This window comes from Lissotriton helveticus, chromosome 10 (genome assembly GCF_964261635.1).
Source record: "Lissotriton helveticus chromosome 10, aLisHel1.1, whole genome shotgun sequence".
NCBI classification, from domain to species: domain Eukaryota; kingdom Metazoa; phylum Chordata; class Amphibia; order Caudata; family Salamandridae; genus Lissotriton; species Lissotriton helveticus.
Window position 1 is genome coordinate 357,249,272 of NC_136071.1, and position 288,358 is coordinate 357,537,629.

Sequence of the window (288,358 nt, forward strand, 5' to 3'; positions counted from 1 at the left end):
CATATCTCTGCGGGGAAGTGGTTCAGGCACTTTACAACACTCTATGCAGAGTCAATGCTTGAGGAGAGTATCCATAGCCTGAGGCCTTGTCTACTACCATGAATATAGGAGGGGATCCAGTGGTCTTTACAGAAGAATAAGCCCTTAATGTGCTTCATGGGCAGAAGGTGGGGAATGACCCTGGTCTTGATAGAATCCTCTCTGACATCTACATCTCTGAACCTTTTATTTGGGGCCCTTATATTAATCTTTTGTCCAACGCGATAGCAACAGGTGTCCTCATACCCAGTTCTTGGAAAGGGGCTGAAATCATCCCTTTCTACAAAAAGAGAGATAGACAAGGAACCGGCAACTATTGTTCTATAAATCTCATTGACAATACACAAAAGACCTATAACAAACAACTTGGGACAACACTTTGGGATTGGATACAATCTAAAAATGCCCTGTCACACATTCAAGCAGGAGCTATAGCCAACACAAGCACGATTGACCAGGTCCTTCAGTTCCTGACCGTAAAATGGAAAGCCGTTGATGTGGATCTGCGGTTGCTATTTGTCGCTTTTCTAGATTCGCAAGCGGCTACTGACCTTGTCCCAAGGGACAAACTCTGGGAGGTCCTCAGGAAAGCCAGGGTTCCTGCTGGCATTTTGTTGTCGATTCACCAATTATAAGGAGGCTATTTTGCCAGAATCAGATGAGGTCCGGGTGGGGAAACTACTGGAGCCAGCCCAATTATGCGAGGTGTTCACTAGTGGTACATATTCTGAGAAATCTCTGGCCAATGCCGAGGAAAGTGATCTCTGTGCAATGCAGAGTAAAGTGTATTCCCAGGATTCCCCCGGCTCCAATAAATGCCTATGAGATCAGCCATGGACTGTCATTCAGAAGGTTTTCACTGTCTTTAAAATCTCTGGCTTTTAGTCTGGAACTTTTAAAACGTGCTCTAAAATGCAGTTTGGTGGCATTCATTAAAATATGTCAGGGGAGGCTCTCCCCCTGAACCGCACTTGTAAAGAATTTGATCTGCTTACAGTGAATTCTGAGGCACTCACCAAGGGCTAGATGTACAAAGCCTTTTTGAGGTTGCAAATGTTCAGATTCACAGAATCAGGTGGGCCGCAATGAGGCATTTTCAAATGCATAAAGCCCAAATTACAATTTAGTAACCTGTTACCGAATAACAATTTGGGTTTGGAAATCAGTATTTGGAAGGGGCGTGTTTAGGGCGGCCCTTTCAAATATCGATTTGCCTTGGTATGTACGAATGGTTTGCGACCGAAATGCAGTTGCAAAACATTCACACTTCACTGCTAACTCAAAGTTGGTGCTATCCCATTCACAAATGGCAAGGAGTCCCCAAGGGACCCCTTCTCCTTTGAGAATGTTTGAAAAATTATTTCTAGACCACTGCCTACTCTTAAAAAACTAAACTTAAATGTTTAATTTTTTTTAATGCATCCCGTTTACCTTTAAGGAAAATGGACAGCGCTTAAAATAAATTATTGTAAATGCAATCACAGTGGTCTGCTGACTTCAGCAGGCCACCTTCCCCGTGATGGCAACGAATCATAGTGGGTCACAAATTGCGAACTACCTCATTAATATTAAAAGTCGGCCTATTTGCGACACACTACTAATCGTAATTTAGGGAATAGGGGCTGAATAACCCCTTTGTACATTAGTAAAAGTGATGACAATATAGCGATTTGCAAAAAATCGCTATTGGTAATCACTATTGTTCCTACATCCAGCCCCAAATTCTCTGAATTGCATTGAGTCTCAAGGACATCTTTGAGGTGAAATGACCTTAAAGTCCGGATCAGCACTGACAGATATGGCTCTCAATACACTTCTATGTAGCCGAGGCCTGCTATTCATTAGCTAAACACCTTCCAATGAGCCCCTCTGCTTTTTCGTTCTGCAAGCTTCGTGCGTTGTTTAGGTTTGAACCGAGGGATGTTCATGGTGTAAACAGGTCCGAGTGCAAAGGGCGGGAAAAGACCCCTGCTCTTCAGGTCAGTGTCCGACCAGCCTTTGGCCGCTACATCCTAGCCCTTGCCAAACGACGAAAGTAGGCTAGAATGTAAATTATTTAACAGGCCGCCCCCACGCGGAGGTTGACGTGGGCTGTCACGGATTGGGACAGTCGGTTTAGCACATCAGCCTCTGCGGTCCACGCCTTCCCAATTCTGTCTCCGCTGGTCGGTACCAGTGCCTTACCGGAGATGAAGGTCTCACCGCTGAGAGGCCTCTTGCTTCTCGGAGTCCTGGCTCTAGCCGCAGCTTTTCCGAGTCCGGCAGAACAGAGGAGCAGGAATGGAGAGGTGAGAGCGAAAGACGTACCGTGGCGGGCGGTCATCATGGCTGGAAGCAGTGAGAGTAACGTTGGACTTGGGTGAAACGAGATAGGGAGAGTACTGGCGGCCATTGGTAACAGCGGTCGGTGCTCGGCATAAAGAGAAGGGCCGGGTTGAGGAAGGGCGGCCATCTGAATCCAGGTCGTTAAGGACACTGGGGCTTCTTTACAAGCCCCTTGTGCCACCGGTGCGTCACTTTTAATACGGGGAAAAGTGACGCAACAGCGGCGCAGGGACTTGTAAATAAACGCACTGTCTCCCGTCCTGAAATCCCGATTGACAAAATCATTAATTTCGGGTATGTTAGTCTAACTACTTAAATGGACATTATAGAAGACTACAACACCCAGAATACATTAGGCATGCGAGGTCTGGAAACAGCTTCCCGAATGACCTGTAGGAAGGTAGTCACCCTAGGCAGGGCTTTAAGCGGGCCTTGTTCCTCTGGCTCTCAAACCAGGTGGTATTTAACAACGTACATTGAAACTGGTGCCTATCCTGTCCTAAATTCACCTCCTTAACGTCACAGCAAAAACTTAGCCGGTTTCTTAACAATAAAAGTAAAAAAGGTTAAGATAATCCATGTCAGCGATTTTTTTCCTGTTTATATTTCACAGGTTCTACTTAATCTTGCACTGAGGGTTTGCTATTTCAGTATGTTATGTTTCTGGCTTTTTTTTTTGTGTGTAGCAGGATACTTCGCTATGGCGCATACTTTGAACTGAGTCACTTCCTGGCGCTTATAACTGGCCACGATAGAGAGCTCTGGAATTAAGGCGGAAAGTAGAGCCAGTTTATTATGATTCTGTGTAGGATTTTGTGTGTGAAGGAGATACACAGTTGTCCAAATATTGACAAGGCTAAAGTCAGAGAAAATATAGTGCACAGGAGAGCGGTGCGTTGTGTATTTAGGGATGTGAAGTGCAGCTCATGTGAGGTACTGTGCAATCTGGTGTGAATGAAAAGAGGGTGCCAAAGAGGAAAGAAAAGAGGTATTAGATGTGAAAATGGAGGAGATGTGGAGAGAAAATAGAGTGAACATAATGGGAGTGATTGAGATCCGCTGAGGACCATAATCCATTCCACGGGTCTCAGTTAAGTTTAATTCACAGTCTCATAATTTCAGAATTATAACATTTTCTGTATTAATGTTTTACAGCACAATCATTGTTGTTACTCATTTGTCTTAAACAGCTAACAGCAATTGACAACGCCAATAGTCCTGCATGGTTTTAAGTGTATGTTTCCTATTGGGTTATATATTTGGCTGCAATAACAGAAAGATCAGAGTGACACTAAAATAACAGTTGGGTGGTACACTGTGGAAAACAAAGAAATGTAGTTTACGTGTTTAAGCCATGCTCTTAATTACATAGACCACCCCCCCTTTAGAGACCCCCACTTTTTTCAGCTCACTTAAAGCTCTGACCCTGGGCTTAGGGTTGCATTGTTTATTAACACCAGACTAGGCCATGGATGACGTTTCAATTGTTATGCGGTGACCCAACAGTCTGGAACACAGGTCTGTGCTTGTGTCTGTCCTGTCAGCCTCTGGGCTCCATGATGTTATAGCTGGGGTTGAAGACAATTGAGACCAGTGACTATGACAACTGAATTGTTTGTGCTGACTTCATGCAACCAGGAAGACAGAATTCTAGTCAATATGCTACTTCTACAAACCACTGCAATCAAGAACTTTGGTCCAATCACTTCAGTTTATGTGAACTAGAAATACTACATCACCCAGAGTGGATTTATTAAATACAAACACAGGGCTGGAACACTGTGTCCTTCGCCATGTGGAGTGATCTGATGACTTTTATTCTGAATCCACATCTCAGTGGGTTAATGCACTTTCTGCTGAGATTTCTTTGTAACCACCAGGCCACAAGTTAAACCCTTGCCCGTGGCCGGAATTCCGTTCCTGTGCTGGACATTCCGATTGCGGGCGTGGTCATGACGGCCTCCAGCCGCCATCAGCACACGAGCACTGTGTGCCATGACGGCTGGGGGCCGTCATCAGCATGGAAGGGTTTAATAGCCGCACAGGGTCTACTTAGCTCTACAACCTTTTGATGTTCATTAGAATGCTATCTTGAATCCAGTGGTAGAGTGAGCAAGGGACCCACGTCTGGGCATAACCTGTTAACTTAGGGCAAACAAAGCGATACCAAAGGGGATGATGGATGGAGCGTTTTAGCAAATCATACACTCACCCCCAGTCAACTGACCTGGGTTTAATCCATCACCATTCTTTAGCTCACTCCATCACCCCAGTTCAGACATGGCTATATGCAAATCAGTCTGCAAAAAGCATCCTGGGACCAGTTTCAGATTCATAATCCTCATCAGCCAGGCTGCTTGTTTCCAGTCCAGGGAAGACATGGTTTGGCAGTTCGATCTGGACTGTTCCCATGAGGCACAGGGTCAGACTGATTTGCATATGGTCATGTCTGAACTGGGGTGGTGGAGTGAGCTAAAGAATGGTGTTGGATTAAACCCAGATCAGTTGACTGGGGGTGAGTGTTTGAGTTGATCAAACGCTCCGTCCACCATCCCCTTTGGTATCGCTTTATTCGCCCTAAGTTGGCAGAGTATGCCCAGACGTGGGTCCCTTGCTCACTCTACCACTGGATTCAAGATAGCCAGGCTGATGAGGATTATGAATCCGAAACCGGTCCCCAGATGCTTGTTTCCGGTCCAGAGAAGACATGGCTTGGCAGTTTGGTCCGGACTGTTCCCATGAGGCACAGGGTCAGACTGATTTGCATATGGTCATGTCTGAACTGGGGTGGTGGAGTTAGCTAAAGAATGGTGATGGATTAAACCCAGGTTAGTTGACTGTGGGTGAGTGTTTGATTTGTTCAAACGCTCCGTCCATCATCCCCTTTGGTATCACTTTGTTCGCCCTAAGTTAGCAAGGTATGCCCAGACGTGGGTCCCTTGCTCACTCTACTACTGGATTCAAGATAGCCTGGCTGATGAGGATTATGAATCTGAAACAGGTCCCAGGATGCTTGTTTCCGGTCCAGGGAAGACATGGCTTGGCAGTTCGGTCTGGACTGTTCCCATGAGGCACAGGGTCAGACTGATTTGTATATGGTCATGTCTGAACTGGGGTGGTGGAGTGAGCTAAAGAATGGTGATGGCTTAAACCCAGATCAGCTGACTGGGGGTGAGTGTTTGATTTGCTCAAACGCTCCGTCCATCATCCCTTTGGTATCGCTTTGTTCACCCTAAGTTGTCAGGGTTTGCTCAGACGTGGGCCCCTTGCTCACTCTACCACTGGATTCAAGATGAGTGTTTGATTTGCTCAAACGCTCCGTCCATCATCCCCTTTAGTATAGCAATGTATATTACTGAGCAACAAGGGATAGTTTAGTTTCTGCTCTAAGCAAAATAAATGGGCCATTTCATAAGTAATGGAACCCTCAATAAAGACAGTTTCCAAGCTTTGCACAGAGTCATTGCATAGGGTCTTTGGTCAGACAGAGTGCCCTTAAATGGGAAGTTGAGACCAATTTTCAGTGTTTTAAACTGAGTGTGTTTAACAGAATGAAAGGTTTACTTAAACTTAAGTTTCCTCCTTGCCCTACTTTGGACACAGTTAAATTGCGTAGGAGTATGCAGGACACTGCAAGATTTTAGGCTAGTCACTGAAGATATATTCACATATAATAAATCTAAAATGAAAACATGTGCTTGTTGGCTATTTTATATCTCCAATAACTACTTGGGTCACCACTGCACTAAAACTATCTACAGACTCGAGAAGAAGACCTGGCTCGAGCTGTGATCTGCAACCATCGTTGGTTGAACAATATCTCCCGCCATTTTGTCCCCACAGCCCGAGCTGTCCAAGAAGAAATTGACAAAGAGGCATGATGAAGATATGTACTTTGACCCTGAAGACATCGGGAGATATTCCATCTTAAGCCGGGTAAGAGGTAGAGGAAGTGTTAAAAGTGTGCCTACTCAGCATCTTAGTTTTGAAACAATGTACGCAAGTGTTTGCCATGGCCACACCTTAAAGGAAGGACAACACTAATTTGGTGGTCTCTTAAGATTTGATGATACTGGATTCTTATCTGAATTTTTAACCTTATCTTACCAATTCTCAAATCCTCTTTCTTCGAACCCTTCTTGTCTGCTAGGAAGTGTAAAGGGGAGAAACTCTTTTCAACTTTACATTAGCCTTTGACCAAATCAATTTGATTCAAGCAACTACTGACTACAGAATAAAGTTTTGAAATGTATTACAAAGCTAAAAACAATTGGATATACAAGCACCTCAGCAAGAGGTTAAGAAGGTAAATGGGCACTAATCCAAACATAATCCTATGCAAGAGCCTCAGGCGACTCAATATAATGATCAGAGTGATCTCCAAAAGCATTAGGCAAACAATTACAGTACCTACTTGAAGAGAAGACTGCATTGACCTAAAAGAAAGAAAGATTATTAATCTGTCCCTACACTAACACTAAAGTAGCATCCCTACTTAGCATCATTCCCAGGCAAGAGAATAAGGTGTCAGCAGTGAAGACTTCCTCAGAAGTACATTCATCTTGCAAAGGTAAGTAGCCAAAGCTACCGAGCTCGTTCTAAGATGCTCCGTCCTGCTTCCCTTCTAGCCCTCTTCTGCTACACCCTCGGGGGTACTGTCCCTAATACAAAATCCCAAAACTGTAGGGCACACCCTTCGCACACCCCTTCAGGCAGATCCTCCTTCTGCATTTTTCCATCGAAACTCTGTCTTCATCCAAGAACCGTTGGGTTGACCTGGAGTTCCAGGCACCATCTTCGCTTAAAACATCCTATCTACATTCCAGTCTACTCTCATGGCACCTGTTCCTACCATCCTTACTCCTAAAACCAAAGGGTTATTCGGCCTAACGAGACATGCGTCCTTGCACCTGCAACTGGAAACTTGTTAACAACTCGACCTTGCATGCACACAAGTTTCACTGTCTATATTTAATTAAAGAAAAGGAGCCATCCCAAGGAAAATAGATTTCGGGCCTACATCATTTAGCTAACATAAGAAATCACAAATAGGCCACTTCTTGTACTTATATGCAATCAGGCCTTCCTACATTTAAACACCTGACTAAATCCCTTACCAACCTTCTCCCAAGCTCCTTCTTCAGTCATATCCTCAATCTCATGATGAATCGTAGTGATGTTACTTATATATTTCTGCAGATCCTTACTGTTATCTGGTATATAAGTGCAATACTCTTTTTAAAAAAAAAAAACTTTTTATTGATTTTATAACACAGACACAAACACAAACAACTTGCAAGGAATGAAGAAAAAGAGACATCAATATACACAGCATTGCAGTACATGGTGGCGGGGCGGGAAGGACAATCCAATGAGCGTTCAGTCTATCGAGAAAGTCTCACAGGGGGGGGGGGGGCAGAAGAACAAATTGCAATCAGTATACAATAGTATGTGGAGGAACCCTCGGGTTACGGGGACGTAGGTGCAACATCTGGGTCAGGAAGAGGAGGGGCACATATATCGCCACGGTAAGTGTTCCACTGAGTCCATATCTTCCCCCATTTTCGGGGGTTACCTCGAGAAATATACACAGTTTTTTCTCTGAACATGCACCAATCCATGTTTTGTTTCCATTTCCGAATCCCGGGCGGCCCCTGAGCGCCCCACAGTTGCGCAATGTCCCTTTTGGCAATCATGTTACCCAAGGTCACCCACCGAAGCTGCGACACGGAGTAATCATTCGGTTCCCACACGTTCAGCAGGCATCTCCTAGCCTCCGGCATCGATCGCACCCCGTAACCTCACTCATCACCTCGTGCACACGGGTCCAGAATCGCACTACCTCAGGGCACTCCCAGATGATATGTAAAAAGGTGCCTAGGAGACCGCATCCACACCGACACAAGCCATCCACAGAAAAGCCCATATGCACCAAACGGGGACCAGTGACATACACTCGATGCAGGATTTTAAGTTGCACAAATCTAAGGCGCGCCTGGATGGCCACCTCTTTAGGGGAGGAGATCGCCGCCTGCCAGTCCTCATCGTCTAGCTCCAGCCCATCGCCAGTCCAAACCTCCCTGAGGCGAGACAGGAGATCAGACCTGGAGTTGATTAATTTTTTATAAATAAGCGAAATCGTACTATCAGGAACATGTCCGTCCAGCACCCTGTCCTCAAGCGGGGACGACTCCGGAATCTCCGCACCCGAAGGGAAGACCGAGAGCACCGCGTGACGAACCTGCGCATAGCGAAAAAATTCGCGATCGCCCAAAGCGTACTCGGCTTTCAATTCCTCAAACGTCTTCATCCTCCCCTTAGTCCAAACATGATCAATCCTGCTGATACCAATCAAGTCCCACCTATCAAACCCCCGAGACTGCCAAAGTGAGCCAAGTCTATCAGACGCGTACAGGGGGGTGGCACGAGTCAATTTATCAGTCCACCCAAGCGCCATGGAAGCATGTCGCCACACCTGGACGGCCGTCCTAGTGGGGCCCGTCACGTTGCGAGGGGTGAGTTTCGAGTAGAGGGCTCTATTGTAGTCGCCCCCGGTAACAACCATTTGTCCATCTCGAAGGCCGGATTCGGCAAAGGGCCATACATGCAGTGATTTATTGCCCCCAGTTGAGACGCCCAATAATAGCGATGGATATCAGGCAAAGCAATTCCACCGTCATACCACGGGAGCGACAATTTAGCAATGGCCTACCCCCCCACACCAGTTGCCTCTGTAAACTCTCAACCTCACGGAAGTATGTAGCCGGGACAACGTCAAGTGTGTTTTGCAATGCGTAGAGAAAGCGGGGCAGTGACATCATCTTAAACAATGCCGCTCTACCTAGGGGAGAGAGAGGAAGTTTCCCCCAGGCGACCACGTCGGCCCGAAGGCGCTGAAGAGGGGGCAGCAAATTACGGTCAAACCGCAGTGCAGGGCTCAGCGTGATAAAAATGCCTAGGTATTTAAATCCATCTTTCACAATCGCGATAGGACAACCACTGGGCAGAAGGGGGGCGGCACCTGACAGGTCATATACACAGGACTTCGACCAGTTGATGACAAGACCTGAGTTTTTGCGGAAGGATGTTAAGACGTCAAACAGCACAATGAGGGATTTACAGGGTGATGTAAGATACAGCAGAATATCATCAGCGTAGAGAGATACACGGTCCTCAAACTCCGAATTCCATCTAATGCCCTTCAGGGACGGCTCCCACCTCAACCAGGCCGCCAGCGGTTCCAAGGCGAGAGCAAACAACAAGGGGGACAAGGGACAGCCCTGTCGCGTCCCTCTGCTCAGTGCAAAGGGCGCAGAGACCCGACCATTGACCACCACCTGAGCCATGGGACCGGCGTAAAGCAATTTGACCCACCGAACAAACTCCGAACCGAAACCAAACTTAGCAAGAACCGCCCACAAATACGGCCATTCTATCGTATCAAACGCCATCGTAGCGTCCATGGACGCCAAGATGGCGGGCTCGCGCAGCGTCTCGGCCCGCGCCAGGACGCCATGCAACCTTCGGAGGTTAAGCGCCGTATTACGATGCGGTATAAAGCCGGATTGATCAGGGTGAACCAGGTCCTCAATGACGGTCGCCAAACGTGTCGCCAGCAGCCTGGCCAGGATTTTAGGTTCCGCATTAATCAACAAAATGGGCCGAAAAGAGGCACAGCGATCCCGGGGTTTACCATCCTTGTGGATGACAACAATGGTAGCCAGTCTCTGGTCAGGTGGGAGAGAACCCACCTCCAAAGACTCAAGAAACATAGAGCGCAGATGAGGAGCTAGCGAATCCGGGCGCAGTTTATATAGCTCAATGGGGAGCCCATTAGGGCCCGAGGCCTTGCCGGATCGGACCGAACGGACAGCAGCGGCAATCTCGTCCACAGTAGGCAGAGCATCCAGAGCATCTCTATCAATATCAGACAATCGGGGAAGTGCAATATCACGCAATAGCAGGTGGGAGTCCTGCTCTGAACGATCAGACACCTGGGAGTACACCTCGCGGAAGTAATCGGCAAAACATTCAACAATATCAACAGGGTCTGTGCAACTCTCTCCACTCTCCGCGACAATCACAGGGACGACACGACTTGCAGTCTCTCTCTTATCCAGCCAAGCAAGCAGTTTCCCAGCCTTATCACCCACATCATACAGGCGTCCCTGCTGTTCTCTTCCCATTTCCTTAGCAGCTTCAGTGACCAGAGCTCTATATTCATGTTGTTTCAACTCCAGTAGATGTAACCCCTCAGCGATGACCCCAGCCTCCAAGCACTCCTCCAGGGCCGTGATCTCCCCCTCAAGTCGAACTATCTCAGCGCGGTTGGCCAACTTCACGCCACCAATCAGTGAGAGGGCCTGGCCACGAATGACCGTCTTGTAAGCTTCCCAAAGTAAACTAGGGGAGGAAACAGAGCCCACGTTTTCCTCAAAATAACAATTGTGTGCTTTAACCAGCTCGTCTCTGACCCTGGGGTCCTTCAAATACCAGGGGTTGATCGGAGCCACTCGGCCCGCCGAACCCTGCCGTGCATCAACCACCAGCCAAAGCGGAGAATGGTCCGAGATACCCCGTGCCAGATGTTTAACTTCCCGTAGGAGGGATGCATGTGCCGAGGGCAGTAATACGTGATCTAACCTCGAGAGACTACCATGAGCACCAGAATGATAGGTATATTGCAACTGGCCCGGGTGAAGCAACCGCCAGCAATCAGTAAGCCCCAGCGTCTCCAGGAAGTCACTCAACCAAGTCTGGGCCCTCGGCAGTTCCCTGGGAGGGTGACGATCACGCATCCCCGAGACCACCGCATTAAAGTCACCCCCAACCAAAAGCAGACCCTCGGGGAGACCCAGGATAAGGCCACTCAGATCAGCAAATGTGGTGGCCTGGAGGCCCGGGGGCACGTACACAGAAATCAGAATAAGAACCTTCCCCTCCCAGCGCCCCACAATGGCAGCGTATCGTCCCTTATCATCCAGTATGACATCATCAATGGCCAAGGGGAGGGAGGTCCGAACCAGAATGCCCACCCCCCTAGAGCCCGAAGTGAAACCCGAGTGCGCCACAAGGCGATAACCACGCCTATTCAAAGCGTAGCACTTGTTGCCGAGCAAGTGAGTCTCCTGCAGTAAAACAACATCTGGAGTCAAACGTTTCAGCAATTGCAACACTACCCTCCTCTTAATCCCATCCCCCAACCCGTTCACGTTCCAACACAATAACCGAAGTCCCCTACCCCCATCCCTGTGTTCAGCCCCTCCCCCGCCCCACACCCAGAGCAACTGCAAAAAACAGGAGTGTGCCTTTCCCTCGCCTTGCAAGTAACGATAAAATTCAAACAAACAACCCAGTTCCCCCAACATAGTCAAAACAACTATACCCCCCACCCCGCACCCCTGCTGAAGACCAAAGAGCCCCATAAACTTGCAGTGTGCCTGTCGCCCAACCACCCAACTAATCTACGAAAAGAAACCCAGGAGGAGAAAGGACCCGTTCACCCCCCACCCGCCCCCAAAAAGACTATTACTTGCAAACATTAAGAACACAGCATAGCACAGTTCAAAACCAACAGGAAGTACACGGGGTCAAAGTCAACAGCTACTCCTGCTCCGTCGGGCCACCTTCCGCCCGATCCAACTTGCCAGAGTCCTCAAAAGGTTCAGGATCCGTAGGCAGCGTGTCAAGCCAGTCACTCACGACCCCAGGATGGTCGAAGAAAAAAGTACGATCCCTGTGTACCACCCGCAAACGGGCCGTAAAGAGCATGGCATACTTCATAGACCTTTCTCGGAGTCTCTTCTTGACCCCTTGAAACCCCAGCCTCTGTTTCTGGACCTGTTGTGTAAAGTCCGGATAGAAGCTGACAGTAGAGTTCTCAAAAGCAATGGGACCAGACTGCCGCGAAGCCTGCAGGATAGCGTCTCTGTCCCGGAAATGAAAGATCCTCGCAATGATGGGTCGAGGATTAGCACCCGATTTAGGTGTGCCGCCGGGGATCCTATGTGCACGTTCGACAGCGAAAAACTTGCTGAGACCCTTGGGCGCCAAGTGATTCAGCACCAGGTCTTCCACCAATAGGTCCGTCGAGGCAGCAGTCGATGATTCCGGGACCCCAATCAGGCGGATGTTATTGCGCCTGGCACGGCTTTCATAGTCCTCTAGGCGCCCAGAGTAATAATCATTGGCTTTCCTCAGATTCCTGACTTCAGCCTGTAAGTCGGCGACATCGGTGACCAGGCTAGAGGTCTTAAGATCTAGGGACTTGACCTTTTCATTTGTTTTTGCCAAATCCGCCCTGATCAGATTGACATCAATCGCCACCGTGTCCAATTTGAGAGTCAAGGCCTCATATTGTTGCCCCAATGAGGCCTTCATACCGGTGATGGCACCCATGAGGTCTCGCAGCGAGGGCTCGTCCTCAATCGATGAGTCCTCCGGCATTGTCGTCGAGGGTTTAGCTGCCGCTCCAGGCGATCCCTTAGCTAGAGTGTACCGGTCCATAATGTTCGTTTGCAGAACACTCCCTCGAGCACCCGGTTTAGGCCCGCGCTTCCCACCCTCAGGCTTGGTGGCCATCTTGGATCCTGGAACCGTACGGGTCGCCTGTTGACGGGTGAAAATGGTGACTGCGGTGGCAAATGTAGAACCAAAAGGGAGAAGGTGGTGCCAGTCTCAGATCTGGGAGCCGCCGCAGATCGGTAGTAGAAGCGGAGAGACCAAGGGTGTAGGAGCGTCTGGCCGCCCACGGAGCCGACAAAGTCAGGTTGAGCTCCGGACAGGAATCGAAACCGAAAGCGATCGCCAGCCTACGCAAGTCTAGCAGTCCGTTGTTGTTCACTTACTGGACGGCAAGCGAGACAAGATAGCGCGGGGCGTCACCATGGAGCAGGCCAGAGAACTGCGACAGTCTGTAGCTCTGGACCCCGAAGTCCAAAAAAGTTCGTTGAAACAAATAAATGAGCAGTAGAACTGTGCCAATAAACACCCGTCGTCTGTACCAGGATAAAGTACAGGATAGTCGATGGAGGTGGCGAGGGTCCGGGAGCCCTGTGCTCACGCGACCATCTTGGGTGCGCGCGAAGCTCCTCCTCTGAAGTGCAATACTCTTGAACTTTTAAAAGTTTACAGACTCCACCCTATTTTCCTAAAAGGACATCTAAAACAAGACGATCCTGCAAAACCATAGCCCTAATCGACAACATCTCTCCTTTAACCAGCACTAGCAACTTAGCAGTACTCATTGACAACTCATCAACGACAGTCTCCAGCCTTCTGATCTTCACATCATTCAGAATCACTCCCAAACCTGGTATCATCGCTCCAAAAGCATCTCCAACTATTGCTCCAGCACTTTCACCCCTTTTCACCCTTGAATGTTTTCCTACTTCCAAGAGTTCCAAATCCTCTGCATGATAAATCTTGGAGAAAATGATCGCTAGGTAACATGTGCCATGCCATTATCAGGCAATCTTACGTAAGCATTCTTTCCACACACATAATACACAGTCGGTACCACTTGCACAGCACCTTGCAAAAAGTCAAGTTCAATTTAAGTTTATTGTTTGATTACTTAAAATCATTACAAAATGTTAAAACCTTATGACTCACATATACATATATGAATTTAAAAAGGAACGGAAGAGGAACTTTGACTAATACAACAGCAGTGCATTTGTCTAGCAATAAAATTGAATGAAATTTTAAAATTGCCCGAATGTGCGTTTATCTTCTACAAATCAGCTCATTAAATAGCATACCAGTCACAGAGTGGATTTAAAAAAGTTTAAGTAGGGTAAATAAGTCAATATGACAGCTGGTTTTGGGGAGCTGAGCAAGGTGTCCATGTAGGCCTTGCGGAGGAGGGCCGGTGGCCGCTTGAGTTTTTATTACAGGGTGATGTCTGGGCCGAACGGCAAAAGAAATGCTGCCTTTTCTTTTCCCAACGTTTTTACAGCTCTGGCAACAAATTTGGTAAACCGGATGTTCACGATTCTATTTTCTTGATTCATAGCTGCAATTATTGCCTGACGACATGTACGAACACCTAATTTAATCCACTCTGCTCTCAGTAAGGTCCTTCTGTCTATTAACAGAGCTGGGCATGCACAGGATATGTGCTCCAGGCTTTCGGAGTGGTAGCCGCATTCTCTGCATTCGATTTTCTGATTGGGGCGCCGCCGTTGCGGTAAATGCTTTAAAAAAGGCCATTCACATAGCCTTAGGGCCATAAATTTGACTTTCCAAAAGATTGAATAGGTACTTGATAGGTAGGCTGACTCAACTCCCGGTTTGTAGTCTGAGACAACGGCCCAAGCGTGCTTCCTTTTGGATAATTTTGTTCTGTCGGAATGGAAGGACCAGATCCGAACGCTTCGCTTAATTACGCTCTTCAGTGCCTGTTGTGAGGGGTTTGTCCCCCAATATTCTGAAATTCCAAGGAGCTGTAGGGATTGATCCAAGTGGAGCCGCTGTTTTTGGCTTGATGTACTGGTCGATATTTCGTTCCAGAGTTTGATCTCAAGACTGTTTTCCGGGGAATTACGCAGTCTATTACAAAACTTAATGAAAGCACCAGCCTCAACACCGCTGTGGTCTAGCAGACCAAGCTCTAATCTGACTTGTGCCGGAGATGAAGACCTCGGCAGGCGCCATGCTCGCTTGAAGATTCTGATGATTGATTTACGATGTTTGTCGAGCCCATCATAATCTCATGGCCATATGATAGAGAATTTGTGATCTTGGCCTTCATCACCTTGAGCAAGGGGGTTAGGCTTGGTCCTAGTAGATTTCTTGAAAGTTTTGCCGACGCGACCTCCAGGGACAGTGCCTTAGCTTTGATGGCATCTTTTTGTTTAATAAAGGAAGCGATTGAGAACAATTCCTAAATATTTGTAGTGTGGCACTGTATCAATGATTTTGTTGTTAAAAAAACACCTTCTTTTCTGCTGTTTCTGTTTGCTAAAATGAATTATTTTTGTTTGACAGGTTCAAGTCCAGGGCATTTTCAGATGTATAAGATAAAAGTTCGTCAAGGAGCCTCTGTAAACCAACCTTTGTGTGGCTCAATAATACAAGGTCGTCAACGTATAACAAGTTACTGATACGGGTCCCATCCAGTTGAGGCGGATGCGAATTGACCTTGTCAAGTATGGAGGATAGATCGGAAATAAACTGGTTAAAGAGAAGGGGCGCCAAGACGCACCCTTGTTTGACGCCGCTTCCTGTTTGAATCTGTTTTGAAACTTGGGACCCGTCGCCTAGCTTCATCCTTTTCCAGTGTGGAGTTGGATGATGGCTTGTAAGGGGGCTGGGGGTATACCCCAGCGGGCCAATTTTTGCCACAGATGACCGCGTGACACTCGATCGAAGGCCGCCTTGAAGTCAACGAAGCAGCAGTATAGTTGCATGCGACGGACGTCGGCCTTCTCCGTCAATACGGCTATTGCGAGTAGGTTGCTGGTTGTGCCTGACTTGGCTAGAAAGCCGGTCTGGTTAAAGGGAAGGCACTGTGTTGATTCAACCCATGAAGACAACTCTTCTAGAAGAATGCTGGCATAGTATTTGGATTCGATGTCAAGGAGAGCTATCATTCTATAATTTTTTGGGTCGTCTCTTTTACCACTTTTGTAAATGGGATGAATGATGGCACCTTTCCAAGAATCCGGGATGTGATTGTTAAGCCTGCAGTGTAAGAAGAGTGGTGCGAAGAGGCCTGACCACAACGTTTCGTCTGATTTAAACAAGGCCTGAGGTAGTCCGTTAGGGCCCGGTGCTCCATCCGACCTGCCTTTCCTGATAAACTGGGCAATGTTATTTATTAGGATTCCGTGTGTTGTCGGCGTTTCTGGGGTGAGGACATTTAGTAGCTCCTCAGATGATGGTATGACCATAGCACCTTCTGTCTTGGTAGATGACCCAGCGTTTCCTATGTATTGATCTTCGGTGAGTGGTAGCCGGGATTTGAATGTCAAGTGAGGGCTTGGGGGCACTTGCCCACTTGAATTTTCTCTAAAGTGATTAGATGTCAAGTGAGGGCTAGGGGGCACTTGCAAAAAGTCCTTTGCTGAATCTTCCAGGGTGAAAACATGATCACACATGTGGTCTGTCCCACTGCAACATTCTCATAATACGTCTGATGGCGTCATGCACAGCTTCCCTCTCTGTTCTTCATCCAGCGCTATTGGACCATAACTCCAATTCGATTTATGTAATTTCTCCTCATCTGTCCAATCTACCCTACCTTCTCCTGAATCTCGTAACTGCTTTTGTTTTCTATATCTGTCTTCTATCTGATCTATGAACTTTTTCTCCACATCTGACAATAAGCACGTCAGATTATGTCGGTGGGCATAAACTGTATCTAACTCTAATGACGGTATAAAATACTTTCTAAGCCTATCTTCTGTTTTATAATAATCATACTTGTTCAGATGCTTATAAGCTGGTACTTCAGGAAGCACTGCATCATAATTAGAAAAAAAATACTCAAACTGGCCTCGTCCATAAAAGATGCTAAGCAACAAACTACAAGAAATACCATACATCAGTGGAAGATGATGATATTGAATACTCTCATCCACTGAGGCAGGTAACTGCATACACAAATAACAATATTTCGCATCCATCGCATCAATATATTCATACAACAACTTAGCATACGCATTAAGCTTAAAGTCACTTCTAGAAAGATCTATATAAAACCTGCAACTCTCCTCTAGCAGCAAAGATCGTTCATCTCCCATATTGATCTCTTTCTTGCTAGGAGTGGTAGGTGTAGGTGTTTCCTGTATCTCCACTGCCTGCTCGTGTGGGGCTAAATATGAAACTACAACTAATAGGATTATGAAAATGATAACTCCACCTACAAGTTTACCTACTATACACCTAGATCTACGATTTGGATTTTCAGCCTCCATGGTCTCCTAAAAAGTTCTCAAAGTTCTTAGTTCAGCAACAAACACTCAGGGTCTCTTTTCTTCTCCTTCAGTTGCTTGTGAACCAGTTCGAACAACACTTCAGAAAGCTGGAAGTCCCCTTTTTGATTTTCAGTTCCTTATTTACACAATACAAAAACAACCTTAACCCTTCTCCGTCCTCTCCGGGAAAGTCCCTAAATTTCTTCTTCTTCCACTCGGACCTAGGTTATCTCTTTTATCTTATTTACAACAAAAGTCTCTTTTAATCCAGAATAAGATTTGTTCCAATTTTCTCTAAAACATGCTGCAAAAGTTCAAGACGAAGAACAATCATTTCATGAGATGGAACCTCAACACCAAAAGTAGGAAACATCAGTCTGTTCAGTATCAAATCACGAACTCCACTCAATGTCGGGGGATTCGGAACGGTAAAGGTCAATACTCCTTCAATCTCAAGTCCTGGGACCAACAACACTACATCAATCTTCACGTTGGGGCTGTTGCTGACCACGATCACTGACCTCAACCTCCCGGAACTCAGCAGTTCCGGCATTTGTCACAACGTATGTCTACTCTGGGGTTGCGTATCTCTGACAAGGCACTCTCGTTCATCTTGACCTTCTCAGACTTCCACGAGCTTTCCCTTCTTTTCCTTCCTCTGATTCTGAGTCTTCCGACATAGGAGCAAGATCTCTCTCAGAAACTAGACGCGGATTCAGTCGCCTCCGTCTTTCAGGTCACGTTTCTTCTGCGCGTCTTGTTCTTCTGCTCTCTTCTCGCTCACCCTGCTCACAGCTTTCTTCTGCTGGGTCTGATTCTGGATCACGTTCACAGAAACGTCCTCTTTCTGCGGCAGTTTCAGTATCGCTATTGTTGTGACCCTCCTCAGCTTGGTCTGGTGAGCAACCAGCTTTGTCAGCCACCCTCACAGCTTGACTTGCCCCCTCCTGTGGCCCTGCCACCACAGCTGGATTCTTCATTCGGGAGAAGAGCTGTTTCTTCCAAGGGTGCTGAAACTCTGCAGGAGTGAGAAGCAGGTGGTAAGGGCCTCGCCAGCATACATCCAAGCAGCGCTTTCTCACGTGCTTCTGCACCAGCACCCAGTCCCCTGGATTCATGTCATGACAGAGATCACTCAAACCTGGAACAGCAGCAGCCTGCACCTGATGAGACACAGAACGGACCACATCAGCGTGTCACTTGCAATAATCAAGGATCAGATCGTCTGTGGTGCTTATTAAATTTGTCGATGGCACTGCTGGTAATCTCATAGCCCTCCCCATCAACACTACATGAGGTGAAAGACCTGTTCTCCTGTCTGGGGTACTACAGATGCTCATTAGCACCAGAGGCAGAGCATCAGGCCACTTCAGAGATATGGACGAACACACTTTTGCCATTCAAGCTTTAAAAGTCCCACTAACCTGCTCCACTATTCCAAAAGCCTCTGGACGATGGCTACAATGGAGTCTTTAAATCAACATTCAATGCTGTACAGAGCATCTTCATGATCTCACTATGGAATTGTGTTCCTCTGTCCGATTCCAAAGAGTTCGGAAATCCAAACCTAGGTATGAGTTCCCTCAACAGTAACTTAGCTACCGTTAGTGTATCACAGCTCTGTGTTGGGTAAGCCTCCACCCACCTTGAGAACACACATACCACCACTAAAATGTACCTCAACCTGTTGCATCTAGGCATCTCATTGAAATCCAACTACATTCTATCAAAAGGTCCCCCTGACCTCCCAATATGACTCAATGTAACCACAGTCTTCTTTCCCGCATTAATTTGTTGACATGTGACACACCGCGGACATACAGTTTCCCCCACTGCACGAAATCGTGGGTTGTACCACGTCTGTCTGAACACGCACACCATTGCATCTCTTCCTAGATGTACCGCACCATGAATCTGCCTTGCCATTGGATTCAACAAATCATCCGGCAATACTGCCCTTCCATCACACGAAACCCAAATGTCAACCTCTCCTTTTGTACATCCAGATTTGATCCACACATTTCTTTCTTGTTCCAAAACCTGTTCCTGCAGACACTTGAGTTCATCCCAAGTATCTGCCATGGCCAACATCATGTTGAACTCAGTTCTTTCTTGGCTCTCCCCTTTGTAGACTTCAGTAAAAATGCAACCTTGTTCAGCACAGAAACGTGAAACCTCATCTGCGTACCTATTTCCAAGAGAGACAAAATCCGTCCACCTCTCATGAGCTGTACATTTTACCACAGCAATTTCTCTTGGACGTTGTAAGGCTTCCAACAATAACCTCACAAACTCCCCATTCCTATTGGGTGATCCAGATGATGTCATGTAACCTCTCTGGGACCACAGCTGACCGAAGTCGTGAACCACACCAAACACGTACTGGCTGTCGGTATAAATGGTAACTCGGATTTGATCAGCTACAAAACAGGCGCGAGTCAAGGCAATGATTTCAGCTACCTGGGTGGAGTATACTCCTTCTAGGCAAGCAGCTTCAACCACTCCCGTAATAGTGCATACAGAAAACACTGCTCTCAACTGACCAACACTGACTCTTAAGCATGAACCATCGGCAAAGAAGATCTCATCAGGGTCAGACAATGGTTCATCAACAATGTCGGGTATCGGTTTGTTGCAAAGTTCAGTCACATCGAGACAGTCATGGTCCTCACAATCTTCATTAATTGTATTTGGTAATGGCATAAAGGTGGCAGGATTCAAAACAGAACACCTCCTAAGAGTCACATTCTCCGCAGCAAGAATGACTTGCTCATAACGTGTGAGTTTATTATTGGTCAGGTGCTGTGTCTTGGTTCTTGGCATCAGTCAGAACTGATAATGCACAACCTTCTCGTTCATCCGGGAATAATGAAAAAGGCTTATTGTAGTCAGGCATTCCCAGTGCCGGAGCATTTCAAAGGTCCTCTCACAGCTCCAAGAACGCCTTCATACAGCCATTGTCCCATGGTACCGGATCACTCACATCCTTGTGCATCAGTCTCTGCAAAGGTTTCCCCTTCAAAGAAAATTTGGGAACCCACTGGCAACAGTAGCCAACCATCCCTAGGAACATCCTGACCTCTCTCTGTGTGGTAGGCACAGCCATGCTCATGATTGCCTCAATACGGTACGGTGACACCTTCCTCTTGCCTCTCTCTATTTGGTGTTCCAAATATTGCACCTCATTCACACAGTACTGTAACTTATTTGGGACACCTTGTGCCCATTCTCTGCCAAATGATTCAGTAAGGCGATGTTGTCAATCCTGCACGCATCCTAAGTTTCAGACGCAACAAGAAGGTCGTCTAGGTTTTCAAGATCTGATTAAAGATTGATGGACTCATTGTATACCCCTGAGGGATACCAAACCATGTTAACACGTAGTTTTCCAGCTTAAACGCAAAAATAAATTGTCTTTCTTCATGCAGTGGTATCGAAAAGAATGCTTGACACAAATCAATCACAGTGAACCACTCTGCTTTGCATGGGATCTGAAACAATATCACTGATGGATTCGGTACCACTGGACAACATGGAACAACTATGTTATTCACCTTCCTCAGATCCTGCACTATCCTAAATTTGCCACTCGGTTTCTGTAATCCCATAATGGGTGAATTGCATGGACTGCCCATTATCTCCTTAAGAATCCCCTGCTTGATCATAGAGTCAATCACTGGTTTTATCCCTGCAATGGTTTCAGATGTCAAATTATACTGGGGAGTTCTTGGGAACTCAACATTCTGCTTAACCTGAATCTTAACTGGCTCGACCCCTTTGATCAATCCGATGTCTTCACCGGTGAAGTCCCGCACCTTCTGCAAAGCTGAGTCTCTCAAATCATGTGGGAGTTCTTCCACTGTTCCCACGGGGTACATTTCCACGCACAAATGCTGCTTTGCAATCTTAAAGGTAGCATCATCATCATTCGTCTGCAATTCCACTCCCTTGGGGGTGCAATAGATAGTGCAGTTCAGTTTGCACACAAGATGTCTCCCTAGTAAGCAGACTGGGCTTGAATCGCATACCACAAACTGATGTCTGTCTCGGAAATTTCCTATTCTCACTGGGATCGGCTCAGTCAATTGGTTTGTCATTCCCTTATTTGCAACACCAACAACTTGGATTGATTTTTCCGAGAGGGGTAGGTTGGGAACTACTGCAGATCTCACAGTAGGGCGGGTAGCACCAGTATCAACTAAAAAGGTGGTAGGATGACCATCAACATCTGCTTCTACAAATGGGCCCCTCTGGTCTACCTCGAAGACTGCCCCAAAAGTATAGTCTTCATCCCCCTCAGGGGAGTAGTACTGGTCACTTCCGTCATAAGAGGCATCTGCTGGTAAGTTCGAGTCCCTTGCGGGATCCTCGATGGCTGGGGAACCTGTACTTGTGGAGCCAGTGTCCCCCCTTTCATTGACCTTGCTCTCATCACAGTATTTGCCACTTCAGGTACCTGTACTACCTCTCCCTCCTGCTGCAGCTGGTTTGCTGGGTTCAAGGGGCACTCATGCCTCCAATGTCCGATCTGGTGACAAAGGTGACACACGGTGGTCTTTTTCAGTGTCGCCACACCTACTCTCACTTTGGGATCCCCTGAATTTCTCTTTCCTTGGTTTTTACCATTCTGTCCCCCCCTTAGCGTTCCTCCATTTGACTGCACCTGATTTCCTTCATCAGCCGCTTACATTTGGACTAACATCTGCTTATCCTTGAACTTTCTATGCTTTGAACCCACCTCATCGCTGCAATATCTGGCGTAACTCAGTATCTCATCCACCGTCTTTTTCTGCAAGCAGATTAAATGCTGTTGGATCATGAGGCAAATCTCAGGTCTCAGACCCAGAACAAACTTAGAGACAAACTGTCCCATGTCTTTGGGGTCTAAGGTATCCAGCCCACTATACTGCTTAAAGACGTGCAAGAGCCTCTCATAGTATTCGTGCACTGTCTCCTTTGGTTCCTGAACTGCCCGATCTATCTTGACCCAATCAATATCCTGTGGCGATATCTTGGACTTCAACCATGTGCCTGCTCATACTTTTTCATAACAATAGGTGAAGATCCATTTGTGGCAGCATCCCTATCTGGTTCAGAGGTAGGCCACTCAATTGCAACTTTACAAGCTCCCCACAAATCACTCGGAACCACGATGTCAAACAACGTGTTCAAATCTATACACAACACCTTCGAGATCTTAAAAAAACGCTCAACCTGTTTGTACCACTCAACTTGTCTCTCCCTCAACTTAGGGAAATTATTTGTGAATGCCGCTAGATCACCTATGTTCCAAGGCACATGCACATATCCTCCACTAGATACCTCTCACAAAGCATAATTTCCTACTCCCAACGTTCCCCCTCCTGGAGGTGGTGTCTTTGTCACACTCTTTTTGGTATTCTTTTTCTTAGACCATCGTTCTTCCCACTGATTGAGTCTGTTCCATGTTCGTATCCCTATGATCAGTTCTCTAATGTGAGTCTTTAGTCCAATGACCCGCTTCTCTTCCAGGTCCTGGTCACTGTACTGTAATCTGTGGTTCCCCTGTAACATTTTAGTTTTAGACAAATCCACCTCGTATCTGTTTGCCAACTCAGTTAGCTTCTCATGTGCTGATCTTGCCTTACAAGTCACATCCTTAGCTACAAACAACAACTTGTCTGGTTCATAAAGTTCCTCTCTCTCTAAAGGCAAGTTTCCCTTAACTATCTCGTCCACTTCTGCCTTTAACCTCATCACGTCTAACATCTTCGCTCTTATAGCCACTTTCAGAGTACCTCGACTAGATGCACCATTCGACTCTCTGCAATCACTATCCTGCTCTCTGCATCTATTTCTTTCCATAGTATCCCTAGGGACTGGCCTATTCTCTGTGCTTCCATGGTCCCAATCTCCTGTCATCCTGTCACTCTGATTCTCTATAGGCTGATCCCAAGTCCTTAAATCTGATCTTAATTCAGCAAAAGATTTTGGCCTCAGTCCCCTGAAATCCATCGGTCCCCTTGACGAGTCTGCCGTAGCTGGCAGCGGCCTACTCGATTCCACGGGTCTTGGTAAGTGAACTATTCCGCTCACAACACTATTCCCTCCAGAGCTAGTCCTCCCTTCTACTGACTGTAACGAATTTCCATTCTTCACCTGATCTGGATCATACATCAACACTATGGGGCCAATGGTAACTGGTACCGTAAGAGCATCTGTCAGCCTCCTGGCATCTGCATTCTCTGGGGTTTGCATTCGAATCCCTCCTGTCAAGAGTCCTCCAACTACCCCTGCACTAGGTGGAACTTGCTATTCTCTAATTCCCTCCGTAGGGGCTGATTTATCCCCACTGAGTCTGAGTTGTATGGAGGTGGTCTCTCAGATAGCAGCCTTTCTATCAAGCTATCATCTGTATCGCTGTCATCTTCCTCCTCATTTTTCTTTTGGATGTTCCCTTCCTTGACTATCAATGGGAACAGCTTATCCCCCTCAATGGTTTGCACTCTCCACCTCTTCTCCAATGTGTCCCATTTCGTGCCTTGAAATGCCCTCACCGACCTTTTCACTCTTTCCTGACTCTTGTGCCTTCTTCTTTTGTGTGCCACCCTAATCCATGCATGTAACGCTTCAAACAGTGTGGGTCTAGGCAAAGGTCGCAAAGAAGCCATGATTGTTTTCAACTGATATAACACTTCCAATCTAAATGTTCCATAACGGGGAAAGGTCAATTCTTCATTTCCTTCAGTCATTTTGCACCAATTCTCAAGCCAAAGTATGGTATGTAACCCTACATTCGTAGCCATGTAATGAGCTTGGGTATCCTCGGGCGGAGTCTCTTCTCCGCCTCAAGTAGCCACCTGTCGTTTCCCTCTACACGAATCTCGCAAAACTTTAAAGCATTTCATGTTAAAATCAGTTTTATTCGCTTCGCAATGCACTTTTACTTCCTGATAACAATCCACCAATACCAGCGTGGCTTCACACCAACCGACCTATCACAGCGCGGTACCTTCTGACGTCACTCTCCTCTGCTCACAGCAGTTCCCCTCCTCACACATTTGCTCCCCCTTTCTCGGTCTGGGCAGTCGATGGTATCTCACGACTTCCTTGTCAATGATCAACAATTACGCTCTGGGTGTCTTCTACACCACAATCTCTTAGACTACTCGTCGAGCCTAAGATTACCAGGCTGAGCGCGCTCACAGCCTGATTCCACAATCACACAACACTCACTCCAACTGCGCAAGACATCACAACATTAAACAACACCGCAATCTAACTACACATAATCCTGTTCATACTCACTCTCTCACGAACTAGTGCTTTTCACCGCACTGTCACTCCTCGTAGGTGTCCACTAAATGCCATCTTCCACTGACAATCCGCTGCACCACCATCACCTGGATTCTATGGGGCTTGGGAAACTCTTATCCTAATCTAGATCTCCCCTTACTCTAGAGACAACCATCCTCTGGTGCTATCAACTGATGATGCCGGATTCTTATCTGAATTTTAAACCTTATTTTAGCAATTCTCGAATCCTCTTTCTTCGGTCCTTTCTTGTCTGCTAGGAAGTGTAAAGGGGAGAAACTCTTTTCAACTTTACATTTGCCTTTGACCAAATCAATCTGATTCAAGAAACTACTGACTACAGAATAAAGTTTTGAAATGTATTACAAAGCCAAAAACAATTGGATATACAAGCACCTCAGCAAGAGGTTAAGAAGGTAAACGGGCACTAATACAAACATAATCGTACGCAAGAGCCTCAGGCGACTCAATATAATGATCAGAGTGATCTCCAAAAGCATTTAGGCAAACAATTACAGTCCCTACTTGAAGAGAGGACTGCATTGACCTAAAATAAATATTACTAATCTAATGGCTACACGATAATACAGTCCTTTAAATATGCGGCTTGCTACTACCCATGATTATGATGCACCCCTAAAATTTCAGAATAACATGGTGCTCTATCAGATTCCTTTGGTACAGTGAAAGCAGGCATACCACTACAATATGCCAACTTGACAAAGATCCCCTCACCCTTGAGCTCCCTGCAAGTGTATACATTGTAAAAAAAACACATTGCACATACAGTGCTCAAACAAAGAAGTAGTTAAGTCTCTAAGCACTCTCTCTGTAAAAGAGAAGAATAACAGAATAGACACAGCAGGCATGCTTTGCTCAGCATCACTCAATTTGGTCTAGTGGGGATGCTAGGATTATAATCCAAGTCACATATCCGTCGGCTGGCAATTTAATTAGAAGACTCAAACATCACACTGGCACCTGTTATTGTTACGTTATGAGCATTTGTATGGCATGCGTCTCACCCGGGAGGGCATCCAGGTGCTAGAAAGAAGGGCCACTGTAATCTATAACTTTGCCCACTTTTTCTATTTAAAATTGTTCTCTCATGTTCAAGTTATTCTCCCTTAAATCTGTCCTCGCCATCTGCCTCAAATGCTCCTTTATCTCTCACAAGATTTAGAACTTCTTTTTTTTTAGCTAGTCTCCATCGCTTCCTTTGATACCGTTCCTGCTTTCCAAAATACTCAATTTTATCTTCTTTCTCATGGCTCTATCACTTTTTCTGTTTAAGTTCACCACCTCACTCCAAGCATGCTAATATCTTACTTTTAATTGCTCTCGATCTTTCTGTGGCCTCTCCTACTTTTGTCCTGTATCCCTTCTTTCCTCATTTTTTTTGTTTTCTCTTAACACTTATTACAACTCCAATGACTCTAGTTCTCTTCATCTTCCTCTGCCACAGAATGTGTGAATGGATCCATTCCCTCCAGTGGATATATTGGATTGAAATGTGATCTCTTTATTGTACCAAATGGAGGCAGACTGATTTATAACATCTTGCAGCTTTTTAGGTGTTCATATTTTGCGCTTGCCACAAGCTTGCAAAATCTCTTGTAATAGAAAAAAAAACCTTGAAAGGGGCTTACAGCCCACCCATTACTGGCCACTGCTTGGCTCCCACGTCACTCTTGTTTGCTTTCTTTCTATTGGTCACCGCCTTCTCCTCCTCCAGCTTCCTGCTCGGATTCACGTCTTCTTCCTTGCTGTAGAGCTTTGACCAAGTACTGCTTCCATTGGCCAGTGTCCTTCCACTTGCCCCACACTTGTAGCATACATTTTATTATGTAATCTTTTTACTTAACAGAGTCCGAATTCTGTTTGTTGCTTGCTCACCTCACTTCCGTCACTGCATGCCCTTTGCCTGCATGTCCCTTTCATGTTTGTGGCCGGCCTATCCCTCCCACCATATCTCTCCCGCCACTGCATGTCCCTTTACCACCCAGTCGCTTGTTGCCTCCCTCCTATCTTCATCATACCTTGTTTTATATAAATGCAGGACGTCGGCTGGAGCACTTTACATGAGAGCCAGTTATATTATACTGGGACACATTTTCAAGGCATGGTGATTTGCCCAGAGTCACAGGATATTGAGCTGGCACCGAGTCTTGAACCTGGTTCCCCAGCTCCAAAGTCAGCAACTCTGGCCATAAAGCCACAGCCTCTACATGCTCAGTGTTCCATCTAGCTACAATTGTACACGCTGGTAATTGCAATGGTCATTTGTTCAAGAATATACACTGCATATTAAGTATAGGGAAAATAACAAAGCTAACTTGTTTATATGTGCATACCTTAAAATAAAAACAGCGGGGGCGTGGCCAAGATGGCGGAGTGAGCGGTCGCACTCTTCGCGAGCTCTCCCGACCTTGAGCCCCTAAGCCGCGGATCTCCCCCCGATTTGCTGCTCAAATCGCAGCGGGAGCGAAGAAGCACCTTCGGAGCGACTAAAGTCCCAGCCAGACGCCAAGACCGCAGCAGCGGAGCACCGGCAGCCAAGCGGAGAACGGAGCCGAGCAGAGGAGGGGCCTGAGGCGATCGCCTTCGGGCTGACAAGGAGGCCTTACGACCCCGGCCGCGACGGGCCGGAGTACGGAGCCCGCCTCGACGGAGCAAGTGAGGCATTAGTGGAGCCTCGGGCGGGTTCCTGAGCCCGGAGTGCGACCGGAGGGGGCTAGCAGCGGCACCGGAGCGACACGGCCGGCGGGGGCTGATACGCGAGGCCGGGGACGTGGCCTGCGGCTGGAGCGAGCCGACCCCCGCAGAGGACCGGGCACACGCGACCCCGGCCGCCAAAGGAAGGCAGGTGAGGGTCCGACAACAGCGAGGGGAGCGGCGATGAACAAATGCCCTGGGGCACGGATGTTCAGCGGCCAGAGGGTGAAATAGCCCTGAGATCGAGCCCGCCCGGAGTCCAGAGGCTCGCGGGGATGCAACCACGTGGGAGGCCTGCCTGCACCACAGCGTACAGAGAGACTTAGCGCACCTCCACAGCCTTGGTGGGGCCCTTGGTGGCCGTGAGGAGCAGCCAGTGGCGGGCCCTCGGCCCCGGGACACGAACCACAGAGCAGATGAGGAGCCGTTAAGGAGCGGCTGGCCCCCCATTCCCCCCCCCCCGGCGCATCGCGAGAAAGACACCGACCAAGTGACCTGGGGGACCCAGGCCCGGCCGAAGACACCAGCTGGGTCATGAGAGAGGCCGCGGGGGCTCGAGCTTGGAGGTCTGCGTGCTCGGGTGCTCAGGGACCGGGGAATCACGGGCTGTGACCGGGCCTGCACGACAGGGGCACCTCAGGCCTATACCGACACGCGGATCAGCGACGCTGCAGGGAGTGGCCCCCAGCCCGGGATGAAGGGCGCAGCGACCCGAGGCGGTGGGACGGCGGGTTGGTGGGTGTACTGGGTCACCACTGGCAGATGGCAGGGACGGCGGTGGCGTGACGCTATTGTCGACAGGGGCTGGTGGCCGGACGCGTCCCCGGGGTCCCCATGGTGGCGGGGATAATGATGGCGTACTGAAGTGGCCCGAGGACGGTGAGAGACCCGAGCTCTCGCTACAAGGGGGCACAGCGGAGATCCCCGGAGGGGCTAAGGCACAGATTGAGCACACACAAACCCCTACGACGGCGAAGACGACTGACAGAAGCTCACGGTCAGGTCGGTGATTCGCGGGGAACTCGGACAGAGATCTACCAGGCAACAGAGGGAGTCAGATGGGCCTGGGAGCCAAAGTAGTGGTGACAGCGGCCTGAGGCCCGTAGAGGATTCTAAGCCGAACCGCCCCGGACTGGTCGATCCACCACGTGGTTGGACAACAGCTGCGGGTGATTGCCACGCTGTGACTGCATCTGGGGAGTGCATCGGAGATCTGTGGCAAAGGAGAACGGTCCGCTTCGCTCGCTGGGGCTGACGGACTACACAACGGAATCGGAGGTGGCCCCCCCGTTGGGCTGCACCCCTGCGCATTTTTGGCTGCCGACTAGACCCAGAGAATGGACGGGACTTGCTCAAGACGTGCCCACATTTGCAATGGCCAACAACAGAGGAAACAAGAAAGGGGAGCGGACATTGCCGGAGATGATGAGCAGGGGGGCGGCGAAACAAAACAAGGGGCAACACTCCCCTGGCCCTTCTCAGAGCTCGCTGGAAGCAGGAGATAGAGAGCCACCGGTCACCAGGTCCTTCCTGGAATCTCTCTTCAGTTCCCTGCGGGGTGATTTTCAGACGCTAAAACAGGAAGTGGCCGGAGAAGTCCGGGAGATGCGGAGAGAGGTCGATAGCCTAGGTGAAAGGGTGGCCACTATGGAAGGATCCGGACACTCCAGGGACGAAGAGATCGGACACCTGCAGCAGGAGGTGCTGCGCCTAAGGGACCAACAGCTAGACCTCCAGGCACACAATGAAGACCTTGAAAACCGGTCCCGCCGGAACAACATCCGGGTCCAGGGAGTGCCATCAGGGGAGGGAGGGGAGGACGTTGCCGGATATCTGCAAGGCATGTTCCGGGAGATACTGGGTGAACCAGAGGACTTCCCTATAAGAATCGACAGGGCGCACAGGGTGGGTACGATGCGCCGGGCCTCGGCACCCCCGCCTGACATACTGGCCTTCCTCCCAGACTTTCTGCTCAAGGAGCGAATACTCCGTGAAGCAAGGAAAAAGCAATCGTTGCAATTCCAGGGACACCCGGTTGCTCTTTAACAGGACTTGTCGACGATTACGCTTCAGAAACGTAGAACGTTCAAATAGCGACAGACTTTTTGAGGTCCCATGGGACGCAATATTCCTGGGGACATCCTTTCCGACTCATCTTTCGGTGGAACGGCGTCCTGCATCAACTTCGGTCCCTTCAGGACACTTGTGAAGTGCTGGGGATCACCGCGACAGATGAAGAAGCTCACACGCCCCGATGTCGGCGTATCACCAGAGACGGCTGGCAGAGAGTCCCTGATCATCGGTCCTCGGCCGCCTCTGCTAGACCGGATTCGCCCACCATCCGAGCTGGAATGGAAGGGGCGCTACGAGAGGCGGCTGGCGACGCTGTCCTGACTGAGGTCGCGCTGACGGCCTGAGATGTCCCCAGGCGCGGTGCGGATGGTGGCCAGAGACACGGCATCTGGCGACATCGCACTGACGGCCTGAGAGAACTCCGGGGGGAGATCGACACAGCTTTCTCAACAATGCAGGTTTGGGGGTTCGGGGGAGGGGGGGCGGCGGGTGGGTGTGTGGTGGCTGGACGTCCACTTAAGTAACTCTCCACAGACTTGTCCACTGCGGACTGGACTGGGACAATGGGGTTCTGGGAACAGTTGGTGGGATGGGATGGAGGGGAGGGGGGTTGTTGGGGTAGTTCCGGGTTTGGATTGGGGAGAACAGGTTTGAGGGGTGAGGACAGGGAGTTTTGGGTAGGGGTTGGGGAGTTGGAAGGGAGGGGGCGGGTCGTCCAGTGCACTATGCAGGTCCTAGCAGCTTTGGCGGCATTCATATACCTTGCCTCGCCCGGGCGGGGATATTACGCTTTCACTTACATCTTCTCCTATGCCTCCTGGCACTTTTAAGGTAGTGACCCTTAATGTTAGGGGTCTCAACAACCAGGTCAAACGGCGTGCAGTACTGTCTCTCCTGGAGAGCACTCAAGCTGATGTCTGTCTCCTTCAAGAGATGCGCCTACTATCACGAGACACTCACAGGCTGCGCTCACATAAATTCCTGACACAGTTTTTCTCTTCTAGCACCACTAAGACGGCGGGGGTGGCAATTCTGGTGGGCAGACACTTTAGAGGGGAAATCCTTCACAAGCACACAGAACACAAAGGTCGCCTGTTAGCATACCGGTTTAGGATTGGAGGTATCGCTTATACAGTTGGGTCCCTGTAAAGCCCTAATGAACAGCAAGAACGTTTCCTGCAATCAGCGCTTGTAGACATTACTGCTTCGCAGGATAGGCATGTTATCATCGGAGGAGACTTTAATATGGTTTTTGACTCAGCCATGGGTAGATCCGCGCAGCGCTCCCCGTAGGTAGGGGAGTTCTCAGCCGGGTGCAAGGCGCCGCTGTCGGAAGTCGACTTACACGACCTCTGGCGACACATGCATCCCACTGACAGGGGGTATTCGTATTACTCCCATGCCCATAAGACGTACGCGAGGCTAGACCATCTCCTGGTCACAACTCCGGTACGAGCTTTGGTCTCCACGTCGGACTTGGGAGTACTGTCCTTATCGGACCATGCCCCGGTCTCCGCCACTTTGTGTCTGCCGCCAGTGGCTGGTCCTCCCAGAACGTGGCGCCTCCGTGACACCTTGCTACACAGGAAGGTGGTGGTAGACCGCATCGAGGGAGCGATCCGGGAGTATCTGTCCCACAACGATAACTCTGACACCACCCTTGCAACGCAGTGGGCAGCCTTGAAGGCAGTCCTTAGGGGGGAATTTTTGGCAATCTCCTCTGTTGAAAATAAAGAACAACAGGCCAAGAGGGATGAACTCACCCAGCGGGTCCGCGAGCTCGAACAAATGCACCGCAGGACCAGGGCCCCCAGAATATGGAGGCAGCTTAAGGAGGCAAGGAAACTCCTGGCCGCCTTAGATTTGGATCGCGCGGAGTACGCGGCACTTCGCCTGTGCCATACATACTACACAGGTGGGGACCGCTGTGGCAGACTGTTGGCCAACAGGCTCCGAGTGGCTCATCAGAGTCAGCTAGTGAAAGAGATCTCTGACCCCACAGGGACGGTAGTGACGGAAGACGCCCATATAGCTGAAACGTTCCGCAGATTTTACGCAGATCTATATGCCGGAGACCCGCCGGATGAAACTGCGGCGTCCACATACTTGGACTCAGTCACCCTGTCCTCCCTGGATCCCTCGCAGGCGGAGCACCTGGATAGGGAAATCCGAATAGAGGAAGTAATTTCCGCCATTGCCAGGCTCAAGCAGGGCAAGGCTCCGTGACCGGACGGGTATACCTCCCTTTTTTATAAAACGTTCTGCACGACGCTGGCCCCGATCCTCACCCGCCTTTTTAATTCGTTCGCTACCCCAGGGGCCATTCCACCTGACCTCCTGCGGGCCTCACTCACGGTTATCCCCAAACCCGGGAAAGACCGGAATCACTGCGGCTCTTACAGGCCGATATCCCTCTTGAATGTGGATTTAAAACTATACACTGGGATCCTTGCTGCCCGACTAGCCCCCCCACCTACCGGGTCTTATAGATCCGGACCAGGCGGGATTTGTTCCGGGGAGACAGACGGTGGACAACACCAAGAGCATCGTTCACCTACTGGAGAAGGCCTCTCTGATACCCGGAGAGAGAATGATGCTGGCGGTGGACACCGAGAAGGAGTTTGACCGAGTGCATTGGCCTTATCTTGAACAAGTATTGGTGAAGGCGGGCATAGGAGACAAGTTCCGCTCCATGATCCTCAATTGCTACAGATTACCGACTGTGGTGGTGCGAGTGAATGGTTATAGTTCGAGGAGCTTTAACATCGAGAGAGCTACCAGGCAGGGATGCCCGCTCTCACCACTGCTCTTCGCCCTTTATATGGAGCCATTCGCCCAACGAGTGCGTAATAATCCGGCGGCGACTGGGGTGCGGTTCGGGGGCTTTACGCACACCATAAGCCTTTACGTGGATGACATCATACTATCGCTAGACGAGCCCCGGACTGCCCTGCGGGCTTGTATCGAGGAGCTGGGCTCCTTCGGTGCGGTCGCGGGTTTTAAAATGAATATGGAGAAATCTGTGGCTCTGGACATCTCCCATACGCCAGCCACTAGAGCTCACCTACAAGGCCAATTCCCCATGCTCTGGTCGTCGGAGCTGGTGCCTTACCAGGGATCCAGCTGGCCCCCACCCTGCCGGCCATGGTGACGGCTAACTATACCGCACTGGGCAAGAAGATCCGGGAGGAACTAGGGCGATGGAATCATGGCACTCTTTCCTGGTTAGGCAGAATTGCTGCTGTTAAAATGACGGTTCTGCCCCAGGTTCTTTACCTGTTCCGGGCCTTGCCACTCCAGCCACCAGTGGGATGGATCCCACAGCTACAGGCAGACCTCTCACGCTTTATCTGGCTAGGCAGGAAGCCCAGAATGCGCAGGGCTCTCTCTGGTAGCCCCAGAGGCAGGAGGACTAGGAATACCAGATCTCCGTAAGTACTTCCAAGCAGCACAGTTGCGCTATCTGGTAGAATGGAGCAGGTGGGAGTCGGATAAGCACTCGCTCTTCCAGGATCAGGCAGTGGCAGGCCGACCCCTGCAGGAAGTCCCGTTTTTACGTCGGCCTCATCGGCCCACGAATCTGTATGCCTCCTTTGTCACCAGAGTACCCCTGCGGGTCTGGGACGCCACCAACCTCGCTCATACTCTCACTACATTTACGTCACCACTTACACCGTTGGACGACAACCCGGACTTTACCCCGGGGATGGAAAGGGGGGCCTTTACCCACTGGCGTGTGGCCGGGTGTCGGGCCCTGTGCCATATGTATGGCCCAGAAGGAGTCATCCCCTTCCCGCAATTTCGACAGGAATTTTCATTCCCTGAATCTGAAAGACTCCGCTATATGCAGGCTCGCCACTGGGCACTACACCCACAGGTACGGGAGTCGGCTGATAGACAATTCCTCCCATACGAGAAATGGCTTATGACACGTACATCCGACTCGAAATTGATCACAGATCTCTATAGGCTACTGCAACCACTTTCTTCACACCTCTATAACCTGGGAAGAGAGTGCTGGGAACGGGAATTGGGCAGGACACTGAGCCACAGGGAATGGGAGCAGATATCCTACAGGGCAAGACACTCGGCATACCATATGGGCCTCACGGACACACTGACTAAGGTCTCTACCTACTGGTACTATACGCCGGAACGAGTCCATGAAATGGACCGTAGCAAGGAGGACACCTGTTGGAGAGGGTGCGGACACCGGGGCACACTGACACACATTCTATGGGACTGTCCGCTTCTAGAGCTCTACTGGAAGGAAGTGTTAGAAGAAATTGACTCCCATTTCAGCACAGAACTGCCGCGCTTCACCGCATATACCCTGTTAGGGCTCCCAAATGGGTTGATGTATCCTCTCAGATCACGTAGGGGCAGACAAATAGCTATCGCGCTGGGTTCAGCAGTTCAGAACATTTTAATACACTGGCGCACTACCACGATACACTCTATCACGGGTTGGCTACATAGGTTATGGCATGTACTGGGCATGGAGAAATTATCTCTCCCAGTAGTGGGGGATATAGAGCAATTTAACGATCTCTGGCAACCATTCCACTCTCTGCTGCTCACTGAATTCAAGGAACTCACATGTCCCAAATACCTCCGTCTCTTGCGGCTCACGAGTTCTGCAGCACCAACCTCCTGAGCGGATAAGGGATCCACCTCTCTCGCCAAGGGCGAACTAGGTAGACGGCCTGGAAATGACCTACGCACTGGACGATAGGTGGATGGTGGGGGGGGGGGGGGGGGCGGGGGTAATGGGGGTTTGGGAGTTGGGGTTGGGGGGAGTTTGAGAAGGAAAAGTAATTTAACACTGCAACCATGCGTATCCTTCAATGCCGTTGCGGACTGGCCCATGGTTGAACTGTCCTTTGAAGATATTACGCAGTGGGCGCGGCCTCGTCCGCACTGACCTGATGCCTCATACCTTCTGTATGTGTTTCCATGTATGTTGCACCGAATAAAATACTTTAAACATAAAATAAAAACAGCACTTTGATGCGGTCTGGCCACTTTAGACCACTTATTGTTTTTACTTTAAGCTCATAGCTCGCACCTCTGAGCGACATTAAAAAAAACATTGAAAAATCCAATAAGCCTTGCATAGGCAAAACCTATTAGCCTTGTGAATGCTTTCTTAAAAAAAGTCCACTTTATAGACTGATACTGTTTTTATATTTTACCACCGAATGAAAATAGCTTGCTTAATGTCTCTTTCAAATTCAGTCATTGCAATTACTGATCTGGCAGGAAAGAAATGCAAGTACTGATGAAAAACATGAAAGTTAAGTCCACCATACTGCTTTGAGTTTGAAGTTCATAGAAGGATAGTCACACTTTTTATTCCCTGTAAGAACGTCATCATGATGACGAAGCATGTCACCAACCATGTTGGTGAGTAAGGGCTTTCTAAAAATCTAATAAGATTTCCCATGCTCAGTTGTCTTGTTCTTCAATTAAATTTTGACACTCTTCTGTTGTTTAAACTATATTGCCAGGGGGACTAAGAGTGTCTTTCACTACACTTACGCTCACTCTCTCGTTGATAATTGGTACTTAGCAGCGCACAGCTGTGAGAGCCTAACTGAGGCAGGACACGCACTCTGTTCCTCCTCACATTTTTTTTTTACATTCTCTAATCTCATGTATACCTTCTGACGCCATGGCAAATCTGTGACTTACATACTCAGACTCAGAGGTGGATGCCATCCTAGCGGGCCCTTCACTTTTTGCCGACCCTGCCATGTCCCAGGCCATCACCCACACTAGCGAATGGGAGAAGTTGTCCGAACAAAAACGTGAAAGAATTCGGACTATCCTACATGGGACCATATTAACAGAATATCTCCGCACAAACACAGCACCAAAAGGCCTTTTGGTGATGAACGCTCCTCGAATTTTTTTAAATGATGCCACCTTTCGAAAAGATTGGGCCATGATAGCGAGGCACTGCACGTGCGACTGGCTAGTGCTTATCATTAAAACAGCCCTACGCCTATCGGAAGCCCTCATGGTTGAGATACAGCTGACCGAATCCTACTTTAAGACCACAGTCACTGAGTACAAGAAAAAACTGGATGAAATCAACAAAGAAATCCTTGAATACATAGAAAATCTTACACAATCGAAAGCGACTAAGGGCCCGATGTAGGTAAATCTAATTTACCGACTCTAGAATACCGAATTTTACCGATTCGGTATTCTAGATTCGGTAAATCAGATGTAGGAAAAAAATCGGTAATTTTTACAGAATATGTATGATTCGGTAATTACCGAATCGGTATTTACCAATTTGGTAATTGCCATTGATTCCTATGGGCCTTGAGGCCCATAGGAATCAATGGCAATTACCAAATCGGTAAATACCGATTCCGTAAAATTACCGATTTTGCAAGGGGGACAGGGTGTCACTTTGACACCCTGTTGCACCCCTGATTCTGGCTTGTGTGCAATGTGACACACATACATGCCCTTAGGGCATGTATGTGTGCCACATGGCACAGGTGTACATGCACAGATGTGCATTTACACAGGAATTCGTTATTTACCATGACATAGTATGTCATGGTAAATAACGAATTCTGAAGGGCCTGTGGGACTGTTTTCAGTGCCACCTACATCACAAAACTGCGATTCGGTAAATTTACCGATTCGGTAATTTACAGAATCGGTAAATTTACCGAATCGGTAAATTTAAGGCCCCCTACATCTGAAACTCCAAATACCGGTCGGTAATGACCGAAATCGGCCGTTACCGACCGGTATTTGGCCTCCTACATCTGGCCCTAAATTTTAAAAAGATCTCAAAAGATTTGAATTCAACAAAATATATCCCTATGCTGATCCAACCTACATATCACCGACAAGGAATACTGTCAATACCGACAATTCAGATGATAATTCTTCCAATAGCTCTGGGTCTAGTGGTGGGAGCTATAGGCAGAGACAAAGAGGTGGATCAAGGGGTACATTTAGGCAGAATTATCAACAACCAAGATGGCCCCCCTACCCCACACCAGGCAGTGGATTGCCACACATGCCATTCCAACAACTACACTTCCCAATGATGGGCTGTAATCCGGCCTGTATGCACCCCGCACAATTCCAACAGAACCAATATCAACCACCTTTTTTAGAGAGAGGCCGGAGAGGCAGGGGCAAGAGAAGAGGAACCAACCAGGTCACATGGGAAACACGAGACACAGTGGCAAACAATACCCACAGCAAGGCACAAATAGCCAGCACAAGTGAGCAGGGAGTCTGATTACTAACCTCTCTAACAAAGTTCTTTCCAACATAGAAACCCAATTACTCGAAAAGGGTCTTGAGTTTGTACCCACAGCCCGACCAGATAAATTCAAGCTACACTGCGAGCTGTCGGAGTTTTTCAGAAAGCTAAAGCTGAAAGGTTTCTTTGAGGGAGAAAACAACAATGCCTCACAGGATAATAGAGGAGACACTGGTCTAAGATTAAAATCCACCTTTACACCTCCCCCTTACTCAGTACCAGCAGAGATCACAGCTTTTAAAAAAGCAGTTTTCCTCGAGATTGAGTCTGATCCTGAGCCTCCTGCCTTTAGAAATTGCAGCACAATTGAGTATCAAGCCCTACAAGGCTTTAAAAATGACTGGGAGATCATCATAAAACCGGCAGATAAAGGTGGAGGCATAGTCATTCAGAACACCATAGACTATGATAAAGTTTGCCGAGACCTCCTAAACGACAAGAAGAATTACACCTTGCTTAAGAAAGACCCCTCTCAGGAGCTAAAAACACGAATTGCGGACTTGGTCAAGGAGGCAGAAGAAAACAACCATATAACGAAACATGAAGCAGCCTTTCTGACCTCAGGAGATGGTGTAATACTATACTTTTACAGACCCATAAAAACAAATCTCGTCCCCCTGGGCGCCCTATCGAGTCAGAGATCGGTTCACTTCTCGAACCCCTGTCACGTTTTTGTGATTACCTTCTGAAGCCGATAGTTCAAAATACTTCTACTTATCTTAAAGACACCAGGAGCCTGTTACAACGTCTACAGGAACTTAATTTTGAGGAAGGCACCGTCACACTAGTGACACTTGATATTGAAATTCTCTACACGTGCATCCCCCAGGGCGATGCCATCAGGGTCCTGGGGGCCTCTCTGGACGCCAGGGTTTAGGAGTATCAGACACCCAAGGAATTCATTGTAACCTGTGCGACCTTGGCCCTCAAAGAAAATTTCTTTGGATACAAGGGGGTCCTGTTTCTCCAATGCACGGGTACCTCGATGGGCAGTACTTTTGCCCCAAGTGTGGCTGGACTGTACGTCTATGATTTTGAGGTTAAGTACATCCTGCCCACAGACAGCCGATATGCCTCTTTCCATAGGTCTGTGGAGGAGGTATATTGAAGATGTCCTACTCATTTGGAGGGGCACTGACGAACTGCTGAGTGAGTTCCTTAACTGGATCAACACCCTAGACAGGAACCTAAAATTCATGCACACAAGCAGTTAACATGAAGTGGTCTTTCTAGATGTGGTCATAACAATAACTAACACCACTTTCACCACTAGAACACATTACAAACCCACGGCCAAAAACAACCTTTTGGAGTTCTCTAGTTTCCACCAGAGGCCACTCAGGGAAAATCTACCATATGACCAGTACCTGAGGGTCAGAAGAAACTGCAGCAATCTGACAGACTTCCGGGATCAAGCCTCTGACCTCACCTCAAAGCTTCGAGCTAGGGGATACCATGCAAGGGTTCTGCACAAAAGCTATAAAAGAGCCCGTAATCAACCTAGGGAGGCTCTACTAGAAGACAACATCAGGGAGCCCCAGGAGACCCCACTCACCTGTGTTACAACTTACAGTAGTCTGTCAAATACCCTCAAGAAATCCATCAACAAGAACTGGAAGATAATCACCAGTAACAACAGAAATTGGACAAAACTATTGTTCTCCTTCAAAAGGGGTTGTAGCCTGAAAGACACCCTAGTGCACACACGCCCCTAAGGAGGAGCCTACAAGAGAGGAGAGGTCAGTCACTGACACCTGGGGCCTTCCAAGAGTGGTGGGTCACTTCCCGTGTTCCAACTGCAGCGTCTGCCACCTAACAACAAACACCAAGGTCCTAAGTCTTGAGCCTGGAAAAACTTGGACACAACGCACTCACACGAACTGCAATTCCACTAACGTGGTCTATCTTATCACATGCCCCTGCCAGTTGCGGTATGTGGGTATGACCACTCGCAAAATCAAGCAGAGAATATGTGAGCATAGAAGCAACATCAGGTGTAGGAAAATCACCACGAAGTTGAGCAACCACTTCTTACAAAGAAAACACACTACCAACGACCTGAAATGGACCATCATCGAGCAAGTTTTCACTGGGAGAAACATTGCACAGACACTTTTTGAAAAAGAACAAAAGTTGGTCTACCGTTTAGGGACTCACAAACAAGGTTTAAATTATGACATACCTTGGGGCACAGTTTTAAAATGCTAGATCCACCTAGGAAAGTGAACAAGAGCATATCCTGATCTCTGTTCCAAATTGGCTAGTCTGACCAATGGGAACACCCATCAGCCTAGTTGGTTAAATGTGCCTTTTCTACATATTTCACACATTTTTCATCACTTTTGTGGTGTAAAAAACTAAGTATCAACCACTAATGGAGTCATCCTCCATTTTTCTGACCATAACATACTCAGTCCTACCTAATCTCCAGCCTTTACATATGAGTCCTTTCAGTAACAACTACACCTCGTGTGTCCTAATTTTTAAGTAATTTGTATGTGCTTTTGCTCTACCTATGACTGTTGGCTCAGCATTTATGCCATACACCCCGCTGGGTCCCCCCTTCTCTATGTGTCGCTTTGATCCTGCCTCTGGATTCTTATTCATACAAACCCGCCTAGAGTGGTGGCGCCGTACAACCACTTCGGCGACATACTTAAACAATGCCCTAGTATGGACTACGGTTTTTGCTGACAGCTCCATATATGCTGTCACCACACATTGCGGACCCTCTTGTTCATATGCCCCACGATTTTACCTATAACCCTTATGAGTGGCCCAGTGCTTTTTTGTTCTTTCTCTGTCCTGACGTATTTTCTATTACGTTGGATATGGTTTCTAAAATGCATCCCACACTGTTAATTATACACGAACTACTCCGTTGAATAAAGTTATCTGATTCCAATGGCGCAACCTCGGGTAGCGGTCTAGCTCTGGGATGCTACCAGCATTGCATTTGCTTTCAGCGCGCCCCGTGATTGGTTGGAGGATGAGCCGGTACGTGTCTACATACGTGGCCATGCCCCCACCTTCACGAGGATGCCCCACACTGCTCCCTGCTTCTCCCTTTAAATAACCCGAGAAACATTGACACATGATCCTCAGGGTCCGGTTACAGAGGGAGAGACGCAGGTACAAAGCGGGTGCCTGATGACGCGGGCGTGAGTTCTTCCACAAACCTCCAGATAAGTAACATAATGCTCTGAGAGAGTCCATTGACTCCCCCCTATTTGTTTGCCTTCCACAGGGTGTGCCATTCTCGTCTCCATACCCCCCCCCGAGACCCATGGTGTGAAGATTTTTCACACCCTACGTGAGACTTTTATTTGTTTGTTTTTTAGCCACTTTCATTGCGATCTTCTGCATGCATGTCACGCCGCAGAGGCTCTCTAGCGACTCTTGGAATTGCAACACCCACAAAATAAAGGTTACCGCTAAACGTCCTAGTTGACGTGCAGGGGTCATAGTACTATGCAAATATGACTGGTCCTGGCTGTTTGTGCTGGCATTGGTGGCTGGCAGCAGCTTCACCCTTTGTTCGCCAGAAATAAATTTACCTCCGGTGACCATCGCACGCTGAGTACAAGTGCACTTTTACATTTGAGCATGGTATGCTTGTGACAATCAAACCACGCAAGATGGTAACTATTTGTTCATGTCTTGTCTTTCTCGCTTTATATGTTTGTCATTGTCCATTTTTAGGTGCAAATGCAATCTGGTTTCTCTAAATTACAGAGTAAACCACATATTTTTATATGATTGCACCGCTTTACCACATAGTTTTTCTTTACACTTTCCCGTCCTCAGGTTAGGGTGGGCCTTAGCGCGTCCGTACCTCTGAGGTTTAGCTGACAGGTCCTGATGAATGCCAGGTAATTAAAACCACAATGGCAGAAACATGTTGACCCCACTACATGGAAATAGCTGAACAATTTATTCAGATCCATTTCCTACACCTTGTTTTTAATGTGTCTGATTGGCCACTGGACGCTGTCTTGCCGTCAGACGCTGTTTCCATTCACCTGGATGTTTGCTCACCAGATTTGAACTTAAACTACGACACTTAATTATATGTGGCCACTTTGTTTTGTGAAGATTCAAACAGCAATTAAAGTTGGCTACATTAACAAACAACGAATGGTCACCATATACCAGAAGTGAATTGTATATGGTTTTCATACTACCACCCTGATCCAAGGATATTGGTTATCCCACTGTGAACATAACAGAAGGTTTTATATCTGGCAACAAAAACATACTGTCCTGAGGATGGTCTAATGGACTGATGCCACGCAGAACGAAACGTCGACAATTCCGTCAACTCCAAGAGAATTCGTTGTCTCTCTAGCAATATTTACCTAGATCAAGTTAATATTTGCTTAATATTATTTCAGGAGCTGATGTTGGTTATGATTTGTATGTGTAAATTGATTTGTACATTCCTTCATAACGATTTTTGCCGATAACTTTTTTGTTTCAATATACCCTTTCTAAATCCAAGAATTTCAGATAAATGGATTTTATATGAAGAGACTTTTCTGTGTGCTGTGCTTCTCGCATTCGGCATCTTTTGGATATATATACTGGTTCTTCGCAATTTACACTTAATATACAAGATGCACAAGAGTTTCTTATGTTTATGCTTGCAGTATTGGAAGAAGGGATTGAAATTGAAAATTTGTTTGGACTAAGTTACAGATGGGATCATAAATGTGAAGAGTGCTCATTTTCTTCTACCACTGAAATAGATATTGAATGATTCACATATTTGACAATACCAGATTGAAAATCAGTGTTTTTTAACAAATTAATAAAAACAGCTAATGAAGATATGAAATGTTCTTGTTTTGAACCAGAAATATTGTCAACATTATTTATAGAAAGATTTGGACAATATGTAATTTTAATGCCACAACGTTGTAGAGCAGATGGAAGAAAACTGGAAACCAAATTAAAACTCTTGTGGCAAGTCAAATATCAATTTCTGGAATAACTTTTAAAGCAGTGGCTATTATTTTCCATGATGGACCTAGTACAACATCTGGACACTATACTGTGTATTTAAAGTGCAATATAGGATGGACACAATGTAATGATTCCCATTTGGAATTCAAATATTGGTTGCTTTACAAATTTCCAAATTCATATCTAATATTTTTTATGCCAAAGTTTTGAAAACATCATTCGGCCTATTGGGAAGATGTGAACACGAATTAACGAGTTTATTTGGGATATTTGTAATGCAAATAGATTTAGAAACATTATTCGGCCTATTGGGAAAATATGAAGAATTACTGTTTGGATTATTGTTTGTGGTAATTCTTATTGCGTTTGCAAAATTGTGTTGGGAACAAGTAGTTTATATATTTGTTCTTTATATGATACACGATGTAAATGAGAGTGTATATTTTAGAAAAAGTATTTCAGAGAAGTAGACCATTTAATGTAGTTGAAGAATGTGTTTTAGATACTGTAGATAGGTAAAAAGATAGTTTAATTTGTTGTAAATATTTTCAACACAGATTTCTTTTTTTTTACAATCTTACTGATTGTATTTTTCCCCCCCACTGTTATATGATGATCAACATTGAAATCACTGTGTATGGTGAAATTCAATAGAATCTGAAAACAGCAAAAAAGGGAAACTGAATATGATCATGTAATTGTAAAATTATATTGTGTTCTTAAAACTAAAATATTATATGCAATAAGGTTTTTTTCTTATTTTTTACAGAAAGTAATACTAAAGCTTGAAAATATTTTAAATTTAGTTTACAATAAAACAACTGTAAAATGGTTTCAATGAGTTTGATATCTACTTCAATAGGCGGGGGGAGGAGCAAGATGGTGGGCTGACACCGCCGGGAAGACAGGCACTCTGAGCATCTCCCTCTTAAGCCCGGTTTTAGCCCATGCAGTTTGCTTTCATTTATCGGAATCGCTGGAGTTCAAGCAGAAACTGATGTGGTTGCAGAAAGGAGCTTGAATATTGACTTGTTTTCGTTCTGAACCGGATCTTAAAATTACATCGGGACTCCTGCTGGTATACAGAAGCGCCGCTGGCTGATGGCTGTCGGAGTCTGTGAACCATAAACGCAAGGGTGGATTGGAACAAGACGCAACAAAGTAACTAAATTAGGATCATAATGTACTTGCCGGGTCTATCGCATGCTTGCACTCGCTGTCAGCACCAGAGCCCTTAGGCGGATTAGCAGATCACGGCTGCTCTGGCTTAGCTCGGGGATTAGCTGGGAATCCTGGTTTGCAAGCAGAGGGAGCAAACTCATAATGGCTCCGCCGAAAATGCCAGCTCGTTCTACATGCGCTGGGAAGCTTCCACCCCCCGCTGTGGTGGGGGAGATAGAGCAGAAAGAAGACATCGATGCCAGTGCTGGGATGCCGAATGGAAAACTTCGGGCCGACAACTCTAAGGTTGATAAGCCCATACTTCAGCTGATTCACTCAGGGAAAGCTGCTGAGCTAATTTCATCAAAACTGACTATAGAGAACGGTTTGAATCAAGATATTGCAGGGATGCTTATGGGGGCTATACCTGACCAGCAAATAAGCTTTGAAGAAGGCATTGAAGAACCAGATGGGGGTGAGACTGTGGAACAGGGAGAAAATCTGATGGATAACGTGGATAACGTGGCTAACGCGGCTCTGATTTCGAATGGCAATAATGATATGTTAGGAATAATACTTCAGCCTAGTTTGCTGGGGCAAACAGTCGATGGCGCTGGCAGCTCGACTGTAACAGAAGATGCTGTTGAATTAGCTGGTAAGACTAATATTATTATTGGAACCCAAAACTCGTTAGGTCTGAGCTGATCAGAGGAAGGGGAGATACCCCAAAATCAAAATCAAACGTGGGGCAAAAAGGATGTAGAATCAAATACAAAGAATTCACCAAGGTCAGGGACCAAGAAAAATAATGTAATAACAGAAGCTAAACATCTAAGGGGGAATAATAAGAAAACACCGGCTAAAGCTGATCAACAGGGCGGTGCATTATGCAATAAGGAAATTCTTAATGATATGCCCCTCCGTCGCTGGGTTCAAACAAAAGGTGGTGTCAACTCTCTGGTATCAAGACTTTCTGGGAGCAGCCCGACAGAAGTACTTCAGAGTGAAGATGTGACAAGGAATAAAGATAATAACATAGCTTCCATTTTCTCTATTACCCCTCCTTCTTCTGCGGTTCCCACCGCCTCTGTACAATCAAAGTCATCTGATATAGGGGCAGCCTTAGGAGCCTCCGGCGATGATGGTGGTGAAGTTCACTCAATCCTAAGATTAAAACCAGAACCATCATTAGCTTTAATTTTTCAAGCACTAAAAGATCAGAGACAGGAAGCTCAGGAACACTATTCACAACTCAGGACGGAAAACGTAGGCATCCAACAGGCGCTTCAATCTGCAACAGCCAAGATGGATTCCCTCGTAAATGATATAACAGATCTCCAGCAACGTATAGCGGATACTGAGGAGGTTGTTTCACAGACAGTGGAGCAAGCACAGATTCATGATACTTCAATCAAAGCACTCCAGCTCAAGGTTGAAGATTTAGAAAATCGCCAGCGACGGCAGAACCTGAGATTATTTGGTGTCCCGGAGGGAAAAGAGGGCGCAGACCCTCGAGCATTCTTGGGGCTGCTATTTCAGAAAGCTTTCCCAGATCTGGCAGATTGGGACTGGGACAGCCAGATCCAGGGGGCACATAGACTTCCTCTTGGGCCTCAGAGACAGGGATCTAAATTTCCAAGGCCTTCGTTAATTTATTTTGGTAATTTTTTGCTACGTCAAGCTGTATATGTAAAGGCTCGCCCTAGTTCGCCTAAAACATATGATACTGTTATTTTTCAGATCTTTGTAAAGCCACGATGGATAGGCGATGGTTAATGTGGCAGGTAATAGAACCTATGAAATCCTTAAATGCACAGCTAAAGGTTCTGAGAGGCATTCAAACATATTTTTTCTCTACAATTGAAGAAGCTAAGGAGGTTCTTAGTACATGGCAACATGAGAAGGGTGGGAAGCATTAAGTTTAAACGAATCTAGAAATAATTGTTGTAGAGGGGTTTATCAATATTTTATTTTTTCACGATTTCAGGAACAGGGGCTTTCGGGTAAGGGGGCTGCAACTGGGGTGTGATGTCTCCCTTTGGCTGCTAGTTGAGCAGCTTTTTGCTAGGGGGTAATTCCTCTACCAAGGTACGGGGGCCGGGTTTATGAGTACTGGGAAGGGTTGGGTGGATGAAAAGATGAAAAAAGCATTCAACAAGACAGCTAGAAAAGAAGTAGAGATGCTTATAGTAGGGCAGGAGGTGAATAAACTGAAAAGAATAATGGGTTACATTAAACGGGAAAATAAACACTTTTATGCTGAGTAAAATTAAATGTATTATTTGAAACGTCGCCGGCTTAAATAGTAAACTCAAGAGGCAGTTGGTACAGGAGGAATTAAAAACCTATAACCCACAGCTCGTAATACTAACAGAAACACATCTTTCTTATAAAGATCGGAAGTTATTAGCGCAACTTGGCTACGAAACTATCATATGCATTTCACAGTCTTGCTCTATCAGGGGAGTGGCTATCCTAAAACAAAAGGGATTCCGCTGTGTAAAAACTATGACCAATCGTGCTGGGAGGTGGGCAATAGCCCAGTTGGAAATACAAGGCAAAAAATATGTTTTGTGTGGTTTATACGGTCCTAATCTAGACGAACCATATTTTTTTGATTCGTTAAATATGGAACTTTTAAATTGGGACGGAGAAAAATGATCCTGATGGACTTCAATTGTATTATGGATTACAGTATAGACACTAGTAGAGAGTCACCTATTCGTAGAATGACCAGATCAAGAGCAGCAATAGCAGAAATGGGAAGGTTACATCTAGTGACAGATCTGTGGAGACACTTACAACCTAACACTGCAGGATATAATTATTATTCATCTCCGCATCAGTCATATTCAAGAATAGACATGGTATGGGTCTCCAACGGTATTGCTACAACAGCTGACATGATGATATACCCACGTATAACTTCCGACCACAATCCCCTTATGGTAAAATTTCAAGGTGTACCAGCAGAAACGATCCGGAAACCTTGTTCGTTTCCAAAATATTTACTTACAGACGATACTTATGTAGAGACTATTAGTAGGCAGCTCAAACTTTTTTTTCAGGAAAATAAAGACACATCTACACCTAATATAATATGGGATACATGCAAAGCAGTGGTTCGAGGTTTGACGTTACAATACATACTGCAACAAAACAAAAAAAAAGCAAGACCAAATACAGGCGGCTATTTGGCCTTTGAGACAGGCTGAAGAGGATCATATACATCTAATCAGGAGGAGCTGTTACGAGATTTAATTGATCAAAGGGTAGCGGCTAAAAAGTTGTTTAGGGAAAGAATGATCAATAGATTTAATAAATACCGTGCTATATAGTATGAGTTTGGTGAGCACATGGGAAAAGTTCTCGCTGATAAGGTAGCCGACGATCAAGCCAAAACCTATATTAAAGAAATCAAATCAGCTAATGGGACTACACATAAGGATCCAAAAGTGATTTTAGAACAATTTTTTGTTTTTTATCAGAAGTTATATACTTCTGAAACTATTTCTAATGATGAAGATATACAACAGTACTTTCAGAATATACCCTGGTCAAAATTAAAAGAAGCAAATACGGCTATTTTGGGTAATGACATCAGCAATGAGGAAATATTATTAGCAATATCTGCGCTCCCTTCGTGAAAAGCTACAGGGGAAGACTCTATACCTCTGGAATTTTATAAAGTTTTTAAGGAGCACTTAATTAAACCATTCAGAGAGGTAACTCAATATATTGGTTATAATGGAGCTGTACCAGAATCTTGGAACTTTACACGAATAGTCTTCTTCTTAAAGAAAAATAAACCTCCTAATGAGTGTGGCTCCTATAGGCCCATCTCACTGATTAATTCAGACACCAAAATATTCGCTAAAATTTTGGCTACCCGATTAGCACCAGCGATGTCCGAGATTGTTTCAGCCCATCAACATGGTTTTATCCAAGGCAGGGAGACCGCGGCTCATATAAATACTGCTATCACTGCTTACGACATTGCGGAAAAAAGAGGGATTCGACTGGGTATGTTGCTTTTAGATGCGCAAAAGGCGTTTGATAGGGTGGATTGGAAGTTTTTATGGGTTGTACTGGAGAAGGTGGGTGTAGGCGAAAAATTCAAACAGTGGATTCAGGCTTTATATGGTAAGCCTCAAGCAAAATTAATGTATTTAGGAGTACAATCAGAAATATTCTCAATCTTCTGTGGCACGCGACAGGGATGTCCACTTTCTCCCCTTTTATTTGCCCTTTATATTGAACCAGTTATTTTCTCATTACAATCTAATCCTCAAATCATCCCACTAAGGCAGGGCATAAACTCATTAAAGGTAACTGCCTATGCAGATGATCTAGCTATATTTTCACCCGAACCAATCAGCGCAATGGAAGAAATAGAAAAAGAAGCAGCTCGATTTGGAGTGGTAGCTGGCTATAAGCTCAACACACATAAAACGCAGGTGTCGGTAAACTTTACTACTGGGGATCGTTTAAGAGGGGTATGTACTGTGGCTATGTATCTGGGGGTTAGAATATCTCCATAGATCATTCAAATAATCTCATTAAACTATGAATCATTGATTAAAGAAACAGCTATTCAGTTTAAAAAAATGGCACAAACTCCCTATTGGTATTATTGGCCGTGCTAACATAATCAAAATGAAAATACTCCCAAAATGTTTGTATCTTTTCAGATCTATCCCTTTACCAGTCCCCAATAGTTTCTTTAAAAGATTTTATGGCCTTTTTAGTAGCTTCCTATGGGGCTATAGGAAGGCACGTAGAGCAATGGATTTATTGAAGTGCCCTTTTGAACAGGGGGGAATAGACTTACCATATTTTAAAATATACTTTTGGTCTGCTTTCACAGCTCGTTTCCAGAGTCTATTAAATCCTTCATGTACCACTTTTTTCCATCAACTTCTATTGGCAGAAAATAGTCTGATGTATATGTATAAAACCACCGGTCCAAATTATTTTAAACGTGTAAAATTCAAGACGGGACACTATCTCCATCTGGAAAGATATTTTCACTAGCCGTGACTTATCTTACTATCACGATAAACTCCCTCTGTGGGGGAATCCAGTCCTCCCTGAGATTTTTCAGGATGCTGCATCGCGACAATGGGCGGATTTCGGGATCTTTATAATTGGGAAATTTATTTGATCTCGGGGGGTTTGCCTCATTTGAAAAATTGCAAATCTTTTGTAAAGTACCAGGTCACATGTTTTTTAAATACTTGCAAATTAAGAGCTTTCTGGTGACACATCTAAAACTGACTGAAGCAGCTAAATCAGAGATTTGGGACTTATTATATCAAGATAGAGCCAAATTCAAGATGAGTCGCATGTATAAGATCCTTGCCAGTTTTATAAAGGGGGAGGTAATAAATTGGCCCATAAATGGAGCATGATACTCGGGGAGGAGGTCACGGAAAACGATATAGAGCAAAGCTTAGGGGTAGTAAAGAAATATGTACATGCTACTAATCTACAAATGCAGCAGTTTCGCACTATTTGTACCCTGTATTATATACACCAGAGAAAATAGCTAAATGGGTCAATATAGGGACAGTTAGTACACGTACGAAATGTTCTAAATGTGATCTCCTTGCTGCAAATTTGATACATATGCTTGTGGAGTGTCCTAAATTGAAAGACTTTTGGCAACAGATAGGCCAAATTTGCTCTCAGAAATTAGGGATTGAATTTTTCCCTACAGTTAGGGATATTATGCTGGGACCTGATATGTTTTTTTTTTCCACAACAAATTTTATTGATTGATTCGAGCAGAATGAAATAGGTGGTTCCCCACAATCAGGAGATCACCACCAAGCATCATGTTACAGTTTACATTGTAATAACTATGATCAATCAAGAATAGGGGTAAAACCAAGAAAATCAACCCCCTCCCCCACCCCTACCCCCACCAACTCCCACTACCCAACTACCCTACTACCCACCCCTTATCCCTCCCTAACCCTATGCACGTGCATTAGAAACCCGTCGGTGTTCGTTCGTAGTGTGACAGGCATGACACAATTTACAGGCCCGCATAGTACCCACCACTTACACATCTTCCTCGTGTTCCACAGGGGGATCCAATGGCAACTCCCTATAGTCTGCCCACCTCTTCCAGATCTTGAAGTGTTTACGGGGGCACCCTCTCGCCTCAAACACCGGCCGTTCCAGCCCCATATAGTAGTCTAGTCCGGCCTTCCATGCACACAGGGGGGGGGCTCGTTCTCCCTTCCACGTTCGGGCCAGGTCTCTTTTGGCAACTACCAGCCCCAGCAACAATAGATGGCGTTTATATATGTTCCCGCCAACCCCCTCAAGTATGTGGAGCAACCCTAATCGATGAGTGCGTGGGAGGTCCCATCCCAAAACTTCAGATAGGCAGCCCCATACACCCCTCCAGAAGCCAATCAGTCGAGGACACGACCACACCATATGCAGCAGCGTGCCCGCTGCAGCCCTACACCTCAGACATTCCGGCGAACCAATCAGTCCTGCCTTCCAAAGCCGCTCTCGGGTATAATAGGCCCTATGGAGATACTTAAACTGAATTAATCTAAGTCGCATTGCTATTGCGGTCCCCCGCGGGGATTCGAGGGCTTCCCTCCAGTCATCTTCATCGAGGGGTCCAACATCAGCCTCCCAAGCCGCCCTCAGGGGAAGCAGGGTGGAGGAGCAATGAGTGACCATCGTTTGGTAGATACGGGAGACCTTCTTGTCTCCGAGGTCTCCCATGAATACTTTCGCCTCGACAGGGCTGAATTCGGGGAGCGATTCCAGGTTAGCAACACTGGGCGTAATTGCGTGACGAAATTGTAAATAGTGAAAGAATTGGGTTTGGGGCATGTGGAACTCAGTACTGAGTTCTTGGAACGATTTAAGAGTGACCCCGGACATTACATGTCCCAGTGCCGAAATCCCAATCGCCTCCCAGCCGTCGAACCCCGGCAGCGTGGAAAGTTCAGGGAGACGTCCATTGTGCCACAGCGGCGTTTCCGCAGTTAGTCTACCCCACCAGCCCATGCGACGCAACGCCTGCCGCCACACAGCAAAGACAATTTTCGTAACGCATGGCAATGTCCGCCGCAGCCGGGCCGAATAAAGAATCGTGTGTAGTGTACTATCCCCCATCAGAGAGCGCTCCAGGGCGTACGCCGGATCCCCCTGTTACCGTACCACCATTCATTGAGTATTAGTAGTTGGGAGGCTTGGTAATAGGACAGTAGGTCTGGGGTGGCCAAGCCACCACAATACGTGGAGAGGAAGCATGTCGTAGCGCCACTCTGACCGCTCCCCCAGCCCACAAGAAACGACCTAAGGAAGAGTTGACCTGCCGAAACCACTGGGGAGGGATGGGGTGAGGATAGTTCTGCAGCTGGTATAAGAGACGCGGAAGCGCCACCATCTTGAAAATCGCAGACCTACCGAAAATAGTTAGAGGCATCCGGGACCACGTTTTAATATCTGCCTGAACCCTCTCCCACACAGGCACTATGTTGCGGTCCCATGCGGTGTGTATTGACTCGGATAGGAACACCCCCAGATATTTCAATCCTCCGGTTGCCAACTGTAAACCTGTCGCCCAGGGGTCCATCACCACTCCACCCCCCAGTACCCATAGGGTGGATTTGCCTAAATTTAAAGAAAGGCCCGAGACCTCTCCAAAGATTCGCATAATTTGTAAGACTCGGGGCCCCGAGCGGCACAAGTCGGTAAGGAAGAAGAGGACATCGTCCGCATATAGGGCAATTCTATCTACAAGGGTCTCGGTCCATACGAAGCCCCGCATCTGTGCGTCTATGCGCACCCAAGAAGCCAGAGGCTCCATGGCCAAGGCGAATAGGTATGGGGACAATGGGCACCCCTGACGGGTCCCCCGTCCGATGGAAAACGTTTCCGATACCGCCCCGGCGACCCGCACTGACGCCGTGATATCCGTGAACAGCAGTGAGATATATGACAGAAACACCGGGCCCAGGTTGAGATGAGGCAGGAGCGCAAAGAGGTACGTCCAGCTAACTGAATCAAAGGCTTTATGAATATCAGCCAGTAACAGAGCCGCCTGTTCCCCGGTGGCCCCCATGGCGTCTACTGCCGCCTGCGCACACCGGATGTTGTGCCGTGTCGCCCTATGAGGCATAAAACCGGCCTGGTCAGGGTGGACCAGGTCCGTCATATATGGGAGTAAACGGTTTGCTGGAGCCTTTGCTAGTATTTTAGCCTCTATATTGAGCAATGAGATGGGGCGATATGAGTCATGCCTGTTAGGGGGCCTACCCGGCTTTTGGAAAACCACAATTTCGGCATGGCGCCAGTCAGGAAGCAACCTACCCCGCGTCCGTGCCGTCTCCAGTGCACATCGATAATGGGATCCTAGTTGGAGTTGGAATTTCTTAAAAAATTCACAGGGGTAGCCGCTCGGTCCAGGTGCCTTCCCTACATTAAGTTGACCTAGTGCCTCCCCCAGTTCATCGGCCGTAAGGGGAGCATCAAGTGTTTTCCTGGTCTCATCGGAGACCGCCCTAGGCGGCAAGTCGTCTATGAATTTAGCTACGTTGTCTACGGAGAGGCAGTCTCGCGGGGCATATTGTGCTTTGAAATAGGTGGCAAAACTCGCCGCCAGCTCGGCCGGGGCTGTAATCGCCACTCCGTCTTCAGCAGTGAGACCTGGCAGCGTGATCGGTTGAAGACTGCGCTGACATAGCCTATGGAGCATGGTACAGGACTTATCTCCCCATTGGTATATTCTACTCCGTGTGGCCAACATCGCCTGCTTAGCTTCATCCATCAATATAGATGCGTAGGACTGCTGTGCCTGGAGAAGCAACCGTATCGCGACCTCGTCCCCCTCTCCCCGGCTCCGCCGCTCCAAGTCTTCCACCAGCGTGACCGCTTTATTGGCTGACTCCCGATGTCTGCGACGGGCCGCAGCACACCACGCGATGTCCACCCCCCGTATAGTGGGCTTCATTGCCTCCCAAACCACTGCTGCGTCCATATCACCTATTAGGTTTTCCCGCCAGTAATGGGCGATCGCCTCTCGCAGGTGTTGGACATAGCTGGGTTGCTGAAGATGCCACGAGGACATTCTCCACCGGAATGGTTGTCGTGTCCTAAGGAGTTCTACCCTGACCGATACTGGGGAATGATCTGACAGTCCTCTTGGTAATATCACGGCTTCCCGCACCCTGCTCAGGCAGACAGCAGGTACAAACACATAATCCAGTCTCGAGAAGGAACCATGTACTGCGGAGACATATGTGTATTCGCGCGCTGCGGGGTGCATATGTTGCCACACATCCACCCATCCCAATCCCTCAACCATAGCATGCAACCGGGTAGGGGAGGTGGGGAGAGAGCTAGCAAGTACCCCCTGTCGCCTCTGACGATCTATACACACATCCATTACCTCATTCCAATCACCCCCAACCACAGCCAAGGATTCCGGAATACCATCCCACACCGTAAACAGCTTCTCGGACAGGGCCCACTGCAGGGGGGAGGGGCATAGACACTTCCAAAGACCACCGGCTCAGCACCCACCATTCCTTTGACAAAAATATAGCGACCTTGTGGGTCCGCCCATTGCTTCTCATGAACGTAGGCCACTCTGCGATGCACCAAGATAGCAACACCTCTGGATCCCCCAGCAAACCCAGCATGAAAGACCTGTTGATAGCCAAATCTCTGTAAGCTAAGTACCTTAGATCCCATCATGTGTGTTTCCCGGAGCAAGAGCACGTCAGCAGTCTCCCTCTTCCCCCAGCGTAAGACAGCTCCTTGTTTAATCTTATCTAACATCCCCCTGACATTCCAGGTGATCACCCTTAGGGACTCTCCGGGGAGTCTATGAGACATTTCAGCCATAGTCAAGGGAGACCCACCAAGTAGGCCCTCTGCGCCACCCCCACACACCTCGCACCTTCCCCAGGACATCTGTAAACAGCACGTGCATTTCCCTCCGCCCGCCCCAAAGCCCCCAAACATTAACGATAACAATCTCCGCCCGACCCCCACCCCAAGCCATCCTCAGCTCTACACCTCCCTCCCCTTTCCCCTGCCCCCAACACCCTCCACCCCGATACCTCATAGAATGCTGAAGTACCTGTCGCGGCATGGGCAGCCTCGGGCCCAAAACAGAGGGCCCAAGACCAACCATACCAATGGATCCCAACACCCCTTAGGAACAGTAAAGCCCGCCCCTCCCCCAGTCAACACCCACCGCGTGCGGTAGTTGGAGGCCCCTATCAAGTCGCCCCTGAACCTCCATCCGCAAAACCACTCATAGCTAAACCATTCCTGAGAACAAGCAAGGTAGGCAGTGTCAATGCTTCCAAGAGATGAAACCTGACTGTGGGACCCCCGGCAGTCCGAGTCCACCGTGTCAGTAGAGGAATGCATCCCTCCCCAGGGTCTCAAGAATTATCTTCGGAGTGATCAGATGCAACAGCACTACTATCTTCCGCGACCGGGACCTCCGATGGCGTCCGCTCCGAGCCGGCTGACCTCTCTGCTCCTGCGACGAACCTCCAGGGTCACCAGGATTCAGTCCCGGCTAAGCATGCGGCCTGATCGGCACAGATTCGTCAGTCCATTTGAAGACATCTTCAGGGGAATCGAAAAAGTGAGTCCGGGACTGATAAACAACCCGCAGGCGGGCCGGGTACAGTAGAGAATATTGGATCTTCAGACCCCGTAACTTGGCCTTGGCTTCCACGAAAGAACGGCGTTGCTGCTGCACTAGTTGACCTGATATGTTTAGTTACCAACAGAATCGGCTATTATTGACCTTGCTTGTAGTAGCCAGACTGGTTATCGCCAGAGCTTGGATCAGCTTATACCCTCCACGTATTAGCGATTGGTGGACGTTGCTGAAGGAGATATACTCAATGGAAAACATGCTGGTGAACGCTAGGGGGTTCCAAGCTCAGAATAAACTTAAATCTATATGGGGACTCATATGGGAAGGTTTTTGATTAGAAACTTAGTATAAATACTTACGTATCTATTGCCCCTTGTTTTGTCTTATCTCCGCTTTATATAATTTCTATGCTCTCTTCTTTTCCCCTTTTTCTTTTTTTTTCTCGCCTTATGATATGTGTAATCCTGCCTATGATCAATCTGTTTTTTGTATTTGTATTTTCTTGTATGTGCTGACTTGTTGAAGAATAAAGATAATTAAAAACAAAGATATCTACTTCAATAAAGAAGGTAAGATAAAATAATGTAAAAACCAGAATAATATTGTTATACCTGGCACCATTGACGTGGGGCTCCCTTCCATTTTGTTCTGTTGCCTCCTGTTTTTCTTGCTATGTTTTTGCTGGTATAGATGCTTTGGGCACTTAGCCACTGCTATTCAGTGCCAAAGTGCATGTGTTCCCTATTGTAAATTGTTGTAATGGATTAGTGACTCCATGATTGGCTTATTTGATTTACTTGTTAGACCCTAGTACAGTGCACCATATGTGCCCATGGCCTGTAAATCAAATGCTGCTGGGGGGCTTGCAGCACTGATTGTGCCACCCACAGGAGAATCTTGTAAAATATGACTCAGGCCTGCCATTGCAGAGCCTGTGTGCAGTCTGGGACTCCCATGTCTACTTGGCAAGGGCACACTCTTGCCAGTCCCTAAACCTTCCCTTTTCTACATGTTAGTCACCCCTATAGGCAGGTTGCATTGTATGTGAAAGGTAGGACATGCCCTGATGTATGTGGCATGTCCTGATAGTGAATCACAGCAAATTTCATTTTTCACTATTGCAAGGCTATCTGTTCCCATAGGCCAGAATGGGCAGTTTGATTATAACAACTTGTAATCATAGCTGACCCAGGGAACAAGATAGGAAAATAAAGTTTAGTATGCCTGAACTCAGAATGTTAAAATACACCTTTTTAGTTTGGGTGATTTTCACATTCTGTGCTTGAAAATAGCGCTGCACACTAATCCCTGACCCAGTCCTGAGGCGGAAAGCCGGGATCTGGAGGTACGAGTGTTACAGAATTCTGCTTTGTTTTTAATATTACTTGTGTGGTGTCACTTACTTGTGCACTTTAGAAACTGTTCTTTTAATCAGCTAATTATCGTCTCCAGCACACAGCCGATCTGAACGCTGTGGCGCTTCTTCCTCCCCCTTGAGCGGCCGCCATCAGCCCAGGCGTGCGCGCTGACCACGCCCACTTTTAGGCCACGCCCACCATCTCGCCTATATCAACGCTGACCACTAGCGCTGCACACTAATCCCTGACCCAGTCCTGAGGCGGAAAGCCGGGATCTGGAGGTACGAGTGTTACAGAATTCTGCTTTGTTTTTAATATTACTTGTGTGGTGTCACTTACTTGTGCACTTTAGAAACTGTTTTTTTAATCAGCTAATTATCGTCTCCAGCACACAGCCGATCTGAACGCTGTGGCGCTTCTTCCTCCCCCTTGAGCGGCCGCCATCAGCCCAGGCGTGCGCGCTGACCACGCCCACTTTTAGGCCACGCCCACCATCTCGCCTATATCAACGCTGACCACTAGCGCTGCACACTAATCCCTGACCCAGTCCTGAGGCGGAAAGCCGGGATCTGGAGGTACGAGTGTTACAGAATTCTGCTTTGTTTTTAATATTACTTGTGTGGTGTCACTTACTTGTGCACTTTAGAAACTGTTCTTTTAATCAGCTAATTATCGTCTCCAGCACACAGCCGATCTGAACGCTGTGGCGCTTCTTCCTCCCCCTTGAGCGGCCGCCATCAGCCCAAGCGTGCGCGCTGACCACGCCCACTTTTAGGCCACGCCCCTTTCAGCTATAATGTGCATGCACAGGAAGCGCAGCGGACGAGCGCAGCGGGAGCGCCGTTTGCGTGCCGAAGGCGCGCCTAAGGCAAGCCCGTCTGCGCCCGTCCGCGCCAAGACCGCGACAGGCGCAGGAAACCCTGACCTAACCAACTCGCACATCAGGTACACTCCCGGTGACCTTCACCTACTTCGGGGTACTAACTATTGCTCCTGCAAACTTGACATGTCGAACCTCACCGGCTCGTTCAGTTGCAAACATTGCCGCTGGTCCTCCTCCAAATACCTAACCCATTAATTTAATCCCTCACCCCTTCTCAAAGACTCCCGGCCGCCCTTTAAAGGCGGTCTGATCAATGCCCGCTCCATGTGTAAGCATAGCCAAGATATACACGACCTCATTCTTGACTCCGATCTAGACTGTCTCCTGATAACAGAAACCTGGCTAACGGAAGACAGCAATCCGGACATAGCCATTGCCCTCCCCCAGGGTTTCTCCCTTTTCAGACAAGACAGACTGAAAGGGAGAGGCGGTGGAGTCGCCATTATACTGAAAAATATCTTCACTTGCCACACGTTTAATTTAGACCCCTTAAAAGACACTGAAGGCCTAGGATTCTCAATCAAACTCAATGAATCCTCGTCCTTCTCAGGGGGTCTGATTTATCGCCCACCCAGGAACGCCTCTAAGTTCCTTGACTCATTGAGCGACTCTCTGGGACACTTCCTACTCAGATACCCACATTTCACCCTTCTCAGGGATTTCAACCTACATCTTGAGTCAAAATCCGATCCTCAAACTAACAACTTTCTACAGACCCTAGAAATATTCAATCTTCAACAAAATGTCATATTGCCTACCCACCTACAAGGACATACCCTAGACGGTGTCTGTTCCAACTTCTCCCCCCTAACTACCCTATCCCCTGTTCCCCAAATTTAGACCGATCACAGCCTGATCCCTTTTCACATCAAATACGTACGTCCTCAACCCTCCAGTAAAAATAACCAGTATCGCGACAACCCGGTCAACTGGAAAAAGGTTCAAGAAAACTTTACTCTTAATCCTATCCTCCAATCCCAAACCCCCTCTTTATCAGGGGATGTCGAACTTGACGCAAATCTTTTCCATAACTGGATTTCTCAAGAAATTAGAACTCGGAACCCCATCAAACGTCCCTGCAAAATTCATAACAATACCAAAACCAATGCCCCTTGGTTCACCCCGGATCTAGCTACTTCTCATCTTCTGTGTAGAAAAGCTGAGCGTAAATGGCGTAGAACTTACGACATTAACGACCGCCTCTCATATATCCAACAAAGGAAAAACTACCTCTCCAACATTAAATCGGCCAAAAAAACCTTCTATGTCAACGCCATTAAGGAGTCTAATCAGAAACAAAAAACTCTGTTCTCAATAGTAAAATCATTCACCCAGCCCAAAGCACTTCAACCCCAAATCCACCCATCCCAAGATTTCTGCAATAAAATAGCAGATTACTTTGAGGAAAAAATCGGTTCCATTCAAAAAAACTTCCCCCCTGCACATACTAATCAAGGTGCCATCCCCTCCCAACCAGAATCCCCAGCCGGTAGCCTTAAGAATTTCTCCCCTGTCACCTTGGCTCAAACCAGAGAAGTCATTCTGGCGTGCAGATCAAGTTCCCCTTCTGACCCTTGTCCTCCCAAAATCCTCCACCAACTCATCGACGTGGTGAACCCAATCATTAAGGAGATAGTAACTTGTCGCTTCACTCTGGATCTGTTCCCTGTATATGGAAAAAGGGTATAGTCAAGCCTCTCATGAAAAAGGCCAACAAATCCCCGTCTGACCTCACCAATCTTCGCCCCATCTCACTCCTCCCAGCACTGGGAAAAATAACTGAACAGATGGTGTATAGAGAACTCAAGCGATATTTGGAAACCCATAATATACTCCACCCGCAACAATCTGGTTTTTGCCCCAAACACTCGACCGAAACAGCTCTGATTGAACTATCAGACACAATAAAGATGCTGCAAGACCAGAAGAAGAATGCAATTCTCATTCTCCTCGACCTCACTGCGGCGTTTGACACCATCTCCCACTCCATCCTGATCAGCAGATTGTCGGACATAGGGATTTCGGAAATCGCCGTATCTTGGATAAAATCATTTCTAACTGACAGGTCCCAAACTGTCGCTCTTGGCCCTTTTCACTCCACAGAGAAGATGGTTTCCTCGGGGGTACCGCAAGGCTCCATTCTGAGTCCCCTTCTTTTTAATATCTACCTCATCCCACTCTTATCCTTGATCGTGTCATTCGGCATACCAGTAACTTCGTACGCCGATGACACACAACTTATCGTACCCCTAGAGAACAACTCAACCAAGGCAGAGCTCAACCTCAAAAACTGCCTGACAGCAGTCTTCCACTGGATGGATACTAACCATCTCAAATGTAATTCCAGCAAAACAGAAATCCTCCCCATTGGAAAAAACACCATTTTTTGCCCAGCCCTCTGGTGGCCGGATGACTCTGCCCCCCCACCCCAGACCGTTACAACAGCAAGGAACCTTGGTGTCCAATTCGACTCAGACCTATCATTTGACCATCATGTCAGAACGGTAGCGGGCCGATGCTTCGGAATTATAAAATCTCTTAAAAAATTCTTCGACTTTCTTCCATTGGACTCCAGGAAAACAGTAACAGTGGCCCTTATAATTTCACGCTTGGACTACTGTAATGGTCTCCTTGCAGGAACAAAAAAGGCTACTCTGACTAAGCTCCAAAGTGTTCTTCACACTGCCGCTCGACTGGTCCTAAAGCTGCCCAGAGACTCATCTATTTCCGCAGCCTTAAGATCCCTGCACTGGCTCCCTCTTCATAAAAGAATATTTTTAAAAATATTGATTATTGCCTTTCGGGCTTATAACAAATCTGGTCCAAAATACCTATCCAGACGCTTCCCCCACTACAACCCGAGCCGATCCCTCCGCTCTTCTCAGGACAACCTTATCCTCCCCGCTAGGTGCAACATGAAGACTAAGGGCGGAAAAACCTTAAGTTTCCTGGCTACTAAAGCCTGGAACATTATGCCCAAAAATGTAAGACAACAAACCCACGAAAAGCCCTTCAGAAAACTGCTAAAAACTTGGATTTTTAACCTTCCGGATGACTACACCAAGGCAGCAATCTAATCTCACACCGCCTCCCTGTCTGGTCTTCAACCCTCTATCAGGAATTTCAGCGCCAAGATGCTCCCTCCGGAGCGAATGTTGCGCTTTAGAAATACCCCCACAAATACAAATACAAAATACAAAAATACCACTTTTAGAAAGTATGTATTTTCTTGCCTACCCATCCAGTATTCCTCTGCTAGTTTTGTGTATTCCATGTCTGGTTTGTGTGTGACAGGGGGCTGGAGAGGGCCTTGGCTCCAGTAGTCTGATGGGTCAGGGCTGGGCTGAATAGGACCTGCATTGAATAGAGAGTAGGGGGAAGAGATTTCCTTTCACTTGCCTGAGCCAGGTCTGCTTTCAACAATGCTGTCTCCCCCTCCTGCCAGGAATCTGCACCAGGGAGGACAGAACTGGTTTTGGCTGGGTACAGACACTCTCTGCCTTCAGAGAGCAAAGGATTGTGCGGTATACATATTGGGGCCCATACCCCAGAACTTTAGATCACTTCTGGGAATCAAGACAAACCTTTGTCAAGGAGAGAAACCAAGGAAGCTGAAGGAGGTGACTGCCCCTGCGATAGTGACTGTTTGGGGTTGGTCTGCAGTGGTTACTCATTACCAAGGAAAGGAGAAAAGAAATTGTGTGTGTGTACTTCATCATCTTGAGGAAGATCTCCAAGAGCTTGAAGCTGAGCTTGCCTCCTGTTCTGAAGTCTCAGGGACACAAAGACTTCAGCCCCAGCTCCCCCTAAATTTCCTTGCTTGAAATTCTACCTGCAGAGAGGTGCCTGTTGGTGTTTTGGGCCCTCTAGAGATTGCGTGTCGCTGGGAGCTGGAAGCACAGCGCAACAAGGGAGAAGCGTGTTGCCGCCGCAGCTGTTGTCATCGCATCGCCGAAGAAGCGTGCCGCATCACCGGAGAAGCGTGCCATCTCATCACCTGAGATGGGCATCACAGGGCCTGTCGCAGCTCAAGAAACCATCAATTTTGCTGCACGGCCGCTGGGTGTCGGATGTGCACACATTGCATCCAAGTTGTTGCATTGCATCAAAGACGCCATGTTCTTACGTCGCACCGAATCGTCACATCGCGGCGCCATTTGTCACATCGTACCCGAAACCGACGCAACACCTCCTCTCCGGTAAGGAACCGATGCATCACCTCCCCTGCGCTGCAGTAAGGAACCGGCGCATCACCTCCCCCGAAGCAAAGAACAGACGCATCACCTTCCCTGTGACCCTTTTGCTTATGTTGCGTTATCCATCCAAGATACTTTGAGAGTAAAGTGTCGCATTTATCATCTACATTGAACTAAGCTATTTTCTACCATTTTAAAGTCATATTCTTGATATTGTATTGTGGATTTTTGTCATTTGATCTTGAGGTAAGTCTAGATAAAGATTACTTATTATTCTACACTGGTGTGGTGTCCATTTTTAGTGTTTTCACTGTATTGCTGTATGTGTTTACAAATGCTTTACACACTGCCTCTGTGATAAGCTTGCCAGCTCATGCCAAGCTACCAAGGAGGTGAGCAGGGATTATTTTAGGAGTGTAGCCCCATGGCCCTGACTAGAAGCAAGGGCCCCTACTTGGTCAAAGGGGCCTACCTCTGCCAACTAGAGACCCCCAGTTCTAACATTGGTGGCAGCGGTGGGATCTGGACTTGCATTTATGACTCATATACAGTGATTGGTGTACACTACTAGCGAGTGCCGACCATAACGCAACCACATACATTTTGGTAGAACTTTTTTTCCCTTGGAACTTCTATTTTTGCTAAAAAACTGCCAATCCTTGTTACCATGAGCAAAGCAGCATTCAACGCATCTATGGATCTACAACTTGAAGAAGAGAGGATTGATCCCTACACTGTGCCAGAGCTTAAAACCCCCTGTAAAAGATTTAAAGTCTCTGTGAAAGACCTCACCAAGAAAGAAGAGTTCTGAAAGGTGCTGAGGGCCTGGTTGGAAGCTAGGAATGCTACTGAACATCCTGAAGAGTCTAGGGAGGGGGGAGAAAATACAGATAGGCAGATAGATGGGCCATTGAGCCTCACCGGAGAGAAATCACCTTCCAGGGCAGGCAGCAGTGTTTCTTCAAAGGGCCTGTCCCCAGAAGAGCTGGAGGACAGGGAGAAGGATAGAATGCATAGGATGGAGCTAGCCAAGCTCAAACTGGGTGGCCAGATGGAATTAGAAAGTAATTAGTTAGCTTTGGAAGAAAAGAGAATGCATTTAAAGCATGAGAGGATGTTGAGGGAGTTGGAGTTAAAAGCCAAGAGTTTAGAAATTACTCCCTCTGGTGGCAGCACACCGTCCGTGCCTGTAGAAGCAACAGTATTTATCCCCAAAGATGTAAGTAAGAAGTTCTACTAACATGAAGATCTTGGGCAATGGTTTAAGGCCTATGAAGTGGCCATGACCTCCCACCGGGTCCCTGAGAAGGATTGGGGAGCGGGGTTGTGGGGGCAGTTTCTCAGTGATGGATGGGACACCTTGTTAGACTTGCCCTCTGAGGACCAGAATTCCTATGTCAACATGAAGGAAGCCTTAATGACCAGGTATGGGTTGACCCCAGAGCTTTATAGACAAAGGTTTAAAAATGATAAGAAGCTGGAGTCAAGTACTACTCAAGCACTTAAAAAATCCCCATGCACTACCCTTGAAATCATCCAGGCATTACCCATAAACTCATGCAATCACTCAGGCATTACCCATGCACTCTTCCAGTCACCTATACATTACCTCTACACTCATGCAATCACCCAGGTATTACCCATGCACTTTCAAAACAATTCTATATAGAGAAAACATACATTCCCCTTTAGACAGGAGTACCACTGTACCAAGATGATTGTATATCTGAGTAGATTTTATAACATGAAATGTGAGAACATGTCCGTGCCTCTGATAAAACAGTCTTTACATTAAACCTAAGGATGTTATCTAATTGTATGTTTTCTCTATATAGAATTATTTTGTCCTGATGAAGGTGGTATCGAAACACACCGAAACGCTGCGTCGACAACTGTAACAACCCTGTTTTTTGTATATTTCATTGTATTAAAAACATTTTTTAATTCATTATGATGTTAATTTTATGTATGGCACTGCACTGATGTTATCGATCATCGTTTTTAACAATATGTAATAAATTGCTCATTTTTAATATTGTACTAAGTCTTTTAAAAAAAAATTAGTAATTTTTATGTTTCCATTACGTGTTTAATATTGTTGAGAAGTGTAAATACATCTACTTTTGGTACTTCGAATTGTTAAGGCTATACACTTTAGGATTCTTTCAAGAGTTGAATCTTTGGTTTGTAGGTGTTTCATCATAGATGAAGTCCCACATGAGTATTTTCTCTTGGAGCCCCGAGATAGCAGCCTTTGACACAAGGTGCAGGTCACCTTGCGAGCATTCACCTTTTTTTTCACCAGCCGGTATTGAAAAAAACGCCCACACCACACTCTCCTTGTGCTGTTTCACTGGTTCCTCCAAATCTTCTTCAGAAGCAATGTCCACTGGTGGAATAGAAGAAGCCATTTTTTACAGTTGTTTAAAAAAAAAAAATGCAATAAAACAGCACAGAAAACACAAGAGCTGTGTCTCCTGAAAATGTCTTGAAAGAATTAAAAATTTGGGTGGGGTCCTGCAATTTCTAAAATAAAAAGTTTCTTAACCAATAAAATGCTTTCTTTTCAAGTCACATGAACATGAGAATCGCGCACCCAACGCGCCGCACCCAGCGCGATTCCAATAACAAATATATGATATGTACAATTATCTTAAATAATGTCTTATATAATATATAAAATAAAGTTATATACATATACTTTTAAAACTTAAAGTTTTGCGATGGGTTTGCACATGTGGTGCAACCCCTGGAACTACGTATGTGACGTTATGCGGGCCGTTGCATACCAAACGCGCTTCCTACACGACTTAACCAATATGGCACCAAAATCCTCGCATTCGCGCACCTACTGAGACAGATACATGATCGGTACGCAAATACACTTTTTTTATAATGTATATTTATAATTTAGAAAAGAGAAAACATTGTATTATTTTTATAACAATTAAAAAACAAAAAAAACATTTTTGGACATTATACTTAGAAATTAGCATTTAAAAAAACCTTTGAAATTCACAGACAACCCCACAGGCTTCAGGGTCTTTATAGTTAGAAACTAGTATTTAAAAAAACATTTGAAATTCACTGACAAAACCACAGGTTTTAGGGACGTTAGAGGTGGAAATTAGCACTTAAAAAACCTTTGAAATTCACTGAAATCACAATAGGTTTTGGGGACGTTCTAGTCAGTGATGTCATTTGAGATGTCATTTGAGATGTCATCAGTGATGTCACTGACCATGTCATGAGTGATGTAATATGTGACGTCATCAGCAGTGCATTGCGGGGGTGCGAGTTATAGTTAGCTCAACTAACTATAACGGCTGAATTTCTCTGGTTTTGTACAAGTAAAATGTCCAACTAACTATAACATCCCTGAAACCTGTGGTTATTTCAGTGAATATATATATATATATATATATATATATATATATATATATATATATATATATATATCCCAACAACGATTCCTTCAGGTAGAGGAAACTCGGAGTCGCAATCACTCGCAATCCACACACAGTGAAGTTTCTAGTAATTTATTTTTCAAACCATTGGGGTGTAAAAACGAAGCAATAACCAACGCGTTTCGACAGCCTCCGCTGTCTTGTTCACGGTCAATTAGTTCAGTGCATTCTCGCAACTTATATTTGTGTGACCGCCGAGTACGCCGGCTGTGTCAAAGTGTTCCAAAGAACTGTTGATTCTGTTAAATATAAACACCGCATGGGAGCGTAAACCCGGTTAAGTGGCAGACTTATTAATTTTCCAGGGAAAGACAGCAGCATAGCGTACAAACCAAATACTTGCAAGATGAAATATCCCAACGGGGATATAGCAAGATAAAAAAACTCATTGTAGACTGTTCTCTCTGGGGAAAGAAACGTCACAAATCAATCGCGGAAAAACCACAAAAATGTGTGACCGCCGAGTACGCCGGCTGTGTCAAAGTGTTCCAAAGAACTGTTGATTCTGTTAAATATAAACACCGCATGGGAGCGTAAACCCGGTTATGTGGCAGACTTATTAATTTTCCAGGGAAACACAGCAGCATAGCGTACAAACCAAATACTTGCAAGATGAAATATCCCAACGGGGATATAGCAAGATAAAAAACGCATTATAGACTGTTCTCTCTGGGGAAAGAAACGTCACAAATCAATCGCGGAAAAACCACACATAAAGAAACTAAACAACGATAAATCAATCCAGAATACAAGGCAAAGGGGTATATCTGTAAAAACAGTGCACAAGATGGATAAACGGGATGCGAAAAGGAAAGAACAAGTAAATACGATGTTCGCAAAAGGAAATATGGAAAAAACACAGAAAGAACAGAAAAAACAGCAGATCAGGGGAAAAATGATACAAAGGAAAAACTCCGATCATGGGAGAAACTGAACAAAAAAGAAATAAATAAATCATGGGAACTGATTACCCTACAGCAATATCTTGAAGTGGAAAGAGTCCCCAGAGGATTGCAAATTTTACTGATGCCTAGCCAACAGGAGACGACAAATGTTTTATTGCAAGAATGGGGTGAACATATCCTAAACTCCTCATTGGGGCTAATTAAAATATTGGTTAAACACATAGAAATTACTCTAATGAAAATAAAAGACCAACTAAGAGCTTTGGAAAAGGAAATTGAAACCTTAAAAATTAATCCAGAAATGGCGAAATTCAAAGAAGAACTAAACAAACAAATTGAGAAACATGAGGAAGTAGTAAGATTGAGGAAACACACCAAATTCGTGAGAGATGCCGATGATTACACACAAGGACGTATTTTTACATTCGCCCGCAAGTATGACCCCTACAATCAACCAACTGGAAGTGCAACCATATCATGCTCTACCTGGAGGAATCGTTGTTGGGAGATATAGCGGTTGGGCTCAACCGCAGGACTAACGCGGCCACGTTTGCAGCGCCTACACGGAAAAGAAAGGGAGCCATATGGTTGGATATATATATTGGTGGGAGAACATTTGCAGGGGGAGGAGACATTTGTGCTGGCCATTATTTGTACAGGAGGAGCTCATTAGGGAAAGACTCTTCACAGCACAGGGCACCGAAGAAGGCGAGTGTGCCGAAATGCATCTGCCGCTGCTGGGATTGATGAAATAAACGGGTTACCTACCCTGAACTCCCCTCAGGCCTCTGATCTTTTCTTTGAAAGGATGTTTTTGGATACAATGTTGCGCCTGCCGAATGCGCAAAACGGAGGGCCACGCGGCAACAAGTGACACGGAATAAAAACGGCAATCCGCTGCTTGCAGCGACTTCACAACTGAGGAATCAGTATATTCCGATGTCCGCCAGAAACTACAGGACACCATGGATGGACTGAGATATTTTATCTCGAGGGGGCTGTAAGTCTCACATTTGACTGCCCCTATGCGTGTGTGACTGTTGGAACTGGCGCTGCGGACACAGGGGACTCGGGGTGGTCTCCCGCCCATTTTCCTTGGTCTATGATCTACCCGACTCACCTGGTGCCGGCACTAACCTACAGTTGATCCCTCTCCCATACACCACCTGCTCTGCAGCGCCGGGACAGTGCCTGCTGGGATTTGGAGTTCGCTGGACTGGATTCGAACTCCTATTGGTGGGAGAACATTTGCAGGGGGAGGAGACATTTGTGCTGGCCATTATTTGTACAGGAGGAGCTCATTAGGGAAAGACTCTTCACAGCACAGGGCACCGAAGAAGGCGAGTGTGCCGAAATGCATCTGCCGCTGCTGGGATTGATGAAATAAACGGGTTACCTACCCTGAACTCCCCTCAGGCCTCTGATCTTTTCTTTGAAAGGATGTTTTTGGATACAATGTTGCGCCTGCCGAATGCGCAAAACGGAGGGCCACGCGGCAACAAGTGACACGGAATAAAAACGGCAATCCGCTGCTTGCAGCGACTTCACAACTGAGGAATCAGTATATTCCGATGTCCGCCAGAAACTACAGGACACCATGGATGGACTGAGATATTTTATCTCGAGGGGGCTGTAAGTCTCACATTTGACTGCCCCTATGCGTGTGTGACTGTTGGAACTGGCGCTGCGGACACAGGGGACTCGGGGTGGTCTCCCGCCCATTTTCCTTGGTCTATGATCTACCCGACTCACCTGGTGCCGGCACTAACCTACAGTTGATCCCTCTCCCATACACCACCTGCTCTGCAGCGCCGGGACAGTGCCTGCTGGGATTTGGAGTTCGCTGGACTGGATTCGAACTCCTATTGGTGGGAGAACATTTGCAGGGGGAGGAGACATTTGTGCTGGCCATTATTTGTACAGGAGGAGCTCATTAGGGAAAGACTCTTCACAGCACAGGGCACCGAAGAAGGCGAGTGTGCCGAAATGCATCTGCCGCTGCTGGGATTGATGAAATAAACGGGTTACCTACCCTGAACTCCCCTCAGGCCTCTGATCTTTTCTTTGAAAGGATGTTTTTGGATACAATGTTGCGCCTGCCGAATGCGCAAAACGGAGGGCCACGCGGCAACAAGTGACACGGAATAAAAACGGCAATCCGCTGCTTGCAGCGACTTCACAACTGAGGAATCAGTATATTCCGATGTCCGCCAGAAACTACAGGACACCATGGATGGACTGAGATATTTTATCTCGAGGGGGCTGTAAGTCTCACATTTGACTGCCCCTATGCGTGTGTGACTGTTGGAACTGGCGCTGCGGACACAGGGGACTCGGGGTGGTCTCCCGCCCATTTTCCTTGGTCTATGATCTACCCGACTCACCTGGTGCCGGCACTAACCTACAGTTGATCCCTCTCCCATACACCACCTGCTCTGCAGCGCCGGGACAGTGCCTGCTGGGATTTGGAGTTCGCTGGACTGGATTCGAACTCCTATTGGTGGGAGAACATTTGCAGGGGGAGGAGACATTTGTGCTGGCCATTATTTGTACAGGAGGAGCTCATTAGGGAAAGACTCTTCACAGCACAGGGCACCGAAGAAGGCGAGTGTGCCGAAATGCATCTGCCGCTGCTGGGATTGATGAAATAAACGGGTTACCTACCCTGAACTCCCCTCAGGCCTCTGATCTTTTCTTTGAAAGGATGTTTTTGGATACAATGTTGCGCCTGCCGAATGCGCAAAACGGAGGGCCACGCGGCAACAAGTGACACGGAATAAAAACGGCAATCCGCTGCTTGCAGCGACTTCACAACTGAGGAATCAGTATATTCCGATGTCCGCCAGAAACTACAGGACACCATGGATGGACTGAGATATTTTATCTCGAGGGGGCTGTAAGTCTCACATTTGACTGCCCCTATGCGTGTGTGACTGTTGGAACTGGCGCTGCGGACACAGGGGACTCGGGGTGGTCTCCCGCCCATTTTCCTTGGTCTATGATCTACCCGACTCACCTGGTGCCGGCACTAACCTACAGTTGATCCCTCTCCCATACACCACCTGCTCTGCAGCGCCGGGACAGTGCCTGCTGGGATTTGGAGTTCGCTGGACTGGATTCGAACTCCTATTGGTGGGAGAACATTTGCAGGGGGAGGAGACATTTGTGCTGGCCATTATTTGTACAGGAGGAGCTCATTAGGGAAAGACTCTTCACAGCACAGGGCACCGAAGAAGGCGAGTGTGCCGAAATGCATCTGCCGCTGCTGGGATTGATGAAATAAACGGGTTACCTACCCTGAACTCCCCTCAGGCCTCTGATCTTTTCTTTGAAAGGATGTTTTTGGATACAATGTTGCGCCTGCCGAATGCGCAAAACGGAGGGCCACGCGGCAACAAGTGACACGGAATAAAAACGGCAATCCGCTGCTTGCAGCGACTTCACAACTGAGGAATCAGTATATTCCGATGTCCGCCAGAAACTACAGGACACCATGGATGGACTGAGATATTTTATCTCGAGGGGGCTGTAAGTCTCACATTTGACTGCCCCTATGCGTGTGTGACTGTTGGAACTGGCGCTGCGGACACAGGGGACTCGGGGTGGTCTCCCGCCCATTTTCCTTGGTCTATGATCTACCCGACTCACCTGGTGCCGGCACTAACCTACAGTTGATCCCTCTCCCATACACCACCTGCTCTGCAGCGCCGGGACAGTGCCTGCTGGGATTTGGAGTTCGCTGGACTGGATTCGAACTCCTATTGGTGGGAGAACATTTGCAGGGGGAGGAGACATTTGTGCTGGCCATTATTTGTACAGGAGGAGCTCATTAGGGAAAGACTCTTCACAGCACAGGGCACCGAAGAAGGCGAGTGTGCCGAAATGCATCTGCCGCTGCTGGGATTGATGAAATAAACGGGTTACCTACCCTGAACTCCCCTCAGGCCTCTGATCTTTTCTTTGAAAGGATGTTTTTGGATACAATGTTGCGCCTGCCGAATGCGCAAAACGAGGGCCACGCGGCAACAAGTGACACGGAATAAAAACGGCAATCCGCTGCTTGCAGCGACTTCACAACTGAGGAATCAGTATATTCCGATGTCCGCCAGAAACTACAGGACACCATGGATGGACTGAGATATTTTATCTCGAGGGGGCTGTAAGTCTCACATTTGACTGCCCCTATGCGTGTGTGACTGTTGGAACTGGCGCTGCGGACACAGGGGACTCGGGGTGGTCTCCCGCCCATTTTCCTTGGTCTATGATCTACCCGACTCACCTGGTGCCGGCACTAACCTACAGTTGATCCCTCTCCCATACACCACCTGCTCTGCAGCGCCGGGACAGTGCCTGCTGGGATTTGGAGTTCGCTGGACTGGATTCGAACTCCTATTGGTGGGAGAACATTTGCAGGGGGAGGAGACATTTGTGCTGGCCATTATTTGTACAGGAGGAGCTCATTAGGGAAAGACTCTTCACAGCACAGGGCACCGAAGAAGGCGAGTGTGCCGAAATGCATCTGCCGCTGCTGGGATTGATGAAATAAACGGGTTACCTACCCTGAACTCCCCTCAGGCCTCTGATCTTTTCTTTGAAAGGATGTTTTTGGATATATATATATATATATATATATATATATATATATATATATATATATATATATATATATATATATATATATATTTTTTTTAAACAAATGCCCAAGAGCGTCTAAGAGTCCAAGATGCACTCGACAGTTTGACTGCCAGCAGGCAAACATCATCAGCTTGCCACCACCAACCAGTACGATAATCACGGCCTGACGCGTTTCGTGGCAGGGTCCCACTTCTGCAGCGGCTCATATTGCACTAAATGCATTGAATCACACTTGTTTCTTTGCAGGCTTTTTATTGGTTAACGCCCTCCACAGGCTTGGCTAAGTGCATTGATAATTAATACGGCGTGCTGGGACATGTAGTATGTGCATGAGTTCAATTAAGTACCTTCGTAGGTTTTGGTGCGTAATGTTGATTAAGAATTCAGTTAATTATCCTTTGTAGGATCCGGCATCGCAGCGGCAGGGCACTCTCCATTGAATTACTGGATGGTGGTTTCAAATTGAACTCATGGACATACTACATGTCCCAGCATGCCATATTAATTATCAATGCACTTAGCAAACCTGTGGAGGCCTTTAACTAATAAAAAGCATGCAAAGAAATGAGTGTAATTCGATGTGTTTAATGGATTATGGGCCTCTGAAGAAGTGGCACCCTGCCACGAAACGCGTCAGGCCGTGATTATCATACTGGATGGCGGTGGCAAGCTGATGATGTTTGCCTGCTTGCAGGCGAACTGTCAAGTGCATCTTGGAAACTCTTGGGCATTTGTTTAAAAATAATTCGATACTGCAGGATGGCACCATTTTGGATTCCTAAGAGGCTGTGGAGGGAAACGTGTTCCATTCTGAATAGACAGCATGGTTCGCCTAATGAAGAGTGCGTTGCTGCTGCGATGCCGGATCCTACAAAGAATAATTAACTGAATTCTATATCAACATTACGCACCGAAACCTACAAAAGTACTGACTGTAACTCATGGACATACTACATGTCTAGGCTGTGGGGTTTTAGGTTTAAACCTATAACTGATAAAACCCCACTGAAAGAGAAATAGCCCTCACCAGTAAAAACATGTAAACACTGAAAAAACACCTGCACAACCACAAACTAAATGCCATTCAAAGAAAGGAAAAAGAGAGTGAAAGAGTCATTTTGTTTCTTCCTGAAGGGGCCAATACAAGGTAACTTTGTTATACAAGCTAGCAGTAAGAAAGACTAGGCTAACATTATTCAGCTTGAGTGTTTGTTTCTTCTTCCTTTTGCGTTTTTCAGTTTTGTGGTCTTTGGTCTAAAGATGCAGGGCTTAGAAGCATTTTTTAGGTCTAGTTTAATTATTTTATAAACTTGAGAATCAGGAAATATCAAAATCATATTTGATATTTTGGCTGTGTTTGATTCTTTCACTGATAGGTAAAATGGCTGGTTTCATAAGAATCTTTCCTAATATGTGTCATCACATTTACCCACAGAGAATGGGAAAACCCCTTAATACATCAGGCCCCAGTTTCTAGTGAGTCAGCATTGATAGTAGGTGAATTGCCAACACATCAAGCTTTAAACATTCAAAGCAAGATATAATGGCAAGTATATGTGAAAAGAGTGCTATCACCAAGCATCTCGGATAGTGGTGAAAACACAAGACTTTGTAAAACATAGAACGCAGTGTCACTTGGAATGCTCTGCAAAAAAGATTCTTTCCAAGTTCAACAAAGATTGGAGTGATATTGTTCGTATTTGCATTGATTCAGCTATATATATATGAACATTTTGTGTGATGACCTGTCAAAATTGATACCTGAGCTGAAGTGCTTCCCTGTAAGAGATCCTTGCCACTTGTTTGAAGATTGTAAAGATGCTTTCAGCTTACCATCTGAGGTAATGAGAAATACTATTGACCTTTTATTCCATTCTGGTGCACTGTTTTCTTATGCACAGTAACTAAAACACAAATATTTATTATTTTGTGCTTTGTGTGGCGTTAAAGAAAGAGTCTTCCCAACGGTGTCCCTTAAATAATGGTTCTCACTCCAAGGGGCTGTGAACGCTATATTATCCATGTGGCAACCATTTACAGAATTCTTGCTGAGTGATGATGCCAAAGGCAAGAAAAGTGAAGATCTTTGGTCGCATATTGACAGTGTTGTGAAAAAAGTACGCTCTACTGCAGATGTTTACAGGAAAATATAACTGCTGTAGTGGGCATAGTAAAAAAACAAGAGTCTGAAAACACCCTTGTCTGCCAAGTGTTCAGCATAATTGGTGTAGATGTGAAAAATCTCCTGGAGAGTAGGCTGGGCAACACCTTTAGTGACTTTGGCACTGCAACATGTTCCATGTTAGAGTGCTTGCCACTTGGTAAGCAAAGCAATGTTGAAGAGCAATTCCGGAACTTTTATTTTACAATGTATGAGAAATGGCTTGCAATCATGCATAGAAATGTCCCATCACCACCAATGGCATTTGAAATCAATCAAACCTCACTGTGGTACTCTGTACAAGTTCTAGATCCCTTCCGTAAAGGGGAATTCCCTCTGTATTTTCAAAAGTGCTGCTTCATTTTTGACTGCTTCAATAACTCTCAGCAAAAACAACAATTGATGGACAGAATGCAGAACAATGTCATACATTCACCCCAGTACAGAGATCTGGGTCTACATCCATCGTTATTTTGCACTCCACACCACCCCAGGTCAGACATGGCCATATGCAAATCAGCCTTGACCCTGTGCCTCATGGGAACAGTCCAGCCTGAACTGCCAAGCCATGTCTTTCCTGGACCGGAATCAAGCCTCCAAGGACCGGTTTCTGGCTATCAGCCTTCATCAGCCTGGATAGCTTGACTCCAGTGGTGTGGAGAGCATGGGACTTACGTCTGAGCATACCCATCCCACTCGGGGTGACAAATGCAAAAACAACAATTGATGGACAGAATGCAGAACAATGTCATACATTCACCCCAGTACAGAGATCTGGGCCTAAATCCATCGTATTATTGCACTCCACACCACCCCAGTATCACCTATAGACAAACATCATCTTTAAGCGACATCCTAACTCAAAGTCATCTTGAGCTCAAACAACAGAAAAATAACCAAAAAACATTGTGGCTAAGCACCCCAGGATTTTGGAAGTGTGTGAAATGTAAGACCTGTGAACATGCTCAAAACATCAAGGAGTGAAACTACAAAATGGAAAGACTGAAAAGATCATGGACCACATCACCTGTGAGTCAAAATATGTAATCTATAGACTCAAGTGTCCATGTGAAAAATATTATGTGGGGAGCACAATTAGCAAACTAAAGTTGCGTATTCTTCAACATCTACGGGCCATAAAGAACAAGGATCCAAACTACCCTATGGCAAAACACTTCAACGAACACCACCAAGGAGATTGCTCTCAATTAACATACTCTGGGATCAGACTTGTGAAAAAATCTGAAAGAGGGGGGATCTAACCTTGAAACTGCGGAGAATGGAAAGCCGAATGATCCTTGGAATGGGCACAGAACACCCACATGGACACAATCTGGACGCTGAACTACATGTACACCTCTAAAAAACTGGACAAAGCAAACCAAATAAAATAAAACAAACATCAATTAGAATCTGGACATTCATCTCTGTGTAAATAAGATGTAAATATTGTAATGAAAGCGAAACCCTTTCAAATTGTGAAATCAAATTCCATCGTCATGAAAACCGCATCATATGCACATAAGGAAAGAAGGAAAAATAGAAAAATAAAAACAGGGACCAACAAAGGAGGATGTAAGATATGAACTAAAACTGTACACAAAGGGAAAATGAATGAAAATATGAAATACAACTGGGGCTCTGACAGAAACTATCAAGGGATGTGATACAGTACTTTACAGACATATCACCTTGAAATGAGCAAAAGAACAATACAGAATTACTTTATAAAGACCAAAATGAACGTATTAATGAATCTTAGCGACTGTTTAAATCTAGTTCAAGAACAAGTCATTTTTTGCTCTGCCCTCCTTTCTTTATTATTCCCTTCTCATTTTAAAAAAAATTACAGTTTTTTATATATATACACTTTCGTATATTGTTTTACTCTTCCTCCCAAAGATACCCCTACTCTTCCTTGTGAATTGAGTTGGCACTTTGCACTTTGAACTTTATTTAATGTGATAACATGAACAAAAAAGAAAAAAGAAAAGAAAAAAAGGACTTTACATGTATAGTAAAACAAGTAAATGAAGTCAAAATTATGTAAAAAAATGGCGACCAGTTAGCGCCTAAAATTGTGAATGAAGTCGGCAGTCTAGTTGTTTTTAACTATGGAAATCAATGATGGTTTGAGCACTGAGCATTTTAAAAAAAACGTTCTAGACAGCCAGGACTCTGTGGTCCAGTTGAAGACTGATTGCAGTCGAAACACGTAGGCCGTCCATTTTTTGCACTTTTGCACATGGTGTACTTAAAACAAACTAAATTAAATTATCCTACTGTTGTGGTGCCGTGACTTCCGTCGTAAAATCAGAGAACGTGAAGACTCGAAGAGATATATATATATATATAGATATATATAACTGAATGCCTTTTTCCTGTTGCTAATAACTATGGCACCGATTGACAAATCTTCCCGAATTTTTTTTAAAGTGTTCTTTTTTGCCTAATTTGTGAATGGAAATTTTGGGGTGATCCTTCAAACGGGGTCTGAGGAAAAAAGGGGGCATCCCTAATAACATTTTCCTTTAGACAAAGCTACAGCTCAAACGGCTGAACTGATTTACACCACATTCGGCAGAAAGCTAGATCATGGTCCAGAAAGAGTGCTTTTGGTGATGTGGTGTAAATCGATTCAGTAGTTTTTGAGCAATTCAGGCTCAACGTAATTGTATTTCACACCATGGTGGATCCGCAGGGCCAACAGATCTCATGGTGAGATCTGATTAGCTGACACCACATCAACAAGGATTTAGCAGCAGCCATCTTACAACTCAGTTATCAGTCCTGGGTCCTGAAAAAAAGGTTAAACAAAATACACAAGCAGACATAGTAGGGTAACCCTGACCTCCTAGGCCTTGCCTGCATATTTTGTCACAGATTTGAGGAGGATCTGTGATAAAAACAAATTTAAGTAACGACTTCCACGGTTTTATAAGCCACTCACCTGGGTTGAACCGGGTCCTAGGTGCCCCTCAAAATATTTGTTTTGAGGAAAGGCACACAACCACATCCCCGAGACTTAGTAGGCCATGGGGACCCATCCCTGGGGTCGAATGCCATTAAAGATGATGCCTCTTAAGACCCCAGTGACCATATCCCACCAGGACCAGTTCAATTACTGTGTCCTGGGGAGCCCAACCCTGGTCACAATAGTTTACCTGCCATATTAGCGTTTAAGGCTCGGGAAGATGGGGCTGTGTGCCTGCTCTCCTTAAAATATATGTTTTGGCATCGGGAGATGGGTCTCTGTGGCCACCATTGGCTTGCGGAGGGAGGTTGTGCACCTCCTCTCCTTAAAGGCTTCAGAGAATGGGGTGCCCGATTCCCCTTGTGGCCCTGGGACGAAGGTCAAGCAACCCCCTCACCCTTACAAATATCTTTGGACCAGGGGGATGCAGTCCCCAAGGCCACTATTGGCTCGGGAGGAGGGGACCATGCGCCCCCCTTAATGAAAAACAAATCAGGGAGTGGAGGCCATGAATGCCTTCCCCTTAAAATAAAAAATGCCTCTGGGGGAGGGTTCTAAGAGCCCGAAGTGGCTTGGGGACAGGGGTGGGCCAATGTAGACCATGTGCCCCAAGCCGCAAAACAGTCGTGTCCTCACCATGCCCTGCGAATTACCCGCCATATTGCATCTCTCATGACATGTTTTATGACATCAATGATAATATCACTGCAACATCTGCAATTAAATTATTGCTGAGAAAATTGTGCAGGGTGGGGGCGCCTGTAATAATTTCCCATCCTTCCTTAGGGCATGAGTTTTAGTTACTTCAGATAACTTTAGTTTAAAACATTACATTGTTACTAAACGTTTCACCTAACTACACTGTTACCATAACCTTTGTTTTTTTAGAGAATAAATGTGTGTGTGTGTGTGTATATATATATATATATATTCTTCTTTACCATTTTCTATCTATTTAATTGCAGCATAGTAAAGGCCTATTTTAGATTGATAAAGGCATAGAGAACTGCCGAAACACTTCTCTTTCTACTGCAGGGTCGAGGGAGGCCCTTTGCAATAAAGATCTATGGTGAAGATTTTACAGACATTGTGTCCGTGCCCTTGCTTTTCTGTGGAAGCAGGGTGTTTGTGTATATATATATATATATATATATATATATATATATATATTTCCAACGAAAAACCCCCAATTCTGGGTTTTGTTTTAAATGAGAGCACTCCAAGTCAGTATTGCGTAGGTTCTTCACACGTTTTTATTCACCATGATACCTCAGCAATTCAATCCAAAAACGCGTTTCGGCGTTTACCGCCTTCGTCAGTGTAGATTGACACTGTTTCCCGATTACATTTGAACTGGTGACCGTTAATGACCAAGGTCACGTGTTCCCAAATTATATCAACATAAACAAAGGTACATCCAGTGATTCTTTCATTACTTTCACGGCGGCCATCTTAACACGGTAAATAATTCATTACAATGCATATAATCATAGCTGCCATGCATGTGTTCTTACCAAAATCAAGCATTTCCGTGCATTAATAAGATGTTGTCCATGCCATTAGTACCTATGACATGATTCTCACAACCAACTCTTAGTGAAAATCATAAAAATGTTCACAATCCAATAGATCACCAAACAGTCAGAATCAAGGTTCAATGAGGTTTTTTTTTCAATGCATTCTTCAGGACCCGATGTTATTTGACTACTGCTTTTCAATGTGAGAATTAAAAGATATCACCTGCAAAGGTCAGGTTGTCCGTTCAACCACACACCATTAGTTGTGGTTATTGTGCCTCACCCCACCTGGCTGCAGCTCAGGTCTAAGGGGAGCACCGCTCTGTCCTTCGGTGTCTCCTAACAGTCATCCGAACTGTCTAGGCCCCTGAGCTGCAGCCAGGTGGGGTGAGGCGCAATAACCACAACTAATGGTGTGTGGTTGAACGGACAACCTGACCTTTGCAGGTGATATCTTTTAATTCTCACATTGAAAAGCAGTAGTCAAATAACATCGGGTCCTGAAGAATGCATTGGAAAAAAAAATTCGCCGATATGCTGAAACATGTTGACCACTACTAACCACAGATATTATGTTAAATCTGTGCCTTTCACTTTGTTTTTAGACTTGGGAAACTGGGAAATAATAATAAATTACTGATACCTACTCAGTTTATTCAATTTTAGTTTTTTTTCACTTCTCATATACTTTTACACTGCTTTTTCAGTAGGCACACCTATTTTTGATAACTTTCCTTCTTACTGCACCTTGAGCACATTTACATTTGGTCCTAGAAGTAACCCCAAGGCCCCAAAATCACCTCCGTTGCAGAGAGGTGTAAAAAGGGGTGTGGCCTCATTACACCTCTCTGCAATGCAGCCCCCTGGCGCATACTGGAGGTTCCTGATGGGCTAGTGGGCCCCCAGGGACTCCCAGTATTCAAGGGGAATTAGTTCCCCCTCTGTAAACGCACCAGGGGGCTGTGTTGCAGAGAGGTGTATTGAGGCTACGCCCCTTTTTACACCTCTCTGCAACGCAGCCCCCTGGCACATACTGGAGGTTACTGGTGGGCTAGTTGGCCCCCATGGACCCCCAGTATACAAGGGGACTTAATCCCCCAACTTAGAACGCGGTCACATATTACATTACTCATGACATGGCCAGTGACATCACTCATGACATCACTGATGACATCTCAAATGACATCACTGATGACATCATCCTTGTGACAGAGTGGCAGACCTCCTCTGAGCGTAATATAACCTTTGATACACACATTCAAAAATAGAAACTAAAATTTTCAAAAACATTGAGATACCAATACCAGTTACAACAACCTATTCAGTAATTCCAACATCTACATACACATCCACTCATTCACCAACAGTTGTATATAGTCACTCATACATGTACTAATTGTTAAAAACATATATTTATGTATTTAATGTACATACTAAGGGAAGACATTATCTGGGATAATCATGAAAATACTTTTTTTAAACTTTTGAAAGCAATTACGAAAATCGCAATGGTACGTTGTACGTACTCGCAGCGTAAAAGCACCGTAAATGCACCGTAGGCGTACGCAAAGCCATGTGACCATAAAAGGAAAGTTTTGATTGGTTCTTAATACTTCCTATTTCAACCCTTCCCATTATGATCTTTCTACTTGGACTTTCTCAGGAGAAGCATCTATTCTGTGGAGCTGTAGTCCTTTAGAACCAAACTGTACAATGGCTTCTCTTTTTGAGACTTCATCAGAACATTCCTCTGAGGAAGAATTTGCTGCTGAGCAACCTCAGAAAAAGAGAAAAGAAGCTTTTATTTGGAAGTTATTAACATATCCTGACGGACAGAAAAAAGTCAATGCACCGAAAGTAACTTACAAGATCTGTGAGGATACTCTTTCCAGGGGTGATCCCACTAAAAAGTACTCTTTCGGTTCAGCCAGCATGGTTCACCATGTCAAAAATGTGCATCCAAATAACTATCCAAGGATGGCAACACAAAGGTTGCAGGAGAATCCTCAACCTGCAGTCCCTAGTACCTCAACTGCACCACCACCTCCTCCGAGCAGTCCGCATCCTATTATTGTGCCACAGTTTGCGGATCTGAAATTTCTTTGTAAATATTGCAACAAATTACTTTGTTATGGTGAGCAGTCTATTGATCTCATTGTGAAGAGGAAAGAAGAGCACCGTTGTCCAAAACATTAATTTTATTTTTTACTATTTTGTTCCTGTTCCACAGTTTTTTTGTTTCCAGATCCATTTTTTTTTTTTTTTAAACATATTGAAAAAATACAAAAAACTTATTGAAAAAATACAAAAAAATAGAAAACTAAAAAGACAAAAAAACAGTTCTTTTCAGAACGACCTTCCTGTTCAACAAAAGAACTATATTTCTATGTTAGTGTGTAAAACTTTGTCAAAATGAATGTGTAGTTCATAAATGAATTAATGAATACATTAGTACTGTTTGGTGAAAGTGCCAAGTGAGAGTGAAAGTGACAGTGTCTGTCTGAATATATAGCAGCTTCACTTTTAGAACAGTATAAACATAAGCACATACTGTTGAATGACTCACTACAACATTGAAACAGTAGTGTGAGAGTGTTTGGTGAAAGTCTAATGATACAGACTGGGGAATAGAAGCTATAAAAGACAAGTTTGCCGGTGCATAAAAAAATACATATGTAGTCGATAAGGGTTTGAAGCAGTCTATACCCTAAGGCCCACTTTCCACCATGAGTACTTGGGTAGTAGCTGAATGATTGCAATTCTGGAAGCCGAGTGTCTCAAAACATTATTATTATATAATAATACATTTATTCTTGAAACATTTCATAACTTAATACAGCTTCTAAAATAATTTCATCGGGTATTTCATTTTCCTGGTTATCAATTTCAAAAGTCACCTGAAGAATCTCAATCTCATCTAATGCTTCCACAAAAGCATCATCCAAGGTTTCATCAAGAAAATCACAGCTGATATCTCCAGCATTCATTTCTTCCACTTCATTAATGTTGCTCGTAAAAGATATGTTCATCTCTTCTACGACAGTGTTAGTATTTTCAAAATCGTGTTCCATATTGTTTTCTTGATTTTCCATTGTAAATTTGTTATGCCGAGGTCCTTCTACAAAAACATAAACACTTTATTTTATCATTTTTCCTAATACAGAACACACAACTAGCTTTAAGAACTAATTTGCCCTTTAAAAAATATATCATAAATACCATTCTCAACTACTTTATAACATTATATAATTATAATTATTTATATGAACGTTCAGTCTTACAATTTCTTAAATTATCAAACCAGTCACTCTTATCACTATTGGAAAAATCCAGGCTGTTATTATAAAATGCAGTACTAAAAAAAGTACAATATGTCTGTTCACCTTACCTGGTCCAAACTAGTAGATGTGTTGTAGTAAAATACAAACAATACTGGAACACTCAGTATATTTATATTTAAAAATGTTCAAATGTATATAAAAGATACTCACCATTTTTGAACACATATAGTCCATCCATGTTTTGTTATTTCACCTCTGTACAAGCACACTCCATTGGCCATTCTTAACAGTTATTTATACTTACCTTAAACATAATAAAGAATAATAAAATTATATATTATAAAATTAGCATCTGTGGAAAACAAAAAAAAAAACAGTTACAATATATCCTTTACAACACCAAATAATTTGTAAAACATTTCATTTGCCATTTTTGCTGTTCTCAGAATATATTGAATTTCACTAGAATAGTGAATTCAGTAGTACTCATCACATAACAGCGGGCAAAAACTAGACAATCAATAAGATTATCTTTAAAAAAAAACAATCAACATTCTCAATTACAATAGAAAAAATGGAAATAAAACATATGTTAAATGTTTTTTTAAACAGCAATTTCTTATGTAACTATGAAATATCTCAAAGAATCTTCAAATACCAAAACACTATCATTAATTTTCAAACACTGTAAAGAAAGTTACTTTTAAATATATGCTGAGAAAATAGACACAAATGCTCCTCAATAGTTTTATATACGTTTCCTCATGGCCAAATTGTGTATCTCAAATTCTTAGTAAAGAACTTCCTCAATAGTAATTATCACAAACCGTCTCCCACCTTTCTGATGCAAAACCTCCGACAACATTTGCAACATCCCCCAGGGATCATTCTTCAACTTGTCGCTATTCAAGGCACCCTTACACAAATGGCCCACCATCACAACCTCAACATTATCTGCTAAGGCAACGACACCCAACTCATGTTCTCCCTCACCAAGAAGCCAGACACCACTGAAAGATGTAACCAAATGCATAATGATCAACTCTCTAAATCTCAACTCGAACAAACACCTACAACGAGTTCAACGAATCCAAAACACCTCCGCCCGACTGATCATCAAAGTCCCCTGCCGCAGGCACATCCCCCACCACCTGGGAGACCTACACTGGCTGCACATCAACAAGAGCATCACGTTCAAGCTGCTCACCCTCACTTACATTACTTTTGCCAACATTACATCAAAAAAAGTGACACAATAGAACAACAAACACGCACAGGGGGCTTGTAAATCTGCCCCAGAATGTTTGAAGGGAGAAAGGAAACAGTAAGAAGACAGATCAGGGAGTATAAAGAGAAAAATGAAATATGAAGAGACAGGGAAGAAAATAAGGAGACAGAAACAATATGAGGAGACACAGGGAAATATAAACACAAAGAAGGGCATTATGAAGACAGAGGAGACCATAACAAAAAGAGGGTAGTACCATGAGAAAGGAAGGAGTAAGAGGAGAGAAGGGGGAGTTATCACAAGAGAGGGTAAAAAATATGGAAAAAGGGGCACATATAAATCCTTAATGTACACAGATGCAGTGTGATATTACAGAAAAAATATGAGACCATGCATTTTATCAAAACACATTTACTACTGTAAAACGTTTCAAAAGGGGCACATATAATTCCTTAATGTACACACATGCACAGTGTGATATTACAGAAAAAATATGACACCATGGATTTTATCAAAATACATTTACTACTGTAAAACGTTTTAAAAGGGGCAAATATAATTCCTTAATGTACACAGATGCACAGTGTGATATTACAGAAAAAAATATAAGACCATGCATTTTATCAAAACACATTTACTACTGTAAAATGATTGAGTAACTATACACATTCCATGTTGAAAAAGTTATGTATAACTTACCTAGAGGATCGTAGGGATAAAAAGGAGATGACCAAAAAAACTGTGATTTCCCATCAACTGATAATGATCACGAAAGCTATCCAACCGTTTCTTGCCTTACATATCCTGACGGAAAGAAAAAAGTCAATGCACCAAAAGTAACTTGCAAGATCTGTGAGGATACTATTTCCAGGGGTGATCACACTAAAAAGTACTCTTTCGGTTCAGCCAGCATGGTTCGCCATGTCAAAAATGTGCATCCAAATAACTATCCAAGGATGGCAACACAAAGGTTGCAGGAGAATCCTCAACCTGCAGTTCCTAGTACCTCAACTGCACCACCACCTCCTCCGAGCAGTCCGCATCCTATTATTGTGCCACAGTTTGCGGATCTGAAATTTCTTTGTAAATATTGCAACAAATTACTTTGTTACGGTGAGCAGTCTATTGATCTCATTGTGAAGAGGAAAGAAGAGCACCGTTGTCCAAAACATTAATTTTATTTTTTACTATTTTGTTCCTGTGCCACAGTTTTTTTTGTTTCCAGTTCCATTTTTTTGTTTTTTTTTTAAAAAACTTGTTGAAAAAATAAAAAAAAATAGAAAACTAAAAAGACAAAAAAACAGTTCTTTTCAGAACTACCTTCCTTGTTCAAAGAAAGAACTATATTTCTATGTTAGTGTGTAAAAGTTTGTCAAAATGAATGTGTAGTTCATAAATGAATTAATGAATACATTAGTACTGTTTGGTGAAAGTGCCAAGTGAGAGTGAAAGTGACAGTGTCTGTCTGAATATATAGCAGCTTCACTTTTAGAACAGTATAAACATAAGCACATACTGTTGAATGACTCACTACAACATTGAAACAGTAGTGTGAGAGTGTTTGGTGAAAGTCTAATGATACAGACTGGGGAATAGAAGCTATAAAAGACAAGTTTGCCGGTGCATAAAAAAATACATATGTAGTCGATAAGGGTTTGAAGCAGTCTATACCCTAAGGCCCACTTTCCACCATGAGTACTTGGGTAGTAGCTGAATGATTGCAATTCTGGAAGCAGAGTGTCTCAAAACATTATTATTATATAATAATACATTTATTCTTGAAACATTTCATAACTTAATACAGCTTCTAAAATAATTTCATCGGGTATTTCATTTTCCTGGTTATCAATTTCAAAAGTCATCTGATGAATCTCAATCTCATCTAATGCTTCCACAAAAGCATCATCCAAGGTTTCATCAAGATAATCACAGCTGATATCTCCAGCATTCATTTCTTCCACTTCATTAATGTTGCCCGTAAAAGATATGTTCATCTCTTCTACGACAGTGTTAGTATTTTCAAAATCGTGTTCCATATTGTTTTCTTGATTTTCCATTGTAAATTTGTTATGCCGAGGTCCTTCTACAAAAACATAAACACTTTATTTTATCATTTTTCCTAATACAGAACACACAACTAGCTTTAAGAACTAATTTGCCCTTTAAAAAATATATCATAAATACTATTCTCAACTACTTTATAACATTATATAATCATAATTATTTATATGAACGTTCAGTCTTACAATTTCTTAAATTATCAAACCAGTCACTCTTATCACTATTGGAAAAATCCAGGCTGTTATTATAAAATGCAGTACTAAAAAAAGTACAATATGTCTGTTCACCTTACCTGGTCCAAACTAGTAGATGTGTTGTAGTAAAATACAAACAATACTGGAACACTCAGTATATTTATATTTAAAAATGTTCAAATGTATATAAAAGATACTCACCATTTTTGAACACATATAGTCCATCCATGTTTTGTTATTTCACCTCTGTACAAGCACACTCCATTGGCCATTCTTAACAGTTATTTATACTTACCTTAAACATAATAAAGAATAATAAAATTATATATTATAAAATTAGCATCTGTGGAAAACAAAAAAAAACAGTTACAATATATCCTTTACAACACCAAATAATTTGTAAAACATTTCATTTGCCATTTTTGCTGTTCTCAGAATATATTGAATTTCACTAGAATAGTGAATTCAGTAGTACTCATCACATAACAGCGGGCAAAAACTAGACAATCAATAAGATTATCTTAAAAAAAAAACAATCAACATTCTCAATTACAATAGAAAAAATTGAAATAAAACATATGTTAAATGTTTTTTTAAACAGCAATTTCTTATGTAACTATGAAATATCTCAAAGAATCTTCAAATACCAAAACACTATCATTAATTTTCAAACACTGTAAAGAAAGTTACTTTTAAATATATGCTGAGAAAATAGACACAAATGCTCCTCAATAGTTTTATACACGTTTCCTCATGGCCAAATTGTGTATCTCAAATTCTTAGTAAAGAACTTCCTCAATAGTAATTATCACAAACCGTCTCCCACCTTTCTGATGCAAAACCTCCGACAACATTTGCAACATCCCCCAGGGATCATTCTTCAACTTGTCGCTATTCAAGGCACCCTTACACAAATGGCCCACCATCACAACCTCAACATTATCTGCTAAGGCAACGACACCCAACTCATGTTCTCCCTCACCAAGAAGCCAGACACCACTGAAAGATGTAACCAAATGCATAATGATCAACTCTCTAAATCTCAACTCGAACAAACACCTACAACGAGTTCAACGAATCCAAAACACCTCCGCCCGACTGATCATCAAAGTCCCCTGCCGCAGGCACATCCCCCACCACCTGGGAGACCTACACTGGCTGCACATCAACAAGAGCATCACGTTCAAGCTGCTCACCCTCACTTACATTACTTTTGCCAACATTACATCAAAAAAAGTGACACAATAGAACAACAAACACGCACAGGGGGCTTGTAAATCTGCCCCAGAATGTTTGAAGGGAGAAAGGAAACAGTAAGAAGACAGATCAGGAAGTATAAAGAGAAAAATGAAATATGAAGAGACAGGGAAGAAAATAAGGAGACAGAAAGAATATGAGGAGACACAGGGAAATATAAACACAAAGAAGGGCATTATGAAGACAGAGGAGACCATAACAAAAAGAGGGTAGTACCATGAGAAAGGAAGGCGTAAGAGGAGAGAAGGGGAAGTATCACAAGAGAGGGTAGAAAATATGGAAAAAGGGGCACATATAAATCCTTAATGTACACAGATGCAGTGTGATATTACAGAAAAAATATGAGACCATGCATTTTATCAAAACACATTTACTACTGTAAAACGTTTCAAAAGGGGCACATATAATTCCTTAATGTACACACATGCACAGTGTGATATTACAGAAAAAATATGACACCATGGATTTTATCAAAATACATTTACTACTGTAAAACGTTTTAAAAGGGGCAAATATAATTCCTTAATGTACACAGATGCACAGTGTGATAGTACAGAAAAAAAATATAAGACCATGCATTTTATCAAAACACATTTACTACTGTAAAATGATTGAGTAACTATACACATTCCATGTTGAAAAAGTTATGTATAACTTACCTAGAGGATCGTAGGGATAAAAAGGAGATGACCAAAAAATCTGTGATTTCCCATCAACTGATAATGATCACGAAAGCTATCCAACCGTTTCTTGCCTTACATATCCTGACGGAAAGAAAAAAGTCAATGCACCGAAAGTAACTTGCAAGATCTGTGAGGATACTATTTCCAGGGGTGATCCCACTAAAAAGTACTCTTTCGGTTCAGCCAGCATGGTTCGCCATGTCAAAAATGTGCATCCAAATAACTATCCAAGGATGGCAACACAAAGGTTGCAGGAGAATCCTCAACCTGCAGTTCCTAGTACCTCAACTGCACCACCACCTCCTCCGAGCAGTCCACATCCTATTATTGTGCCACAGTTTGCGGATCTGAAATTTCTTTGTAAATATTGCAACAAATTACTTTGTTACGGTGAGCAGTCTATTGATCTCATTGTGAAGAGGAAAGAAGAGCACCGTTGTCCAAAACATTAATTTTATTTTTTACTATTTTGTTCCTGTGCCACAGTTTTTTTTGTTTCCAGTTCAATTTTTTTGTTTTTTTTAAAAAAAACTTGTTGAAAAAATAAAAAAAAATAGAAAACTAAAAAGACAAAAAAACAGTTCTTTTCAGAACTACCTTCCTTGTTCAAAGAAAGAACTATATTTCTATGTTAGTGTGTAAAAGTTTGTCAAAATGAATGTGTAGTTCATAAATGAATTAATGAATACATTAGTACTGTTTGGTGAAAGTGCCAAGTGAAAGTGACAGTGTCTGTCTGAATATATAGCAGCTTCACTTTTAGAACAGTATAAACATAAGCACATACTGTTGAATGACTCACTACAACATTGAAACAGTAGTGTGAGAGTGTTTGGTGAAAGTCTAATGATACAGACTGGGGAATAGAAGCTATAAAAGACAAGTTTGCCGGTGCATAAAAAAATACATATGTAGTCGATAAGGGTTTGAAGCAGTCTATACCCTAAGGCCCACTTTCCACCATGAGTACTTGGGTAGTAGCTGAATGATTGCAATTCTGGAAGCAGAGTGTCTCAAAACATTATTATTATATAATAATACATTTATTCTTGAAACATTTCATAACTTAATACAGCTTCTAAAATAATTCCATCGGGTATTTCATTTTCCTGGTTATCAATTTCAAAAGTCATCTGATGAATCTCAATCTCATCTAATGCTTCCACAAAAGCATCATCCAAGGTTTCATCAAGATAATCACAGCTGATATCTCCAGCATTCATTTCTTCCACTTCATTAATGTTGCCCGTAAAAGATATGTTCATCTCTTCTACGACAGTGTTAGTATTTTCAAAATCGTGTTCCATATTGTTTTCTTGATTTTCCATTGTAAATTTGTTATGTCGAGGTCCTTCTACAAAAACATAAACACTTTATTTTATCATTTTTCCTAATACAGAACACACAACTAGCTTTAAGAACTAATTTGCCCTTTAAAAAATATATCATAAATACCATTCTCAACTACTTTATAACATTATATAATTATAATTATTTATATGAACGTTCAGTCTTACAATTTCTTAAATTATCAAACCAGTCACTCTTATCACTATTGGAAAAATCCAGGCTGTTATTATAAAATGGAGTACTAAAAAAAGTACAATATGTCTGTTCACCTTACCTGGTCCAAACTAGTAGATGTGTTGTAGTAAAATACAAACAATACTGGAACACTCAGTATATTTATATTTAAAAATGTTCAAATGTATATAAAAGATACTCACCATTTTTGAACACATATAGTCCATCCATGTTTTGTTATTTCACCTCTGTACAAGCACACTCCATTGGCCATTCTTAACAGTTATTTATACTTACCTTAAACATAATAAAGAATAATAAAATTATATATTATAAAATTAGCATCTGTGGAAAACAAAAAAAAACAGTTACAATATATCCTTTACAACACCAAATAATTTGTAAAACATTTCATTTGCCATTTTTGCTGTTCTCAGAATATATTGAATTTCACTAGAATAGTGAATTCAGTAGTACTCATCACATAACAGCGGGCAAAAACTAGACAATCAATAAGATTATCTTTAAAAAAAAACAATCAACATTCTCAATTACAATAGAAAAAATTGAAATAAAACATATGTTAAATGTTTTTTTCAAACCGCAATTTCTTATGTAACTATGAAATATCTCAAAGAATCTTCAAATACCAAAACACTATCATTAATTTTCAAAAACTGTAAAGAAAGTTACTTTTAAATATATGCTGAGAAAATAGACATAAATGCTCCTCAATAGTTTTATACACGTTTCCTCATGGCCAAATTGTGTATCTCAAATTCTTAGTAAAGAACTTCCTCAATAGTAATTATCACAATCCGTCTCTCACCTTTCTGATGCAAAACCTCCGACAACATTTGCAACATCCCCCAGGGATCATTCTTCAACTTGTCGCTATTCAAGGCACCCTTACACAAATGGCCCACCATCACAACCTCAACATTATCTGTGATATTTGTGATATTACAGAAGTGTGATATTACAGAAAAAATATGAGACCATGCATTTTATCAAAACACATTTACTACTGTAAAACGTTTCAAAAGGGGCACATATAATTCCTTAATGTACACACATGCACAGTGTGATATTACAGAAAAAATATGACACCATGGATTTTATCAAAACATATTTACTACTGTAAAACGTTTCAAAAGGTGCAAATATAATTCCTTAATGTACACAGATGCACAGTGTGATATTACAGAAAAAAATATAAGACCATGCATTTTATCAAAACACATTTACTACTGTAAAATGATTAAGTAACTATACACATTCCATGTTGAAAAAGTTATGTATAACTTACCTAGAGGATCGTAGGGATATAAAGGAGATGACCAAAAAAACTGTGATTTCCCATCAACTGATAATGATCACGAAAGCTATCCAACCGTATCTTGCCTTGCAGATGAGAGACTTTGAAAGGTTTCTAATAATCCGTTTTAGACTTGGTATCCTCTTTAGGTTACTAGGTTTCCCTACAGTGAACGACTGGTCAAATCGGATTATAAAATGTCCTTGTGACGATTTGTCCAGTCATTCCGACATCCATATTTTATTTTTCTGTACATTTTATTCAACTTCAAGAAAAAGGTGGATAAAGCCCATATTAATGTATATGAACCTTAGACAATGCCGACCTGCCTTCTTAGCGATTCAGAAGCTTGATAATATATGTACTGTGGCATCTTTTTGGCATTTCTTAAAAATGTTTTTATCTCACGGAAATCAATAATTATTTAATCAGTAATGAGACTATTGTACGAATTTGTATGAATATGAATTTGGATAGTTGTACTGTTTTTTACTCTTTTTTCTTACATGTAGTGATTTTATTCTACTTTTATGGTTATTTGTGTAATATAACCGAATAAAGGTTTTTGATTTGATTTGAACTATACACATTCCATGTATATAACTACTAAATTTCAGTGAACAACCCTAACTCATTTTGCAAATAAATATGCAATTTACTACATTACTTTGTCCAACATTACATCAAAAAAAGTGTTACAATAGAACAACAAAGACGCACAAAAGGCTTGTAAATCTGCCCCAGACTAAATGAAAGGAGAGAAGGAAAAGTAAGAGTTCAGATTAGGAAGTATAAAGAGAAAGATAAAGTATGAACAGAGAGGCGGGAAAAAGAGGAGATAGAAGGAATATGAAAAGAGACAGAAGAATACAAGAACAAAAAGTCAAAAAGGGCTTATAAATCTGCCAAAATTGTATGCAGCACTGTGTACTGACTGCAAAATTGTAGATTTAGAACACAAACCTAATTCTAAACAACCATCACTATTAACTACTCAACAACTAAAAAAGTGAATGCACACATTCTACATTTTTTAGTACTGCACTTTATTGTACAAAGGTGACTCACAAAACAAATTAACTTAGCAAATGATGTTATCATAATAGTTATCCAAATGCAGAGAATACATTACTCTTACTAAAAACAAAATGCACCACATATATTCCCTTACAATTTATCATCTCACCTTAGATATTCTTATACAGAATCTCTCTAGTTCGGTGTCTGCAGCAGAACCAAGAAATGGTACTTTTTCCCTCTCAATTTACAGTTATATACCTGTAAATAACAAATAAAAATCCTTCACACATTAATTCAAAACCAAACACAAATTTCTATTGGTTCAACATTTAAAACATTTCCAACTGACATACCTTTCCACCCTACCCCCAACAGATCACGCAAAAGTCAACTGTCAACAAAGGTCAAAAGTTCAGCACTCTATAAAACACTGCTTCTCAACAAATTTACACTATGCATAAGCATTTACTTATAAGTACCAATAGTGGAGAAGTGTGGCTCACTGGTTAGAGGAGGCAGACCTGGAAGCAGAGGTCAGCCCGGGACCAGGTTTCAATTCCCGGCTCGGCGGGGTCTTGAGTCCTAAAATGTTCATGGACTCGACAATTCTCGCTCCGGTGCCTACTCGATTCATGGGTTCACACTCTGCGACTCTGGGCAATAGCTTGCTTAATCTCCACAACGGCCCCACGCGGCGGGATGCCTGGCTTTCACCTTGCGGATACCCTGCCGGGGTTATCTCACAGGGGAATACCAGGACGGGTTCCCTAAGCAAGCGCTTAGAAACCGCTCGGTGATTTGCGCTATATAAATTCCTGTACATTTACAATAAAGAGAAAAGCTCTCATTACAACCAACCAACATATAAACACATAAACTTGATAGATATCTGTAAAATATATATTTTTAAATTGATTTTTTCCTGCTTACGTACGGTTATGGAACGACTTAGAGAATTCGCACAGTATGTCGTCCGTACGTGCATGGTACGCGTACGATAAATCTACCGTAAAAAAAGAAAATAGCCTCTATCACTAATTTTTTTAAATCCCCGGGAACCCCATCCCCCGGGGCTCAAATATAACGTTGGGCACCATGGGGGGAGCCCCAAAGCCCCCACGATCCCAGCCAGCTCCGTGCATCCTTCAGGAGCCGGCATTGCTTTTCGTCAGAGAGAGCAGCTTACATGCTGCTCTCTCTCACAAAGAGCAATCTGCTTTCATACTTGAAAGACAGAACAGCCCTCGGGGATCAGAAAGTCCTGTAGCAAATAGCAAACTTTTCCTCTCAATGTACACACTCAATCTACACACAAATACAAATAAATAACAAATCACATTTATTCCCACATTAAATCAAAATGAAACACACTTTTATATTGCTTGAACTTTTTACCCTTTTTCCAACTGACAAAACTTTCAACCCTTCCCCCATTCCACATTCTGCCAGTTACCATAGAAACACTTCAGGGAACACCTAACTGAGAACACAGGTGAAAAGTTCATCAAACAATGTTGCAAATAAAAACAGCAAGTGTGCTAGAGTTGTCAATATAGCAGCTTATCTAAAGTAACGTTCTTTTCTATCACTTTTTCTTAACCAATATATTACAGGCTTTAAAAAAACAGATAATTGCACCCTAGTTTCTGTGTAAATTATTTTCAAACATCCAATCATTTCTTTACTTTTTTCCAAAACGACATCTTATCCACCATTTTAGAAAAATCTTATTTTTCAAAATGCCATTTCATTTACAGAGACCATCTGAGTGCATCCAAACCTCTCTTCAAGATGCTTAAGGTGTGGATTGTGGGACACAGCTATATTTTCTGGAGCCAAAGGCATGCAGAACAGAAAGGACATCACAAAGACCTAGGTTTACCAAACGTAGACATTAAATGGATTGGACAGAGAGGGTTAAAGTGGCTCCAATTGATGCCATTGGTGAAATCCTTTTTGCACATCCAACACCCTGACCTCATAATTGTGCACTGTGGTGGCAAGGACCTAGGCACTTTAAAAGGGGTAGGTCTGGAAATGCTTATGAAGGACACCTTTCGACAACTGATGACACTTTTCCCCAAAACTGCCTTTGTCTATTCTAATATATGCCAAAGGCAGAAATGGAACTGGTCCAACCACCATTGTCCACAGATTGAGAAAGCTAGTAAACATGTGAATAAATCTGTTTCTGCCTTTCTCCGAGACTATAGAATGGGGTCCATCTACCACAACAATTTGCATTTCAATATGCATGACATCTATAGGAGAGACGGTGTACATTTTACAAATGAAGGTCTTCCTCATAAACTTAAGACTCTGCATCGGTACTTACTTGTGTAGGCACTAAAATCTTCCAATAAACACAAGGGCTCTTTTTAGAGCCACCCAACATGTAAACACATACACTTGATAAATCTCTAAAAAATATATATATTTTTCTAGCTTACGTATGCTTATGGGACGACTTACAGACTTCGCACCATACATCGTATGTACCTGCATAGTACTCGTACGCTAAATCGACCGTAAAAAAAGTAGCCTTTACCACTAGTTTACATGCTGCTCTCACCCATTTAAAGATTATCCAGGTTCTCAACCTAAACACGTCACAAATCATCTCTCATTACTTTGTCTTCTTTTTTACTGTATTGTATGACGTAGAGTGCGTGACCCTATGCCCAGAGCCGTCGAAGGTTCTGGAGACTGCCACGCCTCAGGATCAGCTCCTGCAGTGTCCCGGAGCCGCGCGGCCCCTCTCCCATCATTTGAAAACCCTGAGGGGAGATGGTAAATTAATCGAGACTGAATACGTTAGTACGGGCCACTTTTACGCTACCAGGAAAACACAACATCAGTATAAGGCCTAGATTTCCATTGTACTCATTTCTTAGTTGCAGGTCTAGTTGTCAAATCGGCACACACAATCCCTCATGGCTGGTACACACCCACACCACACCCATCCAGCAAATTCGTCACTACACATGTGACCCTATGTATAAAAAAGACGGAGCGCACGTGTTGTACGCCATTTTAGAGTTGTTCCCAAAGTATCGATCAAGGGGCCCACTACTACATGCGTGGCCTCTTAGGTCACTGAGTTAGTGGTGCCTGAAGCACTGAGCGGGTGAAGAATCTGCGATGATGATGATGGGAGCACGAGTATGTCGTTAGCCATAGAGATATCAAGACTCTGCACCATATATGAGACTTCTTTGTTGGAGATCGGGACTACATCATGCATAAGGTGTCTTTTCCACGAAAAGGTGAGCAGTGAGGCTTGAGTACGCATCGGAGAGAGTCACGGTTGTAGCAGACTAGATACAAAAACGCGACTTAAATTTTTAAACGAAGGCACTCCTATATAGTGTATTAATTTACATGTAAAGTTATTGAAAAGTTCGTGGGGGGCACTCCTAGTATATTCCACTAATCCTCCTAATCTAACGGTGCTGTGACTGAAAGGGTTGTCAGTCCTAGAATCAGAAGAGTTTAGATCAACCAAAGGGTCAATCCAGTCACGCACTGTTCACTGAACAGTGCGTGACTGGATTGACCCTTTGGTTGATCTAAACTCTTTTAATTTACATGTATACATTTTTTTCCCAATAGCAGGAACGTTTTTATAATCGCTGAAATGTCCGGAATATTACCAAAACAAACAGTTCCTAAAAATGTGAAAAGCAACATGTATAAAAGCACGATGTTATCTAACTCCAAATTAATATAGTAACAATTAGCAATTATAACATCTTTCTTTTAATATCTTTTAGATGTAATGCTTCACGATGCATTATTTAATAAGGACGACGGCAATGACACATGGTGAGCAAACCAGCTTGTTTCCGAAAGAACGACAAGTTATCTGTGAAACGAGAGCATGTGTAGTATGCAGCAGGCGCGCAAAACACACATTGGGCTAACGGGGCTTCAGCTAAGATCAGATACCTTCCTGTGCCCACACATACTCACACCCGAGTATTTCACAGGTCTTTTAAATGACATTTTGCTTGTTAATGAGACTTTGATGTCCCCCCTCCCCCCCGCTTACAGCTCCACTCTTCTTTTTGCTAGAAGTTAAGCCCCCCCTGAAATTTTCTTTTAGCCGCCCCCCCCGGTATTTTTGACTGTGGTTGCGCCTCTGGCTTCAGGCACCCCCCCATATCTTGTGTGTCTCTCCCACGTTTTAATGTCCTTGTTTCTCTCTTTCTCTTTCATACTCTCTCACATTGTTTCTCTTTCTTTTTTAAAGTTTTGTACGCTGCTATCTCAAGTCTACTATATACAACCTTATCTGAGTTGAAGTGGTGAACTCTCTTGATTACTGTGAAGGCTTCTTCAACACGTAGAGCACCCTCTTTCAATCACGCCATTGGCACTAGGTGAGCAAAGAATTTTGTTTCCGAAACAACAACAAATTATTTGTGAAAAGAGAGACTGGGTACTGTGCAGCAGCTTCACTATATAGAAATATATAATTACCTCCAACAGATAGGTTACAACAGTCTGCGAAACATATCTACAACCTTATTGCGCCACTTTTGTGCCACTTTTAACATGGGAAAAGTGGCGCAAGGAGCTTGTAAATCTGTGCCTGACTTTAAAAAAAAAAATTCAACTCCAGTCTCTGCGAGACAGTTTTAATGTTGTTTTCTCTCTCCTTCTCTCTCTCACTCTCTGTGACATCATTTCTCTATAGACACTGCTGTCTACTTTGACGTGTAGAAGCAGAGGTGTATTGAAGTTGTGAACTCCGGTGGCCTCAGTGTTTGCCCGCAGTGAATATACAAGGTAAGCACAGCGGCCTAGATATACAATGCCTCCATTGCAATGCATTAGAAATAAGTTGGTGTATTTATAATCCTGTTGTACCACTTTTGTGTCAGTAACGCAGTAGGCACTTCCATATAGACACCACTTGAACGCAGGACTATAACAGAAGTGAAATGTACTCGACACACTGCACACGTAAAATCATAGTGTTACCTTCACTTGTAATGCTTCACCTTATTTAGTCACATCTACATAACTTTAAACTCTTTTTTTCTTTTTTGTTTTGCAGATTACCTACCTAACAGCTTTTGGAGTCCACATCACAATTTGTTTATAATACTGTTTTATTAAAGTTATTTTTCTAGTTGTTTATTACATTATCTTTAAGTTACGTTTACAGTTATTGTCATTTTAATAAACGTTAATAAAAAACTATATACTTGTTTTATTTTTTTTTTGGGGGGGGGACGGTCCACAACAAAAATATTTATAATTTGAAATACTATAGTAAGATGTTTGACTGTAGGGTTGAAAAGTACTAGCTGTACAATAACTTATATTTTCTCTGAATGGACTACAACATGGAAAGGAAATCAAAGTAATACAATGTGTACCACATTTACAAACCTCTTGCGACATTTTCGCGCGCAAACCTACCCCCTTACAAAATTAACTATGTGGACCTCAATGATGCCCCTCAAAACACGAAAACTATATAGTGTGAGGGAGGCTGTGTGGCCCGCCGCATAATGCCCTGGAGTCCACCACACCCAGACCCGGTTCCTGCAGTATCCTGGGGGAAAACAGCCATTACAACGCGGTCATAACCACGCGTGATCGTCACCACAAATTCATTAGCACGCATATGGCTTTACCACGCATGCCTTTACCATGCATGCCTTTACCATGCATGCTTTTACAACTAGTATACATTTACCACGCATGATTAAGCCATAAGCATGATAATGGCTTTGTGGTGACGGACACGCGTTATAATGGCTGTGGCTTACGTGCTTCAAATTCGTTTTTAGGTATGCGTGTGACCAAGTCTGATAACATCAGAGGCCAAGGACAAACACTGTGGTGTCTGTGGTAGGAAATCTCATCGATCACAGAGAAGATAGGCGGAGGGTAAAATGAAAGTAACAGGTACAATAAAATTAACAGAGGAAAACTACTAAAATGGCGGTGGTCGGGGTATATAATCCATACGTTTCAAATAAATATAGATAGATATAATTATTAATATATTACAAAAGTATAGCAGCGGATGACACACACGGCCCGGGAAAAGAAAGCGTCAAATTTAATACCTGAAATGAGGAGAGGTTTGCTTGGCGAACTTGAATAAAAAGAAAGAAACGTGGGCTTGGAAACGAGGCTGCGCATGCGTAGAGAGTACAACTAGTGCACACAAAAAAATGGAAAGTTTTACATACTATCATAGAAATATAGCTCTAGTTTTTTTCCTTTTCCACCGCGTACGCGTACAATACATGTATTGTACGCTGCGATTTCTTATTTTTAAAAATATATATATTTTGGGCCTAAAGATCCATGTGGGACCCCCTAAGCAAGCCTAGAGGGTCAGGATGTTTCTAGCCTGCCCCCTTTCCTTATTTTTCAACTTTGTTTTACTGTTTTCTTGTGACTCGGTTCTACCAAGGCACAAAATGGCTGCCAACACTTCCTGATTTGGAGTGTTGACAGACAGTTGACATCCAATCAGCATGCAGCTTGTGCTTGTAATTGAACGGATCTCCGTACGCGAGCAGTACTTCGTCTATAGATATTACTATGATTTTACTTTTCATTTTCTCAGGAACTACTGAACGGATTTACACCATTTAACAAAAAGCACAATCTGCGAACCAAACTCTACCTCTCTGCCAAATTTGGTGCAATCCCGTTCAGCCGTTCGGGCTGTAGCCCTGGCTAAAGATCCCTATGGGAAATTGCATGGGGAAAACACGTTTTGGGACCCCCCTTATTTCTCAGCCCCCACTTGACAAATCACCCCCAAACTTTCAGGGAAGGAGCGGGGCTGAGCGTGCCATTTTCTTGGAGAAATTCATGAAGATTCGTCCACCGGCGTCAAAGTTATTTCAAATAGAATGTTGTGGATTTCCTATGGAAAGTAGGTCCTAACTATAACTACCTCCAGTAGGTAATATATGTATGTATATATATATATGTATGTATATGTATAGATATATATTATATCCTACTGGCGATAGCCAGTAGGTAAATATAGTTAGGACCTGGCTACCATAGGAAATCCGCAACATTCTATTGGGAATAACTTTGGCGCCGGTTGAGGAATTTGCGTGTAATTTCCCAAAATTTAGGCCAGCTCCACTCCGCTTCTTCCCTGGAAGTTTCGGGGGGATTCGTCATGCGGGGGAAAGAAAAAAGGGGGGTCCCAAAACGTGTTTTCCCCATGTTAATTTCCATAGGACGAATAGACAAGGCTACAGCCCGAACCGCTGAATGGAATTACACCAAACTTTGCAAAATTGTAGGGACTGGTACGCAGAAGTGCCTTTTCTATATTTGGTAAAAATTGCTCCTGTGGTTTTTATGAAAATTAACTTCAAAAACACATATATATCTATATAAGCTTACTGTAAGCTTACTGTACTCTGTACCTTCCCGAGTACGAGCTGCATTCTGATTGGCTGCCAATGTCTGTCAACACTCCAAAACAGAAATTGTTGGCAGCCATCTTGTACCTCGGTAGACTGAGGCACAGGAAAGCTGAAAAATAAACGTGTAGAACTCAAAAAAGGGGCAGGGTAGAAGCACCCTGACCCCCTAGGCCTGCACATTTTTTTTTTCAAAATTCAAATTCTTCATCCAAGAAGTGTTGGCAGCCATCTTGGGACCAATATACATGATAGCACCTCATTAAAAAGCATTGCAGTTAATAGAAGGTTTTAGGACTTTAATTACATTATAAATCATTTGTTGATGGTACCATACTCATTTTAGGAATTGTGGTGTGTTCTAAGGTGATTTTACCATGTGAAAAAGCCTTCTGCTGGTATATCATGATAATGTTTGAAAGAAAACTATTATCTCATGCTTTTCCCACAGTGGTTTGGAAGGGGATCTATAAGCTAAACTGAAAGCATATTTTCTGTAAATTCACATTATCTTTCTCAGTCATGTGAGAATGAAGTCTGACATTCTCAGTAAAACATGTACATCCAACAAGGACAGAGACTGTCAGTTGATTCCTTTGTGTTCTGCTGCAGCTTCCCAGAGTGTTCTAAAGAACAACTAGAGCGCTAACAGTCCTACTTATTACAAAGGTATGGCACACCTGAAGCCATCTTGATTGGAATAAAGTGGTAACTCTTAAAACATTTAATTTTAAAAGGAAAAAAATGAGGGGGTATATTTTGCCATAGAAAGTATGATTAGTGCTGCAGAAAGAAAAATTAGGGCACATTTTGAGTGACTTCTCAAATCCTCTTCTATTTCATTAAAACATTCTGACATGCAGTCTCCCAAGATAGCCACCAGAGACAAAAGAGCCCAAATGTAGCCCAAATAGCACCCAGATGTAGCCCAAGTATAGCCCAATGACAGAATGTCCCAGAGTGTTCTAAAGAACAACTAGAGCGCTAACAGTCTTACTTATGACAAAAGTATGGCACACCAGAAGCCATCTTGATTGGAATGAAGTGGTAAGTCTGAAAACATTTAATTTAAAAAGGAACAAAATGAGGGGGTTCATTTTGCCATAGAAAGTATGATTAGTGCTTCAGAAAGAAAAATTAGGGCACATTTTGAGTGACTTCACAAATCCTCTTCTATTTCATAAAAAAATTCTGACATGCAGTCTCCCAAGATAGCCACCAGAGACAAAAGAGCCCAAATGTAGCCCAAATAGCACCCAGATGTAGCCCAAGTATAGCTCAATGACAGAATGTCCCAGAGTGTTCTAAAGAACAACTAGAGCGCTAACAGTCTTACTTATGACAAAAGTATGGCACACCAGAAGCCATCTTGATTGGAATGAAGTGGTAACTCTTAAAACATTTAATTTAAAAAGGAACAAAATGAGGGGGTTCATTTTGCCATAGAAAGTATGATTAGTGCTTCAGAAAGAAAAATTAGGGCACTTTTTGAGTGACTTCTCAAATCCTCTTCTATTTCATTAAAAAAATTCTGACATGCAGACTGAAACATGCACTTTGAATACCAGCAGCAGACTTCACTGGTGAGCAGTAGCTTTACTACAGTGATATAATGAGCAACTAGAGTGCTAACATTCAGAATTTATGGCAAATGTGTGACACATAAGCATGGGCGTAAAATCCGTTCCGCTTGCGGATTTTGCGGATTTTCGGTAAATTCGCAATCCGCTAACTCTAGCGAACTTGCCGAAAATTCGTAAAATCCGTTCGAAGCGGATTTTTTGCTTGGTCGCACTTGCCAATGAGAATACTATACAATTTCGCGGGAGTAAACACTTGCGAACACGTAGATGCGGCGGGCAGCGACAATCTCGCAATTGCGAGATTGCAAAATTTGCAATTTCGCACAAGAAATCCACCAGCAGGCAGCATAAACCTTGAAAATTATGATTTTTATCAGAATAACTCCTCAGGTTGACATTTGCCTGCACTTTTTCTTTGCAAGGAGTCCATTTTGGGGGGTGGGGGTGGGAGGAAGGAAGTGCCCCACAGTCTCCAACTTCCTGTTCCTGTCCACCAGGCTCCTCCCAGTGCTTTCTTCATGTGCTGGTCACTTTGATTTGGATCTTGACCTGGAAGGATTACTTTTTGTGGATGCTGCTAGATATTTGGATTTTTGCAATACTGAAAGCACTCAGCAGGTGCAAAAGTTCAATCTTATCATTAGTAACCATTCCCTGTAGTGCTTCCTGAGGGGCCCCTTCAGAGTTCATTTGCCTACTTGCAACTATTCTATGACCCTGCTCTGACCCTCACAGCAGGCTCAGAGAATAGCTACAAGTATACAACAAAGGTCCTGTTAAAAAAATTACACTGCAACAGAAAGCAATTACAGACAAAACTGAGAGCACTCAGCAGGGGCAAAAGTTCAATCTTATCATTAGTAACCATTCCCTGTAGTGCTTCCTGAGGGGCCCCATCAGAGTTCAGCTGCCTACTTGCAACTATAGGCCACAAAGGTCCTGTGAAAAAAAATTGCACTGCAACGGAAAGCAAATTACAGATAAGGAAGCAGGTGCCAGCCAGACTGGAAGTTTAAATTCAGTGACACATTAATCAACCCCAAATTAATTCATGTCAGTTGAAGCAGGGCAGGTGTGCTTGCTTTTTTTCACCCCCATAATCTACAGTGATAAACCAACCAGAGGGTGGCAGTGATGTACCAGAGGGTGGCATGGGTGTACCAGAGGGTGGCAGTGGTGAAACAGAGGGTGCTGTGAACCTGTGATGATGAACCAGATGTAGAAACAACATAGTCGCGGCCGTTGCGAGCCGAAAAGTAAGTTCGCAATTGCGAACTGGTACAGAACCCTCGCGAACTGCCCAAAATCCTTGCGAACACAAAAAAAATCCGCAAATTCGCAAGAGTTTGCGGATTTTGCGGATTGCGAATCCGTCAATACGCAAGTTCGCGGATTGCCAATTCGCAAAATCCGCCCATGCTTAGTGACACATCTGAATGCCTTCTCGATGGAACCAAAGTAAACAAGCATTGAAAATGCAATAGATCTCGCCCTCGTTTAAGTTAAAGCCATTCTGTTTGTAATGAGGTGGCTTTTTAGCTTTGCTTTTAATAGTGTTTTTCAAACTTTCATGTAAATAACATGCATATGTATGCATATATGTATATGTATGCATGCATTTATATTTGTATTTATATAGATATGCAGATTATATATTTTTATATATGTATGGATATATATATATACACATACATATATATAAATGCATATATATATATGCATATATATATGTGTATATGTGTGCGTGTAGATAGACCGAGGCACAAGAAAGCAGAAAAACAAACGTGAAGAACACAAAAAGGGGGCAGGGTAGATACACCCTGACCCCCTAGGCCTGCCCAGGTGGTCCCACAAGGACAAAAATGGCCCACATTTTGTTTTTTTTAAACCTGGTCTGTTTTTTTAAAAATTACCCCCCGGGGCGACCAAATCGCAGCGGCATAGTGATAAAGAAGTGTGGGGGGTCCACAATCCCCCCACACTGCCCCGGGGACCACCGCCCCCGGGGCAAAGCAACGCAGCCCCTTGGCGCATACTGGAGACTCCTGGTTGGCTACTTGGCCCCCAGGGACCCCCAGTATGCAAGGGGAATTATTTCCGATTCTGCAAACACGCCAGGGGTTGCGCTGCAGGGAGGTGTAAAAAAGGGTGTGGCCTCATTACACCTCTCTGCAATGCTGCCCCCTGGCGCATACTGCAGGTTCCAGGTGGGCTAGTTGGCCCCCAGGGACCCGCAGTATGCAAGGCGAATTAGTTCCCCCTCTGCAAACACGCCCGGGGGCTGCGTTGCAGAGGTGTAAAAAAGGCCTCATTACACCTCTCTGTAATGCAGCTCCCTGGCTTATACTGGAGGTTCCTGGTGGGCTAGTTGCCCCCCAGGGACCTCCAGTATGCAAGGGGAATTAGTTCCTCCTCTGCAAACGTGCCAGGGGTTGCGCTACAGAACGTTGTAAAAAGGGGGCGTGCCCTCTGAACACCTGCCTGCAAAAATGTAGTAAATCAGTATAAAAAAAAATCAATTAATACATTTAAAAATTGTCTTTTAAAAAACCTTCGAAATTCAATGAAAAAACCATAGGTTTCAGGCCTTATATAGTTAGGAATTAGCATTTAAAAAACCTTGCAAATTCACTGAAAAAACCATAGGTTTCAGGCCTTATATAGTTAGGAATTAGCATTTAAAAAACCTTTGAAATTAACTGAAAAAACCATAGGTTTCAGGCCTTATATAGTTAGGAATTAGCTTTTAAAAAACCTTTGAAATTCACTCAAAAAACTATAAGTTTTAGGGGTGTTATAGTTAGCTGGGCATTTCACTCATACGAGACCATTGAAATTGCTCCTATATATTTAGTTGTACTAACTATATTTCGCGCACCCGCAATCCACTGCTGATGATGTCACATATTAGATCATTCATGACATGGTCAGTGACATCACTGATGACATCTCAAATGACATCACTGATGACATCACTGATGACATCATCCAGTGAATGTGGTTTGCTTCGTTATTTAAATATGCATTATATATATAGCAATTTGCATTGAAGAATGAGTGGATATATATAAATAAATATGCAGGGCGTGTTTGCAAATGTCAGCTCAGTCCCCCCTCCCTTCAGCAGTCTGCAAACGCGCCCTGTGGTGCGTTTTTAAGAGGAAGTTTTAATTCCCCTGCCCTATTATATACTAGGGGCTTACAGAGGAGGTCTTGCTAATAACAGGGGTACCCCAACGCATAGTGTTCCCTAGTGTATGTAGGTGTTTTAACTGTATTCTAAGTGTCTTTTAGCACAGCACTGGCTCTAGGACTGGTTAGTCAGAGTCAGTTATCACCAGTACCCATCTGAAAAGTTGAGGATACAGGATGATTTTGCAACAAGGCCTCTTTCTGCTCCTCTGTTTATTCTTTCTGCTTGTCTTCCTTCCTCCTGCACTTTTCTTCGTCTTTGAGGACTTCTGTTGCTTCCTTTGGCATTTCTTTTTCTTCTTTCTGTGTGTTTTGTCTTCTTTCTTCACATGTCCTACCTCTGTAGGCATAGTTAGAAACTAGCATTTAAAAAAGCTTTGAAACTCACTTAAAAAACCATAGCTTTCAGTTACGTAAAAGTTAGAAATTAGCATTTAAAAAACCTTTGAAATTCACTGAAAAAAACACATGTTTCAGGCACGTTATAGTTAGGAATTAGCATTTAAAAAACCTTAGAAATTCACAGAACAAACCATAGGTTTCAAGGGTGTTATAATTAGCTGGACATTTCACTCGTACAAAACCATTGAAATTCCACCGTCATGGTTAGTTCAGCTAACTATAACTCTCGCGCCCGCAATGCACAGATGATGACGTCACATATTACAGCACTCATGACATGGTCAGTGATGTCACTGATGACATCCCTGATGACATCTCAAATGACATCACTGATGACATCATCCTTGTGATAGAGTGGCAGACATCCTCCCACCCTAATATAACATTTGATACACACATTCAAAAATAGAAACTAAAATTTTCAAAAAAAATTGAAAATACCAATATCAGTTACAACAACCTATTCAGTAATTCCAAGATCTACATACACATCCACTCATTCACCAACAGTCCTATATAGTAGTAGTAGTAGTAGTATAAGGCTTTATTTCGATAAAAACATATCTTAAAAGCGTGGCATTATACAATAATTTAACATCACAAAAGATAATTGAATACACATATTGCAAATAGGATAAAAAATACTGTACAAAAGAGATAAAAGACTGCATAAGCTTGGGTATAAAATCACAAATTAAATATTATCACTGAGCCTTTTGGATCTGATGGACCAAGCCCATCCTAAAAATTTCGACAGTCCACATACATACAGCGACCGAGTATCTGACATCAAAAAGCGCAATGCTACAATATGATGTTTAGTTCCCAGTTCTTTGTATAATGGTTTTAACCAACAATTCCTCTGTGATTTGTATGCCAGGCATGCAAACAAAATATGTGCAACGGATTCTACTCTGGACTCACAGATAGGGCAAAAGGGAGACGTTTGGAATGGAGCTTTCCAGCGGGCAGTCAGTTCGCGGACTGGAAGAGTTCCAACCCTGAATCTAAAATACAAAGCCCTATCAACGGGCTTCAGAATAATATCAAGGTAGGGTTCCCGGAATGGCACATCCTTGATCCTCAAGAAGTCATCTGTAAGTCTCCCAAGTTTGGGATCAGAGTTGTTTTTACTGGATACCCATCTCCAGTAAAGTTTCTTCAGAGCGGCTTTGGGGGAGCAGATCTGGTTTCCCAGGCATCAGTAAAGCCCAACTCGCCAAGCAAGGATTTAACATCTTTGAGCCACTTGATTTTGTGCCAACCCGACATCGACATTACTTCCACCAGACCCTCGGCATACTTTGCTAGTTCTGGCACACGCCATAGCCGAGCCCATAATAGGAGCGGTCGGACCTTTGCCAGGTCTTTAATCGAGTGGCACCCTAGATCGAGTAGCAGTGGTACCATGGGGGTGCTCTGTGGGAGTGCCATTAGATCCTTAAGAAATTTATTTTCGGATCTAGATAGCTGTTCTATGTTACTTGTACCCCACAGTTCCGCCCTGTAGAGGGCCGAGCTGACTCCTCTCGCCTTGTAAATGTCAATGACCGGGGCAATGGGTCTGGTTGAGGAAGAGCGCTGTTCTTTAAGGAGCGCCCCCGCTACCCTTTTGTGGCTTAATAACATCTTCTGTAAGTGTGGGTTCCACTGCATTGTGTCAGAAATGCGTATGCCTAGATAATCAAATTCTGTGACCCTTTCCAAGGACACATGATTCCGGACTGGGGATCGCCCGAGTTTTCTAGGGGGATTCAACACCAGGTACTTGGTCCTGTCAGTATTAATTATGAGGCCTCTCCGAGTACAGAAGGACTGAAAGCTGTCTAAAAGGCTCTTGAGACCCACAGGGGACTTGGAGATGAGCAGGGTGTCATTAGCGAATAGGAGAGTTGGAATTCGATCGCCCGCCAGGGAAGGTGCATCAGATGTTTTTTTCAGCAGGTGCTCCACCACACCTTTCACATAAAGTGAGAACAGGGTGGTAGCAAGAACACAACCCTGGCGGACACCTCTATTCACTGGAATTCTGCTCGTCTTCTGCCCCTGTATACCCCACCGGGGCAAAATTTCCAGCGTGGAGCCTCACTAATATTGACAGGATGTACGAAGGAATCCCCATTTCTGATAATACTCCCCATAATCGGTCCCGGGGCACCAGGTCAAAGGCAGTCTTCAAATCTATAATCGAGAGGTAAAGACTGCCTTTGGCTATAAGAACCACCTTCCAGTAAATGAGTAGCAATAGCCTGCTCTATAGTCCCAGTACCAGCCCTAAATCCTGCTTGGTAGTCCGATAGAATTTTATTTTCATCAACCCACTGCAAAAGTCTCCCGAGTACCACCTTTCCGGCAGCCTTCTGGGTGGAGTCGATTAGACTTATCGCACGATAATTGGCAGGGTCGTCCCTACGCCCCTTTTTGAAGATTGGGATGACCTCTGCCCCCTTCCATGATTCTGGGATTGCAGCGCCGGTGTTAATGGCATTGAGTAAAATTGAGATAATCCTTCCCCATTGGATGGAGTCAAGACGGAGCAGGTCCCCAGGGACCCCATCTGGGCCTGCTGCTTTATGTGGCACCATACCTTTGATCGCACTTTCCACTTCTTTTGGTGTAAATGGGTGGCTTTCAGGTTCCCCTGGGGATTCCCGAAAGTTTAGGGGGGTAGGGTCATTTGGGCCATCCGAATGGTTCGTGTATAATTTCGAAAAGTGGTCGAACCACATTTGACCAGTAATATTGCACGTAATAAGGTCATTAACAGGACTATTCTTGGCTCTTATAATATTCCAGAAACTGCCAGCATCTCTCCCAGTACTGGCCTCCTTTAAAGCTTGCCAATACTGGTCCTCCCACTCCTTTTTCACTTCCACAACAGTCAGCTTATACTCTTTCCTAGCTAGCTGGATCAGCTCGGGGGACTTGCATTTGACTGCTTTAATTAGTGCAGAAATCTTTTGTCTGCATTTTATTGAATACCAGCCCTGGTTGCCCTTAGGCCTTTGGCGCTCCTTTTGTACTGTACCTCTAGTTTGTACTAGGAATAGATTGCCCAGCGCATTAAAAGTGTCTCGAAAGACTACAGATACCCCCGATGGATCCAGAGTAGGGGTGTCCAACTTAGTCAATGCAGCTACCAAAAGGACCCCTATTCTCTGGACTTTCCCCTCATCCAGGGCAACTTTGCACCATTTGAGGCGCCTCCCGCAATTAGATGGACAAACTTCTGAGGTTGACATTATTTTAGTTGGTACAGCCAGTCCGCTTGCATGCGGCCACAAGGGGTGTAAACTCAAAGAGAGCGGGTTGTGATCACTATCTGTGGTAGAGAGGATCTCCATATCCTGCATGAAGCACCAGAGCTTAAAGTCTAGAAGGATATAGTCGATCCTTGAGGAATGGTTGACCCTGTTGTACGTATGGGCCCCAGATGGGTCCGAGGTAGTCCTGCCACTTGCCGCCCGAAGGCCAAATTCCATAACTAAGGTGATCAACTGTATAGCCCGTTGAGACCACCTCTTTATTGGTTGGATTGCAAGAATTGGTATACCCCTCCTTGCATCATCCTCGGCGATATCCAGAATGTCCTCTGCCGTGAGGGGCTCAAATGTACAGTTGAAGTCCCCCGCGACCAGGACATGCATGCTATCGTGTCACTCATACATGTTCTCACTCATCATATGTACTCATACACCTATACATCCTGTTACACACCGCCACTCATCCATAGAGTTACTCACACACGTAGTCACTCATGCTAATAAAGAATCAAACATCCATTTACTTGCATATACAGCTATATACACACCACTACACTTACTTCTACAGAAACGTACACATACTTACTCTCTTAAACAATCACTTATAGAAACACATACTTATTTATACATGAACACTTCCAATCTTTCACTCTCATATATAATCACTTATATACACCAATACTCACACATACTAGTTTAAAACATATGTAGTTACTCATAAAGACACTATTGAGACAGTCATTCACTCACTAACACACCCATATGCACACTCATCCACCCATACAGTCCTGCACACATGCTGTCTTCAACACATACAAACAGTGAGTCACTCATTCATGCATCTATGTGCTAAGTAATACCCCCACTGAACCAAATAGACACTCAGACACTCATACTGATACACAAAAAACAACAACCCATATAGACACTCAGGTAGCTACTCACCAACCCATGCAGCCACTTATACATAAAGTGAGAGACTGATACAGATATTTACATATTTAAAAATTACTCGCTAACCCATGTATTCACTAAGATACACTTAATCGGTCAGTTATACAATCAATTAAAAAAAAAACATCCATTTAGACACTTATTTACCCATTTATTCTTCCATTGACCTTGAGATATACATAAATAAAAAATATTTACTTTTTAGAAAGACACACATTCACTGGATGATGTCATCAGTGATGTCATTTGAGATGTCATCAGTGATGTCATGAGTGATGTCACTGACCATGTCGTGAGTGATGTAATATGTGACATCATCAGCAGTGCATTGCGGGCGCGCGAGTTATAGTCGGCTGAACTAACTATAATGGTGGAATTTCGATGGTTTTGTACGAGTGAAATGTCCAGCTAACTAAAACACCCCTGAAACCTATGTTTTTTTCTGTGAATTTCTAAGGTTTTTAATTGCTAATTCCTAACTAAGTGCCTGAAACCTATGTTTTTTCCAGTGAATATATATATATATATATATATATATATATATATATATATAAGTTTAGTCACTAGGACGGAAATAAGAACACACTCACTCGTGTGTTTTCCAAAAGCTTACAACGTCTTTATTTTCTTGCCAGTCCCAACGCGTTTCACCTCTTCCAAAGGCTTGTTCCCGTCTACTGTATAACACGCTCCTGTCACCCATAAGAGCACAGCATAGACGCTTTTACCCCACTGTTACGTTTTAGAGTACATAACATGACTTTATGTTAGCTGCTGTTTCGGTTCTCATATCAATTTCGTCTTTCTTTCTTCTTCTTCTTCTACATCTCTCTTCTTCTCTCTCTCTCTTTCCTCTTTTTCCTTCTTCTTCTCTTCTCTTTTCTTTCTCCTTCCTTTTTCAAGTCCACTCCTATTGCAACCATCCTTTTGATCAATAATTGCATATATTTGTGTATATTGTTCATTGTTTCATCGATAGAGAATCATTTGTTTAAATGGTCTTGATGCACTATATTTAAATTGTGAAACTCAGGTTGCATTGGCTCATGAATGTAATTAAGTGTATGTTTTTGTTTTCGATTTTGTAAAATACTGCTTCTCTTAATAAAAAAGATTTGAAATAAAATGTTATGTTTTAACAGACATTTTCATCTGACTATAATGGGAATTTAAGTTTATTTTTTTCCAGTGAATTTCAAAGGTTTTTCTTTTTGTAAAGTAAGATATTATTACCATATGTAACTATAACGTCACCGTAACCAGCCAATCTCTCCCCTCCTCCCCTCCCCCCACCATGCAGGAATTCGGAACAGCAACATGCTAGGTGTACTGAAACATGTCAAAAACCCCTATGAGTGAGCAATGATAAGGATCCAAATTTAAATCTTAGGCCCTCAGCTCACACCACTGTTTCAAATATTGTCGTTTTTCCATCTGCATGCACACTCCAACTCCCAAAATGGTATGTTTCTTCGAATATCTAAATATAGAGTTAGTTTTGAGTTGGTATTCAGCAGTCAGAAGTAGAAGTATAAAGGAATTAAAAGTTACTTGTTTTTTATGTAGCATACATGTGTAACTGTCGGTAAATTAATTTTTTTACGAATGGAAGGAAAGGGATGTATGTTGCTGCTACATACTAAAATGTAAAATAAATAAATCATCAAACAAGCAAAAAAATAAGTTTACAAAAAACGTAAAACCTGATTAAACAATACAGTAATTTTCTTATGTACGGAGATGGCGCTGTGTAGACACAGGGGGGTCGATTTCGATCCGTTAAAAATCTCCGTCTGTACGACTCGCATCCGTGCGACCGGACGATTCCGATCCCGATCGGGCGACCCGGACGCGATTCGTACGGTCCACGTCGATTCGTACAGAAAAGCGCACGATCACCTACACACCGTACGGCGCGTACCCCCCATGATCGCAGGGGTACGCGCCGTACCCCTGCGATCATGGGGGTACGTGTCGTACACCCAGCGTACATGGTGGGTACGTGCCGAACACCCAGCGTACATGGGGTACGGCACGTACCCCATGTACGCTGGGTGTACGGCACGTACCCCCATGATCGCAGGGATACGGCACATACCCTTGCGATCATGGGGGGTACGCGGCGTACCCGGGGGGGCCGTTCCGTACCTGTTTTGGGGCAAACTCTGACTGTACGACAGTTTCCAGCTCCCGGAGCGTACACAACACGGATCGTACTTGCCGGGTCGTAAAAAGCTGCTGCGAAACGTATGGACGTCATGTACAGCGGCTTCCGAGGGCAATTCGTACGGGGATTTCATTCGTACGGTCCCTGGTACGATTCGGACAGATAGCTGCATCGGGTGTGGATCGTACTACGTCGTTCGTACGGAGACGGTTACGGGTACGAATCGTAAGGAAAAAAATGCTCCGTACGACGATTCGGAGCGCTTTTTACGGGATCGGAATCGACCCCAGGGTGTCTAAGAAGGATCAAGGAAGGGAGGAAAGACTAGGTTCCACCCTCCTTCACATCTTGTAATCTTGAGCAGTTCCTGTAGTAATCACATATGTAATGTATCTGTTCCCTGAAAATTGGTATTTTACTTCTCACAACTGGCTACAGTTTCAGACAACATCCTAACCCTATACTGAACTCTTGTGTAAGCACACATTTGTATGATAGGCTTAATCCTGTACAAAGAAGAAAACTTGATTTAGGTAGCACAAGTTTTCATCTGTTTTTTGCATGACTGACAAACAACAGGTCTCCAAAAATGGCAAGCACAATCTGGGACAAGACTCAACATATCTATGCTTTATATCCCCAGGTGGAGCTGCCAGATATGGACTATGACTCTGAAGAGAATGAAACTCTCAGGGACTGTTTGGGCTGCTGCAAGATGAATGAGACTCATGATCAACTGCCACAAGACTTCATGAAAGAAGGAGGACAGGTAAACCAGCCATCCGTCATGTGGACATCCCTTCCTTTTTGAGAATTATGTGATGCAAACTAGGTGATAGGCCATGGGCTGATGGGTAATTCTGAATCCTGGGAGTGGCAGGACTCAGGAGCGGCTCATTCATGTGGTCATTGGGGACCTTCTTATTTTCTGCCCCGTTTTTCTTCTGTATTAATGGTGAGTAATAAGCTGTAATAAGCAGCATGAGACAGGCATTGATAGGCAGTGACCTCCGGCTGGTGCAGAGACATGAAGGACTTTGCCAACCCTGGTCTTAGGGGCATGTCACGTCTCTGTACCGCCCCAGCTGTGATGCGATGCAGCTAAAGGTAGGTCCAAGCACTTCAGGCTTAAGCCCTGTGGTGATCGGGGCTATCCAGAATCCTAATTTAAATGTGTTCATGGCTTGGGGTAAGAAAATGTCTGTGAGTGAGACAGTGAATAAGATAGTGAGTAAAAGAGTGAGCATGTGAGTGAGACTGGTTTGTGAAATCGGCATTCAGAGTGACAGCTAGTGGGCCAGTGGGTGAGACAATGTGAGCATGTGAGTAAGACAATGAGTGAGAGGGAGTGATACAGTGAGGTGAAACAGTGTGTGAGGCAATGCGAGCATGTGAGTGAGTCAGTGAGACAGAGTGACACGGAGTGAGAAAGTGCGTGACAATGTTGTTAAACCTGTTTGAGAGAGTGAGTGAGTTTGTCAGACAGTGAGCGAGAAAGTGTGCATGCCAGTGGAAAAATAAATGAGAGACAGTGAGTGACAGTGGATTAAACAATGCGAGTGAGTGAGACACTAAATGAGATAAAGTATGTAACTGAGACAGCGTGTGCCTGTGAGTGAGACAGTGAGTGACATAGTGTGAGTGACACAGTGAGTGAGAATGCGTGAGACAGTGAACTAGTATGTGAGCACTGAGGGTGTGTAAGAGGTTACTGTGTGAGCTATGAATAGTGAGATTAAATTAGTAATATGAATAGGTCCAACATGCATCTGATGTTTGGTTGTCTGAGATGTTGGGTGTTTACCTCAGTCATCTGAGATGTATTTCAAAAGTGTAGTTCAATATTCTTGATATTCTTGATGTTGGAGTGTGTAGGTCAAGACTCTAGCTTAGTTTATGCCTCTGCACGCTATTGTCCCCTGACAACATCAGATGAGGGGTGGACCTATTCATATTAACAATTTCTTCTCAATATTCATAGCAAAGTGTGCCCCTCAGTTCACATGAATGCCAATAATACTGCCTTGGAGGGTTGAGTAGAAAGAAACATTTTGACGTCCGCTAGAGGGTCGAATTATCCCTCACATCTATTTAGGTCTCGCCTAGGCAGCACATGCGCTGTCTCTTCAAGACATGCTTTATCTACTGTACAGGCTTTCATCACGCCCATCGCTTTTCATTCATTTCTTTGTGCGCCTTTCAAAATTCCTTACTTTTCATCAGTGAAACGTTGCTATTTGTTCCACCTTTTGGTGTGCTGTTCCTTCCATGGTCACGCCCCCATTACATGTCTCCCTACTCGTTTGGTTAAGTATGTAGTTTTCGGCGCACTCTTTTTTTTCTTTCTTCTTCTTTAGACAGGCCCATCCTCCTCTGTTGTGTCCTGGACCCGCCATAGTCGAGTTGCCACCGCACCCGTCACGCGCCTCTGTTTGCGGGCGTATTTGATGTTGCACCGTGTTTCTCCGGCCGGCTCTTCCTCGTCTCTGTCTGGCCCCAGGACTGCCAGAGTCGCTGCTGGACTGCGCAGCCAAATGTGTAGCTGAGAGCTTGGCTTTCGAGCGGGTGGAGGAACGCTTCAGCTGCATCACCGAGCCAGTGCAGTGCTGCATCGTCAACTTGAGCTTCACCCACTCCAAGCAGCAGATATGTATGTACTCCTCCTTTATACAAACACTCCTGTATACAGTGCCTAACCGCTGCTGCAGATTGACCCCAAGCAGCTGTTCGACCGTCATCCCACTCCCCCTTACACTCAGTCTTTTCCAGCTGGCCCTTCGTTATTTTTGGCTCTCTATTCTTTACTGTTGCCTCGGATCGTCAATTAGCAAGTTGTGTTTTTTATCTTTTCCAAATACAATGCAATTCACAATTCATATAATCTTTATTCGGCAAATTAATCACCATAAAAGAAATACATATGCATATACATTTACCATTTCTCCATAAAATTATTAAAACGAATAAAAGAAGATACACAGCAGTCACTAGTTTGCTACCAACAAATGCAGCATTAGACCGTTGAGACCCCCGGACGCAGTTTCAATAATCTGGAGCGCGTCAACCACACACTACCCAAGAATTTTGCCACCCCGCAAATCATGATGGAAGATGAAGTGTCCGTAGAGAGTACACGAAGTGCCTGGTTATGACACCTCAACCCCAGTTCCCTGCAGACTGGTTTCAACCAAAGATTCCGTGCTCCTTTGTAAGCTGGGCAGGCAAAAAACAAATGGGCCACAGACTCCTTTGGTGCCACACAGCCAGGGCATGAACGCAGGGGGGCACCAGAGTTTGACCACCTCACCGTGAAATCATGCACCGGAAGCGTCCCATAACGCAATTTTAGGTATAACGCTCGATCTAGAGGTTTAGTTATCAGGTCGAGGAAGGGCTCCAATTTCCTCACACACTTAAATAACAAAAATTGATCCGTGAGTGAGCCCCCATCCGCAGCCCTCATCGCATTATTCTGAACCCAGTCCCAATATAGCTTTTTGATCACTTCCTTGGGTGGTGGCGATTGTGACTCCCATGCATCCCTTAGCCCCAGGTTAAGAGCCAGGTCTTTCAGTCTATTCAGCCATACTATTTTTTTACCCGTGTCCAGTAGCAGAAGTTCATCAAGCCCTTCAGCATATTTTTCAAGCTCGGCAGTTCTTCTCAAACGAGTCCAAAAGAGCAACGGGCGAAGCCTTACCAAGTCCTTTAGTGCTCTTCTACCCAGATCTAGTCTCAGGGGGATCAATGGGGTGGAAGTAGGAAGAGCCACCACCTTCCTTAGAAAGTTATTTTCCGCTGTCGATAGATTAGACACATTTTCAAACCCCCAGAGTTCAGAGCCATATAATGCCGCAGGGAGAATCTGGCCCTCATAAATGGCCATGGCAGGGGAGACAGGTTTACTGCGTGATTCGCGGAGCTCCCTCAAAGTCACCCCGGATACTCTTTGGTGACTGAGTAGCATTTTGGCCAAATGATTCTTCCAAGACATGCGACTGTTTATCCGGACACCAAGATAATCAAAAGACTCAACCAACTCCAAAGGAACACCATTGAGCAGGAAATTATTTTTGAATCTTTTGGAGGGGGAGAATGCCATCAATCTAGTTTTTGAGGTGTTAATAGTTAAGCCTCGGGTGGTACAGAAGGAGCTAAACCGGTTCAAGAGTTTTTGCAGACCCACTGGGGATTTGGAGATTAATAAGGTATCATCGGCGAAGAGTAAGGTGGGGATTCTTTCCCCCGCCAGGGATGGGGCATCCGCCTCCTCCCCCTTCAGATGGTCCACCACTCCATTCACGAATAGGGAGAAAAGGGTCGGAGCCATAACGCAGCCCTGGCGTACTCCTCTCCTCACAGGGACCCTATCTGTTAATTGTCCCTGGGATCCCCATCTAACCCTCGCGTAATTCCCCTCGTGGAGCTTTACGATTAGATTAAGGAGACCACTGGGAAATCCCATCTCCCCTAGGATTTTCCATAATTTTGCGCGAGGGACCAGGTCGAAAGCTGTTTTGAGATCTATGAAGGCCATATATAAACTGCCTTTCTTGATGGTCACTGCCTTCCAATAGATAACAAAAAAGCGAAAGACCTGGTCCATCGTGCTTACCTTTCTTCTAAAACCCGCTTGTAAGTGGGAAAGAATACTGGCCTCCTCCATTCAATCTCCTACTCTAGAGATGATGACCCTGCCAACCACTTTCTGAATTATGTCTATCAAACTGATAGGTCTGTAGTTTGCAGGGTCATCTCTAGCCCCCTTCTTGAACACGGTTACTACCTCTGCTCCTTTCCAAGAATCTGGCACCTGATGGCCCCTAGTAATCAGATTCATTATTATGGCTATTAATTTGGCCCAGACCTGTGGCTCCACTATCAACAGATCTCCAGGAATCCCGTCCTGTCCTGCTGCTTTCTTGGGGGTTAGATGTCTAATCGCCGCCACTACCTCTGTGGTCGTAAATGGAAGGTCGTCCAGCCCTAAGGGATCCCCCTCACCCAGACTATCAGCCCCAGGGCTGGTTGTTTCCTCAATGCCTCCATACAGGGATGAGAAATGATCAAACCATTGCTGACTAGTTATGTGTGCAGCCAATGGTTGCGATTTCCTCTGTCTAGATCTATTAATCAAATCCCAAAAAAGGTTCGGGTTCCTACTGCTCACGGCATTGGATAGGTCCTGCCAATGCTGTTCCTCCCACTCGCGTTTGGCCAGTGATAATGCTTTCAGGTAATCCTTCCTGGCCGCTCTAACCAGCAAGGGGTCCCCCGAAATCAGGGCTTTTGTCAGTTTTTTTCTTTTACCCTTACACTGGTCAGTATACCAAGGTTTAGTAAGAGTGGGGGGTACAATAGTAGCCCTATTGCTTTTCCCTTTCGAGGTAAAGAATTGACCAACGTGGTCTAGTGTGGCTTTATAAGCAGAATCAAGGGAGGGATAAGGAAGCCTGCTGGTCGGGTCTTCACCAATCCAGACCTCCAGATCTGAAGTCAAGCGCTCCACCAAGGATTTAATGGCCCCTAGATCGTCCTCCTTGAGTTTAGCCTTATCCCATTTCAGTCTACGATTGTTATTATATGGGATAACCTCCTTAGATGTTTTTGAGGTGACTTTCGCCCTCCTGTCTTTTAGGGTAACCCAGTTAAACTTGCAACACAGGGGATTATGGTCGCTATCCTGACTTGGGTAGACCTCCATATCAATAAGGTCTGCCCAAAAACTAACATCCATTAGGATGTAGTCAATTCGGGACGGCCCAGTAAGTCTATTGAAGGTCAGTGCCCCTACCTGATCAGATATAGTCCTACCGTTAAGGGCTCTTAGCTTGTGGTCCCTGGTCAGTGCATTGATTTGAATTGCCCTAGCTGACCATTTCCTAATCGGGGGCAGGGATAATGTAGGAATGGACCATTTTGAATCCTCCTCTTCGATGCCCAAGGGATCATCTCCGAGGAGGGGTTCAAACGTACAATTAAAATCACCCCCCACGATGATCTTTGCTGATAACGGACAATTGGCTAAAGCGGAGTCCAGAGCTGTTAAAGTTAGAGAGGCAGAGTCCCCAGGGGCCCCTCTAGCGTAAACATTAAAAAGATCAAGCCTACTACCCTCCACCTTTCCTCTACAGGAAAGGTGGAGAATATCGTTACACTCCAGGGTGTGGCGTGTAACCACCCAATCCAGTTCTATTTTGATCCAGACCGTAAGGCCCCCCGCTGGTCTACCCTTTCCCTTACCTACTGCTGGAAGAAAGTGGGTGGTATACCCCGCTTTGTGTAGCGGAGATAGGCTCCAAGTTTCCTGAAACAGGCAAACATCGAACCTCTCAATGAACATGTGCCACTCTGGTATTTCTAACTTCCTTTTTAACCCCGCAATGTTCCAGGAAAGGAGGCTTATTACCCGCCTTCCTTTTGGCACTAAGGTATATCCCTCTCCGGTCCCGCCCTCATTGTCCACCCTGGTCATACAGCACCCCCCCTCCTGTGCCAGGGGGATAGTGGTCACAGGACAGCCATCCATGCTAGTCAAAGGACTAGCTGACATAGAAGCCTCAGTAATGTTGTTAGTAATAACAGTTGAGGGTGGCCCAACTTCCTCCATATCTACACTGCCACAGGGACTTCGTGAGGTCTCCCCCTCACGGAGTTCACTTGACTCCCCCCCGGACGCTGAACTTCAATCGCAATCTTCCAGCCCAGAGAGCTGAGAAAACCGATTGTATGTGTCCAGCGGGGTAAAAGGTCTCAAACGACTCATCCTGGTGTCGTGGTTACTCATATGTCTATAAGGGACCCTGGACCACGGAAGGTGCTGATCAGGCACCAAGGCAAAATGTTGTCCATGCTGGGGATAGTTGTTATTATGAGGCAAGGTTAAAGAAGGCCTATAAGATTGAAATATATTTGGATGTTTACAAGGGGTAGCCTCTGTCCTGGGGTAGAAATATGTTAAGGCTCGAGGGGTGATGCAGGTTTCCCCGTTTCCTGTTGGCCAGTTTAAAATATAATCAACAGCCCGAGGATCTCTAAAATTAACCACCACTATGTCCCCCTCTATATTTTTAGTTCTCCTCCCCAGCCAATTAATCCGTCTAACATGGACTATGTCCCCATCTATATTGGGCGCTATCGGCCTGTACGTTCTCAGCCAATGAATAATTTTATTCTTGAGGTCAACGTATCCCTCCTTCTTATTTTCCGCTAACTGAGGGACCCCTGTCAAGACCACCACAAAGGGTGCTGCTTCTGGGGGAATTTCCACTTGTGGGACCTTTTTATGTGGTATCTTGTTATTCCGACCTACCCCTTGGATGTTCTGATTGCTGCTTGTCGTGGCCTTTAAATTTGATTTATTAGGGGCATCACCTAAATCGGTTCCTGGTGGCTTTGGTTGATTTGGGGGCGGTGCGTTTTGGGGGGAGAGATCAACTCTACCCTGGGGCTGTAGAGTTTGCTTGGCCGGCTGAGCTGGGGCGGGAGGGTTTTTTTGAACTAAATTAGAAGGGGGCAATGTCGAGGGTGTAAGATGCGCCACCCCGCTCCCCTTGGTTTTAGTCAGAGTGGCCATGCTAGTTATGGTGGCTTCCAGTATGGTCAGTCTGATTTCCACCTTTTTAATAGACTCATTGATAGGTAAAAGGAGAGATCTCAACAAGAACTCCAAATTTCCCATCAATGGGGGGGGAGATGAAGTAACAGCTACTGCAGCTCCAGTATTATCATCAGGAACCACTGTCTGTATAACTACTTCAGACGGGCTATGACCCAATGGTAGTACTACTGCTGGTATAAAATCCTGTTCTACTACTGTGGTGATATCAGATAAAATGGGGGTTTTTGACCCTTTGCCAAACTCAGTATGCGGGGTTTTGACTTTACCAGGTGCCACCCTAAGTTTCTTTCTTTTTTTACTAGGTGGTGGGCGGTGGATCTGGGCCGCAATTAAAAGCTTTGGTTTTTGTTTCCTGGGATTAGATGTGGCAAAGGCACAATTAGGACTAGGGGTGGGAGAAACAGTTATAATGTTATCCAGAGGAAAATCGGGTGTGGATACAAAGTCACGGAACAATAAGGGGACGCCTTCTTGGCTAGCGTTATCCACACTCAAATCTACAGAACCTCCCTCCCGGGTCAAATCCAACAAGGAACTGTCAATGAGGGGTCTATGTTTCAAGCTCTCGACTGAGCGACGCCGCTCTGCCCTACGCTCCGCTAGAATAGAATCCTTTTCTCCCTCGCTCTTCTTGGGGAAGTAATTCTCCAATGAACCGTTGCGTAATCTACCTTTTTTCCCTGGGGTTTCCTCTTCTGTCGCCATATCCAGCGTATGGCCAGGCACGGGTCACTAAACTGCAGATGTTAAGGGGCTGGCCCAGCCCGGCCTCCGTCGGCCCCGGACGGCCACAGACGGTCCCGCCCTTGTCCCGGGCTTAACCCGGGCGCTCCCGCGCGCTCCCGTGCAGCGTATGAGTCTCGTACTTATAGAAGTATTGTAAGGCCGGTGGGGCTGGGCGGGGTGGTCAGGGAGAGCGGGCCAGCTGGAACGGCCTGAGCAACCCGGGACTCCTGGGAAACTGAGTCCGGGTTGCAGCTCGCAGCCCTGTCGTACACTCACCGCCCAGCAAGGTACAAGCTTCGTTCACCCCCTCCTGCGACGCGGGACCCGCGGAGCGGGTTCCGCTAGCTGTGGGTTTTACGGTCCAAGTCCGAGGTCAGCAGCTGTAGTGCAGGCGTCCGTGAGAGTCCCAGGGAGGAATGCAATCAGGGCAGATTATGAAGCCGGTGGGGCTGGGCGGGGCGGTCAGGGAGAGCAGGCCAGCTGGAACGGCCTGAGCAACCCGGGACTCCTGGGAAACTGAGTCCGGGTTGCAGCTCGCAGCCCTGTCGCACACTCACCGCCCAGCAAGGTACAAGCTTCGTTCACCCCCTCCTGCGACGCGGGACCCGCGGAGCGGGTTCCGCCAGCTGTGGGTTTTACGGTCCAAGTCCGAGGTCAGCAACTGTAGTGCAGGCGTCCGTGAGAGTCCCAGGGAGGAATACAATCAGGGCAGATTATGAAGCCGGTGGGGCTGGGCGGGGCGGTCAGGGAGAGCGGGCCAGCTGGAACGGCCTGAGCAACCTGGGACTCCTGGGAACTGAGTCCGGGTTGCAGCTCGCAGCCCTGTCGCACACTCACCGCCCAGCAAGGTACAAGTTTCGTTCACCCCCTCCTGCGACGCGGGACCCGCGGAGCGGGTTCCGCTAGCTGTGGGTTTTACGGTCCAAGTCCGAGGTCAGCAGCTGTAGTGCAGGCATCCGTGAGAGTCCCAGGGAGGAATACAATCAGGGCAGATTATGAAGCCGGTGGGGCTGGGCGGGGCGGTCAGGGAGAGCGGGCCAGCTGGAACGGCCTGAGCAACCCGGGACTCCTGGGAAACTGAGTCCGGGTTGCAGCTCGCAGCCCTGTCGCACACTCACCGCCCAGCAAGGTACAAGCTTCGTTCACCCCCTCCTGCGACGCGGGACCCGCGGAGCGGGTTCCGCTAGCTGTGGGTTTTACGGTCCAAGTCCGAGGTCAGCAGCTGTAGTGCAGGCGTCCGTGAGAGTCCCAGGGAGGAATAGAATCAGGGCAGATTATGAAGCCGGTGGGGCTGGGCGGGGCGGTCAGGGAGAGCGGGCCAGCTGGAACGGCCTGAGCAACCCGGGACTCCTGGGAAACTGAGTCCGGGTTGCAGCTCGCAGCCCTGTCGCACACTCACCGCCCAGCAAGGTACAAGCTTCGTTCACCCCCTCCTGCGACGCGGGACCCGCGGAGCGGGTTCCGCTAGCTGTGGGTTTTACGGTCCAAGTCCGAGGTCAGCAGCTGTAGTGCAGGCGTCCGTGAGAGTCCCAGGGAGGAATACAATCAGGGCAGATTATGAAGCCGGTGGGGCTGGGCGGGGCGGTCAGGGAGAGCGGGCCAGCTGGAACGGCCTGAGCAACCCGGGACTCCTGGGAAACTGAGTCCGGGTTGCAGCTCGCAGCCCTGTCGCACACTCCCCGCCCAGCAAGGTACAAGCTTCGTTCACCCCCTCCTGCGACGCGGGACCCGCGGAGCGGGTTCCGCTAGCTGTGGGTTTTACGGTCCAAGTCCGAGGTCAGCAGCTGTAGTGCAGGCGTCCGTGAGAGTCCCAGGGAGGAATACAATCAGGGCAGATTATGAAGCCGGTGGGGCTGGGCGGGGCGGTCAGGGAGAGCGGGCCAGCTGGAACGGCCTGAGCAACCCGGGACTCCTGGGAACTGAGTCCGGGTTGCAGCTCGCAGCCCTGTCGCACACTCACCGCCCAGCAAGGTACAAGCTTCGTTCACCCCCTCCTGCGACGCGGGACCCGCGGAGCGGGTTCCGCTAGCTGTGGGTTTTACGGTCCAAGTCCGAGGTCAGCAGCTGTAGTGCAGGCGTCCGTGAGAGTCCAGGGAGGAATACAATCAGGGCAGATTATGAAGCCGGTGGGGCTGGGCGGGGCGGTCAGGGAGAGCGGGCCAGCTGGAACGGCCTGAGCAACCCGGGACTCCTGGGAAACTGAGTCCGGGTTGCAGCTCGCAGCCCTGTTGCACACTCACCGCCCAGCAAGGTACAAGCTTCGTTCACCCCCTCCTGCGACGCGGGACCCGCGGAGCGGGTTCCGCTAGCTGTGGGTTTTACGGTCCAAGTCCGAGGTCAGCAGCTGTAGTGCAGGCGTCCGTGAGAGTCCCAGGGAGGAATAGAATCAGGGCAGATTATGAAGCCGGTGGGGCTGGGCGGGGCGGTCAGGGAGAGCGGGCCAGCTGGAACGGCCTGAGCAACCCGGGACTCCTGGGAAACTGAGTCCGGGTTGCAGCTCGCAGCCCTGTCGCACACTCACCGCCCAGCAAGGTACAAGCTTCGTTCACCCCCTCCTGCGACGCGGGAACCGCGGAGCGGGTTCCGCTAGCTGTGGGTTTTACGGTCCAAGTCCGAGGTCAGCAGCTGTAGTGCAGGCGTCCGTGAGAGTCCCAGGGAGGAATACAATCAGGGCAGATTATGAAGCCGGTGGGGCTGGGCGGGGCGGTCAGGGAGAGCGGGCCAGCTGGAACGGCCTGAGCAACCCGGGACTCCTGGGAAACTGAGTCCGGGTTGCAGCTCGCAGCCCTGTCTCACACTCCCCGCCCAGCAAGGTACAAGCTTCGTTCACCCCCTCCTGCGACGCGGGACCCGCGGAGCGGGTTCCGCTAGCTGTGGGTTTTACGGTCCAAGTCCGAGGTCAGCAGCTGTAGTGCAGGCGTCCGTGAGAGTCCCAGGGAGGAATACAATCAGGGCAGATTATGAAGCCGGTGGGGCTGGGCGGGGCGGTCAGGGAGAGCGGGCCAGCTGGAACGGCCTGAGCAACCCGGGACTCCTGGGAACTGAGTCCGGGTTGCAGCTCGCAGCCCTGTCGCACACTCACCGCCCAGCAAGGTACAAGCTTCGTTCACGGTCCAAGTCCGAGGTCAGCAGCTGTAGTGCAGGCGTCCGTGAGAGTCCCAGGGAGGAATAGAATCAGGGCAGATTATGAAGCCGGTGGGGCTGGGCGGGGCGGTCAGGGAGAGCGGGCCAGCTGGAACGGCCTGAGCAACCCGGGACTCCTGGGAAACTGAGTCCGGGTTGCAGCTCGCAGCCCTGTCGCACACTCACCGCCCAGCAAGGTACAAGCTTCGTTCACCCCCTCCTGCGACGCGGGACCCGCGGAGCGGGTTCCGCTAGCTGTGGGTTTTACGGTCCAAGTCCGAGGTCAGCAGCTGTAGTGCAGGCGTCCGTGAGAGTCCCAGGGAGGAATACAATCAGGGCAGATTATGAAGCCGGTGGGGCTGGGCGGGGCGGTCAGGGAGAGCGGGCCAGCTGGAACGGCCTGAGCAACCCGGGACTCCTGGGAAACTGAGTCCGGGTTGCAGCTCGCAGCCCTGTCTCACACTCCCCGCCCAGCAAGGTACAAGCTTCGTTCACCCCCTCCTGCGACGCGGGACCCGCGGAGCGGGTTCCGCTAGCTGTGGGTTTTACGGTCCAAGTCCGAGGTCAGCAGCTGTAGTGCAGGCGTCCGTGAGAGTCCCAGGGAGGAATACAATCAGGGCAGATTATGAAGCCGGTGGGGCTGGGCGGGGCGGTCAGGGAGAGCGGGCCAGCTGGAACGGCCTGAGCAACCCGGGACTCCTGGGAACTGAGTCCGGGTTGCAGCTCGCAGCCCTGTCGCACACTCACCGCCCAGCAAGGTACAAGCTTCGTTCACCCCCTCCTGCGACGCGGGACCCGCGGAGCGGGTTCCGCTAGCTGTGGGTTTTACGGTCCAAGTCCGAGGTCAGCAGCTGTAGTGCAGGCGTCCGTGAGAGTCCCAGGGAGGAATACAATCAGGGCAGATTATGAAGCCGGTGGGGCTGGGCGGGGCGGTCAGGGAGAGCGGGCCAGCTGGAACGGCCTGAGCAACCCGGGACTCCTGGGAACTGAGTCCGGGTTGCAGCTCGCAGCCCTGTCGCACACTCACCGCCCAGCAAGGTACAAGCTTCGTTCACCCCCTCCTGCGACGCGGGACCCGCGGAGCGGGTTCCGCTAGCTGTGGGTTTTACGGTCCAAGTCCGAGGTCAGCAGCTGTAGTGCAGGCGTCCGTGAGAGTCCCAGGGAGGAATACAATCAGGGCAGATTATGAAGCCGGTGGGGCTGGGCGGGGCGGTCAGGGAGAGCGGGCCAGCTGGAACGGCCTGAGCAACCCGGGACTCCTGGAAACTGAGTCCGGGTTGCAGCTCGCAGCCCTGTCGCACACTCACCGCCCAGCAAGGTACAAGCTGCGTTCACCCCCTCCTGCGACGCGGGACCCGCGAAGCGGGTTCCGCTAGCTGTGGGTTTTACGGTCCAAGTCCGAGGTCAGCAGCTGTAGTGCAGGCGTCCGTGAGAGTCCCATACAATGCACTCAGCTGACATGTTTAGTTTACAAACACACAGTTTCTCTCTATTCCCTCGGCCTCTGTGTTCGTAATGATGTTTTTGTTTACTTTTCTAACAAAACACTCTTAGCATTTATAGTTTACACACATAGATGGAATCTTTAGTTTACAAACAAACAGTTTCCCTTGATTGCCTTGGCTTGTTTTATCTGTTTCCTGCTTGTCTCGTCCTCTTATCTCGTCACATTTGCTGTGCAGGCAAAGACCAAGATCAAATGTCAGACGATTCGCAAGGGGGGCGCCTGTTCGTTCCCCAACCCCCTCCCGCTTGCTGCTTGTTTTCTTCTTTCTTCCCATGTTCAGGGCCGGCGCTAGGCATGGGCAGCGTGGGCGGCTGCACAGGGCCTCGCACTCAGCCCACCAGCATGGGGCCACGCACTGGAGATGTGTCCTGTTGTTTCCTTGGCTATCTATTACAAAGAAAGGTGTCGCCTGCAATTAAGGTCCATTGGAGGGGGCCCCCTTCCCGGGCCTCTCAGGCATGGTGTCTGTCTGGAGGCATAGGGTAGGGAGACGCTCCCTCAATTGCAAGGAGACCATTCACAGACACTGTGGGGGGCCCATTGTCCAGCATTTTGGCGCCTCCACAGTTTTAACTTTTAGACCACAATCAATTTTAATTCTCACACCTATCAGACTGAAGGTGTGAGAAATGCTTGTGGAGTAAAAGTTAAAACTGTGGGGACGCCAAAATGCTGGACAATGGGCCCCCCACAGTGTCTGTGAATGGTCTCCTTGCACGGGGCCACTTATCTAAATGAGGGGGCCTTGCACGTTCCCTTTTAGCCCAGGGCCTCGCAAATCCTAGAACCGGCCCTGCCCATGTTAATAAACTTGCAAATGTGAGACTGCTCCATACATTGTTTAATGTTTTAATCACAGTTCTTTCTAATGAATTAAATCCGTGTTTAATGCGCTATTTGCTCTGCACTGTAAATGTTTTGTATTTAAAATGCACAACAAGTGTCTCAGGTCTGGCAATTCATATAAGCGATTGTTTTTGGAAGGAAATGCGTTTCGCTGTCAATAGAACTGAAGCAAAAGCCTATAACACTTTAAATAAGTACTTCTCATGGCTAAATACTTATAAGGTCTCAAAGGCGAGACCTAATGGCTATACCAATGCTTGTTTACTTCTGACCCTGGGAGTTTCAATAACATTATCTTCCACCCAGTAGGTTGTTGTAATACACATGCGTTTAATCCCCTCTGCAGATTACCCTCTCACTTAGAGAACATATCGATCACTAATCCACAAAGCTACACATAAGAGTGAATGGGTAAAAGCTCGCACCTAATTCAACTGCATCTTGGTTGATTGAGTTCTACAGAAGAGTGCGCTGTAAGTACGATATGTCCTGTTGGAAAAGACATGAAAATGACACGAATTCCATTGTGCAGCCACTACGGTTTTAAACAGCAGTAAAGTAGGAGAGGATGGCATCACAGATCGTAAAAAACATTAACTGTAGAACTCAATCTACCAAGATGCAGTTGTTGCACACGCCCACTGGGCGGAACATTTAAAACATGCAGGTGCGTGGATAACCCCTGATGCTCGACTCCATTTGCCTCAGTCAGTGAACAAGGGCTACGTGAGCCCGAAACATGTTTGGCGAAATATATTATCGTGAAGGCAATGCTGGAATTTGTGACACGATGGAATCTTGTTAGTCTGCCAACATTAAAGGAAAAATGAAACATTTCGTGTGGGCACCTCATGCGTTGGAGCAACTTTTGATGTATATATATATATATTCACTGAAAAAACCATAGGTTATAGACCATATATAGTTAGGAATTAGCATTTAAAAAACCTTTTTTTACTCACACAAAACCATTGAAATTCCATATATAGTTAGTTGTACTAACTATATATCGCGCACCCGCAATCCACTGCTGATCATGTCACATATTACATCATTCATGACATGGTCAGTGACATCACTGATGACATCACTGATGACATCTCAAATGACATCACTGATGACATCACTGATGACATCTCAAATGACATCACTGATGACATCTCAAATGACATCACTGATGACATCACTGATGACATCACTGATCACATCTCATTTGACATCATTGATGACATCTCATTTGACATTACTGATCACATCACTGATGACATCATTCATGTGATAATACGATTAACCTCTTCAGACTCTAATATAACCTTAGATACACTCAGTGTAAACAGACACTCACAGACTGTCACTCATCCATGGAGTTACTCAGACACTTAGTCAGTCATGCAAAGAATTAATCACACCTCCATTTCCTCAACTATACAGTTATACACACCTTACTTATTCAAACATATACTAAAACATATTTACTCTCTTTTACAATGCCTGATACAAGTACACAATGATCCATACAGCCACTCACACATTCACTGGCTCTTCTGCACAGTTATTTATATATGTCAACTGTCACATGTACTGTGTTTTACATATGTACTTACTTTGACATGTAGCACTGAGATATCCATTCACTCACCAATGCACTCAGTCAACCGCCCATACAGGTGTTTCCACATGCACTTTTGAACCCATACATCTATTGAATTAACTGCTAACACATCTATGCACAGAGTCATACACCTCCCAGCCACCCACACACACACACTCAGTCTCCCATACAAATACTTGGGCAACCAATCAATAATCCATATACTTACTCATATAGCTACTGATCAACACATGCAGCAGTTTACAGAACAACAGACATAATGATGCACAAATTAAGACAGTTTAGTCACTAACTCATGCACTCAGTGACACACATTTATTCACTCACTCATACAGTCAATCATGCACCTAATAAATCCTTCATCCAGACACTTATACATCCACTCATTCTTCAATATGTAAGACATATTTTAACTTTACAGAAACATACAGTCACTGGATGTTGTCATCAGTGATGTCATTTGAGATGTCATCAGTGATGTCATCAGTGATGTCATCAGTGATGTCATTTGAGATGTCATCAGTGATGTCATCAGTGATGTCACTGACCATGTCATGAATGATGTAATATGTGACATGATCAGCAGTGGATTGCGGGTGCGCGATATATAGTTAGTACAACTAACTATATATGGAATTTCAATGGTTTTGTGTGAGTAAAAAAAGGTTTTTTAAATGCTAATTCCTAACTATATATGGTCTATAACCTATGGTTTTTTCAGTGAATTGCAATGGTTTTTTAATAGCAAATAACAAAAGCTTTAAAATGTATTTTTCTTTAAATCAAAAAATATATTTTACATGTTTTTAATACTTTTTTTTAAAAATTATATTTTTTGTTTCACTCCCGGTACGCGAACCGGTTAGCTTCCCGTTAGCGCAATTTGGTGCCGCGACCCGGTCCGCGAACCGGTAAACGTTCCGTTTCCGCAACTGCTGCGTTAGAAAACAACATCGTGACGCGTCGCTTCAGCGTGACGTATCGTGTTGTCGCGTAATACGTCATATGACGCGCCAAGGTAGCGTACCCGGAAGCGAACTGGTATGCGAACCGAGGCGCGAAACGCTGCTTCCCGGGAGCGATCCGGGACGCGGCCCAAAGCGCGTAACGTAACCACAACAAGTCATGTGACTCGGTAATAACACTTTTCATTGGTTCATTTCACTTTTGGTTTCCTAATGATGTAAGACTAGGTCATGTGACCTAAAAGTAACACTTTTCATTGGTTTAGAACTATTGTTTTTCCCAAATGATGAAAACCGCTCCTTCTTTCCTCACTCTGACTTTCATCTTTGTGAGAGAAAGACCCTTTGTGATTAGTGAGCAATGGCTTCATTAGTAGCTTCAGCTGGTGCTTCCCCACCACCTCCACCACATCCAAAGAAGAGAGGACCACCTGCTGAAGTTATCATTCAGCAAGAGGAGGAAGAAGAGGAAGAAGAGGAAGAGCAGCAAGAGAGGCAATTTTTGCGTGAGGAGCCCAGGAGGTCTCATGTGAAAGTAAATTATATTTGGCAATTTTTTACTTATCCCCAGGGCCAAAAAAAAGTCAATGCACGGTACGTAACTTGCCTTATATGTAAAGAAAGCCTGTCCAGAGGCACCGAGAAGAAGTACAGTTACGGCAATTACACGATGCATCGCCATATGAGTAGGTGGCATCCTAACAACTACAGTGCTGCGCAGTTACGTGACCAGCAAGATAATCCTCCTTCTATGGCCAGAAGATCAGTTGTGCAGGAAGTGACGGGACCAGAGGCGAGGGAGTTGGTCCCAAATATACAGATGAGATTCGGGGAAGTGAAACAAGTGTGCGTGCATTGCAATCAGTTCATTTGCTACAGAGAAAGAAGCATCACTCTGATCAACAGAGCTATCGACAATCATGTTTGTCCGAAACGCCCCAGACAATAAATTCTTTTTTTTTGTTGCTCCTGTTGAGCCCTTTACAATGAATCGTTTTCGTTTCCCCCCCCAAAAAAAAACAAAAAAAAAATAAAACTGTTCAGAAAATACAAAAAAAGTAAAAAAATGTTCAGAAAAATAATAAAAAAAATATAAAACAACAAAAACAATAAAAAAAAAGTTCTTTTCAGAACTACCTCCCCGTTATAAAAAAATTGGTAGAATATTTGGAACTCTGCCAACCTCTATTTCTTTTGGTTCGCTTCCCCGTTCGCTCTCCGGTACGCGAACCGGGAGCGAACCAAAAAAAATTTAAAAAAAAAAAGAAGAGTAATTATAAGGGAAGGAAACAGACAGTTATGTTAAAAGAAAGACAGCTATAGGGAGTAAAGTAGAGATACTGTTTAATAGATCTATTTACTGAAGAAAAGATTTAAGAGAGTATAATTGTGAAAAACAAAATAGATAAGGAAGTGAGAAAAAAAAAAGATAGTAGAAGAATAACAAACAAGAGTTTCTTAGAGAATGTGAATGAATAATCAAATTAAGATTAAAACATCGGAATAACAGAGAGAAAAAACACAATGCAGAAAAGAAGAAGTAACAGAAAAGGAATGATTGAAACAGCAAAGAAATGTACATAACATAGGGGCATATTATCAACATAGGCGATACAAATTTTGCTGCTTTTATCAGCAGAAATCTGACACTAAAGACGCTTTTGCGGCAGTTTTCTGCCAATAATTACTGCTTTTATCGCCAGAAAACTGCCGCTAAAGCCGCTTTTCCGGAAGAAAACTGCTGCTAAAGCCTCTTTTGCGGCAGTTTTCTGCCGATAAAAACACTGATAAATGTATTGCCTGTGTTGATAATATGCCCCTTACTGTGCTTGAACTACAGAGAGAAAGCATAATGAACAAGTAGTGAAAGAGTGATCAGTCAGAAACAGTGAGAGTAATAGAGACAGAGTGAGTGAACAAGAGTGACGAAGTATGAGAAGAGAGGGACTGACAAAAATAGTGGAAGGAGTAGAGTAAGTAAGTAATAGAGAAAGGATTGAGGGAAGTAGCAAAGGCAGGAAAGTGAGGGTTAAAGAAATGAAGTAGTGAAACTAATAGAAGTTAAATGTGATAGAAATGTAACGAAAAGAGTACAAAACATTTACCTTATAATTGTGGTTAACTTAGTCACTTGTAATTTTTATACTTTCAATCTGTGAAAGAGAGAACAAACATTTGAAAAATATTAAAACATGTATTTAAAAATTAGAAAAGACAAGGGAAAAGATTGAAGGACAAACAGTTTTTCAATAACTTTGACACTTACAGAAGCCTCTGCTTCTCCATGCCCCTACACAGTCCTAAAAATATACATTTTAAACTAACAGTATCTTGATGCAGATGAAGTGAGGCCTATCTTGCAACATGGTGCATCTTTTGCACTGCTGCTGTCTCACAACAGTGATGCAATGGCAGCGCAAAAGAGGTGCAAAGCCATCATAAAATTGCCCTTAACATTTTAAATAATTGTTTCAGGATGCCAATAAGATGTGTCCTATCCAGAGGTTTGTTTCAGGTGAGGCCTACTCAGGGTTCCAAATGAAATTTCGAGTTGTTGAAGAGTACAGAGGAGATAATACATGTGAAGGCCTACCAATGAAGTAAGTCATGTCCACTTCACTCTTGAACAAAGGCCAGACCTCTTCTGTGTCCGTGGACAGACCTAAAGTTCATCTGCACAATGTCATTCGTAAACTTAGGAAACACAGGTGATGTCATTTACAAATGTGGAGTTTCTTTTCCTCATTTCACAATCACATCACCTGTGTTTCCTTTGCTTAGGTACCTCATAGTGCAGATGGAGTCTAGCATATCAAAGAGAACACAGAAGTTGAGCAGTGTATACAACAATTTTGACATTTACAGAAGATTCAGCTTCTTATCTTGTTGGAGATGAAGTGAGGCCTGTCTTGCAACATGGTGCATCTTTTGCATCACTGCTGCATCGTTTCATGTGGCACGGGTTTTTTACAGCATGACACATCTGCCTAGATGCATCAATTTGTAATTTTGTCGCCTCATAGCAAATCTTTTCCACCGCCACTGCGTCACAAAAGTGACGCACAGTGGCGCAAAAGAGGCATACACCTATCATAAATCTGTCCCTAGCATTTTAAATGATTAATTCAGGATGACGATAAGGTGTGGCCTCTCCAGAGGTTTGTTTAAGGTGAGGCCTACTCAGGGTTGCAGATCAAATTTACGCTTGTTGAAGAATACAAAGGAGATAATACATGTGAAAGCCTACCAATGAAGTAAGTCATGTCCACTTCACTCTTGAACAAAGGCCAGACCTCTTCTGTGTCCGTGGACAGACCTAAACTTCATCTGCACAATGTCATTCGTAAACTTAGGAAACACAGGTGATGTAAATGAAAAACGTGCAATTTCTTTTGCTCATTTCACAATCACATCACTTGTGTTTACTTTGCTTAGGTATCTCATTGTGCAGATGTAGTCCAGCATATGAAACAGTACCCAGAAGTGCAGCACTGCATGCAACAACTTTGACACTTACAAAAGCTTCAGCTTCTGCATGCCCCCTACACAATGCTAATTATATACATTTTAAACTGATGGTATCTTGCTGGAGATGAACTGAAACCTATCTTGCAACATGGTGCATCTTTTACACAAAAGTGACCCACAGCGGCGCAAAAGAGGCGCACGGCCATCATAAATCTGACCCTAACATTTTAAATGATTGTTTCAAGATGCCGATAAGGTGTAACCTATCCACAGATTTGTTTCAGGTAAGTCCTACTCAGGGTTGCAGATGAAATTTAGATTTGTTGAAGAATACAGAGGAGATAATACATGTGCAGGCCTACCAACGAAGTGAGTCATGTCCACTGCACTCTTGAACAAATGTCAGACCTCCTCTGTCTCCTGGAACAGGCCTAAACCTCATCTACACAATGTGATGTGTAATGTTAGGAAACACAGGTAATATAATTGAAAAACGTGCAATTTTTTTTGCTCATTCCACAATCATATCACCTGTGTTTCCTTTGCTTAGGTATCTCATTGTGGAAATGTAGTCTATCATATGAAAGACTACGTAGAATGTGAGCACTGTATGCAACAACTTTGACACTTACAGAAGCCTCTCCTTCTCCATGCCTCCTACACAGTTCTAAATGTACATCATAAATACAAACAGTACAGAATTAATTATACATGTTAAATGGTTTATTTTTGCTGTTCTCAGAATGTATCAAATTTCACTAAAAACAGTGACTTGAAGGTATTCATCATATAACAGCGGGGAAAAAAAAACACAATCAAAATGATTGTGTTTAAAAAACCCATACAACATAACAAATCAGAATTCAGAACTCCTTAAAATTAACTTACTTTCCATGACGTCGAAGGATGTCCTATGAACAGCTTACACTCTGTTGTGCTGTTATTACTTTCAGCCCGCCACTTTCTGAAAGAAAACCTCCATCGTTTTGAAAAATATGTTACATACAATAAATGACTTCTCGCTCTCTACCACACGTTTCCACAAGGCCAAATCATGTAAGAGCCATTTATAACTCTTGGAATTCTTGTAAGCCAATCCCGTCATTTTGTATTTCCGCAACTTTCAGAATTAAAATGTTGAAGATCATTTTCACAATCCTGGACTAGTAATATCTTACCCTTCTTGCTCACTCATGTTCTACATTTCCTATGACACTGATACTGCTTACTAGGAAGCAGACTTACACTACCTCTATGACTACTACAATTATTTAATTCTCTACATCACTTTTAATCACAAAGCAATATAAAACAGTAGACAGCATTGCAGACTTACATTCCCTCTACTCCATGTTTTGATTGGCTGCTTCAATTAGCTTATAAAAAGAAACAGTTTTTCTGAACTCATTCAAAGTGCAGTTATTTTTCCATGACGTCAAGTGTTATGGTAAGAAGTTATGTCTCTGTACTACACTTATCCTCAAGGCCAAATCGTGTAGGAGCCATTAGAACCTCTTGAAGTTCCTCAGAGCACATCCCGAGATTCTTTCCCTAAAATTTTGGTTTTAAAAACACCAGGTAAGAATTTTTAAGGTCATACAGCAATTTTTTTGTGAAAATTAAAACAGAATCGTTGCAGAATGACCAGCCATTTCTACACTTTAAATAAGCTGTGTAATGTCCTGATGTTATTGAAGGACCGTCATGATATATAATTGCTGCAGTTACAAAAGTCCTTCCTGATATTGACAACTGTGAAGCCACAAAATTTTTAATTAAAGTTGTCAATTTTGTTCCATCAGGCCTACATCGTTGGAACATTAAAATGACATACTGGCCACATGTTCGTATAAATAATGTTGACATCATTTCAGATTTAAATTGGCTACATTCCATGTTGTGATCAGCTGCTTTTACTAGCTTATTAAAGGAGACTGATTTACTGTCTGGCAAAGTTAAATATATAAATCTTTCTGAGTCTACACTAGTAGTACTTGATACCCTACAGTTCTCGCAGTCATGCTGCCATTGATAAGAAAGCCCAAACAGGTGATCTACATCTACACCTTCAGCATGCAATACATCAAGCATATACATTAAAAACTCCTGACAATCTTGCTGAATATTTTGAGAGAATTGTGTTTGACCTGAACATCTGTCTAACAGATTTCGAATTTCAGACACACTTTCTATTTTTATTCTATCAGTGCTACATTTCTCTAACACAGAATTTAACAAACTGCAAAATCTTTGATCAGAATTGACCACAATCTCTTCTTTTACATTTTCTAGAGAAAACAAAACATTAACCACTACATTAGCATAGCAGTTGACACCAGAACTGTTTTCAAATTGAAAACCAACAACATCTTCAACAGAATCCTTTTTGTTTCTGCTTATAATTTCAGGTTCATCGACTTTTCGTCTTTTTGCTACAACCTCCCTAGTATTGGTCACATTTCTTCGTTTCCGGCCTACCACACATTTCTCAAACAAAGGATATTGAGGCAAATGTGGCGCATACTCTCTTCTTAACCTATTGTATTCCTTAACACAATCTAGATCCGCACAAATGTTTGTGACATCACACTCAATCAAGTACAATCCCGATAAAGTTCTAACTCGTGACAATGCCACATATGCCATACCCTCCTTGAACACAGAACTGCCAATATTCACCAATGCACTGTCTACACTTAAACCTTGCGATTTATGGATTGTCACCGCATATGCCAAGCAAACAGGAAACTGCTTACGGCGAACATATAAGTCTTTTACAAGCAAAAATCTAGCAGAACAACGACCAATTAGCTGTACTTCCTCAATGCCATCAAATTTAATTTTTTTAAATTCAATTCCATCTCTATTTCTGTATTTCACAAAATCAACAACATTACCCATTGATCCATTTACCAGACCTCTTTCAACATGTAAATTCCTTCTTAAAATTATACGGCAGTTTAAGCACACATTCAGAGTCTTTTCAAAACCTGCAGTTTTAGATATAGTCTTCTCTAATGAATCCAATTTTGATTTCAAATTCTCAGACAAAATAATTGTTGATCCCATATGCTCTACTCTGTCAATAGCTTCCAGTTTCACAATCTCTTGGTTTTCTAAATGCAACATTTTGTTGTTGAAGATGGCACATTCTGCAAGAGTTGGCATCAAACATATTCCAGATTTCTTCTCAGTAATTTTCTGAAAAATATTCTCAGGCACAACATCTTGTTCTGGATATAAATTTGACAGTAATCGTGCATGTAAAGCTTCTTTCCCATGCTCGGTCACTTTTCCAATTCTAACATCTTGTAGAATATTCTTGTAAACTTCATCCTTCGCCTGACGCATATTTTCATGCAGTTCAGCATAATTGAAGTTTAACCATATATTGACGTTGCCAATGCTCCCTAGGGACTTCCTGGTATCTTCATGCGTGAGCATTTTGAACACAGGTTGTCCTTTCACTGGTGTCAGCTGCAGAAGATCTCCGAAAACAATGATGTGTTTGCCACCAAATAACACATCATACTCTGTTTTGAGAACTTCTTGCATTCTCAAATGCACAAAGGCAAGCATGACATTGGAAACCATGCTTACTTCGTCAATGATAAGAAGTTTCATTTTCCTCAAGACTCTTGAAACTTCACAACAAGCATCTCCAGATAGCTTGTGATATTGTAATTTGTTGTCATGCTCCACTGGCAGCATCAGTAAACGATGTAAAGTAATCCCTTTAATGTTATGTGCTGCCAGTCCAGTTGGAGCGGTGACAACACAAGACAGCGATGACTCAGTCCTTTCCTGCAAATAACATGAAATTGCTTTAATGAGGAAACTTTTTCCAGTTCCCGCTTCTCCACTCATGTACAGTCGGACAGGCTTCAACGACGTACATGAGCACTCTTTCTTCTCATGACTTAATCCATGATCAATTTGCTTGGTAACTTCGTCATATATTTTCCTCTGCTCAACATTGAGTTGTCTTTCCAAGTCTTCTAAGTTAACCGCATCCTCCTGAGCATGTGCCATGGCTCTTTCCACTTCATTCATGGCAGTGGCAGCTTCATTTTCGATAACAGGTCCTCCTAGTGGATCCTGACTCAATGAAACAGAACTCTGACTGTCCTGAGAACTGTCTCTGGCAATCTCGGCTGCAATCGTTGCTTCCTGCTCGATTTCCGCATTCAACATTTCTACATATTTGGGAAAAGCAGGACATTCTATGGTCTCCTTGGCGGCAGTGAAAGAGTCTTCGTAACAGAGGAAATCTCCAAGCAGTTCCTCTTCTGCACGCCAAGGCTTGAAAAGTTGCAAAAGTGCTAAATAGAAAAACTCCTTTTTTTCAGGAGATTCGCCACTCAATTTTCGATGGTTTACCAAGTGGCATTTTCTTTGCTTGACCAGACATCCCTCACTTCCAATTACAGCATACACTCCTTTCTCAGTATCTTCTTTGATGTTCCTCTTGAATATGTAATTTTGTAGAACCTCATACAGACAAACATTCTCGAGGTCACTGCTTCGATTTGGATAATATGTATCCAACATGTTGGTCTTCAAAATGTCGGTACTGTTTGGCTCCTTTTCCGCCAAATACTCAATTTCCCGCACAGGTTTCAGAACTCGATTACGCGTTGCAGCAAGACCAAGACTAGCCCAAACGATACTCCTAGATTTGGCATAGAGACTTGCTGAAGACAACCGGTCAGAACATTCGTAAGCTCCGATTTCTCGATGCGACAACATCTTCAGACTGAAACTGTACAACTTCTTACTGAGGCTCTTTTCATGGGAAATGTCCTCCCACATATCCTTCAATTCTGTCTTTTCTTTTTTGGTGATGTAAGATGTCACATACCGAGCCACAGCCATACAGTTATCAGCCACAAACTGTATATCCATGTTAGCATTCCACATGGACAAAATCACTGGGTTGTAGTCGTTGATGTACTTGGACTCTTCGTTCCTCTTCAAATTGTATGTGTTTTTAGGTGATTTCTTCATCACATTATGTCGCAGCGAAGACATGAAACTGTTTACTCTTCCTTTAGAAATCACCGGTCGTGGAAAGCCGAAACGACATTTGGTGTAGAACTTGTCCTTGTTTCGGAATTTACGACGACAGTACTTTCCACAACGATGGCTTTGGAAACGTAGAACTTTTTCTCTTAGGCTTTTCTTCTCCTTTGCGTTTGGAACAGCACACGTAGAATACTGTTGTATGAAACTCATCACTGAGTCTTCTGAATCTGTTCCAAATTTAGGTGCATCCTTGATCCACAGCAGCATATGTATATGAGGGGCACCTCTTGCTTGGTACTCCTTTCTCCAGAAGAAATCCAACACCTCTCCAAGAGGTGGATTCTTCTTATTCATGATGAAAGACATTATAGCTTCAAATCTATGATTGAAGTACCTGCATACATTGACTGGATCCAAAGAGCACAGTTCTCCGGGTGTCTTGAATTCGATGTTTTCAATGTTTCCATTTGCCTCTCGTAGAAATTCAAGTAAGTCTTCCCAGCCATACTCGGCACAGCTCAGAGTGAGGAACCATGTGGGACTTCCTAAGTTCCTCAGCATACATTTTAAATCACCATGGCGACGGTACCAGTACTCATTAGTACCACGCTGACACGTCATGAGATTAATCAGGTGACAATCCAAAATACTGTCTTGGACATTGACTTTATCCATAAAGTCACTTGCCGAGATGTTTTGCATGTGTATACCACTTTTCAAGATGTGGTTCACTGCATATGACAGTCCAGACAGATCGCTTTCAAACAGGAGATGAAACAAATAGGGAATACATTGTCGAAACCTAGCATCTCCTGCATACAATCGCAAAGTCCGGTATTCAGAAGCAGGAATTTGATGAGGTCGCTCATCATATCTTCCTCCCTGACCTGTTGGAAAAAGCTGTGGGAAACACCGAGCTTCCAAGCTTTCCTCCCAAACACTAATGGGACTCCCTTTGGCTTGTTTCATTTGAAACAACTCAATATCATTCCCCATGACTTCCTTGGAATGCAAAGGATGAACACTATAATGTTCATATATTTCTTCACTAGTAGAGGGTTCTACTTTCTCAATTTGACCAGCACACAAATCGCTATCCTCTTCCTCACTTACTTCCTCTTCTGCAACATATACATTCTTATAGTACTTATTATTTTTTTTCAAATACAATGTTGCCTTTTTGACTTTCCTAACATCCACTAAATCTTGCCATATTTTCTTATTCTTTGTCGGAACCCCATTAACTAAGATAACCAGAGGTTCCTCTTCCACTTTTTCTACTCCAATTGTGTTAATGTTTTTCTTCAAATCTAGAGGCAAATAAACAACTCTTCCCTTTAATCCTCTCTGTAAATCTGATGGAGGCAATTTCCCTGTCTTTGGCTCCATTCTTACAATAGCCTGAAAGGGATGGATACTTTGAATCAAAATAGATTCATAAGTATTTAAATCCTTCAATTCAGAAGGAATCTCAACCAATTCCAGATTATTATGAACTGCTCTAACAGGCATCTGGTTTTGATTTAATTTGTTACAACAATAAGTACACACACGTTGATCCGATCCCAAATCAAAACAATTTTCTACCATCAAGTATGTTGTGAAATCCTTCCATTCACTATTATTTTCCCTTTCACTTTTTGCATATAAATCCACTAACTTAGTCTGATTCTTATAATAAGTGCGTCGACAACACACACAAGTGAAATTAGGCCTCTCACTTGATTTCACCTGAAACGTCGCAATTTCCCTCTGAAAATTATCTGTACTGGAAACCTGTACACTATCTTCCACATTACCCTCTTCTTCTTGGTCAATTTCAACATTCTCCTCTTTACTTCCAAAGTAACAAAACTCAATTTCTGCACAAATATTCTTCACATCTACTTCTGAACCATGCAAAAGAGCAGCGCATAATTGTTTAAGCATAATTGCTGGACTCTTAGCATAATACAACATTCTAACTAATTTCCTCACTTTATTATGATGCACTGCTAGCATCCTGAAATGATGAAAAACACTCTGGCATACTCTCCTGGAAAGACAAGCCAGTGAATGACCATGCAAACCTGTCACTTCTCTCACTCTGCAAGGATCTAATTCTTGCAACAACTTCATTTTCTGCTTCAAACTTTTCTTATTAAATGTCCGTACAAAATCACAAAGCAAATTGATGGAATCCTGTCGCACACTGCAAATACTACTACACTTCCAGGTGTACACAGGACCCTTAGGACGTCTTCCTAAAACCTCATTACCTAACACCTCTTCTGTCTCTGTTGTCACAAGTTTTTCTTTTTCAACTGGACAACCATCTTTCACTTCATAAGCTCGACCACTGGTGTCAACTGCATGCACCAAATCATTATCCTGGAAATAACTCTCCTCATTAAAAAATGCCTCACAACTTGAACTATGCATCCATTCTCCGGAAAAAACTTCACAAAAATTACTACGATTAACTATTCTCTTCCATCTACTATTTCTTTTGAAATCATAAATTGCCTTGTTTAGCTTCCTAATTCTATTGATTATCAAAATAAATAACTTACGTTTAATTTCAAATGCCTGATCAATAACTTTCTCAACTTTTTTTTTCTCTTATAAAAAACCACTTTCTGTTGACCTTTCTTAATATTTTTTAACAAATTGCCAATTATCCTGTTGCGGAACATTCGTTTACGAATGTCCCTAAACTGTTGTTTCCTTCTACTATCATGCACAGAGTTATCTCTTGCTCTAGCAGTAACATTTTTCATTGGCCTTTCCTTTCCGTTTAAATTGCTTCTCTTTTTCTGGACTGAAACATTTTCTGTAGTAATACTTTTTTTACTACAAATATTACTTATGAATGATTTCGTGCTCTTACCCGGTGCTTTCTTGGTGACTTGACAACTTTTTTGTGTAGAGGACTGCTGCAGTATTTGATACACCTGCTGTCTTTGACGTTTTTTAGCCTTTCTAATTCGAGCCTTAGTAGGCATTTTAAAATTTTGAAATGGTCTGCAGTTGAATCTGTGGTAAAATATAATAAAAAATGTTATTAACCACTATTACCAAACAGTAAATCAATAACAGTCGTCAAAAACTTAACACACTACTTGACATTTTTACATAGAATATTTTTTAGTGCTTTGGCAAATTTAGAATAAACAAATAGCAGAAAAGAAATGGAATTCTTCTTCATTTACCTGTCCTGTTTTATATGTGAATCTGATCTAATTTTATGAGCATATTTTAATATTTTATTGAAGACACTACACATAACCTGTTTTTGAAGGTGTGTTTAATTTAAAATTAAACAATTTACATTTTTACTTTTCATTTATTGTAAATTTTAAAAATAAATGTTTATAGTTCCATAGGCTCAAGCAGGTCAGCTTCCCACCCTATGTCATACAATTCTGACAAATCTGCATCCTCATCATGTTCTTCTTCATCCTCAGGATTTAAATCATCCGAGGGATCTACTTCCACTGATGTTTCAATTACGAGTTCAATGATGAGGTCGAGATCAACTGATTGCTGATTGTCGCTCATGTTGATGTTGTCGTTATCTTTAAAGAAAGATAACAACAATGAGATGTTGCAGAGTAAGAGACAAATCTCAGAGATTATAATAGTAAAATTGTTTAACAAGAGTAACATTTTGCAGCTATTATTTATCCATGTCCAGCAATGCTGAGGAGGTGAGGCCTATGTCCAAGTTTTCAGTGAACAGGACTCATCTCTTCTTAACCTTGGATAAGCCTCACCGACTCTGTGTCCCCTGCTCATACTTAAATGTACAGGGTCAGATTTATGCTAAGTGGCGCATCCCCACGGATGCACCAGTTAATGTGCACCGCTGCTCTGCCAGCCATAGTGTGCCGAATTTACAATGTGGAGCACCATTGAGCAAAAACAGCACAGATGCGTCACACATCTGTGCCGCAAAAGCAGCACATTGCAGGAATCACGTCATAAGCGCGACATGTCTACTGCAATGCACAGGAGGAACCCTCACATTGCATGGTGTATCACTTCTTATGCCTGTTTCAAACAGGCGTAAGGATTTGATTCAGCAATGCTATAAAGCTGCCTCAGTGAAATCTTCTAAATTTCACTGTGTTAGTTTTACAGGGCTTTCTTGCAAATTAATGCATACCTTGCAACAAAACACCTATATGAAAACTGACGCAGGTTTCATGTGGCACAGGACTTTACAGCATGACACATCTGCCTAGATGCATCCATTTTTAAATATGTTGCCACATAGCAAATCTTTTGCACCACCGCTGCGTCACAAAAGTGACGCACAGCGGCGCAAAAGAGGCACATGCCTATCATAAATCTGTCCCTAACATGTTAAATGATTGATTCAGGATAACGATAAGGTGTGGCCTATCCAGAGGTTTGTTTAAGGTGAGGCCTACTCAGGGTTGCAGATTAAATTTACGCTTGTTGAAGACTATAGAGGAGATAATACATGTGAAGACCTACCAATGAAGTAAGTCATGTCCACTTCACTCTTGAACAAAGGCCAGACCTCTTCTGTGTCCGTGGACAGACCTAAACCTCATCTGCACAATGTCATTCGTAAACTTAGAAAACACAGGTAATGCAATTGAAAAATGTGGAGTTTCTTTTACTCATTTCACAATCACATCACCTGTGTTTCCTTTGCTTAGGTATCTCATAGTGCAGATGGACTCTAGCATATGAAAGAGTACACAGAAGTTGAGCAGTGTATACAACAATTTTGACATTTACAGAAGATTCAGCTTCTTATCTTGTTGGAGATGAAATGAGGCCTGTCTTGCAACATGGTGCATCTTTTCCATCACTGCTGCATCGGTTTCATGTGGCACGGGACTTTACAGCATGACACATCTTCCTAGATGCATCAATTTTTAAATATGGCGCCACATAGCAAATCTTTTGCACCGCCACTGCGTCACAAAAGTGACGCACAGTGGCGCAAAACAGGCATACACCTATCATAAATCTGTCCCTAACATTTTAAATGATTAATTCAGGATGACGATAAGGTGTGGCCTATCCAGAGGTTTGTTTAAGGTGAGGCCTACTCAGGGTTGCAGATCAAATTTATGCTTGTTGAAGAATACAAAGGAGATAATACATGTGAAAGCCTACCAATGAAGTAAGTCATGTCCACTTCACTCTTGAACAAAGGCCAGACCTCTTTTGTCTCTGTGGACAGACCTAAACTTCATCTGCACAATGTCATTCGTAAACTTAGGAAACACAGGTGATGTAATTGAAAAATGTGGAGTTTCTTTTCCTCATTTCACAATCACATCACCTGTGTTTCCTTTGCTTAGGTATCTCATAGTGCAGATGGAGTGTAGCATATCAAAGAGTACACAGAAGTTGAGCAGTGTATACAACAATTTTGACATTTACAGAAGACTCAGGGGCAGAATTATGAAGGCCTTGCGCCGCCGGTGCGTCACTTTATTTGACGCAACGGCGGCGCAAACAATGCGCCCTATTTACAATGTGACGCATCTAGGAGATGCGTCACGTTGTAAAGCCCTGCGCCATAAGGAGGCGTTCCTGCGCAGGGGGGGCGTTCCTGCGCAGGAACGCCTCCTAAAAGTGGCTCAGTGAAATCTATGAGATTTCACTCAGTCACTTTTAGGACAATGCTGCGTCAAAACCCTGCGCCTGCTTGAAGCAGGCATAGGTCTTGACGCAGCATTGTGGAGATGGGGCACCCCTGAGCCTTGCTGGAGCTGCGTCGCGCTTGTGATGCAGCTCCAGCAATGCACCACCTTTACGGCACAGATGCGTCACACATCTGTGCCGTTTTTGCCCCATGGTGCGCCGCATTGTAAATGTGGCGCACCATGGGTGGCGGAGCAGCGGCGCAGGATGACTGGCGCATCCCTGGGGATGCGCCAGTCATCATAAATCTGCCCCTAAGCTTCTTATCTTGTTGGAGATGAAGTGAGGCCTGTCTTGCAACATGGTGCATCTTTTGCATCACTGCTGCATCGGTTTCATGTGGCACGGGTTTTTTACAGCATGACACATCTGCCTAGATGCATCAATTTGTAATTTTGTCACCTCATAGCAAATCTTTTCCACCGCCACTGCGTCACAAAAGTGACGCACAGTGGCGCAAAAGAGGCATACACCTATCATAAATCTGTCCCTAACATTTTAAATGATTAATTCAGGATGACGATAAGGTGTGGCCTCTCCAGAGGTTTGTTTAAGGTGAGGCCTACTCAGAGTTGCAGATCAAATTTACGCTTGTTGAAGAATACAAAGGAGATAATACATGTGAAAGCCTACCAATGAAGTAAGTCATGTCCACTTCACTCTTGAACAAAGGCCAGACCTCTTTTGTGTCCGTGGACAGAGCTAAACTTCATCTGCACAATGTCATTCGTAAACTTAGGAAACACAGGTGATGTAATTGAAAAATGTGGAGTTTCTTTTCCTCATTTCACAATCACATCACCTGTGTTTCCTTTGCTTAGGTATCTCATAGTGCAGATGTAGTCCAGCATATGAAACAGTACCCAGAAGTGCAGCACTGCATGCAACAACTTTGACACTTACAAAAGCTTCAGCTTCTGCATGCCCCCTACACATTGCTAATTATATACATTTTAAACTGATGGTATCTTGCTGGAGATGAACTGAAACCTATCTTGCAACATGGTGCATCTTTTACCCAAAAGTGACCCACAGCGGCGCAAAAGAGGCGCACAGCCATCATATGCATTTGAATGACTCATTTCTGGGTAACTTTTAACATGGCTATGTTAGTCAAAGAATTAAAATCTAAATTTGCCAAGCACAGATGGGGGCATATTTACAAGGACCTTGCTCCACGGGGAAAGGTCTTAAGTTAAAATGGGAAAAATAAAATCAGAGAGACTCAAATGCCTTATAAATATGCCCCAAGCAACCTATGAAGCTCTAACAGTACATTTCAAGAAACCTAATATTTTTCAAAAAACGATTTTAAACACATCAACAAAATCAATGATATACCTACATTCAAGGGGAAATGACTTAAAATGGCCTAAGACACATGAAAGCGTTTTTTTAAGGCCCTTGCACCATTTCTGGGTCACTTTTAACATGGCTATGTTAGTCAAAGAATTAAAATCTAAATTTGCCAAGCACAGATGGGGGCATATTTACAAGGACCTTGCTCCACGGGGAAAGGTCTTAAATTAAAATGGGAAAAATAACATCAGAGAGACTCAAATGCCTTATAAATATGCCCCAAGCAACCTATGAAGCTCTAACAGTACATTTCAAGAAACCTAATATTTTTTAAAAAACGATTTTAAACACAGCAACAAAATCAATGATATACCTACATTCAAGGGGAAATAACTTACAATGCCCTAAGACACATGAAAGCGTTTTTTTAAGGCCCTTGCACCATTTCTGGGTCACTTTTAACATGGCTATGTTAGTCAAAGAATTAAAATCTAAATTTGCCAAGCACAGATGGGGGCATATTTACAAGGACCTTGCTCCCCGGGGAAAGGTCTTAAGTTAAAATGGGAAAAATAAAATCAGAGAGACTCAAATGCCTTATAAATATGCCCCAAGCAACCTATGAAGCTCTAACAGTACATTTCAAGAAACCTAATATTTTTCAAAAAACGATTTTAAACACATCAACAAAATCAATGATATACCGACATTCAAGGGGAAATGACTTACAATGCCCTAAGACACATGAAAGCGTTTTTTTAAGGCCCTTGCACCATTTCTGGGTCCCTGTTAACATGGCTATGTTAGTCAAAGAATTAAAATCTAAATTTGCCAAGCACAGATGGGGGCATATTTACAAGGACCTTGCTCCACGGGGAAAGGTCTTAAGTTAAAATGGGAAAAATAAAATCAGAGAGACTCAAATGCCTTATAAATATGCCCCAAGCAACCTATGAAGCTCTAACAGTACATTTCAAGAAACCTAATATTTTTCAAAAAACGATTTTAAACACATCATATAAATCAATTTTATACCTACATTCATCGGGACATGACTTACAATGCCCTAAGACACATGAAAGCGTTTTTTAAGGGTCACTTTTAACATGGCTATGTAACTCAAAGAAACAAAATCTATTTGTAAAACACTTGACACAAAGCAACATTTTAAATACACAACTTTCTTCATAATTTTCTCCCTAAACCATACTATTCTCTATCTAAATTAAATGAATCTTTTCTCACCTTAGCAAATACTTTATGAGTTTCAAAACAGTCTCAGAAACACACCAAATTGTCTTTAGCAGAGCAAAAGGTATGCACTCCAGAGTCTGCAGCTATGAAAAGCACAGAAATGCTGTAATTCTTCACACATATCTCTCATGTCACCCAATCAAAACTCTTCCCTCACTTTTTTCAAATCAACACCCTTCCCCCCTCTGGCCTCTCTGCCTTTTTTGCATAGCAACCACCTCCTGAAAGACCTCTGATGTTTGCAAGTTCACACAACAATGTTTCAATTGAACTCTGAACTCTCAGTGCACCTGCGTATCCAGTGCAATCTTTCATTAAAGGATTTTTTCTTGACCATTCAGATTACATCTTTCAAAGAACACATCCATGCACCCTAACTTTCTGTTTTCAGCAATCAAAATCCACCAATCACTGCTACTGCTTCCTTAACACAGAAACTCCACAGTTTTTTTCATTTTAAAATCTTATTTTTCCAACTGCCATTTCATTGCCACACTTCATCTGACTGCAGCAGAACCTTCTCTCACCATGTTTTCTGTCTGGATTGTTCGACATAGTTACATCTACTGGGCTCAAAGGTATGCTAAGAACAGAAATTTACCTAACCTCAATTTACAAGATGTGGAAATTAAGTGGTTTGGCCACAGAGGATTAAAATGTCACCAATTGATACCATTGGTGAAAACCTTTATGCATTTGCCTAAACCTGACCTGTTAATTTTGCACTGTGGAGGTAATGACTTGGGCACTTTGACTGGTGTAGGTCTGGAAATGCTTTTAAAGGACACCTTTGAGCAATTGATGGCTCTTTTTCCTCAAACTGCCTTGGTATATTCAAATATATGCCAAAGACAGAAATGGAGGTGGTCGAACCAATTTTGTCCACAAATTGAGAAATCGAGGAAGCATGTAAACAAATCTGTTTCAGCTTACATGAGAGACCATGGAATGGGCTCCATGTACAACAATAACTTGCGTTACTACATGCAAGATATCTACAGAGGAGATGGAGTTCACTTCTCAGATGAAGGGAACAGAGTTTTCATTTTGAATTTAAAACTGTGCATTGGTACCTACTTATAAGTACCTAAATGTACCATTAACCCAAAAGCTCTTCTCAGAGCTACCCTACATCTGATCACTCACAATGATTATTTTACTCTAACTTTTTTCACAAATTTTCAACAAAGTACGCTCCCCGGGGCGCTACCCGGTACGCGAACCGGAAGCTAACCGCGTGAAATTTTTTAAAAAAATGTTTTTTTTTCGCACATATGGGCTTCCTCAGCCATCCTCAGAAAACCTAGGGGGTCAAAATACGTCTACCGTGTCCCCTTCTACCCATTCTGAACATTATTTGCCCTCCATCTTGTATCTTAATTCGACCGAAACACAAAATGGTGGACTCCCGTAACGCTTCAGGTTCGCGTACCGGGGCGCTCGCCAGTTCGCGTACCGGGTCGCTCCCCGGGAAGCGCACCATCAAAAAAGGTGGGAAAGTAATTTACAGAAAAGCGACTGGAGACACTTTCACCAAATATAGATTAGCTCATACTACATACCAATCCCTACCATTTTCACAAATTTGATTGAAATTCCATTTAGCCATTTAGCCTGTAGACCTCTCTAAATACCGTGAGGTAAATTACTTCACAAAACACATCTCTAGTGTTGGAATTGACAACCAATGAAAATGTTACTTTCATTTTCAATTTTTTTTACCAGACATTTGATTGGTTATATACCTGAATATATATAAAGGAAGAGAAGGAAACACAGCCATTTTGACTACTACTTCCTGGTGTACATTTCAATAGGATTTTCACTAATAACTTCAACTTCTTTGTAAAGGTAAGTTGTTATTTTAAAAACTGAAGTATATTGTGCACTTTAAGTTAATATGGTAAACTTTTTCTGATAGTTATATACTATCCCTCTGTAGTAGTTATAGATTTAGATAGACTTCTCTGTTATAGTTATGGATGGAGTTAGGTTTCTCTTGTATAATTATGATTTTACTTACGTTAAATCACATACACTTTTTTATATTCCTACTTCCACTCTGATACTATACACTGCCCAAAGATAAATTCACTGATAAAAACTGCCTATCTAAAAGTAATCCCAACAGTGCCCTATCTGTACTAATATATTTTTTTTTATCCAAATTTCAGGCAACATGGAAGGCGAACAGAAAGTTTCATTTCAAATTGTCCTGCAAGAGAGCAACCAAGAAATAATTGATCCAAATTATATAGAATTTATGGATGAAACTTGGGACCAAGAACTACTGCAATGTGTGCAAGCAGTAGATGTCCTCCTTGAAAATGAGGACATTTTACACACTCAAACATTACAAGCTATGTTCAATGAAAATAACGACATTTCAGACAGTGAAATGTTAGACATTTTATTAAATTTTGAAACACAATCACAATAATAAATAATTGTTTAAAAAATAAATAAATAAAAAAAATCAACAAAACAAACAATCAATTAACATACAATATTAGAAAAGTCTATCATTCTTTTTTCCTTTTAGTACGCTCCCCAGAACGCTTCCCGGTTCGCGGACCGGGCGCTCCCCACGCAAAAAAAAAAATTTTTTTTTTTGCCCTGCGGGGCCCTTTTAAAGCCTCTACATCAAACCTAGGGGGTCAGGGAGGATCTACTATGCCCCCTTATGGTCACTTCCCCCTTTGTTTTGGCCTCCTCTTGTCTCTCGATCCTACCGAGAGACAAGATGGCGGCCGCTCCGGACTGTTTAGAATGTTGACAGACACCGGAGAGCCAATCAGCTTCGCTATGCGAAGTTCCGTTACGCGTCAAGTACGCGAACCGGAGCGCTGCCCGGAGCGCGCTTACAGATATATATCTTTTTTTGAACGTTAATTTCTCAAAATCCACTGGAGCACATATATTGAGACCTAGCAAAGGCACATCGGGCTAACAGTCCCTACAATTTTGCCAAGTTTCGTGCAAATCCATTCAGCCGTTCGGCCTAAAAGTGAGGCCAACCGCCCTATGGAAATTAACATGGGAAAAACGCGTTTTGGGACCCCCCTTTTTTCTCAGCCCCCCTTGACAAACACCCCCCAAATTTTCAGTGGCTGCTCAGAAACAAAATGTTCCATTTTCCTGAAAATTTCAGCAAATTCCGTCCACAAATGCCAAAGTTATTAGACATAGAATTTTCAAAAATCCCATAGGGAAAAAATCCTAACTATATATACCTACTGGCGACCGCCAGTAGATTATATATATATATAACACTCTAACCCCGGGCGATCAAACAAGTGGCTCTGAATCAGACCTCAGCGAGGGAGAACAAAGAAGACCAGGACTACAACGGTTCTCTTTTTTAGACGAGATGAAGTTGCTCTATCAGGAGCAACAAACACCGCGAGGCAACACAAGAGGCAGAGGACAAAACAGACGCAGACCAAGGGGAAGGGGCTATGCTCCCCAAATAAACCAAAGAGCAAAACAAGGCGCAGCAAACGAAGAAGGGAACAGATACAACCTGAGGGCACGCACGGTGACAAAGAAATAACTGATAGGGGAACCCCTAATTTAGTGATAAACCTGTCCAGACACAACCTAACATTCAACGAACAGAGTTTATTAAACAAGGGACTCTCGTTTTGCCCTGAAACTCACCATGATCTAACTGATACAAAAATCGACATTTACAAATACACAAGAAAACTTAAATTGAAGAAATTCTTTGCTAAAAAAATGAAGAACGTAGACAGAACTCAAGTGGAACCAACACCAGCAGATCAAACGTTTGGGTACTCAACATCAGAAATTCCACATCTACGCATCGCCTATGAGTTGGCCAATGAGATTGAAGATACGCAAATACCAGACACCCAGGTGCTAGATGAAATGGGCATTATAACAGACGAATATTGCCATACAAACTTCAGACCTAAATCAAAATTTTGCCCAACCTTGTATCCGGGCAATAAAATTGATACATTCCATGAACTGGTAATTAGTGACATTGAAGGTATACACAATACTCACAACAAAAATAAAAAAGAGAATTTAACAAAAGCAGAACGGACGGCAATACAAAGTCTGAGGAACAACCATAAAATAGAGATCAAACCCGCTGACAAAGGCGGCAACATTGTTGTAATGGAAAAGGAGCATTATGTGGAGGAAGCAATCAGACAATTGAGTAACACCAACAACTACAAAGTACTAGCGAAGAATCCAATTGACAAGATGAAACAAGAACTTGAAATCAAACTAACCACTTGGCAATCGAATGGTCTACTAACGGAGAATGAAAAGAAATTTTTAATGGTCGAGAATCCAATTATCCCGACCATATATTTCCTGCCAAAAGTGCATAAGACTCTTAACAAACCTCCGGGACACCCTATAATTTCGAGCTGCGGCAGTCTCTATGAAAATGTGTCCAGCTATGTGGATTATTTTATTGCTCCTTTTGTGCCCACATTAAGTTCCTATATTAAGGACACAGGTGACTTTTTGCGTACACTCATGGATATGGAATGGCAACCGAACTATCTGCTGGTAACGATCGATGTGATATCACTATATACATCCATCAACCATGACATTGGGCTAAAGGCAATCAGTTACTTTCTGGATCAACTACCTATCACGCGAAGGGAACATTCGAAAATGATCAAGGAAATGATCTCCATGTGTTTGCACAACAATGTGTTTCTGTTCAATAAAACTCTTTATGAACAATGCTGCGGAACAGCGATGGGAGTGTCCTTCTCTCCAAGCTACGCGAATCTCGTGATGGGATGGTGGGATAGGAGCGTGGCTTGGAGAGAGGAAAATGACCACCACATGGCCAAAGTGGCACTTTGGCTACGATTCATCGACGATCTCTTTCTCTTGTGGAAGGGAACTGAATCAGAATTCCTCATCTTCTTTGAAGTCTTAAACAACAACAACGTGGGATTAAAATTCACATACACAGTAAGTGCCAAAGAGATTGAATTTTTGGACACAAAAGTGTACATTTCCAACAGCAAAATACAAACAACTGTTCACAGAAAGAAAACTGCAACAAACAGTCTCTTACATGGCTTGAGCTTCCATCCACATCAATTAAAAAAGAGCATTCCATATGGAGAATTTTTAAGGATGAAAAGGAACTGCTCGGAAGACCACGAAATGGAAAAGAAATTCAAAGAAACCAAGGAACGATTCCTACAAAGAGGATATAAAAAAACAGATCTAGAAATATGTGAAACAAGAGCACGTACCAAAACCAGAGCAGACACCCTCGTAAATAAAGATCAACAAAGCAACCAACCGACAAACATTGATTCACAGAATGCAGCACAAAAGGAGGATCAGCCGCGGCTGATAATAACATACAGCAAGGAGAGCTACAAAATACAAAAGATAATGATGAAATATTGGCATGTTTTGCGCAAAGATCCTGACATTGGTATGACCATTGGAGACCATCCATTGATAGCATACAAAAGAGCTCCCAACCTTGCTGATCAATTAACACAAAGTCACTTTGCAATGAACAAACCAGAATCTTGGTTGGACCAAAGGAAAAAAGGATTTACCAAATGTCCAACTTGCAAGGCCTGTAAAATAGGAAAAAACACTAAGAACCTAAGAGATCCAGAAGGAAAAACCTTTATCATCAGGACCAGCATCACCTGCGAGTCGTCATTTGTTGTGTATATGCTACAATGTTTCTGTGGTAAAGCATATATAGGTAGCACGACATGTCCACTGAAAACTAGAATACTGCAACACATTCGTGCTATTCAAAACAGAGACTTTTCCTATGCAATAGCAAAACACATGGCCAGCCACGAATCAAAAACTTGGCTTGATGTGAAATTCTTTGGACTGGCAAGCGTTCCACAACATGAAAGAGGTGGGAACCGCAAGCAAACACTGAGACGTCTCGAATCAAAGTTAATAATCAGGTTCAAAACGAAACAGCCGGCTCGTCTCAATGGCGATGAAGAACTTTATGTCCACTTATAAAAATCAGACTCTCTATATTTTTGAACAATAGCAATCAGTTAATGGCAGTGACAGACCGAATATTCTGTATATTTTTGGTAATTCACTATTAGAATTCAATTTGTGATGCTTGACACAGGACAACAACGGGGACGTAGGGCACTCAGCCCTGTATTGCATAAGACAATTAGTCTAACAGTCACGCTTCAAATCCAGTCTACAGATACACAGTAGGCAGGATTTAACACGCACGTGCGTTTTGGAAGCGAGAGATCCTGTAAAAATAGGCACGCTTCCATATGCAGTGACTTATATATTCCTCTTTGTTGTGCACAGCAAGCATTAAAATGCATGAAGCAATGCAACAGTGAAATCTTCTTAACTACAAAGACCAGCATGCCCCAGCAAACCAATGGTGTATGTAATGTTATAAATAAAAGTGAAAAGGGACTAATCACAATCACTACCGTGACCAGGAACTACGGTTCGAAACGCGTAGGTGTTGTGCCACGTTTGAATAAATAACTGCATTCATCCAAGAAGTGTGCCGCGAGATTCTTTTTGTATTAAATCAACCAGAGACACTGCCCTGGTCTCTTCACGGGCACCCATCGCAACAGAGCTCCCGTTGCGACAGGACAATTTGTTGTTTATATATATATATATATGTATATATATATATATATATATATTCTAGTGAGTGGCAAAAAGTGACTCAGGCCTTCCCTGAAATTGTCCTGTGCCTCCTGAAACATAATGCACTTGTCACTGGGATATAGATCACCCAGTGTATTGCACCTGCCCTTCTTCCACGCCTCCAAGAACCACTACACGGCTGATTCACAGGATGAGTTGTAGCCACCATGGTAGCAGCTGTAGGAGAACGGGGGTCTATGTAATATCTTTGTTATAGTCAGTTCACATGCATATGCCTCTTGGCGCACCAAATATGGACAGTGTTTATCCTGTCACCTGCCTGCGTTAAATACATTGGAAAGTCTTGTGAACCTAAGGAGCAAGTAACCACTTTTCGCAATCATGTTCTTCCATACACCATCCTGCAGCATGCTGCCATTGAGTTTGCCAGATAGTACATCTCTAGGTCAGGGAGACCTAACTCCCTTCAGTGTGGCAGATTTAAGGATGTTTAATTCAACACATCTTCTCTTACCTACCTGGATAAGTGAAAATAACAGACTTTTGTGTTGTTTGGATGTGCTCCTAGCTAGTTGCTGTTTTGTAGAGTGCAATGGTATTGGGGGAAATTGCTGCCATTTTCAGTATCACCACCTTACCAGTGACCGACAGCGGCATCTTAATCCAAAAGGTGATCGAGGCCTGTAAGCTTGACAGCACCCTGCACATGGTGTAGTCATATTATTGTCTGCTGTGTGGGCTACCTGTATCACCAGATATCTGTACCAGCTGAGTTCCAATCTTAGTCCCACCCTGGTAATTTGTACTCTGACCTCCCCACCAGGCCCACCAAAGGAATCACCAAGGATTTCTCTAGGTTGATATTAAGCCCAGAGACCGATCCAAATCTGAGCAGTTCCGCTAATAATCTGGGCACAGATATTTCTGGCTATTGTAGATTCAGTAAGGCATCAACGGCATCTAGAGAAATAAAGTGCAGCAAGTTTCCCACCCGAATGCCACACTGCTGTAGAACCTTTTGCAGATGCACCTCAAATGGTTCCATTGGCAAAGAGCGCAATAATGGTGACACAGGACAATCTTGCCGAGCTCCTCTCCCAATGTTCCACTTCTGTGAGACATAACCCCTGCATGGACACGAGCTGTGGGTTTTAGTATTTTGTGCCAAATCCCATTCTGGAGACCACTGCCAAATATAGTCCCAGCTAAATGTATCAAATGCCTTTTCGATTTCTAGGGCCGCCAGTACGGCTGACATGTCCATGCCCTGAACATAGTGCATGACACAAGTAAGCCTGCAAATATTAATTACCGTGCTCCTAGTCGGGATAAAGCCACACTCGTCGGCATGCACCAACAGGTCAATCACTGTCTGTGATTTGTTGTCCAAAGAATTTATCCAAGACTTTGACATCCAAGGTCAACATGGGCTGTGGGCGGTGTGAACCTAGCTTCCCCGGGTTTCGGTTTGGCTTAAGTAACATCACAACAATCACCTTCCGCATGGATCTAGGAAGTTCCCAGAGGGCCACAGCCTCCTTAAGGACCTCTAACAGTCACTCTGAGAAGAAATCAGCAGGACACGTGTACAAAGTATGTCCTTTGATACTCAGTAGGACCAACCTAACCACCTTACTGACACAAAGAAGACCTCAAAACATACGTAGCCATTACAGGAGAACATAACCGGCTGAGCATGGCCAGAAATCGGATTCAGTAATAACAAATTGAGAGAGAGGGAAAAGGGCACTCTTGATACCCCCTGTAAAATCTTGTAAAACAACAAAAGAGTGTCGTGAGAGAAGTGTGTAAGCACTAGACACAGAGTCTAGTGCTTACAGAAATCGGATTCTCCATTCCCATTAACTACAAGTGGCTTAATCAAGTGAGATGACAAGAGTAGCTGTGCAGGTGAGATGGGTAAGGAAAGGACCCCTGCCTGCCACATGCAGTATAGAAAGACTAAACAAAGAGCACTAATCTGAACTAACTGAAACAAATGTGTTGCTTGCAGGTGGCTAATTCAGCTCTTCTAGATGTAGTAAAATTACAGTTAACCAAATACGAAGATGCTGACCCTATTATATAATATGTATCCTTCCACAGGGTGGACTGACAGCTTACAACATGAATGTGTTACCAGGGCTGAAAATAAACATTACCGATTCCTTGGGAAGAGACTATAATGCCACCATTGGCCGCTGCGTGGGCTGCTGTAATAATGGGACCATGAATGCGACAAAGGAAACTGATGAAATGAGAAAGGAAAGAGAGACTGAAGATCCACATATTCAAACGGTAAGCATGACCTTTATCAGTATTTGCTATTGTGTACAATGCCTTGCTATACAGATGCCTGTTTGGGTATTTCTTTCTTTTGTTTGTAGTTAAGGGATACATCTAATAAATATCTCAATATTTTAAACCTGAATAATAAACTTAATGTTGCAACACAAAACCTTTAACAAAATGTGCGACATATTAGATATAAATACTAGTCAGTAATAATGGGAATTGTTTTAAAATATTATTTGGGGTTATTTCTAAATGAACTTAATATATAAAAAATGAATTATTAAATACACATTTCATTTGATGACTTAATGTGCCCTAACGTTTTATTTTATTGGTTGCAGGGTAATAACTATTTGAAATGGATTTACGTTTATCTTATACATAAAAAATGTTTTTACAAGTAATAAACGTTAATAGTATTCCCTATACTTTCCATAGGGAGATCTTTGCCACACTTATCATGATCTCCACCTATGTTTACAAAGTTACTAGCATTAACTTAACACCAGTAAATCCTGTTGTAGGAGGCTCAACCCCTTGTTTGAAATGGTGGAGACATGTAAGTCTACGCCTTGGGGTACATCTATCCTCAGGAATGTGAACAGCAAAAAAGTATAGAGTTACACCTAGGTGTAGTAGTAAATATACATGTGAGTAAATATGTACATGTATATACACCTTTGTAAATAAGGCCATGCGTGTGCTACAAGTGTATGAAAACCACTGTTTGCTTAGAGATCATGTGTGGCATTCATATCAGCCATTACTAGTGCAAATTGGTATTCAGCATAAAATAGAAGGTATTGTGACATCGATGTGCAGTAGCAAAGTAATGTACAACCCCAGCAACATTTATCTTTTCCGAGTGGTGGCATGGCTGACACCTGCTCCTTGTGGACTTTGTGAATGGTGAGCAGTAGAATTAAATTGATGCAACAGAAATATAGCTGGGATATTTTGAGTTGGTACATGCATTGTGGTGTTGGCTGATACTATTGTTCATCAGTACCTTAGTAATGGCCGCAGTCCCTGCTTGCAAGTCTACTTCTGCATAAGGAGAAAAGGATAGTTAATGGTGAGAAAGCAAATCTAGGTGGGCCAAGGGTGCCTACACCTGCCATCCAAATCTGGCAACAGATGTAAAACAGGAGTCAACCCAGAGGGCAAGTACTGGTATACCCCCACTGATGGAATTCCCCTCAGATTGTGGTTTTGTGTTGCCACTATTTTGTGCCAAAGAAAAGTGGGCACGGCTTATGGAATTTCATGATCTGTTTGCTGTGCCTGACAGTGTTGCCTACTTATCAGTCTTGATGTATGTGAATTAATGGAAAACGAAAACAGAGAAACCACACTGGAGGAAACCAAACCATGGAAACCCGATTTAAGGAAAGGGAAATAAATTGAACATTAAAAGAAATATTTGAAAGAAAAGATAATGTTAATGAAGAATCCCAAAGTACATTAAACTTGGGTGGAGTTTAGGGATAGTGAGGAAATGTTGGTTTCAGGGATGGGTAATGTTTAGGGGTGATGAGGTGCTCTTAGGGGTCAGGGATTGGGGCGTTTAGGCATGGAAAGGTGATTTTAGGGTTCAAGAATGGGTGGAGTTTAGGGGTGGTGAAGGTTTTTTAGTTTTCGGGAAAGGGTGGTGTTCAAGGTAGAGAGGGGGTTTCAGGGTTCAGGTACTGTTGGAGTTTAAATGTAGAAAAGGTTTTTAGCTTTTAGGGATGGATGGATTTTAGGGGTGCTGAGGGTTTTTATGTTTAAGGAATGAGTGAAGTTTACATCAGGTGCAGGCTTTTAAGGGTTCAGGGAAGGGTGGGATTTCGGTGTATGAAGTGTTTTTGGGGTTCAGGAATAGGTGGTGTTTAGGGGTAAAGAGTGGTTTTAGGGTTCTGGGATGGGTGGAGTTTAGGGGTTGAAAGATGTTTTATGGTTCAGAGATGGGTGGAGCTTAGGGGACAGGATGGGTGTAGTTTAGGTGTACTGAGGGGCTTTAGGTTTAGGTTTGGGTTGAGTGTAGGGGTCAGCGATAGGTGTAGTTTAGGCATGGTGAGGACTTTAGGGGGCAGGGATAGATGGTGGTTTAGGGGTCATGAAGGGATCAGAAATGGATGGGGTTTGGGGGTCTTGAGGAGTCAGTGAATTAAACGTGTCAGAAGTAAATATTTGTCAATGTAAAATATATACATCTGAAATAATGTCCCCCAAAGAAAAGCACTGAAATAAATACCTCAGATTAAAACAAAGTTTCTGAACCATAGACTGGCAACTATTGCTTTTCCATCTTTTTAAAAAAAAGTTATCATTATTCAATCATATACAGTAAATGGTATCTTGATAGTTGTTCCTGATAATATATATATGAGCAGTTCCATGCACAAGGTGCTATCATAAACCATGGCACACAGAAATAAAAGGGAAGTCAAAATATTACAATGTCTGACCATCACAAGTTGATTTGTCTCATTGGCACATCGACCCATAACCAGCAAACTCCCACCCTCCGAGGTACATAATGTTGCATGACTAATACTAACACCTGTGCAATCTGTTAATTTCATGCCTGTCGGAACTATGCCAGCAGGGGTTTGAGTGAGGGAACTAGGGTCCAGACTCTGTAGATATGACTTGAGCGGGCTCCATAAATCTTCTGGATGGGACTTGGGTGCAAGCAGTGTCTCATATAATTCGCAACTTGTGTTGCAAAAAGTAAGACTAGCAAGCCATGCACTCTTTGTAGGCTCTAATTTGCTGTCCCATCGAAGCACTATTTTGCGTTTAGCCGAAAGCAGCGCGAGAGCAATGAATTTCTGTGTTTTATTGGGCATGTTATGGATGTACCCTAGGAGCGCAACCTCCGGGTGGGGGGCTATTTCTAGCTGTGTCATGTGCGACAGTATCTCAGAAACAACCACCCAAAACTCCACAATCTTGGGGCAGGTCTATGTCAAATGGGGAAATCGGCGAAAAGGCTGTTGCACTTCCTACAACTGTGTGGCCTGGAAGGATCAATCGCGTGAAGTTTAGCCAGGGTCATGTATGCCCTGCATAGGTATTTAAAGTGTATCAATTTATGCCTGCTGTTGAGCAAGATTCCCGTAGTTTGTGCACAGCAGAAGGCCCATTGGTCTTCCAGTATCGGATGCCCTAAGTTCGCCTCCCAGGCAGTCCGGATCTTCGTATCATGGCACGGGATTAAAATAATTTAGATATCAATTGAGCCCCGTCCGGGTTAGTAATGACGAGAGCTAGAGGTCCGAAGGACTGCGGCTCAAGCGGGTATTCCGATATTTTAGCACGCAGAGCCCTGCGTACCCCTGTAAAAATAAACTGGTCCATGAAGGTCAGTTTGGTCACCCGCTCTCAGCTCGCATTATCAAACACGTGCCCCTCTGGAAACAAATCGCCAAATTTTACCATAGAGTGAGATTTAAGTACCCGCAGAATCTAAATTCTCTTGCATGATGGGGAGCCATGGATTGTGTGCTATAGGGATGTCAGAGGAATACAGGGAACCATGTCTTGTGATCCGTGAAAGTTTACGCCACACCCAGCTCGTGGTAGATACCGTCTGAATATTCCTAGGGTCACGAGGAAAACCCTGGGGCAGAAGAAAGGAAAGTGAAGTCGGGAGTGCCAAGTCAGATTCAGGTTTCCCATATGGAATACGCGCGTCTGGATGGTACCAAGAGTGGGAAAAACTGGCCTGCGCAACCAGATAGTACAATCTGAAGTCGGGGGCCCCCAACCCCCCCCTCTCGTATGGCAAAGTCATAGTATCCCAGCGTATCCTGGGTCATTTGCCATCCCCCCGGGCGAGCCAGATCAGGTGTGTTTGTAGGGTCTTGAAGAAGCTATCTGGAAGCGGGATGGAGACGTTGTGGAACATGTATTGACATTTTGGGAGAAATACCATCTTCATAAGCTCAATTCTACCGAACATAGAGAGTGGAAGCTTCAACCAGCGTTCTATCTGCATTTCAAGGTTACGCATAGTTGCTTTTACACTTTTAAATAAAGCAAGCAAAAGCCAATTCAGAAAAAAAGATATTCTATGAATTGGTTGTTTTGACATGATATATGCCATTCATACTGCACATTTCCACAAAAAAGTTTAGGTGAAATGATTTCTCAGTAATGGTATTCAATTAAATCTTTTTTCTATGAAATCACATACAACCAGCTGTCATGTTAGATCACAATGATCTATGAGAACTGGGGACTTCAACAAATGTAAGGCTGTATTCTGAGAACACAATTTCTATATATAGTTGTTGCCATCCACTGCTAAGTTGTGAATTGCGCTTCCCAAGAAGAAAGAATGGAAATGACCCAAGTGAAATACATCATATAATCCAGGAATGTGCAGATGACCCGTATTCATGTTTCAGCTACTTTTGACTTTCTCTGCAATGGAAGTTGGTTGTTGGGTTTTGTTTTAAAATTATCAGTACCTGTGCAATAGGGAATAACATACCTGATTGCCAGTTTTCGTATCACTGTTGCTCATAATTAAAAAAATATGAAGTTGCAAACATTCCGGAAAAGAGGAGGTGGTGCAGTTGGTAAAGTTATTTGTCTACAGCATTGTTCACCTAAAACCAAATCAATAGAGCAGGGTTGTCTTTCAGGTCGTTCTAATTAGGCAATGACAAGTGATATTTTTCAGATCTGGTATTTTTACAATGCTGTCTTTAAACCCCTAGGTTACACTGCGTACTCCTTGAGCAGTTGTCTGTTACTCCCATCCTGCAGTCTTGAGACAGAGAAGACATAAAGATATCATGGTGCCTAAGTAGACCCGCAGCCCAAGAAAGGACATCTGACCTCCTGAATAGGCATGATGGAGACGCGCATTTGATGTGTGAGGAGGAGGAGACCCCATGGATTCAAAAACACCTGCAGAACAATTGGAGCCTGCTCTGTGTAAAATATTAGTAAAAATGAGAGAAGCGTCCTCTTACCATGACTGTGTATGCTGATGAAGCTAATGACAGCACAGACGATGCAGCTGTAAGAGAACAGGAAATAAATAATTGGGCAAGGACCGAAGGAGGATATTTTTATTTGACTATTGTATTATTATGCAAAACAAGTTTGTTGTTTTAAGTTAATATAGTTGTGAATTATAAAAATGAAAGTCATACAATTTAACCGATTGCTTTCACAGAATCTTCTAGCTTGCATACTGAATAAATCAAATCAAAATAAGTTTCTTTTGACCATAGGTCTTTAAACAGCATAAACCACAGCATTTGATTAAAATTGTAAAAGAGCCATCATTATTACAAATTCATTGTCTCCTTACATCAAATAAATTAATTTTCCTAAGATCACTCTTAATTTTATTAAAACAATTTCATACATTTATGCGCACATTCAAAAACACATATGTGATCCAAACATTTTTAATTTCTATTTAAACCATTTAAAATTACCCAGTTTAAATTTCCTCTATATCAATGTCCATTCCCTATTCCATAAATAACTTTTTAACAGCCTGGATATACCTCACCACTGCTATTGCAATATCAAGATACTTCATGTCCATGAGGATCTTAATTGCTTTCGTCCGTGACCCAATCCCATACTTTAAAAAAAAATGGACGTAGGAACAATTTTTGTTGGTCTAACAATTTTTTGCAATCCATTAAAATGTGTAAACAATTGCATTTCATGCCCATCCCACATTTACATCTGCCGTCAGGGTCCACCAGTATTCTTTTTATTTTATCATTGGCTCGAGCGGGGTTAATGCCTACTCTCACTCTTAATAATTCCATTCTGAGCCATTGATTTGGTAGGGTGTCTAGGTAAGGATACCAATTTTCATTCCTCTAACTATTTATCATAACTTGCATGGACTCTTTTTGTCTCAGATGCTCCATATCAGTTAGTCTAGACTTTTGCTTCCCTAGGGATTTGAGTACACTTTCTGGTTCTTCAATGTGCAAGGACTGGGGATCGATTTTCACCTTCAAATTGTCACAGATGGAGTAGAGTTTCTTTCTTATTACTTTCGCCCACTTTAGTTCACTCAGCTGAATCTCCTTCATACACCAAAGTGACACTTTACCATCTTCCCTTGTCCCCTGTTGTTTCCAAAATCTAAGTAAACTGACTTGGACCTGGACATTCCATGATATCAAGTCTAGCTCTAGCCTAATGGCCTGAATCATTGATGAGCTAGGCAATGACATCAATGCTTTTAAGCATTTCCCTTCCTCGCTGTCCCAGGTACTTTTCCCTCCTAGACATAAAATTTCTGCTCCATACTGCAATTGTGGAGGGATCATTGCATTAAAGGCCTTCAGCAAGGGCCTATGGGACATGGCACCATAATTACGGTTGAATTTTTTCATCCTGCAGACCGAGGCTGAAGCTTTGGCTTTCTGGGCCTCTAAGTGCGTGCTCCATTTAAAAGACTTGTCAAACCATATTCCCAAATATTTATATTCGTTAACAACTTCTAGTTTTGTATGCCCCAAAAACCAGTTCCATTTTTGATCTCTCTTCCCAAAACACAATATTTTTGTTTTATCCATGTTCACTGTGAGGAGTTTTGATGCACAATGTGCATCAAACGCATTTAGCTTCCACTGCAGACCCAATTCTGTTTGGTTGAGAATTACTAAATCATCTGCGTACAGAAGACAGGACACATGCTTCCAATTTACCTTTGGGCTTGCACTTCCCTCCGTCATTAATGAGGAAGGTAGATCAGCAAGGAAGATTGCAAAAAGAAGTGGGGCCAATAAGCAGCCCTATCTTAGGTCATTATTGATCACGATCTCCAGTGTCAAGCCTCCCCACAGTATCTTTGATGACCTGAGCCCAATTCTGGCTAGGCAACTCATGTATTATTACTAGGAGTTCTTCCGGAATATTATACCTTTTTAGTGACTCCCAGAGACACTCCCTGTGCACTAGAACAAACGCCGCCGAAAGTCGACAAAACAGCAGTAAAGTCTACCTTGCTGTTCTAACGACTTCCAAGCTAAGGTCCATAAGGCAAACCAATGATCGATGGTTGAGTGCCCCTCCCTAAACCCTCCTCGTTCCACTGGTACAATCGAGTGTTACTCTACCCAGTCCTTCAATCTGCCTAGGAAATTTTTTAGAGAATACTTTTGCCCCAATGTCTAACAGATTAATCTGTAATTTTTTGGGTCCTTCCTATCCCCTTTTTTGTGCAGAGGCCTAATCACCACACCCCTCCACGATTTCGGTATAATACCTAATTCTACTACCACAGAGAACATCTTTGAGAAAAATTGTTCCCACCAGTTTAACTCTGTTTTAATTATAACAGCTGGTAAATTATCTGGCCCTGCGGCTCGAGTTAGGTTTAACTTCCTAATGGTATCCTTCACTTTTTCTATCGAAAATGCAGGTATTAACTCTTTTGACTCCCATCTCTTCAGTGCTTTTCCCTCGCTTATTACTGGCGCATTGTTAGCCATATATAATTGGCCTAAATACTCCTCCCAAGATGCCTCATCAACTACACAACTCAGGGTTTCCCATGACCGCCCGAGGCGTCTTGGATCAACTTCCAGAAACCTTTGCTATTTTTTGTTTCTATTGTTTCCAATATGTTATCCCAGCATTTTTCTTTGAATCTCCTCTTCTTAGACCTCTTTAACATTTTATAATCTTTCCTTAATTTAGTTAAGTTGGTAAAGCCCTCCTCATCATACCTTAGCCTCAGACGTCTTTCTTCTCTTCTTATTAACCTTTTTTTCCCTACACACTGTGTCTAACCAGCTTATTTGCTTTCTATATCTTGCTTGTGAATCTTTAATTCCTTTTCCATTCCTCTTTAGGTCAGCTCTGAGGTATTGTACGACCTGATACATTTTTTCCTCAAACCATGGAATCGTCTGATCATTCACACCTCCAAGGTTACATTTTGTTGAAAACTAATTAGTTCTACTAGATATTCGTCCATTAATTTTGTAGTCAGGCATTTTGGGTATGCCATCGAATGGGGGAGGACTCTTTCACATAGTCTTGGGGGCCCTCTCATTAATTCACAAAACAATTGGTGCTGGTCACTTTCTTTAAGCTTGATTACTTTAAACTTTTTTACCATAGCGTAGTTCAAGGCATGTACAAACACGTAATCTATGGGACAGTGTTGGTTACCTCTTCTGAACGTCTGGTTAGCTGGACGGTCGGTACCTGACCTACCATTTAAGCTAATTAGCCCTTTTGAACCTAGGAATTTCCCTAAGGCGTCATCTTGTCTACTGATGTCACAAGTGGGAAAGTGTGCATGCATTATCTCATAAGCTTTTAACATTTCTTTAAACCAGGGGTCTACTTTTTTGTGGTTTAGTTTATGGTCAACATCGCCCATAATAATCAACAGATCACTTCCATACTTATCATTCAAGCAGTTCATATCATCTTTAAATAGACCCATTTCTCTTTCATATTCTTCTCGAGAACCCCATTGTATGTAGGTGTTCACCACAATCGCACGGTCATTTAACCTTTCAGGACCCTGTAAGGTTAACTCAACAACCAACACCCATTTGCAAGAAGTGGTTATCGTATTTACTTTATTTGCAGCTCTTGTGGAAATGAATGTCATAATCCCCCCAGATGGACGTCCAAATCTTGATTTACTGGCAGGTTTATGAGTCTGAACACAGCCTTTAACCACTGGGGTATCGTCGCACAGCCAGGTTTGCTGCAGACAAACAATGTCTATCTGCCTTGAAACTTATTTTATACAGTCAATCTTTGTTTGCCCTATAAAACCATTGATGTTCCACGAAATTATCTTTAGGCTATGCGACAACCCACTTCCCTAATCAATCTCGCTGAGGAGTCCAGACTCATCCAGTGCCCATGAAGGTGTACTTAAGTTGCTATCTCCTATGCTCCAGTTGCCCCAATTTTTACAGGGCTCTAGGTTCTCTACGACTATTTTAATATTTGCTCTATTCCCACATGCCCCTGCTATCAATCTAGCTTGCCTTTTCCCCAGGCCTGCGTGACATTTCAGGAAGGGACTCTCAGGCTGTTTTACCCTTTCTAATTTCGGTTGAGGTATTATCCTTATTCCTTCCTTTAGTATTTCTTTTTCAGCATTTCAGATTGCAGTTTTTACCATCCCTGAGTAGATTTAAATTTTTGTGACTTCTTTGCCTTTGTGATTAGGGATGAATCCTACCTGCCTCAGATCTTTTGATTCAATTTCTCTCAGGCTTGGACATTTTGAGAAAGAAAACAAAAGTTGGGAGCAGTTCAGGAGTACAATTTTTCTTAGCTTTTTCCTCCCCTTCTCCGCTTCCACGTGTCCGAAGTATATTCACTTTTTATCACTTGAGTCTATTACCTTTAGATCCTCATTTTTCTTTTCACTCATATCTTTCTTTTTCGTTTTTTGATCTTTTCCCCCCCCCTCCCAGAATTCCTAGGGTGATTCTTATCCTCCTGCAAATTTACCCATTTTCCCAACCTATTCTCCTCTCTTTCTACTACCCGGGTGTTTTTTTGTTGGACCCTTTTCCCCCTGTTTTATCCTGTCTCATGGTTGAGTGACTCTCCGGAATCCTCCTTACCCTTTTATTATCTGGGAAAATTCCTCTTTCTTGTAATGTTACGTGGGTCTTAACTCCATTATCCCTTCCTTTTTTATAACCCTTTTTGTTTCCTATTTTGCTGCATTTGTTTTCTGGGAGGGTATCTTGTTATTGGCCGCCTATACCAGGGATGATTGCTCCTTTTCCTAATTAACATTGGGCATCTAGAAATATATACCCATCCTGGCAATTATTAATTGACTCTAATTCTCCCGCATCACCTTGACAAAAGGTATTAGGCACTGGTCTAACCACCGACGGCATTAGACTCCTGATGCCCTGTAATTCACACACACACTGTTTGTTTGAAGCAGATTTCATGGGCCTTCAGTATTTTATTATTTGATAATGTAACCACTAGCAGGCCTAGCAGCGTTTTTTGCAGCATTAACAATAAGTCCAGCATTTAGGCTGAGGGTGTTGCCGATATATTCAAGCCCAACGAGCTACTGCGGACCAGTTCTTCTAACAACCTGGAGCCCTGATTCACCCCTTGACCCAGGCTTTCATCTGCATTTGATCTTATGTCCCAATCCTTAGCATCTTTCTGGCCTTCCAACTCCTCTAGGATATTCTCCTCGTATTCTCCATCAGCAGTGCCAGTCATAGAAAATATTCTTGGCGTCTTGATATTTATTTAACTCAGGATGCTTTGATTAATTAGTGAATCTTCTATACTTCGGACACTGCGTTCATTAACTTCGTGAATCACTATTGGTTCCTTCTCAGAGACTTGATTTTTTTTAGGGGTGTTGGTTTTTTATTAAAATGTTTTCCCACAAAGTCTTTTGTGAATGTGGACACAATGACACTTACCCCCCTTTTGTACTAGCTTGTGATATCTCAAGTGTCAATTTCTTCTTTGAGTTTTTTTTTGTACACTCTTGATGTTCTCCTCCAGGCCTTCCATGCTCTCCACTGGAGAACTGATAGAGGCGCTTAAAACGGTATTCGAAGTTGAGGGGACTTTTCTTACTTTACTTATTTTTAGCTTTTTAGGTGCCATTTTAGAGGAGCTCCTACTGCAACACGTGTTTTATCTTGTAACAATTAAAATGATATCAATGGACTGTAAGAGGTTGGTGTGTCTCGCCTTAAAATACTCCATCTACTTGCCACACTTGGTTATTTCTGTCCTCCAGAGATTGACAGTATCAAATACAGCCTCCACTTGCACAGTCCAAAATAGTTCTCAGCTTACTGATGCAATAAGATCTTAATTTAAAAAAGGGGACTTTCCCAAGAAACCCCAAAAGCACTTCCCTCTGCTGTGGTGTGGTATATTTGGCTTGCCGTGTTTCTACTGGCTTAATTAGCCTCTGCCCCTAGCCCCCTGAAGAACATGAAGAGCAGCGGTCATTAAATGTCTTGGAGGGTCGTCAATTCCCCTGTCCTGCAGAGCCATAATTCTATGGAAAATCGCAGCAAAAGAACTGGCAAAATGCGACTCTGCCAAGCAGCCAACTGATTAGCAGATTTTACCAAATGCATTGTTATGTTCGTCATTATTTTTAAAATAATACGCATCTCCTTATTGTGACATCGACCTTAAGTCTTTTTAGGTTTTAAAAAAATGTATATTCTAAAGCACTGCATTTTATGATGGCTCTCCATCCTTTTAAGATTTTTTTTAATGAATCAAATAAAAAGTATATTTTGACTTGACTTGACTAATTAGCCCCTGCTCTAGGCTTTTTTCCCTTTTCTGCACCCCCTAATGGCGCTGGCACCAATTCCAGACCCCAATGTGCGAGTTTTCGCGCTCTTCCTCGCTGTAGGGCGGTGTTAGTGTGGTGAAAGTGCTTTGTTGCAGCCTCCCGGCTGTTCTTCTTCGCGCTACGTTCTCCCTGCTCCTGCACAACACGCCGACTCGACAATGCTCTACATCCCGGAAATGGGCGATTTGCGTATGGCGTTACGTTGCACGGCAGCTGGCAACCAACGGGATCCACAGCAGAGGATCCTGTTGGATCTCTTACTGATTTTTTCTTTTTTTTTTACTTTGTTCATGTTCCACAACACGGACAAATAACACTCATGGCAAAGTCTTGACACACAAGAAGGTAACACTGCTTAACTGAATACCAGCATTGAAACATAATGTAGGTTAGTTATACTAAGTGCAACGTGGGACCCCTCTTAAACCATTACACAAACAAGATCAACACCCTGATTTATGGAACACCAAGAACGTAGACAAAATGTAGATTGTTTTTTCCCAAATGCCACATAGGCCTTCTCCAGCATCCAGCACTTTTGAATAAACTGCAGCCTTCACGATTCTATATATTTTAGAGCCAGGCTGCAAAGCCCATCATGTGGGGAGAAATTATCTGGTGACCAACACAATAGGCTAGCCAATGTATTCTTCAGTATCTGGCATGACTGTTTCTGGAGAACAGATTTTATGTTTTAATTGATGAAGTTACTTTTTGTGAATGCAGCATTTTTTCATTCAGCCCGGCACTATTTTTCGCCAAGCGAGCTATGGACAGAGCCAAGACTCTAACACTGAAATGATCCTATGGTTGATGAATCTTTGCTGTGATACCGTTCATTTGCTTTAACATGCCTGCAGAACCTAATAGTTTGGCGTAGTGTGCTTGTCAGCGTGGACACTGAGAGTAGCCATCAGTTGGTGTTTGTGGTCAGTTGTAGCAAGAAGCTACTTCCTTTAAATTGATGGTCATCGAAGAGGAGGACCTTCCTCTCCAGGTTCAGGTAAGGCTGTGGTAGGATCATGGTAGCCAGTGGGACAGGAAGAGGCGTCATGACTGCTTCCTCTCTTCTGCTGGGCAGTTGTGTTACCTAAATAGGGTGCAGTGTATCATATATATGTGTACTCCTTATCAAATGAAACAACAACATTGTAAGATGGGCCGAGAACAGAACGTCTGTGAGTCTATTGAACAGCAGTAGTTCCTAACCATCTCAATGCTCCTCATACCATTGGCCCAAGTCTTTGAGCCATGTTGTGCAGCAGTGTGGCTACTGTGCAGCACAGCTGAAAGTAAGAAATAATAAAAATGCTATGATGTAGCCTGTGCTGACCACGAGAGGCAGTGATGCCATGTCCATATTATGGGATTATTTGGTTCCTTCACAAAAAAAGTGTTCAGGACCAAATGACCATAACAACTTGTCAGCAAAAGTAAAACAGCAAGAAATTACACATTTATGCATCAATCTTATTTTTAAAGGGGACTAAAAATGTAAGCCAAAGGCTGAGGGTGCTGAGTAAAACACAAATTGATCAATAATGATAAAAATAAATGATAACCGTCATCCATAAACGGGTGTAAGGGCTGTAATATACTTAAAGTGGTCTGAAGTTTTTGAAAGCTAGAAGATCATGACATGATTGCACAGGTATTTGGATCTTTACCATGCAGTACTTTACCACACAGGTAAGTATTTTTTTAAATAATTTACTTTTTGTGTTATAAAAAAAGAGATTTTAGGGATGGGTAGAGATAAAGGGATACATAAATAATTTTATGGTGTAGGGGTAGGTAGAGATAAAGGGCAAACAGGAATTTCAGCCGGATTTCCCACATTTTTAAAAGACCTACAGAGTTTTGAACTTAATGTCAGACAGTGTTGGACTGCAAATGCGTCTAGCCAACTCCTTCTAGCATTGTGCGAGGTAAGTTAGCATTTGGGGCGCCATTTTGTCTTTAGCCGCCATTTTGCACTATGATCAAAAGTAAGCTTCTGTCTCGTGAACTGTCTGCCTCAGCGAAAAGCTGCTTCGAGTTACTCCTTATTGTATTAAAGGTTGAATCCTAATGTACTTATGAATAGCTTATTCTGCCTTTGCGTGCCTTTCCTCTTCCATAGCCCTGCTCCCACACTAGAGAGCGTTGAGCCTGAACATGACAACCTTGAGAATGTGATAACATGTACCCGTTCTGCAGGTGGTTGCTCACCCTTCTGTACCTCCTTTGATCATCAGTGCTGGAGCTGGAAAATTCCAGTTTGGGCGGGTCTTTAGGGGTGTTGGAAATGTATATTATGTTTTACAAAGTGTTCTGAAGTCAATCCCCTCGGTAGCACCTAAGGAGGCTATTTTGACTGGACTCCGCTCGAGCATAATTGACAATAAATAACTTGGTTTGTATTCTCTACTGTCTCATCGACTCTTCATTTCTTGGAAGGCCGAGAGGTGGTCAAGAGTGAGGTGGTCGCGAGTGACCCGGGTGGTCCTAATCAGGTCCCTTCCTTCAACAGGCTGGGTTGCAAACCCCAATGAGAGAATATTACAGTCAACCTACCAACCCCGTAGATGTCTGAAACCCTTAGGGGCTTATTTACATTACCTACATTTTATTCAGATATCAAGGGGCATATTTACAAGCCCCTTGCGCCGCCGGCATGTCACTTTTACCCATATTAAAATATCTGAATAAAACGTAGGTAATGTTGTATGTAGTCCAGAACCACAAGTAAACAGGAGAAAATGTGAGAAACTCTGGTGCATTGGTCAGCCATGTAAAACATATGAAGAAAGGCAGATTGTACTGCTAACGAGTGTTTCAAACAGCTTCATAGTGCAAGTGTACTAATAAGTCACTTGCCACAAGACTTTCAAAAGGGACATTGCTAACCTTCTGAACGTTTTCAAAGGGGAACAATCTGCCTCCTAGAACATCTAAAAGGATGGGAGGATAGCGAATTAAAGTAGAAGAAACTGGGGAGTGTGTGGGGGGAGAAAACAACAAAAGCGCAAACACCGGAGCGATGAGTGAATTTGATGAGGTGAGAGAAAACCCACCAACTCAAAATATTGCCAATAGATTACACAGTATCTCAATACAGTGTTTCAGTTTTATTACTGGTGTTCCTGGCTGCAGTCTCCCAGAAATCGATTTGCGGTTTCCTGGTTGAATGAAATCGAAACTTTAGGTGCCATCTTGCTTTGGACTTATGGCTTTACATACCTCCTCAACTTAAGGCACATTTCACCATTCCATTGTTTCGACCTGAGTGAGCGGATAGAGCTCTGACTCATGATGCTGTCTGTGGCTCCTGAGCCCCATACCCATCGACCCTACTTCAGTCCAGATCGCTGTCGGCCAGACTCTGAGGGGTGAAGATCTTCCTGGGACTGGAGGGGAAGACACGGTGCCTGAGAGGAGGCATTATCCCTATGATACCTCAGTCCTGTCTGCGGTGTGGCGGTGGCTAGGGTGTTACCAGCAGGAAAGTAGCACAGCGGTGTGGCGCCTGCGACTGAAGGAGTGGGGCTGCCGCGGGCTCCCCCCAGGGCCAATACTTGTTGTAGCTGCCCATTACAATGTATATGCGATTCGGCCTGCATGCCTTCCCCTGCGTGTCAGAGTCTGCCAGTGCCAGTAAGTGGAGTGGGGACATGGATATCACTGCATTTTAGAGGGTCCGGCTGTGGAACACGTAACGATTGGCAATATCTGCCCGTATATCAGCAGAAGTCCCTGCTGCTCTTTGCTGGGTCGCGGTGCGCCACCTCATTGCCTCTGGTCCCACAGTGAGTGCAGGAGATTAAGGAAAATGGCACAGTATGCCCGCATGACTTCTGAGGCCCCCCTCCCTACCGCATTGATCGGGGACAAAGACTTTGATCTTTCACCGCTGTGACCCACTGATGTGATCCCTACATGCTGCCTGGAGCAGCTGGGGCCGGCTACATCACCCTCAGCACTGAGGATACCCATGCGGTAGTGGGGGCCTTGGTGGGGCCTGCACGTGTTGATTGGAACTGGGAGATGGCAGATGCCCCTATGTGGACCTGAGAGCCGCTGACTGTATTTGTTGCCCACCTTCTAAGCGCTGAAGAAGCGGCGGTGTGGGAGCTGCAAGGGTGTCTGGGTCCCTGCCTGCTGGATAAGAAAAAGGGCTGTGTGACAAGGCCTGTTGAGGCATGAATTCTAGCAAAACCGATGGCCCCTTGCGCTTTGGGGTGGATCCACTTACCTGTGACTGCTACTTGATTAGCCAATCTGCCCCGTGGACTGTTAAGACAATTGACAATTAAGTCACTGTCCAGTCAGAGCCGTCTGCAAGCGCCATGAGACTTTTTAGTAATATGTTTGCGCTATACAAATGTACCTGATTTGATTTGAAGAAGTTGACCTGGTGCTGACAAATACCTGGCTCCACCAGAGAGACCTGTGCATGATTTGGTGGTAGGGAACGATGCTGTGAACAATTAAACCTATGCTGGCACATGACAACCATTGACAAGACTATCTGTAGAAGGGACAGGGCCATGGAGGCATAATTGAACCCCTGAATGATGCAGAACCCGCATTGCGGGCGTTTGAGTCAGCTGAGACCTTCATGTTGCAGGATGTTATCCTGGCAATAACTTCCTCCTGAGAGGCATTAAAAACTAAAATAGATACCCTAAGATCCGATTTGGTTCTGCTACTTGACGATCATTGGTGCCTCGCAGAGAGGGTCATCACTAAAGAGCGAGTACTGGCAGATATACCGTCCACACTCACCTCGGCTACCAAGAGGATGGCCATTATAGAGTCTAAAATTCGCACTCTGAAACTGCAGACAGAGAATGCTGAAAATTGCTCCCACCGCAATAACATTAGGATAGTGGGTCTACCCGAGAAGCTTGAGGGCCCCAGCATGATAGACTACCTGGAAAAAGGGATACATGATGAGGTTGCACCGGAGGGTCTCTAAACCTTTTTCGAGCTTGGTTGAGCCCCCCAAGTGCCGACCAGGCTGCCATTCCCAGGGGCATCCCCACAGCTGGTGTGGTCTGTCTGGTCTATTACAAAGAGTGAGGCCATATATAATGCAGGCACGTTGAAAAGGAGAACAAGGCACGATTCCCGCTTTTCTAGTCTCCACAAAGTCCACGTCCGACTTGACAAGTTCCTTTGTACTTCAGACATACATAACTCAGTACACTTAGTTGAATATTTAGCCTGCACAATCTCATACCATAATCCCACACTAATAATTCTTGAATGGGCCTGTGCTTGTCCTTCTATTCCTACTTGGTGAATAAAACCTGAGTCGCTAGAGGACAAGGTATTCCAGGAAATTATTAGGGACAGACTGACTCAATATTTTGATGATAATGCCAACACAGAATCCTCTCCCCTATTGGAGTGGGACACCTTTAAAGAAGTCTTGAATTGCCATTGTATAGCAAAATCAAAGGGAGTCCGGCATACCTTGCTGCGAGATATACTGGCAGCGCATGAGCACCTGAGAGATTTTGAAAGACGTAGGCCAGGGCACCAAGAGGTGCAGTCGAAACCTCCTAGAGGCTAAGGGGGCTGAAGAGGTCCAGTCGGAATGGCTCAGGTGCTTTGACTTTCGGCAGATAAGGACAGAACACATGCTGAGCGGGGAAAGACGGGAGTCATCCTGGCCTGGCTGGCTAACCCAGCCAAATGGGTCTCACCCATAGTCGAAATTGGAGTGGGTGGGGGAAACAGAATATACTCCCAAGAGTAGATTAATGCCCATTTTGCCCACTATTACTCGAATCTATACAGAATCATCTCATTCAAAACAGTTTAGCGACACAGACCTATCTGGGAGATCTGAATCTCCCACACCTTGAGAAGGACGAAGCGGACAAACTGGGTGAAAATATAACCCTAATTGTAAGAACAATGTGATATTCAAAATGTATTTATTTTTCTATTCCATAAAGATAAACAATTTCACCTAATTACATTTTCACATCTAATGTTTACAATACTGCTGTGCAAATATATCTTTAGATGTCACAGTTAGTAAGGTTCAATAATCACTTTATAAATTCATTAGATCATGTGGAACATTTTAAGAACACTATCTTTGTTTTGTACATGGCTAAGAAAGTTTATAGTTGCTATGCGCGTTTTGGCTTTCAGCCTTCATCAGGAAGCCATGATGTGTATTCAAAAGGAACCATATATGTAGTTTAATTCTAGGTGTCTTTTCTAATTCTTGCACAACAACACTATGATGAGGGATGGCCCGTTGGATGTCCAGGTAGTAGTAAGGAATTCCTTATAGATGTTGCAACTTCACGTCGCTGTAAAATATACGAGGAAATATAGCTAGACATATAGGGACTTCTGTATGAGTTCGAGTCCTGATTCAGTGCGCTATCTCCACCTAGCTGTTATCACAGCCGCAATATACAGGTAGGGTACATCGTGTGCCTTTTTTGAGATTTCTTCAAAAGTTCACGTAGAATCTCTCAATTTATGGCGATGTCTAGTATAAGTGAACTTTTGAAGAAATCTCAAATGGTATACGAGGTAATGTTACATATGGGACTGGGCAGTAATTTCTTAGCCTGGACAAAATTTAAATATGCGAATCCGACTGCTAGAGTCCATATGCGGAAGGTCATTTGGGAGAGATACCCGGTGAGTCGCGGAACGAGACAGGGCTGCCCCTTGTCCCCCCTGTTCCTTGCGCTGGTCATGGAGCCTTTGGTCAGCTATGCAAGAATGGGCCATGCATATCGAATGACCTATTGATATTTCTCTACGATACCTCAAAAAACCTAGAGGGACCCGGATCTATGTTAGACTATTTTGGACTCCTGTCTGGTTTGAAAATGAGTTGGTAAAATCCAGGCTCATTCCTGAAGAACCACATGGTGATCCTCCTGAGGGATTAGAACATCTGCAGTGGGAAGCCCGCTGCTTAGCCTACCTGAGGGTCAGAATCTATCATGTTCGCCAGGATCACCTGGAACGCAATGTAGGACAGGCCTTCTGATCCCTTCGTTCTCACATACTTTTGGAAAACGCTGTCGCTCTCAGTGGCAGGCTGAATATTTCTGTTGAAGATGGTGGCACTGACTCACCTCTTATATTTCTTCGGCACACTTCCAATTTGGATCCCGCCAGCACTTATCAGAGACCTTGATTCCTTAATAATTACCTTTATATGGGGGTGAGCCACTGATGAGTGACACTAGCCACAATGCAGTGCTCAATGGCTACTGGAGGGCTGGCGATTTCCGACATTGAAGTGTATCATATAGCAGCACAACTGCATCGGCTCGTGCAATGGATGGCGAGTAGACAAGACCTGACCAAGCCCTAAAATCCATTTGTGCCAACACTCAGCGCCCTCACTAGGGTGTTCCTTAAGATGAGACGCCCCACTACAGAAGACATGCAGGAACTCCGGGTGATTGTTAGATGCTGGAAACGATGCTTGCAAAAAAGAAAAATAGCAAAGTACCATACTCTCCTGACATTCCCTCCACATGCTGAGAGAACTACCCCATGTCGGATGCTGGGGGGGATTGATTCCTGGATGGCGGCCGGGGCGACGAACGTGGGTGACTTGTTAGAGACTCAGAAATGCTAATGTTCAAGGAGCTCAGAGTGGAGTTTCACCTACCCCGGGTCCATTTCCTGCTGCATAGTGCACTCACAAGGGGAAACACTGAGGTTCTGGCTCTCTGAATCAAGCACACTTAGAAGCTGCCAATATATGGCCCAATCTACGGGCACAATGAAGGCCTTCTTGTGTCTCTATGCTGCAATAGGAGCAAGACTTGAGAATCCCCACAGAGGTTAAAAGTTGGGACATCATTCTAGAGAGAACTCTGAAAATATCTAGAAATGCACGCTTTGAGCGTATCAATTATTACGTCCTCCGCAGGTCATACCTAACCCCAGAGCGTATAATGCCATATTTCCAGCTGGCTGAGGAAGCCTGCCCTCATTGTGGGGACCTGGGAGCTCAATTTCTACATATGTCCTGGTCATGCCCCTCACTTAGCGCTTTCTGGGAGGAAAGAGGTTCCTGCCTCCCCGGGCCGTTGCCTTTTAGGATGGTTCCCACATACATTAAAAACTGAGTTCCAAGACTTGGTGTTTATATTAGCCAAACAAGAAATTGAGAGTCACCCGGAGGGCCCCAAATAGCAACATGGAGAAGGGAGGTAGAAAGGTGGGTGGGTTGTGAGGGGAGGTGGCCCGGCAGGCAAGACAAACATGGGGTGGGAACAATTGATAAAAGCCCGGGCCTGGGACATGCTGGTACATACCTTCACAACCCCACGTCTGATACTCCTGCACCCTCAACTACAGGGACACTGACGGGGCCCTTCCACTGTAATCCAACATGCAGAGATGAACATTTCAGACACACCAGAAGTGTTAAGTAGATCGTCCTCACAGATAGACATTGCCCGCCTGTTCCCTGAGACTACTTTAGTGCACTCAGACGAAACACTCAATGTGGACACATGCATGACTCTGTACTGACACTTGGGGGTAGGGGGAGTTGGGAACGTTTATTACTCTGGGGAGATTATGCATGAACCTGTTATGATGTATCTTTAGAAATTATGTCTCATATGCAAATGTTCAGCTAAGAATGCAAAGTATGATCTGTAAAACTACAATAATTTTCATTGCAAGAAATATTTAGTAGATTGGTTGAGAGTAGAGTGAAGTGGCATAGAGTGCAGTGGTATTGAATAGAGTGTAGTGGTGCAGAGTAGATTAGAGTGGCTTAGACTGGACTGGTGTAGATTACACTGGCGTACAGTAGAGCAATGCAGAGGAGAGTGGCATAGAGTTCAGAGGAGGAGAGAGCAGTGTTGCAGAGTAGAGTGACCGAGTGAAGTGGTGCAGGCTGTAGTGCAGTGGCATATGAGTGGAGTGATGCAGAGTAAATTGGCATAGAGTACACTGGTTTTTTTTTTGTTGTTTTTTTTAAAAATTCTTTTATTAATATAAAGGCATCGTAGTCAGTGAGATCAATACAGATAATCGGCATAATTACGTTTATACAATACCAAACCGGCATCATTTGTGGTGGCATACCTGTTACAACATAATCACATTCTGTCTGTCTAAACCCTGCATATGCATTTCTATTCATCAGACACATGTTACCAGTATTGCTTAACATGCTAAGTAATCGTGCCACGATGCCCAACCTGTGAAACTGTCTTGTAACTTTCAAGAAACATTCCCCCCCCACACCCCAACTCAGTGTCATCACTTATATTTATGTTGCACACGTCTCCTCCTCCTAACAGGCCTAACCGCCCTATTGTCTTATCTCGGTGCAGTCATCCCAACACGTCGCCACAATTAGTACAGAGAATCAGAACCCTATAGCCTCAACCATCACTCCTCCTCCTCCTCGGAGTCTAGGTCATCTGAGTACACTGGTTTTGAGTAAAGTGGTGTAGAGTGCACTGCATAGAATGCTGAGTTGCAGAGCAGGATGGCATAGAGTGGAGTGGAGCGGACTGATGTAGAGTGCAGTGGTGAAGAGTGCAGTGGTGCATTGTAGAGTAGACTGGGATAGAGTGCATTGGCATAGAGTAGAGTGGAGTGGTGCAGAGAAGCATGCAGCGACACAGTATGGAAAGGAGTGGGGTAGTGTGGAGTGGTGCCGAGTAGAGTGCAGTGGTTTGGAATGGTGCAGAATAGAGTGGAGTGGGGTAATGTGGAGTATGCATGGTATGGCAGCATACTGCCATTACAGGCAACACATCTTCAATTGAATTGACCATTACCTTTGCGCTCACATACAATTTTACTGATAAAAGTATACAGCGCACAGTTGATTATGTGTGTAAATGTCATCACCCAATGTATTGATTTGATGTAAGCACAGTTCATTTACAGACATTTAAATGTTGTTGTGTGCTAAAGAAAAAAAACATCTGTATAGCATTCCTCAAAATGAACCCCACCAGCCAGAATGACTGTCACATAAACCCTCTCACTTTGAAGTCAAAGAAAGAAACGTTCTCTGGAAGACACAGCCTGCTGTTTGACCTCTGTCTGTGAATGCACAGCAAATGTGAGAAGATAAGAACAAGATTTAAAGGGCTGTTTACAGAAAGTGAGTTTGTGGAAGAATACAGTTAACAAGGTTTGGGTATTGCAAGGGTCGAACTAGAGATGGACAGCCTAAAGCAAATAAAGTCAGCGAATTGAAAGTCAGAAAATGTGGGTTACAAACCACAAAACCAATGATAAGCAATGGGTGGAATGCATTCCTAGATCAACTTTCTGAATGTACTCAAGATTCTATAGCAAACCAGACAGCGGTGCTGTCTGGTAGGCTGTGACTAAAAAGCAGTAGCTCAGAATGCATAGAAACATGCAGAAACACTTTGTCTTTCCTGAAATCGTGGAAAGAACATAAACATCTTGACTTAAATATCACCTTTTTGCTTAGCGCTGTTCATCTAGAAAAACAGAGCAGGATCAAAAACTGTGTTTCATTTTTTAAAGTGCCGGTTTAATATGCTCTGTTACCTGACTGTCCCTTCAGCTGACGGCTCTGGCAGCAGGCATAATGACGTCAGAACTCAATTGCATTATATACAGCCACATGCATCAAGCGATTTAGGAATCGCAAACGGTGAGATTCGCAAAAATCGTCCGATTGCGATTCCTACATCACTATTAGGGATGCATCAAACAGAAAAGACAAGAAATCGCTATTTTTGCGATTTATAGAATTGCGATTGCATTTAAGGAATCGCAATTTGCGATTCCTTAAATGCAATGCATGACATCCTAAACAATTGCGAATTCACAATTAGGAGGGAAAAAATGACCATGAGGTATGACCTCATGGTAATTTGCCAAAATTCTTAAAAATGCATTTTTTTGCTTTTTTCACACTGTCATGTTGTGCATACACATGCCCTCAGGGCATGTGTGTGCACAACATATGTGCATAGATTGATTTCAGGGGTGCAACAGGGTGTCATTTGGACGCCCCTGCACTCTTGAAATCGCAATCTCAATTTGCGATTAGCTAATTGCGAATCGCAAATTGAGATTGTCTTCCCATTCATTCCTATGGGCCTTTTGGCAGGGATTCCTTAATTGCGATTCGCAAATTGTGAATCGCAATTAAGGAATAATAAGGAATCGGTAAAAAAATTGCGAATTTTTGATGCATTGCCGTTTGCGATTCCTTAATTGCGATTCCTTATTTTTCGTAATTAAGGAATCGCAGACGGCAACAATGATGCATGTACCTGATAGTGCTCAATAGTATGGAAGAGGCCACATAGAGCACCAATTTCCAACAGGTTCCTAGGTACCTTTCTGAGTGCTTGGTCGATAAAGTGTTGGATGTTGTTTGACCTATTTGGAAGGTGCTGGGTGAGAATCATAAATGTACTTCAAACATGATCACAAATTGATGTTTAAAAACCATCAATAAAGCCACTTCTGCATTGTATTTTTCCATACGCAATGTCAAGAAAACTGCTCAATTTCTGTCATTTGACAGTTGTTGTTGCATTAGTCTTATCTAAAGTAGACTATTTTAATGTCTGTATCAAAACCGCTCTAAAATGTCTGTGAATAAATTACAAATCCTGCAAAACGCGGCAGCCCGGATGCTTTTGAAGGCAACTAGATTCTGTTTGGCCTCACAAGCTGTTACTAAACTTCATTGGCTCCCGTAAAGTAGCATATAGTCGATTCGATAAGTCTTTATTTCGATACACATAATCATAAAAGACATTTACATAAAAAATATTAAACATTCCATTCCCGTAGTAGTGGAAAACTGGTGCAATAGAAAAGTAAGTCCACAAGTTATTCCATCCCTATATACAAATATTATACATAAATAAATCTAAAAACATGATAAAAGACTGTCAAAGAATCCCAAGCCAAAATACAGTGGATATCACAGAGTAGTTGTGACTAAGTTAAAAAATGTAAAAGACCAGGTAGTAACAATATAAGACAGTTTAACTCAGGCTTAACTTGTGAGCACGAATTGCCCACATCCAGTGTAGAAATTTGGCAACCGCAATTACAATTGATTCCATGCTATCCGTTTTTAGAATCCTTGGTGCTTCATTACCAGTATTAATGCCCTTCGTCAAGCAAATGCATTTCAACCATATATGCCTCGGTTTTTTGTACACTGGACAGATGAATAGAATATGCGCGATTGATTCAATCTGAGTCGGGCAAAAGGGACATTTCGTACTAGTCTTAGAGCACCATTTACCAGTGAATGAGTTAACTGGGAGAGTACCCACCCTAAATTGGTGATACCGTTTCCTATCACTAAAAGCTGTGATAAAATCCCAGTACCCTTCATAAGCGGTGACATGTTTGATATCCCAAAAATCTCTTGTTAGAGAAGGCCTGGTTAAAGACATAAAGCGTTTCATGGTGACCATATTCCAATATAGCTCCTTAAAATCCGTTCTGGATGGAAAGACATTATCTATGGGATTTTGCCACAAGAGGTTGAGGCCCATCTCGTTATAGGTGGCCTTTGCCAGCCTCAGCCTTGGAATTTTACACGCACTGTCGGCGTCCCTGACTTCGAGGAGAGCCTGAGCGTACTGGGAGAGCTTGTGGGTTACCCAGAGCCTCCTCCAGTGGGCCACAGGTCTGTAGCGTGCCACATCCTCTAAAAAATGACATCCCAAATTATAATAAAGGGGCAATAATGGAGTGGATTGTGGGAGGCCAGTTATGCCCCTCATAAATTTGTTTTGAGAGGTCGTCAATGCTGCTAAGTTACTAAAGCCCCATAGTTCAGCCCCATACAGGACCGAAGCACTAATTTTTGAGTTGTAGATTTTTAACACAGGGGCAATCGCCTTTGTGTGAGAAAGGCGCTGTTCCTTTATTAAGGCACCAGACAGTTGTGCATGTTTAAGGACCAACTGGGTCTATGTGCGGTCTCCAGTTTAGTTTGCAACCTAGCGTAATACCCAAGTAGGTAAAGACTTGAGTCTGCTCCAGTGTGGCCTGATTCATGGCTACCCTCCCTCTTACGATCGTTTGTTTATGTAGCACCATGAACTTTGTCTTGTCCACATTAATTATAAGACCTTGGTCCCGGCAGAACACCTCAAATCTCACAATCGCTGTCTGTAGACCTTGTTGCATTTTAGAGATTAACAAGGTGTCATCTGCAAACATTAGCAGGGGGATCTTCCTGCTAGCAAGGATAGGGGCGTCAGTAGGGTGAGTCATAAAATACTGGGTCCCCCTGTTAATATACAGGGAAAAGATCGTTGGTGCCAGTACGCACCCCTGACGAACCCCTCTGGCGATCGGGAATCTATCTGTCACCCTCCCTTGCTGACCCCATCGGACTTGTGCAAAATTCGAATCATGAAGTTTAATTAATAGATCCAAGGGCATACCCTGTTCCGCAAAAACACTCCACATCTTGGCACGCGGGACTAGGTCGAATGATGACTTGAGATCTACGAATGCAGCATATAGTGTGCCGCCTTTGAGGATCATCACACACCAAAAAATTAAAACAAATCTAAAAACCTGGTCGATGGTGCTCGTGTGTGAGCGGAACCCGGCCTGTCGAGGGGAAAGAATATCAAACTCGTCAATCCAGCCTTGGATTCTACTCAACACTACTCAACTGTAATTACCAGGATCTGAGCGATCCCCCTTTTTAAAAATCGGGATAATCTCAGCACCCATCTATGAATCAGGTATAGGAGAGCCGCTTGCAATAGCATTTACTAGGGAGTGAATATAAGTTACCCACACTGTCCTATTATGCAAGAACAGGTCAGCAGGTACACAGTCTAACCCAGGCGCTCTACCTCTCGGGACTGTCTTAAGTGCTGTGTCAACCTCCTGCTTGGTAAAGTGCAAGGGGGGATTGCCTACAGGGATGAGGGGAGGACCATGAGATAATTCAAGTTCTCGAGAAGAGATGGCAAACTGCGTCTTGAAATGTGATACCCACAGTTCGGGTGCTACATAGTTGGAAGATGGTTGACTGGGCTTCCCTTTGCCCCATTTTTTTTTATTTTTTTTAAGACCAACGGTCCCAAACTTTATTTAGTTTCACAGATAAGGTAAACAGCAGTCACACAGTGTCATAACAATAAACCACTACTACAAGCGGTACTCGGCTATCAATACATAATGACATGTCAATAGAATGCGAGTGAAAATAAACAGTAGCCAGTGGTAATGCATTAGTTCACAAGTAGCGGTGCTAGTAAATGTCTCGTGCCGCAGCGCTTGTGGCTCATGGCACTGCGCTAGGACCAGGGTGCTGTAAGGAATCCAACAGTCATTGCATTAAGTTATGTTCCCTGTTCAGTACAGTAGCGAGCTAGAGCAGGATCATATCCCCCGCCGTCACATGGATCGCTGGGCTTCCGCTGCCTGTACATGAAAACACCCAGGTGCCATTGTGTGATACGGAAACAGGGAGGGGGGGGGTCGAGCATTAGCACGTGTACAAAATCAACAGTCTCTGCGTCAACCAAAAGGTATAACTGGGAATTAAAAGAGGAGGGGGAGGGAGAAACATTTCAACAACTGCTGGACTAGTGTATGTGCATGTGTTAGTGTGTCTTGAATCCTAGCTGTGTGTGGTGCACTCTGTGTGGGCTGCGCAGGGGCGGGGGTGATCGAGGATGTGATGTCGCCACGGCCGCCGGGCGGGGGGCGGGGAGGGGAGGGAGGGGTCAGCGGGGGGGGGGGAAGGAGAGCGGCGGGGAGCAGCAGGGGACCTCGTTCGTTGTGGAAGATCTCGGTAGGTGGGGCTGGCGGCAGGGGGGGAGGGGGGGCGCGGCAGTGGGGGGGGGGGGAAGGACGCGGCAGCGGAGGGGGGGGGGGAGCAAATTCCGTGTCCTATATGGACAGCAAGTGACAGGGCCCCTTCTAGTCCGCGTCAGGTTGGCATTCTATACCGGCCCGGGCGCATGCCCTGTGGTATGCGATCAGGGCAGCGTCCCAGTCTTGGGCGATCGGGTATGTCCGTAGGCCAGCGGTCTCCTCCCTGTGTAGGGACACACTCTCCGCACTGGCCCAGTTGCTAAAAGAGCGGCGCCAGTCTGCAGGGCACGGTGGGTTGGCGTTTTTCCACCGCTTCGTAATGAGGCGTTTAGCCGTGACGAGGCCTAAGTCCCAAAAGCGTGCCCGCAGCTTGGTTTGCTTGGTTCTCTTGTAAAGCCCCAGTAGGCATACTTCCCACGTCTTGGGGAGAGTTTCGCCCGAGGCCGCCGTCAGCGTGTCAGTGACCGCTGACCAGTACAAGGCGAGGTGGGTGCAGTTCCAGAGTGCGTGCAGGAAATCTGAGTCTAGGAGGCCGCATCTGGGACATGCCGATGAAGTGAGTCCGAAATAGCGATTCAGTTTGTCAGGAGACAAATATGCTCGATGAATGATATAATATTGGATGGTTTTAAGTCGCGCGTTGCGGGGAACATTTCTAGCGCCCGCTAATATTGCGGTCCATTGTTTGTCCGTCCAGTCGGAGCCCCGGTCGGTCGTCCACTTCCCCCTCAGCCTTTGGGAGGAGAATTGAGTGAGGGTGTGTAGTGCCTGCGCTAGCCAGTGCACTATATGAGACCCATCGCCCATCACGTGTAGGTACTGGATGAGAAGATGAGTGGGCGGTTCCTGGCTCATGTCACCCCATGCCTTCGTCAGTTCACGCAGGAGTCCGGCGTGTGCCAGGAATTGACCCACTGGTAGCCCGGTGTCTGTGGACAGGGTCTCAAAGGGCAGCAGCACTCCGTCGCTATATAGGCCGCTCAGGTCGTCCAGGTCTGCCGCCGTCCAGCAGCATAGCGCGGTCGAGGACAGTATGTTAGTGCCCAAGGGAGTTCCCAGTAGAGGTAGGTTCGGGGCGTAGGGCACTGTACCTTCGGTAATTTTGAGGGCCCGCGCGAAGCACCGCTTCGCGATTGCCACATGGACTTGGGCGGGGTGTCGCTCCTGCGTCAGGGGGTGGAAGAGTGTGAGCACCTGCACGGGGGACAGAGTGGTATCAGTCGTGGCCGTGTCTGTCAGGTTCTTGCCGCTCAGCCAGTAAGCGACCCATTGTAGCTGGGCCGCCAAGTAATACAGCTCTTGGTTGGGGACGGCCAAGCCTCCAGCGTCCGTGGCTGCATATAGAGTCTTTAACGCTACCCGGGGTCACCCTTTGTTCCAAATAAGGCGCCTGGTGAGAGTTTCCAGCTCTCTGAATATGCGCGCTGGCACATACACTGGCAGGTTAGCATAATAATAGAGGAGCCGGGGGAGCATTATCATTTTGGTCAGTGCCACTCTGGCCGGCACATTCAGCGGGAGGGAGTTCCAGAACGTGACCTGGGCCGTGAGTGAGGATATAGCCCTCACCAGGTTACCCTCCAGGAGATCCACGGGGTCTCGATATATCAAGATCCCGAGGTACCTGAATACCGTCGGGTGCCATCGGAGCGTCTCCCCCATCATGCGCACTTCACATTGCGGCATCTCGCTACTGAATGCGTAGGTTCCCGATTTGGCCCAGTTAACATGGAGCCCCGACATATCTCCGAATGTACGGAAGATGCCCGCGATCGCCTCAGGTATGCATGTGAGATCTCTGACATACAGTAGGAGATCATCGGCATATAGAGACACCGAGTGTATGCCGTCCGCTAGTGGGATGCCCCATGCGGCGCCGGAGGTGCGGAGCAGCTCCGCTAATGGCTCCATCGCCAGGGCGAATATCATAGGGGAGAGGGGGCAGCCCTGTCTGGTACCCCGCCCAATGCGGATCCTGTCGGAAAACAACCGCCCAGTCCGGACACGCACTTCGGGCGCCCGATAGAGAAGCCCCACCATCTGGATATAGGCATCGCCTAGTTCATATTTCTCGAGGACTCGGAGGAGATACGGCCATTCCACCGAGTCAAACGCTTTTTCCAGATCGAGCACGATGCACCCTGAACGCGGCCAGGTAGGGGTCGCATACCGTTGGATCTTAAAAAACCGGCGTAGGTTGTAGGACGTGCTCCGGGTGGGCACAAAGCCATTTTGATCAGCGTGCACTAGCGTGGGGACCAACGGTGCAAGTCTCCGGGCGAGCGTCGCGGCCAATATTTTGTAATCGGTGTTGAGGAGTGCCAATGGTCGGTATGAGCCAAGGTCTGTCGCCTCCCTACCTGGTTTCAGCAGAGAGACCACATTAGCTTCGTTTAGGGACGCCGGGAGCTCAGCATCTTCCAATGCCGCCTTATACATTCTCAGCAGTTCTGGTATTAGCACCAGTGAGTAGGCTTTATAGAACTCCGCCGGGAGCCCGTCAGGGCCCGGCGCTTTGCTATTGGAAAGGGAGAAAATCACGTCCCGTAATTCCTCACCGGTAATTGCAGCACCCAACTCCGCCTGGTGGGCAGCAGTAGCTGTCGGGAGCTGTAGAGTCGCTAGATAGTCCTCGATCTCCACCACGGTGGCCCGCAGCCGTGTGCTATACAGGGACTTGTAATGTGACGTGAACGCCTCGTGGATCTGTGTCTGGGTGTAGACCTCGACGCCTTGTGTCGTACGGATCGACAGGACCGGCGCAGACTGCGTGTCTTGCCGTATCAGCCACGACAGCAGTCTGCCAGGTTTGTCCCCCGCGTTGTGAGTGCGCGCGGAGTGGGCCGCAAAGTTAATGTTCTTTAGGCGCTCCATCAACGCAGCGTGATCCGCCCTGGCCGAGATCAGCTGGGAATCATCGCCTCCTGTCGCCTCCCGTTCTTTATCCAGTAGCGCCTCCTCCGCCCTTATCAGATCCCTCTCCACCTGACTCCGTAGGTCCGCCTGCACACTAAGGCAGCCTCCCCGGGTGACTGCCTTGAAGGCGTCCCACTCAATTCTCGGGGAGGAGGCCGAGTCGGTGTTGTCTTCAAAATATTGTAAGATTCTCCTGGACATCTCCTCCCGGAATGGCGGGTCGAGTAGGAGGTCCGGTTGCAAGCGCCATGTGGGTACTGGCGGACGTGGGCGCCGCCATCCATAGACCAGTGTGTGCGGGTTATGGTCCGAGTGTGTCCGTCCCAGATAGTCAGCGTCAGTCACGGAGGAAAGCAGGTCGCGAGACAGCATGTATCGGTCCAACCTAACATGCAGAGAATGGGCTCCCGAGTAATAGGAATACACCCGGGCGGTGGGATTCCTGACTCGCCAGGCATCGTGCAGGTTCCATTGCGTCGCCCAATTGGTTAGGGCCCTGGATGTCGCTTGCGCTGGGGCGATTGCTGCTGGGGGGGATGAGCGGTCAAGGGAGACATCTAGTACGCAGTTGTAATCCCCACCCACCATCAAGGGTACGTCTGGCCAGGGCGCAATTACTGCCGACAAGCGCATGAAGAATTTCCCCTGTTCCACATTGGGTGCGTATATGGAGGCTATAACAATTTGCTGCCCGTCTAGTCTGCCCTGTATGAAGACATAGCGTCCCTCGGTGTCGATATTGCTGTGTGTTAGTGCGAATGGAACCCCAGGTCTGACCCAGATCAGGGTCCCCCGCGCGAACGCTGAAAAGGTCGTGGCGTATATCTGTCCCCTCCACCTGCGGCGAAGTGCGGCCACCTCAGCAGCGACTAGGTGTGTCTCCTGTAGTAGTGCAATCTGGACCTGATGTCGCCTAAGGTATGAGTACACCTGGTATCTACGTGAGGGTGTGTGCATGCCCCTGACATTCCAGGTACAGAATTTAACCGTAGCCATCACAGTATGATCGCGCCCAAGCACCCGGCCCCCCCCCCCAACCCCCAGCCCACCCCACCCACACACACACAGCGGCCGCGGACAGTGGCCAACGTCACCCCACGCCCACTCCCACAGTCCCAGGGATGCACGTAGCAGCATTGCAATGTCCACACTAGTCTCAAAAGGAAGAACTTTAACAGAAACATAATACCAAAAGGGCAACGGCAGAACGAGTCGCCGCCCAAATGCTCTATCGAGCTTAATCAATCGGTGAGTTCAATGGGGGGATGCCAAAGTTCAGCACGTGAGTAAAGCAAGTCAGTTCAAGTCGCCAAGGGAGCTGTGGCGGCTCCCCACCACGGGCAGTGTGTCTAGGGGCACCAAATGTCAGTGGCAGTGTCCGCAGACAGGTCAGGGTTCCCAATGTCGCTGGTCTCGGACAGTCCACCCCCGGGGGGGGATCCCATCTGCTACCTCCTCAGGGGGGGTCACTCACCTCTAGGGGCCCGTCCACCCCGTCAGATGCCTGCTCCCAGTGACGTGCCAATGGGACCGCTCCTACCCCTCTCTCGGTGTCACGGCGGACTGTGCCGGGCCGGTAGGCAGGGGGATCAGGAGTGGAGCTCGGATCACGGAGATGGGGCTGTATGTAGCTGCCGTGGGTCTCGGAAGTGTTGTTGTGGACTTCCGGACAGGTCAGCTTTGAAATCGACCAAACTGTCCCAGGATGCCAATCGCAATGCCCAGGCCTGGGCCAGGTTGAGGAGGGTCATTTACGCTATCAGATCCGATGTTTGGGGTGTGACAACCGGTAAGCCCTCAGTGTTCGGGTCATCTGGCAGTCCGTATATGAAATCGTCGTCCTTGCTCCCGCGTGATCTTGGGCTTGCGTTGGAGATCAGGATGGGCGATTGTGATCCACTGATCTCAGCCGTTCTCCGGATGGCCTCTCGATGTTCAATCAGTATTTGCTCTGGGGTAGGTCCGATTTCTGCGTCTGTGGTCGGCGACCCGGGCCTCGAGGCGTGCCGTTGTCTCCGCCTGCGGGTGCCTCGATTTCGGCGCTGCTCCTTCAGCGCAGGTACGTAGTTCGCATCCACTCCCGAATCCAGCCAGGCCGCCGCCGCCTCTGGAGTGTCGAAGAAGTGGGTTTTGTCCTGCGCCACCACTCTGAGACGTGCTGGGAACAGCAAGGAGTACTTGAGAGCCAGGCGCCTGAGCCGTTGTTTCACCTCGAGGAACGATTGACGCCGGCGTTGGACCTGAATGGTGTAATCAGGGAAGAACATCACCTTGGCGTTGTCCACCTGTATGTCCGACAGTTTCCGCGTTTCGCGGAGAATGGCGTCCCGGTCACGGTAGTTCAGCACCCGCATGAGCATTGGCCTCGGGTTGGAGCCCTCCGGGGGTGGACGGGCCGGTACTCTGTGCGCTCTTTCCACCACAAAATGCGGTGACAGTGTGCCTTCAGGCAGGAGCTCTCTGAGCCAGGTCTCCATATGTTCCGCAGTCTCCCTCCGTTCCCATCGTTCCGGAAGGCCCACTATGCGTACATTGTTTCTTCTGGCCCGTCCTTCAGCATCCTCCGCTCTATCCTCGAGGAACTCCACCCGGTTGAGTAGGTCACGGACGTGCTTATCTGTCTGCGTCAGCTTGGGAGTGGTCTCTGCCATCGTGTGCTCCAAGGCTGTGGTGCGGTCGGATAGTTTCTTGTGGTCCGCTCGAAGGAGCGTTAAGTCCACAGCCACTTTATCGATCCTGTTCTCCAGCGACGTACGGGTGAGCTGCATGGATTCCTCCAGGCGTTCCATGGCCGCCAGCATTGTGTCCAGTTTGGAGGCGGTTTGGTCAGCGTCTGTGTTCTTCACCATCTTCCCTTTGCTCAGTGCCCCACCGGTGCCGGTCTTTGCTCTGGTCCCCCCTGACATGTGGGTGGTCGTCACGGGGAGGCAGCCGGTCAGGCAGGCTTTCTCGGTGAACACCGTTGGGGCCTGTGCGTACTAGCCTCTCCTGGCCAGGTCGTCAGCTCAGCCCGTGCCGGGCGGTGCGCGGGATCCTGGATGCCACCTGACGTTGCGTGGGGCACCGTGGAGCTCAGTGCCGGATTGGCCGAGGTGGAGAACGCGGAGGTGTTCTGGGCGCCCACCCGCGTGGGCCTGGGCAGGTCCCCTGGTGTAAGGCCAATTGTTAGATGGGCTGTCTCAACGCGGCCACGGTCCGTGTGCCGCGCGGGCCGGGCCCTTCAGTATTGGATGGGTCCAACGTTGTCCATCGGTTGTATCTGAACAGCGGGTGGGTTCTGGTGTCCAGGAGGTGGGGCCACCCAGCTACCGTCGCCGATCACTCAAGCCCAGGGACGACGTCGATGGTGCGGGCCTCCAAGCAGTGGAGTGTAGTTGTCCCCCGGCTCCCGCCAGATTCGGCGGGAAGCCCCCAGTGCCGGCAGGCAGGGCGGGTCAGCAGTGCAGGGCGCCGCGAGTCAGTGTGGCGTGCCAGCTCGTAGCTTCTGGGGTCCCCGCGCCGCGGGTGCACCGGGGGTACCGGGCGCTGTGGTACTGTCTCGTCCCCCTCGCTGGGCCAGTGACAAGGCGGCGGGCGAGTGTAAGGGGCCAGGGGGCATAGCGGGTCTGTTCTCGCTGCGGCCCGCTGGGAGCCAGGGGCAACGCCGACCAAATGGACCCCCAGGCGTCCGAGTGTTCCCCCTCTCCGGTGCTCACTGGGCCTGGCTGGATGCCTCCAGGGTCGGTCGGCAGGGCGGGCCGATTACACCGCCGTCGTGGGCCAGGGTCGAATGCCTTGCAGTTGAATCTGGGGCCCCTGCACGGCTGAAGCGCTGGTGGGCGGCCGGCGTCGCGGCGCGGTCTCCTTCCCCTCCGGATCGCGCCGGGGAGTGCACTCGTGATGCGGCCTACCTCGTTGGGCCGGATCCCCGGTCTTGGGTAGTTGGGGCCGCCGACCGGAAGTGAGCCCTGGGCGGGCAGATGCAGCGGCAACTGTCGGTCGGAGGGGCCGGTACTCCGATCCTCCTGAAATTTCTAGGGATGGCTGGGCAGGTCCCCGGGAGCACTCGGTCCGAGTTTGGGCCCGAATGCACAGGAATTGGAGGAGAAATCGCCCGTGGAAGGGGAGCTTCGCTCGGAGCTCTACCCGGGCACGTCTTCTTACATCGCGCTCTTGGCCACGCCCCCTTCCCTTTGCCCCATTTAACCAAATGCCAGAATGCAACCATATTTCTATCTTTACTGGCATGGTACAGCTCATCCGAATACTGCTCGTCCCATTCCCTTTTGGCCCAGGTAGTTAGTCCCCCCATCGGTCTTCCCCATTTAGACAAGGCTACCTACATTTTTTTTAACCTGCCATTGCAGGTTTAAAAAAATGTAGGTAGCCTTGTCTAAACTCTGGGTTCACTGACCATGTTTCCTGAAATACCAGAATTTCATTGTATTCGATAAAGGATAACCAGTCCGATGATAATAATTTATTCTTTAACCCGGCGATATTCCAGGAGGCCAAAGCAAAATTTAAAGAACCAGAGCTAGATTTTATACATGGTTGTAACCAATTGTCACCAAGCGCTACGTGGGGAACAGTTACACCCACCAATGGGTTCACTTCATTCAATGGGTCCTCCCCAGATCTATCCTCCCAATTATTTAGGCCCTCCGAAGCTTTAAGTATTACTAAGGGAGGACCCCCTTGACTCTGGAAATTCAAGTTCACCTCCTGCTCTCCTGAGTCCTTAATGGCAGATTTCTCAGGGGCAGAGGAGGCAAATTTGGGACCCAGTCAATCATTTTCCTCCAGCGAACTAAGCGCCTCGTATCTATTGGAGGTCGAGACTGCACAATTATAGGGGCCTAGCGAGTTCGCTGGTATCCTCTGTGCTACCCCTCTGAAATTTGTGCTTGAATGGTAAAAATGGCCCACTGGGAGGAAACTAATAGCCTCTTTACATACCCTAAGAGGGACTGCCCATTCCAGGATGAGCCGGACCATGCTCGGAGACCTGAAACTTAGAACTATGCAGTCTCCATCTAGGACCTTATCAGATTGACCGACCCAAGCAACTCTTCTACCCATCTTGAACTCGGAAAAAAGATGGTTCCTAAGCCCAGTCCTGGTATTCAAGAAGTGAAGGGCCTTGTTCTTGAGTGAGGACCAGTGTTCCTCTTCTCGTGGTTGAAGTCTCGGGACATTGGCCAGTACTATGGTATAGGGTGTTGCCTCAGGTGGAAGATGGAGAAAAACATTCGTCGACGTATCCCCACCCTGACCTTCTGGTCTCCCCACTAAGCCCTTTGGCCATTCCTTGCATGTCAATGGACCGTTGTGTATAGGTGGAGGTAACGCGGAGGGTTTCGGGGGAATCGCTAAAGAGGAGAGGGGACGGGCCGCAACATGAGGGGGTATCCCAGATAAATGTTCTGCCTGACTGGCACCTATAACTTCAGGCTGGCTGCTCCCAGAATGAGGATGTGGGACTTTTATTATGTGCTACTCAATTTTAGATAGTCTCTGGTCTATTGCAGCTAATTTGGACAAAAGGGGATCAATCAGGGCTAGCAGCTTGGCTTCCATTCGTTTAAAAAAATCCTCTTGATCCTCTAAGGAGTTTAGTTGTTATGGCCCCAGTGGGGTAGGATCTACACTAACTGCACCTTCCTTGGTGTTGCCAGACTCGGCGGGTGGAGCAGAGATCCCTCCCATCCCTAATGCCACACTCTTAATTTTGGCCTGTTTTGAGACCTGATGGCTGGCGTTGGGAGCACTATGCGCTTTCCTTTTCTTTATCTTGGCATTTCCTCCAGGAGCTAGTGTTAGCTTTTGCTGCCTAGTAAGCATATGGGTAGGGGTAGCTGGAGGTGAAGAGGATAAGCTATCCACATTGCATGCATTAGAGAGGCCTGGCTGTGGGCTATCTACTAGCACTGGTGATAATTGGGGGCACGGAGTGGGGGGTAACAGTTGGCTCTAATATAGGGAATTGACCTATAGATGGAAATAATGGATCCAATGAAATTCTCTGTTCGGTCAGCTGTATCTCGTGTATTAACACGGATTCAGCCCGAGTAAGAAAGGCATCCAGGGTCCCCACCAATCCCGCCCCCGCCGCCCCTTTTCGTGTGGTCTTGCTCATCCCCGGGAAAGAAAAACTCTAAACAATTAAGGATAGATAGCGATCAACTTAGGAATAAAACACAGTCCGGTGAACAGAAACTATGAACCCCCCTTCTGCCCAAATCCAATAACATGGGCTTACATAGAGTTCCAATGCCAATGTTGGAGGGGCGGCCCAGCCCAGCCTCTTCCGGCCTCTGACAAGCGCGGACGGGCCCGGGCTTTGCCAGGCAGCGCCCGGGCACGCCCGCGCCAGTCCCGCGCTGCAGCAGCCCTTGAGCGTTTTTAAAGCAATTCAATTCAAAAGTGCTTTATTCGAGTATTACTCATAAAAGCAGACATACATACATGTAATAAAAAACAATTAAATTTAAACAGTCAAGTAGACATAAGCACATAGATGAAATATTTAAAAAAAGTGCACGTTTAAAATATCAGATGCAGGTTCAATATAAAAAAGTGCCTCAGTGATAATCACAAAAGGCAATTTGTAAAAGAATTCATATCATAAAATTTCAGCCGATGATACATTAAATAAGTATGTTACATTAAAAAGTATAATAGACACAAGTCTAGCAGTCTCTGTCCGACTAATCAACAATTGTAGAGAATAAACAGTAGTCTAGCAGTCTCTGAATTTACAATAAATTATTACAGAGAATAGACATGTATCTAACAATTGCTGTCGACTAAGCGATAGATAATTATCCTGCCAACAATCTCTGTCTTATAGTCCAGGCCCACCCCAGGTACTTTGCAGTAGCAATTATAATCCAGTTTACAGAAGTAGATCTTACAATCCGCAGTGCTACCATACTGTTTTTTGTACCTAGGTTCCTGCACATGGGAGCCAACCAAGCTCGCCTTGGTGCAGAGGACATTGGACAAGAGAACAAAAAATGACCAAGAGTCTCGTTACCTACCCCACAGACTGGACAGATTGGAACACCCCCTGCTTTCCATTTAGATGTTAAGTTACTAAGGGGAAGGGAGCCTACCCTCAATTGGAAAAGCAGTTTCCTGTCCATGGGTTTAAAAAATGTAATCCCAATACATTTCATAAATTGGGTACAACTTGGTCTCTAAGTAGCTAGTGGTCATGGACCCACTATTTATACTAAGCATGCTCTTATTAACAACATGTTCCCAGTAAATGTTTTTTAGGGTGGACTTGGAAGGGAATAAAGCCCCAGCTGGATCAATCCATAAAGCATTAAGACCTAATTCAAACAAAGCAATCTTCAATGTTTAAACCATTTGATTTTGTTATAGCAGTCGGTTATGACAACATCTTTAAACCCATTCGCGTAGTGAGAGAGCTCTGGCGTAGTCCAAAGCCTGCGCCAGTATAAGATCGGGCGCAGTTTGGCCTTGTCAGAGATCGCTCTCCTACCTAATTCGTATCTTAGGGGCAATAGCGGGCTGCTCTGAGGAGCACCTATCAGGGTCCTATAAAATTTATTTTCTGAGGTTTGAAGTTCCTGAAGGTTCTCATGCCCCCATAACTCCGCACCATACAAGGCAGACCCTATTGCTTTTGCCTCATAGATTATCAGTGGTGGTTTAATGGGCTTAGTGAGCGATTTCCTTTGCTCCTTGATGATTGTGCCAGCTAATTGCTTGTGCCTTAAAGTAGCAATATTAAGATGTAGCTGCCACCTGTTGTCATTAGAAATATGGATCCCTAGGTAAGTAAAGGATTTTACAACCTCCAGGGTACGACCGCTCAAAGAAATTTTAGATTTAAAATTTCTGTGGGGATTGAAAGCCATGAGTTTTGTCTTAGACCCATTTACCTCCAATCCGTGAACAACACAGAAATCATCAAATATTGCCAATGCTTTTTGCAACCCAGCTGGTGTTTTTGATAAAATTAAGGTATCATCGGCGAACATTAAAATTGGAACTTTATCACCTGCAAGAGAAGGAGCATCCACTGCCTGAGATTGCATACAAGAAACCACACCGTTAATAAAAAGGGTGAACAGAGTAGGGGCCATTGAACAGCCCTGCCGAACCCCACGCTCAACTGGGAATTCGGCAGTGTCATTACCGTACCCACCCCAGCGGATTTTAGCGTAATTGCCCTCGTGTAAACGCATAATTAAGGACAACAGCTCCCCAGGGACCCCGAGAGTCACAAGAACTTCCCATAATTTTGCCCTTGGTACCAGGTCAAAGGCAACCCGCAAATCAACAAATGCTGCATACAGGCTGCCTCCGCCTAATACCACGGTCTTCCACTGAATCAACTGGAAACGGAAGACTTGGTCCACAGTACTGGTTGCCCTGCGAAAACCGGCCTGATAGGGGGATAAAATGTTGTTATCCTCAGCCCAATCAAGCAACCTGTTAACGATTACTCGCCCCACTATTTTTTTAATAGTGTCGATCAAACTAATTGGGCGGTAATTACTAGGCTGAGCACGGTCTCCTTTCTTATATATCGGGATGATAACAGCACCCCGCCATGTTTCTGGAATATCTGCACCTCTGGCAATATGATTTATTAACAGATGGATGTATTTGCACCATCTTGCAGTATCGTTTAAAAAAACGTCTGCGGGAACTCCGTCTATGCCAGGGGCACGACCACGTTGAACAGTTTTAAGTGCAATCAATATTTCAGACTCCGAAAAAATGTCATCTTCTATCAAGGATGAAGGTGGGCTTACACTATCAACAGACTGGTCACTAGAAGCGTATTGTTCGCTAAAGAATTTTACCCAGGCATCCTGGGGGACATTGTTTGTAGTGGCATCTTCGAGCCTGTCATGACCCCATTTGACTATATGCCAGAATAACCTGGAGTGATTTTGGTCGCTAGCACTCTGTAGCAAATTCCAATGGGCTTCATCCCAATCTTTTTTCGCTTTAGCTATGGAACGTTTATATTGTTTCCTAGCTATCCTAGTGGCCTCCTTGTTTTTGTTCTTAATTGCAGCACCCAAACGGGCCCTGGCCCCCTTACAGTCTTGATTGTACCATTTAGCAGCTCTATAAACCCCAGGCTTCTTTTTATTTGCCGGTTTTAAGAAATGGCATTTTATTTCTTTGAAAAGGTCATTATGCACCTTGGTGACATTATTTTGGGTAGGAGAATGCCCGTCCTCTCCCTCAAGGGCCAGTATAGCCTTATCAGTTGCCATACTTATTTTTTCTAAGACCAGCGGATCCGTTCTAACACTAGACCACCTCAGCCTACGCATATCATTGGTGGGTACAGTCAGCGGTGGAAGAGATTCAACACAGGTACTTGAAACAACATCAGACAGCCACCAATTATGGAGAACACATAAAGGATTATGGTCACTCTCGAGCCTTTCCGAAACAACCATATCAGTGACAGTTGGCCATAGGGGCATGCTACATATAACGTAGTCAATACGGCTCTTGTTTCTCCCATTATTAAATGTCATAGCTGGTACTCTGTCAGACTTTGTCCGACCGTTCAAGGCCCTTAACCCATGTTCAAGGCACATAGCGTTTAGGCCGAGAATATCCTCAGTCCAGCGTGTTATTGGGGTTGTATTAAGAGCGGGAATATCCCATAGCGTATCTTCCTCCGTGCCCAGATGTGCATCGCCAATGTCTAAAGGTTCAAAAGTGCGATTTAGGTCGCCAGCTATTAGTATATTTTTCCCAGATGAGTGAGTTTCTAACAATTTATACAAAGACAAAAGGACCTCAGATTTTCCTGCACAACCTCCTCTGGCATATACGTTATAAATATCTATGGAGGTGGATGGGTTACCCTTTAGTCGAATGAGCTGGATGTCTTTTTGGTAAAGCTCAATGTTTCTCACATCAATCATAAGAGACTGGCGCACCCAAATAGTGAGTCCCCCCATCGGTCGCCCTTTTGGACCCTTGGTGGCCGGAAGATAAAAGTTCAAGTAGCCTAATGCAAATACAGGATCACAAGCCCAGGTCTCTTGAAAAATGTAAACATCATACAGGCTGACAAAACCGAACCATTCTCCACAATCCATTTTGGAACAAAGCCCAGCAATATTCCAAGACAATAAATTCCCGGTAGCATTTACCATTATTGCATAATTACTGTGAGCTGACCCTGTTGGCGTTGAATCGACAGTACCGATTTCGTTTATTTTTACTGCAGTTAAACCAGCTCTAGGTACAGTGATGTCTGTCACATTTTGTAAAAGTGTTGGACAACTGGACACCTCTGTAGAGCATGCAGCCGTAGGAATTTGCAGCAAGGTGGTGGGGATGAATGGTAGTCAATCGCATGCGTCTAGGTTGGAAAGAGTGGCAAATCTATTTTCCAATCCTAGACCCCACTCGGCAAAATCAGAGTTCTTGCTGCCCCTCTTAGTTACAACGTTCCATTTTGTTCTTAGTGTACTGCAATTCGGGCCTCTGCCTTTCCTAGGATAGAAGAAATCCAGGGTCAATGGAACAATTGGGGTAGATCTTTTCTGAGGTGGGTGAAGATTGGGCAGGATATTTGGCAAAACCTCGGGGTCAGAGAAGTTAAGCACAACACAGTCCCCCTTGAATTTTTTTACCCTATTCCCAATCCACTCAACCCTTCTTGCATTCACCAGTTCTTCCGCTAATTGCTCTTTGCCCCAGGAAGTTATGGCCATGTTGTTGGTTAGCCATGATAAAGATTTGTTTAGCAATGATGCTGTTGATTCAACTTCACCAGGGGCTAGTGGGGGTACATTTGCAAGAACAAGAACTAACGGTGAAGCTTCCACAACAAGCTCTGACGATCCTTTCAAGGAGTTAGGTTCCCCATGAAGTAAAGCAGTTGGTACGTCTCCGGAGGACCTATCAGATAAGTTTGTCAATAAAGGCAACGGGGGATTTGGTGCAACGACAGGAGTAGGTGCGTTAGATTTGCCAGATTGGATTTCGCTCATCAATGGCTGGACACTTGTTGTAATAACTTCTGGAAGTTTTCTCACTTCCCCCAAAGTTTTTCCCAATAGACCCTCCAGTTTGCTTACCTCAGCAGTTAATTTATCGATTTTACTAATCAGTGGTTTTACCATACCTTTGATTTTTGTGTCCATTAGGCAGCAAAGTTTCTGTAATAAATCATCGGAAAGAGTCACGTAGGTTTCCCCATTCAAGTCTTCCTCATCATCGTCGGTAGATTTCCTTGGTGGCGTAGCGACTTTATTTTTGGCTGATCTTAGGCCTCCTCGCTTTTGAATGGCTTTTCTTTTACCCCCTGAGACCCTTGGTGCGGGGATAGGGGGAGCGATGGAGATGATAGACTCGCTATTTGTAGAAAGCATAGTCAAAGCGTCAATGTCACTATTTTCATCAGTATTGGCTACTATGCCACTGGGCTGGATGCTATTTGTATCCTGGAGGGAATCGTGTGCCCTGCCCAGAAGGCTGTTGTTTAGCAAAGCGAATGAATCCTCATTCTCGATATCTACCAATGGTGATTGTGTAGGGGATTCTAATCCCAACGAAGTCCTTCTGTCAGTATTAATTTTTGTGACAACTTGAACAAGATAGTTCTCCATTGTATTTGAGACAGAGGGTAGCTTTTTAGCAGGCATTGCTCAACAGGAGTGCACTTAAAGCAAAATGTTGTAATACACAGGAGAATTGAGGTTTATGTTAACCTTGTGATCAACAGGCCTGGTGCGCTTTATGCAATGAAGAGTATTTAATAACAAAGACAGAGTCCCTGGCCCAACCCAACCTTGCCCGACCTCGGACGGCCTCAGACGGCCCGCCCTTTGTCCGGGCTTCGTCCGGGCGTCCCGCTCGCGTCCCGCGACGCGGAGGACGGCGGGAATTTCAAGCGCCTCCGGGCGCGGTGACCCCAGTGATCTCTTTCCGGGTCCCAAGGCAGTCTGGGGATTGTGGTTTCCCTCCGCTCGGCGGCCGCGAGAAGGACTCGAGCGGCGGCGGGAGGGAAACAAGCAGAGTCCGGCGAGAGGTTCTGGCACCCCCAGGCAAGTTCAGGCAGGCTATGGCAGACACCCGCTCCACCGAGGACGGCGGGAATTTCAAGCGCCTCCGGGCGCGGTGACCCCAGTGATCTCTTTCCGGGTCCCAAGGCAGTCTGGGGATTGTGGTTTCCCTCCTCTCGGCGGCCGCGAGAAGGACTCGAGCGGCGGCGGGAGGGAAACAAGCAGAGTCCGGCGTGAGGTTCTGGCACCCCCAGGCAAGTTCAGGCAGGCTATGGCAGACACCCGCTCCACCGAGGACGGCGGGAATTTCAAGCGCCTCCGGGCGCGGTGACCCCAGTGATCTCTTTCCGGGTCCCAAGGCAGTCTGGGGATTGTGGTTTCCCTCCGCTCGGCGGCCGCGAGAAGGACTCGAGCGGCGGCGGGAGGGAAACAAGCAGAGTCCGGCGTGAGGTTCTGGCACCCCCAGGCAAGTTCAGGCAGGCTATGGCAGACACCCGCTCCACCGAGGACGGCGGGAATTTCAAGCGCCTCCGGGCGCGGTGACCCCAGTGATCTCTTTCCGGGTCCCAAGGCAGTCTGGGGATTGTGGTTTCCCTCCGCTCGGCGGCCGCGAGAAGGACTCGAGCGGCGGCGGGAGGGAAACAAGCAGAGTCCGGCGTGAGGTTCTGGCACCCCCAGGCAAGTTCAGGCAGGCTATGGCAGACACCTCCTGGCGCTTCTCTGTGACGCGATGTGTGGGCACCACAGAGGGGACGCTGGGAGTTGTAGTCCCCAGCACCTGCGTTGTCAGTGGCTGGATTGGGGGAGTAGCGTGAGGGCAGGAGCAAGCGTGGCAGTCCCCTTAGACTGTTTTCTGGCAAGGTAAGTGGTTTCAGCAGCGGCAAAACGGTTGGAGGGACCCACGCTGCGGGAACCCTTGAGCGTTTTAAAGCGCCTCCTGGCGCTTCTCTGTGACGCGATGTGTGGGTGCCACAGAGGGGACGCTGGGAGTTGTAGTCCTCGGTACCCGCGTTGTCAGTAGCTGGATTGCGGGAGTAGTGTGAGGGCAGGAGCAAGTGTGTCAGTCCCCTCGGACTGTTTTCTGGCAACGTAAGTGGTTTCAGCAGCGGCAAAAAGGTTGGAGGGACATATAGTCTTTAAGGGCCTTTGCACTGCTTTCAAGGCACTTTAGGGCCTAGGTCCGGCGAATCTGAAAGAAAGGTTCAGATGGTATCGGCCTGGTAGGGCCCTTCATTCTGATTCTGACAGAAACCTGGTAGTTCCCTCTTGTAAAGTGTCCTCAGGGGGCGAGGCAGGAACTTTGTCATCTGCACTGCCCAAAACTGGAACCATCTCCCTCCGGAACTGAAAGCAGCCACGTCTCTGCTAGGTTTCAGAAAAGCTCTGGAAAACTGGCTGCTTAGTCATGATTAGCAACATTTGGTCGCCTACTCACCTGTTCACTGACAGTGCCAAGATGCCCCTGGGCATAAATTGCACTCTACAAATTTAAAATCAAATTAAATGGTGCAGCAAATAATGATATGCCAAAGCAAGAGATGCTGTGCCAAGCGTGAGAAAATACACAGTTGTGCACACTCACCAACCATTTCAGAAGCAGTAAATATCTTAAAGTTAAGAAAGCAATAAAGGCTCAATTCCAACAAGCACAGTTAACCATCTCGGTTATGTACTGTGTGGGGTTAACCCAGAAGCAACAGAATCCCAACCCCTCAGGCACTGGTAAGCAACCAGTGGGCACATGACTACAGTAAATGGATCTATGTGTGAATTCTGGAGCACTGGTAAATGGAGCACAAAGATACTAACTTGCAACACAACATAACTGGTCCATCCACAAGAAGTTTGATGCATCCCACAGGAGCAGCTGTTAAGATAGGGCCTGCAAGACACTGGATTCAATCATGGAATTACTTTTGGTCGGGTGTGGATCTGTAGGAAAGATGTGCATGTAATGAAATGAAATGAAAAGGGATTTATAAACGCGCAACTAAGCCCGAAGGCGTCAGTACACTGAATAGGTCTGAACTTCTGGAGGGCAAACACAGAATTAATAAAATGAGCAAGATTCAGTTGGGTGACACCAACACCTACAACTAAGAATCGAGAAACAATTCAGTTTGTGTAGTGTGGTGTATGACCTCTCACTATTAACATAGTTGTACTTGCAATATAAACATTACACACTTTACCTGTTGAGATAAGAATGATTAGAGAGTAACCAATAAAGCAGCTGACGCTCTTTTGCATTCACAGTGAGTTATGCTCTCAGAGGAGTGACCAAATGTGGAGAAGGCGATGACACACTCCAATAAGGCATTTTAGGGACTTGTGTGCTGGGTTAACAGCACCAAGGTATAGCGGGAGCTGATGCTGACTATGGGGACAAGACAACCCTAACTACTAGCCTTATGTTCCAAAGTTCAGGGGGGTCGCCCTGGACAACAATAGTGAAAGGAAACATTTTGATAAGTTAGTGGACAGGGTACAAAGATTGGAAATTTTGTACAAAAGCGGGAACCACTATCTTACACCAAGTCTCTCCTGCTAGAACAGTCTGTGAAAAAGACCTCCATGCGAGGCAACATCCCTTTGCCATCCAAACAAATCCTAGTTGGGTAGACTGAGGTATTGCTAGCGAGATAAACCTTATCCTACGATAAACCTAAAATGGCTGCAGATTCACACAATAAAGCTCTAGCAATAAGAATATTGTTCACCATGCCCAGATTACAAACCCTGTGAAGATTTCCCAGTTGCAAAAGGTGTAATTTTTCTAACCTAGCCCATCCGCTTGAAATTTGAATTGAAATCCAGGAAAATACAGGTCTATGTTACAGACATTTGGAAATAGTGTATCACGCCCAATTGCATGGCCTAAGAAAGTGGTTCTCCACCTTTGGAGTTCTGAGGACCCCAATTTAATCATTACTTGAACCCAAGGACCCCACTGAATCATTATTAGTATCTGGGGGCCTGCACTGAGTTATCACTGGTAGCCGGGGACCCTGGCCTACGCGTTCTTTGAACTGCAAAACAGTATGCAAAAAATACAGAAACAAGCACTTATCAAACAAATACACATGATAAAATATTTTATTTTTTTCACAATCAAATATATAGGAAACAACATTGTAATATTAATTGGGATGGTTGGAGCTTTTCTAAATTCAATTGAAGCTACTCATCGTCCAGACTTTATTCTGTTTGTTGATCTTGCACTGCTCCCACGAAACAATCTGGGATACTAGCTTCAATTTTACATTTTGGTTCTTTATTTCTATACAATGTATTCATCTGTTAACATTATTTAATTTTCTATGAAATTGTGGACCCCTGTGGGTACCTGGACCGCAGGTTAAGAACCACTGATCTATGAGACCTGATGAATGGCTCTGGGCTCAGTGAACCCTTGACAAATTGAGCTCAATTTGAATGGAAAAGCCCCTAGCAAAAGGGTTCCTATGGGATACAACAGCTCTCTTCCCTATGTGTGCAGCACCCAGTTTGACAAATGATGCCATTTTAGCATCGCTGCTGGCCTTTTTGGGCTTTCCAGGTTAGTGACTTAGTCATATAAGTCAAATAGGTCAACAGCGGCAGGGCCATCACTCTCAAGGATACACACCCAGGCTTGAGCTGAGGCCACCCTACTAAATCACAGCCAAAGATAGGTCGAGGAGGCAAGTGCCATTAAACGACATAGAGGGGAAGAACATATACTGACCAGTCAGACCCCTCACAGTTGATATGGTACCAGATTATCGTCTGAGAAAAATATTGTGTTCTAAATAAATTCTATAAAAATATCACTCTTTGAAATTAATAAAAGGAAATCTGGATTCCAATGGGACAATATTTTGTAAGGTATATATAGGACACAATATTTCAATCAGTTGATACGGTATTCTGATATACAGCCCTGCAATCATGCTAGGGAAATGTTCAAGAACAGTGGGAAAGCATACTTACTGATGAAGATGGAGCGTCTCTAAACATCTACTGATTTAAAAAGCTGTTTGCAGGGGCTGCACAGGAGGCAGGGTTGGGTGGCTTTCACAACAAGGAACACTCTTCCACAGCTCTCAGGGAGGGTTTCTGTAGTGAAGTATAAGGTAAAGAAGGTCTGTGGCCAGAAATACTTCAGGTACTGAGTTTATTAGCCCCAACTCCAGCAGTCTCAAAGTAACTGTCTAACATAGAATCTCTATGCTGGAAACCCACATAGTACATTCTACATTCCAGTGATGTAATACTGGAATGTGATGGACATAAGATCACCACAATATCTCCCTTCTTTTACAATAAATAAAACAGAACAAAAAGTAAAGAAAAAGATGTTGCATAAACATATGAATTAAATTAATTACCCAGCAAGATACATAAATAAACAAAGCAAAATATCAATCACGAAACCTCAAAGGTTTAACAATGTTCCGTCTACTACTCCTTTGTTCAGGTACTGGATGAAAAGAACGCTTGGACTCAGAAACATCAATATCAAAAGAGGAAGATGAAGAAGGAACAACACGAGGATGCAAAGACAAATTAAATGGAACACAAGGATCATGAGATGGAGCATCATGAGTATGCATCTACACCACTCTTCCCTTATTCCACCATTCATTTCTGCTAGTTCTCACTGCATTCATAGTCACAATCTCAATGCTGACAGGAGGTTTGAATTTCGACATTCCTTTGGGAACATGATTGGGATCTTTGACACAAACCCAATCTCCTACACACAGGTCTCTTTCGGTGGATTTCACTCTGTGCAAAGTGTTATAGTGAGATTTCATTTTAGCCTGAAATACTTCTACTTTGGGTCTCACAACTTTGTCTACATTGAACATGTGATCACTTTTATTCTGACACTCTCATAACCATGCAGGACACAACCTAGAAGCAGGTTGGGCGTCCTCGCATAATTTCTAAAGGTGAGGAAACAGAACTTGGACAATATCTATGTGACCACAGCATGATTTGATTGATTTGATTTGTGAATTTATAAAGCGCGCGATTTCCCAAGGGCGTCTTGGCGCTGGGTAGATGAAAAGAGACCAGGAATCTGCTGAGGCTCAGTTCTAACAGGAGGTAAACAGCCATGTTTTTACCTCTTCCCTGCAAAAATGGGCTATTTTTGTTTGCAATGGGGAGAAGATTCCAGGCCTTAGCTGCATGCAGCAGAAAGCTTCCCCCCCACCTGACCTGCTTGTATTTTGGCACCTGAATCAGTTTTGCTTGGCTAGATCTCAAATTCCTAGATGGCTCATAAAGTTTCAGATGTGTTTTTAAAAATTGAGATCCCATCCCATGGAGGGCTTTATAGGCCAGACACACGGACTTAAATTGTATTATTTTTTCCATTGGAAACCAGTGGAGGGTTCTTAATCTGTGTGCGATAGGCTCAGATCTGGGAATGTCCAGCACCTGCCTGGCTGCTGCGTTTTGCAAACGCTGCAATTTTGCTAGGTGCTGGAATGTATCCCAGCATATAAAGTGTTCCCATAATCTAGCCTAGATAAGGCCAGAACTGTTACCACCGTTTTACAGTAATCATGGGGAATAAACGGCAGGAGCTTCCTTATCATTTTCAGAATGTACCATATTGTGGAAGCCAATTTGTTTACCTGAGCATCAAACGACAGTTTGTTGTCCAGTATCAATCCCAGATTTTTAACTTTATTAACTGAGGATGGGCAATCGCCTAAACTATCTGGCCACCACTCCGGGGAACAAATTTTCATGTCTGTCCCCAGCAGCATGACTTTGCTTTTATCTCCGTTTAATTTTAGGCCGTTGCCCTGCATCCATTGATTGACTTGCCTCATGTAGTTATTAAATCTGTCTGCAGTCTCTTTAGCATTGTTTGCGATTGATGCCACTATTTGGGTGTCGTCAGCATAGGAGACCCGTAGGAAGCCACAATTCCTTATAATAGCCGCTAAAGGTGCCACCTATAAATTAAAAAGAGTGGGGCTTAAAGAAGACCCCTGGAGTACACCACACAGAGAATTAAATGGTTTCGATTTAGCCTCTCCCAGCTCCACTGTGAACGTTCTGTAAGACAAATATGAGGCTAACGGCGTTCGTGCCATTGCATGAACTCTGACTTCAGCTAGTCAGATCAGGAGTGTATCATGGTTTACCGTGTCGATGGCCGCCGAAAGATCCAAAGGGATCAAGGCGGCCTTCCCTCTGACATCCAGTACACTCCTGAGTTCCTCTACTGCCATGAGCAGGGCTGTTTCCGTTCCATGTCCATCTCGGAAACCAAATTGCGAGTCATCTAGAGCATTTACCTCCGAGGGAAATTGAGACCGTTGTTTGTTCAGTAATTTCTCCAGTACTTTTGCGGCAAAAGGGATTCCTGCAATCGGTCTATAATTCCCAGGTTACACTGGGTCTGGATTTGGCTTCTTTAGTAACGGCAGAACTGAGGCTGTTTTCCATGCATCTGGGAAGCGGCCAGATTTAATTATTTCTGTAAATAGCAGTCCTAGTTGCTCGCTCAGCAGCTCAGGAAAAAGATGCATCACCTTCGGTGGGCAAGGATCCGTTAGACCCCGGGACTTAGTTGTCATTACCACCTGAAGAATCTGTTCCACTGATGCTGGTGAAAAGTGAAATGAGGAGTTATGGGTTAGTGGGAACAGTCCCTCTTTAAGTTCTGTGTTAGACAGTGGAGGAATAAACTTGTCTGCCATTTTGAAGGACTCAGAAACTGAGGTGACTTTATCTACAAAAAATTGGCCCAAATTATTGCATAATTCGGTACTAATTACTATCTGTTTGTTACTATTATTATTTTTTTTTTTTTTCACAGTGGAAAAGAGTTCCTTACTAGAATTTTTGGCCTCGTTTATTAGCCGTATAAAATACTTGCTTTTTTCTTCAAATATAATTTTTTGTAAATTACCAGGGAAGTTATATATTCATCTTTCAACTGTTGATCATAGTTAGTCCACCATTTCTTTTCCATCCTTCTACAGTTTTGCTTTTGCTCCTTCAGTGAGTCCGTGAACCATGGTTGAGAAGCGTTTTCCTCCTAGAGGTGACTTTCTTTATAGGGACTACTAATTTAATGGCTGAGTTTATCCAACTAGAAATTTGGTTTCTTCAACAGCTTTGCAGACATCAAACTTGTTCTGAAAAGCCCACTGTATGCACTCTACTAGTGTGCGATTCATTTTTTCTACTAGACCGTTTGCTTGTGGATGATATAAAGCAACACACTTGTGTTTGATGGCGTTGTTGTCAAGAAAATGTTTAATTTCTTTTTAAATAAATTGGACACCATTATCCGAAACAATTTCTTTGGGAAAACCTTCTCTTAAAAATACATTCTGTAAAAACTTGATAACACCAGCTGTGTTTGGCTCTTCTACAAATTTAACTTCCCACCATATACTATAATATTCAACAACCACGATAGCAAATCTTAACTTCCGTGGAAGGACATCAAAAGGACCTATGAAATCTATGGCAAGCCTGGACCAAACAGATTCTGGTAATTCAACAGGCTGAAGAGGAACCGCCTCTGTTTTAAGACCTTTATCATTAGAGGCACAAACAACACATCGCCAAACACTGGCAATAATGGCAGAATCCATCCCAGGCCACCAATAACTATCTCAGATTTTCCTTTTAGTAATGGTCTGGCCTAAATGTCCCTCATGACCATACATAATGATCCTGTCCCTCAAAGAAACAGGTGGAATAAATGTGTCTACCCGTACCAACATCCCTTTCTCTTCAATTGACAATTCATCAGCTACTTTAAAATAAGGTTGCAAATCCTGAGGTAAAGGTTTTTGTTTAAGCCAACCATTCATAACATAGGGCCAGATGTAGGTAGCCCTTTACCGGTCGGTAACGGACGAAAATCGGTATTTTCGGCCGTTACCGACCGGTATTGAGCAATCGGGATGTAGCAGACCGAAAATCGTCCGAATCTGTAAATTTACCGAATCGGTAAAGTTACCGAATCGGTAAAATAGCGAATCGGATAATTTACCAAATCGGTAAATTTACCGAATCGCAACGGTTTGCGAATCGGTAAATTTACCGAATCTGTAAATTTACCGATTTGGTAAAGTCACCGAATCGGTATTTTACCGATTCGGTAAATAAGAAGTGGTAAAATTAAATATTGAGATGTAGGTAAGCTCTTAAATACCGAATTTGCATGAAAATCGGTATTTAAGAGTCGGTATTTACCATGGATTGAAATCAGGTGGTAACCAGGTTCAGCCTATAAAAAAGGACCCAAAATGCAATACTTTTGGCACAAGGCGGCATTTTATGTCATTGCAAGACGGCTACGGCTACAGGAGGAAGGAGAGAGGGAATGGCAGATAGAGGAGCAGGTCTACAGACAGAGGGTCACCTTGTTCATGTTCACAGAGGCAGAGATACTCCAGAGGTACAGGTTGGCCCCAGACACCATCTTGGACCTCATCAGGGACCTCCAACCACTGTTGGAGGACACCACCCCAAGGGCACACGCTATCCCACCCCACGTGCAGGTGCTGTGCAGCCTACACCTGCTTGCGTCTGGGAGCTACCAGAGCGTGGTTGCTGCGGTAGGTGGGGTGACCCAGAGCAGCCTGTCAAGGTTTTTCCACAAATTCCTTGACGCCATGTTACAGAGGATGGACCATTACATATCTTTTCCTGCAACCCATGCTGAACTGGTCCAAACAAAATCTGACTTTTACCAGATGGCTCGATTCCCCAATATAATTGGCTGCATAGATGGCACGCACATTCCCATTTGTCCCCCTGCTGCCACAGAATATATATACAGGAATAGGAAGTCCACCCACACCATCAATGTGCAGGTGATTTGCAATGCAAAGTGCACCATCACTGACCTTGTGGCAAAATTCCCTGGGAGTACCCACGACTCCTATATATTTCAAAACAGCGGCATCTATGCACGGCTGACTGCAGGGGAATTTGGTGAAGGATACCTCCTAGGTAAGACACAGTGTCCGACCCCCATAACACCTATTGCAGTAAGAAGTACATGTATGCATGTGAGTAATGTATTCCCATTTCCTTTTAGGAGACAGTGCATATGCCCTCCGCTCCTTCATACTCACCCCCTACCTCAACCCCTCAACACCCAGCCAGAGGAGATATAACCGGGCACACAAGAGCACAAGGAATGTCGTTGAACGAACATTTGGTATCTGGAAAAGCAGGTTCAGATGCCTGCACAAGAGCGGAGGTGCAAGGCAGTATACCCCCATCACCTGCTGTAAGATCATTGCTGCCTGTGCTATGTTGCACAACCTTGCTGTGAAGAAGGGTACTGAGGTGGAGTTGTCAGACTACGAGGACCATGACGACGACATTGCTGTGCCTGAAACACAACCTGCTGGGAGTGTCAACACCAAGTGATGGCAGATACAGATTACACGCAACTACTTCTGAGTAAGTAATGAGTCCAACGTATTTTAATGTAGCCACAACATTCAAGCACTTAAGTGCAACAAAATTAACATCATGAACGTGGGGACTGTATGTCCCGGGTTACTTCACCCATGACCGGTTATGTCACTTGCGCCCGCGCTTCCCTGAGCCACTAGGATGTTGGTCGCTGTGTTCAGCGTGCCCTGCAGCCTCAGCTGGGCGCCTGCTACTCCTCCGTGTCTCCACAACTGCGCTTGATATGCTGCTCCGGCTACTAGTGTCCTCAGCCTCTGCCACATCCAGGGCAGGATTCTGTGCTGTTTGGGAAATCAGCATTGCCTCTAGTGCACTTGTAATCCTGGCCATGCCCCTGGTGACCTCAGCTGTGTTCTGTGTCAATGCCTCCTGCATATGTATGCCCCTCCTGCATAGCAGGGATGTGGCAGTGGCCAAACGATTGATGGCTGCATTGTGGACACGGGCCTCCCTGCGCCTTGTGTGTTCCAGACTGTCTAGTTTGGTGCACAGCTGTGTCATAGAGTTGCTCATCTGCTGCATCCCTGCTGCAATGTCAGTATTTCTTTTTGCAACCTCTTTATTTGCCTCCACAAGGTCTCTCATGCCCTTCCCCATGTCTCCTATTTTTTCATTCAGGGCTCTGAATTGGCGTTGGCAGGCTTGGATGGATTTGCCCTGCATCCTTTTAATGCGCACCATGCTCCCCTCCAGCCCACGGAACACAGTGCCATCACCACGTCCACCTGCACTGCTGGGTCTGGGTTGTCCTCTGCGAGCTGTGACTGTCTCATTTGTGGACTGCAGTGCTGCTGAACTCACATCTACGGGGACTTGAGACTCCCCCTCACCCTCTGCTGCCTCCATTACAGGTAGTGGGGCCACGACACGCCTCCTGGCTGGTGGGGTTGCAGGAGTGGACAGGAACAGTGATGGTGAGGTTTCTGGTGAGAATACCAAGGGAGGGGATTGTGAAAGCTGTGGGGAGTGCGGCAACTCTGGGGTCTGTACAGTGTCATCATCATGGGCGCTGCCTGTCGTGTCGCCTACCTCCTGCGAGGCTTGTACTTGGCTTGACCCTGCTTCCTCTCTCTCATCCCTCGCTGGTGCAGTCCCTTCTGTGTCTGTGGGTCGACTGCCTGATTTTGGCCCTAGGTATAAATAAGCGTATATCAATTGAGTGCTACTGTGTCACAGTCAGTACAATAAATGCTTTACACATTTCACTTCAATTTATCCGAATTACTTTCACTAACTTGCTGATGTCTGCGCTGTAACACATGGTCTTACATTAGCTGACTACATTTCCCATAACGCATTGCTCCTGTATAGTGCTAGCAGTACTGGACTGGGGTTAGCTTGTCCACAAAGGGTAAAGGGAAGCAGGTTGGTATGGGGTGTCATGCTGCGCATGCGTCTTACCTTTTTTCCTTGCAGCTCGGGCTGAACTGTCCACATCTCCAAGTCCCAAGACGCTGTCTGCCTCAATGGTCGAGGCCACCAACTCCTCCAGGTCAGTCAGGGGGGGCGCTGGGTCCCTGCCTCCTCCGGTTAAGCCAGCCTGCTTGTGGATTTCAGCCATCTTTTTCTTGGTGAGGCTCCTGATGTCATAAAATCTTTTTTTCAGATCCTCTGTATTTCTGGGTGTGACTCCCACTGCATTCACTTTTTCAGCAATTGCCAGCCAGATTTTTCGTTTGGCAGACTCAGGCACAGTGAGGGATTGCCTGCCAAAAAGTTTGGTGTGCACTCTCACTACCTCCTCCACAAGTACCTGCAACTCCATGCTGCTGAACTTTATTTTTCTCTTTCTTTCTGCCTTCTGGCTTTCACTGCTGCTTGCCATTTTTCTGTTTGTAAAGTTTCAATGAAACTCTCCCTGCTGCTCTGTGTCTCTGCTCTGCTCTGACTGCCTCTCCAGAACCTTCTAATTAGTTGCAGCTGCCTGGGTAGCCACTTCCTGCTAGGGAGGGGGAGGGTGGTAGCACCCGATTGGCTGTTTTCTTAAGTTTCACTTTTGCTTGCTTTCCGATTTTGAATTTACCGATTCGGTATTTACCGATTCGGTAAATACCGAATCGGTATTTCCCATTCATTCCTATGGGCCTTTTGGCCCATAGGAATGAATGGGAAATACCGATTCGGTATTTACAGATTCAGTGAATACCGATTCGGTAAATTCCGACTGTCTGATACCGACTTTTACCGTTTCGGTAAATTATACCGATTTTTTATCTACATCTCAATTACCGATTCCTGAATACCGATTCGGTAAAAATCGGTATTTAAGAATCGGTAAATGTGATTTACCTACATCTGGCCCATACTTCCTTACACTTTCTAATTTCACACTTTTAAGGATGCAGAAATCCACTCATGTTCAGTAAAAGTAGTGTCATGACAAACATCAACACTTGCAATTAAACATTCTTCATCATTTTCTTCATAGTTTTCTGGGTAATCAGTAAAACCTAAAGGTGAGCGAGATAAGTAATCTGCTCTTATATTTTTTCCACCTGGGATGTGTTCAACAGTGAAATTATATTGTAAGAGTTTGGAACTTAATCTTGCTATTCTTGGAGTGTGGTCAAAATACTGACTAATGGTTTATGGTCAGTCTTGAGAACACATTTTCTTCCCCAAATAAAACATTTAAATATTTCAACTGCCCAACAACAACCCAAAAGCTCTTTTTCAATGACAGAGAATTTTTTTTCATTAGACCTCAAGGATCTTTTTTTTTTTTAAATATATTTTTATTGTTTTTATGTACGTACGTACACACAGCACTTTACTGAAAAGAAAGAACAAAGAAAAAAATCAAAATTAGAAGTTCGCAGCACAAAATTAAACTAAACATGAATATACACCAATAAGCATAAACATATAATAATACAAACGCTTCCTAGCGAAAAAACCTGCTTGTTGCGGGATCTTATAGAAAACACATATTACGACCAGAAGCTTAAGATGAATTCAACTCCCGGCCATACCCTCCTTCCAGACCCGTATTGGTTCCCAATTTTTTTTCCCTAAGTCCCTTGCACTCCTACCCCTTCTTGCATATATTCCCTTTTCTAAGTTATAAACAGCCAGGAGAGTTGCTAGCCACTGTTGCATTAACGGAGGTGTTTTATCCATCCAATTCCTAGCTATCGCAAGTCTCAAAACTGCCATTGCCACAAACAAAAATTCCTGATGCACACTATCCCGGTCTACACTAACGCCAAGTAAAATCAAGGGTGGTGTAAGGGTGGTATTAAGCCCAAGTGATCGGGCCAGAAAGCGTTCAATGTCCTTGATCAGTGTGTGAAGTTGAGGGCAGGTAGCAAATATATGTACTTAACACACAAGGGAGCAGAAAGGTCTTTGGATGGTGTGTGACTATATCAGTAATTGTGATACAGTTGGATGCATGTATGAACATTTGCTGTTGATAAATATGATTCAAAAAATAATAACAGTGTTGGTGACAACATAAGCTAGGACAATTTCCATCAGCCTGCCCTTAGGGTGGAGTTTACGTCATGTGGAAATTGTTGATCATTCCATACCGCATCCGACCATATAGTGCCGGTGCGGGAGTGGATATCAATGATCTAGCCATGATGTTCATCCTAGACTCATGTAGATAAAGTGCAGTGCTCAAATAATAATAACAATTAAAATTGACTACCCAGATTCTGGAAAATGTAAACACAGAAATCTATGTGTCAAAGGTTAAAAAACAACAAGCCGAGTGGTAAGACCACCCTATGGCGCTATGCAGAACGGTCGACATGTTTCAGCCAATAATGGGCATTGCCCTGGCTTTCTTCAGGACCTTGAGACATGGAATGGCTACTGCATATATACGTGATATATTAAGTCAAAAAATATCAGTAAATGTACTTAAGGAAGGTACATATCTACCAGGAACCTTGAACGATTAGTTAGCCCACTGGAGGAAGAGAAGCATGTCTTCTTCCTAGTATAAAAATAAATATAAAGGATCTTTATTTATTTACAACATCACTAGTTAGCATACATACAACCGCATGAAAACACAAATAACCGCATAGACAAACACACCTGCATGAATAATTGGCATTCTGCATATTAGAAAAGCATATTAGCTGAATCACATAGAGGCATTTCCTCCTAGTGATACTCACCCAGCTTTGTGTGGGTGAAGACCTCACCTCACCCGGCGACCGCTCGGGAGTATGAGGCCCCGCTCTATAGTGTAGAAAGAAGGACACGGTCAGCACACAACTGTACAGTGCCTACCCTGGTTGTTCTACACTTTTAACCCAACAGACGTGTGACAGACACCCACCCTAGACCAAGAACCGATCTGCACATGGACTCATAAAGGGCCATTACGAGATCTCGCATACTGCGACATTCCTCATGTCACAGAACACAGTATAGACACATGTGTGTGACTCTAAAGCATGTTATCATAAGAGTATTGGTGGAAAAAACTTAATCCAAACCACAGCGTGAAGCGGGGAATGTACGCCCAAACATAGCTCCATAGACACCCAAAGCTAGACAATCATTTGAGTGTCTGGGGACTTGCAACAACTGAGTCCCTTGTAGTCAAACATGTTAATTAAGGGTTGGAAGCCTACTAATCCTCTCTCCTCAGCAAAAATGGAATAATCTGTTCACCTCTACAGAAACTAACTAATGTGAAAAGAAAGACAGACAGAACATGCGGTAGCTCACCTGTCCGTCGGTGCCCCGAATTTTCAACCAAGTGGAAGTGAAAGGTGAACGTTATGCCGCCCTTCATCCTTTTATAATCGCCGGTGATTGGATAATATGTCATACGAGGCGTATAGGGAGAGAAATTGCGGAGATGCGCGCAGAAAAACCCTGTTCCCTCGCGCATGCGCAATGAGCTAGACCCGCGAGGTTTAACTACACAGCGGTATTGCAAAAACAAAAAAACAAAAACAAAAAAAAAAAATCGCCTCTGAAAGCTCATATCAGTAGGCGATTTTTATTTTTTTTGTTTTTGCAATACCTCGTATGACATATTATCCAATCACCGGCGATTATAAAAGGATGAAGGGCGGCATAACGTTCACCTTTCACTTCCGCTTGGTTGAAAATTCGGGGCACCGATGGACAGGTGAGCTACCGCATGTTCTGTCTGTCTTTCTTTTCACATTAGTTAGTTTCTGTAGAGGTGAACAGATTATTCCATTTTTGCTGAGGAGAGAGGATTAGTAGGCTTCCAACCCTTAATTAACGTGTTTGACTACAAGGGACTCAGTTGTTGCAAGTCCCCAGACACTCAAATGATTGTCTAGCTTTGGGTGTCTATGGAGCTATGTTTGGGCGTACATTCCCCACTTCACACTGTGGTTTGGATTACGTTTTTTCCACCAATACTCTTATGATAACATGCTTTAGAGTCACACACATGTGTCTATACTGTGTTCTGTGACATGAGGAATGTCGCAGTATGCGAGATCTCGTAATGGCCCTTTATGAGTCCATGTGCAGATCGGTTCTTGGTCTAGGGTGGGTGTCTGTCACACGTCTGTTGGGCTAAAAGTGTAGAACAACTAGGGTAGGCACTGTACAGTTGTGTGCTGACCGTGTCCTTCTTTCTACACTATAGAGTGGGACCTCATACTCCCGAGCGGTCGCCGGGTGAGGTGAGGTCTTCACCCACACAAAGCTGGGTGAGTATCACTAGGAGGAAATGCCTCTATGTGATTCAGCTAATATGCTTTTCTAATATGCAGAATGCCAATTATTCATGCAGGTGTGTTTGTCTATGCGGTTATTTGTGTTTTCATGCGGTTGTATGTATGCTAACTAGTGATGTTGTAAATAAATAAAGATCCTTTATATTTATTTTTATACTAGGAAGAAGACATGCTTCTCTTCCTCCAGTGGGCTAACTAATCGTTCAAGGTTCCTGGTAGATATGTACCTTCCTTAAGTACATTTACTGATATTTTTTGACTTAATATATCACGTTTATATGCAGTAGCCATTCCATGTCTCAAGGTCCTGAAGAAAGCCAGGGCAATGCCCATTATTGGCTGAAACATGTCGGCCGTTCTGCATAGCGCCATAGGGTGGTCTTACCACTCGGCTTGTTGTTTTTTAACCTTTGACACATAGATTTCTGTGTTTACATTTTCCAGAATCTGGGTAGTCAATTTTAATTGTTATTATTATTTGAGCACTGCACTTTATCTACATGAGTCTAGGATGAACATCATGGCTAGATCATTGATATCCACTCCCGCACCGGCACTATATGGTCGGATGCGGTATGGAATGATCAACAATTTCCACATGACGTAAACTCCACCCTAAGGGCGGGCTGATGGAAATTGTCCTAGCTTATGTTGTCACCAACACTGTTATTATTTTTTGAATCATATTTATCAACAGCAAATGTTCATACATGCATCCAACTGTATCACAATTACTGATATAGTCACACACCATCCAAAGACCTTTCTGCTCCCTTGTGTGTTAAGTATCTTGTAACTAGGGGATTGAGCAGACAGGTCGTTAAATATTCCCCTTGACCCTCCACACTTTGTTTATGTTTAGCAAATATATGTATACTGTCTGCCTCTGGTACATTACATCGTGGGCAAGTTGTCCCGGAAGTTCCTCCCCACTGTGCTATCCGTGCCGGAGTATAATAGAGCGAGTATAATGTCTTGTAATGTTGGGCTTTTAAAGAAGCGGAGCATAGTACTGAACACCCTAGTTCTAGAGAATCCTGGAAGTAACCTGCATCGATGTCCTGTTTATTTGCCCACTTGTCTCCATGCTTACCTAGATCATCTTGCTTAGTCGCTGCTAAAGCTGCATAAAAGCTACGGATTGAGCACTCCCCCCCCCTTTCTATCACGTCCAGGATGTTATATTTCGTAAACCCCGAGGCCCCTCCTTTCCTCTTGTTTAGAAAACTCCGTATCTGGAGGTATTTAAAGAAGCTCCTCCTATTATTCTGGAATTTCGCCTCTAAGCTTGAGAATTGGAGCATAACCCCATCCGGTCCCATCAGATCTCCTATCTTGACAATCCCCTTATTTGCCCATTCTGCCATAGTTGTATCAGCAAATATTAGTGGTGGTAGAGTTCTGTTATTAAAAAGCCGCGTATATCTATTAAACCTCCCCAGGCCGAATTTCTTTAAAAAGGCAGTCCAGATATTATGTGCGGCCCGAACCGTCTACAACCTTGTCCTTTTGAAGTAGGCGTAGTCAGTACAATTAAGAAAGGAATTCTCTGCGTCCATGCCAAGAATGGTAGCATAAACTTTGGTAGAAGTGGATGTTATTTTAGGGTCTACCCCCCCCACCACCGACCAGCCCCTGCATAAACTGCAATGCTGCAGCCCAATAATAGAGTCTAAAATCAGGGGGCCCCCACCCGCCTCTATCCCTAGGTAGCGTAATAAACCTATACGCCCTTCTGGCTTTCCCGTGCGCCCATAAAAACGTATTCAATAGTGCCTCTAATTTGTTAAACCAAAAAGCCTCAAATAACAAAGGTATTGCCCTAAAGAAATATAAGAACTTAGGAAGAATTAACATTTTAATTATATTCGTACGCCCTAGCAGAGTTAGGTGAAGGTTATTCATCCTCACTAGGTCCACACTAACTTTAGACATTAGGGGTGCCATATTCAGTTCCACTAGCGTATCTAAATCTGCCACGATCTCCACCCCCAAATAGATTGCAGAGGTGACGACCCGAGAGTCATTACAAATAGTGTAGGGTTTTTTAACTATCTGAGTCTTATTGCTATTGAGCCTATAGCCTGAAAGCTTACCAAATCTTTGTGCCTCCAACTCTACCTCATTGATGGCTAGGTCGGGATTGGGAGTGACAATTGCCACGTCGTCCGCATAAGATAGTGTTTTAAATTGCATGCCATTTATACTTACAGCGGGAATATTTAGGTTGGCTTCTAATTTACGCAGGAAGGGGTCCATATACAGCGCAAACAATAAAGGTGACGAAGGGCATCCCTGCCTAGTCCCCCTGTTAATCTGCACCGATGCAGTAAATCCCCTATTAATCCTAATCCGTGCTGTTGGTTCCCTATACAAAACTTGTATCGCTCGGATATAGCAATCGCCCAGACCATACCATCTCAGTACCTCCCAGAGGAATTCCCAGGAGACCCTGTCAAACGCCTTTTCTGCGTCTAAAAATAAGGCTGCCAATGGGTCTCCTGGGACTCCAGCGGCATCGAACAGGGTAATGACCTGCCTAATATGCTGAGTGGTGCCCTTGCCTCGGATAAACCCATGTTGCATTGCACTAACTATCCCCTCGATTACTCTAGCGAGTCTTTTGGCTAAAATTTTGGAGTAGATCTTTACATTCGAGTTCATTAAGGTAATCGGCCTGTATGACCCTGGAGCTGTAGATACCTTGCCTTTTTTAAGAATAACTATAACTTCAGCCCCTCCCCATGAGTTTGAGATTGAAGACCCCTGCTGGGCCTGTAAAACGGTATTTAGTAGCTCCGTCATGAGGACTTCCTGAAATACTTTATAAAACTCAACAGGGATCAGATCCGGGCCTGCCGCTTTTGCTGAAGGGAGATCAGCTAATGCGAAGGCCAGCTCCTCAAAATTAATTGGGGATTCTAGAATTGCCTTTTCCTCCTTGGGCAGCTCTGGGGCTTGGATGTAATTAAGATAATCTTTTATATCTAAAACACTGCCACCCTCTTCTATACCATAGAGGTCCGAGTAAAATTGTCTAAATACCTCTCGAATACTCTGGGGATAAGCTACCACATTTCCTTGCCCATCCATGATGCCCTTGATATCTCTTGCTGTAGCTTGCTGCCGGGTGCGGATTGCCAAGATGTGGCTCACCCTCTCACTCAATTCGAAGGATTGTTCCTTCTTAGCTAAATAACTTGCTGTCGTTTTATTAGCAATACCTTCTATTGCTTCAGCTTTTAGGGAGATAATTCTTAAAAGGTGCTGCTCCAAGGACGTACCCTGTTGAATTAATAAATTCAGGTCTTCCTCAGCCTTAGCTAGCTTTCTCACCAGATCCTCCACTCTACACCTCTCAACTTTCTATTTGTGGATTGAGTAGATAAGTGTCTCTCCTCGAATTCCTGCCTTGAATGCATCCCAGGTGATACCTGAGGATGTACTCCCCCTGTTGATTATCCAAAATTCCTTTATCCAGTTCCTCATATACCTGACATATCCACTATCTTTCAGGAGAGCTCTCTCAAAAGTCCAGGAATTTTGCTTAATCGCTACCCCCTCCAAGTTAATAGATAAAATCAAGGGGTTATGGTCCGAAATTATTCGGGGGAGCTTCTCAATTTGGGATCAGGTTAATAAAGAGTTAGAGATTAGAAAGTAGTCTAGCCTTACAAGAATTTTGTGTGGAACTTAGAAAAAAGTGCTACCATCCAACTGGGGACACAGTTTAGCCCAGAGGTCCACCAATGCGTTATGCTGTGCCATGGCTGTTAGAGCGCGAAGTGCTCCCTTCTTCCGCCCAGTGTATCCTCGCCCTATTTGGATCTCATAACCTGAGGGGTTATTAATGTTAAAGTCGCCACAGCATATAATCGGTTCAGGCCATCTGGCTAATTCGGTGTCTAGGTATTCAAATATATCCGGGTCATCCTCTGTGGAACCATATAACGAGACCAGAGTAAATTTCTCTCCCCTGAATACTAATTCCATTATAACCCATCCACCCCACTGATCCTCAGCCTTCTTAATCACTAAACAATCCCACCCTTTGCCCAGAATAGCTACCCCTCTTGTTTTAGATCCTTGCTTTGTATGAGCTAATAAAGTAAATCCTAGTTGCTCCAATAGGAACCCCTTCCCTCCCTCAGCGTCTGTTTCTTGTAAACATACAACATCCAGTTTCATTGTTTTCAGTAGAGAAGTCACCCCTAACCTTTTTGAACATCGTTCAACCCGCACACGTTAATTGAGGCAATTCGGCAAGACATTAAAATGTGTCAAACGGTAGTTCTAGCTGCATTACCAATTTTCCTTTAAAGCAAACCAATAAAGTCTGCAGCTTACAGATCCAACCACGAAACTGCGCTATATTAATTGGACCAAATTCAACACAGCAAACATATTGCTGGCCATTGGCGTACCTGATATAAATATATTCACAGACTTGAAGGGCAGCTAGGAGAACATCCAGCAAGATGGAGCCGAGACAGAAGGCAAGAATCTAAGGCACGGCGGCCGGGGTCCTATGTAAACGATCCCGCGGGATTTGTTCTAACGTAGACACGCCCACAGGGGAAGGCGGAATGCATGCCGCAAGATGGAACAAATCATAGTCCGGAATGGATCTGGGCATAAGGATATATGTGCGATGAACGATGAAAATGATCGCGTAAAAAGTCAATCAATAAAAAAGCCTCGGGAGGTTGACAAACAACATATCCACCAGAGTAGTTCATGGGCAGATAATCGACTCGATATACATGTATTCAATATGTAAAAAGTGGTCAAAGGGTGTCAGAAAAAAGCGGACTGGAATAAACCATCCAGGGCTCTCCAAAATGACAACGGATCCCCCTATGAGGCAATGATGAGCACGTTTATAACGCTCAGCTCATAATAAAGAATCATACAAATCAGGGGGAGGGTAAGCAGGGGGCAGGGGGATTTACCCTATGGCATTTTCCTACTGGCAGTGTTCATTTAAGCCCTTGTGCGTCGCCTTCAACAGGAAGATCCAGAAAACCTCCCTTTTCTTTCTTATAAGGGTGGTGTCTTTCCCTGGAGCAGCGAGTATTTTTTCCAAAATAGACCACTTAAGATCAGATTCATCATGTTTTTTGTTTAGCCAATGTTGTACCAACGGAGTCCCAGTCTTATGAGTTCTTATATTAGACTTGTGTTCTCCTATTCTGAATCGGCATTCACGGGCAGTTTCACCGATATATGGAAGCCCACAAGGGCAAAGGATAATATACACAATATTAGACGAGCGACAATTGCTCATTTCATGTAGCTGTATAGTTCGATTGTCGATCGTTAGCTCTTTACCTACAATCGCATTTGGACAAGCTAGACAACTTCCGCATCGGTGATTGCCCGTGATAGGGGCAGTGCCCAGAATAGAAGTTTGGGGTATTTCTTTGGGACTGGGCAACTTACCACGAACCAAATGGTTGCTCAGATTTTTATTTTGTCTAAACGCGAAGAGGGGTTTCGGGCTAAAGTGCTAATTTCCCCCAATATTTATTAGGTACCAAAGGGAGTTGATGGTTTGTCTCACCTTGTGGTTAATGGTGGAATGTTTGGTTATGCAGACCAACTGGTCAGGCATGACAGTCTTTCTTTCCTCAAACATAGACTCTCTGTTAAAGTATCTCGCACGTTTAAAAGAGTCCCGAATGAGCCTGTGGGAATATCCTTGGTCGGGTAATTTGTCTTTGAGAATGTCTGCCTGCAGGAGGAAGTCCTTCATGTCAGAACAGTTCCTTCGCGAAGGAACTGGCTGAAGGTAATACTATCCCTCTGACAACGGGGATGATAGCCCCCATATTGCAGGAGGGTGTTCCTGGCCGTGGGTTTTACATACAGGGACACAAAAAGTTCCTTATTGGCGTTTTCTATGGATGTATGACGTTACAACGCATACTTTTACAACGCCTACCTTTACATCGCAAGTTTTACAACGCATACCATTACAACGCATAATGCTTTTGGGCGCTGGATAGTGAATAGTTTAATTTACTATTCCAACTCCAGTCCCCGTGGATAGTAGGGAAGGTGTTGGATAGTACATTAAACCTATCCTAGAGCGCCCCCCAGCGCTATGCGGTGTAATGGTTTGCGTTGTAAAAGTTGCGTTGTAATGGTAGTTCGTTGTAAAAGTTTCGTTGTAAAGGCTGTATACCGTTTTCTATCCACACGTCCAAAAACTCAATCTTGGTGTTGCTAAAATTGGCCGTAAATCTTAGATTGGGATCGGCAGCATTGATCCACAATACAAACTCATTCAGGGATGCCTGGTCTCCCACCCAAATGAAAAAGATATCGTCTGTAAAGCGAGACGAGGCTCAGACATTTTCAAAAAAGGGAGCCATCTCATTGTAGATGTTCAAATCTTCAAAGTGCCCCATATATAGGCATGTAACACTGGGGGCACAAGAGGCCCCCATGCTGACGCCTTGGATTTGATGGAAGAAGTCACTGTTGAATTCAAAGTAGTCACGTAAAACTATCTTTAAACATTCAACAATGAAGAGGGCATTGGGAAGCCCACTCTCAGACAATAAGATATTTTGGAGAACCTGAATCGCTCCGTCTTGTGGGATGTTAGTGTAGAGCGATTCAAGGTCCATGGTAACCAATAGCTCCTTATCACAATCAAATGATGTTTTCTCAATCTTAGTTATAAAGTGTCCGGTATCCGTGACAAAAGACTGAAGTTTACTCACCAAAGGTTTTAAGAACTGGTCAATATACTTCGATGGGGGCTCAGTGGCCGCACCGATGGTGGACATGATAGGTCTCAAAGGGGGGTCAGCGACATCTTTGTGCGTTTTGAGCACCCCGTATATGATGGGCATACGGGTATGTGTGGGAGTCAAATATTCGGCTTCCTTAGTACAAATATGTCCCTCATCTACAGCACCTTCAACAAGGGATACAATCTGTTGTTTCAGGGACCTTTCAGGACATCTGGTGATCAGTCTGTAATGCCTGGTGGAAGAGAGTATGGTGTTCATTTTGCTGACATAGGTGGCGGTATCGAAAATAACAATGCCCCCGCCTTTGTCGCAAGGCTTGATGGTCAGTTCTCGATTCCCACGTAGGGCTTTTAAAGACGTATTTTCTCCCATCACAAGATTGTTATTGGGTTTGGGGACAAATTTGATAATCTTGTCAATTTTCTTACATACTGCCTTCTCAAAAATACCAACCTCAGGGCCCTATGTATCAAGACTGGGGGTGAAATTGAATGGGGGCTTCAGGCCTGATAGATTAGCAGACCCTTCCGGGGAAGGTCTGGAGAGGAAGAACTTTTTGAGGGGTATCTTGCGAAAAAAAGAATGTAAATCTTTCATGAATTCAAAACGATCGAACTTAGTCGTTTTCACAAAGGAGAGCCCCCTAGAAAGTAAAGTCAGGGATTTAGGGGGGATGATAGATGTAGACAAATTGAATACTGGGATAGTTCTCACGTTCTCCAGTATTGGTTTTGTCTTGTTTGAATATACCTCTGTGGTGGCCCATGACCCTGATGGAATGCCCTAATTTACGGTGTCCGGTTTTTGGGTCCGTAATTGCCCCTGCGGTTCCCTAAAAGATGATCCTGTCCAGAAGGCCTGTCAAAATTGTCTTGACGAGGCATATAATGGGTGTTATGGCTGGGGTCATAATTAGAGGGTCCCTCCCCTTCTGAGTCAGTGGTGACAGAAAATGTGGTAACCCTTCGATTACCCCAGCGGGGAGGGCCTTGAGTACGATCTGCTGCCTCAGTAATGGAATAGAGCTGGGGAGCTAGATAAGGGTAGGCCTTTTCTTGTGAAAAGAGCCTGATGTCTTTTCTTAACTTCTCAGTCTTCCTCTTAATAAGATATTCTGAGAAGGAATCTAATTCAAGACAAATATCTTCCAATTTTTTCTTTCCCAGTTCTACTGAGTTGTCTTTTTTAAGTTTATCTTCAAATTCCTCAATTTCTCAGAACCTCTCGGGCGGTCTCGATAAGAAATAAGTGCCCATTTCTCCAGAAATTGTCTTATTTCGACAAAAAGGCCAGGGATATTCCTTCAAGTCCTTTAGACAATGTAAACTGTTTATCGGTTCCTACGGAGGCACCTATCATTCGGGCAAAATCATCAGAAAAGCTGAATGTTTTGATGCTCCTTATCTCGCCACGGAATTGGAGACCAATGAACAAAAGCAGACTCCAACAAAAAGGATTATACGAAGGGTCCCTACAGTGACACACCGTGATGACTCAGCCAGGAAGTGGGTAGATCAACATCAGCATCTAAGGGCAAGAGATAAACTCAACTGACATACGGTTAGATCAGAATAACAAACATAGACACAACAATACACAGGTACCTACATCAAGCGTCAAGGTTCCAAGAGACACCCCACAGCACAGCACAGGGAACAAAAACCAATTAAACAAAAGGGCCCCCTGAAAAAGCTAATATTAGGCAGAACAGCAGGGGAGTCATAAACAGTAAGGTAGAAGGAAATTCTGCCTACCGACGTATGAATTATATTCCCCAACCTATTTGACGTCATGGTTCCCCACACAGTTCTCTTGACTGAACCGGGCGCTCCTCTCTGGTTAATCCTGCCACTATCCCTGCCAGGACTCTCTGATTTGAATTGCGAGGTAGGTCATGGATGGAGTGATTTAGATCTTTCATACAGTTTCCATCTAACGAGTCTACTCCTAGTATTAGGACCCATTTGATGTCAGAAAAGGAGAGGTTGCGAGTGAGGCCTCACCTGCAAGTTTACGTTTGTTTGTGTCAATATGCACATTTTCTTTATTCACAGCTAAGTGTTTTAGTTTGTCTTTTGTCCTCTCAAAGCGTCAATCCTCTATGGTTCTAGTTTGAATTTCATGAATTACTGTTAATCCATAGTCATAAGCCCACTAATTAATGACCAGGAAATTAAAATTAGTAATATCTATGTAATGGCTATTTTGATGTTGATTATGCACGAGAAAATGTAAATTGAAGAAATGAACTATATATAAGTTTATGTTTTAACTATTTCAGATTTGTACTGTTGTCCTCCCCCTTCTGCCTTGTGCCCTGATGAAGGTGTGGCCATAGTCGAGGCCGAACACCGAAACGCGCGTTGGCGCTGAAGACTGTCCCGTGATTTTTTCATCTTGTCTCGATTCCGCTTGGAGACCTTACGGGACCTGATTCATCTATTACAACTGGCAATTTGGCTGTGTTGCAAGAAGGGTGAATGAAGAATGTGTGAGTATGTGTGGTTGATCTGACTGACTGAAGGGATGTGTGGGACATGGATTGATTGAGTTGTTTATTCTTTATGTAAATGTAAATAAGGTGTATATTGCCTTTTGAACTGATATTTGCAAAACACTAAATAAATATGAAATACTTTTTCTAATCATGCCTCCCTTGGTGCTATGATCAGGTCTGATATAGTGGGTTTATGATTATGAGTGTCAAAACGGGACTCCATTAGATCCCATAGATTTATCAGTTTTAGGCAGATTTTCCTTCTACCTTACTGTTTATGACTCCCCTGCTGTTCTGCCTAATATTAGCTTTTTCAGGGGGCCCTTTTGTTTAATTGGTTTTTGTTCCCAGCCCTGTGCTGTGGGGTGTCTCTTGGAACCTTGACGCTTGATGTAGGTACCTGTGTATTGTTGTGTCTATGTTTGTTATTCTGATCTAACTGTATGTCAGTTGAGTTTATCTCTTGTCCTTAGATGCTGATGTTGATCTACCCACTTCCTGGCTGAGTCATCACGGTGTGTCACTGTAGGGACCCTTCGTATAATCCTTTTTGTTGGAGTCTTCTTTTGTTCATTAGTCTCCAATTCCATGGCGAGATGGAGGGCATCAAAACATTCGGCTTTTCCGATGAAGTTTTTGCCCGAATGATAGGTGCCTCCGTAGGAACCGATAAACAGTTTACATTGTCCAAAGGACTTGAAGGTGAATGGAATAAACTCCTTAACCTAAAAATGAAATCTAAAAGAACTGAAGCCCATGCCAACTTTATGTTGAATTACTTAAAAGCAGGAACCATTCCAATTGGACTTAGGGTCAGGATTATCCCTGGCCTTTTTGTCGAAATAAGACAATTTCTGGAGAAATGGGCACTTATTTCCAACAGATGCTCCATAGATTGGATGATGCTGATTATGGAGACTGCCCGAGAGGTTCTGGCCATTTTGGCCAAAGAAATTGAGGAATTGGAAGATAAACTTAAAAAAGACAACTCAGTAGAACTGGGAAAGAAAAAATTGGAAGATATTTGTCTTGAATTAGATTGCTTCTCAGAATATCTTATTAAGAGGAAGACTGAGAAGTTTAGAAAAGACATCAGGCTCTTTTCACAAGAAAAGGCCTACCCTTATCTAGCTCCCCAGTTCTATTCCACTACTGAGGCAGCAGATCGTACTCAAGGCCCTCCCCGCTGGGGTAATCGAAGGGTTACCACACTTTCTGACACCACCGACTCAGAAGGGGAAAGACCCTCTAATTATGACCCCAGCCTTAACACCCATTATATGCCTTGTCAAGACAATTTTGACAGGCCTTCCGGACAGGATCATCTTTTAGGGAACCGCAGGGGCAATTACCGACCCAAAAACCGGACACCGCAAATGAGGGCATTCCATCAGGGTCAGGGGCCACCACAGAGGTATATTCAAACAAGACAAAACCAATACTGGAGAACGTGAGAACTATCCCGGTATTCAATTTGTCTACATCTATCATCCCCCTGAATCCCTGACTTTACTTTCTAGGGGGCTCTCCTTTGTGCCAACGACTACGTTCGATCGTTTTGAATTCATGAAAGATTTACATTCTTTTTTTCGCAAGGTACGCCTTGAAAAATTCTTCCTCTCCAGACCTTCCCCGGAAGGGTCTGATAATCTATCAGGCCTGAAGCCCCTGTCCAATTTCACCCCCAGTCTTGATACATTGGGACGGGAGGTTGGTATTTTTGAGAAGGCAGTATGTAAGAAAATTGACAAGATTATCAAATTCTTCCCCAAACCCAATAACAATCTTGTGATGGGAGAAAATACGGCTTTAAAAGCCCTACGTGGGATTCGAGAACTGACCATCAAGCCTTGCGACAAAGGCTGGGGCACTGTCATTTTCGATACCGCCACCTATGTCCGCAAAATGAACACCCTACTCTCTTCCACCAGGCATTACAGAAGCATCACCAGATGTCCTGATAGGTCCGTGAAACAACGGGTTTTATCCCTTGTTGAAGGTGCTGTAGATGAGGGACATATTTGTACTAAGGAAGCCGAATATTTGACTCCCACCCATACCCGTATGCCCATCATATACGGGGTGCCCAAAACGCACAAAGTTGTCGCTGACCCCCCTTTGAGACCTATTGTGTCCACCATCGGTGCGGCCACTGAGCCCCTATCGAAGTATATTGACCAGTTCTTAAAACCTTTGGTGAGTAAACTTCAGTCTTTTGTCAAGGATACCGGACACTTCATATCAATGATTGACAAAACATAATTTGATTGTGATAAGGAGCTATTGGTTACCATGGACCTTGAATTGCTCTACACTAACATCCCACAAGACGGAGCGATTCAGGTTCTCCAAAATATCCTATTGTCTGAGAGTGGGCTTCCCAATGCCCCCTTCATTTTTGAATGTTTAAAGATAGTTTTACTTGAAAACTACTTTGAATTCAACAGTGACTTCTTCCATCAAATCCAAGGTGTCAGCATGGGGGCCTCTTGTGCCCCCAGTGTTGCATGCCTATATATGGGGCTCTTTGAAGATTTGAACATCTACAATGAGATGGCTCCCGTTTTTTAAAATGTCCGAGCCTGGTCTCGCTTTATAGACGATATCTTTTTCATTTGGGTGGGAGACCAGGCATCCCTGGATGAGTTTGTATTGTGGATCAACACTGCCGATCCCAATCTAAGATTTACGGCCAATTTTAGCAACACCAAGATTGAGTTTTTGGACGTGTGGATAGAACACGCCAATAAGGAACTTTTTGTGTCCCTGTATGTAAAACCCACAGCCAGGAACACCCTCCTGCAATATGGGAGCTATCATCCCCGTTGTCAGAGGGATAGTATTCCCTTCAGCCAGTTCCTTCGCTTGCGAAGGAACTGTTCTGACATGAAGGACTTCCTCCTGCAGGCAGACATTCTCAAAGACAAATTATCCGACCGAGGATATCCCCACAGGCTCATTCGGGACTCTTTTAAATGTGCGAGATACTTTAACAGAGAGTCTATGTTTGAGGAAAGAAAGACTGTCATGCCAGACCAGTTGGTCTGCATAACCAAGCATTCCACCATTAACCACAAGGTGAGACAAACCATCAGCTCCCTTTGGTACCTGTTAAATATTGGGGAAAATGAGCACTTTATCCCGAAACCTCTCTTTGCGTTTCGACGAAATAAAAATCTAAGCAACAATCTGGTTCGTGGTAAGTTGCCCAGTCCCAAAGAAATACGCCAAACTTCCATTCTGGGCACTGCCCCTATCAAGGGCAATCACTGATGCGGAACTTGTCAAGCTTGTCCAAATGCGATTGTAGGCAGAGAGCTAACGATCGACAATCGAACTATACAGCTACATGAAATGAGCAATTGTGGCTCGTCTAATGTTGTGTATATTATCCTTTGCCCTTGTGGGCTTCCATATGTAGGTGAAACTGGCCGTGAATGCCGATTCAGAATAGGAGAACACAAGTCTAATATAAGAACTCATAAGACTGGGACCCCATTGGTATAACATTGGCTAAACGAAAAACATGATGAATCTGATCTTAAGTGGTCTATTTTGGAAAAAATACGCGCCGTTCCAGGGAAAGACACCACCCTTATAAGAAAGAAAAGGGAGGTTTTCTGGATCTTCCTATTGAAGGCGACGCACAAGGGCTTAAATGAACACTGCCCGTGGGAAAATGCCATTGGGTAAATCCCCCTGCCCCCTGCTTACCCTCCCTCTGGTTTGTATGATTCTTTATTATGAGCTGAGCGTTATGAACGCGCTCATCATTGCCTCTTAGGGGGATCCGTTGTCATTTTGGAGAGCCCTGGACGGTTTATTCCAGTCTGCGTTTTTCTGACACCCTTTGACCACTTTCTACATATTGAATACATGTATATCGGGTCGATTATCCGCCCATGAACTACTCTGGTGGATATGTTGTTTGTCAACCTCCTGAGGCTTTTTATTAATTGACCTTTTACGCGATCATTTTCATCATTCATCGCACATATATCCTTATGCCCGGATCCATTCCGGATTTTGATTTGTTCCATCTAGCGGTATGCTTTCCGCCTGCCCCTGTTGGCGTGTCTACATTAGAACAAATCCTGCCGGATCGTTTAAATAGGACCCCGGCCGCCAAGCCTTCGATTCTTGCCTTCTGTCTTGGCTCCATCGTGCTGGATGTTCTCCTAGCTGCCCTTCAAGTCCGTGAATTTATTTATATCAGGTACGCCAATGGCCAGCAAAATGTTTGTTGTGTTGAATTTGGTCCAATTAATATAGCACGGTTTCTTGGTTGGACCTGTAAGCTGCAGACCCGTTATCTATATCGGCTCTCGCTATCCATGTTTAACCGCGAGTGGCATTAATTTAGGCCCATATGGCTGCTGCTACTAAGGCATGCAGTTGTGTTCATTTATTTTCTTGAAGGGCTAGTGTTGGCGTGTATAACTTCTGGTACGCCAGCACGCACATAGCCTGTCAACATCGTTTGGGCTTAACCGTTCTTACTATCGTTTTTTTGTTTGTGCGTTTATCTATAGTGACAAGCGCATGCAGCTATCAGCGCTGGATTGGGCAGCAGGACTGGGGTTCTGCATACAATAAAGGTAACGGTCCACTCCACGCTGAGCTTCGGGTAGCTTGTACCGAAATCAGGTCATATGCGGGCTCCCTAATATTAGAACCTTATGGAGTTTTATACTATTAAATATTTCTATCCATTCACTGTTGTGTCTAGACACACTTATGGGCCCCATGTAGATTGAAATCTCCTGTGGCAGATTTAGAAGTACTCTGTTGAGATGCCCTATAGACGGGTTCTACTCGATCTTTCGAGTTCCCATGAGCCATTTCTTACGATCTTTTACAATTGAGGACGGGATCAGACCTAGGTATCTTTGATAATTATGAGATGCCTCATACCCCCTGGGGTTGATTACAATCCTCATTAAATGTTATATTGTAAATATACGGTTACACTAGAGGAAATGCTCACGTACTCTTTATTTCACAGAGCCGATTTCTTTAACCTTCTTCGATTGACGATTCAAGATTCTCGGAGTAGCTATGCCCGCCCCTGGGGTGCGTCCTGACGTACGGGATGGCGTCTCCACTAATTACTCCCTGACAACTTTGATTTAGTCCACGTAAGTATGTTTTTCTCACCTTGCAATGCTTTAACCATAAACTGCCCGGACAGTCAGAACCACCTCGGCAAAGATACAAATATTTAGGTTTTTCTTTCCATCTCTGTTTGCCAGGTGTGTGATAATAATTTCTACCGACGTATGACTTATATTCCCCAACCTATTTGATGTCCTGGTTCCCACACAGTTCTCTTGACTGAACCGGGCGCTCCTCTCTGGTTAATCCTGCCACTATCCCTGCCAGGACTCTCTGATTTGAATTGCGAGGTAGGTCATGGATGGAGTTATTTAGATCTTTCATACAGTTTCCATCTAACGAGTCTACTCCTAGTATTAGGACCCATTTGATGACAGAACAGGAGAGGTTGCGAGTGAGGCCTCACCTGCAAGTTTACGTTTGTTTGTGTCAATATGCACATTTTCTTTATTCACAGCTAAGTGTTTGTAGTTTGTCTTTTGTCCTCTCAAAGCGTCAATTCTCTATGGTTCTAGTTTGAATTCTATGAATTACTGTTATTCCATAGTCGTAAGCCCACTAATTAATGACCAGGCCATTAAAATAAGTAATATCTATGTAATGGCTATTTTGATATTGATTATGCACGAGAAAATGTAAATTGAAGAAATGAACTATATATAAGTTTATGTTTTAACTATTTCAGATTTGTACTGTTGTCCTCCCCCTTCTGCCTTGTGCCCTGATGAAGGTGCGGCCATAGTCGAGGCCGAACACCGAAACGAGCGTTGGCGCTGAAGACTGTGCCGTGATTTTTTCATCTTGTCTCGATTCCGCTTGGAGACCTTACGGGACCTGATTCATCTATTACAACTGGCAATTTGGCTTTGTTGCAAGAAGGGTGAATGAAGAATGTGTGAGTATGTGTGGTTGATCTGACTGACTGAAGGGATGTGTGGGACATGGATTGATTGAGTTGTTTATTTATTATGTAAATGTAAATAATGTGTATATTGCCTTTTGAACGGATATTTGCAAAACACTAAATAAATATGAAATACTTTTTCTAATCATGCCTCCCTTGGTGCTATGATCAGGTCTGATATAGTAGGATTATGATTATGAGTGTAAAAACAAGACTCTATTAGAGCCCATAGATTTATCAGTTTTAGGCAGATTTTCCTTCTACCTTACTGTTTATGACTCCCCTGCTGTTCTGCCTAATATTAGCTTTTTCATGGGGGCCTTTTGTTTTATTGACTCTTCAATCACTATTTGATGATAGGCAGATGCTAAGTCAATTTTTTAAAAAATCCTTGCGCCTGAGAATGTACTAATGATGTCATCTATCCTAGGTAATGGGTGAGAGTCGATCCAAATAACCTTGTTGAGGCGTCTCAAGTCTACACACACTCTCAATTGCCCAATCTTCTTCCTCGCGATAACTAATGGACTTAACCATAAAGATGACTCAATAGGTTCTATCACACCTTCATCACACATTTTTTAAAGAATATCTGCTAAGTCTTGGTGCACGCTAAAAGGTACATTCCTCAATTTATGTTTTACAGGTGTAACATCGTCATGTACCTTCATTGTGCATCAACCCCTTGATTTTTCCCAATTTGTCACCAAATACCATAGGAAACTTGTTTACCCACTCTTTACTAATTTCATGTTTCTCAAATGGCCCTATGTCATCCTCACAATCAGTTACTAAAGAAACTTGAACATCTCTACCAGGTCTAAGAGTCATCCCAAAAAGACCTTGGTGATACCATCCAAGCATATTTAGGGCCATATGTATCAAGATACCCATTTGCGATTCTCAAATAGCGATTTTTAAGAAATCGATGTTTGAGAATCGCAAATGGGTATGTATGTACAAAATCGCATTTTTTTTGCGATTCCTTAGAATTCCTTAATTGCGATTAGCAACTTGCGAATCGCAATTAAGGAATACTTTCCCATTCATTTCTATGGGCCAGGAGGCCCATAGGAATGAATGGGAAGTTATTCTCAATTTGCAATTCGCAATTTGCTAATCGCAAATTGAGAATGATTTCAAGGGTGCAGGGGTGTCCAAAGGACACCCTGTTGCACCCCTGAAATATGCATGGGTGCAAATGTGGTGCACATACATGCCCTAAGGGCATGTATGTGCGTCACATGGCACTTTGAAAAATGCAAAAATTTGCATTTTTCAAGGAATTCGCAACTTACCACCAACTAGAAGTTGGTGGTAATTTGCGATTCCTTAAGGGCATTTTGCTAATTTATTTTGCTTCATACATTGCCTTTAAGGAATCGCAAAATTTGCGATTCCTTAAATGCAATTGCAAAATAAGGAATCGCAAATTTTGTGATTCCTTATTTTGCACCAGTTTTGCTTCATACATTCCATTCAGCAAATTCGCATTCGCAAAGGCCAAAATTCTGCGAATTTCGGCCTTTGCAATTGCGATTTTGCATGATACATATGGCCCTTAATCCGTTCTTAGCAACATACACCTTTGCAGAACTGGTACGACCCTTAAACTTGAGTTGACACTCAAAATACCCAGACAATTCAATTTTCCTTCCATCATACGTTACCGGATTCCTGTCTGGAGGAAGTAACATCTGTTTTCCCCATACTTCATCAAATAGTTCATCAGTTATCATTGTCATTCTAGCTCCAGAATCAATCAGGAGTCTTAAATCTTTTCCATCTACTTCGATGTGTTCGTAAGGATCTACACAATCAGATTCATCATCCTGTATGACCACAATCATATCTCTAATTCCTCTCAAACAATTTTGTTCTTCATCCGAACTGTCACACAGATCTCCATCAGGAACAGAATTAATTTTGTCCCTGGGTGTCTGGCAAACTTTATCAAAATGCCCTATTTTGTTACATAACTTACATTTTACATTTCTTGCAGGGCAAAGTCGACCATTTGGTCCATGGTTTGAATAACCACACCTAAAACAAATGTTTTTCTGTCAAAAAAAACTATTTTTGAACTCTTTTTTTTTTTAGAATATTGTTTAGAACTATTGTTTTGCTTAGAAACAGTGTTTTCATTCACCACAGACACACCACTATTTTCCTTACGAGTCAGTTCGGTAAGTGCTTTGCGTGAAACCTCAATACCTTTTACTATGTCAATTGTTTCTATGAGATTGGGATTTCTCAACGTAAGAAGTTTTTCCTGTACAACGTACTACTATGTGGTCACGTATAAGTTGATCTGTGAAATTTTCAAATTCACGTTCTGTAGCTAACATACATAACACAGCAACATAAGTATCTATAGATTCATCTTGCAACTGTTCCCTAGTAAAGAACTTATGTCTGTTAACAATCAAACTTGGCTGTACATCAAACTGTTTCTCTAATATTTTTACAGCTAATTCAAATTCATCTAAATCTTCTTGATCATGCGGATTGGTATATGGTGGGAGATGTTCATAAATAGATTGCCCTTCGAAACCTAAATTATGTTCTGTTAAAATCCTTTTACGTTCTAGTTGATATCTATTACCAACAATGGCTCCTAAATACTTAGTAAAAGCTCTGTACCAATTTCTCCAAGGTACAGAAGGATATCCAGGAGTCTGAAGAAAGGGGGGTGGAGCACTTACAATTTGCATAGTTGCCATGACACTTAAAAGTAGATAAATATTATTTTAAACAAGTTACTTTCTTTTAAAAATATTACAGTCTGAGTATCATATAAGCAGAAGTTGTAATGTGAAAACAATAGTCACTTCTAATCACATGTGCACATCATGGACTTGCATATTCTTCAGGAATGCTTTGATAGTTCAAACTGTGTATATAACTTTCTTCAGTGGGTTGTTACTTTGGACTGCATGCACATTTCTGGTAGAAGATTATAATTCTCCTTGATCAATGACATATTCCACTGGTTAGAGATTCCTCACTTTTTTTTTATTCCTTATTTGGAATAACACTTTTTTTTTTTTAAATGAATCCCAAACAGACTGCAAAGACGTTTTGAAATAATTAGCCTTCTAGTCACAGATAACACGTGACACGTGTGAAACAAAACCTTGAAGGACAAGTGAAAGGAGAATCCGAGGGAATAGCTGGCCCACTTGAAGGTAAATAAATGTTTTTCCTTCTTTTAAAAAATAAATCTGTATATTGTATTATTTCGATTTGGGTAGAAACACGGGAAATACACACAAGCGGTGCGTTTATGCTGTTAAATCCTGCGCCTGTTCACGCACCGTAAAGTATTGAGGTTTCAATTAGGCCTCAGCTCAACACGCACTGCTCTCGCACACTGAGTCAATTAGGCCTCAACTCAACAAGCGATGCTCTCGCGCACTCTGAATCATGCAATGCACAGCTTAAAGTGCGTTTTTCTTGAAAACTATACGCAGCTTGAATCGCGGTGCTCAGGAGGGGTGCTGAAGATGTTTAAAATCAGTTAGATTTATATTGATGTATCCAAAGTCTCAATCTGACGATAATGACCCTAAACAGACATCAACAACTAACATGCATTCCCCTCATAATTAAATAGTATTTTATAATGAAAGACAACACAACTATTCTGTTTCCTTGTTCAAACCATCACTAAGACTCCAGTTCAAAGGCTGCTAAGTCAAAGTCTTAATTCAAAAATATACAGGCCTGTATTCTTCCCAACACAAAGTGAAATTATCTTCCCAGTCTTTTTTCTTTAAAAGTGTTACTTCTTCTCACATGGGTCCTTGGCTGTGGCTAAATCATCGCCAAATTGTAGTGAAGTATAATGTAAAGAAGGTCTGTAGCCAAAAATACTTCAGGTACTGAGTTTATTAGCCACAACTCCAGCAGTCTCAAAGTAACTGTCTAACATAGAATCTCTAAGCTGGAAACCCACATAGTACATTCTACATCCCAGTGATGTAATACTGGAATAGGATGGACATGAGATCACCACAGTTTCCTGGTCAGGTTTATTAAAAGAGTAGGGAGAAAAAGATTTTATGTGCATGTCTGCACTCAGCCGTGCGATTAAAGCCTGGTTAGAAAGATGTAAAGATGGAGACAGGCATCAGGAACAAGCAGATGTGTGAGTAATTGTATGGGGACAAGGTTTTAAGGTTATCCTGTAAGAGAAAAAAATCAACAAAGCATTTACCCCAGAATGATGTGGTCACCTTTTCTCCATCAGAGTGAAAACACACAGTGGGTCAAAGGAGACTTCCCCAAGTCTAAGACGCAGAGTGAAAATATGAAAAAGGTGAGAATTGGGAATTTAAACTGGAGTACTCAAGGACTGATTATTGGAAGGCCAGGCCTCTGCTATACCCTGGCTAAGCTGGAATCCCACATAGTACATTCTACATCCCAGTGATGGTATACTGGAACCCAGTCAGGTTTATTAAAAGGATAAGGAGAAGAAGATTTCTTGTGCATGTCTGCACTCAGCTGTGCGATTAAAGCCTGGTTAGAAAGATGTAAAAAGGGAGACAGGCATCAGGAACTAGCAGATGTGTGACTAATTGTATGGGGAGAAGGTTTTAAGGTTATCCTGTAAGAGAAAAAAATCAATAAAGCATTTACCCCAGAATGATGTGTTCACATTTTCTCCATCAGAGTGAAAACACACAGTGGGTCAAAGGAGACTTCCCCAAGTCTAAGACGCAGAGTGAAGGACTGACAATTGTAAGGCCAGGCCTCTGCTAAACCCTGGCATCCAGCCCTGACATCCTGACTATTTGTTTGGGTGGGAATTACTTCATGATACTATTGGTGCAGTGCAAAGCGTGCTCACCCTTTATAAATCACAGACGCTTAAGAAACCCACTGTATGAAAGTGCACTCAGGGGCCGATTATGATGTCATGCGACTGACACTGATATGCCGTTAGTGTCGGTCCCACCGAAATCCATAACCATGGTCAGACCACCGCATTAGGATGCAGTTGGTCCGCCCGCATGGGCCCGGGGACCAACCGACAGCTTCTGACGGGCTCACGGAGCCCGTCGAGTGGTCGTTTTGATCGCATTCCCACAATGAAGGCGGTCCCTTCTCAGGCACGCTGTGTGGATAATGATCCACCTTTCTGCCAGCCATTTCACGTTGGTTCTTCCAACATGAAAAGGCTCGTGGAAAGGCTTTTTTGGAGCCCCTTAAGGGCCCCGGTCTGCCTTGGCCCTCCGCAATGGGGCCGTTTGGGGCATCTGTGGCGCCCCCTTAAACACCCCTGCATCATGTGGCAGTCACTGCATGGTGTCTGCCACAAAGTGCAGGGATGTTTGAAAATATGCCTCTTTGCATTGGGGCTTGTGCTACGGCCCTTTTCTAGGCTGCAGCAGAAGCCTTAAGACAAATCAACATGTTTCCGACCACCTCCACGGCGGTCGGATCCTAATTTGGCAGGCAGGACCACCGACTGCCTGTCTGTTGGCCCATCCCGCAAAGATGATTGCCATCATAATCTGCCCCATAGCTTCCAAATTAAAAGAGAGTCAACCTTGTGAGACAGAAAAGTGGCAGGGTAGTACAAAATAAGGCAAATTAAGGATTCCCTTGCCTCACACATATTTTATATACCTAAAAACATGGGCTCTTACTTTGAAGATAAATATAAAAAATTATAAATTAAATATTATAAATTAAATGGACATATTCTGATATTGACAAAAGGGAGGAAAACATATAAAAACAATTAAATTCTAAATTATTCAATAGATGTAATCAACTACAGAACGTGTGCAAAAATATGCTTATTTGCTGTTATTAAAAAAATATTGTGTATTACAGTAAATCCACCAAATAGTCAGCCACAATTTAAAAATTCTGACATATGATGCTATCACTGTGCATCTAAATCAAATTACTTCATGTAAGACCACCTTTAAATGTTATACATTACATTCATATCACAAATTAAAATGTACATAAAATTGTCAACGCAGCATTTCGGTGAACAATAAAGTGTTATTTTCTTCCACATTCTTCAGGACAAACACATAAAAAATCTGTAAAACGAACACTCTTTAGGAACACAGGCAGTGCGCTCATTAATGCATCAAGTACGGGCTTAGAGTATGAATCCCAGCAACCATATCCGTATGCAAAGTATTTTTGATTAATTAACATGCCTATTCCCAATAAAATATACTTAATTTAAAGTTTATGGGCAATAGTATAAATAAGGCATAGAACCAGTTGAGTGCCTCAAGAACAGCCTGTCACTTTTTCAGATAATACATGTGGGAGTGTGGGCCGGATAAACAGACGCGGAGGCTGCATATATTTTTTAATGGTTGTAGATGTATTATTCCTCTCAAGTATCCAACAAATGTATAAGTGTCTCCTCTAGTTATCACTGGGTTTTCTTTTTCTTCTTCTTTCCTTCTCCCTCTTCTGTTCATCTTCTCACTGGGTGTTCCTCTCAGAGGCTCAGAAATGAAGACAAGAAGGAGCAGTAAGTAAGGCAAATAACAGGAAAGAAGTCAACCCTTCACCTCACCCATTCGGTGTATCGGGGTCAAGGGGGAATTTAACATAAACAAAAGTAGGAATGAACCTTCCCTCACCCGACAGAGTATTCTGCAGGTCCTTTCCCCACCCGTGGATCACATAAGTAACGGTGTCTGTCTTTCGTCTGTGTGTTCCTGGATGCCGACGTTACATGCAAAAGGAGCCACTTTGTTGAGGTTCAGTGGTGAGGTGCTTTTGGGACGTGGCTCGGTGTGGGCTGGGGAAAAAAGTGCTTGTACCTTTACCTTTGCACTCCCCCGACGTGCTTTCCCCTAAGTTACTATCTACCCATCCTTTCTGGACTTACCCACTCCGCTGCAACTCTCCAGAATCTTGGCCGCACTTCCGCATCCTCCAGAAGGCTCCGCCACTTCTCACTCCACTTCTCTGATTATTCCTCCGCCTCATCGTCCTCTGGGGCTTCCTCTTTTCGGTTGCCCTGGATTCCTGCACCTCTCGTGCGGGTTCCTTTCTTCTCCAACGATTCCGGAAACCCCCTCCTTGTCTCTCCGTCATCCATTTTCTCTCTTGTCACGGAACTCCCTCCGGGGTCAGCCCCGCATCCCATTTCTGGGTTCGACAAGTCCTTATCATCCTGTGGAAAAAGGTCTCGGTGTTTGTTTTCATTCTGGGTCGTGTTCTGACTCCGGTCTCCGGAAAGCGGACCCAAATCTGGGATTTCAGGGTAGACCTCCTCCCAACACATTAAAAGGCAATTGATTTGGGGGCAAGATGGCGGCTGTGTGAGTCTTGCAGTTAGCTGTCTCCCGATCACGACCCTGCTTTTTGACTCTGGAACATTTGTTTACTGCCTAACTATGCTGGAAATCGCTTATAAATTGCCTACAAAGTCATGCTGCGAGATATCGGATATCGGAACACCCATTAAGAATGGTTTTCTTACCCAGCCTCTGACAGATGCGGCTCAGACTTTTCCCGGCAGCGTCGACTCTCGCCATCAAAGCGCTCCGAACTTGGAGAGGAGCTGTGACCGCCGTGTTCAGCAGTACGGAGCAGAGGAGGAATCAGAGATACGTCCCTACCTGCATCCACTTCTAGGCGCGCCGGTGAGAGCAGAGCCCCTGACTCCAATACAGATGCTCGCCACTCTGGTCTGCACGGGGACGGCGCACAGGGGGTTAGAACAACCCCAGGAGAGCGGAAAGGGGAGAAAGGAGCCCACAGCAAGGCACCAACTGTGCCGGGGATGTTTGGTGGCAGAGGTGCCAACAATTCTTCCTCTTTACAAACAGTCCCAGGAATTACCAAAGGTAAAAACGCTAACAGCAATAACACTGATGGCAATATTTTTAAAGATAAAGAAGCTGGGTTAAAAGATTTTGGGCCGAAAAAGCAAATAGCAGACAAGAGTGCCGATAAAACTGCTGCTAAGGGGGCTGAAAAAGGGCCAAAAGACAATGTATCTACCACCGCCACCACCACTACTCAGGGCCTGGTGTCAAGTGCAGAGGAGATCAAAGGTCTTGCTGACAACCTGGCAAATATCTTTACTACGGCCCCCCAAGCACAAAACATTCTGTAGTAGTAGAAACTACGGTGGACACGGCGGCAGCTGAAGGAAAGACTGAAGGCTCGGATATCAGAACCCCCCAAACCCCATCTAAAAACTTACTGGACGCAACGGGCCAGGTACTTATGGCAGGAGCAGGCGCAGGGACCCCCGAGGTGGACAATTTTTATTCCATGACGGATGAATCTGATGCATCAGAAGAGAGCTGGCAGAGCAGTCCTGATGAGCTCTCCTCAGATAGCAGCGACCCCGCTCTTAAGCCTGACACCCAGAAGCGCTTGTCGGCCCGCAGTAGGAAGAAAACCCACAAAGACTCTAGGAAAGATCTCGGATTCACGTCTGATGCTAGCCAGTCAAACCAGCTGGTTTGGGATTACTCTGCCTCACACTTGGAGGGAGTACTGGAGCCAGACACCACACCTGGGCAGCATATCAACAAAGGCGCAGACACGGGGTCAGAGGCGAAAGGCAGCCCAGCTACGATGGATTTAATTTATGCCACCCTAAAGCAAATCCAGACAGAAGCCCGACAGGAGCACAAGAGGGCCCACGCCGCCACCAGAAAGCTTCAGGGGGCTGTCAGGAAGGTCAATAAGGCTTGCTCCGAGATCAACGTCCGCACGGCGGCACTGGAAGAGCGCGTAGTCCAGCTGGAGGAAACTGTGGAGAGCTCCGAAAAGCAAACCCCCTCGCAAGAAAGTAGATTAACGGACGTTCTGTGGAAGTTGGAGGACTTCGAAAACAGACAGCGGCGGAATAACCTATGACTGCTAGGGAGTGCGGAAAAGGAGGAAGGAGACGACATCCGAGGTTTTGTTTTGAGACTTTTTCGTGAGGCCTTTCCAGAACTGTCTCACTGGGATTGGGATGCAGAAGTACAAAGGGTGCACAGGTTTCCTTTAATGCTAAAGAAAAGACCAGGCCAGGAAGACAAACCGAGGGCCATACTAATATTTTTTGGTAACTTTCTGCTGCGCCAAGCCATTTTTGACAAAGCCCGGCCCGATGCAAAAAGAGCTGCATCAGGGCATTCTTTCTTTGTCCGCCCCGACTTCTGCCAGACCATGGTAGAGCGGAGATGGAGACTTCGCTCTCTGATCACCCCTTCCAGCAGCAAGGGTGTAATGTTTTTCTGATGAGCCCAGCTAGGCTTAAAGTGATTTTTAAAGGCATGGCTAGAGTGTTTACCTCTGAGATCCAAGCGCAGGAATACTTGAATGAGCTTAAGGATAGGGGTAGCAGCAAATGAGAGCTATTCTTTTCTTTTGTTTGGTTAATTGGGCAGTTTCACGTAACGGCTCGGGTGTGGGGTCTGGGTCGGGGGGCAGCTGGGGGGCGCTAACACATGCAGGAGGCATCACAAGGGTCTCAGGACCTTTTTTGCCACATTGAAGGGAGGGGTCGGGAGGGGTCGGGTGGGGGGGGAGCCGGGACCACGGGTGAAGTAGTAATATGTCACGGGAGATGGGTGTGTATAAAATGCGGTGCTTCCCTATTTTTCCAGGTGTCTGACCGTATTTATTTGAACTTATCTATCTGCTATCTTTTCTACTCCATAAATGGGGAGGAAAATTAGAATAGCTTCTGTAAACATTTGCGGTTTAAATGACTCCCAGAAAAGGAGGCAGACCAGTATTGATGTACAAGTGTTGAGAGACGATATCCTATGCCTCCAAGAAACACACATCGAGGGAAGTAGGAAACGACTTTTGGAACTGTATGGGTACTATATTGTTGCAAGTACGTCCCAAGAATGTCGTACAAAAGGGTGGCTGTTCTGGCAAAGAATGGTACAAGGGGCTTCCTTAGCTTCCCCCGATGTCAGGTGGACAGCCTGGGTAGATGGGTGATTGTTCAGGGGTGTATTGAAAATAAAATGTTAACTCTATGCTCGGTATACGGGTCAGTATTGGATGACTCGGCTCCTCTGAATTGGCTTAAGACAGAACTAGTAGGTTGGACCCTACCGTTGATTCTTTGCGGGGACCTCATATAAATCTGAATTGTAAAGTCGCCTTAAGGAAGATTCCCTATCAGGGCAGGAAACCCAAAGTGTTTAAGTCCTTATCTCAGATGCAGGCACTACATGGGCTAGAAGATGTGTGGGCTCTGAAAAGGGGGGCTGACCCAGGATTTACGTATTTTTCCGCACCCCACAAAGTCTTTACTAGGCTGGATTACTTCTTTGTTTCTCAGGAATTAGCCTCCAATAGCACAATCGAGCTATTTCCAAAAGTGATGTCAGACCATAACCCCCTAGTGGTTGAGCTAGATTTGGAGCTACCTTTCAGGCAGACACAGTGGTCTTTCAACAGGGCTTACTTAAGTGAGGCAGATTACATCCGTCAGGTTGGTGAATGGATCCCCAGGTTTATAGAAGAAAACTATGGTAGCACTAGTTTAAGTGTCGTGTGGGATACACTGAAAGCAGGGCTAAGGGGCGAAACAAACAGATTTGGGTGGGAATCTCAGAGAGAAGAGAAGAACCGGCTTCAAGCATTATATCAAGAACTAGCCGCAGCTGAGGCCCAACTGATAGAGGTCTTGTCTGCTGGTACAGATTCAGAGGCGGTGCAGACAAAAGTCACTATCGCAAAATCGGCTATCACTCAAATATCAGTTAAGAAGGCAGCTGGTAAATATGAGGCATGGAAATCCCAGGTGTATGAGAGTAGTGAAAAAATAGGGCACCTTCTAGCGACACTCACTAGGGAAATAACAGTGCACGCCAGGATAAGAGAGATCAGGGATCGTGACTATGGGCCGATGACGGAGACAAAGGCTATTATTACGGCATTTCAGAAATTTTATCGGAAACTGTATACTGAAGATATCAGGGGCGGGAGCCAGAAAATTCAGGAATACCTAACAGGAGTGGTTCTGGGTCAATTATCAGAAGAAGAGGGAAATCAACTAGAGGGCCCTATTACCTGGGAAGAATTGTCAACAGTGATAGACCAAACCCCAATCGGCAAAGCCACGGGGCCTGACTCAATCCCAGGGGAATTCTATAAAAAAAATTAAGAAACACGTTATGGGGCTGATGCTGGAAGTCTTCCAAAGGGCACAATGGGATAAGATTACGCCAAAATCTTGGAAGGGGGCATCTATAATAGTTTTCCCAAAGAAAGGTAAGCCAATTGAGGAATTAGGTTACTATAGACCAACAACCCTGCTGAACAGCGATTGAAAAATCTACTAAAATTTTTTAGCAAACAGACTCTCGGCGGTTATAGCTAGACAAGTGTCTCCATTTCAGCACGGATTCGTACCTGGAAGAGGGACTACTGACCACATAAGGAGGCTGATTATGCTATTTGACCTAGCAGGAGTGTCAGGAGACTCTGTCGCAGCCATATTCGCTTTATATATAGACCCCTTTATTAGGACAATAGGACAATAGTGGAGAACAACGACATCCGGGCAACTCAAACCATGGGAGGAGAGGTAAAGATCTTAGCTTATGCAGACGATCTCGCCATAACAACATCTAACCCAGCGGAGGCAATGAGGGTGGTAGAAAAAGAGGCTGAAAAATTTGGGGCAGTGTCAGGCTATTACCTGAACAGGGAAAAAACTATGATCATTAAAAACTCCATGGTAAATATGGCAGATAGCAGGGTTACAGAGTAGGCTAGATATCTTCGTTGGAAATCACAGCAAACGTGGATGAGATAGTACAATGTAATTTGGTGCCACTACTATCTAAAACCAATGCAGACTTCAATAGGATGAGCAACCTCCACTTGACACTACTAGGAAGGTGCAACATCATCAAAATTATGTTTCTACCTAGAATTTTATATTTTTTTATATCAATTCCCCTGGAAGTTAATAAGAAATGGCTCTCTGCCATTAACCAAGCTATCTCCAAGTTTTTATGGGCAGGGAAGCATCCACGGAGGGCATTGAAGTATATGACGTTAGCTAAGGATCGGGGGGGTTGGTCGGTCCCAAACATTCAAATATTTTATTGGGCGGCTAATCTCCAGCAGCTTTCCGATCTGCTGGGCAGAGGACACATCGAAGACCAAACTGGATCTTACCCCTCCATATACAAATTACTGCTTGGGGAAGAGGCCCACGGCTGTCTGACGCGGTATATTGATCTCGCCTACTTCAAAAGAGTTAAATTCAAGGTAATGTTGGGTGCTTTTAAAATTTGGACTTCAATTAGGAAAAAATTCAAATTAAATAGGATACACATCTACACGCCCCTACAAAACAACCAATTGCTTCCAGAAATTTTCCACGATGGCTGCATGGAATCTTGGAAGGAGAAAGGGATAAGACTCATTGGGGATTTAATTAGGGACAACACAATTCTGTCATTTGCTCTAATTAAACATACATTTGGTGTGGGGAATATTCACTTTATTAAATACTTACAAATCAGGGACTACCTATTTAGAAAGCCGGTCCTGGGCCATAAATCTCCATTAATGGAGGCAGTTTTAGGTTCACAAAGGGCTTCATTTTCTAAACTTTATACTTTACTTAATAATTTAAAGGAGGATGATCTCGGTAAGCATATGGATTTTTGGCAAGAGAAGGTGCAGGCTGATCAAGGGGCCTGCGAGGATTCTTTGACATTAAGCTCCACCGCAGCTATCTCAACTAACATTCAGTGTTATAAAACCTGGTTTAACCTGTATATTACTCCAGCAAGGATATTTAGGTGGGGAGGTCCTTCTGGTATTAACTGCTCCCGGTGCGGAGAATTAGGGGCCGATAGTGTGCATATTTTCGCTACATGCCCCTGTCTAATCAGCCTAATTGGGAAAGTGGGCCATTGTGTTACACAAATAATGAATAGAGATATTGTGTTATCACCCCAGGTTATATTGCTGGGCGTAAGCAATCAGGGGCTGTCTTCACCCAACATGACACTGCTCTATATTATGATGGCGGTGCTCAGGCTTACTATAGCGACAGTATGGCTCGATAAAGAACCCCCGTCAGTTCACTGTTGGCTGGGAAAACTGCTGGCTACATACCGCTGGGAGAAAGAAGTTTATAAACGTAAAGGAGTCAGAGCCCGCAAGAAAGGGGCAGACATATGGGCTCCAATTACTGCCTGGAGCAATGATTCTATATCTTAAATTTTAATTTTAATTTGGTAAACAACTAAGCAGATAGCTCTGTCAAGGTCAGGATGAACCGCAAGAAGACAGACTAGCAGGTAGTAATCTGGAATCCGATACCCTTTGGTCCCGGGAAGTGGGTGGGCAGGGTGGCGGGGGGGTAAAAAAAAAAACTGGATGCTCATATATGTTGTTTCTGTTTTTCTTATGTGGTCATGACTTGTTTTTTCTGATTTGTAAAGTATTTTGTATTATGTACGATTTATCTGAAAATGCTGGTTTAAAATAAACATTAAAAAAAAATGCAATTGATTCAAGATGCTGTTATTTAGCAAATGCATTCATGTTTTTCCTGCTTGCCTGCTTGTGGAATTTCTGCAATTATTCAATAAATAATGCCACTTAAAAGGCTTCTGGCCTAGTGTTCTGACTAACTCAGAGAAAAATAGAAATTCTGGTGGATTCCAGAAGAAAGCTGATATAAACAACCAGATTGTGATATGTCCATCTAAGAGATTGAAGTGATGGCTTGATTTGCCATCAGAGGGGAAATTGGTGCAGGCGAAAGATTGCCCAAACCTTTATCCAGCACCCTAATTTAATATGAATAATAAAGAATCATCCCTATTCAGTAGATAATATACTCACCAAACACATGTGACTTTCTAAATGTGTATGCTACTGAATATGAATAACATTTAACGAATTGAAACTGTGATCAGAATATTTCTCAAATATTTAGAAAGTAATCCTACTAGAAATGATAACGGATTTATGTAATATGTGCATTATTATTCCATATATTTGATTTAAATGTGATTCTCAGCCACAGTTATTATTGAATGTCTTGATGATTTACTGAATATTACATGTAGTATGAAACCAAATTCATTAGAAATGTATATTCATGTGTTTTTAATGTGTACACCCATATTAAATGTGCACCATTGAAGTTAATGCTTAACTAATTTCACCATGCTGCCTAAAGCTGATTTCATTTTTCTGCTAACTGGACATTACTTGCATGTATTCACATTTCTATTCTAGCGATGTGGGGAACATGAGCCTGAGAAAAAAACCCTAACAAAGATATATGGAGAGACAGAGTGTTAACTGAATGAACTATTGTGGGAATGTTGCCATGTACGTGTGTCTGGGAGAAAGATGTAATTCCCATGTCCAGTATGGAATAAACTTGTAATGTTGCAGTCTGCAAATGGATAACTCAAATGAGTACCATGGAGACGTTATAATATACCATTCCCCTTGGACTTCAAATCAGATCCCTTGCTGACTCTGCTCAGATGCAGATCAGGCCCTTTGTAGATCCATCTGTGTTCTTATGCCCCAGCAGACACCTTCCTTGAGTCATTGCTAGCTGCTGAATGGACTTTGAGAAGTTTTTATACCTCAATGTTTCCTTTGACTTTTGCTTAACTGTGGTTTAGGCTAACACTTATTCCTGACCCATAGAAGATTCTTGACTGGCCTTCTGAGGTGCTTACACTTTCCTGCTTGATTACCTTTTTTATGCTGACTGACTTCCTTCATGGAGTTTTCTTGATCTTCTAAGATTTCTTCACCTAAACTATCCTTGGGACTCTGAATTCTTAGATTACTAAGAAGACAGAGTCTTAGAGTGCTCTCTGAGCACTAGAACTACTTGTTTGTTTTATATTAGGTCGCCTTAAATTCTTTTGGCATCTGGGAATCCAAGTTGATATTCTGCACCTCTACAGCATGATGTTAAAAGTAAAGTATTTGAATTTGATTATCAATTTGTAATGAACTGTCTTAGCCCAAGCTACCGATTCCTGGTCCTAATTGTATAGCCAAAGAGGGTTGCACTGCTAATTGAATTCTGGTTGAGTATTAATGCTAACTCCCATCTCCTCTCAGGCAAAGAAAAAGGTCCATTGGAGGACCAATAGTAAGCAAGTGGGCCCAGAAAATGCTGCATTAACTCTGGTAGCACATCAGATGGTTTTCCACTGACATAAGGGAGTTGGGGTGTCCTATCTAGAAATTGCCCTAGCCCAGTCTAAACCCCAAAAGACCATGGTTTGGTTGAAGGATTGACAGATTTGTCCCGGTTCTCGACTGAGTGTATCAATAGGGTTTTACACGTTGCTATTGCTTATGCTTAGATTGCAGTATTTTGAAACGGCTGAATGGTGTTATGTGGAGCTGATGTAAGTTGATGTGTGATTGTGGCGTTTGAGGCATAGAAGCTGAAATGGTTATCAAGTCCATTATAGCCTACGATCATGAGATAAGAGACGTAAAGTCACAATGTAGTGTAGAAGACACTGGTTGTAATTGTCTGCTATGTTGTGCTGTGTCGTATGACACCGGGCCTGTCAGAGGTTTCACTGCATTTAATAAGATGCTGCCAGCCGAGATAACGTGCAAAAAAAGAAAGGTTTTATTTATATTGTTTTTCACCAGAATTTAAATCCCAATCTCCGGTTGAAGAGGAGTCCTCTTTTTGTCACCGGCGATATATCCGTCCCAGCCTTAGGCTCTTGATTTCGGATCTCCCAATAGGATCACTGTTGGCGTTCTGGGGTTCAGGAACGGACTCGTAGAACAGAGAAAGAGAGAGGAACAAAAAAAACAAGGTCAGGCTATGGGGTTTCCTTGTCACGTGTGGGGAAGGGTAGACAGGCCATGAGGGAGAGAGAGAACACCGCGTCTAATGCCAGAGTGAGTTCCCCAGGAGCAGATATGCTGTGACCGCCCGCTGGCCTACCCGTTCCCTCCCGGTGATTCGCAAACCCGAGGATATGTCCCCGTACCTGTTGCAGCCACCCTCCTCCTGGGGGGTGGCGGGCTTTGTCACGATGTCGGTCTCTGCCGACGCTCTTCCTGTCGGGCACAGCCACCGCTCCACCCTCTGGTCCCGCTCCACTCCGAAGTTCCTCGCTGTCAGTGTCCGCTGAAGGTCCTCCAATCCCTTTCTGGCCGACGGCTCCGATTCCTGCGTCCTCCCGTGTTGTTATCTCTGCTTCCGATAGGTTCCGGCTACATGACGTCAGGGTCCCTGGCTCCGCCTCCACCTTGCTGTTGCTCGGGTTAAAGGGGCAGACCTCGTCCCGCACCTGCATAATCAGGACATGTGAGTCACAAAAGGATTCGGGGTCCATTAGTCCCGGCTCCTCCCGACACACCCTTCCCCCAGAATTTCCCTGATTGGGGGAATAGGGAATCAGGACAAGTAGTCAGCATTACTCTGTTCTGCCCCCTTGCGGTGATGGACTTCAAACTGGAAAGGTTGCAGGGATAAAAACCACCTGAGTACCCGATTGTTGCAGCCTTTGTTTCTTTGTAGCCAGGTTAGGGGGGCATGGTCCTTATATAGTACAAAGGGTCTACCCTCAAGGTAGTATCTCAGTTTCTCTATCCCCCATTTCACTATCAGGCAGTCCTTCTCAATGGTGGGATATGCTTTCTCACTGGGAAATAGTTTGCGGCTCATGTAGAGGACAGGTCTTTCTAGCCCTTCACTGTCATTTTGGGAGAGGACAGCACCAATACCCACCCCGGAGGCGTCAGTCTGAAGGATAAAAGGTTTTTGGAAGTCTGGGGACTGTAACACCGGAGAGGAGGTTAAGGCGGATTTCAGGATATTAAATGCTTCCTGTTCCTGAAGGGTAGGGGAGAGCAATCGTGAAGAGCTGACAGATTTCTGTAATAGATCAGTGAGGGGGGCAGCCTTCTCTGTGAACCTGGAGATAAACCGTCTATAATAACCTACTAAGCCTAGGAAGGCTCGCAGATCCCGTCTTGAGGTGGGGAATGCTGTTTCTTGAATTGCCCTTACCCTTTCACTCTGTGGTTCTATCATGCCCTCTCCAAGCAAGTAGCCTAAGTATCTGACCCTTTGGAACGCAAAACTGGACTTTTTAGCGTTTATGTGTAGGTGTGCCGAACGAAGTTCCTGAAATATGGCGGCTAGATGTTCTAAGTGTTCCTCCCATGTCCTGCTGTATACCACTATGTCGTCTAAATAAGCTGATGAGTACCCCATATGTCCTGCAAGAAGGGTATCCATCAGCCTTTAAAGAGTGGCAGGGGCCCCATGTAGGCCGAATGGTAAGACAGTGATATGGAAAAGACCATCAGGAGTAGAGAATGCCGTCTTCTCCTGATCCTGTGGATTAAGGGGGATTTGCCAGTAACCCTTGGTGAGGTTGATGGTCGAGATGTACCGAGCCTCACCAAGGCGTTCTATCAACTCGTAGACCTTAGGCAGGGGATAACCATCCTGCTTGGAGACATGATTCACTGCCCTAAAGTCTATGCAAAACCTAATGTGGCCATCTGGCTTTGGCACAAGTACAATTGGAGAACACCAATTGCTGTGGGAGGGCACAATTATTCCAGATTCCAGCATCTGCTTGGCTTCATTCCGTAAAGCCAACCGTCTGGCCTCTGGGACCCGGTAGGGTCGCTGTTTAATGGCGATACCTTCTTGCTTGGGTATGGAGTGCATGGCCAGATGGGTCCTTCCAGGCTGGTCAGAAAATATATCCTGGAAGGAAACGAGTAAAGCGCGGATGTCTTTATCATGGTTAGGGGCCAGTTCCTCGTTGAGGATAGTAGCCTCTACTGTGGAAGAATGTGTTGTTAGTGTGGAAACGGTGTGTGGCTTCCTGGGGGGGAACCCTAACCATTTTTTCAAAAGGTTTATGTGATACATCTGAGTTTTGTTGGGACTCAGCTGTAACACATAGGTGGTTTTACTGATTCTCCGATTTACGGGAAAATGACCCTGCCATTCCTTCCTTAATTTGTGGGAGGACGAAGGAAGTAGTATTTAGTTCCAGTCCCCAACCTTCAAATCTCTTAACTTTTTTCCTTTATCGTAAGCCTGTTTTTGTCTTCCCTGTGCTCTCTCTGGGGTGGCATGGGCAAGAGTTCTTAGTTTGTGAAGCCTGCTTTTGACTTGATTAGCATATTCGAGCAGGGTCTGGGCTTCTCGGGCAATGTCCGTTTCCCAGCTTTCTTTGGTTATTTTGAGAAGCGTTCTTGGCTTTCTTCCAAATAGCAGTTCAAACAGGAAGGTGCCCAGGCTGCTCTGAACCTGGCTCCGAATCACAAACAAAACTAAGGGAAGAAGCTGATCCCAGTTCCTCCCGTCGCCTGCAAGGAGCTTCTTTAAGGTTAGCTTACGGTTGCCGTTATATCTTTCCACCAGACCATCGGTCTGGGGATGATATACAGATGTTTTTATGTGCTTGATCCCTAGCTGTTTACAGACTTGATTTATTAGTGGTGAAACAAAGGGGGTTCCTTGGTCTGTTATTATGTCTCTTGGAAACCCCATTCGAGAAAACACCTCTATAAGTCTTTGAGCTATGGTCGTTGTGTTAGGGGTGCTTAGAGGCAAAGCCTCGGGGTACCGGGTGGCATAGTCAACGATCACAAGCACATATTGATAACCCTTGCTGGACCTGGGGAGGGGCCCTATAAGATCCATCCCTACCCTGTTATGGTTTGGCAATGATTGGCAGAGGTTGTAAAGGGGCTTTTGGTGGTATGTAGGGATTCTTTCTCTGCCATATCACGCACTCTTGACAATATTTTTCTACCTGTGCATGTATCCCTGGCCAAAAGAAGCTACGTAGTATGGACTGAGAGGTCTTTTCTGTTCCACAATGACCAGCTAAAAGATGGGCGTGAGCAAAAAAAAGAATTTGGTCTCTAAAGGTCGAAGGGACCACTAATTGTGGATCATCCCCCTCCTTGCCTACCCTATATAACAATCCTTTTTGTTCTATATAACAAGGATAAACCCTACGAGGCTGTGAAAGGGAGTCCCTGGCATTCTGCCAAGTGTGAATAAGGCTACTATCATTCAGTTGGGCGGTTCTGAAATGGGTATCCATAGCCCAGGGTTCAGAGGTTAAAATGGTATTCTGAGGTTTCTGCTTCAACTTCCCACTCAAAAGGTCAAGGAACCAGGGATTATCGATACCTATAATAAGAGGTTCAGGAAGTTGAGGTAGGATGCCTACTTCCACCACAATGTCCAGTCCTTTCTGGTTCCGTAGGCTGATTTTTGCTAGGGGATATTCTTTTATATCGCCATGTACACATCGAATGCATACTTGTTTCCCTGGTATTATTGAAGCTGGGGTCACAAATTCTTCTCGTATCACGGAATGTTTGCAACCCGAGTCTAAGAGGGCTTTTATAGGACGGTTATTTAGAACCAAACTCACATAATATACAGGGCCGGTTTCCTGGGTAAGGAGTATGAACTGTGGCAAATAACTAATGTGTGAGTATCAACGCAGGCGGTAACAAACAAAACTTGCCCACATAATAGTGATAGGACGCAACAACCTACTTCCGTAGAAAGGACAGTTTATTTTAATTAAACAAATTACATAAAAATATACTGAAGCAAATATCTTAAAAACTTTTTCAAAGAAGCATATAAAAAAATTGTTATACAGTACACATAATCAATAAAGGAAATACATTAAAACAAAGTTGGACAAAATAATCACAATTTCAAGAGAACAAAATATCAGTTCTTGAATTAATTATAAAATATCTTGTCGACGCGCATTTCGGCGACCAGCGCCTTCTTCAAGACAAACAAGATGTCCGGTTCCTAAATATAAAAGCATAATTACTAATCCGGAAGTACATACATTTACTTCAAGAAGTGTTGAACTACAATGAATCATATTTAAAATACAATACAGTAATCAAAGATATCAAAGGTTTTTGCCTTACCTTTGATATCTAATTCTACTTTTACTCCTTTAAATGAGCACCGAAGTCAGTATCTCCTATCATCCCCCCGAATTGGGTTATTACTTGCTTATCTGGTTGGTTCGCGCTATACCGTCACCTACTTCCGATTGTTATGTTTTGACAGTTTTCATAGGATGTAACGTTGAGATGATCGTTTTTGATTACTGTATTGTATGCTTCTTTGAAAAAGTTTTTAAGATATTTGCTTCAGTATATTTTTATGTAATTTGTTTAATTAAAATAAACTGTCCTTTCTACGGAAGTAGGTTGTTGCGTCCTATCACTATTATGTGGGCAAGTTTTGTTTGTTACCGCCTGGGTTGATACTCACACATTGACTTTTCCCTGACCTAGGGGTTTCATTATCTTTATTACAGGGAACCCTTGTTTGCTACAACTGTGGCAAATAACTAACATCCATAGGTTCTTCTTCCGGTAGTTCTTTCCTTTTCCTGCAGAATTTAGCGATGTGGCCCCACTCTCCACACTCGTAACACTGAGGGCCAGTAGAGGGAGTTGCCGCAGGACGTCCTATGTGAGGTCTTTGGGTTTCAAAAAAGGGTTTGGAAAGTTTCTTTTAATTTCTCCCTGGGTGAACCAGTTTTAGGTTTTTCTCTGGTTCTTTTGGGGCTATTCTACTCTGAGCTCTGACATAAGTGGTGGCCATCTCGACAGCGTGTTCTAAAGTGAGGCCGGCATGTTGGCGTAACCGCCTCTGAGTTCCATATGGAAGTGCCTCTAGGTATTGTTCGAGATACATTTTCTCCATGATAGCTTCTCGTGTGGATTCCAATGGTTTTAGCCATCGGTCTGCGGTGTCTTTGATCTTGTAATAAAGAGTCTTTGGGGTGTCTCCAGTTACTCCCCTCTCCTGGCTAAACCGAAGGCGATGGGCTTCATCGTCTACCCCAAGGCGATCAAGAATATACTGTTTGACATGTCCATAAGCTGCTGTTCCATCACAGTTAGCTATTTGGTACGCTGCCTGGGCCTTCCCTGTCAGGAGGGGGGCCAGGTAAAAAAGGCCAGCGATCTCCTGGCCAACCACTCGCCCTTGCGGCTCGTTCAAAGTTAAAAGAAAATGATACCGGATCCTCTCCGGGAACATATTTTTGCAAGGGAATGACGGTCCCTGGTAAGGCAGGTGCTCTATCCTGGTCTAACGTCTGTAGAAGTTGGGTTTGACCTTCTGCTAATTTGGTCAGTGTGGTATCTCCCACCACTTCCTCCCCCCGGCAGATCTGCTTAGATTGGAACGACTCGCGGTGATGTCATGCGAATGTCACCGCGACCAGCGTTCTAAGCTGAGCGCCTCGGGGGAATGTGAAGTGCCACCCGCCGGGATTAGTGCTGTGGCTGAGGTCGCTGTGTTAAGTACTTAATAAACGTTCTATTTAAGTACCTACCTCTGCGTCTGGTCTTCTGTCAAAGCAGACGCTACACTGGCGACGAGGGTAACCGGTCAACAGCGACCTCAACACGCTTGTGGCAAAGTGTATTTTAGAATGGAGTTTATGGCCAAGGCGGAGAATGCAGACTGAAGAACTGCGGATCTCGAGCGATGGCTGACTGACACCGGCGACGGCACAGACGACTCACGGCTAAACCCTGTGATGAGGAGAGATTGCAGGGTGGATTGTGCAAGGCAGGAGTGACGGCTGATATCCCTCGGCGCAGATATCCCTCAGCGTAATCCTGTATTAGGAGAAAGTGCCGCACCGTGAGTAGAGCCAGCTGATTGAGGGCAGACTGTGCACCTGTGCGCTGGGCTGTGCGTGTGGGACGGACTGTGCACCGGCTGACAGAGTCGCGTGTGAGAAGATTCCCTGTGCGGGGAGCGAAGGTCGCATCAGCAGGGAGGAGCGCCGGAGGAGGAATAAAAATGGAAAATAAGGGGGGCCGACTATTTAGCGAGAAAGGCCTGCAAGAGCTTTAAGGAAGTATGATTGGAGGTGCCAGCATCGTGAGGCAAAGAAAGGAGAGTCTACAACTTGTTAGGCTTCGGCATCATTCCAGCTTAGACTTTGCCAGGGCAGCGCGTAACAGAGCCCTCCTCAGCGTTTTAGCCTAAGCTGGTCTCTGTGTATCTAGACGTCTAGTGGTGCCAGCGCGCGCTGAATCAAGAGTACCCCCACAGCATACTGGCAGACCTCAACGAAAACAACATCGGAGCAGAAGCCCTCACTCTCCGTGCAAGGCTCAACTCACCTGTGGCCCCCTCCCCTGTTGCTCTTTTGTACTCTGTGTTGTGAAGTAGCACCTTTTGGAGTCTCCGGTGTGGTGAGGATATCTTCGGCAAGGGATTTTCCTCAGAGTAGCAACATCCTGTTTTCATTGTACGACGACTGGACTGTTGTCAAGCTAGTATTCACCCCAGAATTGATTTTCTCACACACCACAGTGCCACCCTGTGGTTGTTGTGGGGATTGGTTTAAATTAACAGTGAAGGAACAGTAAAGTGCTCCATCCAAAGACTGGCAAAGCGAGGTGTATTTACCGTGGTAGTCTGTATAAACCCTCTCATTCTATTCCTCTGTGTATCTCTCACCCCCTCCACTAAGCTGTCACCGTACCTTTGGGAGGGACCAGCATTACTGTAAACATGCAGAGCGTAACGCCCCCGCCATTCTTTTTAACCAACCCAGGGGAACCTGCAATACAGTGGAAAAAGTGGAAAAAGGTGTTCTTAAATTACGCTACTGTGTGTGGCCCAAATCTTGGGTTGGAGAGGAAAGTGGCACTGTTGGCCTATTATCTGGGGGCAGAAGGGGAGGAAGTTCTTGATCACCTCCCAGACCTAGGGGTACAAGAAGCGAGGGGTCTTAATGAACTAGAAATAAGTTTGAAAAAACTGGATTTACATTATCTCCCGAAGACTAGCACCATAATGGAGCGCTACCATTTTGGGAAAAGAGCACAGAAGGAAGGGGAGTCAATAGAGGACTTTGTCTCAGACCTTAGGAAGCTAGCTGCGACCTGCAAATTTGGTGGTGCAAGTGAGGAAAGGATCAGGGACCAGTTTGTGTTGGCATGCAGGATGGAACGGGTACGGGAGGAATTGTGGCTTAAAGATGACCCACCCCTAAGAGAGGTCCTTATAATAGCCAAACAGGTAGAACACATGCTCCAGTGCGTCAGTGAAATTAAACAGGATAGTGGCGAGAGGAGAAGCGAAGAGAAACCCAAAGTAAGTGAGGTTGTGACTGAGTTGGAGGCTGTGTCTGTGATCAAGGGCCAGAAGATAGCGAACAAAGAACATAAAGATGACAAACCAGGATGGTCGTTCAAAGGTGCCTGTTACAGGTGCGGGAAGCAAGGTCACATGGCCAATGACAAGGAGTGCCCCGCCCTCAAGTTCACATGCAACAAGTGCGGAAAGAGGGGCCATTTCAGGCAGTATTGCAAAAGCGGACAGGGATTCAGCAGGCAAGGTAAGGAGAGGACAAGCACGGTCTGTGACGAAATAGTTGTGCAAGTGGAGGAAGGCCTGGTCTGCAGCCCTAAAGACACCGTAAAAGTAAAAGGCACGGAGTTGGAGGCACTATTCGATTCCTGTTCAAGGATAACTATCATCAGTGCGAAAGAGTTTTCACGTCTATCCAAAGGGAAGGTGGTCTTGAAGAGAATGGACGTGAGGCCTGGGGGATATGCGGGTCGCCCCATCTCCATGAAAGGTTACTTCTGGGACGTAATTGAATACAAAGGCAGAACAACAATGTCCAAGGTGTATGTGTCCACTGTCGGTGATAACATCCTGGGGTGGCAAGCACAGAAGGAGTTAGGAGTATACCTGAATCCGAACAGCAATCCCCAAATCCTGATACAGGAGATACAGGAGCCGGAAGAGGGTCTGGTGTCGGAGTTCAAGGAGGTATTCAAGGAAGAGCTAGGATGCCTGAAGAACTACTGCCACAAGATCAGATTGAAAGAAAATGCGAGACCAGTAGTAGCCAAGGTCAGGAAGCTGCCTATCGCCATCCAAGAAGCAGTGAAGACTGAACTTGAGAAATTGTGCAAGGCAGGAGTAATTGAACCGGTTGAAGCGACAGAATGGTTGGCACCCATCGTGGCTGCACAGAAAAAGGATGGATCAGTTCGACTGTGCATAGACTTGAGGGCCTTGAACAAGGAGGTGATAGTCGACCGCTTCCCGCTGCCCAATATCACCCAGATGATGAGCATGTTAGAGGGTGCAAGAGTATTCTCCACTCTGGACCTTACATCAGCGTACTTCCAAATCAAGCTTCATGAAGAGTCGCAAGAACTCACAGCGTTCGTGACACCCATGGGCGCGTACAAGTTCAAAAGAATGCCGTTTGGGTTGGTTTCTGCGGCAGCTGTCTTTCAGAGGCTCATGGGAAACATCCTGAAGGAAATTCCTGGGGTTGTATGCTACCAGGATGACGTCCTAGTGTTTGCCAGAGATCATGAAGAGCATGACAAGAGACTGAGACAAGTACTAGCCAGGTTTAGGTCACAAGGACTGACGGTGAAGAGAGAGAAGTGTGTGTTTAGGTGTGCAGAACTGGACTTCTTGGGACACAAAGTGACTGCGGACGGAATCCGTCCCAAAGCAGAGCTCCAGGACACCATTGTAAATCTGGCGCCCCCGAAGAGCAAGGAAGAGATCAGGTCCTTCATGGGAATGCTAGAATTTTATGGAAAATTCATACGGAACCTCGCAGGGAGAACTCATGCCATCAGACTGTTGTTGAAAAAGGAGACGGTGTTCAATTGGAGTCAGGAGTGTCAGAGTGAGTTCGAAGACGTGAGGAATGCTCTTGCTGAAGCACCCAGTTTGAAGTCCTATATACCTAATCGTATGACAATAGTCACCACGGACGCAAGTGCCAAGGGGCTAGGGGCGGTGCTCACACAAGCAGGCAAAGACGGAGAAGAAACTATAGCTTTCGCCTCAAGATCCCTCCAAAAGTCAGAAAACAACTACTCCGTGATCGAAAAAGAAGCCTTAGCAGTGTTCTGGGCGTTGAGCAAATTTAGGGACTTCCTGTGGGGCACCACGTTCATCCTTCGCACTGACCACAAACCATTGGTGGAAGTCTTCAGCAAAAAGGGGTTGGATGCGATCTCCAGTAGGATCAGGCGTTGGGTTGTTGGCCTGCAGGAGTACACCTTCAAAGTCGAGTACGTCCCTGGAGCTCGCAATCTGGCGGCGGACTGCTTATCAAGGTTGGTGAAAGGAGGTGATGAAAATGAAACGCACGACAGAACGGAAGATGATCTGGATAATCACCAGATGGAAAATGTTTGTGCCATCCAGAGAGCAATTGGTGAGGAAACATGGAAGAGTGCATTAAAGGACGACGGTGTCTTGGGTGAGGTGTGCAAGAGAGTAATGGACAGATGGAAACATGAAGATAAACGTGTGGAGGCTCTTCGGCCATTCTGGATTGTAAAGGATGAGTTGTCTGTGGTCGACGAATGTCTGTTCAGAGGAACGAGGTTGGTACCTCCCGCGACGGTGAGAGAGAATCTCATTGACTTGGCTCATGATGGCCACCTGGGCATCACCAAGACCAAACAAAGGCTGAGAGAAGACTATTGGTGGCCGAGCATGGACCTGGCGATTGAAAGGAAGGTGAGAGACTGCATCCCGTGTAGCAGCAGCGACAAAGTGCTGAGGCAATGGACACCCCCAATGGTGAGCAGACCACCGCCATCAGGACCCTGGGAAGAGTTGGCGATAGATATCGTTGGTCCCTTGACAGGAGAGGTGCGCACGACTTATATCCTGGTGCTCATGGATCTGTACTCCAGATGGCCAGAGGTGAAATTGGTGAGTGAAATCACAACTAGGGTCGTCATCGAGTTCCTTCAAGGGCTGTTTGAAAAGGAAGGATTACCCAGCAGTCTACTCACAGATAATGGAGTGCAACTGTGTTCAAAAGAGATGGAGGATTTCCTGGGAGAGAGAGGAATCACTCACAAGCGGTGTGCCTTGTACCACCCAGAGACTAATGGCATGGTGGAACGTTTCAATAGGACCCTCAAGGAGAGCATCCAGTTAGCCAAGGTCAGCGGCATGAACTGGAAGGAGGAAGTATGGAGGCGCATTGAAGCATATAGGTTCACCCCGCACCAGACAACGGGAGTTACCCCGTTCGAAATGCTCCGAGGAAGGATTCCCAACACTAAACTGTCTCCAGGGTGGATGGGTTGGCGCAAGGGTTGGTCAGACCACTCCAAAGAAGCGGAAGGGTTGATGAGGCAGGAAAGAGCAATGGGGGAGAGGAAAGAAAGATTCGACAGGCTCAACTCCACACGGGAGGCTGGGTTCCAAGTTGGTGATGACATTAAGATCAGGACACCCACGGGCAGGGCAAGTTGGTCAGGGTACAGTAGGCCCACCAAGGTCACAAAATTGTTCAGGAATGCCATCAAGACCCAGGAGGGGAAGATTTGGAACCTGGGGAGAGTAGTGAAGTTTTACCCACCTAGTCAAGGTTCAGATGGAGGCAGAGTGGGGGAGGACGACTCTGAGGGGAACTGTGGCCCTCCTCCTAAGAAGCGGGGGTCAGACCCCCAACCTGGTGGGAGAGCTAGTTTGAGAATGACCAGACCACCCGGACATTTTGAACAGTATGTAATGATGTAATCCTCCTGTGATTCCTGGTTGCCATGTTCTTTTGTTCATTGTTTTCCACAAGGGAGGGGGATGTGTGGTATCTCCCACCACTTCCTCCCCCCGGCAGATCTGCTTAGATTGGAACGACTCGCGGTGACGTCATGCGAATGTCACCGCGACCAGCGTTCTAAGCTGAGCGCCTCGGGGGAATGTGAAGTGCCACCCGCCGGGATTAGTGCTGTGGCTGAGGTCGCTGTGTTAAGTACTTAATAAACGTTCTATTTAAGTACCTACCTCTGCGTCTGGTCTTCTGTCAAAGCAGACGCTACAGTCAGGTTATCAGCTTGCAATTGAATGGCGGCCGTAATCGTGGTCCTGTCCAATTCGGCCTGACTTGCACTTTTCTCCATGGCCCATTCCAATTTAGCCTGGGCCTCACGCATCTGTGCCAAGACTTGCTCCATCTTGTATCAGAGGAGATGTGCCCGCGTTCTCCACCAAAATTGTCGTATGACACCGGGCCTGTCAGAGGTTTCACTGCGTTTAATAAGATGCTGCCAGTCGAGATAACGTGCAAAAAAAGAAAGGTTTTATTTATATGGTTTTCCATCAGAATTTAAGTCCCAATCTCCGGTTGAAGAGGAGTCCTCTTTTTGTCACCGGCGATATATCCGTCCCAGCCTTAGGCTCTTGTTTTCGGATCTCCCAATAGGATCACTGTTGGCGTTCTGGGGTTCAGGAACGGACTCGTAGAATAGAGAAAGAGAGAGGAAAAAAAAAACAAGGTCAGGCTTCGGGGTTTCCTTGTCACGTGTGGGGAAGGGTAGATAGGCAGTGAGGGATGGAGAGAACACTGCGTCTAATGCCAGAGTGAGTTCCCCAAGAGCAGAGATGCAGTGACCGCCCGCTGGCCTACCCACCCCCTCCCGGTGATTTCGCAAACCCAAGGATACGTCCCCATACCTGTTGGAGCCACCCTCCTCCTGGGGGGTGGCGGGCTTTGTCGCGATGTCGGTCTCCGCCGACGCTCTCTCTGTCGGGCACAGTCACCGCTCCACCCTCTGGTACGGCTCCACTCCGAAGTTCCTACCTGTCAGGGTCCCTGGCTCCGCCTCCACCTTGCTGTTGCTCGGGTTAAAGGGGCAGACCTCGTCCCGCACCTGCATAATCAGGAAATGTGAGTCACAAAAGGATTCGGGGTCCATTAGTCCCGGCTCCTCCAGACATGCTGCTTATCATGAGACACTGTCAACAGAATTGTTGATAGGAACTTTATATTTATGTGATTGTGACATGTGGTTTGTATAGTTGATGATATTGTACAGGAATTTACTGTATCAATCCAAGGGAGTTCCTGTTGGTCAAGGTTTAAATTGAATTAAATATTAGAATAGTTCTGAATTGTCTCTTGTATGTATGACTAATCTTTCATTTCTTTAGAGGAGCAGACTAAGTTAGTTGTTGAAATTGCTTGCATTGATTTGCTTTAATTACTTAGAGAACGCGCTCAAGAGAAATTGCAAAGGAGGGTGAGCTACTGCAAGAGAATGAGATTGACGTCACAGTGTGCAGCGCTGGTATAGGTTGAAAAATGAAACTCTTTCAAGCATTGCAAAACATGCTGAGATGAGATGTGACTGTTCCTGTTAGAAAGGGAGTAGAGGCACCACCTGAAGGTATGCCAGGTCATACTATGGCAGTAGAAGAGGGTTTTCACACATGTATTTTGCTCGAACAATGGCACAGGGTTAATGAAAAAGATTGTGCATTTCACTTTCCTCGTTATGGGACATTTGATTTTTTAGAATGATAAAAAATTTAAGGAGGATGCTGTATGAAATGAAACACCTCCTAGACCTACACAATTTGACGAACGTAATGCCTGGGAACAGAGAGACAAATTCTAAGGGAGAGTCAAGAAAGCCATACTCACTTGTGCGGATACTAGATGGGATGCCTAACAGAAAGGCTGGAAAAATGACATAATGGAGGGAGCTAAACTATAGCCTGTATTAATGACAGAGAGGGGAAAGGTAAACACAAGGAGAAGAAAAAGAATAAAGAGCCAGATGACACAGAGAATGCAGCTGAGGACTAATAGTGATATAAATGATGATTTTAGAACTGAGTTGCTGTTAAATCGTTCACCTCCATACAATGACACTGCGACTGGGTGAGAGAGTAATGTGCCCCTGACCTTTGATGTGCCTACAGCACCATTAAATGTGAATACAGATACCATGGGGGAACAGTCAGGAATGATATCCCCTTTGACTACACAAATTCTTAAATGCCACAGATGCATTGACTGTTCCTGTCACAGTTGGTCCTGTAGTGCCTCTTTAAAAGCCTGGAGTAGCAAGAAATAATACCATACATTGGCTGCAATATCGACCGCTGTAACGAAATCGTCCGGAACCGACCCTGACAAACAGCTCAGCCGCACTCCCAACCCCCCTGGGGGCCGGCCGTACACTTTGCCAAGGCAGGTTTTGGTTCCCAGTCAGGCCCTGGCTAAGGATTCAGTGAACCCGATAATAAGACCTAGTCCTCGGACTCCTAGTGTTTCATCCCAAGGGAATACCACATGGGCTGCGAGAGCAGACCCTGCATTAAATAAGTCAGGGTTTGACCAGAAAATGAGATTTCCTCAGAGTTCGTTATCCTTCTTCCTGGCCAACACAAATGCCCCATTGAGAATAAATTACATGATTCCAAGGACGGAAGTGTCTTTGGGAACGCCAACTTCTGGCATTTTCCTTTTGAATTCACTGCCTGGTCTAAGTAGTGGTATTTATAGTGGAGAAATAATCTTCATACCCAAGCTGAGTAACCAGGTCTTACTGCTCGAGAACTTGATGATTGGTTGAAAGGTATAGATGCTCCTGAAAGTAGTGGGAATCCTAGAACAAGTGGAACAAGTTCACTGGTCCGTGAGAGAGAAAGATCAATGGATGTGGCTAGATTAAAGGTAGAATTGGCACTCTTGACTTGTCACAACTGAATACATTTCAGGATGATGAACTACTGTTCATATGTAAATACATTATTAGATGTGCAGGACGGGCTCCTGAGAGACAGCCTCAATTAGCCCAGAGACGGAATCAATGAACAGAGGTCCAACGTTTTGCAGAAACATTACAGATTATGCTTTACTGACAGAGGTCTCATAAACATGCATCCCCCAGGAAGGAGGAGAGTGCAGATCAAGGAATTAATTTGATACATTCGGAAATGGAGTGAATTAAACAAATGGGAAGATAGATGTTAAAGATGAAAGGATCTGAAGAAAGGTACGGTGCAAATGCCTCCATCTGTAACAGAGGAGGAAGAGGAGGATGTACACATGCTTCCCATGAAATAGGTGCATGGTGAAGGGTACATTCATGTACCGTGGAGCAAGGGTGATCTCACTTCATTCACAAATGATTTCCTGAGACTGAGAGAGAACTCCGTTGAATAGTAAAGACAGGTTGATCAATTTGTGAAAATTTCAAAGGCTTTGTAGAAAGATTTAGATACTTTATATGAAATTGTGGTTCCTAGTGATTTGTAGGCAGACTGCAAGGTTGCTGTGGCGTGGCCCGAGGTAAAGCTGATGAGACATCCTCAATCACATGCGCCATCAGCACTGGTAATGGAAAAGCACAACCAGTTCTTTACATTTCTGGAAGCAAAAATCTATCCTAAACAGATTGATTAGGTCAAGATTGACACGACGACCTAAGAGTCCAAAGAGTCAATACATACTTACTATGAGAGATTATTACAGGCATTCAAACAGTTTAGTGGGACAGACTATTGAGGCAAAGAATATGGGAAATTTAGTTTACAGGTTTGCGAATGTATTAAAGCCTAAGGTTAATTCCAGGGTTCAGCATCATTTGATTTGTTGGCAGAGAAAGCCAATTGATGAAATTCTGTGATGCACAAAGTATTGCAGTGATGAAGCACAAGAAACTGAAGGAAAAATTGATGATAGCTCAGATGAAAGCTGCTCTGCGAGCTCAGAATCCACTGGTTGTTGGGAATACTGGTCCCATGCAGGGAGTGTATCAGCAGGGCATTTTGATGATGCAAGATGATAATGGGTTTTAACTGCAAGGATTTAAACAGCAGGGATTTCAGCAGCATGGGTTTCAACCGCAAGGTAGAGGACATGGTGTCCCGAACGATCCGAGTACAGGTGTGGATGTGCCGATTTTGAAGAAAGCGAACCCCTGCCATGTCTGCAACAGGTTAGGTCATTGGAAGAACGATTGTTGGTTCAATACTGGTAACATGATTAAAAGGAACCAGGTTCAGAATGGTGGATTTGTGCAAGCACAGGGAAATAATATGGTTCATACACAGCAGGTGCAGAGACAGAGAATTCAAAATACCAATTTACCCCAAGCTGAAGTGATGGAGGTTCCACAATCCCCGATACCACAACAGAAAGTCAATGTCCAGAGATACAATGCAAATACAATTCCCAACGGAAACACTAATCCTTTTGTGGATCTGGGTATGTCTCAAAAGTACTCCCTGATTCATACAGATGATGGACTTAGCTCAGACCTCTTGCAATGTTATTGCCTAAGAGGGGAGCATGATTGCGCACTTGGCGCAACCTGTTAGCTAAACCAGAGTGGTCCATAAGTGGATGATAAGGTAAATGGAAATCCTGTTTCATTCCTAGTTGACACTGGTGCAACCTCCTCTACTGTGAGAACAGCTGAGGTTCCCAACGTACCCATCTCTGGAGAAAGAATCCAAGTTGTAGGAGTCGCAAACAAATAACTATCCCAGTTTCATAAGCGGTACCTATCAAGATAGGGTCCTTTTGGGGGGAGGAGCTACGCTACGACCCAAGATGGCTGCATAAGCTCCCGGCTCCACCGACCTCCGCCAGCAGCTCGCTTATCCTGTCTTTCATCCTGACCTTACCCCTGATTTTCTTGTTTATGAAGGTCTACAGCTTCCAAGGATACAATCCCGAGATTTCCATCTTATCGGCTGACGAAGATACGCCGTGTTCCATTTCTCGGCCTACCACCGTGTGGAAGCCGGGGCCTCGATTTTTGGACTACCCGAGTCAGAGTTGAACAACATCGGCCGTGAGACCTGGACTGAGCCCGGTCTCCCGAAGAGTGCCTGGATTGTTGATTTTCCTGTCGATCCTTTGAACGACCCACGCCCGGGACACGCCATCGTGTCACGCTGACTGCCGTGGTGGGGGCCCAGTGCCCGGAGACCTTGTTGCCCCCTCGGGGTCGACAGGCTGGGGTCCTCTCTGGTGGCACTGGTGTGTTCTGCACGACGAGGAGCGTCCGTTACTTGTGATCGGATTTGCGTGGCCCGTGACTCCGGAGCAGCCGGCCTCCGGGGTTCGAGTCCGGCTCTGTCTCCTACTGAGAGGGGATGGAGCGGACGGAGGGCGCGCCATCTCTACGAGCCGTTGTGGCCGCCATTGGGGCGCTCCGTTCGCACACAGTCGCTGTGTTCCGGACACTGATGGTGAAAGTGGACGGTATCCTGGAAGCTGAGGACGACGCCTCGTTTGGTTTCCAGCTGGAGCTGATACCAGCGGTGCATTGTGTCTGAAGGGTCGAGGTCCCTGTGCATACCCCGGAATTTATGACTCCTGACGGTCCCCTATTACCGGCTAGCCAGCCCGTGCTTATCGCTAGCGTCTTTGGCCTGACCCTGCTGCCACCTAACACATCTACAGACGGTCTTCCATGTGGCTACGAGTTCCTTGTTGATGGTTTTGGATATTCGCTGTCTTTGGACACCTTTCCTAGTTCAAGCCGTGAACTTTTATCCTGTCTTCGATCCTCTTGTGCTGAACAGAACTTTTGTGGACGCTTTGCTTTTTCCAACAAAATGGCGGCTCGAATGGCAAAGACTCTTCTGACGGACCGTACTGGCCAGGGCTGAACTTTATCGCTGGGTTCCGATATAAGAGCTTTTCGTGATTCTGGGGTTGTATCTGTAAAGTGATGGGAATTGGGTGGCTGTTGTTTATCCTTCCTTTACCGGTTTGTATACTTGCTGAATATTGATTTTAACATGCATCCGGGTGGTCGCTGTTGGCGGGGGGTGCGGGAGACCGGGAGTATGTTTGCTTTCTCCTCCTCCGCTTTTCTCTCCCCTTCCTTTGGGTAGTTCTGGGGCGACAGGCACGCTGCTAGTGGGGTTGGCCGTAGCCATTGCAGGGGTGCAGGGTGGGGGGTTCGGGGTGGGGTTTTTTATTTTGCCTTTTTTATGTTCTATGGCCCCTTTTCTTTTCCATTTTTCTTTTCCGAGAGATGGGCTGTATATCTTTCACGGATCCTCTGTTGTCCGGGTGTTTTTGCTGACTTATTTATCCTGTGTCATTATGGATGGGTCGTGTGGGTGGGATCGCTTTGCTTGATTCACAGATTGCTTATTTCCTGCTTCCGTTCTATGTACCCGTGCTGGGCCCTTTACTTCCTACAGTGATTATTGTTTGTTTATTTCCCCCGCCTGGCCCTTATTCTGTCTTTCATCGCGAAACACCTGATGTTTGTATTGCCTACTCTTGTCTTACTGTTAAATAAAAAAATATATAAAAAAAAACAAAAAAAAGATAGGGTCCTTTGAGGACAATCACCGATTTGTGGTGTGTGATCCAAGTCCTGTAAATCTGCTTGGACAAGATTTCTTGTGCAAGCTGAATTGTTTTATTTACTCTATCCACAGGGTATTGAGATCAGACTCATGATGAGGACGTTTCCGTTAAACATGTCAGACTGGGATCAGGAATTGCATTATTGCCTATGTTGACAAAATATGATTTGCCCCCTGAACTGAGAGACACATGGTTACTTGGAGTCTGGGACTTTTCAGGTGAAGATTTCAGACTTATCAAGGGTGTCTAACCAGTCTTCATTACAGGGAAATCAAATGCTGAATACCTGAGAATCCCACAATATAATCTGACCGCTGAAACTGTTCCTGTGATTTCTCCTGTGATGGGCTCAATGGTTGAGCAAGGCAATCTGAAAGAGATTATGGAGAGTCCACGTAACTCACCCATCACAAGTTAGCAGAAACCCAACAGCAAGTACAGCATCGTCCAGGATTTGTAAAAGGTGAATTCCATAGTTGTTCCTTTTTGTCCTGTGGTTCCGAATCTAGCTGTGATTTTGTTCCAGATTCCACATGAAGGCAAGCGGTTTTCCGTCATTAATTTATGCCAAGCCTTCTTCTCTATACCATTGTATGAGGATAGATTGTATGTCTTCTGTCCATCCGGACAGGAATTTATTTTTTGATCACAAGAGTAATTTTTGGTTGTTAAAAATGTCAAGCGGGCACAGCCGTGACCTTCAACATATAGAGGACAACAACAAAAAAAGAAAAAATGGAAAAAAGCTCAAAATATGTCTGTACACTTGTGTTTCAGTAGAACAGACGTTTAAATGTTAAAACACACCATTGCAATTATCAATGTTACATACACAGTTTGCATATGGGGTTATGTGTCGACGTTTCGATGCCTAACTTAGAATATGGGCATCATCATCAGGACATTGGATGACATTATTGTTGTCTTAATCATTGTAAATGCAATTATTGGCATGGTTTACACGGCGGGTGAAACCTAGGTTCTTGAGAATAAACAGGTCGTGTTTGCAGAGAATTCTGCACCCTCGCGGTTTGTTTAGAACTCCGGCGCGAGTTAATCACAGCGTTGATTTATACAAGGATACGCCGAAACGCACAGTGGCTATTTCGGGATAGGTGGGAGGCTGCCACGAGTCTGGCGATCTCGCCAGACTCGTGGCAGCCTCCCACCTATCCCGAAATAGCCACTGTGCGTTTCGGCGTATCCTTGTATAAATCAACGCTGTGATTAACTCGCGCCGGAGTTCTAAACAAACCGCGAGGGTGCAGAATTCTCTGCAAACACGACCTGTTTATTCTCAAGAACCTAGGTTTCACCCGCCGTGTAAACCATGCCAATAATTGCATTTACAATGATTAAGACAACAATAATGTCATCCAATGTCCTGATGATGATGCCCATATTCTAAGTTAGGCATCGAAACGTCGACACATAACCCCATATGCAAACTGTGTATGTAACATTGATAATTGCAATGGTGTGTTTTAACATTTAAACGTCTGTTCTACTGAAACACAAGTGTACAGACATATTTTGAGCTTTTTTCCATTTTTTCTTTTTTTGTTGTTGTCCTCTATATGTTGAAGGTCACGGCTGTGCCCGCTTGACATTTTTAACAACCAAAAATTACTCTTGTGATCAAAAAATAAATTCCTGTCCGGATGGACAGAAGACATACAATCTATTAAGTGTATGATCATTGCTTACAATATATTTGTTATAGGGACCACTGTTCTTTATAATAATTAATGCCCAAGGTCCCTATGCTATACCTTAAGGGTTCCCTTGTTTTGTTGAAACATTGTATGAGGATAGCCAGTTCTTCTTCACTTTCCATTTCGGCAGCTGTGTTTTGGCATGGTACAGAGTCCCACAAGGGTATACAGATAGTTCATCGATCTTTAATCAGATATTCAACTAGTGTCGTTAGTGATGCCATATCACTGAGTTCTCGTCAGGTATATTGATAACCTGTTGATGGCGTCAAATATGCAAGAGGGTTGCAAGTAAGACACAATTACTCTCGTGAACCACTTAGCTGAGAATGGTCATAAAGTGTCTCCGACCAAATTGTAGTTCTGAAAGAAAGTAGTCCTGTATGTAGGACATCACATTGAGAAAGAATCAAGGAAGGTGTCACAAGAGAGAATCTCAGTGATTCTGAAAAAGAATCTGCCAACAACACAGAAAGAAATCGAATGTTCTTGTGAATAGTGGGCTACTGTCGACAGTGGATTCCCAACTTTTCCCTGATGGCCAAGTTTTGCAGAGGTTGACACACAAAGATGTGTCTGATCCAGTACCATGGGATGACAGCTGCATGTTCACCTTCTCAGAGCTGAGAAAATGTCTCTGCCATGCCTCAATACTGAGAATGCTTGATTATACTAAGGGCCAGATGTAGGTATGCGAATACCGGTCGGTAACGGCCCAAAATTGGTAAAATCGGCAGTTACCGACCGGTATTTAGAAAATGAGATGTAGGTGTCAAAAATGTACCGAATCGGAAAATATGAATCGGTAAAATACCGAATCTGTATTTACCGATTACATATTTTCCAAATCGGTATTTACCGATATCTTATTTACCGAGTTCTTATTTACCGAATCGGTAAATAAGAAATCGTAAAAAAGCCCATCGAGATGTAGGAAAGGAAAAAAATACCGAATTCAATGAAATTCAGTATTTAAGAGTCGGTATTTACCATGGACTGAAAGCAGGTGGTAACCAGGTGCAGGCTATAAAAAAGGGCCCAAAATACAACAGTGTTGCAAGAATGGCGGCATTCTATGTGATTGCGAGGAGGCAAAGGCTACAGGCTGCAGGTTAGAGGGTATGGAGAAGGGAGGAGCAGGTGTACAGGCATAGGATCACCCTGTTCCAATTGACTGAGCCTGCGATACTTCAGAGGTACAGGCTGCACCCCAGAACCATCATGGACTTAATAAGGGACCTCCACCCATACCTGGATCACCCAACACCCAGGGCCCACGCCATCCCACCCCATGTGCAGGTGCTGTGTAGCTTACACCTGCTTGCCTCTGGGAGCTACCAGAGTGGGATAGCTGCAGTAGGTGTGTATCCCAGAGCTGTCTGTCCCGTTTTTTCGGGAAGTTTCTGGATGCCATGACGCAGAGAATGGAACATTGCATCCGGTTCCCTGACACACCTGCGGAACTTGCCAAAACAAAAACTGACTTCTATGGACTGGCACACTTCCCGCATGTGATAGGCTGCATAGATGTCACCCACATTCCACTATGCCCACCTGCAGCCACTGAACACATCTACAGAAATCATAGTCAACGCACTCCATCAATGTGCAGGTGATATGCAATGCTGGCAACATCATCACAGACATAGTGGCCAAATTTCCTGGGAGCACGCACGACTCCTACATTTTCCAGAACAGCGGAATATACACACGGCTTGTTGCTGGAGATTTTGGTGATGGATATCTGCTAGGTAAATAAGTGTAACACACCCTGAAATGAATGGCAGATGAATGTGTCATGTGAATGTAACTCATGTACCTCTCATTCCCTCCTAGGCGATAGTGCATATGCCCTGCGTTCCTTTGTGCTCACACCGTACCTCAACCCAACTAACAGAGGCGAAAGGCGATACAATGTGGCACACAGGTCAACTCGCAACGTAGTGGAGCGAACATTTGGACTCCTCAAGAGCAGGTTTCGCTGCCTCCACAAGAGTGGAGGTGCTCGACAGTACACCCCCATCCTGTGTTGCAAGATAATAGTGACCTGTGCCATTTTACACAATCTTGCCACCAAAGAAGGCACAGAGGTGGAGGTGACACATCACGAAGACATTGATGATGACCAAGAACATGCAGACCCCCAAGCAACAGGACCAGCAGCAACAGATGGGAGATTGAGACGGACAGAAATTACACGTCGATATTTCTAGGTAATGTATGACACATAGACAGGTATAGTGTTTGACAAGTGTAGTTTATTAGTCACTACATCAGCATCACATAGGAAAAGCCATTGTCCATCAAAACCTATGTCCATGACTGCTTGTGCTCAGTTGCCGTCATTGTGTGCAGCCGTGTGGATCTGCGGCATTGGTGAGTGTTTACGTCCACGCACTACATTGTCACTACGCACTGGTCATTTTATTGTTCATGCAGCGAACCTGTCTATGCATGGCTAACAGTGCTTTGGCCTGCACGCGCTGTACTTTGACCATTGTGGCCTCCAGGCCACAGAAGACGCTCTCTCCTTCCTGCCCCTCGCCACCCTCACGTGCCCTCCTGCCAAGGACACTGGTGCGCGCAGCACCTGCTGTAATCTGTGGTCTAGCCTTGTCAGCCACAGGTGCAATTGTTTGAGGTACAACATCCTCATCCTCCGAATCAGAGGTTTGTAGGATCCTCTGAGGGGGCACATCAGGCCTACTTGCCCTTCCCTGCATAGCCAACCTGGACGTTGCTATGGTTGTAAGCGGTGTGCTTAACAATTCAGGAGATCCAAACAACAACGGTGATAGCGGGACAGGTGTTGTGGCTCGCTCTGGTGATGAGGCTTCCTGGGTGGTGTTGTTGCCTCCTTCTACAGCGCTGTGACCTGTTTTTTTCTTCTCTTTTTCCCTTCTCTTAGTTGCTGGTGCCCTCTCCTCCCTTGCTGGTGCTGGAGTGCGTGAGGACTCTCCTGTGGAATCAAATTGACATAGGGTCAATGGTGTTGTTCACCTGTGTGTATTTCTTGAGTAAATCGTTTACACACCTTTGCACAGTGTACATTGTGTGTTTGGTGATGTGTGTGGCATGCCTTGCAGAGTCTTGTGGTGTATGCATTGCATCTATGTACTCTGCAGGGTTATGAATCTACACAGTGGGGTACGGGTTCAGGTTAATGGTTGTGGATTAGGGTACATGCCTCTTACCTTGTTTCTTTGTTGCTTTTGCTGTACTGTCCAGGTCTCCAATCCCATGGATGCATTCTGGCTCCATGGTGGTTTCAACAAGCTCCTCCATCTCAGTCAGCTTTGGTGCTTTGCCCCTGCCACCTCCTGTCAGTCCAGCATCCTTTTATTGCGCAGCAATCTTCCTCTTGGTTATGATGCGCAGGTCATACCATCGCTTTTTGATGTCCTCGATGTCCCGGTGGGTCACACCAATGGCATTCACTTTGCCCTGTATGCCAAGCCATATGTTCCTCTTCACAGTCTCTGCAACATGCAAAGACTGTCTCCCGAATATTTGGTTGTAGTGACTTACTATTTCTTCTACTGCCACCTGAAGTTCTTCTTGGCTGAACTTTATCTTTCTTTTGCGCTCCCCACCATCCTTTTGCCCTTCATGAGACTCCATTCTGTAGCACTGCTTGGCTGTGGATGCTCAGCTCCTCTCACCTCAGCTCAATTGTTTGTTCAGTTGGTGTGCACCTGCATGAGTGTGGCCACTCACAGGTACTGGGGAGGGGTGCTTCATTCTGATTGGTTGGATTCTCTGGGCCTTGGTTGTGGGGTGTGTAGGGTGTCCCTGATTGGTTGGCAGGCTCACATGTCGTTTTTAAGTTTCCGATTCGGAAATTCCGATTCGGTAAAACCCATTCATTCCTGTGGGCCAGGAGGCCCATAGGCATGCATGGGTTTCACCGATTCGGCATTTACCGATTCGGTAAATACTGAAATGAGATACCGAGCCATTCTGAATCGGTAAGTTTTAACGAATTTTTACCTACATACCATTTTCCGATTCTGCAATACCAATTCGGTATGAGTCGGTATTTAAGAATCGGTAAATGGAAATTACCTACATCTGGCCCCTAATATTTTGTATTCCTTTGCAGTGAAAGAGAGGGCTGAGCTCTTTCGGTGCTAACTCAAATGCATGGGAGTGCCCGCAGACCAGTGGCCTGTTTTCTGCCAGACTTGACCCTGAAGCTGAGGCTTTGCCCGGTTGTCTTAAAGCTGTTGCCTCCACAGGTGTTAGCATCGAGCACTGCAAGAGCATTTCCCCACTCAGTTGAAGTGCTGTGAAGTTGTACTTGAATACAGCACCCTACCAACAGTCAGCTTACCAAGAATGAGCAAGTCATATTTGATGATGAAAATGTTTCACTTACTGTACTGAACCCCGCTACTTTACTGTCCTTTCCTAGAAATGAAGTTGTTGAGAAGTTGAGCATGATTGTCTTGATGTTACAGAGTTATGCACCAAGCCAAGACCGGACCTACAAGATGTGGCACTACCTGAATCAGATTATGTGCTGTTTGTTGATGGCGCTTGCCTATGAGATCATGGAGGAAACTTGAGAGCTGCTTATGCATTTTGTACAGTCTCAGGTGTGGTCAAAGCCTCCTGGTGTCAGAGAGTGTTTTCTGCAAAAGGGGCAGAACTGATTGCTCTTACTAGGGCATGCTGTGTTTCAGACCAGCTGAGAGTGACAATTTTCATTGATAGCCAGGACGGATTTGGTGTGGTGCATGACTTTGGGTGGTTGTGGTCCCAACGCGGATTCATCACCTCGTCTGGGTCACCAATCTGTAATGGGGAAACCATGCAGAACTTGCTTCAGGTTTTGCAACTACCTGCCCAACTTGCTGTGGTGAAATGTTTTACTCATAGGCAAGGCACTAACTAGGTAACTGTGGGCAACAGATATACTGATGAGTCAGCAAGGTACTGTGCACTGAATTCATGCACCTTTAATGGGGAATACGTCAATCAAAATTCTGATACCGCAAATTGTGATCTGTTGTTGTCTGCAGTTGATGCTAGGAAGGAAGTTAAGAGATTACAGGAAGTGCTCAAAGCAGAACAGCTGGGTTGGGTCAGAGCAAATTGTATAAAACACTAGATTGGGGAGGGCCTGAGGGACATTTAAAGACCAAGCATAGGTTGTATCCCCTGTCCTAATATATTAACAACCTAGCAAACCTATGGGTCTCTCATCTGAAAATCTAATCAGGAAAACTTACTATTGCACATCAGCAGCACAATGGGATGCTGATGGGAAGTCAGAAAGTGGAATACTGATTTAAGGTGTCATACAGAAGATGGTTAACCCTGTGCTTGCACAGTGTGACTATGTTATTGGATTCCCATCAACATCGTGTGTGATCAATATTATCATGTGGTCATCCGTCCTGGGTCTGTGTCTCTAGATCACCGAGACAGCTTTCGTACCCATCTTGGACTCATAGTTTACATGTGCCAACAACTGGACAACCATGTGAATCTGATCTGACGGAATCGTGCAGTGCAATAAAACAAAAGTGAGTGGAAAAGTTAAAATAGGATAGAGAATCTCAAAAATACTTTATTCCACCAAGAGCTCTTCCTAATTTAAAACAAAGAACAGCGCAAAACATAACTGCAGTTTAACAAATATCTGCATGGGGGCCAACATGTTTCAGCCTTAATGGGAAAAAATGCCCATAGGCTTTCTTCAGGGCCTCTGTTCTAATCACAATGCGACTGCAAAATTAGTGTTAGTGATAAACTCGATTCCAACAAATGATAAATTACTATACAACAGTAAAGGATATGAATCTCCATAAACTGTGACTTCACATCTCCAGCACCCGATCTCTGTTGATTCTGTGTGTGGGGGGGGGGGGGGTGAAAAGATAAACGCAACAAACACAAGGAAAAAACACCTTCTAGTTAGGGATCGTTCCATAACCAAGACACCTAAAGTATATATCTGAATTTAGTACATATCACTACTCACCCAGAGTATCTGGGGAAAAGACCTCACCTCGTCCTGGACCTGGCTCAGGCGTAGTGAGACCCCGCTCTGAAAAAGCAAATGACATACTGGAAAATGGGATAGGGTACAGGACTCACTATTCCTATATTTAACCCATTCCTAAAAGTACCAGTAAAAGTTCTTTGCTTAACAGGAAAAACCATGCTACAGAAATCCTACTCTCTAGGACCTCACCCCTACCCTCATACATCTATTGCTCCTTCCTGCGTCAAAACCAATTAATTAGTATGTCAAGGAGATACTTGGTTAATCCACGATAGTCACATAGAAAACCTCGGTGTCCCTTGCTTTAGTTTTTGAAATTTAAAATTCAACAGTGAGGCTACTGCAAAAACTGTGGGGTATAATGGAAGCCCCTAAAGGCTCCTTACCTGTCCGGCGTTGCCTCTGGCCGTGGCTGAGACAGGGGGAGGCAGGGAACCTAGCAGGACTGTTCTTTTTCACTGGTTGAGTAAATAGCTCAATCACCAATCAGGTGTAACCTTGAGGCGGTTGTACTCGCGGTTTTGTTATTAATTGTATGTTAGTCCCGAAATTAGGATTCCAGTACGCCCCAAAGTATTTACCTACTCGACGCATCTAACAACTATCTTCTGTACATAGAGCTGTGTTATTCTCGATACCAAGATAGCGTGGTCTCACGAGGCTTCTAAGAACTACAAAATGACGTCAGAGCGTCAAGAGGTGTAGTTCAAATTAGTCTTACTTACTGTCGTGCTCGGTAAAGTGGTCTCGCGGGACCACATAGAACTACAGAATGACGTCGTCGCGTCATAGCTGGTAGTTCCATTGGCCATTTGTAATCAATAGGAATACCGTAGTCAGGGCAGCTTGAGTGGCATTTACGTTAAGTGGGTACAATATGCCCTGCCCGGAAATCGTCTTGAGATGTTGTAATTTGATGGCCTACATTAATGTCGTATTCGGTGGTGTGGTCTCCCAGGACCACATAGAACTACAAAATGACGTCATAGCGTCTTAACTTGTAGTTCGGTTGCCTGTGTAGTCAAATCGAGTGTCATAATCAAGGCAGCTAAGGTGACGTCTGCCGTACTTAGTAAATTATACACCTGTTAAAAATGACTCATGGTGTAATAAAAGTAAAACGGACTCTTATGAAAAAAGGGGGGGACTCATGGTATCATAAGACAGCCGGAATCTTGTAGTGGCGTCATGGAGTACCGAAACGGTTAGTTGTCCAGGGACAATACCAGATGACGTCATTATGTCTGACCCGATAGTTTCTAGTCTATTAGGGATAAGGTCTGGTTACTGGACCTCGTGAGTTCAACAATTACAGAAAGGTTAGTCTTTCTGGAAGTGGTACATTCCCGACTCAGGATACCAGGTCTCTGCTTGCAGATAAAAACTCAGTGTGCGGACAGAACCAGTGGTGTACCAAAGGGACAGACTATCAAGACAGATCTAATGGTGTTAAGAATGAGTCTGTATCTTTTCATCATCTCAGGCTGAGCCAAGGTATCTCATCATTCAGCCCCTGTGTGTCTGTACAAAGTCGGTATGAAGGGTTTTTCTAGGACAGTCCATGTGAAGTCTGTTTCTCCATGGTTCTTTGTCAAAAACACGTCATTTTTGGACAAAGAACCATGGAGAAACAGACTTCACATGGACTGTCCTAGAAAAACCCTTCGTACCGTCATATGTCACAGATGTGGCTAACTTTCTTTTCAGGAAGGAACAGAAATGGGTTTTTAGACTTTGTACAGACACACAGGGGCTGAATGATGAGATACCTTGGCTCAGCCTGAGTTGATGAAAAGATACAGACTCATTCTTAACACCATTAGATCTGTCTTGATAGTCTGTCCCTTTGGTACACCACTGGTTCTGTCCGCACACTGAGTTTTTATCTGCAAGCAGAGACCTGGTATCCTGAGTCGGGAATGTACCACTTCCAGAAAGACTAACCTTTCTGTAATTGTTGAACTCACGAGGTCCAGTAACCAGACCTTATCCCTAATAGACTAGAAACTATCGGGTCAGACATAATGACGTCATCTGGTATTGTCCCTGGACAACTAACCGTTTCGGTACTCCATGACGCCACTACAAGATTCCGGCTGTCTTATGATACCATGAGTCCCCCCCCTTTTTTCATAAGAGTCCGTTTTACTTTTATTACACCATGAGTCATTTTTAACAGGTGTATAATTTACTAAGTACGGCAGACGTCACCTTAGCTGCCTTGATTATGACACTCGATTTGACTACACAGGCAACCGAACTACAAGTTAAGACGCTATGACGTCATTTTGTAGTTCTATGTGGTCCTGGGAGACCACACCACCGAATACGACATTAATGTAGGCCATCAAATTACAACATCTCAAGACGATTTCCGGGCAGGGCATATTGTACCCACTTAACGTAAATGCCACTCAAGCTGCCCTGACTACGGTATTCCTATTGATTACAAATGGCCAATGGAACTACCAGCTATGACGCGACGACGTCATTCTGTAGTTCTATGTGGTCCCGCGAGACCACTTTACCGAGCACGACAGGAAGTAAGACTAATTTGAACTACACCTCTTGACGCTCTGACGTCATTTTGTAGTTCTTAGAAGCCTCGTGAGACCACGCTATCTTGGTATCGAGAATAACACAGCTCTATGTACAGAAGATAGTTGTTAGATGCGTCGAGTAGGTAAATACTTTGGGGCGTACTGGAATCCTAATTTCGGGACTAACATACAATTAATAACAAAACCGCGAGTACAACCGCCTCAAGGTTACACCTGATTGGTGATTGAGCTATTTACTCAACCAGTGAAAAAGAACAGTCCTGCTAGGTTCCCTGCCTCCCCCTGTCTCAGCCACGGCCAGAGGCAACGCCGGACAGGTAAGGAGCCTTTAGGGGCTTCCATTATACCCCACAGTTTTTGCAGTAGCCTCACTGTTTAATTTTAAATTTCAAAAACTAAAGCAAGGGACACCGAGGTTTTCTATGTGACTATCGTGGATTAACCAAGTATCTCCTTGACATACTAATTAATTGGTTTTGACGCAGGAAGGAGCAATAGATGTATGAGGGTAGGGGTGAGGTCCTAGAGAGTAGGATTTCTGTAGCATGGTTTTTCCTGTTAAGCAAAGAACTTTTACTGGTACTTTTAGGAATGGGTTAAATATAGGAATAGTGAGTCCTGTACCCTATCCCATTTTCCAGTATGTCATTTGCTTTTTCAGAGCGGGGTCTCACTACGCCTGAGCCAGGTCCAGGACGAGGTGAGGTCTTTTCCCCAGATACTCTGGGTGAGTAGTGATATGTACTAAATTCAGATATATACTTTAGGTGTCTTGGTTATGGAACGATCCCTAACTAGAAGGTGTTTTTTCCTTGTGTTTGTTGCGTTTATCTTTTCACCCCCCCCCCACAGAATCAACAGAGATCGGGTGCTGGAGATGTGAAGTCACAGTTTATGGAGATTCATATCCTTTACTGTTGTATAGTAATTTATCATTTGTTGGAATCGAGTTTATCACTAACACTAATTTTGCAGTCGCATTGTGATTAGAACAGAGGCCCTGAAGAAAGCCTATGGGCATTTTTTCCCGTTAAGGCTGAAACATGTTGGCCCCCATGCAGATATTTGTTAAACTGCAGTTATGTTTTGCGCTGTTCTTTGTTTTAAATTAGGAAGAGCTCTTGGTGGAATAAAGTATTTTTGAGATTCTCTATCCTATTTTAACTTTTCCACTCACTTTTGTTTTATTGCACTGCACGATCCCGTCAGATCAGATTCACATGGTTGTCCAGTTGTTGGCACATGTAAACTATGAGTCCAAGATGGGTACGAAAGCTGTCTCGGTGATCTAGAGACACAGACCCAGGACGGATGACCATATGATAATATTGATCACACACGATGTTGATGGGAATCCAATAACATAGTCACACTGTGCAAGCACAGGGTTAACCATCTTCTGTATGACACCTTAAATCAGTATTCCACTTTCTGACTTCCCATCAGCATCCCATTGTGCTGCTGATGTGCAATAGTAAGTTTTCCTGATTAGATTTTCAGATGAGAGACCCATAGGTTTGCTAGGTTGTTAATATATCAGAGCAAATTGTGTCAAAAGAGTTGAAGATAACATTTGGGTTTCAGGAGATGGAAGACAGGTACTGCCAGATAGTTTGTTACCTCCAATGGCAAGACTTTATCATTGTCATCCATTAAGTCATTTTTAATCACTTATAATCCATCTTTATTTTTCTTCACTTATGTTTTCGTTCTCAATCCACATGCAAGGAAATGCAAATTTTCATATATTTCTCATATTCGTGATGGGCCATCCGAACCTCTTCAATCAAGAATACGTTCTAAGGCATATTTCATCAAGAGCAGTTTATTAAAAAACCCAATGCATTTCGGGCCTCAACGGGCCCTTCGTCAGGGGTAACTGCAAAATCAATTTACCATACATTAATATACAATGCGCCATAATTTTCACACTCACGTAATTGTAAAATCTAGTTTGTAAAAAGCCATGATAATACATTTCTGTGATTCACTGTGCACTCATTAGAGACCTGTTAGTTTTTACCATCATTGATACATTTGCATACTTCGGTTAAATCCTAAAAAATATTGATTTGTGTTCCTGTATAGTCACAACATCGTTTGTGCATTCATATGACTCCCATCATATAAACTCACCCCTCCTTTCAGGCACATAACTGTCTTCTTATTTACCCTACTTTACTCCCTCCGACTGTTCCCTTCGTCTGCTAACAGGAACGTGTTACCCACCCATACACTTCAAGGATCAGCTGCTACTACAAACGTGCTCATTCGGCCATCAATCTTAATTTTAAAATGCAAACTGCCTGCACAAGTGCTCCGAGTCTCTGTGGGAATACGTCACTGCTGCTTTAACCAGACGTCTTAAACCAACTCCTTTCTATTTATTCACCCCTCTTGTCACGTACCTGCTAAAAAAACATCCGTCCTCCTCACTAGTCTTAAGATTGATGGCCGATTGTATATTAATGTATGTTAAATTGATTTTGCAGTTACCCCTGACGAAGGGCCCGTTGAGGCCCGAAATGCATTGGGTTTTTTAATAAACTGCTCTTGATGAAATATGCCTTAGTACGTATTCTTGATTGAAGAGGTTCGGATGGCCCATCACGAATATGAGAAATATATGAAAATTTGCATTTCCTTGCATGTGGATTGAGAACGAAAACATAAGTGAAGAAAATTAAAAGATGGATTATAAGTGATTAAAAATGACTTAATGGATGACAATGGATTAATATCTGCAGATGCAGCAGCGATTGTGCCATGGTTTGGGGCACTTTTACAGTGTCCCTGCGTTGAAACTTGAAGTATCACGTGCCACTGGAGCTGGACGCGTTACCAATGAGCACGCTTGTGAAACTCAGGACGAACAAAAAATTGACGTAATTAAGGTGTGCAGCCCATTCCCAAAATTATGTTTCAATTTATCGGCTCCACCGGGTTAGCACCCACAAAATATTGGGATACAAGAACTTTTCCTAGTAGATGCAACGAGCCACGTGCAAGACGGAACAACATATTTCACTCAGCAAGTTTATTTATAGAAGCGTCAGAAGTTACCTGGCATTCAATCATTAAACATGGGATGTTTAAGGAGTTCACAACAGCGCCCGAGGTCACGAATCATTTAAATATGCACTGATAATATTTTCATAAGTACACTGGAGATGTTAACTGTTAGGATGCATTATGGGGGTTGAAGTACTGGAGCCTCTCTGGTTGGACCGCAGCTGGTGAAGTGTAGATCACGTTGTGTGAATGGGAGGTCTCATTTGGGAGGAGGGGTGGAAAGTGTGTTTAAATGTCAGGCGTTAAGTATGTCGAAGGATTCAGTTCTTGCAGACTAGTGAGGAGGACGGATTTTTTTTAGCAGGTACGTGACAAGAGGGGTGAATACATAGAAAGGAGTTGGTTTAAGACGTCTGGTTAAAGCAGCAGTGACGTATTCCCACAGAGACTCGGAGCACTTGTGCAGGCAGTTTGCATTTTAAAATTAAGATTGATGGCCGAATGAGCACGTTTGTAGTAGCAGCTGATCCTTGAAGTGTATGGGTGGGTAACACGTTCCTGTTAGCAGACGAAGGGAACAGTCGGAGGGAGTAAAGTAGGGTAAATAAGAAGACAGTTATGTGCCTGAAAGGAGGGGTGAGTTTATATGATGGGAGTCATATGAATGCACAAACGATGTTGTGACTATACAGGAACACAAATCAATATTTTTTAGGATTTAACCGAAGTATGCAAATGTATCAATGATGGTAAAAACTAACAGGTCTCTAATGAGTGCGCAGTGAATCACAGAAATGTATTATCATGGCTTTTTACAAACTAGATTTTACAATTACGTGAGTGTGAAAATTATGGCGCATTGTATATTAATGTATGTTAAATTTATTTTGCAGTTACCCCTGACGAAGGGCCCGTTGAGGCCCAAAATGCATTGGGTTTTTTAATAAACTGCTCTTGATGAAATATGCCTTAGTACGTATTCTTGATTGAAGAGGTTCGGATGGCCCATCACGAATATGAGAAATATATGAAAATTTGCATTTCCTTGCATGTGGATTGAGAACGAAAACATAAGTGAAGAAAATTAAAAGATGGATTATAAGTGATTAAAAATGACTTAATGGATGACAATGGATTAATATCTGCAAATGCAGCAGCGATTGTGCCATGGTTTGGGGCACTTTTACAGTGTCCCTGCGTTGAAACTTGAAGTATCACGTGCCACTGGAGCTGGGCGCGTTACCACTGAGCACGCTTGTGAAACTCAGGACGAGCAAAAAATTGACGTAATTAAGGTGTGCAGCCCATTCCCAAAATTATGTTAAGACTTTATCATTGACATGCACATGTAGGGCGAGACACTATGGTGCACCTCTTTAGGCAGATGCAGTTTAATCCCAGATTTAGATTGGTGGCTGAAAATGTGTGTCACAGATGTGTTGTGTGCCAACAGAAGATTGCAGACAGAAGAATACCAATAACAAGGAGTCAGATAGGGAGATCAGGATGCCCCTTTAACAGGATGCAATGGAGTTCATTGAGATGCCCATGTGCAATGGGTTGAGATAGGTCTTAGTGATTGTTTGCATTTTTTCACAGTGGGTTGAAGCTTACCGGACTAGCAGAAATGACAGTAACACCATATCAAAGCTGTTGTTGAGGGAGTTCATTCCGCATTTCAGCTTCATGACTTCTTTGGAGTTAGACCAAGACTACACCTTAGTTACCATCCAGAGGCTTCTGCAATTGTGGAGCAAGTAAATGGCTCTTTGAATTCCAGGTTGGTTGAAGTGTGTGCTTGAACATCTCTGAAATGGCCGGATGCATTGGCCCTTGTACTGATGAGTCTACGCAGTACTCCAGATAGGAGGACAGGATTATACCCTGAGCAGATCCTCACGGTGAGGGCCTTGAGACTGCCAGCTGTGTCTGTGAATGCGCTTGTGAACATTGCAGATGATATGAATCTTGATTACTGCCTGATGTGGTGCATTCTGTGTTTCAACAGGAGAAGTGGCATGACCTTGGTCCAGGCAACTGGGTAATGGTGAAGCACCTACGCAAGTCGTTGTGGAGCCTTGTTGGCGTGGTCATTATCAGTAGATTCTGGTCATACCAACTGCAGTGAAGTGTGGAGGTCTCCCTAACTTGGTACATGCCGCCCATACTTGCAGAGTTCTGTGTCCCCTTGATGATATAGCAGCACATGTTCCTGATGTGCCGGTGGTTGCAGTGAGACAGAGGGAGCAGGTTAGTCAGCCTGTTGGGGATCAGCAAGCTGCTGAGACAGCACTTGTTTGGGCTGAGGCGAGGTCTGAGACAGGCAACAGTTAAACTTGGTACAGAAGGGCTCATCCAGTAGTGTCGACTGTGGCAGATTCTGACTCTGGTGAAGGGTCTAGTACAGTTGTAGTGCGAGTTGCGTCTGGACACTGGTAGCCAAGGAGACAAGAGAGAGGGAGATTCTGTTTGTCTGAAGAGCACATACCACACACCATACCTGAAGACACTGAGGGAGTTGGCCAAAGTGACATTGATGAAGAAGGGACAATAACAGTAGATCAAGGAGATCAAGGAGATCAAAGAGAGCAAGAGTACCTTGTCGGAAGTACTCTTCTTCACCTGAATGGACTTACCGAGTAGTCAATGATTGGGGAGAGCATTTTACACCTTTTGCTATAAGAATTTGCTTTCAGCTGAGCCTCCTCAAACTGAACTTTGATGCTGAACTGAGTTTTGAAATTGCATTGCAACTAAACAAACTGGGTCATTTTATCGTGACAGGAATCATTAGTGAGCTTGAACTGCGCATGACAACGCTTAATGGTGTTTGAAGAGATATTTGAACTTTGCTTTGCTGCTGGTGCCAGGGAAAACTTACTGAAACTGTTCTGCAATCTCCTAGCTAACAGTCTGTCACTAAAGACATCACGAAACCTAACGCAAACTCTCTTAGACAAAGACTTGTATGTGCAGGAGTATTTGCTATTGCAATATTAGTGCTAGTTATTTGGCTTATCATTTTGAATTTGCCCCATCACTTCCAGGTACAAGAGCCTAAGATGACATGTGCCCCCCAAGTTCCCTTTCCTATGACAATAGCTTACCTGCAATAGATGAGAGGGAGTTACATGTAGATGCTTCTAGAGATTACTCACTGAGGGCCAGATGTAGGTAGGCTTTTACCGGGTGGTAACGGCCGAATTCGGCCGTTACCACCCGGTAAAAGCAATTTGACATGTAGGTCCCTGTAATTTACAGACTCGGTAAATTTACCGGTAGGTAAATTTACCGAGTATGTAAAATACCGAGTCGGTATCATTACTGATTCCGGACAATTGGTATGTAGGTGGGACTCTTCTGAGTCCCACAAGCAGTACCACATCGGTATTTTACCATCAAATACTACTTGATGGTAAAATACCGTTTCTGGTGTGCATGCACATGTGTGCATGCACACCTATGCCATATGACAGGCAGACCTGCCCTTAGGGCAGGTATGCCTGCCACATGGCACCTGAACCCGTTTTGTAGGGGTGCTAGAGGGTGTCAAAGTGACACCCCCTGCACCCTTGTGACAGTCGGTATTTTCCGATGTGTTAAATACCGACCGGTATATGCCCAATCAATCCTATGGGCTTCAAAGCCCATAGGAATGCATGGGCATTAACTGGTCGGTATTTACCACATCGGAAATTACCGACTGTTTCCGATTCGGTAATTGCACATCTGCAATTACCTACATCTCGGTATTTTTATTTTCCGACCTCTTAAATACCGAGTCGGTATGACTCGGTATTTAAGAGGTCGGTAAATAAAAATTACCTACATCTGGCCCTGAATGTTTATTCTAAACTGCTTTATGAGTATATTGACACTATGGATGGTGGGGATTGCTATGTACCTATGCAATTAACTGCATCAGTTGTGGGCGGGATAACTTACCATCATCTCCCTTTGACATATGGAGTTTTCTATAGTTTATTAATGAGTTTATTTTACGGGCAAGGCCATTGTCAAAACTATTACTTGAAATATGACTTGGTTCTTTCATAAATTCCTGTGCTGAAGCACTTGAATAGACAGACTGATGCTACAAATGCTGAAATAATGCAACATGTCTTTAGACATACAATGACACTGGACACAGCTTGTGCCCAGAGACATATTTTGCCTTGCATGCTAACAGATGTAGAAAATAAATGTAAAGATTCAGTAGAAGACAGAAGAAGAGACCTTTTAGTATCACCCTGGTCTAAAAAAGGAAGTGAATGCTGAATAGTTGGAAACATGGCAGCATTAACTTTAGAGTGGTAACATAGAGGGAAACTATGCATTGACATTCAAAAATCCTCAACTGATACAGATTTTGTAGGGACTAGTGAATGTGAACAAGTACTTGAAGTCAGCAGAAATTGGGGTTTATATTTAAAAGGAGGAGATCCTGTTTTCCCTCGAGTCTATTACATTTGTGGCAAAAGTGCATTTTACAGGTTACCCAAAAGATGGTATGGAACATGTTACTTGGGGATAGTTTTTCCAAAAATGTATCACGTGGGACAAATTGAGGATCCGACAATAGAATCACATGGGAGAACAAAAAGAGGTGCCAATGGTAGAGAAAACGTAGGAGACATTTTTGGTGGTTTGAATCCATCTGTAGGAGTGATACTCAACTCACACAAGATTAGAAAGCTTTCTATCGTAGTTCATAAACTATCTACTAGTACAGCTGGAGCATTCTTAGTTATTGGTACAGAAATGGTTGCCAACAGATGGAAGGTTTTGCAGAATTGATAAGCTTTAGTCTTGCAAAAAAGGGCAGAGTCTGCTCTGCTGATGTTACAAGTCCAACAATGTTGTACCTACATTACAGACGAGAGTAGTGACCTAAAGAAATACATTAGTAACATTAATGACTTGAAGAAAGATTTGAAAGGGGTGATAGAAACAAGTGATTGGGAAGCAATAGGTAATTGATTTTCTGCTATAGGCAGATAGTTTGGAAACCTAGAGTGTGGAATTATTGGAATCATCCTTAAACCCTTAGTGATAATTGCTCTTTGTGGACTATTCCTCATTGTGATCTTCAGGTGTACAAATGTGTACAAGTGTCAGGATCGCTGTATCCTCAGGGTTGGAGTGATGCTAGAATGGGTCCACCTCTTAATAGCTCCAAGTCTGCGTGCTATTACAGCTCAGATCATTGAAGTGATTAATTGGGGGAAGGAAAGGAAGGGATCAGCAGGGAGGGAGATCTGTAGAAGAAAGAAAACATCTTTACTGAGCTGATACAAATGAGTGCTTATCTCCCACACTTTATCACTCCCACCTATATCTCACCGTCTATACTCATTAATAATACCTGCAAACAAAAAGATAATAAGGCAAGTTCTGAATTCATAGGCTTTCTTCTCACTGTAATTGTAAGTCTGGCTAGGGGCATTGAGGTGGTACACACAGCCCTTTATCTGTAGTGTATTCATTCACAGGGGAGGTGTGAAGTCCGGTTTAGGATACATCCATGCTAGCTCTGTTAATAGCATCAACAGATAAGGAAAAAAGAAATGAATGTCAAGATGATATTCACATCATATCATCATGAATGTCGCATTGTTCCAAATGTATGAAAGTCTCATAAAACGACTGGGAGTCCATTGACCGTAATGCCTGTCCCCATCAGAGTATCTCGATTGTAATTGCAATACTCCTAAGACCCAGTAACATCAACTATCTCAGTAGTTGTAACAAACCTCTCCCATAAGAACAGTTATCGTACAACTGAGTAATACTATCGAGTTCGATAAATGGAGGACTCAACGATAATATCCCCCCTCCGCACGAGTTTCCTGTAACTCGCCAATGGAGGAGAAACTATCTTCCCCTCCGCATGAGTTTCTTGTAACTCGCCAACGGAGGAGAAACCCTGTTATTCAAACAATCAATCAATCAATCAGGGGTTCTTAAGTGCGCTACTCACCCGTGAGGGTCTCAAGGGGCTGGGGGGTGGGTCCCAGATTCGTTAGCCAAAGAGCCATGTCTTAAGTGCCTTCCTGAAGGTGTTCAGGGTGGGGGCGAGTCTGATGTCTGCCGGGAGCTTGTTCCAGGCTTTTGCCTCAATGTGAGAGAAGGATCTTTCATCTGCTCTGGTTCTGCGGATGCGAGGGGTTTCGGCCAGTGCGAGGTAGGAAGATCGGAGGTTTCTTTTTGGTAGGTGGAAGTTAATTCTGCCGTTGAGGTATTTGGGTCCGGTGTTGTGTAGGCATTTGTAGGCGTGGGTGAGGATTTTGAAGGTGACTCTTTTCTCCATGGGGAGCCAGTGGAGCCTATGTAGGTGTTGGCTGATATATTCGTGCCCGGGGGATGCCCAAGATGAGTCGGGCAGCGGTGTTCTGTACGGTCTGGAGTTTTTGAAGCAGGGATTTGTTTATGCCGGCATAGAGCGCATTTTTATAGTCCAGTCTGCTGGTGATGAGTGCATGGGTGACTGTCTTCCTTGACTCCGGTGGGATCCATTTGAAGGTCTTGCGGAGGATGCGGAGGGTGTTGAAGCAGCAGGAGGTGATGGCGTTGATCTGTCGGTTCATGGTGAGGGATGAGTCGAGGGCGATGCCAAGGTTTTTGGCGTGGTTTGTGGGGGTTGGTGGGCTTCCGAGGGTGGTCGGCCACCAGGTGCTGTCCCATGATAAAGGGGCGGTTCCGAGGATGAGGACTTCTGTCTTCCCGGCGTTGAGCTTTAGGCAGCTGTTGGTCATCTAGACTGCGACCACCTGCATTCTTTTCTGGAAGTTGAGTCTGGTGGTGGCAGGGTCATTGGTGAGGGAGAGGATGAGCTGGGTGTCATCAGCGTAGGAGACGATGTTGAGGCCGTGTTGTCAGACGATGACGGCGAGGGGGGCCATGTAGATGTTGAAAAGGGTCGGGCTCAGTGATGATCCCTGTGGGACTCCGCAGGTGATTTCCGTGGGGTCGGAGAGGAAGGGCGGCAGTCTGATTCTTTGGCTTCGTCCGGTGAGGAATGATCAGATCCTGTCTAGGGCTGTTCTTTGTATGCCAGCGTCGTGTAGTGTGGCGACGAGTGTGCGGTAGGAAATGGTGTTGAAGGCTGCTGATAGTTTGAGTAGGATGAGGGCTGCGGTGTGGCCTTGTTCCAGGAGGGTGTGGATTTCGTCTGTGGCAGCGAGTAGGGCGGTCTCTGTGCTGTGATTGCTTCGGAATCTGGATTGAGACAGGTCGAGGATGGCATTGTCTTCGATGAATCGTGTCAGTTCCCTCTTGACTGTTTTCTTTGCAACTTTGGCCGTGAAGGGGAGGAACGAGATGGGCCAATAGTTTTTGAGGTCGGTGGGGTCAACTGTGGGTTTCTTGAACAGAGGCCTGACTTCTGCACGTTTCCAGTCATCTGGGAAGGTGCCTGTGTCGAAGGTGGTGTTGATGGTCCGTTGTAATTCCTGTCAGGATCAGCATGCCGGTACACACTGCCTGCCCTCTTTGCGCGGACCCGTTTAGAGAGACCCGCGCCAGAACTACACATCTCGGCATGCAATGCGAAGTCACGCATCACGTGACTCGGATGCTACGCCGGAAGGAATAAGAGCGGCGGAAGCCTGAAAGCGCTGCCGATTATTCAACCGGGAACTTGGATGTGGATTCCTCTGAGAAATCTACGGGTTTAGACAGGCAGTAAGAGTGCTAGTGCACCAACCTTCGAGCCGTCATTTGCTGCATGAACAGTGGTGAGTACACCGTTTATTTCCAAGAACTCCCCTGTTGGACGAGACACGCCAATCTATTGCGGTCTCTTGCAGGGGAGCTTAGCTGCTATTTGTGGCACTTGGGTTTGCTCTTTACCTGAGACACATTCCTGTTTCATACAGGGAAAACGTAGCACCTGCGATAATCCAAGTTATGAGTATTAAATACCGCTGGATTGATTTAAACCTTGTTTATACTCATTGCAGTATGAGAAGCTCCGATACATTGTAGGGGCCTATATGATGCTGTGTTTTTTTTACCGCTTGAACTTCCTTGTTAATCCAATAAGGTCTGGTAAAGATTCTGGGATCCATGTGACTGTTAACTTTCCTGGGCACTTTTTCACTTGTGGTAAAGAAGTCAAGCTTCGATTGGTCTAGGGTCCAGAGAAAACCCTCTGACTCGTGTCATTTGGTTGTTCTTTCTTTCTTTGTAGTTCCTTCAGGAGAGAGGTCGTTTACAGGGGGCATAACTTGGCATCACACAGTGCACTGGACATATGGTCTTGGTAGGTGTTTCTTCATTCATTACAAAGAAAACACAGCGAGGGTTTAGAGGAAAACAAAAAGTCTTTCCTAAAACTGTGTTCTCTCTCGTTTTATATTTCATATATAGAAAGTGTTCTGAAATGTGTCATCGCCCTCTGCTTTATTCTGAAGTCATCGCTTCACTTTCCTTTGTTACAGGTAGGGGTTGTAGCTCAGAAGAGCAGGCTGTGTAGAGATAGGGGCGATTGAGAGAGAGAGTAGACGAAAGATGTCTCTTGTTGTTTTCTTGTCTCCTCCACAGATTTCCCTCCCCGCAGTTCCTTCCCTTTCCTTCACTCGCTCAATTACCTTAACAGTATGTGTGCTTATCTATATTCCAGACTTGGGGTAGATCAGAGGTGGGCCCCCTTTATGCATCAGCACGACCTTGAGGATTCGGACGGAGGATCCCGACAATTCCGGTGCAATGGCGGTGGCGGCTCTGTGGTAGATGTGTAGGGGGAAGGGGTCGTGGGGGCCCCTGAGTCGATGCCTTTCATGGTTGAGGTGGTATCTTCAGCTGTGATCGGCGTTTAGGTGGAGATGGTGGGCTGGCTGGTGTGTCTGGGGGGAGGTCGACGAAGTTGTCATAGAGGTTTTTAGGTCTCGCCTACGCAGCATGCATGCGCTGCATAGGAAAAAGACCTCTTGTAATCGATTCAGTTTTGGCCCCAAAAACGTGCACGTGTTGCATTTCTTTCAATGGCAACGTGTGCACGTTTAGAGATTCCCTTGCGGGAGCGAGCTTTGAAACCATATGGTTCCTGCTCGCTCCTGCAAGGGAAACAGGCGCAGACCCCCTACTCTCTCCCCTCCCCCTGCTGCCTTCTCTCCTCGTCAGTGCGAGCCTTGCGTGCTTGTTTTAATTATCTTGTGGGTAGCACAGTCATGACAGAGGCAGGATCTGGGTTAGCTGAGGTGATGAGTACGCCACTGCCGCTCGCACTACTGAGCACACCACTGCCGCTCGCACTACTGAGCACGTCACCGCCACTGGCACTACTGCAGGCTTGCCTCGGTCTCTCTGAGGGCCACCTGGCCTCGCAAGCATTGGCAGCTGCGGACTCGCCGTTATGAGCCTGCCGCCGCCATGTAGCAGAGATAGCTGCTTGCCTCTTTGGGCCCGCTATATGCTCTGTGCAGTGTGCTATAATCACAGACCGAGGTTTAGCTCCTTACCTCCTCTGGGCGAAGAAGCGACTGCCAGCCCGAGGATTAGCTCCTGTCACCGTCCGGGGTGTTAGCTCCTGTAGCTCAATCTCCCAGTAAAGGCACACTCCAAGATCACGCACAAGACTGCAGTGCACCCGGGCATTGTGCTCCTTCTGCCATGTCAGACACCCTTGGCTGTCAGTTTGAAGCAGGATGTCAGCTTCTTTCATAATCCCCTTCCGAGACCCGGACACATCAAACGGGACCGGAGTTGGGAAGCAGAGCTGCCGTGAAAGTTGCAGCCAGGGCGACACGCCTCCTGCCCTCTCCCTGCTCAGGCTTTACAAGCCCCCAGTGACGTTCCTCACAAACCCAGCTTAATTCTAAACTGCTGGCTGACTTCTCGGTATACTCAGATGTGAGTCCCTTGCTCATTGCACCATCAGGATTCAAGCAAGCCGGGCCGAAGACGGCTGAAATGCCAGAAACCGGTCCCCGGTAGCTTGTTTCCTTCCCAGTGTAAGAATTGGCTTTTGTAGTCTGGTCTGCCCTGTTCCCATGATGCACTGGGCCAGGGACAGACTAATTTGCATACAGCCAGGTTCTGAAACTGGGATGGTGCAATGAGCTAAAAAACGGTGTTGGATCTAGCCCTGATCTCTTGACTGGGTGAGAGTATTCTGCTTAATTCAGAGACTCTGTCCATCACCACCCCTTGTTGTAAATATTTTTGTCCACCCTAAGCGTGGAAGGGTATACTCAGATGTGAGTCCCTTGCTCATTGCACCATCAGGATTCAAGCAAGCCGGGCCGAAGACGGCTGAAATGCCAGAAACCGGTCCCCGGTAGCTTGTTTCCTTCCCAGTGTAAGAATTGGCTTTTGTAGTCTGGTCTGCCCTGTTCCCATGATGCACTGGGCCAGGGACAGACTAATTTGCATACAGCCAGGTTCTGAAACTGGGATGGTGCAATGAGCTAAAAAACGGTGTTGGATCTAGCCCTGATCTCTTGACTGGGTGAGAGTATTCTGCTTAATTCAGAGACTCTGTCCATCACCACCCCTTGTTGTAAATAATTTTGTCCACCCTAAGCGTGGAAGGGTATACTCAGATGTGAGTCCCTTGCTCATTGCACCATCAGGATTCAAGCAAGCCGGGCCGAAGACGGCTGAAATGCCAGAAACCGGTCCCCGGTAGCTTGTTTCCTTCCCAGTGTAAGAATTGGCTTTTGTAGTCTGGTCTGCCCTGTTCCCATGATGCACTGGGCCAGGGACAGACTAATTTGCATACAGCCAGGTTCTGAAACTGGGATGGTGCAATGAGCTAAAAAACGGTGTTGGATCTAGCCCTGATCTCTTGACTGGGTGAGAGTATTCTGCTTAATTCAGAGACTCTGTCCATCACCACCCCTTGTTGTAAATAATTTTGTCCACCCTAAGCGTGGAAGGGTATACTCAGATGTGAGTCCCTTGCTCATTGCACCATCAGGATTCAAGCAAGCCGGGCCGAAGACGGCTGAAATGTCAGAAACCGGTCCCCGGTAGCTTGTTTCCTTCCCAGTGTAAGAATTGGCTTTTGTAGTCTGGTCTGCCCTGTTCCCATGATGCACTGGGCCAGGGACAGACTAATTTGCATACAGCCAGGTTCTGAAACTGGGATGGTGCAATGAGCTAAAAAACGGTGTTGGATCTAGCCCTGATCTCTTGACTGAGTGAGAGTATTCTGCTTAATTCAGAGACTCTGTCCATCACCACCCCTTGTTGTAAATATTTTTGTCCACCCTAAGCGTGGAAGGGTATACTCAGATGTGAGTCCCTTGCTCATTGCACCATCAGGATTCAAGCAAGCCGGGCCGAAGACGGCTGAAATGCCAGAAACCGGTCCCCGGTAGCTTGTTTCCTTCCCAGTGTAAGAATTGGCTTTTGTAGTCTGGTCTGCCCTGTTCCCATGATGCACTGGGCCAGGGACAGACTAATTTGCATACAGCCAGGTTCTGAAACTGGGATGGTGCAATGAGCTAAAAAACGGTGTTGGATCTAGCCCTGATCTCTTGACTGGGTGAGAGTATTCTGCTTAATTCAGAGACTCTGTCCATCACCACCCCTTGTTGTAAATATTTTTGTCCACCCTAAGCGTGGAAGGGTATACTCAGATGTGAGTCCCTTGCTCATTGCACCATCAGGATTCAAGCAAGCCGGGCCGAAGACGGCTGAAATGCCAGAAACCGGTCCCCGGTAGCTTGTTTCCTTCCCAGTGTAAGAATTGGCTTTTGTAGTCTGGTCTGCCCTGTTCCCATGATGCACTGGGCCAGGGACAGACTAATTTGCATACAGCCAGGTTCTGAAACTGGGATGGTGCAATGAGCTAAAAAACGGTGTTGGATCTAGCCCTGATCTCTTGACTGGGTGAGAGTATTCTGCTTAATTCAGAGACTCTGTCCATCACCACCCCTTGTTGTAAATATATTTTGTCCACCCTAAGCGTGGAAGGGTATACTCAGATGTGAGTCCCTTGCTCATTGCACCATCAGGATTCAAGCAAGCCGGGCCGAAGACGGCTGAAATGCCAGAAACCGGTCCCCGGTAGCTTGTTTCCTTCCCAGTGTAAGAATTGGCTTTTGTAGTCTGGTCTGCCCTGTTCCCATGATGCACTGGGCCAGGGACAGACTAATTTGCATACAGCCAGGTTCTGAAACTGGGATGGTGCAATGAGCTAAAAAACGGTGTTGGATCTAGCCCTGATCTCTTGACTGGGTGAGAGTATTCTGCTTAATTCAGAGACTCTGTCCATCACCACCCCTTGTTGTAAATAATTTTGTCCACCCTAAGCGTGGAAGGGTATACTCAGATGTGAGTCCCTTGCTCATTGCACCATCAGGATTCAAGCAAGCCGGGCCGAAGACGGCTGAAATGCCAGAAACCGGTCCCCGGTAGCTTGTTTCCTTCCCAGTGTAAGAATTGGCTTTTGTAGTCTGGTCTGCCCTGTTCCCATGATGCACTGGGCCAGGGACAGACTAATTTGCATACAGCCAGGTTCTGAAACTGGGATGGTGCAATGAGCTAAAAAACGGTGTTGGATCTAGCCCTGATCTCTTGACTGGGTGAGAGTATTCTGCTTAATTCAGAGACTCTGTCCATCACCACCCCTTGTTGTAAATAATTTTGTCCACCCTAAGGGTGGAAGGGTATACTCAGATGTGAGTCCCTTGCTCATTGCACCATCAGGATTCAAGCAAGCCGGGCCGAAGACGGCTGAAATGCCAGAAACCGGTCCCCGGTAGCTTGTTTCCTTCCCAGTGTAAGAATTGGCTTTTGTAGTCTGGTCTGCCCTGTTCCCATGATGCACTGGGCCAGGGACAGACTAATTTGCATACAGCCAGGTTCTGAAACTGGGATGGTGCAATGAGCTAAAAAACGGTGTTGGATCTAGCCCTGATCTCTTGACTGGGTGAGAGTATTCTGCTTAATTCAGAGACTCTGTCCATCACCACCCCTTGTTGTAAATAATTTTGTCCACCCTAAGCGTGGAAGGGTATACTCAGATGTGAGTCCCTTGCTCATTGCACCATCAGGATTCAAGCAAGCCGGGCCGAAGACGGCTGAAATGCCAGAAACCGGTCCCCGGTAGCTTGTTTCCTTCCCAGTGTAAGAATTGGCTTTTGTAGTCTGGTCTGCCCTGTTCCCATGATGCACTGGGCCAGGGACAGACTAATTTGCATACAGCCAGGTTCTGAAACTGGGATGGTGCAATGAGCTAAAAAACGGTGTTGGATCTAGCCCTGATCTCTTGACTGGGTGAGAGTATTCTGCTTAATTCAGAGACTCTGTCCATCACCACCCCTTGTTGTAAATATTTTTGTCCACCCTAAGCGTGGAAGGGTATACTCAGATGTGAGTCCCTTGCTCATTGCACCATCAGGATTCAAGCAAGCCGGGCCGAAGACGGCTGAAATGCCAGAAACCGGTCCCCGGTAGCTTGTTTCCTTCCCAGTGTAAGAATTGGCTTTTGTAGTCTGGTCTGCCCTGTTCCCATGATGCACTGGGCCAGGGACAGACTAATTTGCATACAGCCAGGTTCTGAAACTGGGATGGTGCAATGAGCTAAAAAACGGTGTTGGATCTAGCCCTGATCTCTTGACTGGGTGAGAGTATTCTGCTTAATTCAGAGACTCTGTCCATCACCACCCCTTGTTGTAAATATGGCTGACTTCTAATGGCACCTTAGGGGGGGCTGTTTACAGTTGCTGTCTTTTTGGCCTTGCTTCTTCCTTGTTTTTCCCTTTCTTGGACACTGACTGTTAGACAGCATTTATAAATACTTCAAGTTTATGCAGTAGCGCAGTGGGCTGCATAACCAAAGTGCTGCAGAAGTGCATTTGTTTTGACTGTTCCACGTGGTGTGGTGGGTGCAGAGCACCGCTTTTTGGCATTTCCTCTTAGGTACGCCCACTCCGGGGTCATAGCAAGCTCTGACCCCTTTAAGCAAGGTTATTTAAATGCAGCCCGGCCCCTGTGTTGCCCTTCCATACGTCTGCTTCCCTTCCAGATGGCCCTGTATGTCACTTCTCTGCTGAGCAGGCCCTCGCTGTCTCCTGTTCCCTTCGTGTCTGAGACTCACGCTCGTCCAAGATCTGCGGCTCCTCTGTCTGTCTCCTTCCAGTCCTGGGGCAGCAAGTTGTCTCAGTTGCAGCACCTAGAGTGCCACAGCTTCTTGGCAGGTTGTTCGCAAGCTATGAAGTTCTGCAGCTTTCAGTTTTGTTTATGCATGCGTAGAGTATGCGTGCTGTCTGTGTGGTGTGAATTCGGGCAAACAGGCCCACATGAAATGTTGGGAGATGTTCTTATTAAGCTGCTGCTGGTCGTTAGAGCTTTACCCCCGATCACCCCTCCATCCCACTGTCTATTGTCACTTGTTTACCCCTACCCGCCCTCCCGTTGTCACTTGTTCCCCTGCTGTGAAGTAGGTGTTCTTAGAGTTAAGGATCGAGACATAAGTTGACAGATCTGGAAAAGTTGTTTTAAAGACGCTTCTTGTGTGTAGAGTAGGGGCAGGTAAAAGCCAGTTGGTTACATGATTACATTTAAATACAGTGCAGGAACCATATGTTTGAAGTTTTTTCCCCACCAAAAAAGTGTTGTAAGCCTTCAAATGTGTCAAGACCCAGGTATTAAGCATTCGCCATACGCCAAACACTGTGTTTTAAGTCCTTGCATTCTCATTTTACTTAAATGAAAAAAGAATTGAACCTGAAATACGTTGTTTATCTCCACTTGTCAACTGGAGTTTCCACCAGGTATAATTTAGAACGACTGAGCCCTAGCACACGAGGGCGAAGCTGAGGGTCTAAAATCTCAGACTTGCTTTTTCAGCCACAACATTTGCTTTAAAACTGGAAATATAATGCAAGTCATTTACATAAACTGGAAATGCCCATGTTAACCAAAAACTCAAACACAACAACAAGATACTATAAAGTAGTTGTGAGACTGTTCTATTGGAATTTCAAGAATAGTTTGTTTTTTATTGGTTTATCGTACTGTGTGATATTGAAGACATTCTTGAGAAAAATGCTTTACTCAGTGTTGTATAATAGGCCTTTTTAAATATCTTAAACAAGGTTTTTTTTGTTTCATCAGCCTCACTACCCACCAATAAAAAATGCTCAAATTTCTAAATGTCAGTGTCTCTAAAATTCTACCAGATCAGCTGTTAGTGCTTACCAGAAGAGATTCTTCCCCTGTGCGAACATGGAGCCCTTAAGCAGGACTTTAACCTTTCACCAGTGCTGTACTCTGGATGTGAATGTATCTGTTGGGGTTATGGGCCAGAAAGAGTCGGACCCTTTACCTTTCTCAGGCAGAGTACTGATAGCACAGTAAAACAAGTTGAAGCTGAAAGCTGAAGTTGAAAAAGACTTATAGAGCGCACATAGACCAAGCGGTTTCTTGGCGCTGAGGACATGAGTGAGTGGAAAGATGCCTACTCAGCAAACGCTTGCAAGAAAAGCCAGGTCTTCAGAACCCTGCGGAAGTCCATGTAAAGAGCTGTGGTCCTAATGCTGAGGGGTAAAGAATTCCAAAAAGAGGGAGCCAAGAAGGAGAAACGCATGCCGCCATGTTTCTTCCTTCTACAGCGGGGAATGCACAAAAGATGTTTAGATGAAGACCGAAGGTCACGGGTAGGGACAAAAGGCTTGAGTTTGGCGGCTACAAAAGCAGGAGCTGAAACAGCTAAAGCCTTAAACATCAAACAGCTGAGTTTAAAAAACCAGCGTTCAGTGAGTGGAAGCCAGTGTAAAGTTTTTAGAAGCGGAGTGATATGGTAGTCTAAATAGAGATGTCATCATAGACTGCCTTAAGCTAGATGGAGCGGTCAATATAAAATGACTCAATTATGTAAAACAAATGCTAAATGAGATTGGGCACCCGGTACTCTTCGCAAATCCCGTAAGCATGGAAGTTGTGTTTAGAAACTCATTGAAAAAGATGGTCTTTGAGCATTTAGATAATAAGAGGTGGCTCCTGGTAAAGGTCAAATGCACAGTTGCAGATAACCAGCTAATTACTATCAGCGAAGAGGTTCACCCTTACCGGTTACTAGAGCCAAGTTGTTATACTCGTATGCTATTGACCCGTTTCCGCACTGACACTTTTTACAGATTGATAACTTTCCCAGAACGTAATGATTGGTCTAGGGAAAGGGTAATTTGTCCATGCGATGATATTTCATACCAATCAAATATTCACTGTGTATTGTTTTGCAAGTTTTACCTGATACCGAGGAAGAGATTTCTGAAACCCATGTTAAAGGCCTGGGGGCTACGTACCTGTAGAGTGGCATTCCTCAAGCTAAAACAGCTAGAGAATGAATATGTTATTAAGGCAGTATCCTCCTTTTTAAAACTTATTATTAGGTTTCGGGACACTATATAATGTATATGGCTATTAAACTTTTCTATATTAGAAAGTGACCTGAAAGATTGTACATAGTGTATACAGAAACTGTAAATATTCCAAATTGAATATGTATATACACATGTCCTATCCTTCCTACTCTTGATATTGGTTACACAAAATGAATCAAGTGTAGTGATTTCCTTGATAACTTTTGGTCCTGTATGAATTGTATCATAGTATTCCTTTTTATATTGCTAATTTTTAAATGTATAGATCTTTTTAACATTGATTTTTAAATGTATGCTTTTATGATTTTGCTATTTAAAATCGAATAAAGCTTAATTGAATTGAATTGATATGGTAGTGTCTGGGAAGTTTATAAGCCAACCTTGCAGCCAAATTATGGATTAGCTGGAGACGGCAGAGCTCGCACGCCAGAATTCCGACGTACAGAGTATTTCCGTAATCCAGGCGAGATATAACCATGGCTAGCAAGATTAGTTTAAGTGCCTCATTAGAAAAAAAAGCGGGAGATTTTACGTATAGTACGTAGATTAAGAAAGCAAGATGAGACCACCGCACTGACTTGGTTGTGCATGGAGAGGTCGCTGCTGACTTTAATACCGAGGCTTTTGACGGAAGCTGAGGGAGAGGGAGGGGGACAAAGGGAAAGGGGCCAAAATGTGGGGGACCAGGGACTGGAGACACCACCCGTAAGTACAAGCTCAGTCTTGTCGGGATTGAGTTTAAGGTGGTTGGTGTTCATCCAGTCGCTGATAAAGGTCATAACTGATTGAAAATTTGAGACAGAAGAAGGAGAAGAAGAGATATTGAAAATAAGTTGGAGGTCATCAGCGTAGTTAAATACTGTGACGTCCAGTTTTTGAGGGGTAGAGATAAGAGGGAAAATATACAGATTAAAGAGGAAAGGAGAAAGAGAAGAACCTTGGGGGACACCACAGGTGACAGGTTGAGCAGCCGCAGAGAAGCCGGCCAGCTGAACGGCCTGCTGACGATTCGCCAAAAAGAGGAGATCCAAGCCAGGGAGGATCCCCGGAGGCCAGCGCTCTTGACGCGGTCGATCAGGATGGCATGATCGACCGTGTCAAAGGAGGCTGAATAATCCAGGAGAACCAAGGCCTGAGTAGAATTGGCATCGGCTCTACATCTGAGTTTATCCAGCACAGAGAGTATGACAGACTCTGTACAATGCGCGGGGCGAAAGCCCGCTTGGTGGGGGTCTAGAAAGTGTGTATTCTCAGTAAAAGAGCTGAGGCAAGCTGTGACATGGCTCTCTAAGATTTTCCCCAAGAAGGGGAGCAAAGAGATAGGGCGAAAATTAGAAGGAGAGGACGGGTCGGCCCCTGCCTTCTTTAAGATGGGAATAATTTTAGCGGATTTAAAAAGGTCAGGGGCCGTCCCCAATGAAAGAGAATTGTTAAGAAGTGCTAGAGGGGGATCAGGACAGGCAGAAAAGACCTCTTTTAATAGGTGAACAGAAAAACTGTCGGTAGGAGAACCAGATTTAACTTTGGTAAGTAGAGAAATTAAATTTTCCCTAGATATGAGAGGGAACTGTTCCAGAAAGTGAGAGTTAGGTAAGGGGTCAGTGCAATGGAAGTTGGGTGAAGGAAGTTAGCGCCTGGACGCCTCAGGGCAACTGTAGCGCTCTACAAATCACATTTTCATTTAATTTTCATTTAATTTCATTTCATTCATTTCAAGGAGAAGGGATATTAGCTTTAATAGTGCTGATTTTATCAATGAAATACTCATTGAGAGAATTAATAATGATAATAATAATAATAATAATCCACATTTGTAAAGCGCACAATCACCCGTTAGGGTCTCTAGGCGCTGGGGGCCGTCGGGGAGATTAAGCAAGCTATTGCCCAGAGTCCCATGGTGCTGGACTAACCTGCCGCTGGAGCCGGGGATCGAACCGTGATCCCCAGATTCCAGCGTCAGTCGCCCTGGCCGCAGCACCACACCTCTTCCAGAGGTGTGGCGCCGCGGCCTATTACAGAGGGCTTGTGAAGGGAAAGGCTTGAGGGTGGCTCTTGCAGATGTAGACAAGTCATGAACGATGGAAAAAATATCTTTGGGCTTATTCGCATAGAGGAGAATTTTTGAGGTGAAATAATCCGATATAGCCTGAAGAATAGATTTTTTATAGTCGTGTAGCAAAGTAAGGTATGATGATTTTAAAACTGGGCATTATCTGAGCCCCCAGTGATGTTCTGGTTGCCTGAGGGCCAGTTTTTTTTATTTTAGCTCAGAAGTGAACCATCTGTTGGAGTCATAGAGGCAGCGAATCTTGAGGCGTTTTAGAGGGGCCAGTTGATCGCAGGCTGAAGAGAGCCAGTTGTTGATTGCGTTGGCCTGGGAGTGAGCGGAAGGTCGTGTAGGTTAGGAGGTGAAGATAAGAGGGAAGAACAAAGGAGAGATGTGTCCACTGGTCCCCAATTTTGGGCCCAGTTGTTGGAAGGGAGCAGGGGTTTACTAACCTCCACAAGGTCAAAGGAAAATGAAATAAGGGAGTGGTCGGACCAGGGACATGGGCTGGTGATCAGGGTAGGGATATTCAAGTTGATCGACCAAACCTGGTCAAGGATGTGGCCATGAATATGGGTCGGGGAATGTATGTGCTGGGAAAGATTGAGGTTGCAGAGGAGATCGGTGAACTCTTTAGAATGGGGGTCCTCCCGTGGGTCGGAGGGCCAAAAGTTGAAGTCGCCCAGCACCAATAAGCGAGAGTTGTTTACAAGAAGCGTAGCCAACAATTCCCCTACTGCCTGTGAGAAGAGGGGCATGGACTGCGGTGGGCAGAAAAAAGGAACGCAAGTTAAAGGGACAGTGGTTGAGGTAGAACGAACAACAAGGAAATCGACCGATGCAATGGTAGCGAAGGGCATAGGCAGAAACTGGAGGTTTGAATTAATTGTTATCGCGACTCCACCTCCGACTTTCCCACCCGGGCGGTCTGAGCGTAAGATGTAGTAAGGGTCAGGAATTGCCGCTAGTATGTCTGGTGAGGAGTCGGATGTTTCGGTAAGAAACAGCATGTCAGGCTTAACAGTATCCAGAAATGTAAAAAGCTCAAGCTGATGCTTATCTAAAGAGCGAGTATTGAGGAGATAGGCTGACACAATTGTGGAGGCGGGCTGAGCCAGGGACGGCTGGGAAGGAGCAGATGCCACAGCATGGGACAGGGTGGCCTATCGAGGATGAGAGGGACGCAATGTGGCTGGGGTTTAGGATGCCAGTACCTTTAATTTGGGAGAGAGTGTGGCCCGAAATAGCCCAATTGCCCCGAAGTGCAACTAGTTCTTGGGAGGAATACGCATAAGAATGGGCATGGTGCCTGGCCCCTGGCCCCGGCCGGCCGCCGACGGGCGCAGATGGGCTTGCCTTTGGCGCACCACCGGCGCTTCCGCTGCGCGTGTCCGCTGTGCGCGGTGTAACACATGTGGGCTAAATAGACAGCCCAGGAAGAGGTGGTGCCAATGACTCTGCCCCCCAATGTCAGGTGGTGCTCGACCTCCCCACACGCCCTCCGCTCAAACAGGCAAGCCTGCGTCAGACCAGGGCTGTGGAGACGAGTGGCCCAAATGGGAGGACAGAAGACCACAGGACTCCTGGCAGGTAAGAAAGCTAACGCCAGAAGTATCGAGGTCCTGCTGGGAAATGGGATAGTATGATGCCCAGACTTAAGCCGCCTCCCCGAGAAAACTAAAAAGACAGTGATTAAAAATCAGCTCTAACCAGTGGACAAGCCGAGGCTAAAAATGCGAGAGAAACCCCCGCACACTCGCACAAGCATAGGCATAGCCAATAGGTCTCGCCTCTGGGACCTTATAAGTGTTTAGCCATGCAACAGTTGATGTTGTTGCACCAAGGATATTGTGCTGCATAACTAAATACTTATAAGGTCCCAAAGGCGAGACCTATTGGCTATGTCAATGCTTGTTGATCTTGAGGTTGAAGTAAGTTCCAAGTTTGTCCCAGAGGTCTTGGGATGGGGTGATGTCAGTGGCTTCGCTGTGAGGGTGGGTGAATTCCTGGATGACCATGAAGAGTTCCTTGGAGTTGGTGGAGTTGGTGAGGAATTTATTGTGGATGAAGGTCCTCTTGGTGGTTCTAATTAGGTTGTGGGAGTCCGTCATGGCATCCTTGTAGGTGGTGTGGCTTGCGTAGCGGGTGAATTCGTCTGCGCAGTTGGAGTTCTCTGGCTGTGATGTTGGTGTTGGGTGCCGAAGTGTGGTTGTTTCGGGTGAGGGCGGAGTTGAGTTGGTCATCGGTGACCTTGCTCCAGTTCCTTCATGGTGGGCGTGGGGCTGGTTTGGGTGCCCTGGGTTCGTCGACGGTGAAGTGTACACAGTAGTGGCCGGTCCATGGGGGTTGCGTAGTGTGGCTGAAGTGAACGCTGTTCCCTGCTGCGAAGATGGGGTCAAGGGTGTGTCCTACCCTGTGGGTCGGTGTAGAGACTAGTTGTTTGAGTCCGATGTTGGCGAGTTTGTCCAAGGGGTGGTGGAGTTGAGGTCCCTGGTGTTGTCGAGGTGGTAGTATAGGTCTCCGATGGGTGTGTAGTTTAATGTGGCGATGGCGTGGGGTGCGAGGAATGCGGTGATGGTGGAAGCGAATGGGGCTCGGGGGTCGGGGGCCTCTAGACGAGGGTTCCCCATAGCGTGCAGTTGGGCAGGTCTGGATCTGGAAGTGCAGGTGTTCTGCGGTGGGGAAGGTTTAACTGGAGGTGGTGAGGCGGAGGGTGTTTTTGTGGGCAATGCCGAGGCCCCCTCCCTGCTGGTTGGGTCGGTCCTTCCTCTAGATCTTGTATCTGTCTGGGATGGCGGTGTTGATGCCAGGGGCGGAGGAGGCATTGGTCCAGGTCTCCGTGAAGCAGGTGACATGAGGTGAGAGAGTCG

At 44.8% G+C, this 288,358-nt stretch overlaps 1 protein-coding gene across 1 annotated transcript; it reads left to right on the top strand.

The window, feature by feature from the left end:
• The first annotated feature begins 2,130 nt into the window (after positions 1-2,130).
• LOC144783826 (uncharacterized) lies at positions 2,131-154,207 on the top strand. The gene is made up of 5 exons (XM_078662575.1): positions 2,131-2,327; positions 6,208-6,300; positions 107,734-107,859; positions 148,961-149,152; positions 153,862-154,207. Exons 1-5 carry the CDS (start codon positions 2,229-2,231, stop codon positions 153,880-153,882), a joined length of 531 nt encoding a protein of 176 aa, XP_078518701.1. The 5' UTR covers positions 2,131-2,228; the 3' UTR covers positions 153,883-154,207.
• The last annotated feature ends 134,151 nt before the right edge of the window (positions 154,208-288,358 follow it).

What these genes read in the sequence shown, in the direction of transcription:
- LOC144783826 (XM_078662575.1), top strand. Translation starts at nt 2,229, where the DNA reads ATGAAGGTCTCACCGCTGAGAGGCCTCTTGCTTCTCGGAGTCCTGGCT. An exon ending in TCATGAAAGAAGGAGGACAG is followed by an intron (nt 107,860 to 148,960) that starts GTAAACCAGCCA and finishes ATCCTTCCACAG; the next exon opens with GGTGGACTGACAGCTTACAA. An exon ending in AAGATCCACATATTCAAACG is followed by an intron (nt 149,153 to 153,861) that starts GTAAGCATGACC and finishes TTAAACCCCTAG; the next exon opens with GTTACACTGCGTACTCCTTG.